Genomic DNA, 288,358 nt, shown 5'->3' with positions numbered 1-288,358 from the left:
CTGAACTAAAAGGAGGTCATACTGGATTAAGTTGGGCCCAAATCCAATGTGCAGTGTCCTTGTAATAGGATAAGAGACAGAGAAACAGAGGGAAGAAGTCCATTTGAAGATGAAGGCAGAGATTGGAATGTCGCAGCTCTAAGGCATAGACTGCCACCAGAAAGTAGAAAGAGAAAATGGAGGATTCTTCCCTAGAACTTTCAGAGGAAGCATGGTCTTGCTGATAGCTTGATTTTGGACTTACAGCCTCCAGAAATGTGGGGAATAAATTTCTACTTTTTAAGGCACCCGGTTTGTGGTAATTTGTATAGCATCCCTTCTAAAACTAATATAATACCTAAGAAGTAACTGAAAGAAGTGATTATACCTAATACAGATTTTCATTATTAAAGTGAATTTTGGGGATGCCTAGGTGTCTCAGTCAGTTGAGCGTCTGCCTTCAGCTCAGGTTGTGATCCCAGGGTCCTGGGATTGAGTCCCACATCAGGCTCTTTGATCAGTGGAGAGCCTGCTTCTCCCTCTGTCTGCCACCCTCCCCCCACCGGCTTGTGCTCACTCTTTCTTTCTCTCTGACAAACAAATAAATAAAATCTTTAAAAAAATAAAGTGAATTTTCTCACAGTTTTGTTCATGTATACCTGTATAAATAACACTGCGTAATAACATCCTTTGGTGATATGTACTGCTTAGCCCTCAACCCTCATTTGAACCCTGACATGTAAATTCCTTACAAGCCAGACAGTCCAGATCTTCTTCCTAAAAGCCATAATTCCTGACTCTGATGGCTAATCCCACCCATTCCTAATGCCTAGATAGTCTTATATGTCTTATATTTCCTTATATTTTTCCCCCACAGATCCTCAATCCATCCCCTCCCAGGTGTCACCGTCTGGAAAGTCTTTAAAAATTCTGTATGTTCTATAATTTTTCTCTGAGGTAGCATACTTTACAAACTCATTTTTCTTTCCAAAGTCTCATTCCTTTTCCTTCCTCCTGCCTCTGATGTTGCAGTTAAAACATTTTCTTACCTTTCAGCCAGTAATACCATGCTGTTCGACACTCAAAAGCTGAAATACCACCAATGGAAGAAGCAGAGACTAATGAAAGAAAAAGAAAAAAAAAAGGGAGGAATGATTGGAAGCTGGAAGTTTTGATAAAAACTTTGCTAAAAATCACAATTCCGAAGAGGACTGGTCTTTTGTTGTCAACACTGCTATGAAAAATACAAATGGCAAGAGAGGAGGTATTGGGGGTCTTGTTGCTCTTCATGTACCAAGCTCAAAGAGGGCATGTGAGGGTGAGGAGGCTCTTAGAGGATGGCTTGCTAACTCCAGGAGCCCACTTTAACTCTGCAAATGGCTGATTAGGTATCCAGACTAACGCTCCTGCTTAGGAGCTCTAAGAAGGTAGGGCAGCATGTAAAGTTCATCAGACAAACATTAAAGAGTTAATAAGAGAGTGAAGAATTAGAAATCTTCTGAAAATCAAGAGAGGCAAAAACCACAGAGACAAGCCCAACATTTGGGGCTGCTTAGAGCTACATTTGGTACTTTGTAAGAAATTGCAGAGGTAAGTCTTTTTGTTATTAGTCCAAAGCTTGCAACTGCAACCTTTTCTTAACCATGTACTTCCAATATATGCCTAGGCTATGGAAAACAAAAGGTGGAGTTCTCTTCTATGATCTCACAGAAAGAGGACACACACACACACACACACACACACACACACACACACACACACAGGAAAGTAGGAAAAGACATATGAAAAATAAAATAAAAATTAATAGACTATATTAAAATTCACTGGCTCATTATTAACTTAAGTAATAGAAAGATTAAATTCTGTCTGATGTCCCCAATTTGAGGTAGGTACAGAAAAGTGAACTTTACTTTTGTAAAACCACTCCAGCTTCAGTGTACTGAATGAATAAAGCAATACTGTGGACGTACCCGTTTTTTTAGAGCCAACAGATCCAAGCACAGCACCAGCCTCAACTCATACCAAATAAATATCTATTGAATAGAAAGTAAAATTGCATGGTAATGTTTGTAATTATTTCATAAACCACTAAAAGATGCCCTCAAGATCTTCAAATGCATAGACCAAGTAGCCTGGGCTCTTTCTCAGAGCCACTTTTGGGACTCCAGCTGGGGCACTGTGGTGACTTACTGACACTATTTCAGAAAAGAACATGGATTCATCAGGAATCCAATTTGTTGGAGGTTAATAACATTTAGCATCTGCCTGCAGAGGTCTGTTAGCATAGGATTTAGAAAATGTGGATAACTTAGATACTGATGAAAGGGAAGCTAAAGAATGCCAAATTCAGGTGTTGCTCCTTCAATGAGCAATTTCTATTAAGAAACGACTATAAAGAGGCTCTGAGTATAGTTATTAGGAAAAGCATGAGACCCTAGAAACACCATACTTTCCGAAACTGAGAAACTAGACATGGCATGTTATTAACATTTTCACATTTTGAAATGGGGTTTTTATTTATTTCCTGACATTCTGTTGAAACAGGGTTAGGTCTTCAATTTTCTTCCCTGTATTATAAACAAAAGGGTACTCCGCAAATGCAAAAAGGAGTCGAAACTGATAAGATTCAGCATTTGTATCTTTAATAACATGTTAAGAATTAGCTAAACATATTGATAGCACTGGGAAAGTTATACAGAGAATTTATACCATTCTAAATGGTTCTAAATAAAATACAAGGGGTTATATTCAAAAATAGAAAAATAATTGATTTCAGTATCAAACTTGAAATTCACAAAGCAAAGTAATATATTCTATAACTACTCGAAATACTTAATTGCAATTATACAATGATATTGGAAAAAAACATACTAATGTCCTGTATTATTGAAGAATATTAATGTTTACAAGTTAACACAGAAAGAAATACAGAGTTTGACATAGTGACTGACTTCAATTATTATTCAACACATTGACCAAGCACTACCAAAATTTTGCTAAGCAAACTTTATTGAATATCTGTCTTAAAAATGCTTAAACCAATAAGAAAGACAAAGTTTATTTGACTTGTAGTCAGATTCTAGTTCTACTTTCACTTTTTCTACAGGCTAAATAATTACAATTAACCACTGATTAATGTTGTAGTTAATGAGAAATTAAAGCATTCTTCAATTTTCTCCCTAAATCGAAAACAACATTTAGCTAAAATATATTTCATTGTTGACAGGGAAAGCAGAATAGTGAGCAAATATTTGTTTAAGATTAAATGTTAATTTCAATCCTTTTTGTTTTAATACAAAAGTGTATTTTAAGTCCTTGAGATTTTTTCCAGGAGTATCAATATTTTAAAACTACATTGTAATTTGTTTTATTCTAAAAAGAAGGTGATTAGATTTCACTGAATCGTTCAAGACATTATTTTTTTCCAAATAAAAATCCATTATAATCAAAACAAAATCTTTGGAGAAGCTGACACAATCTTTAAAATAATTTATTTACCTTCTATTTTATTTTCTTTCTTCAACAGCTGTTTTAATTGCATTGTTTAAAACCATTTTAACTGGTATAAAGTTGAGGAAGAAAATGTGAGAAAAAATTTGAGAGATTTTGAAGATCAAGTTTATCTATAAGAGCAACAATTTTAATTATCACAAGAAACTGTTGAGTTCTAGCTCAATTAATTGAAGAAAGATCATTATATTAAGAAAGTCTCTTCATTGTAACTTCTATAAACTTCGACAGAATTAACTGTTTTCCAAGCAAATTGGTTAACTAATTCCAGTGACAGGGTTAGATGAATGGAAAACTTACACGAACACCATTCTTTAGCACCGAAATCTCTTGTCACTATCAATTCCACCATATCACCTATCTTAACAGAGGACCTATTCATTATGTGGGTCAGGAGAAGAGTTAAAAACATGAAGGACTAAACTGATCATGTTTTCTTTCCAGTGTCTTTGTTTCCTTTTGTGTCTTCACTACAAAGTGAGCAAGGTTGAGGAATGGTAGTATACTTTTAATCTTCTATATTTATATTTATTTACCAATTTCAGTGGATTATCCAGTCCGATGCTGGTAAGTTTTGATGTGGGAAAGATTTACATTTGATGTCCTTGCACATTCTTAGATCACCTTTCTTTTCTTAGCTTATTATTTTATCAAGTGCCTGAGACCTTCATTCTGCTCATTGGTACCCAGAATTCCCCATTGTAATACCCAAGTAGCATTTCCTCTTAAAGTAGAGCTATGCTTTTCAAAAACTGCATACTTCACAATTATTCTTACAGAAGATAAGATTTGAGTCCCAAAGATGTTCAACATCTTGCCAGAGAGATCACTCTACAGGGATACTTTTCATGATTATCAGATCCCAAACTATGTACCTTCTACTTACTCTCTTATATTCTGTACTTTGATTAGAGGAAAAGAACAGGTCAGTGAAATGCTTTAGGGAGATGATTCTATACACCTCCAGAGGGTGCCATTCCCAACAGAGAATATATGAATAGAAGCCCTGGAGTTGTGCAGTGAACAACATGAGTGACCATACATGCTGGCTCTAATGTATAACAAGAAGGAAAGAAAAAAAAGAAAGAAAGAAAGAAGAAAGAAAGAAAGAAAGAAAGAAAGAAAGAAAGAAAGAAAGAAAGAAAGAAAGAAAGAAAGAAAGAGAGAGAGAAAGAAAGAGAGAAAGAAAGAAAGAAAAAGAAAGAAAGAAAGAGAAAAAAGGAAGGAAAGGAAAAGAAAAGAAAAGAAAAGAAAAAAGAAAAGGAAAGGAAAGGAAAGGAAAGGAAAGGAAAGGAAAGGAAAGGAAAGGAAAGGAAAGGAAAGGAAAGGAAAGGAAAGAAAGAAAAGAAAAGAAAAGAAAAGAAAAGAAAAGAAAGAAAGGAAAAGATTGCATGGATTTCAAACAACCGTAATTAATGATTTAACGCAAAAGACTAGAAAGGAGACATCAAGAATGATTCTAGAGTCCATCGTCTCTAATGGTTCGTCTCCCCCTCTTACTTACTCCCCTTCATTCTTCCCCTCCTGCTATCTTCTTCTTCTTTTTTTCTTTTCTTAACATATATTGCATTATTTGTTTCAGAAGTACAAAAAAAAAAAAAGAATGATTCTAAAACCTTAATTCTGAAAGATAGTTTTAATTTTAATAGAATAAAGGGACATAGGAAAGGTGGCAACTGTGGAAAGAACAATAATATTTTCATCCTTAGATACTTTGGATTTGAAGTACACAGAGTACCTGTAGATAGAAGTCTCCAAGAGATAGTTAAAATTATGGTGCTGGATCATGAGAGAGAGAATCACTGAAGATTTGGATAATACCCACTGACAGAGAAGTAAAAATTGAAGTCATGGTATTGCCTGGAAATAGATTAGAGAAAATAGGAGACACTCAAGTATGAAACATTGGGGGAAAGATGGTTTTCTGTTCAGAGAAGTGAAAAGGCCAGACTGCAGTGTTAATAAATAAAGTGGAATCAAAAACTTGACAATGATACAGACCTCAAGGAATGGAAAATCTTTAAAGCCTAAGATACAAAACCTCTATGAAATGATACCAGGAAGAAATAGACAATAAAATCCAAAAAGATAAATTCCAAAAAAGGAGCTCATCAGTAAAAATAATAAAATTAAAATAAAATAAAATAAAATAAACCTACACTGAGTTGTGCATACGATCTGCTAGGCTCACTCACTTAGCTAAGGGAATTTTCCTTCCCAGTAGTCTCAAAATATACCACCTATTTTAGCCTGTGCCTCAAACACTTTGCAGATTAGATATGTCCATTTAATAAGGGAATTCAAGGTAGTTTGAGCTTTCAGAATCTAGAAATCAAAAGATCTATTATCTCTAAGATTGTATAACTCCAGAGTTGAAAGGACCTGGATTTGACAGAAGGAGATTGGCAGAGAAAAGGAAGGAAAGAAACATAGTTTCCTTTATTTACTCTCTTGCCCTTTCCTTAGTTATAGGAAAAGCTGAAAAGCAAAGTTATCATGTTTATTGCCTGTCCCACACAACAAAATGTAAGCTTCCTGAGGTTAAAAGTTTTTGCTATTTTGTATTTCCAGCATCTTGAATTGTACCTGACACCAAGCATAAATGTTGAATAAGTCTTTGTTGAAAAATTAGTATTTATTTTTTAACTTGGCCTTCCAAAAGTCAGTCCTAGAGACTTAAGGGTGGTTTACTGGATCAAATGTGATTCTTTATCTTATTCCCTGTCTATAGAATCTAATCCCTACACAAGCCAGGGCACCATCATTTTGGACGACTGTTTATGTCCAAAAGTTGTGCATGAACTCACATAATACATCTCTAGCACACCACACAGTTGGCATGCATGGAAACAAAATTGTTTGCCATCACATGTGTGGAGTATAAAGGAAAACTTTCAACAAACAAGAGCTGAAGTCTGATAAATTAGAATATCAAAAAAGAAAAAAACTAGTATGAGATTTAAATTTTTAAAATACATTAAAATCTGGCCCTGATACTTTTGAATTTTAAGTATTTTTGTGGCTTCACTAAGAATTTTGGTTTTCCATGAAGCCCAGAGTTATCTCATTACGGGCTATCCTCTTAAAATTGCATCTAAAATGTACAGATTTTCAAATATAAATTGCATATTTTCTTTTTTCCAGGGAACAAATCCATTGATTTCCTCAAATTTCAAAAAATAAAGTTTAGACTATTGACAAATGAGGATTATTTTTAAATCATGCTTTATTTTTACTCACACTCAGTCATTTTCATTTATTCAACAAGCACAAATATGCTAGGAATATATACTAGGTGCATGCTATGTGCTCCGGGTAGGCCCTTGAGATAAACATAAACAGCAAATAGATGCAAACTATTCATGCCCCTTTACGTAGAGTCTATTAACTAACATCTAGAAGTGCTAAGGTTTCTTGTTTAGGACCAAATAGTCCTATGTGCTTGCATCATCCTTTTTTTTTTTTAAAGATTATTTATTTATTTATTTATTTATTTATTTATTTATTTGAGAGAGAGAGAGAGAGAGAATGAGAGAGAGAACACGAGATGGGGGTAGGGTCAGAGGGAGAAGCAGACCCCCTGCTGAGCAGGGAGCCCGATGTGGGACTCGATCCCGGGACTCCAGGATCATGACCTGAGCCGAAGGCAGTCGCTTAACCAACTGAGCCACCCAGGCGTCCCTGCATCATCCTTTCTTCACTAAAATTCAACTCAAATCATATTCCAATGAATTCAAAACTTACTAACACAGAGATAAAAGCCATTCAATTACATGTTTGTGGAAATGTATTTAAAGAACATGAAAATATTCATTTCTCATTATGTGGTGTAATACCATAAATTATTGATAGTCAGCTCTCCTTTTACTTGTTAAAATATGCAGCATTTGGTTTTGATATTTTAAGTGTTTCACACATTTATAAAAATAAAATAGTCAGCACTTAAGAGTTGTTATGATCTCCAACCTAATCTTGATGCAAATGTGTAAATTTTCTTCTTGCCAATTAATAAGAAAAATACATAAAAACAAACTAATTTGAAATCGCTCTTATCCCCTTTCCCTCTTCATAGTACTTTATACTTCTATATAAGTGTGTTAGGAATGCTAACTCTCTTCAAATACTCAATGTGTTAGGCTTCTTATTCCTCTGTTTACAGAATATTAGTCTTGTGACATAAGACATTATTACTCTTGTGGACAGTTTTTAAATTTCATCATTGTTTCCCTGATGTATGAATAATCAGGTCAAAGATCTGTCCAAAGTCCTTATGAGATAATGGCTGTTGGTTTCAGATTTATTTTTTCTCCTTTCCACATTTCTTAATTCCACACAACATGGTAGAGATAGAAATCAATTGTGATTCCATTACGTTTTCTCCTTTTTTTTTTTTTATAATTTCTCTACGAAGTTGGCCCTACACAGCCTGTGATAGTAGTAAAAAGTGAAGCTCTATTTTAATGGAGAGAAAGATCTTCATTCGGCTTTTTCCATGGAATCATGACTCATGCAACTTTTTTTTTTCCGTGATAAACTAAATACTGAAGTAAGTGCTGATTTAAGGTTACTTTTATGTAGTTAAAACCAACATTGTCTGCAAAAGCTTGCATTGCATTTACCATCAAATTTATATTGTTTTGTTCTCAGACCAAATCATTTAACAGGTGGACCTCCAGCTAAATGGTTTTCGTTAAATATATGTACTTCGTTATTTTATTTTTTTTGTATTTCTTTTTTTTTTTTTTAAGATTTTATTTATTTGACAGAGAGAGATAGCGAGAGCAGGAACACAAGCAGGGGGAGTGGGAGAGGGAGAAGCAGGCTTCCCGCGGAGCAGGGAGCCGGATGTGGGACTCGATCCCAGGAACCTGGGATCATGACCTGAGCCGAAGGCAGACGCTTAACGACTGAGCCACCCAGGCGCCCTGTACTTCGTTATTTTAGATACTGCTCCTAATCTGCCTTTTAAACAGTGAGACTGTACTTTTCTGCACATTTATCCTCTTGCACTATGCGTGTACTTTAGCACATTGTAAATCCTTTTATTGGCTTCTTAACTAATATTTTATATATCTTAATATTATATACTTTAAATCCCAGAATATTTTTATAATCACTCTATCTCATCAGGATTCATTTAGATTTATTCCCAGATTCAAATTATTTGCCTTTTTTTTCTCTTGCTTCATCTCCTAGATTCCATCGGAATCATTTCTTTTCCTACCTGAAGAACAGTTCTTATAGTTTCCTTTTGGGTGTGTGCACAGGTAGTGAATTCTTTACTCTTTGTATGCGGATGCTTTTATGCTACCTTTTAAAAATGTTATCCACAGTGGAGAAATTAAGCTTGGCAATTGTACCCTTTAGCATCCTGAAGATGCTGTACCATCCTGTGGCCACTAATGTTATTTAGTAGCCACTCAGTCTCTCCTTTGAGGTTAATCTCTGGCTACTTTTAATATTTTATGTTTTATTTTCTTCATCAGTTATGGGAAATTCTCAGCCATTACCTCATGAAAAATCTCTTGGTGGCCCATTTTTGCTCTTCCTTTTTTCTAGAATTTCAGATAAAAAGGTATTAGACTTTCTCATTGTATCCTCTCTTACCCCTTCTTTATTTCTATATTTTGTCTCTCTTTGCTTCCTTCCAGCTCAGCTGTGTCTAACTTGCTATTAAAATCATTCCTTGTCTTCTTGGTTTTAGTTATTATATTTTTCAGTTCTGTAATTTCTAGTTGATTCTTATTCTTATAGGCAGTATCACTATTTATAGTTTCCAGTTCCTTTCTCTAAATTTTAAATTCAGGTTTATTTCCCTGAACACAGCGGGCATAATTGTATTACAGTGTATATCTAACAATTCCCACAACAGATTTTGTGTCAACCAATTTCTGTTCAATGTCGTTCTACTAATTCTGGTTTGTGCATTTTCATTCTGCTATTTGCTTTATTATCTTGATTGTTTCTTTGAACAATTATCTTCAGAAATAATTTGAGTCCTAGGATATTTCTATATTCTTTCAAAGATGAGTTTGTTTTCTTTTGCCAGGCAGAAGCATGTGCTAACCTAACAAATTCAGAGCAAGGGATGTTGCCCTAGAGTTGCTATCTTTGGCAATCACTTAATATGAACTTGCATCTTTCCAGCTCAATGACTTTCCTAAATGATAGATTTTTCTCTCATGTGTCTTGAGGATTGGCAGAATTTTTCAGTACAAAGGTGATAAGTGGTGTTCTAGTTCTCAGAGATGGTCCCTGTTCCTGGGGCTCCAGGATTCTGACCCCTGTTATCTGCTGCCCTTCAGCTGCCTGATATGATTAAAAAAAAATGCCCCTAAGAAGTGACTCATTCTCTCCCTTATTTTTAGATGAGGACCTCAGCAGTGTATTAGGATGCTTTTAGGTCCAACGTTTTAGGTGCCTTTGGCAGGAGGTGCCCAGAGTCACCTAGTTCACCATTTACTGGAAAAAAATTTCCTTCAAATGTTAATTTTTCATAGACTTTATTCATAGACATATTATATTTGGAATTTAACAATTTATAGATCTATATTGAGATCTTAAAAATAGTGATAGCCTCTGTCCTAACAATTTCACCTTGGCAGTTTATTTTAAGGAGATACAACCCTCTCCCCACCCACCAGTGATTCCCCCCCCAACACACAATAAACTATGGGAACATTTTATACAAAAGGATATTGATTATCACATTTTTTTAAATCCTAAGAAAAAATGGAAACAAATGACATATCAAATAAAAGGGAATAGATGTTCTAATTATGATTTATCCATACAATGGATTAGTATTTAGCAATTAAAACTAATATTTACTATAATCATGCTATCTAATATCAGAATATGAGATTTCATAGACTATGTGATTAACATTTTATAAATAGAAGAACCAAGACTATAAATCAAAAACACTAAAAGACATGGGGCACCTGAGTGGCACAGTTGGTTAAGTGTCTGACTCTGGGTTTCAGCTCAGGTCATGATCTCAGGGTCATGAGATTTAGCTCCACGTTGGGCTCTGCACAGCGTAGAGTGTGCTCAAAATTCTCTCTCCCTCTCCCTTCACCCCTCTTGCTCATGTGCTCTGTCTAAAATAAATAAAATCTTTAAAAAAAAAAATGAACAAATCGCCAGAAATCTGTATAGTTTTTCTGAATGCCAATTTATATTTTCATTTATATTTTTCCGTATTTTTCTATTTATACAATAAAACCATAACAACTTTTAAAATAAGAAAAATATTATTGTAAGTCTCTCTGAAAGAAAATATAGCAAAATATAATTAGTAATTTTATTTGGGTAATGGGAATTTCAGGACACCCCTTTGCAAATTTCTTTGCATTTCATAAATTCTCTAAGATTAGCATGCCCAGCTTTTATGATCAAAATAAGATATAGTCTATTTTAAAACTAAATGCTAAAAAATCAAAGTCTTTATTCCTTCCTGAAAATAATGTTGCATATGCTCTTTTTTACGTTACATAAAGCTGTCCCTAAAATAAGGTTAAAACTTATTCAGAAGGACGTGTGGTAAAGTTCTGCAAAGCATGTTCTAAGCAAATGGCTATATGTTAGCATTTAGAGTGATAAGTACTTTCAGGGATCATTTTTATAGTTTGTTACTAGAGTGATAGGTAGTTCACAAAGGTAACCAATAGGAGCTGGCAGAAATTTATTTTCAAGTTCTTTTTTTTTCCAAAAACAATTTGGCTATTAAAAAAAATGCACTTACACTGTTTAAGTAAGCAGTTTAAATAAGGTCTGAATTAAAGAAGACTTTCATATGGAATTAATTTTTCAGTCATTTCTTCAATGTAAAATATAGCTAAAGAAAGGACAGCAGTCTCTAAAGGCTTTATACCAGAAGTAAAATACTACCTGCTATTTAAAAAAAGCAAACTTTCTAGAGCATATCTTTTGTGCAGTAAGTACCATAATAGGAAAGAGTAATATAGACTAATTGCATAAAGATATGGCCTTCTTGCCCACATAATGTGCTCCTTTTCTTTTTGTGCATTCTTAAGTACTTTCTATCATTATAAACGGTGAAAGAAAAAGCATTTCTAGTTCTTCCGTTACTGTCTCGGTGTCCAAATCTGATGTTGCCCTAATCGATCAACTCCTATTAATTCTAGCTTTGTGTCCTTAGTCACTCTTGGCAACAGCCACAATTCTGTTTCTGATGTTGCAATTGCAGTTATGTAATATTCATCTTGCATAGTATTTATAAAAACTACAGGTTTTAAGTTGCTTGCAATAGTCTTTAGTTACCAAAATAAAACAAAACTGTATTACGCCCTTGAATTGTCTTGCACGCGCTGCGAGTTAGTTGTAACCTCATTATAAGGAAATAAAGGCTAACTAATAACTGGGTTACTAAGGTGGTTTGACTTGTTTGGAAAACAGAATGTGGTTCTTTGCAAATTAATCTGGTAAAATTGTAATTTTTACTTTCTTCACAAATCAGTGACTTTCAAACACATATTTGTTCACTCCTGATACTTACATAAACAAATCAATAAATATTTTTATATCCTAAATTTATCAAGATTTTTTAAATCCCGTATTCATCACAGAATTTGTTGACCAGATGGACATATGACCAACTTGAATATGAAAGTTTTAAGCACAGATCCCTTTTTTTGGTGCCTTAAGATACTTTATGAAATCAGTCTTTGTATCCATTCGTTTATATGTATCCCATCTTGTCTGAAAGATTTTGAGATATATGTGCAGGTGTGTATGCATGTAACAGGATACAAATATGAATAAAATTAATGATTAAGAAAAGTAGGACAAAGGAAAATGACACAAGGAAAGCTGGGGTCAAATTAATGTGGCATTAATGCATGAGAAGCTCACCAAGGAGTTCTATGTATTTGCTGGCTGAAGAATACAAATTTGACCCTAAATTAATTAATTCATATGAAATTAAGTCCAGTAATTAAGATGAATTAAGAAACATGTTGAATAAATAAGTTAGCAGGAAGAAAGGAAGAGTTGTTTAGGAGAAGTATCATTCTCCCTGATACTAAGATCAGAGAGAAATTACTTTTGTGAATTCTCAGGGAAAGGATACCGTGTTATCCAAACAATAATTTTTATAGCAATAAAGCAACTGGTTCAATGCCACTCTTTCTTATGTAACAGGCTCCTTCTGGATAAATGGGAAAAGACCAGTATTCATTTCAGGAGAAACAGCTAGATAAGGGGATTTGAGATGAGTGAGACTAAGTGTATAAGCTCTACTCTGGTCTAGTTTACTTCAAGGCTCCTTCAAGATTCTTTTCTTTAAATAAAAATCCTCTCTGCCAAGGCTTTAGTTCATTTTAAACAGCAGTGATTCCAAGATTTTAAATCTTGACCAGTAGCTATTTTAGGTTTCAAGTTAAGCAAAAAGCCACAGGCAGTTATCAGTCAGTTGAGCTGACATACACGTGACATGCACTTTCGAGGATGGAGCACCCTAGCATGGGGCGCCTGGGTGGCTCAGTCATTACGTGTCTGCCTTCGACTCAGGTCAAGATCCCAGGGTCCTGGGATCGAGCCCCGCATCGGGCTCCTGCGGGAGGCCTGCTTCCTCTCCCACTCCCCCTGCTTGTATTCCCTCTCTCACTGTGTCTCTGTCAAATGAATAAAATCTTTAAAAAAAAAAAAAAAGAATCGACCTAAAGATAAGGCCACTGTTCCCTGGCTTCTGTGCAGAAATGAAGGAATACTAATGGATGGATACAGTGTCTCTTAGGAAGTAGTTATGAATAAAGTAACAATTCGTGCTGTAACTTACAGCTGTGTAGGTGTGCTCTGAATGATGCTCTCCTCGCTAGCATGTTGCCTGGCAGGATTGCATCTATGGGGGTTTGTTGGCACCTTTTTCTAATTCACATAAATTCTCTCTAGAACTCAGCATTGGCCAAGGTAAGATGTCTTAATAGATTAATATAGACAGTCCTTACATGGTTCTGAATGCATAAAATCCAGTAACAATGATTTAGTTAAATAACCCCAGTCCCCCAACAACACAGTTTAAATTTCAGTTATGGTGTTGTGAGTAATTACATACTAGTACAAACTTCACTACTAGCTCTTCAGTCCACAGATCACTAAGGAAATAATCGATGGGCGTCATGATCAGTGACCAACTGTGTTATTTGCTTCAAAGTCTGTTGGTGATTGATTTCTGAGCATCAGTTAACAAGTCCACAGGCAAACAGCAAGGTATGTAATTACACTGACTTCTTGTCTCGCTGTGGTAAATCCAGATGATATTTTACAAAATGGGTAATTAAAAGAGAGACATTGAAAGCCTTTTTTAAATAAATAAAACATTTTAATTTTCATGATCAAAATGCAGCAGGAAGAAAGAGAGAGGAAAAAAAGGAAATAAAGAAAGAGACGAAGGAAGGGAGGAAGGAAGGGAGGAAGGAAGGAAGGAAGGAAATAACATTGGAAGTGAAATTTGAATCAAATGTAAATGGAGTTATAGAAGAAATAGCTGAGTATGGGAATCTTGACACTGGCACCATTCAGAGGGTGAACTTGTTAACATAAATGAGTAAAGGAGTTGTGATGGAAAGGATGAAGATGTCTCAGGGGAAGTGATACCATCAAAAACCTTTGCATTAAAGGAACTCTTCAAAGATATTTCACAGCATTGAAGTACAAAGGGTGAATTTCGAAAGGAGTAAGATAATTCTCCAGAGCATAGAAAAGATGTTCACTTCATATGGTAAGTGACATGAAGAAAAGAAAGTGTTGCTTAAGCAACTCATAAACTTTTAAAGATTTTATTTATTTATTTATTTATTTGAGAGAGAGCAAGAGAGCATGAGTAGGGGGAGGGGCAGAGGGAGAAGGAGAAGAAGACTCCTCACTGAGCAGGGAGCCTGACCAGGGCTTGATCCCAGGACCTTGAGATCATGACCTGAGCCAAAGGCAGACACTTAACAGATTGAGCCACCCAGGCGCCCCAATATAAGCTTTTTTTTAATAAACAAATAAAACATTTTAATTTTCAGTGTCTCTAATGTTTTAAATTAGAGTGTACTACATTAGTGTAGTTTCACTAATTTTTCAATTATCCATACATGTTAACCAAAAGTAAGAAAACTTAATGTTTGACAACAAATTTTAAAGCCTACAGAACGTGATTATTTTCCCATAGATTATTAAAATTGCTTTACACAGTCACAGGCTCCGTGGTCTTTTTTATAGTCCCTTAAAAGGACCACTTGAAGTAAAATTTCATCACCTTTTGGTTCAAGGGGCAACTATGGTTGACACTACTTTCTGATATTATATGTCGAGGTTCTCAGTAAAAATTCTGGTGAACCACCAATTATTTGACTGGTTTCAGGACAAGTTTAATATCTGGAGATAATTATGCAATTTGTTGGCTATTTACAGGGATCTGAGCAGGACAGATACGTTTACTGACATGTGCAATCTAGGTAGTTAACAAAAGAGGAAATTACAAAGATTAATGAACATTTGAAGATACTTAAAATTGCATTCAAGGAATCAATCCATAAAACAGTGAGACATTTATCAGATTTTAAATGTTTTATCTAGTTATTTATTTATAGTAAAATATGCATTATCAGGAAAAAGCAGACAAATAAGAGAGAAAATTGACAACACCTATGAGCACTGCTTGAGAGATTACAAACTAGTACAGTTGTTTCAGGGAAAAATATCTGGATTTCCAAAGACCTAATTTCACTTTTATAAAAATTTACCTTTAGGAAATCATTATGGGTTTGTGAAAAAAGATTATATATAGGTAAGCTCATTTATATAGTATTTATAAGAGAATGAAATGAACAATTTCAATATTAGATAAGAAAGAATTACTAAGTGGTAATGTTTTCATATGATGAAATGTCATTCACTCATTACAATTCATAAAAGCCCTGAAATTCACTTTTGTAGACATCAGTGCTCCATGCAATAACATGGAGAAAAGTGTAAGTTCTGTACACACTGAGAGGAAGTTGTAAGTATGTGGAAGAATTTGATAAAAATTACTTAATACAAAAGAATATCTACAGATCAGTGCTTCTCAAACTATATGTGGTAAAAGACCAGTGTTACTATTTTCTTTTTAATCCCAAATCACTATAGACCAATACTCAAAAAAAACTATAATAAAGTAAATCAATAGAAAAATGAAATAAAATGATGTGTTAAAATGTGCTATTTTTATTAGATTATGTCACATTGTTATACAAGTTTCTAAGCACTTTCCCTTCTTGCACTTATCACAGACTGATAACAACCAATTTGCAGAACAACACAGGTTGAATAGCAATGCAATTGACCTTCTTTTTGCTGTCTCCTAAAAAGGGTTGGTCTTAATAACTGCAAAGCTTTTGATTTGCTAAATGAGATGCAAGTTTATTATTAAAATTAGTAGTTATCATAACTAACATATATTGAAGACTGTCTACGTTAGGCACTATTTTCTATACCAAAAATGACTCAAACCTCAAAATATCAATGTAAGATAAGTAAAATGACTCCATTTGTTTTTTTTTATTTTTTAAGATTTTATTTATTTATTTGACAGAGAGAGAGAAAGGACACAAGCAGGCGGAGCGGCAGGCAGAGGGAGAGGGAGAAGCAGGCTCCCCGCTGAGCAGGGAGCACAACGTCGCAGGGCTGGATCCCAGGACTCTGGGATCATGACCTGAGCTGAAGGCAGACACTTAACGGACTGAGCCACCCAGGCACCCCTCATCCATCTGTTTTACAGACACACTGAAGTTAAGTAATTTTCCCAGGGACACACAGCTAGTCAGTAGTAAACCTGGGATTTGAATGGAGGCAATGTGACCCTAAAACACAATTTCTAAGGCACTATCCTGATGGCCCCCCCCATCACCTCCCCCTTCACCATACCACATTGCCTTGTGGCCAGAAGCTAAACTTGGAACCATGGAGTAGAGGTGGAGCACTAAATCGGGGCTATGCAAGGATGGAGGTCTTCTCTTGACAGGAAAAGAAATCACAGACAGACACATCTTAAGAGGAGAATTAACGGAGTTTAATGTGAGATGTGTTCAGGAAACTCCTTTATCTGTTTTAGTAGGTCGCTGATAAATTTGTGTCTCCCAAACCCATAAAATATTGAGTATAATTGCATTTCTGAGGAAAATAGAAGAGGCTGAGGTGTGTTTCGATGTTCTAGTTGTCACTATTTTCATTGATTGTGCCATAGATAACACACCAAAATTAACTCTGTTAAAATTTATATTTCTTAAAAATTAGGGACTTATTGTCTTATTTTTTCTTTTTTATGTGTTTGTTTTTCTGGACCTCAGAAACAGAGAGTTGTATTAACCATATGCCTCCCTTTTTGACTCACATTGATCTGGGCGATTTCTCTTTTGTTTTATCTTAATTTTCTTGTCTTTTGTCCCAATTCCCTACTCACATTTGTCTACCCACCAAAGAAGGCAACCATTTTAACATATTAAGTAGGTAGTGAGTTAGGGAGGTAAATAGATAGATGATAGATAAATAGATAGAGCTATAATATCACCTATCTGTTTTTAAAATATATCTTTTTAGGGATGCCTGGGTGGCTCAGTCAGTTAGTCTGCCTTCGGCTCAGGTCATGATCTCAGTGTTCTGGGATCGAGTCCTGCGGTGGGCTCCCTGCTCAATGGAGAGTCTGCTTTTCCCTCTGCCTGCTGCCCCCCCTGCTTGTATTCCCTCTCCCTCTCTCTCTCTCTGACAAATAAATAAATAAAATCTTTAAAATAAAAAATAAATCTTTTTATTTATATACATTCTTATAAAATATGTATTTTTGTGTGTTTTTAATTTTTTTCTCTCAGTACCATTTTTTTTTTTTTTTGAGCCTGACATGGGGCCAGGACCCTGGGATCATGACCTGAGCCAAAGGCAGATGCTTAACCAACTGAGCCACCCAGCCGCCCCTCTCAGTACCATGTTTTTAAGATCTGCCTACATCACTGTCTATACATATCGCTCACTGCTTCTGAGCATGCCACAATGTGCATTTAGGATGCAATATAACTTTAAAGACTATTTTCCCCTTGATGCATTGGCCCAAAATAACCATAATCCATTCCCATAAAACAAGTCAACAAAACAAAAAGAAAATCCTTTTTTTGGTAAAATTAAAATAAGCTCTTTTGTGGTCTTTAGCTTGATTCTATAACATGCTTAAATAAGAAATAAAAGTTAAGATTAGTCAGTTCTGGTGAATTACAATAATCCTCAAGTGGTTTTGCACTTTAGACCGCAGGTTTTAAGCCATTATTTTTCTATATGCAAAGTTCTGAGAACAAAAGTTCCTATCTGTGTGATTTTAAGGATGTTTGTTATATTTCTAAAGAGTTATTTAGATAATTAAGTATCCTAATGCTGACACATCTAAACCCCGACATGCTTAGGATTCTGGACAAACAATATAAAAAAAAATAGATGCTGTAGATTCTCCACATTTTGATAATTAGGTCTTGGTGGAAAAAATTTAGGTGATTAAATGTGTGTGTGATACGACCCATTAAATTAGTCAAAATTCAAAGCAACTTAAAAGAGTTTAATTTCGGGCGCCTGGGTGGTTCAATCATTAGGCATCTGCCTTGGGCTCAGGTCATGATCCCGGGGTCCTGGGATCGAGCCCCACATCGGGCTCCCTGCTTAGTGGGAAGTCTGCTTCTCCCTCTCTCACTCCCCCTGCTTGTGTTCCTGCTCTCGCTGTCTCTGTCTCTGTCAAATAAATAAAATAAAATCTTAAAAAAAAAGTTTAATTTCATTTGAGCTTAATGTTCAACATTATTTTGTAATGACTTTTAATAATAATATGCCAAATAATGTATGGCTAAGAATACATTTTATATTTTTTGCTTTGGTTTTCTATTATAAAAAGAAAAAAGTCTTTAATGATATTAAGAAATTTACTGTGGATTAATTAAAAACTGGCAGCGATGCCAAGACTAGCTATTGAACCCACTACAGATGGTCCCTGGTTTATGATGCTTTGACTTGGGATTTTTTGACTTTATGATGGTGTGAAAGTGATATGTATTCAGTAGAAATCGTACTTCAAATTCTGAGTTTTGATCTCTCCCCAGATTAGTGATACTCGTTATGACGCTTTCTTGTGTTGCTGGGCAGTTACAAGGAGCCATAGCACCCAGTCAACTACCTGATCACAAGGATAAGCAGCCATTCTGTACCCAGACAATCATTCTGTTTTTCACTTTCATTACAGGGTTCAATAAATCATTTGAGATCTTTAACACTTTATTATAAAACAGGCTTTGTGTTAGATGATTTTTTTTCCCAACTGTAGGCTAATACAAGTCTTCTGGGAACATTTCAGGTAGGTTGGGCTAAGCTATGGTTGTTCAGTAGGTTAGGTGTAGTAAGTGCATTTTCGACTTACAATGTTTTAAACTTACGATGGATTTATCAGGATGTAATCACTCTATAGGTCAAGGAAGATCTGGAGACTATGAGTTCTTAAGAGGATAAAGATACTTAGCTTTGTCCACCTAGCATCTAGCACCAGGCCAAGCACACTGGGCAACCCCAATGAGGTTTGATAAGCAGAGGATAATTTAGCCTAATTAATAGTATTTGTCCATTGGATTTTTAGGATTTTAGAAGGAGGAAAAATGTACAGAACTTGGGGAAAATAAAGTATGTGATCATTGACAATATAATATTTAATGGTAGAGATAACATAAGTCAACATACAGAGATGGTTCACAGGTGTGCAGACCAGGAAATCTGAGGTATGTGGGTGGCAAGATAACTTATGCTAATCAATCACCTTAATTGCAGTTTCTCAACTCAGTTCCACATTTGAACCACAGAGCATAGGAAATGTTTGGAGTGACTGTTTTCTTAATTGTTTCAATGAGTACCATTTAAATGCATAAGTGAAAAGATAAATTCATAACCTTCAACGGATGCCTTAGGGCAACAGGACCTAAATCTCTCATGATATTCCAGTTGAGAAAGACCTAGAGGCTGATATATATGTTATTTATGGATATACCTATGTTTATCTATGTATTTATATCCATATCTATATTGTTATCTATATACTTATCTATATCTATCTATATCCTATATATTTGTGTATATCTATCCATGTGTCTATCTTTTTTTCCTCTTGAGAGAAAGAAAGAGAAGTTATTTACTTATAATGAGAAATATGACCATTGAGTTTGTCAGATACTGATCAGCATTTTCAATCGCTGCAGGCAGACCTTACATATAAAGGCTGATTATTATCAGAAAGATGGTTCTTGGACTATAAAGTAATAGTACCACTGGGCCATAAGGACCTGATTTGTATCTTTCCCAAATAAGACAGACTTGTTGCAAAGCCTGCATGATTACTTGAAGCCCAGAGCACATTCTCTCTTCCCTGAGGCTTAGGCACACTGCCATTGTTTGTTTTTCTAACTGCTGTCTTTTTACTGCTTTCCTGGAAAACTCTCTTGCAATGGAAGCACCCTCTTTTTAGATATCTCTCGTGTATATTATTATGCTGAAAATATGTTTGACTTAACTTTCTAAGTCATATGGCTTGCAGGTTTTAAAGAAGGAGAGCCCTTCCCAGAAGCTTAAAATATAAAATCTCTTAATTGCATATCACATTTTAGATGTGATCTTTGCTGTTATATTTCAAGCATTTCATACATTTCTTACTTTGTTCTTTCCCTTCACAAGTGAACACACAGCTGACAGGCTTAAGTCTAATGAGCATCTATTTGGGTCAAAATATTCTCCACTTTCAACTCTCCTAATGAATTTAAACTTTCACCTCAAATGTATTTAGGTTATGAGACCTGTAGTCCTTATCATTAAAATCAATACTTTCATTTGCTGTTTTTTACTCATTTAATAAGATAAATCAAAAAAATGCAGTAAAACAGTGGTTTTAAGGTTTTCTTGAGCAGAATCATCCATCATTCAAATGACGACTTATGAAAGGAGAATTACTGTGTTTGAAATGCAGTGAGTGCCTGGAGGCCCGATTTCTTGCTCCTTCCTTTCCTCCAGTCCGTGCTGTAAAGAAATTTCCAAGGCCCGTATGTGGGGCCAGACTGTGAGGTTTCAAAACCACTGCAAGACCCATGATAGATGATACATACAAATATTTAGATAGAGAGATGAGATGGGTAGATGTCTGGTCTGTACAGCAGTGTAAGAGTTTCCTTTCACAAACTGCAACAAACTCAAATTGCAACAAACTCAGTGACTTCCACAATACAAATGTATCATTTTACAGTTCTGCCTCCTGGAAGTCCAACATGGAACTCACTGTAACTAAAATCAAGGTGGCAGCAGGACTCCATTTCTTTCTGGAGTCTCTAAATTTTTAATCCCTTTCCTAGATTATTTGAGTCTTGGCACAATTCAAGTTCTTGCAGTTGTAGTACTGAAATTCCAATTTGCTTGCTGGCTGTCGGCTGGTAGCCGTTCCCAGCTTCTAGATTCCACCTGGATTCCTTGGCTGGTGGCCCCCTTCCTCCATCTTCAAATCCATTAGCAGTGGTCCAGTACTACTTATGCTACAAATCTGTCCTTTCCTCATCATCTTCTAACCCAGCCAGAAGAGGTCTCCACTTTTAAGGATTCATGAGATTGGGCCAACTGAATAATGCAAAATAATCTCCTTATCTCGGGATAATCTCAAGTTCTGCATTCATCATCCAATCTTAAAACCATGTTTTCCATGGAAAATAACATATTCATAGGTTCCAGGGATTAGAGTGTGGACATCTTTAGGGAGGAAGGGTCACTATGGTACTTAGTGCATACAGGGTTTGTGTGGTTATTTGCATTTGTTTCTAAAGTGGAGGTCTCAACCAACAGGCAAGGCTATTATGAAATGTGCTAATTAGTTATTTTTTTAAATCTAAACAGCTTCTTTAATCAATTTTTATGTCTTAGATATCATTCTGATTTTGAAGTTTTGCATACCACAGTTTGGTTAATTATATATTGCTTTTCTGTTAATTCCTAGAGGAGAATCTTGGGTCTCTATTTCCAGTATTTTAACTGAATGGAAGTGGGACAAACTCACAATTATGTGATGTACTGTTGAAGTGGGGGAGCGAGGTTCTTGTCTCATGGAGTCCAAGAATGAATCTCGTGGACAAAGGAGGGTGAGTAAAGTGATAGACTTTTATTAAGCAATGATACAGAAAAAAGCTCTCAGGAGTGAGAGCAGTCTTGAAAGGGTTGCGAGTGTGGGCAGTCCTTTATTTAGAACTGACCAGGGAGCTTGTGGCCTTATCATTCTTGTGATGTCTTGGCTGGAGTAGGGACTGGCAATTACATCTTTAATGGTTTACTTCTTTTTTAAGGTCTGACTATTCTTTTTTCATCACAGGTGACTGTGATAAAAAAAAGACACACACACCCCACCCCCATAACACACACCTAGGGCAGGGTTGTCTGGTTTGTTCCCTTATCTCTGGTTTCCTTACACCTCAGTATTTTGGGGATTTCTGTGAGCCTGATCCCCTAGTCCTCTACCTATCTCTCCCTACCTAGCCCTTTCTGTCCCTTACTCATTCCTCCCCCTGGAATACTAACCCTAACTGCCCTTAGGAAATGGGACAATAACTGCTCTGACTGCCTCCTGCTGAAATGGGGTGGTGGGAGGTGTGGCAGTTAGAATCTATCCAGGGGTGGGTCCAGGGGCCTTCGGTATGGCTCCAGGGGGTCATGATGGACAGCAACCAGTACATGCATCAGCATATGCAAAAGGATAAACATGAAACAGGTATCAGGCCCCAAATTATGATCACATGCCTTAGATAAGATCCCCAATTACCAATTCTGTCAAATAGATCAGTGGTTATCTTGATCTTATTTAATTGATCACAAATGTCCCCCATTAATTGGGACACCTTGCAGGAGTTAACTGTAATGCTAAAACAACACATGTGGAGGAAATTCCTCACTCCCCAAATGGTGTAGCAATAGTAGACCATCAATAGTGGTGTGGTTCTTGAGAAGTCCTTCTCTGACTTCACTTAATCCTTGGCCGTAGATCTAGTGCCAGGGAAGTACCATTTAGAGTCCTGCTGAACAACCATACTGTTTTGCTTATTTTATGTTGCTGTCCTAACGCAAGTCCTGGAAGTCCCATAGTGAGCTTTGAGGCTGCTTTTACCAGGAGGGCTGTTGTATGCTTGGCTAAAGCCTTTGTTTGCAATTGTACCTCAACAGAGGTGGCTTCTAGGATAAATATGACTAAGGAATAAAACCATCAAGAAAGAAGCCCTCTGTTTGAGGTCCAGCCTTAACAATATCCTAATTATAAGGAATCACTAGTGAGTGGGGGAAAACTTGTCTCAGAAGATAAGAGCATCCCCAAGTACATCATCCAATCCAATCAAAAAGAAAGTGGAGTCATCCATTATCTCCATAAGCCTACAGTTAACCCCATGCAGTGGCGGAACACTCTGGTTTTGAAGAAATGATTCTGTCGTCCCAGCCACACAGAATTGGTCAAGGTGCTAGTTGAGTTATACAACTGTTGGGAATCAATCCCATCTTTTCCCCAGCTGTTTAAATAATCATATGCCCATGGGGTCCTGTTATTATCCCCACAGAATAACAAGCAAGAAGACTGCCTAGGGGTGCCTGGGTGGCTCAGTCGTTAAGCGTCTGCCTTCGGCTCAGGTCATGATCCCAGGGTCCTGGGATCGAGCCCCGCATCGGGCTCCCTGCTCCGCGAGAAGCCTGCTTCTCCCTCTCCCACTCCCCCTGCTTGTGTTCCTTCTCTCACTGTGTCTCTCTCTGTCAAATAAATAAATAAAATCTTAAAAAAAATATATAAAAAAAAGAAGACTGCCTATACATGAGCTATTGTGGCAATTTCTCTAAAGTTTACCTCAAGCTGTCTAGCTTAGGCAAACAACATTCAAAGACAATCAGAACTAAATTTAACATCCGCAAATGTATGTTATTGAAACATAATTACAAAGGATTCCTCTTCAGGAGGTCCCCAATAAATCCTGAGGTTCCTGAACCTCCCAGGAAGTGACATTCTTTACTCACCTGGTAAGGCTGCTGGGAACTCTGTAAGCAAATTATCAGCCAACATTTCCAACGACGTTATGGTTCCATGTTTTATAAAGTCAACCTTGGTTCCTCAAAGCTGTCTGGTCATAATTGAGTCTTGCATGTCTCTCAAATATGACATTCCAGTCAAAGCCTTGGTAAAATAATCAATGTTTCCAATGGTGTCCTGTTATAAGGAGAACAGATTTTTTTTTTTTTTTTTTTTTTTAGGAGAACAGATTCTTCTTGAACTTATGCAAATGACTATGATTGCCATGGAAGAAAGAATACTTACTGAGACCTTTTGAATTCAGGTAGAGGATTCAGGTAGAGAGAAAAGTTAAATGCTTCCAATTGTTTACAAATAAATACTTTATCACACTTTTGTAAGTCATAGATATCTTAAGAGAAAGTTTCCTAAATCTGAGAGAGCAAACATTAGAGAATCAGTATTGCAAACAAGAGTCACAAAACTATAATTATCTTTTTAGTTCATTTAGTCCCATGTTATTATTCTTGTTTAATTTGACTGCAACTTTAGTTAGTTTTGGAAATTTTTATCCATTTCAGTTTGATTTGAAAGACCTCAAAAACCTGTATTTTTCCTAAAGTCCTCTTTATGAACCTCCTTGAAGATGAAAATCATTTTGCAAGAGAATAAGAACAATTATAAATGACAAAAACTCAGAATGGGCATGGTTAAAGATCTGATGAGATTGAGAGTTTACAATATAGCTGGCAAGGAAATCAGGTTATTTCTGTGACAGGAAACACTTCAGTGATCAAAATATCAAGTGGTAACCTTATATTAAAACATAGTAAAACTTTAGGAATTGCATATCATCTCTAGAATAGTCATATCATTTACCCAAATGTAACCTAAGGCTTATCATTTGTTTAACAGTGTTTCTGGAGTAATTTAAAATAACAAATAAAAAGGCCTAATGAGTCAAAGAGACTTCATTTACAATTTAAATCTTGGGGAGTTTGTTAAAACCTTAGAAAGGTTTAAAGCACATGCCTAAATAGGATTACAGGTTATTACAAAATTTAATTTAACCAAGGTGACAATAAGAGATTCCAAAGGCAAATATGTAGGCGTATATAGCTGTTAGCAAAACTTAGCTTCTTTAACATGAGAAGTTTTAATTAAGTGATCAAAGACCTGATAAAGGCAAAACATAGAAACTGGTTTTTCTGCGACGACAATGAAAAAAGCAAACAACTTTATATTTTCTTATCAAGAGCCGACCAATAATTCAAAAAAACTTTGTCTTTTGAACAGAAAGAAAAGCAGAATTTCAATCTTATACCCTTGTACTTTTAAAATCCCTTCATTTTAATCTTAGTCCATCCTGACCACGTGTAAAATTCCTTTCCAAAGAATTCCCTACAACAAACCTACAACTTTCCTTTACATTGAGATTTTGTCCTAAGCCATTTCTCTCCAAACAACCATTCCCATTTCTTGGATCTTTTTTTTTTTTTAAATATAGCTTTGCTTCCCTTATTTCCATCAATCTAATGTAGGAAAGACCTTAGGGTTCAAAGCCAATGGCCAAGAAAGAATACTTCAGTTGTCTTTGGTGCAGAAAGTTGGTTTCATTAAAGTATGGGGGAGGAGCCCTGGGCAGAAAGAGTGGCAATGGGATCATGAGGAGTGGCCCATTATATACTTTCAAGTTGGGAGGGGGTTAGAGAGAGTTTAAGTCTCTAAGGAATTTTGGAAGCAAGGTTTCCAGGATCTCGAGGGGGCTAGCTATGGTTGGGAAAAGGTCATTTATTACCGTTTAATAAAACGTTAGTCATGAGACCCTTCAGATATATATCGGGGGGCCATATGCTTAGGGAATGGTTGCCAACACGTATCTTGGGTGGTTTAGAGATAAAGGAAGTTTCCAAAAGAATTCTTATATCTTAAAGTAGGCTTACAGGATCCTGGGGTGGGGGGAGGGGGTTGGGCAGGATTGCTTTTTGCCTTTAGCAAAGTGTCAACAATGAGGCAGTTGAGTCTTTGGAGTCATGTCACTCTGCCTGGTTCAAGGACTTGTCAATGGGCTGTAGGCAGTAAGGAAATTTAATAATTTTTCTTCTGCTTTTCTTTACCACATCAAGTCTTAATTATTTTAGCAGGATTTTAACTCTTACAAACATTAGTCTCCAGTGAAAACTAAGTAGTAACCAATTGTGAATTGTCACACCAGAATTCTTTAGATGGCAAATTTATGAATCAATTAAGCACAAAACATGTTTACCAACAGATTTAAATATCCTTAGTTTCTCTGCAGTAAGAAGTCAAAGCACAAACCTACATCCAGTAATCAATGCTTTAGCACTTTATCCCATTTGTAAAAGACCTAGATGGCCAATGAGCTGAATCCTACTTATCATCCAAGCAAAACTCTAAAGTTTCAGGTTACCAAAGACTTTGAAGGCTATCTTAACAATTACCCATGAAAACTTTGAGATAGACAATTAACCATCATTTTAAGTCAATTTTTTGCTAAGAAATTGCAACAGCGATAACGCGAGCTTACTTGACCTTTAGCAAACCTTGATAGAATAAAAGTTTTATATTTAATGCTGATAATTTTAAAGACATGTCTATCTTAATTAAACCAACAAACTTAAATTAGTTTAAATAGTGAATATGTCTCACCTAGGTCCACTTTTGAAAGTCAATCAGTTTGTTCCCTATTGTCAGTTTTTATCTGAGACACTGGTGGGGAAAACTGAAGTGAGTGGTGTACGCAGACGGCACCCAAGGTGATGCAGAAGGGGGAGGACAAAAGAGGCCAAGTGCAGCCAGAGGCAGAGGAAAAGCATTCCTGGTTCTAAAGCTCGTCCACTTGGACAGGTGAGCAAACACCATGTTCTTCCCCCAATAAGTGGAATTAGTCAGTCCATGTCAGGCCAGAGAAGACAGGTAACTTTCCCGAAAGAGAGTTTCAGCAGCTGCTTGGGAATATTCCTTAAAGTCCCCTTCCTGAGGTAGACTAACCACAGTTGTCTCCAATTATAGCCATCAACCTGGGAAATGAGTGAGGGAGAGAAGCCCCCACATCTATTAGGAGGAACAATGAGAGAGTGAGAGTGAGAGTCAGTGTCCCTTTTGCTAGGGAGGGTCTGTGTTTCCTCCAGCAACCTAGGCTTATTTGGAGGAGGCCTGTTGAGACAATTATCCAGTATGTCAGGAGGGAGTTTACTGGTCTGGTTCTCAAGAGGCCCTTAGGTCTGGGTCCTGATTGAGAGCCCTGAAAGCCTGGATGGATCTAGGGTACCTCCATCTATTCACCCTGTTTCCTGCAGAAGAGACCTGAGAGGTCCCACTGAGGTCATGCAGTGAGTGTTACAGGAACTCAGTCCTTTCCTAAATTTGCAATCCAAATTGTTTTCAGTAGGTTAAAAGGCACCCCAAGGGAGAGTCCTTCGGAACCAAAGAAGAGACCATGACTTGCCGGGAAGATCACACCTTATTTTACCTTGCCTTGAAGAACCTGCCATGTTTAATCCATGCAAAACACTAGGAAAGTTTTACAAGGGGAAATTACCCAATTTTGTAGTACCCAATTCAGAGGAGTCCCCACAGAGAATGGTTTGTTTTCCATCTTGTGATCCTGGTAGGAGTTACCCCATACCTGTTATAGAGAGGTGACTGTGAAGGCATCCCTACATATCAGCTCTCCCCTGTGAACCCAGGCACCCCATGGTTTCCTACACAAGGTGAAAGAGTGTCCTAACATATTGGGTCCAGGAGGGCTCAGGTCAGTGGGAGTAGCCACTCTTATCCATCTGTCACCCAATCCTCCTTGTCTCCTCTGGATTTCCCTAAGAAGTCTGGTCTAATCATAAGGGGTTTAACGAGGTTAATAGTTTAAACTTTAACATTCTTTTTAGAGGGTTAAGAATGCGAACGGAACAGCTAGGGTCTCTCAGTGAGAGGTGTGTACTGCTTATGGATAAGGCTTCCCGAGGTGTGGCCCCCAGGGCCAGTCTCTATCATTTTACGTGTCAAGGAGACCCTAAGGTCACCAATGGTAATCAAAAGGCAGGATCAGAGGGCTGGATTGCCAGTCCTTACGTGCATTCCCCAGATGAACCTTAAAAAAGCAGGGAATCCTTTTAACGATCTCATTCTTCAGAGCTCTCTTGACTGAGCCCTCATTATTTGGTCAAATAAATTCGCTTGTATTCCTAGCTCCATGATGCCTGATCAGTCAGGCCAAAAAATTCTCCTCCTGAACTAAGTTCTCAGGAAACATACTTTAAAAAAGCCTCATCTCTACATAGGTAACATTCTTCCTGAAATGAATCCCTGATTAAAAGGGCAGACTGATCATCGGAGATTGAAAGGGCCCTACTATAGGCACAGTCCCTGAGGTGGGAAAAGATATTTAAGAAAAGCCACTGAACAGAAGGAGAACTGGGTAGGATTAGGCCAACATAACCTTCTCTTGAGGAAGGGGGATTGACCAAAATTTGTTCGGAAGCCTGTCACTTGAGACTTAAGACCGGCCGCCATGCTATTTGCCTTTAACTGGCCAACAGGTGCCCGGTTTTGTTGTTTATTAAAAGAAGAGGTTATCCAAGAGATAGACATCTCCCCAGAAAGAAAGAAAAGAGTCTGCTTTTACTCAGCCCTCAGTGGGAGTGTTTTTGCGTTTTGGCACCAAAATGAAGCGGGAGAGCAAGGTCTTGTCTCACAGAGTCAAAGAATGAATCTCATGGACAAAGGAGAGTGAGTGAAGTGATAGAGTTTTATTAAGCAAGGATACAGTAAAAAGCTCTCAGGAGCTTTTTAGTCGTTAAGCATCTACCTTCGGCTCAGGTCCTGGGGTCCTGGGATTGAGCCTTGCATCGGGCTCCCTGCTTAGCGGGAAGCCTGCTTCTCCCTCTCCCACTCCCCCTGCTTGTGTTCCCTCTCTTGCTGTGTCTCTCTCTGTCAAAATAAATCTTTAAAAAAAAATAAAAGCTCTCAAGAGTGAGAGGAGTCTCGACAGGGTTGCCAACGTGAGCCTCCACTGATAGTCTTTCATTTAGAATTGACCAGGGAGCTTGTGGCCTTATCATTCTTGTGATGTCTTGGCTGGAGTAAGGACTGGTGATTACATCTTTAATGGCTTACTTCTTTTTGAAAGTCTGATTATTCTTTGTTGGTCACAGATGACTGTCATAAAAAATGAATCCCTCCCCCCCACCACATGCCTAGTCTGGTTTGTTCCCTTATCTCTGGTTTCCTTTCACCTAAGCATTTTGGGGGTTTCTGTGAGCCTGATCCCTTGGCCCCTTCCTACCTCTCCCAACCTAGCCCTGCCTGTCTCTTACTCACCATCAGCATAAAAAAGAAGGTTGTATTTTAGATTATGGGCTGTCAGGTTGATCCGTAACATACTATTATCCTTTCTGCCAGCAATTTAGCCATAAAACACACACACACACACACACACACACACACACACACACACACACACACCACACCATGGACAGTTACTAAAGTGATAGAATTGACCCAGAGTCAGGCTGACGACAGTTTTGAATACACTGAGGGACCAAATTTGGACATGCTTATCTGAAACTACTTGGAAATTCAGATCTCTATACAGTCATTTACCCTTAAGTTTTAAGCCCTTGCATTTCATCTGTTATTTATGATCTCATTTAGATTTCATTGACACATCTTAATTTATACTTTATCTTTAAGACCTGGTTACTCTTTGAACCAAGAGCACAACATTTATTCATGTGCACAGAAGTTATGAACCACAACCAAATGTGAACAAATGCACTTCTCCAATAAATACAGAGTCATTGGTTCAACCCTGGTTTGAAGAGCGATGAAAACGGCATTACTGTTTCTAAGAGTTTTAAGGGAGAATCTTCCCACAGGACCGTGGTTTTGGCCAACCACCTCCTAGTGTGAGTAACAGAGGAAGATGGAGGTCCTGACAGCCATCCTGGGGTTCCCCTTGTTAGTTCTAGTCACTGGAGGCTGATGTGTGGCTGCCTAAGACAGCTATAAAACCCAGCAGCACAACACTGAATATACCTGATATGCTAATAGGAGAGAGAAAAACTTACTTTCTTTTTTCTCTCACTTGGGATACTAAAGGGCAATAGGGCACCTACCAGCAAAAAGTCCAGAGGGAGAGATCTAGCAACACAGAGAGAATTTGAAAGACGCATTTTCACAAATGGTAAGCGCATGATAAGCTTTCTTTGCATTCTCTAGGGGTAAGCTATTTCTCAAAAGCCAATTCCCACTATGACTGGCACCTTTGGCATTTATGAAATACTCAGTGTTTTGCACTCAGCTAAAGGAATCTGTGTATTCAGGAAAGAAGTGACTGAAAAAATTCAAGATGTCCTGGTCAGCTACTGCCAATCACCATTTCTCACTCCACAGGGATTTACTCAATGGAGAGCACAGCTTCGGGTCTCCCTTTAGGGAAGTTTCCTTCTCATCGCTAAAATAAGTCCAAGTGGATTCTTGACTATCCTGTAAAATCCTGACAAGCAATGTGGAAAGAAAAGAAGAGCACATTTCTGAAAATGGAAGATGTGCATAGATAATAACATTATATAAGGTAAAGATCACAGAATTTACTGCATATAAAGCATTAACACTACATGTGTTAGGGAATATCACAGTTCAAAGGGCAGGATTTTAATGAATCTCACAAATACATCAAGTACATTGTACACTGTATGCATTGTTGCTTTCAAAGACATTGATCCATTGCTGAGCAACGAGAATGACAAAACAACCTTCCAGCCCCAAAGGGTCAAATTCAGGAACATTTTACAAAATCTCTTTCAGTTTCACCTCAGACAATTGCATTTTATGAATGATTAAATCAAAGTGTCATGATGCAAAGAGAAATAATAACAAGCTCACTGGTAAACCTGTCATAGCAGAGGAAAGAATGAGGTGATCTTCTTTGAAACTAAAAATATTTTCACACATTATGGAAGCCACTATGAGTATGAGTTGAGAGTGAGGGAGTAATCATCAAGATTCAACCAGCTATTAATTTCCATTCACTGGGCAAAAAAAAAAATTTCTCACATTCTGATTTGAGACAGCACAATGACTTATTTTTTAAAGATTAAGTTATTCTAGAGGAATTATACACAGGGGGCAGCATCAACACTTAGGTTAGTAGTGTTTTTTTTTTTTCCTTTAAGAAATGGGACTGACCTGAGAGGCAAGTATATAGCAATACAAGCCCTTCTCAAGAAACAAGAAAGCTCTCAAATACACAACCTAACCTTACACCTAAAGGAGCTAGAGAAAAAAACAGCAAATAAAGCCTAAACCCAGCAGGAGAAGAGAAATAATAAAGATCAGAGCAGAAATTAATGAAATAGAAACCAAAAGAACAGTAGAACAGATCAACGAAACTAGGAGCTGGTTCTTTGAAAGAATTAACAAGATTGATAAAACCCTGGCCAGACTTATCAAAAAGAAAAGAGAAATGACCCAAATTAACAAAATCATGAATGAAAGAGGAGAGATCATAGGCAACACCAAAGACATACAAACCATTATAAGAACATATTATGAGCAACTCTGTGCCAGCAAATTAGATAACCTGGAAGAAATGCATGCATTCCTAGAGATGTATCAACTCCCAAAACTGAACCAGGAAGAAATAGAAAACCTGAACAGACCTATAACCACTAAGGAACTTGAAGCAGTCATCAAAAATTTCCCAACAAACAAAAGCCCAGGGCCAGATGGCTTCCCAGGGGAATTCTACCAAACATTTAAAGAAGAATTAATACCTATTCTCCTGAAACTGTTCCAAAAAATAGAAATGGAAGGAAAACTTCCAAACTCATTTTATGAGGCCACCATTACCTTGATCCCAAAACCAGACAAAGACCTCATCAAAAAGGAGAATTACAGACCAATATCCTTGATGCACATGGATGGAAAAATTCTCACCAAAATACTAGCCAATAGGATCCAATAGTACATTAAAAGGATTGTTCACCACGACCAAGTGGGATTTATCCCTGGGCTGCAAGGTTGGTTCAACATCCGCAAATCAATCAACATGATACAATGTATTAACAAAAGAAAGAACAAGAATCATATGATCTTCTCAACAGATGCAGAAAAAGCATTTGACCAAGTACAGCATCCTTTCTTGATCAAAACTCTTCAGAGTATAGGGATAGAGGGTACATACCTCAATATCATAAAAGTCATCTATGAAAAACCTACAGTGACTATCATTCTCAATGGGGAAAAGCTGAGAGCTTTCCCCCTAAGGTCAGGAACGTGGCGGGGATGTCCACTATCACCACTGCTATTCAACATAGTACTAGAAGTCCTAGCCACAGCAATCAGACAACAAGAAGAAATCAAAGGCATCCAAATCAGCAAAGAGGAAGTCAAACTCTCACTCTTTGCAGATGATATGATACTTTATGTGGAAAACCCAAAAGACTCCTCCCCAACACTGCTAGAACTCGTACAGGAAATCAGTAAAGTGGCAGGATAGAATTTCAATGCACAGAAATCAGTGGCATTCCTATACACCAACAACAAGACAGAAGAAAGAGAAATTAAGGAGTCGATCCCATTTACAATTGCACCCAAAACCATAAGATACCTAGGAATAAATCTAACCAAAGAGGCAAAGGATCTGTACTCCGAAAACTATAAAATACTCATGAAAGGAATTGAGGAAGACACAAAGAAATGGGAAAACATTCCATGCTCATGGATTGGAAGAACAAACATTGTGAAGATGTCAATGCTACCTAGAGCAATCTACACATTCAATGCAATCCCCATCAAAATACCATCCACTTTTTTCAAAGAAATGGAACAAATAATTCTAAAATTTGTATGGAACCAGAAAAGACCCCGAATAGCCAGAGGAATGTTGAAAAAGAAAAGTAAAGCCGGTGGCATCACAATTCCAGACTTCCAGCTCTATTACAAAGATGTCATCATCAAGACAGTATGGCACTGGCACAAACACAGACACATAGATCAATGGAACAGAATCGAGAGCCCAGAAATGGACCCTCAACTCTATGGTCAACTCATCTTCGACAAAGCAGGAAAGAATGTCCAATGGAAAAAAGACAGTCTCTTCAACAAATGGTGTTGGGAAAATTGGACAGCCACATGCAGAAGAATGAAGCTGGACCATTTCCTTACACCATACACAAAAATGGACTCCAAATGGTTGAAAGACCTAAATGTGAGACAGGAGTCCATCAAAATCCTGAAGGAGAATACAGGCAGCAACCTCTTCGACCTCAGCCGCAGCAACTTCTTCCTAGAAACATCGCCAAAGGCAAGGGAAGCAAGGGCAAAAATGAACTATTGGGACTTCATCAACATAAAAAGCTTTTGCACAGCAAAAGAAACAGTCAACAAAACCAAAAAACAACCGACAGAATGGGAGAAGATATTTGCAAATGACATATCAGATAAAGGGCTAGTGTTCAAAACCTATAAAGAACTTATCAAACTCAACACCCAAAGAACAAATAATCCAATCAAGAAATGGGCAGAAGACATGAACAGACATTTTTCCAAAGAAGACATCCAAATGCCCAACAGACACTGTTGAGGTTCCTCAAACAGTTGAATATAGAGCTACCATACAATCCAGCAATTGCACTACTGGGTATTTACCACAAAGATACAAATGTAGGGATCTGAAGGAGTATGTGCACCCCAATGTTTATAGCAGCAATGTCCACAACAGCCAAACTGTGGAAAGAGCCAAGATGTCCATCGACAGATGAATGGATAAAGATGTGGTATATATACACAATGGAATATTATGCAGCCATCAAAAGGAATGAGATCTTGCCATTTGCAATGATGTGGGTGGACCTGGAGGGTGTTATGCTGAGTGAAATAAGTCAATCAGAGAAAGACATGTATCATATGACCTCACTGATATGAGGAATTCTTAATCTCAGGAAACAAACTGAGGGTTGCTGGAGTGGTGGGGGGGTGGGAGGGATGGGGTGGCTGGGTGATAGACATTGGGGAGGGTATGTGCTATGGCAAGTGCTGTGAATTGTGCAAGACTGTTGAATCACAGATCTGTACCTCTGAAACAAATAATGCAACATATGTTAAGAAAAAAAAAGAAGATAGCAGGAGGGGAAGAATGAAGGGAGGGAAATCGGAGGGGGAGACCAACCATGAGAGATGATGGACTCTGAAAAACAAACTGAGGGTTCTAGAAGGAAGGGGGGTAGGGGGTTGGGTTAGCCTGGTGATGGGTATTAAGGAGGGCACGTTCTGCGTGGAGCACTGGGTGTTATGCACAAACAATGAATCATGGAACACTACATCCAAAACTAATGATGTAATGTATGGTGATTAATATAACAATAAAAAATTAAAAAAAAAAAAAAAGAAATGGGACTGAGTCCGGACTATAACACCATTAAGACAGGCACCTGGATGTGAGCATACAAATACCAATCAATTTTATGAGCAGCTGGTAGGTCTGAAATTTCTGCCCCCTTTTTATTTTCCTACAGACAAAATTGTTTACTTTAGTGCATAACTGTATGAAAGAAATGAGACTCTTTTTACCTGTGAAAGCTTATCCTGGCTCATTTGTGAAAACCCAAACTATTCCATACTGAAATAGTTTTAGAAGAGCCTCATATCTATGGACAATCTGCTTGGCTTGTAAAATTCACATGAGCCTTGCATACAAATTCTGTGTATTTTCATTGCTTCCACAACCTTTTCTCTTTTCCTATTATGTTATAGGTAAAGAGGATATAAGTATGTGTTAGAAGTAAACACTTGCAGCATAATATGCGTTAGCATTCCCTCACAAATAAATATTCCCCCGAAGAGCCAAAGAGAGTAGAAAGGGCAGGCAGAATGCATTATACTTATTTAGTTTCATTGCATCATTTTATTTAGGGCCTAAAATGATCCCCTTAGCATGGCTATAATTTCTTTTGGTCTTAGAAAGTGTACATTGGGTTGCTGAGGTCAACTTGCTGAGGTATCCTAAACCAGTGCCATCTCTTAATTAAACATAACTTTCTGGAGACAAGAAATAAATAGAGAGCAAATTTATATAAATCTTACTGAAATCTGGGAGCATTCTAGATTTTTTCCTTTTCCTCATGCCCCATATTTAATTTGATAATAAAAATTTCTCTCAGGTTGGCTCTCTCTGCAGTGTCTTCTAATGCCCTAGCTTTAATTCAAACTATCATTATTTCTCACCAGGATTGTGACAGTAAATGTCACAAACCTGATCCCTCTGCCTCCAGTCTTCCTCTGTATTTATTCTGTCATCTATGCCGATACTATAGTGATGTGTCTAAAGGACAGATTTATTATTTTTTCCATCTTGTTTAAATCTTTTGATTGCCTGGCTAAATCCTTGCTTGTTCACAATGACAGCAACTCTGTTAGTAGTATTAAATAGCCCTTGGGAATGTAACACCTGAGCACACAAGCAGGAGTCAAGCAACATACCCTGAGCTGCTGGGACATAGATTCTTCGCAGGAAAGAACTTGAACATGGACCCCAGCAAAAATCCAGATCTATGCAGACATGTCTGATGGAGAAGAAGAACACATAGTAACCTGATTTTAGAAAGTACCAACTGGGGGCCAGAGAGAAAATCTCTAAGTAAAGAATGAATTTATCAATGCAGACTACATCCAACAGCAGGGACAAGAGTGTGCTCATATATATATGAGATACAGAAGAAAATCCAAACTTCTTAATCTGTTTGCCATATAATGTCCTCAATGACACTCCATCTTGCCACTTAATTCTCATTGCTCATTATCACCTAAGCATAGTCTGTTTTCCCATATGGCCATGTAACATGGTAAGAGCTCTAAGAATTTAGTCTCCTATGACTTCTTGCTCTCACATTTGCTATTTCTTCTGCTTATGATATAATTTCTTACCCCTTCTCCCTATTTCCTTTCTTCACGTGGATAAATAAATTAGTTTTGGCAGCCTTCTATACATCTCAACTCTTCAGATCCTACTACGTGCTATTAGTGCCTTCTTTGAATCCAGTGACTCTATAATTGTAAACCATACTGCAATATAATGATTTCTTTACTTTCTACCTCCTCCATTAAATAGTGGATTCTTCAACAAGGGTATTCTAAATATTGCATGATTAAAATAAATAAATAAATAAATAAATAAATAAATAAATAAATAAATATTGCATGATTAATACAAAGTCTGATAAAGAATAAATATTCAGTGATTAATTGATTTATTTAATTTAATTGATTAATTAACTCCCCCTAATATTCTGTATCTTTCATACAGGTCTATCTCTCTATATAGAATGTGGCCCCCACCATCCAGGTAATATAACAACTGGAGTCCCATCCCCTCCCATTATATACAATTATCTGAGATTATTTGCTTTGCTTTTGCTTTCACTCTACCTGTTTTTCTTTTTAAAGATTTTATTTATTTATTCATGAGAGACAGAGAGAGAGAGAGAGAGAGGCAGAGGGAGAAGCAGGCTCCCAAGGAGCAGGGAGCCCGATGCGGGACCCGATCCCAGGACCCTGGGATCATGACCTGAGCCGAAGGCAGACGCTTAACCATCTGAGCCACCCAGGCGCCCATCTTTTTTTTTTTTAAGATTTTATTTATTTATTCATGAAAGACAGAGAGAGAGAGAGAGGCAGGCAGTCACTCTACCTGTTTTTCTTTCCTAATTTTCTTAGTTTTCACCTTTACTTTTCCTCTTTTTAAATTTTGTTCTAGTAGTATTAAGAATATGCTAAGCATTCTATAAATATTTTATATATTTTTATTTGTATTGTGTAAAAGTTTTTGTACAAATTAATAAATAAATCTTGACCTTAAAGGAGCTTAGAATCTACTAAGAGATCCAAGACATGTGCAGCACACAAATCTAATGCATGATTGAAAATGAGAAGTTCCATAAAAGAGAAACGCATAAAGTGGTATGAGAGCTCAGAAGATAGTCTAGGTAGGTTATCGATAAAGTTGTAGTGGGCACTATGACTTGTTCACTCATTTGGTGTCAGCAGGACTTTTTTCCAGGCTCCTGAACTGAGGGTCTCAGTTCTTCAATGAGTGAATGTCTCTCTCACTCCCCTGCTATCTGATCCTCTGCTTGGAGCAACTCAAAACTTGGCAGCTGACTTTCACTGGAGCGAGCAATGAAGAGTCAAAGGAAAATGTGACAAGATGGAAGTCACATACTATTGGTAAATCTAATTTTGGAAGTGATATCCCATCCTCTTAACTCTATTATATGGTAGAAGAGAGACACATTAGGTATAGTCCATATTCAAGGGGAGGAAATTATATAAGTGAGTAAATACAAGGAGGCAGAGATCATCTAGAGACTGCCTGCCACATATATATCTCATGGAACTTTCATTACAAATGAGACAAAACAACAGCAAACAAAAATAGGAAGGTAATACAGGTCCACCTTCAAGCAATTCACATGGCTGTTTTTCAAAAGACATTTTGGAAGGAATGACAAAAGGAATGGTAAACAAGAAAATTGCAAATATAAGCAAATCTAAATAAGGGTTGACACCATAAAACAATAATAATAGTTTGATGACTAATTGGAGTGTAATTAAAAAAAAAAACAGACAAAATTATAAACAAAGGAAGAGAGCAAGACATCAATAACATAAAAGAAGAGAAGCAACTGAACGTAAATTGTCCAAGGCCCTTGCATTGTTTTAGAGTTTCCTAAATCCATGTATGCATATTACATTTTAGAGGTAACCACTGAAGTATAGACATAAATTCTGTTGTTTCCAGGCTGGTAGAATTAGTCTATGGATATGTGTTTGGTGGAAAGAAATACGACTATAAATAAAACCCAATCGGCCCAAAAAAACACAGACAATATGAACACTGGGAGACATGCAGAAAGCGAGGTAAACAGAAATCACAGAATGGTAGAAAATAAAAGGTTTGAAAATAAAGAAAGTACAAAGTAAAAGAGCTACCAATTAAGCAGAATCCACAGAAGATAGCACTGATTAGATAGGGGTCCCCAAGGAAAAAGAAAAACTAATGACCTGCCACGTTTCACTAGTGTGATTAGAAAGTTGACTGTGATATAATCAGAATTAGGGAATACGGGATGGGTTGCTATTTAGTGAACATGCACAACTTCAGTTTTGAAAATGTTATTTAGGATTCAGCAGCATTTCCTGAACAACACTACTGGTTGAATCTGAGTTGCCTGTGAAACATCCAAATGAACTGTTCATTCAGACAGAGTACAGAGGCATGGATGTAGGCACTAACGGCAGAGTTTCTTGTCAGACAGACCGTGGATTAAGTCCCAGTTTTTCCATTTACTAGCTGTGTGATTTGGACCAAGTTACTTTAGTGTTTCTAACCTCAGATTTTTCAACTCCATGATGGCCAAGAGTATCACTGTTGAAAGAATTCATTCAATTAAACAAGATGATGAATATAAAATGTTTAGAACAGTGCCTGAAACACAGTGTGTATTAAAAGAACTTATTTACAGTCAAATTTTATTCCCTTTAATGGCCATATTTATTTATTTTATTTTGTTTTGTTTTAAGAGTTCAGCTTTTTATTGAGCAGCTTATAGAAGAGGTTTAGTCAAAAAGACCAAAGCCCATGTCATCATCAGATGAGGCCCCCAATGTTGACTTGGCCAGAGCCTTTGCAAACAAGCCAGGCCAGAAAGGCTCAACATTCACACCCGCTGTTTTAATGAGGGCACTGATGTTATCCTCTGTGCCGTCACCTCATTGTCGTGCAGGATGAGGGCCGAGTAAATGCAGGTGAGCTCTGAGACTGAGGCCAGAGTGCGGGCGAGTGCTGAGCGGACTAGTCGCCAGATGAAGTGAGGGCCTCACCTCAACGCGGCCTTAGCTTCCTCGGAAAGACCGAGCACCTTAGTGGCAGCTGAGGAAAGGACTGGCCATGATTTTTAAAAAACCTCATAAATAACATTTTTTATTCAAAATGCAGCATAAAATGAAACTGCATCTTGAATTTAATTGTCTTAAAAGCAAATCTACTGAAAGGCTAACATGCTGTAAGGCTTCTGTTGAAGTACCCCATCATGTGGTCATATTTGTCAATATTTTTAGGAGAGTGTTGTCATGGAGTCACACAGTTCCTTGCCACCAATACCAGATTTCTACTCAGAGTTCAGAAACAATTTTTCAGATTTTACAGTATCAGACAAGCTTGCCAGGAGATCAGCAATACAATAATTTACTAAAAATTCTTAGATCATTCATTTGAATAAATCGTATAGACTATATGAAGCCAGCATATTTCTACTATTCTTATCTTGTATAAGAGGGAGCTGACAACTTGAAAAACTTCAATTTGTATATGGATTCATGACTTCTCAGTGAAAATACAAATTGAGATAAAGCAAGTCATCTAATGTAAGAGAAGGAACCTAATTAAATTTTAAAAAGAAAAAAGAAAGGGAGTCACTTCAAGACAGTGTATTGTTCTGGCAAGAATACTGGGTAGCCTTTGACATTAATACCTATAAGACCATGGAAATCATGTACTAATTCTAAGCCCATTTTCTTTCTCTTTTAAAAGTGTTTTGTTTTGTTTCTTTTTTTATTTAAAGATTTTTATTTATTTATTTGAGAGAGAGCACAGAGGGAGAGGGAGAAGCAGACTCCCCACTGAGCAGGGTGTGCCCCCCCTCAATGGGGCTCGATCCCAGGACCCTGGGATCATGACCTGAACTGAAGGCAGACGCTTAACCCACTGACCCATCCAGGCACCCCATCTCTTTTAAAAATGTTTTAAAATAATTTGAAACTAGTAATTTCATAAAATAAAGATACTCTCTTACATAATCATAGTACAATTATAAAATGAAATGTATTTTTTATCTCATTTTCATTTCTCTAGAAGTTTGATTTGGGTCAATTTTATATCTCCCTGTTCTCTACTTAACTTTCTTTTTATTTATTTATTTATTTTAAAAGATTTTATTTATTTTTTGAGAGAGAGAAAGAGAGTGAGAACACGAGCTGGAGGAGGAGTAGAGGGAGAAGCAGACTCCTGGTTGAGAAGAGAGCCTGACGTGGGGCTCGATCCCAGGACCCTGAGACCATGACCTGCTCAGGACCCTCATATCATGACCTGAACTGAAGGCAGATGCTTAACTGACTGAGCCACCCAGGCGCCCCTCTCTACTTAACTTTTTAAAACAGAAAATATGGTTATAATACCTTTTATATGACCATTCCACTAATTCAAATATCTCTGTCAGTCCCAGGCCAATTTTATAAATTAATCTTTTATTTTGAAAGAGTTTGACCCACAAGGAGTTGCAAAAATAGTGCAAAGATTTCCCATGTATTCTTCCTCTTTGTTCAATGATAATACCTTATACAACCATAGTGCATTGTCAAAAAGAAAATTGACATTGGGACAATACTATTAACTCAATTACAAACCTTTATTGGAATTTCTCAGGTTTTGCAGGTACTTGTGTGTGTGTGTGGACACTGAGTAAGGAGAATGGTTCTATGAAAGTTTGTCACATATATAGATTTGACTAACAAAACCACATTCAGGATACAGACTGTTCCATTACCATACACACACACAAAACTTCCTTCATATTACCATATTACTCCTTAATTGTCATTCCCTTTTTCCACCTCTAACCTCTGGCACTCACTGTTATGTTTTCCATCACTATGACTTTGTCACTTCAAAGTTGTTATGTAAAGGAAATCACTCAGTAAAACTCTCTGAAGTTAGCTTACATACAAATACACATAAAATACATGTGTTTCTAAATCTATTTTTATAGATATATTTCTATATTCATCATCTATATCTATATAGAACTGATTTTTAGAAAACTCAAATCTCTCCAAATGACTCAGCTTAAGAATGGCATTGCTCTTACTCAAGATTTAGAGACTATCACGATATTACTGCTTATTTATTTAACGATTATTCTAGATGGTTGTTTATGCAGTGGATAATTTTGTCTTTGTTTTTTCTAGTTGTCTGATTGGTTGCTTCATTAGTTTTGGGAGAAGGGGATTGGAGTTTGAATTAAGTACAGTTTAGTGCATCAATTTAAAGAAACTCTCTTAATTATTGTCAAAAAATCAATCATTGAATTGTGTTCGAATAAGATATATCAAATATGAAAGAGGAGACTATTATTTCATACACCATAGCAAAAAATAGCCCAAATATTTTCTATTCAACAGGAAATCCCCTGCTATATGACCATTGTTGAATAATTGGCACAAAGCTGGTAAATTCTTTCATAGATATGATTTAGATCAACTAATATATTTCATAATTTACATAGTTTAAATATTTAACAGTTAAACTATATATGAAATAGTTTATATTTGTAGTAGTCAAACCATTACAAACACATTTTGGGGACTTAAGTAGTTAAGATATTACATTTGAAAGACTAGCAATCAACCTGTTAAAATTTTTTACTCTGTTTACTTACAATTAACTAATAATTTTAGAAAGATGATCTGTAGTCAAGGTAACAAGGAACAGAAAATGGATATTGGAATTATAAGAAACCCTGCCCTATATGGCCCTGTTTACCACAGTGCAGTGTGTTCTCTGTGTTCCTGTGGGCACCAGAATGTAAACATGCTTTGACCTTCTCTTCTTTACCTTGCTGAGAAAAGTAATTTCAATAGAACATTTAAATTCTCTGAGAACATAAAAAAAAAAAAATTCTCTGAGAACAGTTTTCACAAATACAGTTGTAACTTATGTTTCTATAACTGTGGTCAAATAATCTATAATTCCTGACATTTCTCTGTACAATCACTTTAAAGCAAAGTAAGTTTCATCAAGAGAGATGAAACTTTAAAAACTATTTTTTGTAGTATTCCAAAGTCTCTACTGAACCCATTGTGTTGATAAGATTTATGTAGTATGGGAAAATTTTCATAATGTTTATTCAGAAGATGTATGCAGACACTATTATTAATTCATTTTTAAAGGTACAATACTGGTGTACAAGTAAAGTGGTGGTGTACTTAAATTGCTTCCATTATTACAGAATTATTTCTTTTTTTTAAGATAGATTTATTTATTTATTTTTTGAAAGAGAGAGAGAATGAGAGAGAGAGAGAGAGAGAGAGCACATGAGACGGGGGAGGGTCAGAGGGAGAAGCAGACTCTCCGCCAAGCAGGGAGCCTGATGCAGGACTCGATCCCGGGACTCCAGGATCATGATCTGAGCTGAAGGCAGTCGCTTAACCAACTGAGCCACCCAGGCGCCCTACAGAATTATTTCTTAGAAAATTAGACACTTAACTTTAAGCACTTTTGGCACTATAGATTTAAATCTGTATACCATTCTGAATTTCTAAGGGTAAAACTTGCCAAAGTAAACCTATTTGCTCAACTATATGTGACACAACAATACTGGGGAATGATAACAGACCTGATTTTCTATCCACAGTTTTTTTCTTGCCTCCTGGATCTACCTATTAACTTAATGTCATCCATTCCTTGTGTAGATGGGATTTCGGAGGTGGGGGACACAAGTGAAAGCAAAATAACCAGCCAACTTTCTTTTCTTTTTTTTTTTAAATTTTATTTTGTGCCAGCCAACTTTCTTTTTTTTTTTTTTTTAAGATTTTATTTATTTATTTGAGAGAGAGAGAATGAGAGAGAGAGAAAGCACATGAGGGGGGGAAGGGTCAGAGGGAGAAGCAGACTCCCTGCTGAGCAGGGAGCCCGATGCGGGACTCGATCCAGGGACTCCAGGATCATGACCTGAGCCGAAGGCAGTCGCTTAACCAACTGAGCCACCCAGGCGCCCGCCAGCCAACTTTCTTAAGAGACTGTTTTAAAAACTCATATCTCATCCTATAGTTTTAAAACAAGGCACTTTTAAATTTGAATAGTTGGCCTGTTTGAAAAAAGTGTGTGTGTGTCTGTGTGTGTTTAAGATTTATTTATTTATTTGAGAGAGAGAGAAGGAGAGAGAATCTCAAGCAAACTCTGTGCTGAGTGTGGAGCCTGACCTGATAGAAGACACAGGACCCAAAACTTGAACAATGGAAATAAGAGCCCATGATTAAAAAATCAGTGGGAATTTTACACCACAGTAGAAGCCAAGAAGATGCTGTTGATGTGAGGCTGAGACATTTTTCCTTTATATGAGAATAATATGTGAGCCCTAGACTGAAATTTCTCATTTATCTGTCCAGATCTATCCTATTCTCTGTTGCCTTGGACTTAGAGGCTTACTTGTACAGACTGTCTCATTTAGGCTCTGTTGCCATTTGGCTTATGCTTGGATTTGGACAATAAGTACTGGCAAGACATAAGAGTGAGAGAGAGAGAGTGGGAAGGATCAATAGGTCAAGGTATTTACTTACATTCTCCACCTACTCCCTCCATACCTCAACTCACTCTATCTGTTCCTCATAAGACAAATTTTGGCAGTGACTGCCTTCTTCTCCATGATCTATGACTATTCATTTTCACTAGGTTCCAGGTATTGCCTTTCCTGATGTTTCTAAAGAAACAGGTATAGGAAACTTCCCCCTCTCTGAATCCCTGGTGATTCATCATCCCCTACTGATACCCCTTAACTTTACCCACACCTCTGTAAATAAACCTATCTTCATATTCTCTTCCTTTACTCTTTTAAGTGTGCCATTTAACACCTGATCTTGAGTTTAGACTACCGTCTGGCAAAAATAAGAGGAAAGGTGAAGGTCAAAATTACTGAACTGATTAAATACTTATCAAGAAAACACTAGAAGCCATGAGTTTCTTTTGAATCAGTAGATTATTTTTCTACCAATAGAGGGAATGCTGTACAAAAACTAAGTAAAATTCTATTAGACACATAAAGAAATTTCTCATTTTGTACATTTGAATTTATGGTCTTGAAAATTGAACCAACTACATATAAAAGTACTGCTTTTCAATTTTCTTTTGACAGCAATTTCCAAAAACAAATTTTGACTCATTCCAAAAGATATCCTTTCTTAAGAAATTCTCTAGATTATTTTTTAAAGTTACAAAACTGAATATTAGTCTCAAATCAAATACTCATTTACAGATAAATTTTCTCAACTTCTCTTATTTATAAGAGAAGTTTATTTATAAAATCGGTATTAGAGCTTAATTGCATGCTTAGAGTCATTTGTGTTCCAGAAGTAGTATAGATGCAATTATTATTTTCAGCTTGGACTAGTTTTAAATTTACAGGCCATTCATTTACTAAAGTTTATCCAGTTGTATGACTTACAAAGATTGAAAATTAAACCCACAATGTCTTTAAACTCAATACCCTTGAGCTGTGGTCTTCCTTTTCAAGGAGATCTGTGAGTACACATACATGTATATATGTGTGTTTCTCTGTGTGCAGTTGTGTTGAGCAAACCCCAAATAAGATAAACCCAAAGAAATCCAGGACAAGACACATCATAATCTAACCTTTGAAAACCAAAGACAAGAAAAATCTTGAAAGCAGCAGAGATAAATGATGCACTGCTTATCTGAGAACACTAATTCAAGTGACAGGATTTCTCATCCGAAACCATAAAGGCCAGAAAAAAGTGGCACAACATTTTTCAAGTGCTGAATAAAAATAACTGCAAATTCTATATCTGATGAAAATATCCTTCAGGATAAAGACATTCCCAGATGAAGAAAACCAAAGAAAATTTTTCACTAGCAAATCTATCATTAAAAAATGACTGAAGAAATGTCTATAAACAGTAATGAAATTATCACAGAAGAAGGGTTGCTCTTTCAGAAAAGAAAAAAAAAACTCTGGAATGGGTGAAAATAAGGCTGGATACAACAGACTATCCTTCTTCTCATGAGTCTTAATACATATTTGATGATTAAGGGAAAAATTATACCATCTGATGTGGTGTTTAAGATATGTAAAAGAAACAACTAAGTCTACAATTTTGTAAAGGTAGGGAAGCTAAAGGAATCTAAATGAAAGTAACTTTCTACACTTCACTTGAAGTGATAAAACATCAATACCAGTAGACTCTAAATCACATAATGTGTATTATATTATCCCGAGGGACCACTAAGAAAACAATACACAACTATGTACTGAAAAAACTAGAAATAAATCAAGATAAGCCTTTTTTTCTTTTTCAAGTGTTAAAATACACCAACAAGGTGGCATAAAAGGAGAGGTATTTCAATGTTTCCCTGACAAGGCAATGGATACAGGGTCTAAGATGCCCTAACGAGGGAGCTGCCCATGAATTTAAGGTTAAATTTGGGATCCACGGGGACAAATTAAAAATGAAAGAACAGGAAATTCCCACCAGGAATCCCATGGGGTGATATACAGTCACTGTAAATTTAATTATGAAAAGTCAGCAAATAAAAAATGGTGACCAAGAAAGTAAAAATGCTAAGGTCAGCAGAAGTACAAAGTCAAGCAAAATGAGACCAGAGTGAGAGGAGGTCTACAGAAAGTGGAGAAGTTGGTGGAGGGAGGGCTGGTTCATGGCTTGTGGCTTGGGCTGACAATTGTGTAATGTATTATGGGAAGGACATCTGACTCATTTGAGGTATAGGGAGCAGGAAGTCAGTGTAGGAGACACATAAAAGCAATTAACAGGTTTCTATACCTTTCAGGAGATTTTCTTATATTGTCTTCCTCAATCCTCTGTGCGACAAGAAATTTTAGCCTCATTTTACAAATGACACACCCAAGACTAGGCAAATTTAATAACTTAGATAAAATTATTTAGCCAAATATGAGTAAACTAAGATACACATGTATCATATGGGCACATTCTACAGCTGGACTGAGCAAATGATCTGGGTTGGTAAGAATGAAATAATCTCTTCACTGTTTTCCCCTCCAATATCATGCAGCATGAATTTGTTTAGGTCAAGGCAAACAAACTGTTTTTTAAAGCTTTTTCTTTTATTATAGAAAGAGAAAAATTCTTAAAATAAAACAAAGCAGGGCTTTGGTTGACTGAGATCACAAGATTTTAAAGAATAAAGTAAAAGCCAAAGGTGGGAAAAAAAAGCAAAAATGGAAGTTATACAATGGAATCTTTTTTTTTTTTTAGTTAAAATAGTAGTGTGTGTTGTTTGCCTTTATCACTTTTTAAGTGATGAATCTTGTAGAAAAGTGACGCATCACCACTCATATTTACTATTCTGAGGAATCAGTGTTGCCCAGTATTTAAGAATACAGGCTCAAAGGCAATTGACATGGATGAATCCAGAATCTGCTACTTCTTAACTGTGCAAACTTGGGGTGATATTAACCTCTTTCAGGTTTGGTACGCTCATCTGTAAATTGGGGATAATCATTGAGGTGCTTATAGATTAAACCAATGATATGTATAAAATAATCCATATCTTCTTAGCAAAGTATTTTTTGAAAAGCCATCAACTTTTTAATAAATATCTACAATCTTTATTTAGAAATATTGATAGTAGATGGCCAAAGTCTTGACCTCCCTATGGGAATTAATCTCCACTTCTATGCACACTTTGAATCCTGAACAAAAGAACTAGAAAATGACTCATCGTCACTTGGAACCTGGGTGAAACAGGACAGCAGAATCAAAGAAAATGCAGGCCTGCTTTGGAAAGAGTATCTCAAAGTATATCCCCTACCTAAACTGAGTCCAGCCTGCTGTGTAGAACAAAGAATAGTACATAGTTAATGAGTATATTATATGGCCTTTAGAGAAAACCAATGTAGCAAAACATAAAAAAGTTTGAAAAAAAAACAGTAGAAATATAATGCTCAGTCAGTGTTAGGAAGATAAGGAAAAGGGATTACTTGGAAGGAAATGATCGCAAAGAAAAATAAGCAGCAGTTTTTCTCACAGCTGAAGACCATAGAATAAAAGCCGAAAGCTAAACTCCTAGGTAGAATAGTATGAATTCCAACTGTGCACAGTGGAGGAGCTGATGAAGACTAATTTCTCAAGAAGAAAATGTTTTAAAAATAAGCACCTGAATCAATATGTCATTCTGGTTTAAAAGGAAAAAAAAAGTGGCATCTGGGGAGTGGATTTTTATTTTTTAATCAAATGTAAATATAAAGATCTTTTACAACTTTATTTTAAGTGATCGATGTTACTGTGAGCGATTGCTGTAATTTTATTTTTGTTAGGCACAGGCACACACCAATGATATAATTAACTCTTTGTTTCTGGTAGTTTTATCAACAATATGATCTTATTTTAAAATATTCTAAAATAATACAAACATTTGTCATTGTAGAAAAATCCTATTCGTTTTAAAAAATTTACAAAGTATTGACTCTGTAATCAGAGCCTAGATTTTTTTTATAACTCATTTTAAAAATTAAAACATCAGAATTAGGACTTCCATTTTTTTTAAGATTTTATTTAGTTATATGACAGAGAGAGAGAGAGTACAAGTAGGCAGAGTGGCATATATGTATTTTAGTACAATATATAGGTATTTTTCTTTTACCTAATATGAAATGATGTCAAACTTGTGAGATGCATAAGAGATAATTTCACTTGGATAAGTTTCTCCTTAATATTTTTCATTTATTTCCTATCAGAAATCTTAGTATATATTCCTTTTCCTTTTATTAAATTTCATATATGTTAAAAAAAGATTTTCTATAACAAGTTCTGAAGCCAAATATAAAAGAAAATAAATTTTATTCTGAAGAACTATCATTTATTATTGTGTTTGCTTAGGAATATGATGGTCATGTTTTAATGTTAGTAAACAAAAGGAGAAGTAAAATCTAGAAAATACCACTCTGTCTGTATCTCTTTTCATAGGACAGAGATGAAATGTCATGTTTTGGACTTGATTTGGAATATTATATTTCAATTTTAAGAAACCTCCAATTGCACCTATAACCAAAGAAGCCCCAAGTACTCTAGGCACTAAAATTACTCTTTTCTTTAAGGTCTAAATAAAATGATTAAAACTGGATCTTATGTTGTTGCAGGAATTAGAATTCTGCCTTGAAAATTCATAAAGATGAGCTAGAAAGGGGAATGCAGATGATTACGTTCTTAACCCCTCTCACTGCAAATTTCTCTCCCCAACAATTAGGTGACCATCTCCCACTATGCTATGTTCTATAACCAGAAAGCATGAACAAAATTCTCCAAGGCAGGGCAATCACAAGGCTAAAACTAAATGTATAAGTTAATAAAACTTATTTAAGATTTGGGGGATGGGGTGGGAAGTTGGTAAGAGCAACCACAGCATGAAACAGAAAACAACCAAATAGTTGATGCTACACGAAGGGTAATGAACTATGAACACATAGAATCACACAGATGAATTCAAATGCATGATGTTAAGTAAAAGAAGCCAGACTCAAAAGGTATGGTCCAATTTATATCATAGGGAAAACTCAATAGATATATAAAAGACAAAACTATAGGGACAGAAACAGATCAGTGGTTGCTGGGGTAGGGGAAGAGAATAGACCATAAAGGGACATGAAAGTTCATGGAGTGAAGTGTCAGATACTTTGTGGTGATGTTTACTTGACCACAGACATTTATCAAAATTCATAGAACTATAGAACTAAAAACAAGGATTTTGCTAAATGTAAACTATACTTCAATGAGCCTCATTTAAAAAAAAAAATGAATGCTGTGCCATATTATTTTTCCTATCCCTTACCTATATTTTCAGAGGACTTCTTAGAAGTCCTCTCTCCATGTAGCCCCAACTTCCTAATTGATTCTCAAATCAGAAATTCTAGCTCCCCTTATTCTCAGTTCCCATTTCCAGAATCCCTAAATTTGTGTCTTCCTAATCCCTCCAAAATCCAAATGAATCCATTTGCTAAAAAAAAAAAAAATCATTGATAGACATAGACATTTTTGCCACTCATTGATTTGAACCAATTCATACCTTGCTCCGGTTCATAACCGCAGATATTTTGAAGTGATTCTTTTCCTTTTTCTTTTCTTTTTTTTTTTTCACAAATAAAAGAGCCATCTCTCTCTGAGGGGGATTTACCACTATCGTTGGCATTCTCAAAGGCCTGTGGAAGCTTCACAGTCTTCCTAACCAGTCTCCGCAGTACCAGATGTACTTTTTAACAAGGACTCTGCTGCCAGTACCAATGCTTTCCTTCCCTGACCAGCACTTTCCAGAAAAAGCAAAGGATTAAGTGCTGGAAAATTCATCTCCTATTGAAATTTCTTTACAAACTGTCACGTTTGATGGCCCAGTCTCTTCAATGACTAGGCATATTAATTGTTCAAAGGGCAAAAAGAACATACTGCATTAATTTGTCCATTTAATTGCTCACTTTCCTCCATAGATAACTATTTAGATTTATTTTATATTTTATATTCAGAACTGATTCTTTGTTAAGAGAAGAAAAATTAGTGTTAATCCAAGGAAATGAAAAATTTAAAAACTACTTTGCACAGCTGCCTTTATAAGTATTACATGGTAGTCTGAAGCTTACTGATACAAGTGAGAACATACTAATATCCCCAGTCCCTTCTGCCCCTCACTCAACTGGTCTTGAGGTGTTATGTCTTTTGGGAGATAGTTCTCCATGGTATGTGTCTCCTGAACAAAAGCCCTTGACATCTACACTACAGGATGTCTTAACAAGGATGTTAGTATAGCAAAGGGAATTGAAAAATAAAGATAGTGTCTCCTTCTAGAGCAGTGACAGATTTGTTTCCTGATCAGAATTATCAAAATAATGTCTTTCTTCAGTTACAAAGGTTGGACAGGTTGGACAGGTTGGCCAGGAGCTCCCTTGAAAAGATCAGGGTTGCTAAGCCAGGAGTACTCAGCTGTGACGCAAAACCACTGACTGTACTTCCACATCCAGGCCACCCCCTGTGGTATTTAAGGGAAAGAGGGGAAAGGATGTGACCACAAAGCTCATGAGGACTGCAGTGCCAGGAGTAATGAAGTCCTTTGTTTTGGACCCACGAGTCCCAGGTCTTCCGCCAAATTTCACAACTGTGGTGACCTCAAATCAGGTCTCAACCGGTACCAAAAGATTGGGATCATTCCCTGCATATTTTCAGACCACAATGCTTTGAAACTAGAACTCAATCACAAAAGGAAAGTCAGAAAGAGCTCAAATACAAGGAGGATAAAGAGCATCCTACTAAAGAATGAATGGGTCAACCAGGAAATTAATGAAGAATTTAAAAAATTCATGGAAACCAATGAAAATGAAAACACAACTGTTCAAAATCTTTGGGATGCAGCAAAGACAGTCCTAAGAAGAAAGTATATAGCAATACAAGCCTTTCTCAAGAAACAAGAAAGGTCTCAAATACACAACCTAACCCTGCACCTAAAGGAGCTAGAGAAAGAACAGCAAATAAAGCCTAAACCCAGCAGGAGAAGAGAAATCATAAAGATCAGAGCAGAAATCAATGAAATAGAAACCAAAAGAACAGTAGAACAGATCAACGAAACTAGGAGCTGCTTCTTTGAAAGAATTAACAAGATTGATAAACCCCTGGCCAGACTTATCAAAAAGAAAAGAGAAAGGACACAAATAAATAAAATCTTGAATGAAAGAGGAGAGATCACAACCAACACCAAAGAAATACAAACCATTATAAGGACGTAATATGAGCAACTATATGCCAGGAAAGCAGATAACCTGGAAGAAATGGATGCATTCCTAGAGATGTATCAACTCCCAAAACTGAACCAGGAAGAAATAGAAAACCTGAACAGACCGATAACCACTAAGGAAATTGAAGCAGTCATCAAAAATCTCCCAACAAACAAAAGCCCAGGGCCAGATGGCTTCCCAGGGGAATTCTACCAAACATTTAAAGAAGAATTAATACCTATTCTTCTGAAAATGTTCCAAAAAATAGAAATGGAAGGAAAACTTCCAAACTCTTTTTATGAAGCCACCATTACCTTGATCCCCAAACCAGACAAAGACCCCATCAAAAAAAGGAGAATTACAGAATATCCCTGATGAATATGGATGCAAAACTTCTCACCAAAATACTAGCCAACAGGATCCAACAGTACTTTAAAAGGATTATTCACCACGACCAAGTGGGATTTATCCCTGGGCTGCAAGGTTGGTTCAACATCCACAAATTAATCCATGTGATACAATACATTAGTAAAAGAAAGAACAAGAACCATATGATCCTCTCAATAGATGCAGAAAAAGCATTTGACAAAGTACAGCATTCTTTCCTGATCAAAACTCTTCAGAGTATAGGGATAGAGGGTACATACTTCAATATCATAAAAGCCATCTATGAAAACCCTACAGCAAATATCATTTTCAATGGGGAAAAACTGAGAGCTTTCCCCCTAAGATCAGGAACACAGCAGGGATGTCCACTATCACCACTGCTATTCAACATAGTACTAGAAGTTCTAGCCACAGCAATCAGACAACAAAAAGAAATAAAAGCCATCCTAATCAGCAAAGAAGAAGTCAAACTCTCACTCTTTGCTGATGATATGATACTTTATGTGGAAAACCCAATAGACTCCTCCCCAAAACTGCTAGAACTCATACAGGAATTCAGTAAAGTGGCAGGATAGAAAATCAATGCACGGAAATCACTGGCATTCCTATACACCAACAACAAGACAGAAGAAAGAGAAATTAAGGAGTCGATCTCATTTACAATTGCACCCAAAACAAAAAGGTACCTAGGAATAAATCTAACCAAGGAGGCAAAGAATCTGTACTCCAAAAACTATAAAATACTCATGAAAGGAATTGAGGAAGACACAAAGAAATGGGAAAACGCTCCATGCTCATGGATTGGAAGAACAAACATTGTGAAGATGTCAATGCTACCTAGAGCAATCTACACATTCAATGCAATCCCCATCAAAATACCATCCACTTTTTTCAAAGAAATGGAACAAATAATTCTAAAATTTGTATGGAACCAGAAAAGACCCCGAATAGCCAGAGGAATGTTGAAAAAGAAAAGTAAAGCCGGTGGCATCACAATTCCAGACTTCCAGCTCTATTACAAAGCTGTCATCATCAAGACAGTATGGCACTGGCACAAACACAGACACATAGATCAATGGAACAGAATCGAGAGCCCAGAAATGGACCCTCAACTCTATGGTCAACTCATCTTCGACAAAGCAGGAAAGAATGTCCAATGGAAAAAAGACAGTCTCTTCAACAAATGGTGTTGGGAAAATTGGACAGCCACATGCAGAAGAATGAAGCTGGACCATTTCCTTACACCATACACAAAAATGGACTCCAAATGGTTGAAAGACCTAAATGTGAGACAGGAGTCCATCAAAATCCTGAAGGAGAATACAGGCAGCAACCTCTTCGACCTCAGCCGCAGCAACTTCTTCCTAGAAACATCGCCAAAGGCAAGGGAAGCAAGGGCAAAAATGAACTATTGGGACTTCATCAACATAAAAAGCTTTTGCACAGCAAAAGAAACAGTCAACAAAACCAAAAAACAACCGACAGAATGGGAGAAGATATTTGCAAATGACATATCAGATAAAGGGCTAGTATCCAAAATCTATAAAGAACTTATCAAACTCAACACCCAAAGAACAAATGATCCAATCAAGAAATGGGCAGAAGACATGAACAGACATTTTTCCAAAGAAGATATCCAAATGGCCAACAGACACATGAAAACGTGCTCAACATCGCTCAGCATCAGGGAAATCCAAATCAAAACCTCCATGAGATACCACCTCACACCAGTCAGAATGGCTAAAATGAACAAGTCAGGAAACGACAGATGTTGGCAGGGATGTGGAGAAAGGGGAGCCCTCCTACACCATTGTTAGAAACGCAAGCTGGGCATCCACTCTGGAAAACAGTATGGAGTTTCCTCAAAAAGTTGAAAATAGAGCTACGCAAACAATGAATCATGGAACCCTACATCAAAAACTAATGATGTAATGTATGGTGTTTAACATAACAAAATAAAATTAAATTAAAACAAAACAAAACAAAACTGTGGTGACCTAATGTATTAACTGAGAAGCAGTGTGAGCTCTCAGACCCTTTATGGTTCTTGATAGTACTATACCCACAAATCCGTCCAGGTCACATTTGTGTGACTTTCAGTGGGCTCATCTCACCTGCAAGCTACTGGGCCAAAAATACTGCCCAAACCACCTACCAGTTGCTGTACCAAGGCCTGCTGACCCAGCTATACTCAAGCAACTACTCTTTCTGCTATCCTTCCCTGGGGCATTCTCTCCTTGATTTTTGAAGACTGCTACCCAAAACACTGATGCCATCACAAGTGGGTGCCCAATTCAGGTCTCCTGAGATGCCCTACTGTAAATTGGCAAGGACACAACTTCTCTTTCCCTCTGTGGGCTCTTCTGTACACGTTTCACAGTAGGATTGCTTGGCCCTGGAGCTGTTCAAGTTCATTTTGATTTTACAAATACATTGGCTTCTTTCTTCAGGGTAAATACCCAGGACTAGCTGTTAACTAATCGATTTGGGTTTGTAAAGCCAACACGGTATAACCAGGATGATTCATCCTTTCCAGTTTTCCATCTTATTGCTAAGTCAAGCCTAGTTTGATGCACTCTCTCCCTTGGCCTAGATTCTTTACCAGAGGGCCTACAGTCACTGCTAAGTCACAGTAATTTGAATGCTATTGAGGACTGAATTGTGTCCCCCCAATATTCTTATGTTGATGTCCTAACCGCTAATATGACAGTATTTAGAGATGGGACCTCTAATGAGGTAATTAAGGTTAAATGAGTTTGTAAGAGTGAGGCCTTAATCCAATAGGACTGATGATTTTTATAGAAAAAACACCAAGATTCTCTCTCTCTCTCTCCCTCCATGCATGATTTATTTTTCCTCGGTGAAGGCAGTCTATAGGTACTAGATACTAGGTAAAATATGGAGGGGACTCCTTATGGAAAATATCTAATGTCAGGGACATTTTTTTCATTGTTATTGGTTTCTAAGTAAGAGATCAATGCAAAAAGAATAATTCCTAGAAATATTGAAGGGGTTATTTATCAGGTGGTTGAGACAATCCTGGTTTGTTTGCCCTCACATCTATTCCTTGCCCTTCCTGACTTCTGCTCTGTTCACAGGCTGCATTCCCTAGGATTCACTGGGTTCTGTTAATGGGAGATCAGGAGAAGCCAGGGTATATCTCCCCTCCCCCTGCCTCAGCTACTCCTCCAACAGCTCCCATCTGCTCCATGGCTCCATCTCCCACCAGAAAGGCCCAGTGGATCCAGGCTCTGTCGGACAGTACTGGCCTCCACACTTTAGCATCGTCCTCCTCCCTTTGTCTCGACAACCTACAGGTGTAACGACTTCCTACTTTTGCTAGCATCTGTTACCTCACCATTCTATCTGCATCCCCGCCACTCATACAACCAATTCCTTAGAGTAAATCCTCTCTGTTGTAAATTCTTTTCTTATTGAAGTATAGTTGACACACAATATTACTTTAGTTTCAGGTGTACAAATAGTGATTCAACAGCTCTATACCTCATGATATACTCACCACAAATGCAGCTAACATTTTTTGACTTATTTATTCCATAACTGGTACCAGTAAGTAGTTTTAAATTTTCTTATTTAGATCCTAATTGGATTATTTATTTTCTTGTTTAATTATGCTCTGCCTTATTCCAGATAAGGCTTAAGATGATTTGGGGAAAACGGTGAAATAGGAGAAGATATCCAAACTTTGAAGTGGATTTTTTTTTAAAGATGGAAGATGATCTAAAATAATTAGATAAAATCATGTAAAAAATAAGCTAAAATAATGCACAAAATTGACCTATACATTGGCAGTAGATGACCTATCAATTTAGTTCTAAACATTCTGTCAGTCATTGTAAAAAACAAAACATGGTCGGTTAAAAAATTCAAAGGTAGGTGGAGAGGGAAAGGAGTCTATTGCTTATTTAATCACTAGGATCTGCTGTTCTTTGCAACATCTGCTTATGGTATATATAAGAGGGTTTACTGTTTTTTAAAATTTTATTTTCAAAAAAGAAAGCACTCAAGCATTGGTACACTCAAACTGAACCATTCTCGTGTTCCTGGAGTTGATTCAATCCAAAGATCCTCCAGGATGTATCTTGGCCACTGCAGAAATTACAACCTTGTTAGTCAAGGTGGGTTTTGATTCCTACAGTGTAAAATTCTGTCAGGATTGCTTCATGTTTGTATTCCCAGTGGAGCTTCAGTTTTTTATTGAACAGAAATGTTTGTCCATTTTCCTCAAAGCAAAGAGAGGATTCAATCAAAATTAGCCCTTATCCAGTGATAAAAATATCCAGTGATAAGAATAGCTCCACAACCAGTGAGTCTATCAAATTTAGGTACAGCTCTATCAGACTACTGAACCAGCTTCACCCTCTTTACTCATGGAGAGGCTTCTTCTTTGGCTTTCATAGATCTTTCCCTTAACAGGGGCATCAGTCAAGGAAACTCTGGCTGTCAAAAGGTCCTAAAAGCATTGGATACTGCATGCACGACTTTTGTTGTTTTTCACTAATACACAATATTTCCTAGTGCCCACAATAGCAAATCATTTATTTATTTCCCTTACATTATTTTCAACATGGGCACTTGTGTGTACTGTCCAAGAATTTCTTTAGGATGTATATGTAGAGCTCATCTTTCAGGGGCATGAGAAAACACATATCTACGTTCATTAAATATAGACAGATTACTTTCCAAAATGGTTGCTCCAGCTTATGTTCCCATCATAAGAAAAGGTTTTAAAAAATTTCTCATTTACATCCTTGTCAATGTTGTTTTCATCTAATTTTCTAGTTTTTACCTACTAAGAGTGTAAAGAGGTATTTCATTGATGTTTGGCTTTCTCTGACTAATTGTGAGTTTGAGAGCATTTTCATATTCTTTTAAGTCAGTGGCACTTCTTTGTGAATCATCTGCTCATCTTTACCAAATCTCTAATCAGGTTTGCCCTTTTCCCTTGTTTATGTAACATAAATTTTCATTATGTTAAATTCTAAGTATAAGATAATGGCAGTTCCAATTTCTCCTTCAGCCCTAGGGTATTCAGTAATTTTTTTTAATACAGGGGAATGGATTTTTAAACCATCTTTTAATTCATTATAAACATACACACACATATAAACAAACTAATTTACTGTGTTTGTGCATTTAAAATTGACTTATCTGACCTCAGAATACTCCTACAAGATATAAGTACATTCAACATCCCTGTTTTAGAGATGAAGAACTGAGGCATAGAGAAGTTAAAACTTGCCCAGGGCATAAAGAAAGGAGGTGACAAAGTCAGATTTGAGCCCAGTGCTTGAATCTGGAGCTCAAGCTTTTCACTATGGTATCCTAACACAAAGTTAATACTGAACAAAAAGCATAGAGTTTCTTAAAATGAAACCTTGGTAAACAATAGAGTTACAAAAGAGATTAAATGTGATTTCTGAGGGAAATTAAAATATCTTATTTAGATACCTCAAATATAAAACATAACCATCCACGTTCAGATACTTTTTGCAGATACAAAATTAGAAGCTGTGTGACCTATTTAATGAAAATAAGCATCCAGGTGTAATAGACACATTTAATAACCTATAATCTGAAGTCATGTTGACTATTTTTGTTAAGATAAATTTCCAGTAATATATCCAACAAAGTTGCCATTTAAATGGTAATGCTAATAATTACATTCTGGGTTCACACTTCACTGAATGGCATAATTTATTTATTGCACATTTCCCCTGTGGTTAAAAGAGAATGATTTTGTTCCTCTGAGGGCTCTTGGTTATCCCTTTTGAAATCCTGTTTAAAAACCACTTTGAATGGAACAACTAACATCATTTTTTAGATGGGATTTCTGAAACAAAATATATATTTTCTATTATGCAGATATCCATCCATCCTAGGAAACAAAGCATCTTCTAAGGAATACTGCCAGTTAAAACCATACAATTCCCAGGAAAGAAAAAATAGACTGCCATGAGTAACTGCGAAGTATGTTTTTTCATTAGTGACTAGAATTCAGTACCTATGATCCTTACTTAATCTGTCATCTCTGAAGTAAATAAATACACTTAATGTAAAATTTTATTTGTTTTAGTTTAACATCCTAAGTGTAGAGATCAGCATACTTGTCTTCGGCAGATGTCAAGAGATTCCAATTTATATAGGCTCATCACAATGCAAATAAATGAACAAAAACTGCAAAAATATCATATGTAATGGATACAAAATTATGAGATAAAAAGTTTTAAATTTTTTCATGTGAACTCCAAAATAGAAACTATGTGAAAATTGGAAGTCAGAAGTTCGGTCACAAGCTGCAAGCATTAAACAAAATCAAGAATTGTGTCAATGTTCAGAACTAGAGAGACAGCCTTGAAAAGGTAGGTGTCCACTCTCCTAAACAAACAAACCAACAAAAAAGTATTTACTAATTTCCCTAAAAAATGTCTAGCAGGCCTCCACTTTAGCACTAGTGATTGTATGCTTGTTGAGGGAAAAAACTTGGAATCCTTCATCTCACAATGCTGAAAGACTTTTCACATAGCCAGCACTCAATCAATAAGCCAGACTGAAAGAAAATATTCATAATACACATATCTGACCAATAATTTTTACGCAGAATATGTGAGGAACTTTTATAAATCTATACCAATAAGAGAACAATCCAATAAAAAATGGTGAAAGTCATAAAGATATACAGTATAACAGATTTACAAATGCCAATGGGTTCCATAGACATCAGAAAAATGCATATTAAGCCACAAAAGGATAACATCTGTTACCCACTAAAATTGCTAGCATATAAAATACTGATACTACTAAAAGTTTGCAACTGTCTGGAGTAACTGAACATTCCACATACATGGCTCATGAGAGTGTAGAATAATACTACTGCTTTAGAGACCTGTTTGAAGGTTTATTATAAATGTAAACATGTATCTACCTTATGTCTGAACAATTCAACTACCAGATTTTTATCAAAGAAAAAAATATTTATGTTTACAAAAGAATTATACAAGAATGTTATAGAGGCCATCTGCATTATAGTCAAAAACTAGAAACAACCCAAGTGTCCATCAACAAGAGGAATGGATAAATATACTGCACTATATTCACACAATGCAGGGTCAGGACTACAGCAAGGCAATGAAGGAAGATGTGTGTGTGTGTGTGTGTGTGCATGTATGTTTATATATTGGATATGTATTTATAGTATTAATATATTATATTAATATGTTGAATTTTATTTATTATAAATTTAATTAAAATCATTATATATTACAGTATATAATATATACAAGGACACATACATTTATCATTGCCAACTACATAATTTGTAAGGTCTAGTGCAAAATGGAAATGTGGGGATTCATTAAAAAGCAAGGAAAACAGCACCTTTACTGTTCATTATTGTGTTGTGCAAAGTCAGTTTTAAGTGCAAATAACAGCATTTAATAAATAGGTGGAATTACTGAAATTACACAGTTCATATTTCATAATTGGGACATGCATATGTATTTTGTTCTTACCAGAATGGTGGAAATGTCACACACTAACTCACCTGGCTTTATTTTACTTTTTGATACAGGTACATTCAACCAATACTCTCTAAATTCAGTTTACTGATTAATAAGGCACTGTTAAAAGGCAAAAGAACTATGGGTTGCCCCAACCTTTTCAATTTTTTCCCATTTAGTGTCATCATTTTCGTAAGTGGTTGGCTAATAAAGGGAAGTGACAAGACTAAGAAAGGATATGTTAGGAGACTTAGCTGTTCTTGTTTCTTTGAATACTCTTAGCTTCTTTCTGTATTCTAATTTTGTATTGAAAACAAATAAAATCAAAGTGTGGCCTCTCAAGGCTGTCAGCAGTCCCACTTAAACAGTCATAGACAAAACATCCTTGCTTTGTACTTTAAGTCTTACTAAACTGCTATGCATTGTGATTCCAACAGAAGTCTGTGCTCGTGGGACATCACAAAAGCTGTATGTGAATGGGGTGACAAGGATTAGCAATAAACATACATATAGCACTTATCTCCTCTGCTGATATGCATGTTTCATTCTCCCATTGGATTTCACTTACAAAACACAAGTTCAAAGATAAAATTTTGATGAATTTCAAGATGGTGACAGCAGAACATTAAACCCAACATAGTCCTTCTGAACTTGGGACTCTTTGAGACTGTAAAGGTCACATATGCAGGAAGCCAGCCCTGATTACAAAGATAGATAGATAGATAGATAGATAGATAGATAGATAGATAGATAAATAATAGATAGATGATAGATGATAGATAGATAGATAAATAGATAGATAGATAGATAGATAGATAGATAGATAGATAGATAGATCGATCCATCGATCTGAGGTAAAAGAAACCTCAGAGAAAAAAGGTGCTGAGAAGTGTTCAAAATCTGGATACATATTGAGGAAACAAAGGAGTTTGGATATGGGCTTTACAAGAAAAAAAGAAATTAAAAAACCACTCAAAGTTTTGCGACTGAAAAATGAGAAAGATGGAGTTAATATTTAATCAAACAGGGACTGAAGGAGGTGGTTTGAGATATGAGAGATATCAGAAGTTCAATTTTGAATATATGAAGTTTAAGTGCCTGTTATACACCCAAGTGTAAATGTCATTTAGTCATTTGGTTACTTGAATATGGAGAGCAGAGAAGACAGTAGACAACACAGTCGTGGCATGATATTTAAAGCCATGAAAAGTGAGAAAGGCTGACGTAAGGAGTAAGTATATAGGGAGAAGAGAAATACTCCTGTATTTAGAGATCAAAGAAATGGCATGTGACCTACAATGGGAACTTGAAAATTGCCTTTGGCAAATGACTTAATCTCTCCATACGTGTTCACTCATCTGTTAAGTAAGGGTGTTGATAACTACTTCTTAAGATGACTGGGGAATGAAAGATAAAAATAGTACTATCTAAACTATCTAGAGCACCCAACAAAACTGCCTCTTTATTCCAGCCGGTGTGTCTCCTTCCTCTTATTCATTCCCCATAGAATTAAAAAGAACAAAACAAAACAAACAAAAACAAAAACCTTAATCCTTTCATTTATTCATTTGTATTACCACTGTTGGCCTTCTTAATGCTTTCGATTACTGGTCGATTGCCTAGGACAGAAAACGTGTCTTATTCATTTTTGTGACTTTACTACAGAACTCACTATAGAAATAAAAGACATTACTATTATTTTTCTTCAAAGAACATACTCTTAGCAAATGAGGTCATTTGATTGCCCTAAAGTAGTCATTACTATAGTTCCTAATACTTCTCAGGACAAGCAGGAATCTAATCTATAAAAAAATAATGTTTGAGAAGATGGTGGAGGAGTAGGAAACCTGGATTTCGTCTGGTCTCAGGAATCCAGATGGATAGGGATCAAACCATTCTGAACACCTACGTACTCAACAGGAGATCGAAGAAAAGAATAGCAACAACTCTCTGAACAGAAAAGTGACCACTTTCTGGAAGGTGGGATGTGCGGAGGAGTGAATCCGAGGTGATATTCGGGAGGATAGACAGCGGGGGAGGGGACCTCCATCGGCTGCTTCTGGCAAGTGATAGAACCGTGGAGCACAAAATCAGAACTTTTAGAAGTCGGCTCTGCTGAGGGATGTTGCTCCAGTGGCTAAGCGGGGGGTGGAACCCTCACGGGACGGTGTGGTCTCAGGACCCTCGGGGTCACAGAAAGAACGGGGGTGCCTAAGTGCAGCAGAGCTCCCAGGTATTGGAGCGGGGAAGCCAGCTGTAGAGACGGAGCCGAGGCGCGGGCTTTCAGCTCGGGGTTGCCATAAACCGTGATCCGTGGCACAGTCGGGCCACTGCTCCTCCAGCAGGGACCCAACAAGCGGCAGAACTGGGGAGACTCCCCTTCCTCCCTGGGGAGGAGTGGCGCGGGAGCACACTGCAGGGATCTGCTGGGTTTGGAGACTCCACATGGGGTCCTGCGCTATAGATAGAAACGCTCGGTCACAGGCCGGGTGAGCACAGAGTGCGGCAGGAGACTGGGGAGACGGGAGTGATTGACTGCTTTTCTCTGGGGGCGCACTGAGGAGTGGGGCCCCAAGTTCTCGGCTCCTCCGGGGCAGAGATTGGGAGGCCGCCATTTTCACTCTCGTCCTCCAAAGCTATACCGAAAGATTGCAGGGAACAAAAGCTCCTGTGAGCAAACCCGAGCAGATTACTTAGCCCGGACTGACAAGGGCGGGGCAAATCTGCCTCTGGCAAAGACATTTAGGAACCACAGCAACAGGCCCCTCCCCCAGAAGATCATCAAGAACTGCCAGCCAAGACCAAGTTTACTGATCAATGAGAATGGCAGAACTCCAGCAGGAGGGGAATACTGCACATAGAATTCATGGCTTTTTTACTATGATTCTTTAGTCTATCAAAGTTAATTTTTTTAAATTTTTTTTTGAATTTTTCTCCCCTTTTTAACCAACATCCTATCAATCCCTTTTTTTAAAAAACATTTTTATTTTGCATTTTTAGAGTCCTATTCTATCCCTTCATAGTAGTTACCCTTACTTTTGGCATATATATGTAAGTTGTTCTTTCTTTAAAATTTTGAGATACAGTTTCTTCTAACATATCAAAATATACCCTAAATCTCTAGTGTATGGCTTGGTTCTAGTCTCCTACCTGATCATATTCTTTCCCTTTTTTTCCTTTTTTTTAAATCCTCTTCTTTCTTTTTTCAAACAACTTATCAATTCCCTTTATGATTTTTTTTTATAATTTTCAACTTTACAGTCATATTCCATCCCTTCATTGTACCAACCCTTATTTTTGTACATATATAAGTTTTTCTTTCTTTAAAATATCAGGACGCATTTTCTTCTAACAGACCAAAATACAACCAAAATCTAATGTGTGGCACTGATCTATGCACCAGCCTGATCATATTTGATCATATCCTGTCTTTTTTTGTTTTGTTCTGTTTTTGTTTGTTTTTATCTTTTTTCTTTTTTCTTTCTTTCCTTTTCTTTTCCCCTGGCTTCAGGTCTTTTCTTATTTGTTTAGAGTATATTTTCTGGGGACATTGTTACCCTGTTAACATTTTGTTCTTTCATTCATCTATTCTCCTCTGGACAAAATGAGAAGACGGAAAAAATCACCTCAACAAAAAGAACAAGAGGTAGTACCGACTGCCAGAGACCTACTCAATACAGACATTAGTACAATGTCGGACCTAGAGTTCAGAATCATGATTTTAAAGATACTACTGGGCTTGAAAAAAGCATGGAAGTTATTAGAGAAACCCTTTCTGTAGAAATGAAAGAACTAAAATCTAACCAAGTCGAAATCAAAAGGGCTATTAATGAAGTGCAATCAAAAATGGGGGCGGTAACTGCTAGGATAAATGAGGCAGAAGAGAGAATCAGCGATATAGAAGACCAAATGATGGAAAATAAAGAGGCTGAGAAAAAGAGAGGTAAACAACTACTGGATCACGAGGGCAGAATTTGAGAGATAAGCAATACCATAAGACAAAACAACATTAGAATCATTGGGATCCCAGAAGAAGAAGAAAGAGAGAGAGGGGCAGAAGGTATATTGGAACAAATTATAGCAGAGAACTTCCCTAATGTGGGGAAGGAAACAGGCATCAAAATCCAGGAGGCACAGAGAAACCTTCTCAAAATCAATAAAAATAGGTCAACACCCTGACATGTAATAGTAAAACTTACGAGTCTCAGAGACAAAGAGAAAATCCTGAAAGCCCCGCAAGAGAAGAGATCTGTAACCTACAATGGTAGAAACATTAGACTGGCAAAGACCCCCACAGAGACCTGGCAGGCCAGAAGGACTGGCACGATATCTTCAGAGCACTAAACGAGAGAAATAGGCAGCCAAGAATACTATATCCAGCTAGGCTGTCATTGAAAATAGAAGGAGAGATAAAAATCTTCCAGGACAAACAAAAACTAAAGGAATTTGCAAACACAAAACCAGCCCTACAAGAAATATTGAAAGGGGTCCTCTAAGCAAAGAGATAGCCTAAAAGCAACACAGACAAGAAAGGAACACAGACAATATACAGTAACAGTCACCTTACAGGCAATACAATGGCACTAAATTCATATCTTCCAATAGTTTACCCTGAATGTAAATAGGCTAAATGCCCCAATCAAAAGATACAGGCTATCAGACTGGATAAAAAAACAAGACCCATCGATATGTTGTCTGCAAGAGACTCATTTGAGACCAAAGACACCCCCAGATTGAAAGTGAGGGGGTGGAAAACCATTTACCATGCTAATGGACACCAAAAGAGAGCTGGGGTGGCAATCCTTAGATCAGACAAATTCGATTTTAAACCAAAGACTGTAATAAGAGATGAGAAAGTACACTATATCCTACTTAAAGGGTCTATCCAACAAGAAGATCTAACAATTGTAAATATCTATGCCCCTAGCATGGGAGCAGCCAAATATATAAGGCAATTAATAACAAAAGCAAAGAAACACATTGACAACAATACAATAATACTGGGAGACTTTAACACTCCCCTGACTGAAATGGACAGATCATCTAACCAAAAGATCAACAAGGAAATAAAGACTTTAAATGACACACTGGACCAAATGAACTTCACAGATATATTCAGAACATTCCATCCCAAAGCAATGGAATACACATTCCTCTCTAGTGCCCATGGAACATTCTCCAGAATAGATCACATCCTAGGTCACAAATCAGGTCTCAACTGGTACCAAAAGATTGGGATCATTCTCTGCATATTTTCAGACCACAATGCTTTGAAACTAGAACTCAATCACAAGAGGAAAGTCAGAAAGAACTCAAATACATGGAGGCTAAAGAGCATCCTACTAAAGAATGAATGGGTCAACCAGGAAATTAATGAATTAAAAAAATTCATGGAAACCAATGAAAATGAAAACACATCTGTTCAAAATCTTTGGGATGCAGCAAAGGCAGTCCTGAGAGGAAAGTATATAGTAATACAAGCCTTTCTCAAGAAACAAGAAAGCTCTCAAATACACAACCTAACCCTACACCTAAAGGAGCTAGAGAAAGAACAGCAAATAAAGCCTAAACCCAGCAGGAGAAGAGAAATAATAAATATCAGAGCAGAAATCAATGAAATAGAAACCAAAAGAACAGTAGAACAGATCAACGAAACTAGGAGCTGCTTCTTTGAAAGAATTAACAAGATTGATAAACCCCTGGCCAGACTTATCAAAAAGAAAAGAGAAAGGACACAAATCAACAAAATCTTGAATGAAAGAGGAGATCACAACCAACACCAAAGACATACAAACCATTATAAGAACATATTATGAGCAACTTTATGCCAGGAAAGTAGATAACCTGGAAGAAATGGATGCATTCCTAGAGATGTATCAACTCCCAAAACTGAACCAGGAAGAAATAGAAAATCTGAACAGACCTATAACCACTAAGGAAACTGAAGCAGTCATCAAAAATCTCCCAACAAATAAAAGCCCAAGGCCAGATCGCTTCCCAGGGGGATTCTACCAAACATTTAAAGAAGAATTAATACCTATTCTCCTGAAACTGTTCCAAAAAATAGAAATGGAAGGAAAACTTCCAAACTCATTTTATGAGGCCACCATTACCTTGATCCCCAAACCAGACAAAGACCCCATCAAAAAGTAGAATTACAGACCAATATCCTTGATGAACATGGATGCAAAACTTCTCACCAAAATACTAGCCAACAGGATCCAATAGTACATTAAAAGGATTATTCACCACGACCAAGTGGGATTTATCCCTGGGCTGCAAGGTTGGTTCAACATCCACAAATCAATAAATGTGATACAATACATTAACAAAAGAAAGAACAAGAACCATATGATCCTCTCAATAGATGCAGAAAAAGCATTTGACCAAGTACAGCATCCTTTCTTGATCAAAACCCTTCAGACTATAGGGATAGAGGGTACATACCTCAATATCATAAAAGCCATCTAAGAAAAACCTACAGCGAATATCATTCCCAATAGGGAAAAACTGAGAGCTTTCCCCCTAAGGTCAGGAAATTGGCAAGCATTTCCACTATCACCAGTGCTATTCAACATAGTACTAGAAGTCCTAGCCACAGCAGTCAGACAACAAAAATAAATCAAAGGCATCCAAATAGGCAAAGAAGGAGTCAAACTCTCACTCTCTGCAGATGATATGATACTTTCTGTGGAAAACCCAAAAGACTCTTCCCCAAAACTGTCAGAACTCATACAGGAATTCAGTAAAGTGGAAGGATAGAAAATCAGTGCACGGAAATCACTGGCATTCCTATACACCAACAACAAGACAGAAGAAAGAGAAATTAAGGAGTCAAACCCATTTACAATGGCACCCAAAACTATAAGATACCTAGGAATAAATCTAACCAAAGAGGCAAAGGATCTGTACTCCGAAAACTATAAAATACTCATGAAAGGAATTGAGGAAGACACAAAGAAATGGGAAAACGTTCCATGCTCATGGATTGGAAGAACTAACATTGTGAAGATGTCAATGCTACCTAGAGCAATCTACACATTCAATGCAATCCCCATCAAAATACCATCCACTTTTTTCAAAGATATGGAAGAAATCATCCTAAAATTTGTATGGAACCAGAAAAGACCCTACCCCAAATAGCCAGAGGAATGTTGAAAAAGAAAAGCAAATCCGGTGGCATCACAATTCCAGACTTCCAGCTCTATTACAAAGCTGTCATCAAGACAGTATGGCACTGGCACAAAAACAGTCACATAGATCAATGGAACAGAATCGAGAGGCTAGAAATGGACCCTCAACTCTATGGTCAACTTATCTTCGACAAAGCAGGAAAGAATGTCCAATGGAAAAAAGACAGTCTCTTCAACAAATGGTGTTGGGAAAATTGGACAGCCACATGCAGAAGAATAAAACTGGACCACTTCCTTACACCACACACAAAAGTAGACTCAAAATGGTTGAAGGACCTCAACGTGAGACAGGAGTCCATCAAAATCCTGAAGGAGAACACAGGCAGCAACCTCTTCGACCTCAGCCACAGCAACTTCTTCCTAGAAACATCGCCAAAGGCAAGGGAAGCAAGGGCAAAATGAACTACTGGGACTTCATCAAGATAAAAAGCTTTTGCACAGCAAAAGAAACAGTCCACAAAACCAAAAGACAACCAACAGAATGGAAGAAGATATTTGCAAATGACATATCAGATAAAGGGCTGGTATTCAAAATGTATAAAGAACTTATCAAACTCAAGACCCAAAGAACAAATAATCCAATCAAGAAATGGGCAGAAGACATGAACAGACATTTTTCCAAAGAAGACATCCAAATGGCCAACAGACACATGAAAACGTGCTCAACATCGCTCGGCATCAGGGAAATCCAAATCAAAACCTCCATGAGATACCACCTCACACCAGTCAGAATGGCTAAAATGAACAAGTCAGGAAACGACAGATGTTGGCAGGGATGTGGAGAAAGGGGAACCCTCCTACACCGTTGTTAGGAACACAAGCTGGGCATCCACTCTGGAAAACAGTATGGAGGTTCCTCAAAAAGTTGAAAATAGAGCTATCATATGACCCAGCAATTGCACTACTGGGTATTTACCACAAAGATACAAATGTAGGGTTCCAAAGGGGTGTGTGCACCCCAATGTTTATAGCAGCAATGTCCACAATAGCCAAACTGAAAAGAGCCAAGATGTCCATGGGCAGATGAATGGATAAAGAAGGAAGTGGTATAGATATACAATGGAATATTATGCAGCCATCAAAAGGAATGGATCTTGCCATTTGCAACGAAGTGGATGGAACTAGAGGGTGTTATGCTGAGCGAAATAAGTCAATCAGAGAAAGACGTATCATATGACCTCACTGATATGAGGAATTCTTAACCTTAGGAAACAAACTGAGGGTTGCTGGGGGTGTTGGGAGGAATGGGGTGGCTGGGTGATAGACCTTGGGGAGGGTATGTGCTATGGTAAGCACTATTACTTGTGTGGGACTGTTGAATCACAGATCTGTACCTCTGAAACAAATAATGCAATATATGTTAAGAAAAAAAAAGAAGAAGAAGATAACAGGAGGGGAAGGTGAAGGGGGGAAAATCGGAGGGGGAGACGAACCATGAGAGACGTTGGCCTGTGAAAAACAAACTGAGGGTTCTAGAGGGGAGGGGGTGGGAGGATGGGTTAGCCTGGTGATGGGTATTAAAGAGGGCATGCTCTGCATGGAGCACTAGGTATTATACACAAACAATGAATCATGGAACACTACATCAAAAACCAATGATGTAATGTATGGTGATTAACATAACAATAAAAAATTTAAAAAAGTTTTACATTTTTCAGAGTATGTTCGCTTTAATTTGATGAACTAGAATAAATGAGAATAAATTTTTCATGTTTTTCCACCCCGAGTTAAAAGAAATAACAGTAAAATCTTTAAACATGATAGCCCTTATGGGAAATAAGTAACTCTCCCAACCTACTCTGAGATCTAACTTGAAAACTAAATGTTCTTTGACATTCTGTAGGATTTATAAAATGTCAAGATAGCCTCCACTTTGATTAGTTATTCATAACTTTGAAATGTTTCCATTTATCATTCATGTTCATGAAGTACCTCTTTCTGTTTTCAGTGGAAAAACAGAGCCTTTTGCATTAGTGATAACTTATATAATTGTGTTAAAGAGCTAGACACTGAACCTAGGAGAAAAATATTACATTTACCCCTGTTCAAAGCTACTAATCTCTGATTTGGGTTGTATACAACCAAGTCAAAAAGCCACATGGATTTTGGCTTTATTATTTGCCTTCTTGCATAGCTTTTTTCAATGGTTTGCCATTGAAAATATGCAGAACTTCCTAGAAACTAAAAGTTAAAAATTGTCCCCAATGTTTCTTTCCAATGGCCTTTTACCCAAGCAGGTATCTTTTTAATTAAAGAGGGGTCAGATGCCTGTGACATCTGGGAATACTGGCTATCCTAGAGGTGGTGTCAGGACACAAACAGGAAAAAATGAAGCCACTCTGAATATATAAACCAGAAGGATTGAAATGCAAAGAATTGGCTGACAAGTGATGAAATACTCCAAAACAACAGCAACCAGGAAACAGGAGACAGATAATCCAGACATTCACAGTAGGAAGTCCCCACATTACCCACCACCAGATGAAGGGACTAGGACTCAGGGATCGACATTATTTGGTAGAAGCTAGGATATGTTCATACTGACTGGTCAGCAAATTCTTTCTATATAAGGCAGTAGTTCTCAAATTTCATGTGCATAAAACTTATATTGCTTAAAATGCAGACTTTTAGGACTCATTTCCAGAGATTAGGATTCAGTAGAATCTGATTTGATGGTATTAAGCATAGGAATATGTACTTTCTTTTCTATTTTTTTTGCAAGATTTTATTTATTTATTTGACAGAGAGAGAGAGAGCATACAAGCAGGGGGAGTGGCAGGCAGAGGCAGAGGGAGAAGCGGGCTCCCCGCAGAGCAGGGGAGCCTGATGTGGGACTCGATCCCAGGACCCCGGGATCATGACCTGAGCTGAAAGCAGTCGCTTAACCAACTGAGCCACCCAGGCACCCAGGAATATGTATTTTCAACAAATACCCTTGATGATTCCTGTATAAGTAGTCCATGGGCCACGTTTGTAAATATATTGTTAAGGAGTAATTTTTCACAGAAGATCTAACTATAACAAAACTACTTATTGAGAAAAAATGTTGAGTGAGGAGTGTTGGAGTTAGAGGATGTTCAGGAAAAGAAAAAAAAGGAATGCATTAATTTCATGCATCCATTAAAGCCTGGGTCTTCTGTCTCCTTTTCTTCAACCCCTTGTGTATCCCATTCCACATATCTCAATTTACACATTTGTATATAAAAGTATATCCCAAAGGATTTCTTAGATTGCACATAATAAAGACAACCTCAGATCACTTCAGGAATAGTATTAAATGACTCAAGAGGGTAAAAGCAAAGAAAAATATTTCAATTGCTGCACAGCTGCTACTGAAAATTGAAATTGCACATCATGATTTAGGACATCATGTCTAACATCAGTGTGGTGATCAAACAGAAGATCCTGTGACCCAGCTTTTTAATTCTCTTATATATAGGGGTCTGCACTGCCATTCTTAGGACTCAGCTTTTCTTGTTACCTCTTTCCATGAGTGTTTATCTCTTTCTTTCCATGTCTTCATCTTCCTCAACTGATTTATTCATCACTAACTCTGAATCTAAAGTTATTTATCTATCTTTATATTCAAAGCCCCTCAAAATGCTGTCATCAAGTAAATTAGGTAGCGTCCTATATGAAGCCTATATTGAACAGACATCTCAGATTTGTTTAGATTCTTCCCATTACTATCCTGCTTTGATTAAGATTGCATGTCCCTGTATTTCTTCATATAATATTAATGGACAGCTGCTCATGTAATTTTAGTAGATGACTAACTTTATCATTTGCATTTTAACTTTTTTTCTAAATTTCCTTTTCAAATTACAGATACAGTCAAACCCATGGGCTAACCAATCATCCAATACAGACAATGAATTAGTTGCTCCTCAAAGGTTTCAGATAATGGCAATCTCACTGTGTAATCTGTCAGTCTAGTCTATCATGGTAGATCGTTCATTGTTCCAAGGATCTTCCTTTCTAAGAAGTTGAAAGCGCTTCACTAAAACTTTAATAAACACATACCAAGAATGTCTGAAAGTTATATAAAATACATATAATTTATTCTTCCTTCAATAGAATAGCTACTCAAATATTTAAAAGCATCTATTGTGGCTCTCCTAAGTCTTTTTTATCTCTAGCCTAAAATCCCCCAGTTCTTTCATCTCCCTTAATGTGTCAGTTTTCCAACACCTCACTGTTCTGAACACAGGCTAATTCGCCAATACCTGTTTTACATTGTGATGTACAGTTTTAGAGAAATTTTTCCAAGTGTGAACTGCATAGTAGATGAGATGAGTAACTTTCTTTATCTGGATATGAGACTTTGATTAATGCAATTTAATTCTATGTTATGATCATGTTTTCAGTGGCATGATCAGAGTATTGAATCCTGCTGAGCTTGTCATAATCAACAAAAACACAAGAATTATCTATCCAAAGATGCTATATATCACTTTTTCCTGATCTTTATCCTAACTAGTAAAGACATTGACATTCTTTCCTTTTAAATTTCATAATATTGATTTGGTCCTCTTACTGGTTTTTGTAGCAGTAATTTGCAATATTGAGGTCATTTAATCTTACAGTTGAAAATAGTTTAGTTTTATGTTTCCAATGGACAAGATAATCTTATAGTCCAGAGTTAACTGATCTTCACTACACAACAATTCTTTAATTCCCTAATTCTAAACTTCATCCATGTATGTGCCATCTGAATATTTGACAGTTATAATTAGTGATGGTTCCCAGTTATCAAAAGATTAAAATAAAAATAATATTGCCTCAGGGCTCCTGGGTGACTCAGTCAGTTAAGTGTTGGACTCTTGATTTCAACTCATATTATGATCTCAGGGTCCTGGGATGGAGCCCCGTGAAAGGCTCTATGCTCAGCACAGAGTCTGCTTGCCCCTCTCCCTTGCTCATGTGTGCTCTCTCTCTCTCAAATAAATAAATAAATAAATAAATAAATAAATAAATAAATCCTAAAAATGAAAAAAAAAAACCAGAAATAATACTGCCTTAACTGAGGTTTACAGAATCTCTGATGCAGACAGCTGAAATTATTATTCTTGTTCTGAGACTCACAGATGTCAAAGGTTTCCTTAAGACATTAGAGCTAGTCTAATACACAGCAGAAGACAGAACAGAACTAATATAGATGGACAAAAAACAGACCTAGAAAGTGATGAAAGGATTACAACAAAGGGGTGTGAGGAGTCTTTTATGGTGATGAATATGTTTATTATCTTTTTTTTTTTGGTTTCTTTTTTTTCAATTTAAGTTCAATTAATTAACATATAGTGTATTATTAGTTTCAGAGGTAGAGTTCAGTGATTCATCAGTTGCATACAACACCCAGTGCCCATTCCATCACGTGTCCTCCTTCATGCCCACCACCCAGTTACCCCAATATCCCCCCCAAACCTCCCCTCCAGCAACCCTCAGTTCCTTTCTATGCTTAAGAATCTCTTATGTTTTGTCTCCCTCTCTGGTTTCATGTTGTTTTATTCTTCCCAGGTTTGTCTGGTTTTTTTTACTAACCAGAATCATGCTGTATGTATTGTTCTTTGATGTGCTTGTTGGAGATGTTCTCAGCCTAGCACACTCCTTTTATCCATTCTATATTCCACAGAAATAGTTAGATGTTTGGGTTGCTTCATTCTGCTGTTATAATTATGCTCACTTTTGTGTATTATCTTAATTGTGGTGATGGATTCACAGGTGTATTCTTATGCCAAATTCCTCAAATTGTACTTATTTATATGTGCAGATCATTATATACCAGTAATACCTCCATAAAGCTGTCAAAATAAATTGAGGGACCCAAGGCCTTTGTTCATGCTGATTATATCTATCAATATTACTCAATAGGTAGTTAAAACTGAGAAAGTTTAAAAATATTTGTTTATTCATTTAAAAACAGTGATAATTTTCACTACATGTTAACCTAACATTTTTTATGAGAAAACTATTTTCCAAGATACAAAAAGTTAGTGAAAATAGAAATAGTATTTTACATTTTTGTAAATCTCTTTTTACATCTGATAACAGAAGGCAACTAGATTTTCATACATTTTGACTTTCAATATATTATTAAATGTTGTATTGATAGATGTATCTCAAAAAATACAGCCTCACACAGATGCATAATTAGAAATGAGAGTATTTATTTATTTATTTATTTAAGATTTTATTTATTTATTTGACAGAGAGAGACACAGCAAGAGAAGGAACACGAGCAGGGGGAGCAGGAGAGGGAGAAGCAGGCTTCCTGCTGAGCAAAGAGCCCGATGTGGGGCTCAATCCTAGGACCCCAGGATCATGACCTGAGCTGAAGGCAGAGGCTTAACAACTGAGCCACCCAGGCACCCATGGAAATGAGAGTATTTAAGTAGCCTTTTCAGATAATTGTGGATATTCTTTGATGCTACACCAAAATTCAACAAGTGGTGATTTCTTAAAGGTACATTGCACTGTAAAAATTCAAATTTTATCAATAAACTTTATATGTTCTGTTTCATTAAAATTTATTAGACTACATTGCATATTAAATAGATTTTTACCCATGCATGAATGTGTGTCATGCATTATAAATTTGGAAAAATGATTACCTGAGCTCCGCAGATCTTTCCAAATTATGATCCATTTTAATTTGCAATATCAAAATGACAAATTCCAGTTTCATCTTGAAAACAGAGACTTTCTTCTCTGTATCACTATTCTTTTCTTGGTTCTTTAGGTGATATTCTGATTCAGTAAGTTAAAACATGTAAGATCATTCCTCTTATGAGTAAATGCCTAACTTATGGTATGGTAATCTATCCTTTCATGGATAGAGACTATTTCAGTATAAAATGTACACTCAAAATGTTCTAGTTATGGAACATGAGGCCTTCAAGATCTGATTTCTGCATATATTTGCAGCCTTTCACCATCCTGTGTCTACACTCAGTTTCCTGAATTCAACTTGCTTGTACACATTTTATTGAGTTGCCACATATATATGTATCTTATTCTGGACAACTCTATCTTTTTGACCAAAGAACTCTTAATGTTTGCAAAGATGAGATGCTTAAGCATGACTTGAGGTGAGCCTCCTTGACCAGCCAGAACAAGACGGGGGTTCCTTTCATGTGCTGATATACCAAGGATCCTACCACTTTCTTGTTCTTCATGAATTAAGGAAAGGCACTCTTCCTGTAGGAAGGAGTGGCTATCCCTAAGTGGTAGATGGGAAATTTAATTTTTAGTTTTCCAACACTGATAGTAAAGAAAGACAAATCAAAAGTGGATTAGGTAAGTCTCTTAACTGAGAGCAATTATGACGTATATTGCTTGTTAGTTGGCTATAGCAACTAACCCAACCACACTTACATGTTTTCATATAAATGTTTGAGATTAAATTTAAATGAATTTACCAATATTCTACATTATACTTCCTTGCTCAAGTTGCTTTTGTACTTTGACAATGAAAAATGTCTATTGTGAAAAATACTCCCATTATGTCAACAAATAAGCTATTAGAATATCAAGGATTCAATAAATATTTGTCATAAGACTCTCATATATAGCTTGTTGAAATGGATACTAGCTTTATTTTGTTAGACCTAATAATTCAGGTAGATTTTAGTTTATTTGAGTTATTTGTTATCATTTCAAAAAATTACAAAAATCTTAGATTTAAACACACTAAATATTTTTAAAAATCATATAAATTTTTGCTAACCTATTGTTAGCTTATGAGTAATATGTAGATAATTTTTCTTGGTGTAGCCATCAATATTTTATAACAATATGACAGTCTATCAAATAGTTGCAGATAAGACTAGGCAATGCATATATTGTGATAAGAAATTAGGTTACTATAGAATTTCATGTCACTAGGAATGGCGTAGATCTCTAAATTTCTGAAAGAGTTGACAGTAGATCAGAGAACTTTATAAGTGGGTGTGTCTTTTGTATTGACATCAAATCTTTTGATAATCATTTACAATATCTATAATTTATCTTCACAAGCATTGTGCTTGTGAAGTGATTTGTGAAAGTGATTTTTTATCATTGTCTTATTTGTCAAAACTAATATACCCTGCATATTGCAATTAAAGGAAACAATCAGATTTGAAATATGGCATAACCTTACAAACTTTCAACAGTGTCATATTCTTTATTTAATCAATCAGAATTTTTTCTTCCTCTCCAATATCCTTAGTGTTTGCCTCTACATCACCCACTAATTTAATCCTTATTTAAGTAGAAATCATTATGAAAGTATCATAATTACTTTCCCTTCCTTGATTTTAGCAGAAAATTAAACATTTCAAATAGTTCAATTTATCCCATAATGATTTCTTAAAAACATGCTACATGATTTCCCTTGTTCCTTTTTCTTCTTTTTTATTCTATGCTACATTCTCAGACTGTTTATCTTCTTTTAGTTGTTTTAATTAATTTATAAATTATTTATCCTGTTTCTGAGAATTTGTATTCTGAGAGGGAAAAGAGACATAAAATTGTGGTTTTGTGACAGATGTTGGTGAAGATGCAAAGACAGGGGAACCCTCTTACACTGTTGGTGAGAATGCAAGCTGGTGCAGCCACTCTGGAAAACAGTATGGAGGTTCCTAAAAACGTTAAAAATAGAGCTACCCTATGACCCAATATTTACCCCAAAGATACAAATGTAGTGATCCGAAGGGTCACCTGCACCCCAATGTTTATAACAGCAATGTCCACACAGGCCAAACTATGGAAAGAGCCCAGATGTCCATTGACAGATGAATGGATAAAGAAGAGGTGGTGTATATATACGAAGGAATATTATGCAGCCACCAAAAGGAATGAAATCTTGCCATTTGCAACGATGTGGATGGAACTAGAGGATGTTATGCTGAGTGAAATAAGTCAATCAGAGAAAGACAATTATATGATTTCACTCATATGTGGAATTTAAAAAATGAAACAGTGGAGCATAGGGGAAGGGAAGGGAAAATAAAACAAAACAAAATAAGAGAGGGAGACAAACCATAAGAAACTCTTAATCATAGGAAACAAACTGAGGGTTGTTGGTGAGGAGGGGATTGTGGGATGTGGTAACTGGGTGATGGACATTAAGAAGGGCACGTAATGTAATGAGCACTGGGTGTTATATACAACTCATGAATCACTGAACTCTACCTCCAAAATTAATAATATGCTATATGTAAATTAATTTAATTTAAATTTAAAAAAATCAATGTTTTTTAAAAAAAACTGTGGTTTTTGTGTACATGTCAGGTGGTGGCATTGGTGGAGGTCATGGAATTCAAGGAGATAGTAAATAGAAGTAGAAGGGCAAAAAAAATATACATGGGTTTATTGAAAAAGTATTATAATAGACAAGTAATATCTAGAGATAAGATTAAGGAATTAGTACATAATTTTTTAGCTTTATTAAAGTATAATTGACATAAAATTGTAAGATGTCTAAAGTATATATCATGATAATTTGATATATATACACATCGTGAAAGTATTCCTCCCATTTAGTTTATTAACATATCCATCACCTCACATGTTTTTTTATTTTTTATTTTTTTAAAGATTTTAGTTATTTATTTGACAGAGAGAGACACAGTGAGAGAGGGAACACAAGCGGGGGAGTCCGAGAGGGAGAAGCAGGCTTCCCACAGAGCAGGGAGCCCAATGCATGGCTTGATCCCAGGACCCTGGGACCATGACCTGAGCCGAAGTCAGATGTTTAACAACTGAGCCACCCAGGCGCTCCTCACATATTTTATTTATTATTTATTTATTTACTTATTTAGGAACATTTAAGTTCTACTTTCTTAGAAAATTTCAGTGATGCAATACACAAATGGAAAATTATTCAGCCATGAGAAAGAAGTAAATCCTGCTGTTTGTAACAACATTAACAACATGGATGGAACTTAAGGTCATTATGCTAAGTGAAATAAACCAGACAGAGAAAGACAAATACTTCATGGTATGGTATTACTTGTATGTGGAATAAAAAAAAAAAAAAAAAAAGAAAAGAAAGAAAGAAAAAGAAAAAGAAAGGAAGGAAGGAAGAAAGAAAACAAAAAGAAAAGTCAACCTCATGATATGTAATTTTTGAGAGAAAAACAAAAAAACATGGTCATCCCAAATATGTCACAAATTATTTGAAACTACCATTTACATGGAAGGTAAATTTATGAGATAGACAAAATCAAGATTAAAATCTAATTATTTTTAAGTCTTCATGGAATCATCAAAACATTTCACCTTACAAATATGTAAGTTCTTTACTAATTATCATAGAAAAAATATTTCTATAGCTTCCAGTAAATATGATGTGTTCAATTTACATGACCTTTCTTGTATTACTCCTCATAAACTGGTCATTAAGAGACTAAATAAAAAATAATACATAATTTTTCAAAGGTTTCTTGAAGTTATCACAAATCACACCATATTTTTTCTTCAAACTGTAATTTGAATGAGCTTGTTAATCTATGAGAAATAATGGTGAGAAGTTTCTTTGGTTTATTTACAGCAAAATGCTTTTCTTAGTCATCTGTTTTATTGAATTAGTAGGCAATTAATTATATCAAATGGAGACAGGTTTCAAACTCACAGACTGACAAAAATATTAGCAAAAGAGGTCAGACGAGCAATAGTGGAACTATTTTAAGAAAACAGGTGCTTTTAAATTTTTTTAACAAAATTCATATTATTAATAAAATGTAATCTCATCACTATTACCATTATTTTGTTTTTCTTTGTCTTTAACAACTTTACTGAGATAATTCGTATACCAAAACTTGACTCATTGAAAGTGTACAATAAAGTAGTTTTTAGCATATTCAAAGTTGTTTAACCTTTAGCACAATCTAATTTTAAAATATTTTTATTACCCAAAAGGAAAATCTGTATGCACTAGTAGTAACTCCCTATTCAACAACTCTCCCCATCGACTCCACCCCACACACAAGAACATAGACCTACCATCTGTTTCTATAGACTTGTCTATTCCGGAGTTTTCAAATACATGGAATCATACAATTCCACTGTATAAACAAAAGCTAAAGTTTTCAAGATTCAACAATATGGCAGCATGCACTAGTGCTTCATTTCCTTTAATAGCTGAAGCATATTCCTTTGTATGAATATACCATGTTTGTTTTTTAATCAAATTCATCAGTGGAATGGCATTCAAGTCGCTTCTCCTTTTTGTTATTATGAATAATCTAGATATGGACATTTATGTACAGTTTCTTGTTTGAACACCTGTTTTTAATTCTCTTGGGTATATTACCTAGGAGTGAAATTGCTGCGTCACATACTAACTTTACGCTTAACATTTCAGTGAATTGCTAAACCATTTTACAAAGAGGCTATAACATTTTAAAATCCAGTCAGGAATGTATGAGGATTCCTATTTCTCCACATTACTTATCTAACTTATTTTAGCCATCTTAATGTTGTGAATAGGTGTTTCATTGTGGTTTTGATCTTATTCCCCTAGAACTAATGACATTAGACATCTTTCGCTTACTTATTTGCCATTTGTGTATGTTCTTTGGAGAAAGAGCTGTTCAAATCTTTTGCTTATTTTTAAAATTGAGACCTAGCAAATTATTGCAAATAGTAAATGCTCAATAAATAAACATAAAATAAGTGGGAATGGCTTTCCTTTTTAGGGTTATTTTTTGCTAATTAATGGATATTAAATTATAAGTGTTATTCTTTTAAAAGTTCAATTAAATATTAGAATAAATACTATGGAATGATAGGATGGTTATTCATTTTGCAGATCATCTAGTATATAAAAGCAAATGAATAAATAATGTCTGATATCTCAAATATGATTTAAAAAAAACCTTTAGAATCTTAGCAAACTATAAACAGGAATAAAAAGAAAAAAAAATCACATCTAGGCATATTATAATTGAACTGCTGACCAAAAATTAAAATAAAGTCTTAAGTCAGCAAGGATTACTAATCTAAATAAAGGAGGATGGGGGAAGAAAACAGTTGGGCAAACAGAAAACAGAGTGAGTTTGTACAGTAAAACCTGAATTTATCAGAATTGCATTGAGTGTAAATGGTCCAAATACTCCAATGATCAACTGAGTATCAATCTGAATGAAAAAAGGACACAAACCTAACTCTGTGCTGCTTACAAGAGATAAGTTAAAGACACAAGAAGTTTGACTATAAAATGATATAAGCATATATAAAAACAGCCAAAAGTAAACTGATGGTTACATTAATATCATACAAAGTCGATTTTAAGTCAACAGCATTATGTTAAAAAACAAAATCCATCCAGCTAAATTTTAAAGATCAAATTGGCTTTATTCAATGATTCATGAATTGATCAGCATCCCATCCAGCAAACAGAAAGCTCCGTTGAGCTGCAGGGAAGAAAAATTTTTAAAGGCAGGGAGAGAATGGAGAAAAGGAAATTATTAGCAAAGAATGCATTGTTTTAGGCTAGGTTGCCCTCCTAAGGGGAATGGAAGGGACCTATTAGTAAATTGCCTTCTGGTGCTGACCAGGAAACTCCAGGTTGTCTGGTTAAAGGTCACATTCCTAGAGGGAGTAAAATGGCAGTGAGGTTAGGTATTAAGTCTTGATTTGCTGATGTGGGGCCTTAACATAAGTGATTACCTGTGGGGTCTTCTTTTTAACAATCATTAGAGAAAAAAGTATATGCCATAACGAAAACAAATCTCAAGAAAATATAACAGTTCTAAATCATTGTGTGTGTAATCACAGAGTCACAAAGTAAGAGAAGAATAACAAATCCATTGAAGAGATCCATTTGTCCTGTTGATGAGGACAAAAAGTAATGGTAACTCTCGTAGTCTATTAGTAAGGAGGTAAATTCATACTACCACTACAAAAAACTGAAGTAGCTACTATGTTTGTTTTATGACCCAGTAGTTCATATATATTCGATAGAATGCTAATTTATTCAGTAGAAATGTTTACGTATCTGAACCAAAGAATATATACTGAAATACTCATGACAGCACTATTCATAATAGCTCCAAACCTGAAACTGCTCAGATGTCTGTTAATAGTAAAATAAAGTGTACTCTATTCATACAATGGAATGTTAAGCATTAATGAGAATTAATGAACCATTGCTACACGTAAGTAAATGGATGAATCTTACCAACATGTGTTGAATGAAATATGACAAACAAAAAAGGTACTATATAATTCTAGTTATACAAATTTTTAAAACAGGAAAAACTAATTTATGGTGTTAGAAGTAAAGAAGATAGTTCCCTTCCTAATGACTAGGAAGTGGCACAAGGTAGCCTTCTTTATTCCAGTTATGTTCTCTTCTCAATTGTGTGTGTGTGTATGTGGTTAAATGAAATTGGTAAGCATGGGGATATTTATTTAGCTCTGTGTTTATGGTTTTATCAACTTTCTGTATGTATATTATATTATGACTATTTGTTTTTAAAGATAGATTATGTATTTGGCCCCTACTTCCATGTAGAAAATGTTTTCCTAAAGAAGTTTCATTTGAAGTGAATCTTCAGAATCACACAGAACTAATTTATAACAAAGACCACCAAACTTCCCAACTACGTGACCTGAAGGAAATTAAGAAAGCTCTATCGGTGGAAATTTGGATGTATTTTTTTCAGTGATAACTGGCAATGTAAATGTTCCTACACACCACTGTGACTAGATAGACTATATAAATGATAAAAAAAATAATATATCGATATCTATATGATATGATATCTATAGGAGATATCAATATGGTATTATGACATATACAGGACATTATAGATACATGTGGCATTATAGATATATATGACATATATATAAAATAATATTAATTTTATTATATTAGGTATAGTATATATACATATATAATACTAATGATTTTGAAGATTATCCAAGAGATTATTGAAAACCATTGCATACTTTAAAAAAATCAATTGTTATAATGACCATTATAATACAAAGTTCAATTTCTGGAAAAGCAAAATGCTTATAAAGACAAGTAAGTCTTTCTCTTACTTTTTCCTCCTAGATCCCCTCCTGGGAAGTAATTGCTATGAACACTTTGTTGTTTATTCTTCCATTTTTTGTTTATATTTTTCCCAGCACAGTATTCTACACCTTATTTATTTTTCCCCCACATAAGTAAATCTTGCAGACAGTACATTTTTGTACATATGGATCTGTTCCTTTCATTTTAATGGTTACATAAATTCCATTGTATTAATGTGACACAATTGATTTCACTAGTCTTTTTCCGATAGATATTTAGCTTTTCCCCAATTTTTTCTATCTGTACTGCATACAATGCACATTTTTAAACATTCATCATTTTACATGGATGAATATAGCTATAAGATGAATTCCTAAAAGTGAAATTGCTTAGTTAAGTGATACGTGGATTTTTAATTTTGATTGATAATGCTTCATAGCTTTCCATTAAGTGGAAGCAATTTACCTTCTCATAAGCCACGTATGACTTTAAGCATCTGTGTTTTAGAAAAATAATTCCGTGTTAAGTTGGACCATGGCAAAGAACAGCGATATGTGGGATGCTAATTCAGAAGCTAATACAGTAATAGTCTATGCAAGTGGTCAGGGCAAAGGCAGTAAGAAGTGAGAGGAAGTAACAATTTCAAGAAGTATTGAAATAGTTGAGTTGAGAGGATTGAGATAATGACACCTTTGAGTGCTCTATCCATAATGGCCTTAAGTATATCTTTTACTAAATCATCCAAACTGAGGTCCCAATAATTCAAGAGACATCCAGTCCATTACCACCTCAACCTTTGACTTGTCAGCCTTTCAGTTCCTTTTGCCAAATCCTCACTTCATTAAAGTGCTACTAAAATGAATTCCTTTTGTCAGATGTCTCCACTATTCTCCATTAAGCCATTAATACAGGCTCTTCTCTCTCAAGACCTTTGGCCCTAAAGGTTAGCGAACTTGAAGTTCAAGTATTTGGCCTTTATCATTAAAAGCCTGAAAAAAAAGCTATTCTTAAATCTTTCTCCATGTTTAACCTCCAAATTATATCAGGTCCAGCATTAACAACTCTATATTCCCTAGAGGAGAGCTGTCCTCATAATTTACATGTGGAGAAACATTTGAATTTCCTCTAGAGAAACTGAAGTTTATCAGGGAGTACAAGCAGCAGCTCTTGATTCTTTGCATAAATTCTTCACCAGAGACCAACCAGTATCCAAAATCGTTTTGAGATGCATGAGATACTTTTTCTTCCTGACATGAGAACCCCATAAACCCTGTCACTCTTTCAAATGCGATTAGCTTATAAATTTGGAAGAAGGTAATGAAAGTTAAAACTGTGATGCATTTTCTCTTGTTGAAGGAAAGTAAGACAGATTCTCTGATATTGTAAAACTTTTATTAATCAGTTTTGCTTGGACCTGTAAGACATTTGACAATCTCACATTGACATAATAACCTCATAGTGGTCTTCCCACTTTCCCTCCCCAGGTGGCATAACTAGCTGATGACAACATAAGAACAGGTTAAGGGACAGAAAAGGTAGTGTGATCCCTGGAAAGGCTTAATAAGGGCTTGAAGTTGATCTTCTACCGGTAGAGATGTCTGTGGAGGATGGGCATACCAGATATTTCGTTCTGGCTTAGATGCAAACTTCATGCCGTTACTTTTTTGAAATCTGAAGCTGGTAGATACAAAGTTGAGAGGCCTGGGGAGCAAACAAATAAAAACTAAGCTAAACAAACCTGTACTTTTGAAGCAGTCGGGATATTTTCTGCTTTCCAATTGTTAGAGACTTATATTCTACTTTCAGAGAGGCTGTTTTATTGTTCCAGGAAAACCGTGCACTGAAAATGTGCTTTTTAATTTTGAAGATGTAAAGCGGTGATGTGACTCCAAGGGATGCAATTGCTCTGTAAGAAAATGTAAAGGTTGGCTACGTTGCAAGTAGACTAGCATATCTGCAGATTGTGCTTCCCTTAGAGGAATTTTTTTTCCAAGTATGGATTTAGAATGTGCTGTCTCTGACAATTATGGCAAGCCCTGGGGGGAATCCTTATGAAAACAATGGCCACAAGACATGAGCAATAGAGACCTCATAGGACTTAAAGACGGGTAAGCCCTACTAACTTGGGCTTGAAGAGAAACTGTACATTGGAAATGAATCAGGCTTGGCTAAACAACAGACTATTGCATTGAACTGCTGATGTCCCACACTATTATTATTCAAGACAAATAATTTGCTTGAGAGGAAAGGGGTTGAGGCACAAATATTGTTTCCAAGAAACTGTTCTTTTGAAGGCATCAGGCCAGACTGCACCTCTGTGGTTGGAGGTAGAATCTTCCTTAAAAGAAGTAGAAATGCTCATGACAACCACCCTGGGAACAGGTGAAACTGGGGAGAGAAATTCAACTTGGTAGGTCTTAGATTAAAAAAAATAATAAAATAAAAGACATTGTTTGTTCTACTCTGGGTAGTAGGATTGTCAAGCTCAAGAACACCCCTTTAAGTATGGGAGGCAGAGGAATAAGGAGGGAGGGAAATTGGCCATCACCACAAAGATTCAGGCTAGAATAAACAGAAGCCATTTTGTGAGGAAGGTCCTAATGTAAGGCTAGTTTAAGTGGTACTTTGAGCTGACATATCTAATACTAATTATAAATTACATGCAGGTTTGTTTCTATTATATTTTAATTTTCAGCATCCTCAGTGGAAGATTAAGATCATGCCCATGCTTGAGATAAAGGACAAGAGAGAAAAAAACCCATTCAGAGACAACATACTTACTTGTTCTTTCTGCAAATGTTTGTCATATCTGCTGTATACCAGGCACTATTCTGGATGCAGGAAATAGACTGGTGAATGAGGCAATGTCTCTCATAACACTCACATTCCAATGTGAAGATATCAATAAAATAGAGAATCACCACTTTAAAAGTAAACAACCAGACAATATAAAAAATTAAATATTAATGTAATTAAATTAAAAAATTAAAAATTAATACTATTAAAATAATAAAATAAGAATATATATGTATGTGTGAACTCAACCCTCACAACAGGCCCCCATTTCCATTTGGCAATCTATGTTGTCCATGATCCATGATCTATGACACCATGGTGCCAGGGTTGAACATGTGACCTACTTTAAGGCAATCAGTACATTCTCTTCACTAAAATGATAGGTTTGGGGATAGGCAATTGCCCCAAGATGATTCAATCATCTTTCAGTTTTCTAAGAATTTCTGAGGCTAATATATGAAGAAGGAAGCATACTCCTTTGAGCTGCTAGAAGCTATATTTATATCACGAAGGGAAAAAAATCCTAGGATGACTGCAATAGCATTAAAGGAGAAGTAGAAAGCCAGAAAGAAGCTTTGTCCTAGGGAACATTATTAAGTCAAACTTAAGCATTATCTGAGAAAAATGCCACCTCAAGTTTTCTAGTTATACAAGTCAGAAAGTTCCTTTTACTATTTAAGCCAATTTTTGCCATGTTTTTTCATTGTTACTTCCAACAACAACAAAAAATTATAGCATAAATTTGCCTATAGAATGGAGACTGGCTTAGAGTTCATTATAGTGCAGTGACTGGTAATGCTTGTTAAGTGACCTGGAATTCTTACGGGAAAAAGGGATGGACAAAATCCTCACATCAGATCAAAAGAATATAGAGTTTAAGATTAAAATACTCTAACATCACATCTATGCCACAACTTATGCTCAATGATTTTTATATTACCCAAAATGTATATATGTGAAGTTTTTGTTCCAAGATGCTTGGAACCCCTGGAAAGGGACTCATCAATTTTCCTCATAATATCTCTCTAAAGTAGTCATATTATAAGTAGCATTATTCATATTTTACATAAAGCAGGAGCAATTTCAAATTCTTATAATCCCATTTATCTAAAAATATGAAACTATTCACTCCAAACAGACTGTATATACCTTGGCAGTGAGACATTTTGGTCCTGAGCTGCTTTAAAGTTCAGTTCATAGAGCAGCTAAATACTTAAGATTTTAGACATTTTTATTTTATTTTATTTTATTTCTTATTTATTTTTATTTTCTTAAAGATTTAATTATTTATTTGAGAGACAGAGAGCATGGGTGGGGAAAAACTTAAGCAGACTCTGCACTCAGCACGGAACCCTATGTGGGGCTCCATCTCACAACCCTGAGATCATGACCTGAGCCAAAAACAAGCCGAAACCCACTGTGCCACCCAGGCACCCTGAGTCTTTAGGCATTTAAAAAAAATTTTTTTTTTTGCAGTGGCAAACCTGGGAAGAAAAAACTTTTTATATGCTAACACGTATTTATACTTATATATTCTAGCTAAACTGTTTTCAAACCATATTGTCATCCTGTTAAGAATTAATATTTCATTTTACCATCAGAAAATAAATGAGAACTAACATGATGTCATCAAATGGGACAAAGTTTTGAGATATTATTTTAATAATAATATTAATAATAGTGAATGATAAATTTAATATTGATTCATTAAGCTTATCCACCTATTCCAACTTAGTATTTCTTTGGACTAGTAATGCATATTTTGAGATACCATTTTTCTGAGTTAGAAACAGTCTATGGCAAGAAATTATCTACATTAACCAACTGAGACAATTGATTAATTAACTGACAATCACTGCTTTGCTAAAAATGAGCAGATAATTAGCATGACTTCTCATAATAATTTGTGAGTTTTTGTCTCATTTTGTAATATTAAACATTGCACATACATTGAGATTACAGTTAGTTAACTTACACTAGGCACATTATCATCATTAAATGAGTATATTTTGCCTATATAGATTGCCACTAAGTCAGGTGCTATGGCTTAATGAGCTTAATTTTAAACTGGTCTATGATTGCTGTCAAAATAGTCAAGTGTTCCTTAAATATTTTTTAAACAAAAAAAAAAAAAAGAAGAGAAAGAGAGAGAGAAATGGCCTATCTACTATAGACTATGCTAGAAACTAAATACATTTTAAAATTTACTTCTTATAAAATACCATTAAAATGAAGTAATAATGAATTTTTGTAAAGGTAGGTTCTTAGACAATGTTACTGGAAAATGAATCAACTTTAACTCTTAAATACATTACTAGGAAATTCATTTTGTTTGCACATCACTTGAAGCTACTAATTGAAATATCTTAGCCACGAAGAGTCACCTTAGATACTGCAGGGTCGTGACACAGAAAAGTTATTTCCAGTAAATTTTTCTCCTGAAATTAATGAAGTATCAACAATTAGAGGTTTCTGTGACTCAGGTAAAAGTCATAGTCAATTTAGAATGGTTTTAATAGTAAGTAAAAGTTAGAATTACTGCTTTTAAAAAATTATGAGCTGGTTTTAAAATTAAAATTTTCAAATATACACCAGTTCCTTTCTAAAGTTGCTAAAAATATTAAAGCAATGATTTTTATAGCAGTTTTTTTGGCACAGGTGATATGTTAATTGGTATAAAAAAATCTAACTTCTGGATTAGACAATGTAGAAAATTGACCAAATATTGAAAAGAACAATATTACATTAATACGGGTGACACTTAATTTGTGAATTATCTAAAAAATAAAATGCCTAAGAATAAAATGCCTCTACCTTTCAATTAACAGCATTAAGAGCATTCATCCTCAAAACTTACTCAGGATTTTTCATTTGAATTTGTATGTTAACAGCACAGAGTAGTTGACCACACAAAGTAAATTGGTTAACAAATGTTTGAGTGGAAACATCCCTTAAGTTCACTTCATAAAGGAATTTCACTATTATCTGTTTAATTTATGTCCCATATGTGATATGCATAAGCACACACACATATAAAGCAAAGTAATTTTCATTATAGAACTCCTCGTTGCATCTTCAACCATGATTTATTGTGCTGAAAAGAGATTCAGGTTTGGGTAGGGATTTGAGGGAATAGTTGAGTAGCAGATGTAAGGTAAAGAATATTCAGGTATAGAATATGAATTCAAGGATGAAGTGGGGAATGAGGCAGTTTCAATAAAATTGTTACAGTAAATTATACAATTTAAGGAAAGTAAATTTTAACAAGAATTTTATAAAGCAATTCATCAACTTAAAGCAATTGTAAGCCCCAAATAAAGTTACATATTTTTAACCCACTCATCTTGTTCTTGAGAATTGATTCTTAAAGAAAATATATAAAAATTGTGAGGGATGGAGATCAACTGTACAGAATGAGGATGGTCTTTTCAGTGACAACATTTATACTCACATATGCTAGAAACAATCTAAAATTCCAATATTGTACAATTAGCTTGTTTATTTCAGATGCACCTACTTGATGAAATTTTTACATTAATTTATTCATTTAGCAAGCATTTATTGAGTGCCCACTCTAATTCAAGAAAATGTCCTTGGGGTGCCTGGGTGGCTCAGTCGTTAAGCATCTGCCTTCTGCTCGGGTCATGATCTCAGGTCCTGGGATCAAGCCCCGCATTAGGCTCCCTGCTCTGCAGGAGGACTGCTTCTCCCTCTCCCACTCCCCCTTGCTTGTGTTCCCTCTGTAGCTGTGTCTCTTTCTGTCAAAATAAATAAATAAAATCTTAAAAAAAAAAAAAGAAAATGTCTTAAGTGTTAGAGTGGTAAAAAACAAAATTGTTCGTGATTCCTGTTTTGTTGGAATTAACTACTAGTCATCATCAATTATAATACTCTTCAATGTTATACAAGTACATGGAACAACGATTATGAATTATTCAGTTATTGACTTTTTAAATAAATTATTTACATAAAAGTTTCAAATATAGTGTATAGTATTTTCTTGCATCCTTCACCCAGCTGCCCTCAAATATAACATTTTACATAACCAAAGTACAATTGTTAAGGCCAGAAAGTTGAATTAAATACCTGGAATAAATTTGACCAAAGAGGTGAAAGATCTGTACACTAAAAATTATAAGACATAGATGAAAGAAATTGAAAGAGACACAAATAAATGGAAAGATATTTAGTGCTCATGGATTGGAAGAATTAATGTTGCTAAAATATCCATACTATCCGAAGAAATCTATAGATGCAATGAAATCCTTATCAAAATTTCAATGTCCTTTTTTCATAGAAATAGAACAAACTATTCTGGGGCATCTGGCTGTCCCAATCAGAACATGTGATTCTTTTTTTTTAAGTATTTATTTATTTATTTATTTATTTATTTATTTATTTATTTGAGAGAGAGAGAGCAGGGGAGGAGCAGAGGGAGAGGGACAAGGAGACTCTACACTGAGTGCAGAGCCTGATGTGGGGCCTGATCTCACGACCCTAAAATCATGATCTGAGCCAAAATCAAGAGTTTGATGTTAAACTGACAGAGCCACTGAGGCGCCTGAGCATGTGACTCTTGATCTCAGGGTTGTGGGTTCAAGCCCCATGTTGGGTGTAGACATTACTTAAATACAAACTTAAGGAAAAATAATGAACAATCCCCAAATTTGTATGGAATCACAAAAAAACCCAAATAGCCAAAGCAATCTTGTGAAGAGAAACAAAGCTGCATGCATCATGCTCCCTGATTTCAAACTATCTTACAAAGTTGTAGTAATCAACACAGTCTGGTATTGGCATAAAAACAGACTTACAGATCAATGAAACAAAATAGCCCAGAAATAAGTCCCCTTGTATATTGCCAATTAATTTATGAAAGAGCAGCCAAGAATATACAAAGGGGAAAGGACAGTCTCTTCAATACATTGTTTTGACAAAAATGAATAACCACATGCAAAAGACTGGAACTGGACCACTATCTTACACTGTATACAAAAATTAGTTCAAAATAGATTAAAGACTTGAATCTAATACCTGAAATCATAAAACTCATAGAAAAAAGCTCTTTGACATCAGTCTTGGCACTGATGTATTTTTTAAATGCTTTTTTTTTGAGAGAGAGATAGAGAGAGAGAGAGTGGGGCAGGAGGGACAGAAGGAGGGGGAGAGAGAGAGAATCTTAAGCAGGATCCTAGCCCAGTGTGGAGCCTGATGTGGGGCTCGATCTCACAACCCTGAGATCATGACCTGAGCTGAAATCAAGAGTTGGATGATTAATCAGCTAAGCCACCCAGCACCCTTGGCACTGATTTTTGGATCTGACAACCAAAAGCAAAGTCAACAAATGCAAAAATCAACAAGTGGGACTATATCAAACTAAAAAACTTCCACATAGCAAAGGAATCCATCAACAGAATGAAAAAGCAGTCTACAGAATGGGAGAAAATACTTGCAAATCATATATCTGATAATGGATTAATAAAATATATAAAAAACTCATACAACTCTACAAAACACAAGCAATCTCATTAAAAATGAATAGAGATTCTGAATCAATGTTTTTCCAAAGAAGACATACAAATGGACAACAATGACATAAAAAAGTGCGCAACATCACTAATTACCAGGAAAATGCAAATCAAAACCACAATATCACCTAACACCTAACAGTTGGAATGGCTATTATCAAAAAGAAGGGATAAGAAGTGTTGGCAAGGATGTGGAGAAAAGGGAAATCATGTGCACATTTGTGGGAATGTAAATTGGTATGGCCACTATGGAAGGCAGTATGGAGGATCCACAGAAAATTAAAAATAGAAATATCATACAATCCAACAATTCTTCTTGGTACTTTTCTGAAGAAAACAAAAACACTAATTTGAAAGAATATGTGCCCCCCTGCTTATTGAAGCATCATTTATAATAGCCAAGATAAGCAAACATTTATCTATTGCCCATAGATGGATAAATGGATAAAGAAAATGTGATGACATATATATGATATATATACATATACCTATATACATATATGTATATGTATCACATATGAGATATATATAATACTTGATTGTGTGTGAATACACACACACACACAGTGGAATATTATTCAGACATAAAAAAGAATGAAATATTGCCATTTGCAACAACATGGATGGATCTTGAGGTCATTATGCTAAATGAAATAGGCTAAGACAACTACTGCATGATCTCATTTACACGTGGATCTAAAAACAAAAACCAGACAAACAGCAACAATAAAAAAGCTCATAGATGCAGAGAATAGAATGGTGGTTGTCAGAAGTGGGGAGTAGGGGTGGGGGCAAAATGAGTGAAGTGGTCAAAAAGTAAAAACTTCTAGGTATAAAATAAATAAATCGTGGAGATGTAATGTATAGTGCAGCAACTATTGTTAATGATATTGTATTGTATATTTGAAGGTCGCTAAAAGAATAGACTTTAAAAGTTCTCATCACAAAAAAAAATATTGTAACTTTGTATGGTGATGTTTTAACTAGATTACTGTGGTGATCATTTCCCAATTTATACAAATATTGAATGATTATATTATACATCTGAAACTAATACAATATTATGTATCAATCATATCTTAATTAAAAAAACAGGAAATTGACATTGGCATGATACTATTAACTAAACTACAGACCTTATTTAGATTTCTCTAGGTTTTATAGTCATTCTTTGTGTGTGTGTATAGCTCTATACAATTTTATCACATGTATAGATCCATAACCAACACAATCAGAATGCATTAACCTTTTCTCACTCGAAACAAAATTTCTCCTACTGCACCCCTATTGTCCCATCTCCCCCATAACCCCAACTCTTGACCACCACTGACCTGTTCTTCATAACTATAATTTTATGATTTCCAGAATACTATAGCATGTAACCTTTTGAAATTGGCTTTTCTCACTCAGCAAAAAGTTGTGCCAAGCCCCAATAGTTTGCACTTTTTTATTGCCAAGTAGTATTCTCTTGTATGGATGTATCACAACTTGTTTACACTTTCAGCCATAGAAGAATATTTAATAATTGATGTTTGATAATATTAAAGTAACATATAAGTTATGTGTATATATTTTTAAATTATAGGAGTACATGTGCTCCCCTAAAACATCACTTCATAGCAACATGACTAGACCCATTAAGTGATTAATAAATATTTACTGGTTGAATAAATGCCCAGAAAAGAAAAATGGAAAAATTGTATTAGTTCATTTAGTGAAGTGATGTATAGTGATTGTTATCATAATTTTGTTTTTAATGGAGCACTATTTTGAAAAGAACATGGACTGGGCAACCTAATAATTAAGCTTCCAAATCTATATCTTTTTAACTACAATGCCTTTAACATTCTACTAAGCATTTTATCTACACTGTAGCTTATATTATCAATAAAGAATTCCATGAAGTGTTATTTTCCCATGTCCCATATAAGAAAGATGAGGCTTAGCAAATAATGAACTCATGCAAATTGATAAAAAAGATTACTTCCAATAGAAAAATGGAGAAAAAACATTAATAAAATGCCTAATAATTACTTTAAAATACTTATCTAGTAAGCACATATACATTTATTGAAAGATCAGTATTATTTTCTATCAAATTATCAAAGATTTTTTTTTTTAAGTGGTGAATATCCAGCACTTGTGATTTACTATTTATGGGATCAGAAGTTGGCACAAGGGCACCTGGGTGGCTCAGTTGGTTAAGCAACTGCCTTCGGCTCAGGTCATAATCCTGGAGTCCCGGGATCGAGTCCCGCATCGGGCTCCCTGCTCAGCGGGGTGTCTGCTTCTCCCTCTGACCCTCTTCCCTCTCATGCTCTCTGTCTCTCATTCTCTCTCTCAAATAAATAAATAAAATCTTTAAAAAAAAAAGAAGTTGGCACAAAGTTATAGAGGGCAATTGACTGCAAATATTTTCACTAAGATGATAGTAAATCCACTTCAAGTATTTTCTTTTTTTTAGAGATTTATTTATTTATTTGAGGGGGAGGGGCAAAGGGAGAGGGAGAGAGAGAATCTCAAGCAGACTCCCCGCTGACCATGGAGCCAGATGCAGGACTCGATCTCACGAGCTGAGCCAAAATCAAGAGTCGGATGCTTAACTGGCTGAGCCACCCAGGTGCTGCACTTCAAGTATTTTCTTAAAGAAATAATTATGTGTGCTGTGTGTAAACACACACATATATATTTGCATACATGTATATATTTGTTTACAAAGCTGTTCATGCTAATAACAGAAAAGATGTTATTTAAATATCTAGGAAAAGAAGAATGATTATATAAAAAAGAAACAGCAGTATTTATAGAATTTATAGATGTTTTTCATAGTAACCCCATTATTTTAATATTCTTTATATTATATTGTAATATTTACATATACAATGGTTATATATTTTACAATAAGAATATACATGTAAAAATACATATGCTTTACATTATTAAGCCACTTTCTATGCTTAAAATCACTTCTCACTTATGTCTCATTTGATTGCACAGTAACTACTTAAGAATATGGTTATTGTTCCCATTTTCCTGACAGACTACTGAGACCTAAACTGATGAAGCGATTTGCCTATATCTCACACATAGTAAATGTCAAATTTAGTTCTAACAATTGTGTTTTCTTTCTCATGGTATATAGTATTCTTTGTACTGAGACCTAAACTGATGAAGTGATTTGCCTATATCTCACACATAGTAAATGTCAAATTTAGTTCTAACAATTGTGTTTTCTTTCTCATGGTGTATAGTATTCTTTGTACTATATTATGTTGACAGTATATGAAGAATTACAATTCATGGGTAATAAATATATCTCACCACATTTATGCACTTTAAAACTTACATTTGCATAAGTAGTAGTTTTAAGCACATAAGCTTGAAATGATTATAGCAGTTTTTTAAATTATTCAATACTTGACAAATGTAAATGGTGACAAATACATTTCCTATCAAAAGAAAGATTGTCAAATAGCTAAGCATTGAATGGAACACCACCATCGATATTTCCAATATTTGGTTGCTATGAAGGACATTGAATTTTCCTGTAATACAAGAATAGCCCAAGGGTGCTATATTTAAAACTATATAGGCATTTCTATTAAAATCCCAGCTTTTCAAGGATTTATGCCAAAGCCATAAAAATTTTACTTGATAGAAAGGCAGAATTGAAAGTCTCTGTGGAGATTGTTTTCTTCCCTTTTCATATAAGATAAGCCTACCTGTTTGTTTTCTTCATGGAATCCGAACACTTTAACAGAATACGAATATCAGATAACTATTAAGCTCTTAATGTATACCAGCACTCTACCAGTCTGAGAAAGTATGAGCTGATTATACTGTCTCAAGGCTTGCTTATTCCAAATTCTGTTCTTTTAAATCTAAGAAGGATTTTTGTTAATGTTAATGGACTCCAAACTCAGAATATTTTGAGTCACTGTGCCAACATTTTATATTGAACAGAGAAATGAAATGTTAAGTTTTCCATGTTTTTGAGAAAACTCTGTGATTATATTTTATTTTTGGAAGGGAGCCACAACTATCACCTGTCAGCTATCTCTCAGAAGCATCTGAATTTAAAACTAGCTTTTGTAATTCTTTTTCTATTATTCAATTATATATGCCTTTATTGAATCCTAGAATTCTTTGCTTAGAAGTATGTTACTGCTGTAGGAGATAAAGAGAAATACTGGAGATGGTTCTTTCCTCAAAGAGCTAGCAATTTCATCGGGGAGATAAGATAAACCCACGAAGCAGTGTGGTTCAAATACATAAATTGTAATCATCGTGAAACATTTGCTAAGAGCATAGATAAAAAATCCTGTGTGGCTGAATAAAATTTAACTAGCATTGCCTCACTTCTTAAGGACTTTATGACTGAAAGCAGCATGATGCAACCTTGTGCGTAAGAAACATTAGGAAATTGGTAGTGTTATTGATCAAACTGAATCTGTTTTCTTTTTTTTTTTTAGGATTTATTTATTTGAGGGAGAGACAGAATGCACGTGCTGAGAAGGGAGAGGGGCAGAGGGAGAGTGAGAATCTCAAGCACATTCCCCGCTGAGTGGGGAGCCTGACACAGCTGATCTCACGACCCAGAGATCATGACCTGAGCCAAGATCAAGAGTCGTAAACTCAACCTACTGAGCCACCCAGGCGCCCCAAGAATCTGAGTTTTCTTAACTAAAGGGTGATAATTAAGTATGATCAGTGTTTTTCAGACTTTAAAAGGACTGTTAAACCCCCATTAGTAGTCATGAAATCAATTAAATTCTTTCACAAATTGAAATAGTATAAAATAAATAAATAGAAAATATCAAAGTAAACCACATAGTTAGGGTTAAGTGTTGTTTCATGAAACCTTTTATTTATGTTGTGTGTGTGTATCTGCGTATATATAACCAAACATAAAATATATTTCCATTTGTGGGTCATAATAAATAAAGTTTAGATTAGATGGACTAGTTTCATTCCATCTCTTAAGGTCTATAGTTTTGTAAACTCTGTCAAATTTCATCAGGGCATTGCAACACTATACCACATTAAAGATCAATGCCATTGGCTTTAAACTTTCATCAATTTAAGCAAGAAATTCATCCTTCTAAAATCTCCTTTTTCTCAATCTGTTATTGTAAAGAATATGAAGGTTGGTGGTATCTTGCTTGTGACATGACTTTTTTAGTATAACTTTTTCTACTCTAGCACTCTTTTCTAGGTGTTGAGTCATATCTATCCTGAGACTTGTTGCCAGGGCCTGAATTCTCTGTAAGCACTATATTTCATGCACAGTATCATGTGGACCCTGAAACCCCAAGACTCATTCCTGGGACCTCATATTGCAGTGCATAAACTGAATTCTTTCAACTTCTAGCTTACGGCAGCATTTTTTGTTTGTTTTGTGTTTTTAAACAGAGATCAAATCTTGTCCAACTAGCTGTTAGGGCAACAAATGCTATCCCATCATTTTCATATATATATATATATATATATATATATATATTTTAAAGGTTTTATTTATTTATTTGTCAGAGAGAGAGAGGAAGAGAGAGACAGAGAATAAGCATAAGTAGGGGGAGCGACAGGCAGAGGGAGAAGCAGGCTCCCTGTGTAGCAAGGAGTACGATGCAGGGCTCAATCCCAGGACCCTGGGATCATGACCTGAGCCGAAGGCAGACGCTTAACCAACAGAGTCACCCAGGCGTCCCCATTTTCATATTGTGACACTTCCCTCTCCTCTCCTTAGGTTCCTAAAAAAGTCCCCCATCTTCCTCCAGCCAAGAAAGAACAGTCTTTAGTATCAATCATTTGCCTATTTGCGGTTGACCTCCAAAGTCCACCCTTCTTGGCTCTGCTATATATTTTAAGAGTCTTGGGGTCAGCATATTATATTTCTCAGGTCCCTTTGACATCTGGCTTTTCTTATCATTGGGAACTCAAACAGGAAATCAGAAAGTGGGAGGAAGCTTCTTGCTTCTGGGGCCTTTGATTTGGTAATTACTGAAAATTGCTGAAGATCCCGGGGCTGGGGGGTGATATTGGACTTAAGCAATCTGGCAAAGGCAGCTACATTTTCAGTATCAGTCTTGGTTAAGCTGAAACCCTGGTGGATAAAACAAGTACAACAGGTTCCAATAGAACAACAGCAGGCATAGTATAAGGACTTTTGAGAATCATATCTTTTTTTTTCTCCAACTTCTCAATACAAAACCACCCTTTTTCTCTTTTGCTCTTTATATACATCCAGAACTTATATAATAAATTCTCCAGATTAAGTCTCTACTGAATTACTACAGTTGCTCTGTATCCCTAACCAAACGCTGACTAATACAGTCCCATATGGGTAAATCCTTCAATATAACTGGGGATGGGAGACATGACTAAACAACACCTCCCAGAAGAATCTGGTTTAGTCAGTCAGCTCTGGTTTAGTCTTTGAAATAACAGAAGAAAATGTTTGCCTTGGGTTTATTAGGCATTTGTTTGCCAGAGATTCTTGAAGTAAACTGTGATATTTTTCAACAAAATTTATTCTCCCCAGCCTTGCTGCATGGGGAATATATTTCTCAGCTCCATAGAAGTTGGGTATGGCCATGTGATTTCTTTTGACCTATGAGATGTGACATAACTAACAGCATTAAAGTAGTGAGCCCTGGGGTTCCTCAGTGGCTCAGTCAGCTGACCATCTAAATCTTGGTTTTGATCTCATGGGTTGTGGATCAGCCCCACACAAGGCTCCATGCTCAGCAGGGAGTCTGCTTGAATATTCTCTCCCTCTGCCCCTCCTCCCACTCGTGCATGCATGCTCCCTCTCTCTCTCACTCTCTCTAAAAAAAAAAAAAAAAAAAAGCCTTGGCCTTATGGGACATCTTGCCCCAGTTGGCTTCCACCCTTCTGGTCTCAGAGGGAACATGCATGGAGCAGAACCATCCTAACATACATATGGACCTGCAACATGAGATTGAATTGCCCTTGTCAACCCATAGCCCTATAAACATGAGAATAAAAGTTATCATTAACCACTGAGATTTTGCAATCGGTTGATGTGCAGACACTACTAATGTCATAGATTCCTATCATATTTTAGCCTTTCCTACCTTGTTGACTTCTCTATATGTAATTGCTGACATAGATAATCTCTGCAATCAATATCTGTGTAACACTGACCTGAGCATTCTGACCTATTGTGACTTGCTATATAACATCTGGTGGTTTCGCATAGAGCCCTGAGAAAATGAAAATGTGATTAATTTTTCAGGACTTGCACAACACTGAAAACAACTAATGGGCTTAGCCAACATCTTTAAGATATAGCATTTCTTTAAAAAAACACACTGTACTGTGTTTAAACTAAAAATTTGTTATCCTTTATTCATTCATTCATTCATTTATAACTGTTTCAGTATAGGTGATATGGCAGCAAACCAAATCAAGGTCCCTGTTCTCATTCTAGAGGTGTGGACAGACTCCAAAATATAAATAAATAAATCTATAATATACTGCCATGGGCTGTTTTAGGTAGGGTGATCAGTGAAGACCTTTGGTCTTCTGACAATTATAGTAAACACTAGTAGAGCTTATGTCTGTGTTATTGTTTTGTGTATATATACATATATAATTGTGTATATATAGTATTATAATATATATAATATTATTAAACTGATCCATATGAGAAAAAAATTAAAAGTATGTTCTTCGTGTGTTCTAATTTATGACTTTTCTGGATATATTGGGTTATATGTACAATTATACACATATTATTGTGTTTCTATAGTATATATAGTATATTATATATATTAAATATACATGATATAGTATTTTATATACTATATACACACATATGTACATATAATATATTACATATATTATAATATATCACATATAATATAATGTAATATATAGTATATTACATATGATATAATGTAATATACTACACAAGATGTATATAATTGTACATATAACCCAATATATCCAGCAAAGTCATAAATTAGAACACACGAAGAACACACTTTTAATTTTTTTCTCATATGGATCAGTCTCAAGGACATAGAAAAACATTTTATTTACATGGCTCCTCATAAAAAGTGGAGTATTTGAATTTCTCCTATATTGTGTTTTGGATTTTAAAATAGTACAAATACTGTCTTTAGGGCCATTTGATGGCTAAATAACTCCACGGGAATTCTAACACAATACAGTTCATAAATATTGGATAAAGCTATTTGATATTCATAAAATCTTTCCTCTGACATCCTTACATGCTCTGTTAGTATTAAATCCATAAAGGCACCAATGAGATTTAAAAGCATGACTTGTGCAGACTATTTTCCAGTAAAAATACGAATAAAGGCCTTTGGGTTTTTTTTTTTTTTTTAGTATATCAACAATAACTTTTATTTTTGAATCAATTTCCAGTTCCTAAGACATTTTTCACATATACTTACTCATATCTTTGTTCTAATTGTACTGATAAGTATCTGGATACCTCACAACAAAAGGAGAGGAGAAACTTCCAGTGACTTAATAACCACTATTTACTCAGAAGTAGGAGGAATCACAGAAAATTCCAGTTCCAGGCACTGAACAAAGAAAACTACAAGATACGCCCTTTGTCCTTCAAGAGATTACAGTCTGAGAACATTTATTTTGCCTTAAAGAAACTGATTTAAGTGACCTAGGGCAGAGCAGAAGTCACACATAGAGTTCCCAGGCAGTTAGTATGGGGATGAGATAGAAATGGGAGACACAAGACTCATTTCATGTCCGTGGAAATGCAAACCTTCTAAGGGTAGGAGGAACTGATCTCTTCACCTGTGTTAAATACTTGTAAGGCACAAAAATCTTCTCACGGCAGTTCACTTACCTTTACTTCTCTGTTTTTTTGTTTTCATTTTTGTTTTTTCTCAACTATCAATTGTTAAAATAAATCATAGAAAGCAAGACAAAAATATATTTTTTTCTGGGAATAATAGAGGCAAATAAAACACATTACTGCCAGTACTACGCAGAAGGCAACAGAGATAAGAATGTTCTCAGAGTGGAGACAGCAAGAAAAATATAAAGACTGGATATTATTTTACAATGGCATTAAGACATATTAAGAAAACAGTGAGAATTAGATGGTACTTCAAAAACTGAAAACTGCAATGAAATCCAAGAGTGTAAAGACAATGAGGTTTTTAAAAAATTCTATGTAATATTTAACATATACACATACACACCAAACACGCATTTAAAAAAACAACTCCTGAACCAATCAACAGCATAACAACTAGAATGTTTTATAACCATGTGCTCCTACTGGATTTTATCCCTATCCTGACTTTTTGTCATCATATCTTTCATTACAAAATAAGTTTTACCACATATGCATGTGTCAAAGGAAAAGACTGATAAACAAAGAGGAAAAATAATCTTGAAGAATACACTGTAGAGGATGAAACATATTATATATAATTGATAAAACACGAAAATAAAAGTGAAATGCAAAATCAGCAAACAATATGAATAACCAGTGTGTAGAAGAGGAAACGCAGATGATTTACACATATATACAAATTTAGTAATTCTCAGTTGTAATCGTAGCAATTAAAGCTTATAGAATAAATATTTTATCACTCATCAGATTAGAAAAAAATGAAAAAAATGATATGAACATGCCAATAATGCACTGACAAATTCTGAGGAAATACTGTTTTCTGTTTTTCCTGATGGGAGAGTGTAAGGCAATAGAGCAGCTTCGGAGAAGAAGTTGGCAGTATCTGTTAACACTGAAAATGTACTTACACTGTGACTCAGCGATTCTAAGTAACTGAAACAGAAAAAGCAAATTCACATATGTGTATGAAGATGAACTAAAGTGCTTTATGAAAAAATGTTTCCAAAAATTAAAACCTAAAATAACCACAGTTCCCCAAACAGGAAAATAGTTAAATCTAGTTTGTTCATCTGATAGAATAATATATAGCAGCTACAAGGACTCAACTAGACCTCTCTGAGTTAGCATAGAGAGGTTGAAAACATATTTGAGTGAAAAAAGCAATCTGCAAAATATGTGCACTATGGTATTGTTTATGTAAAAATAAAAACCTGCACCAAAAACCTTATATTTTTTTGTTCATGTATTTGGATGTATAAACAGTCTTTTGGGTTTCTGTTAGAAGGATACACATGAAATTCCAGCAAGGAGGGAAAGACAGAAGGATGGTGATCAAAAGAGATGTAAGCTTCAAATGGACTATTCCTATGAACAGACTAATTCAATAATATATTACTTGAATAATTAAAAATTGTTAAACAAAAATAACATTGAATAAGAGGCATTTTCAGGGAAGTGGAAGGTTGAATCACACACTCAACCTGGACTCTAAATATAATACATATTATGTCTTCATGGAAATCATAACATGAAACATCCAAATAATTGTTCTTCCTTTGAGTCTATATTCACTGAGTACCTTATAGTTTTGATATTTATCTCCAAGGAAAGAATATGTTTAGCTCGACAGAATAAATTCCTTTGTTCCCTGAGTATTGGATGTCTACCATGCACCAGTCACTCTTCTACATAATGGGGCCATAACAGTCAACAAAACAGACGATAATTCTTGCCCTCTGGAGCTTATCTAGTAGTGCTATATATGAAGATGTTAGATGGTAGTAAATTATATGGAGAAAAATAAAGTAAAAAGAGGGCCCAAAATTTGAGAAAGGAGTAATTGGGAATGAGAGGTGGACAACAGGATCATTATTAGGTTGTTGTAGGTTATCCTCGAGATTTTGAATCTGACTCTGTTAGTTGGGAAGAAATTGGTGAGTTTTAAGCAAAGGAGATCTTATTAGGATCTATCTGGGTACTGTGTTGAGAATACACTAATACAGAACAAGGGTAGAAATAATGAGATTTCTTAGTGAGTTACTTCGATAGTCCAGGCAAGAGAAGATGGAGATCTAGACTGGTGTGATAACAGGGAAATGGAAAGAAATGGTCAAATTCTAGATGTGTTTTGAATGTAGAGTCCACAGAATTTGCTGTAGAATGGTTGTAAAGGTTTACAGAACAAGGAAGACAGAGATGAGTCCAAGGTTTTTGGTTTAAGTTATAAATATCCTGTGACAATTAGCTGAAGTGTATAAGACTGTAGAAGGATCAAATTTGTACGGATAATAAGAGGCTGTGCTGAACATGATAAAATTGAGTTATATATTTCTTAATACATGACTGCTCTAATTCTCATTGTAAATTAATAATAAAAATTCTCGTTAATATATCTTTGCTTCTGATTGTGGTTAGTTTCTCTTTCTCTTTAAGTTTACACAACTATCAATGCACAGGTATGATTATGAACATAAATTATAACGAAGAGAAAAAGACTGGATTTTGCAGGGGAGTCTCTTAGCAGCCAGCAAGCCAGTTTACTGTGTAACATTTTTCTAGGGACATCTAAGCTTCAGCGTCTACCTGCCTTCAAATGTCAAGACAGTGATGGAAAAATACATATTACTGTGACTTGATGCACCTAATCTACTATTTAGCTTGCAAGAGAAAGAGGGTCAAAGGCACAGACTGTACCTTCCAAGGGTGTTTATTTAGATGTACTGAGCCTGAAGAAGCAAGTAGCAAAAGAGGAACTCTGTGTACAAACTTGGAGTTGGCCGTGGTTGACTGCTTTTCACATACATCTTCTTGCGGGTTAGACAAGGAAGCAGTTTTATCACATTCTGTTGCCTTCCGTTTAATTTCCATTCACCCCAGACCACTTATTTATCTTTTCCTGCTTCAAAGACTTTAGCAAAGCACAAGTTAGACAAAACTTCTTTTGCCAAGGAAGCTCATCCCAGATTGAAATGTAGTTAGCTATAGCAGTTGCTACTGAGAATTTTGTTTTCTTGAGTTTTCACAGAACTTGAAAGAAAAAAAAAAAAGATAGGGAAGAAGTAGATTTTACAAGTACATTTAATTCAAAGAATGCAAGTGTATTAGGACAAATTAACAACTTGATATTTTAGAGCTAAGCATTAGGTTAATTTAACTTATGGAACAAGAAGAAAAACAAGTGTACTGAAATTTTCACTTTGTTCCTATTAAACCCGTGATACTTGAATATGCTCACTATATTACTCTGTTTCATCAGTCTCGACATGTTGATTTTTTTTTTCACATTTTGACATCTTTGCAATGGATATGTATTGAAATTAATAATGTCTCAAAGCAACAATCAGCCTAGTTGCAGCTGGGGCATATTTGGCATTACCTATGCATGGGCAACCATCAAAATGCCTGATGAAAACTTGCAAAAAGACGGCAGTGGCTTGTAGGAAAGTCCAGAGATAATACTGGAGTGTTTTTTTAAACTCTTAGACACCATCAGAAAAGACAATGTTTAGCAAAAATTCTTGACATGGGGTGCCTGGGTTGTTCAGTTGGTTAAGCACAGGACTCTTGATTTCAGCTCAGGTCATGATTTCAGGGTCATGATCTCAGGGTAATGAAACTGAGCCCCATGTGGGGCTCCATGATCAGCATGGAATCCACTTGATTTTCTCTCCCTCTACCCCTCCCCCACTCACATGCATGTGTGCATGCTCTCTCTCTCAAATAAATAAATAAATGCTTAAAAAATTTCCTGACCTGGTTTTTAAATTAAACTAGATTTTCATAATTGCAAAGTTGTCTTAGGAGCCCATTACTGAAAGATTTTGATTATTCTGTGTAAGATTTTAAGAAATGCTGTCTCCTCAGTACTCTTGACTGAATTGAAAAATTTCTCGGAAAACTTATAGTCTGTGTAAAAATTTCAGAAACAACTCAACCAATTTACTTAGAATGTTCTTTCCTTGTTTGAATGCATTAGATTGATAAAAGATAAAACTCTATGTCTATTTAAATCCAAAAGAGCTCTTTTAGTATAAAAGTATAAAATATGAGTCTAAGTGACAATAAGCATTGAGTTATAGTTTAATTGACATCATCTTTTTTATTTTTATTTTATTTATTTATTTTTTAAGATTTTACCTATTCATTTGACAGAGAGAGACACAGTGAGAGAGGGAACACAGCAGGGGGGAGTAGGAGAGGGAGAAGCAGGTTTCCCTCAGAGCAGGGTGCCTGATGCGGGGCTCGATCCCAGGACCCTGGGATCATGACCTGAGCTGAAGGCAGACGCCCAACAACTGAGTCACCCAGGACCCCCTGGCAACATCTTTTTTAGAAGTAACAATGCATCTTAGAGTTAATGAAATATAGTCTACGCTTTACAGTGATGGCTTCTTATCAGAAGCAAGATCAATCACAGACCTGTACCCCTGAAACAAATAATACATTATATGTTAACAATAATAGTAATAATAATAATAATGGCAAAAAAAAAAAAGAAGCAAGATCAAGTTAGCTTAGGAAACTACGATGCAGTAGGCAATCAAGAGGTCTAGTTATGACACTATCTTGCTGGGACACATAAGGTGGTAAATATAAAATTTTGCTTTATTTTTCTCAGTCACTAATGCAAAAATGAAAACAATTGGTTAGGAGATAAATTATCTGTCAGAAGTGATTGTACAAATTCGCTTATCGCCCCAAATATTTTTATGATTTTTTTTTTTGCCCTGGCTTCTTATATACAGAACAATAATCCACATGGCACGTATTTATAGTAATCCTTTTACCAAATACATGTCAATGTAGTTCAAAACAGCAACTTACAAATTAAGTATCTAAAAAAGCTCAAATTTGGCATCATCTCTTAAGTGAGTGAAGTTATCTCTTCAGGGGCCAGAGCTCAGATGATCCTTTTGGAAGATCAAAACAAAACAAAAGGGACTCCTGGATGGCTCAGGTAGTTAAGGGTCTGCCTTGGGCTCAGGTCGTGATCTCAGGGTCCTGAGATCAAGTCCCACATTGGGCTCCCTGCTCAGTGAGGAACCTGTTTCTCCCTCTGCCTGTCGCTCCCCCTGCTTCTGCGCTCTCTCTCTCTCTCTGACAAATAAATAAAATCTTAAAAACAGAACAAAAAAAGTGTCCATTTGTTTCTTTGATGATAGAAAAATAAAAAATATTACAATGAAATAGACACTGCTAGTCAAGTTGTTTCTCTGACTACCGCGTACAAGTATAAAATAGCATCCTAGTCATGCTCTATCATCTGCTTCTGCATTATTAGACTGGCATTTTATATTATTACTGTGTTTTTTATGGTCCTTTTCCTTCCCCCATACTATAATCTCTGTGAGAGCAAAAGACTGGTCAGGCTTCTTTGTCTCGAAGGAAGTGTGTGAACTAGACGAAGTTTTCAATAAAAATTTGTGGAATGAGCGAAAAAATTAGGTGTTTGGAAAGATCTCTGAGCGAAATAACAAGTACTGTATAAACACAATGTATCATTGAGAATGAGACTAAAGAGAGCATGATCTTTATCCTCTATTTTCACAGACACATGTTTAATAGATGTGCTTCTTTGGGGGCAAGTCTATGATATCCAGGGAAGGGGGTTTTCAGTCTAAAGGACGAGGCAAGGGTTAAGAAAATCAAATTTGATCTTTCTTTTATTCTCCAGTTTCTCTTCTTTCATCACATCCTGACATAATTTAAGAAAAATTTTAATGCCATATGTTCTATGACATGGAACAATTTGGTGATGGCTTTAAGAAGAATTTTGAGAGTAATTTTTATATCATACTTACTGAAACTTAAATTACTCTGTTTCTTTTGAATTGCTATGGTTATGTGTTTCTGTTACAAACTTTCAGAGGTTTTTCACAGCTTTGTAGTTCTGCCTTTTGCTGAAATTTGGAATATGTGTTTTGGTTATTAAGTGAAAACTGTTAATCTATTTTCTAAACAATGTAATTTGAACAAGTTGTTTAACTTTTTAATTTAGATTTAGATCTCTGTATCATCCATTTATGGAATAATTGTTATGCTATTGTGTCTGTTGCAAAAATCAGTGAATAAGTAATATGCACATATGGACATTAGAGAAACTTAGTCTTTGAAGTTTGTTTTTGTTGTTTTGGGTTTTTTTTTTTAATAATAAATACTGGGTAAGTACATTTCAGTTCTGGATATGTACCTAATCACAGTTACAGAATTGATCAAATTTTTAAATTACCAAACAACTATTTTTCATGATTTTGTCCCTGATTAAGCGATCTGATGCAGAGGGAACATTAAAGTAGGCCTGTGAGTTAATCTTTAGAATTTTCAAAATTTAGCATCATCCTAAGGTCTAAGATTACTTCTACTGAGATGGATATTAACAGTTTAAGCATCATCTAAATGATTTAACAAAAGTTGACTTCTCTCTTTCTTGTCTCTCTCCAAAAGTCTAAACTATTCGGGCCATACTAATAATACTAACAACAATTAACATTTTTATGTCTTAACTATTCATTCTAAGCAGTAGTGCAACTATGCATAACCAAAACACTCAGTATTCTACATGTTATTACCTCATTTAATCTCAAAAAAGCCCAGTGAAGTAGGTAATATTTCAGAGCCTAGGAAAGCCAACATGGAGAGGTGAATTGTAAAGTTGTCTTTCTGTGTGTTGCCACTTCATTTTTACACAGAACACTACTGACACTTTTTGTTGCCAAATGTGTGTAAGTCTTTCCACACACCAAACAATTCTCCATGACACCCACTGGGTGTCCTACAATTTAACGTAGGTCTGAGAGTATCTACCTGGAGATAGTGTCCAACCCACAAAATTGATCCCACCCCACCTCAGATGCCAATCACGAGTAGTAATCCCCAGGTTACTCACAGCTTTTGTGAGATTTGGCCACAACTTGGATGTTCCCGTGACCCCCTGCTTGGGTTTGATTAATTTGCTAATGCTGCTTGCAAGGGATGATCCTAGTGCTCTTATTATCACTTATTGTGTATCTTCTATTATCTCACAAGAGATAAAGAAACTTGTCTCAGATTGAAGACCTTTAAACACAGGTCTTTCCAACTCTAGATCCCAGATGCTATAAAGAACTACCATGCAATAATTAATTCTCTTACATGATATGACTTTGTCAGTTACAGAAAACTTTGTTACGATGGAATGTAGCTGGTGAAAACTATTGCTCTAGCTATTTCTACTAGTCCTAAGATTCAAACATCTGACTTGAGAGGACTTACACTGATCTATATGTGAGAAAATACCAAGATATACTAGCTATTACCATAAGCAGATCTTTAAATGGAATAAGGAGAACTCCAATATATCTTCCTTTGCTATTCTAAGTAAAATAACACATTGTATCTTTAACACAAAGCAATTTGGCTCAAAACTTTCAGTGTAGATGATTCCTTTGTCCCAGATGGATTGTTTTTTAAATTATTATTCATTTGCCTTACAATTTTTCACACTAGCTAAACATATTTGAGTGTAAGTTTATTAAAAAATAAACTGCAGAACATATTCATATCTTTACCTTTAGGTTATAACATTTGCCTGTAATAAATACTAAGTACATATTTTTAATAAATGAACAGCAGTATTAACATAAGTATCAGAACAATATTAATCAGAAAAAATAAAGAGAAGGCATATGTGTCTATAAAAGAACCACTTGTCAGTTCTGCAATTGTCTTAAAATGAATTTGATATGTGTGAGAGACTGAATAATGGCCCCTCAAAGATGCCCTTGTCTTTAATTCCCACGCCCTATAAATGTGTTTTCTTACAGGGAGATTGACTTAGATGCTATAGAAGAGGGCTGCTAGAAAGTAACGGAGTGGAGCAGAGGGAAGCTAAAGAACAGATATTGAAGGCTTCATATTAATCTGCATGAAGATGCAGTCACCTATATCGAAGGAGATTGCATGATATCCAGGATTCTCAGAAAAAAGACACAAACATATTCAGAAGAGAAAGGCAGGGTTAAATATCTGCAAATCTCAGAAAATGAGGATGCCATTTGATAAGAGTATCAAGTAGTTAGAACGTCCCTGCTTCCCTTTTCTCCGCTCTGTCCACACACATCTTCCTCTCCTTGGATCCTACCTCTAGCACCAGAAACCACTTTTAGCCAGCTCCCGGAGGAAGGATGTGAAAGGGCCAGATGGGGAAGCTTGCCACGCCCTCTTTCAATGTGTCTTTTGCTGAAATAGATTTCAGCTGGGATGGTGAGCAAAGATCTTATGTTAAATTAAAGTCAGTTTTCATTATTAAATAGAATTGGACTATTTTCATAGTTGAGATGGTGGTTTTTGGTTTTTTGTTTTTAATTCAAAGAGGCTAACAAACTATTTATATTGTACAGGAATATATCGGAACTGGCCAAAATCTGGGATTGAAGATCTAGCTCCTATGGAATGTATATGGAGACACTGGAAAGCAAAATTTCTTTATGATTATACATCATTAATTATAACTTATAAAATATTATGATTCATTTAATAAACAAAAGATTGCTGATAAATCATGCAAGACGCTTATATTACTTACTTTTTGACAATGAATTTTAGAAATAACAACATGAATAAGGTTAAGTAGTACACAATTAATCAATCCCATTTTTTTTACAATTCTTGTAAAAGAGGTTTCAAAATGTTCTCTTGAACATGAAACCACTGATGTTAGAGCTCCTGGTGATAATGGGCCTGTGAATGCATTTCTGTGTTCAACCAAGAACCTTGTGTCACAATGACCTTTAAATATTATGGATATTTATAATAGAAAATGTTATACCTCTTTATAAGTATAATTGAAAGTATAATTCAGTCCTTTCCAACTGCAAATAAATACTATGTCTCTGTTGGCAGTTTTATTAGTATTACTTAAAGTGATATTTTCATAACTACCTCCCATGAGAACCCTGGACAGGGTGTCAGCAACTCTGGATTCTTTTTGACCCTGTTGCTAGAGTAACATGTTACCCTAGAAATACCATCTAACTTCTCCATTCTCTCATTCCACATTAAAAACAACAACAACAACAACAACAACAGCAACAATAACAACATATTATAGCTACTCCAAATAGGCCAGGAAATGGTTTTCAAGTGCCAGGCATGTGTATAAGATATGGTTTCCCAATACCCTCAACTATGCTTTACCATGTACTTAAAGGAGGCTTATTTGAAGATTTAAAGTTGCCTGGAAATAAGCAATCAAAAATGAAGCTTAAAAAATACCATTTAGAATACTGTCAGAGAACAAAAAGAAAGAATACATTTAATGAGAGATGTGCATATTGCTTGCATAGAAAAATGCAAGAACCTACAGAGAAAAATTAGAGGAGACCTAGATAAGAGATTTACCCCTGTTTATAGATCACAAGTCTCAATGCTTTTCAATCATCCTCAGATTGGTCTACAGAGTCAATGCCATCTCAACCAAAATCCCAACGGACACTTTTTAGTAAAAATTGGCAAGGTGGAAGGAGTGCAAAAAACTAAGTATTGATACGGGGGAAAAAAATGAGCCCTCCCTTCTATCTCACATGATACATAAAGAATAATTCAATAGGTAAATTCATAGAGATAGAAAGTAGGAGAGTGGCTACCAGATAGAAAAAAATGATGAGTTATTGTTTAATGGATATGGAGTTTCAGTTTGGGTTGATGAAAAGTTCTGGAGACAGGTAGTAGTGATTGTGCAACAATGTGAATGTACTTAACGCCAGTAAACTATACACTTAAAAATGGTCACAACGATCACTTTTATGTTTTAGATAGATGATAGATTAGATAGATAGATAGATAGATAGATAGATAGATAGATAGATAGATAGATAGATGATAGATAGATAGATGATAGATAGATAGATGATAGATAGATGATCGATATAGATATATTTTAAAACCACAATTATAAAGAAAAAGTAATAGAATCTTTGAAAAGCAACATGGCCCTCATAGCAATCTCTGGCCCTAACTTATTTGTGGCTTAACAAGTAGAATGGGATGAAACCACTTTGCCTCGCTCAAAGGCTCGGGATGAAAGATCAAATAAAATAGTGCTTAAAGACTTGAAAGTATACATCAGACTAGTGGAATTAAAAAATGCATGGCAGGTATATGTTGAAAATGTGTACTTAGAACTCTGAGAAAATGAAATAACAATTTCCATTAGACTGAGATGTAAGACTCCCTTGAGACGCCATACCTGGCTTCTTACACAATATGTACAGTTTAATATATGCCAATTATGCTTCAGGAAAGCTGTGAAGAAAATAGTGCAAGGTGAGTGATAAAAGGAATGTAAAACGTAAAGATATAAAACTTGTAGAATAAAAGAGAAGAATATCTTTGTGATAGAGGGTAAACAAATATTTCTACAGAACACAGAACACAAAGAGCACTAACAGAAAAGGTAAATAAGACCAACGGTGACAAAATAGTATGTGCTCATCAAAAAGAATCATTAAAAAAATGAAAAAGTAAAACACAGACTTGGATATTTATATTTTCAATGCATATATATGATAAAGAATTTGTTTCTAGAATATATATTTTAAAAATCTCCAAAGCTTTGCAATATAAAGACAAGCACACAAAAAATGGGCAAAAGACTATCAGACACTTCCCCAAAGAACATGCAACTGATCAATAAACACATAAAAGGCATTCAATATTATTACTCATCCTGGAAATGCAAGTAAAACTACATCAAGAAATCATGTCACTAGAATGACTAAAATTAAAAAGAATGACAATACCCCGTGTCAGCAGGCATGTGCAACCACTGGAACTTTCATACATTTTTGGGGAAAGGGAACTGGTACCATCACTTGGAAAACTATTTAGCTGTTCACTATGAAGTTAAAATGCACCTACCCTGTAATCCAGCAAATTCACTCCTAAATATCTTCCCAGGAGAAATCAAAACCTATGGTCCCCAAAATACTTGCACAAGAATGCTTAATACAGTTTTATTTATAATACTAAAAATTGGAAACAAACTACAATACGAATGAATAAACACTGTGGATATTTATATAGGGAACACTGGTAAGAAATATAAATAAAAGCACAATCAGGGTACACAAGAGCATGAAGGAGTCTCACAGAAGTCATGTTGGGCAAAAAAAGCCAGTTATTTAAAATTTTATTTATATAGCGCCATAGGCCAGAAACAACTGATAATAGAAATCAAATCGATGATTGCCTGTCATGGTGAGAGACTGAATGAAGGGTGCATGAGAAAACATTCTGTGGGATAGAAATATTTTCAGTTGTGGTGCAATCACCTAAGAGCATATACTTGCCAAAACTCTTTGCATTAAACACTTCACATCTTTGCATTTTATTCACTTTATACCTTGTGATTATTAGCTTTATGTCAACATGGAGGATATTTTTGGATGAGATTAACATTTAAATCGGTGAACTTTGAGTAAAGCACATTCTCTGCTTAATGTGGTTAGGCCTCATTCAGTCAAGGGAAGGCCTAAAGAGAATAAAATGACTGGCCTCCCCAGCGACAGGGAATTCTCCCATGAATGCCCTTGGACTTGATCTGTGCCATAACCTCTCCTGGGACTCCGGCCTACTGGACTATACTGCAATTTTGGACTTGCCAGCTTCCATAATCATGCGAGCCGGTTCTTTATAATAAACCTCCTCTGTATACACACATTATATTGATTCTGTTTCTCTGGCAAACATTGACTAATACATACAACAAATCCAGAAAATAGCATTGATTAAATTCACTAGGAACAATATACTAGTTCTCCAAGGAAATCCTTCCAAGATTTCATTCCAGGCTGATTCAGAGAACACACTTGAGATAGCCAAAAACACTGTTTATTTTTCTTTATGAAACTTGAATGTTCCTACTATTAGGGAAATCAAATTTGAGGTTTTATTCAGTCAATCCCATACATTTATCTAATCCAACTTCCTCCTTCCTAAAGGTTCTGAGTCTCTATTCTCCATGAAATCTGTTTCTAAGAGGATATTTTGATTTGTCCCTACTCCTAGATACAGTCCTCTGGCTATGCTCCTGCCCAGAGTTCTCTGGCTATTCTCCTGTTAGGCATAGCCCTTCTGGGGTCTCAGCTAGAAGTACTTGGAGTTTAATAAGGCCCCTCCATCTTGGGAGAATCTAAATGTCAATGCACCTGTAAATCCCTGCTAACCAGTTTGGCTTGTAGCCAGTCTTCTGCCAGGTTTCTGAAAATCTTGCTCTACCAAGGTATAGCTTGGGAATCAGCCAAACGTTTGAGAAATTTGCATGCAGCTTTTTGTACTCACTTTTATGAAGTTGCCTTTCTCCAGGATTTTTCCGTCTCAAGTCTCATCCATTTTCGTAGTACCAAACTCATCTCTGTAAAATCGGCCGTTTTCTGTTGCTCATTCCCATGAGCTGAAAATGGGAAAACACCTTTGAAGAAAGCAGCCCAAATGCTCTCGTCACCACTTTTGCTTCCCTTCTCCTAAGGACAAGAGCCTTACAACCGAACCTCTTTTAGTTGCTTTCCAGTGCTTTCTAACAGTTGCTTTGTATAGTTGGTCATAGTTAGTGTTTTCAAGGACTTCACAGCTAGAACTAAGGTTACCAGAGCTATCTTTAAAAACATAAATCAAACCAAGTGACCCCCCCAACCATAAAATCCTATAATGGCTTCCCACTATGCTTTGAACAAATTCAGATACCTTGTCTTGATCTAAAGGGCTGCATAATCTGACCCTTGCCTACCTCCCCTAGTTCACCTAGAGCCACTGTTGTGTCATTTCCAGGTTTATACGGCCACATGTCCCTCCTTGCAGTATAAACAAGACAGGGCCCTTGGTGCCTGGGCCCTTTATGTTTGCTACTGTCTCACCTCTGCCTGAAACACTATTCTCTGACTCACTGGTTGATTTCTTCTCATCCCCATGGTTGAGCTGTAACCTTCTCAGAGAGCTCCATCCCGATTGCATTGTATAATTCCATACTCTCTGGTTATACCTTATTTCTACGCCCTGTTTTCACTTTTCCCTCTTAGTCGGTATCATGATAAATCATGCAGCAAAATCATATGAAAAAATTGGGGAAAGTGAAGGAAAAATCAGTAGGATTTAGCTATGCAGAGAAGGGGAGAATACAATTACAACATCTGCAAAATCACCTACATCAGGAACTAATGAGAATATTCCGGTCCATGGGAAGAAGATAAACAAAGAAAGGGGTGGATTTGGGCTATGTTCTACAGTGTTCCCTGAGATCTACTAAAGAGATTTGCTTTCATCCTGGAATCAGTGCTCCAAATAAGCATTTATGAGAACCTGAGACCATTCTTTACCAAATTTTGTTTTGTTTTTCACTTAATAGTATATGGCAAACCAGTTCCCAAATCAGCACATATGCACTAATACTGTTATGGTTAGTGGCTGCCATTTAAACACCCCATATGGAGGGCATTAAATGTTGTTTCTAAAATATGACTACCATGACTAAGGTGTTCTTGAGCACCTGAGAGAGGCATTTTGTTCATTTCTCTGATTATATTTTGAAGACTTGATTCTCAGAAAGTGAAATTTCTGATTTAAAAAAATATGTACATTTTTAAGGTTTAATGTTCTTGTTGTCAAAATACTCTTAAGATTGAGTTAATTTACAAATAAACAGTATCATGCAAGAGTGTCAGTGTTTTGCCACATTCTTTCCAAATAGGATATTGTTGTTTTTCAATATTTTTGTCAATTTGGTGGAAAAAAGATACCTCATTTTGATTACAAGATAAATTGAACATCTTTTACTATATTTATTAATTGCAGTTCAACATGTATGAACTATCTTTGTGTGTATCCTCAACCACTGTTCTATTTATACAGATGTTATTTTTTTACTAAATTCAAATTGCTTTTTATGTATTTAGCAAGTTTTGATAGTCTAAAATAAATGATTAACAAACATGAAGTTTTTTTATTTTTATCAGTATTTAGACTAAATTTGCTTTGTGTGTTCTCATCTCCTTCTATGCAAGTAAAGAAAATTAATATTTGGTGGTGCATTTGTTCTCAACTATAATGGATCTCCAAAATATTTTACATATTAATTTTGCAGTAAGATCACTAGATCTTCCTTACATATGTGGTACAAGTTTTAAAAGTTCTTGACTGTTATTTTAACTTTTCCATATTAACAGTTTTAATTTCATGTGGTAAATCTTTTTTCTTTATGCCCCTCCCCTTGATGTACTTGGAAAGTACTTCCCTACCCTAAGATGCATTCTATTTTTAAAATCACTTTAAAATTTCATTGTAACATATTAAATATATCTAGAATTTATTTTGATTTATGTGGTGAAAGGGAATTTAAGTTATTATTTCCTAAATAGAAGCAAGTCGTTGCTGTATATGATAAAGTAATCTTCTTTCTCTATATGTTTAAGATGTCAATTTTATGAAATACCCAAGTTTTACATGTAAGAATATATGAATATATGTGAATTCAGCCCACATGCACATACCCACATGCATGCACACACCTGGATTTGGTATTTTGCCCTGCTTAATTGATACATGGATTAACATTTACAATAGTGCTTCTTAAATTATATATTGTATTAGTCACTAAATTTTCACTTGATATTTGCTTAGCAACCAAATGAAATAATTAAAGGTAGTACATAACATCTCAACTTTACATACATATTTTAACTATTGTAAGGCAAAGCACCATTCTTTATTCTTGTTTTCAAAAGTTATTGAATATTTTACTTTATTTTTTAAAAAGGATACAATGTTAAATGATTATCTCAAACCACATTACAAAAATGTCACATCTGATGCAAAACTGAGAGTCATCTTGAGATTGGAACAAATATAGGGAGAGGAATGTTTTCTACAGAACTGGGATAAAACTAGATTCCAAGGATTTGCTCAACCCTATTATCATTCATCCAGTGCCTTGCTGAGTATACAGAAACCTTTCAGTAAATATGTATTGATTGATTGAAAAACAAATTTGAAGGCATTTAAAGTGTGAACTATTTGTTCAAGCTGTACAAATAAAATTACACAAATAGAAAATCTCCTTTACAGTTTTATGAGACATGAGTTTGAATCAACAATTAATACATGTTTATTGGATAGTTGTAAAAAATCTTAATTGTTTTGTAGTATATACAACAAAGTAGAAGATACAATGAGTCTCAGAGCTTGTAGGGAAATCAGAAGAGGTAATGTGCATTTAACCGTTAGGGGGAAATTAAGAATTCTGAGGATAAGGAAGCTTCCAAGGTCTGGAATCCCACGGGTTCTGTAAAGAAGACTAAAAAATGATGGCCTTTCTCCTTGGGTCCATAACAATAGGCAGGGCAAATGTCAGCGCAGCAGAGATTGTCCCCTCTAGTACTCAGGACTCTTAATGAGAGAGCTTTGATGAACTATTCCCCTGGAAGCCAGTAGACTTCTTATGTCTAAGCCAATTACCGTGGGTGGAATTATTTTTGAAAATATTGACTGGAAAAAATAAAACATAATATTTTTAACTCCTTTATGCAGAATGTGCATTCCCCTCACACTCTCGCCCCTGCCTTTAAAAAAATTTTTGCTTTCTTCTTTTTTAAATTCCATTTCCAGGTAAGAAACTTGGGTTCATGACAGAGGGTATCAACTAAGTATTCAGTTCTGTATTCTACGGTTCTTAGTGCTGCCCAGCAGTTAGGTTATCTATTTCCCATATAGTAACACTGTAAGCACAGCATATGCTAACAAAAGAAATAAGGAAAAGCAGACGAAATACATTTAAGCCCACCATGTGTCATGCTTGTAGACATGATGCCAGGATCTCCAAGGGAATAAAAGTAGGACCTTGAATAGGTTTGATTTTTGGGACACCGGACCAAACACCTGAAAGGAAAAAACAGAGCACTTAACAACTCAATGAAAAAAATCTATCAAGATTAAAATCTAAATAATTAGATGATACTTCACGTTTTTATTGCGTATATATCATCTGTCCTTAAAAATCTCTATAATATTTTGTTTGTTTGGAGAATTAAGTTCAAAACAAAATGCTTCACAACAGATATGTCAACTTGAGCTTTGCATTTCATATTTTATCCTGGAATGTTTATGAATTCTCTGCTCCATTGAGTCTTTACCCCAATAACCTTAGAATGTCCCTTATGATTCCCATTTTTAGTGCCTGCTGGTTGATATTTATATCTTTCAGAAACAAATAGTTTTATTTGTTTATTATTAATACTTGAAATTACTTATGAAGGGTTAAAGTAGTTCATCACATGCAGAAAATAAGCACATTTTTTTCCTCTGATAAAATACCAAGAAAATGAAAATAAATAGACAGATTTATAGATGTACACCAAAACATAACTAAAGCTTAGTTGACTCTGTATACAAAGCCACCTTAAGAATCAATAGAGATCACTGCCAAATCCATTCGACAATAACAATCAAAGTCAGTAATAAAGTCAGTCAGAATCATCCCTCCAACTACATTGTATCCTAGCTCAGTTATCTAGCCTCGGCAGTCATGTTTCCAGATAGTGAACTCTTTTTGTCACTATCATTCTCTTTCATTCTTCCTCTTTTATCTACAAGTACTCTATAGAAAATAGATTTGTGTAGCCCAGTTTTAACACTAGAGTTTCAATATAAAAGTGAAGTAGTCTCTCTCCCTTTCTCTCTTAAACCAATTCAAGAAAGGAGAAGGGATAGAGAGGAACTCCTGAGGCTCAAGAGTCCTCCGTAATTTCTTTTTGGTTTTTGATATGTGGTAATGGCTGAAAATGGAGTAATCAGAGCATCTAGCGCCTATTTCTTCTTAGACACAGGGTCAATTGATCAACAAGGTACCTACGTCTCAGGAAGGCCCTGGGAGCTAAAAGATAAATTATGCTGGGGCAAATCATTTCATAATAATTTAATAGTTATTAGTTATGTGTTACTAATTACTCTGCTGAGCAGTTCACAAAGAAGCTCCTGGGAGAATAGGACGTACAGAGTATTTAACAACTAAGACACAGTCCTTTGGATCTCTTAACTTTTTGGAAAACTGATGTTCTAATCCAAGTAGATAATTCACAAGTCTTAGTGATTAATAAAAGCTCTTTCCATGATTTTCTATTCTAGTCTACCCTTGCCTCCAAGCTCTCCCAAAGAACCCTCACCAATAGAGAGTATGATGGTCATGATCAACTAATGAGAATCCACGTAAATATGTCTTACCTATTAATATCAACATTGTGATGACTCTGCCACAGTCCCTCTCCATTCATGACTGGCATATTAATAATAGCACTACCTCATAATATTGGGATAATTAAGTGAATTGGTACATTATATTAGAACAGAGTAAACACTCACTAGCCATTAATGGTTTTACTCTTCTGCTTCTTGCTGTAGCTGCCATTGCTGTAAATAGCAGTATTGGACACCAGCCTGCATGACTGCCTCACTTTCCTGGTCCGTCTTCAGGACCCCATATCCTTTGGCCCATTGCAGCAATGAACTTGAAGCCATATGGGTGTGAGGAAGGCATAGACCTCCATGTTACCATTTTGGTATAAGAGTTAAATAGGTCCTACCCTAAATTTCCTCCTACAGAAATTGTGACTGAATCACAACTTTAAAAAGATTTAACTGAAAGTTCATAGTTAACAAAGGGGGATACAGTCAGCAGCTATTTACAACTGAGAATCTATGTGGTTTATTTCAGAGCTCCCTGGCCGGGGGATTGCCCTCAAGGATTCCCTAACGGTGTAGCACTCTAGCTGACAACTTGCTTACAAGTAGCAAGGTCAGTTTATGTCTCACCATCAGAAAAGCAGTGGAACACTCTCTTCTAGGTTCAATTATTATGAGGCCCAGAGAGAAAAATTCTCCCAACTAAAAGCTCATCTCTTCTCATTTTTTTGGTCCCAGAATCTGCATTTTCCTCTGAGTCATTTTCAATAAAAACTCTGATCTCTGTAATCTAACAATACAGTTTAATGTAGTTTAATACATTCTAAGTATTCTAAAGAAAAGAAACATTTCTACCATCTGTCTCCTTCTGCCTTCTGATCCAGTCAAAAAACAGCAACAAAGTCAGCACACATAGAAAGTTCTGCCTCAATCAAATGTACACAAGTATTTGTACACTGAATATTTAGTTTTTTTATCTAAATCACCTGCATTTAGGTTAATGGACACTATAGTTCTTCCAAAGAACAATGGTTGGGTACATTATGGCACATCACAAACTTTTGCAGATGCACTCATTAATTTTTTTCCAAAAATTGCTTTAATTGCCCATGATATGCTTGGCACTGCTAGATAAAATCAAATAAGCAAAAAATATTTTAAAAACGAGTCTGTCTTCTGAAACTAAAAATATGCTTTTAGAGAAAAAAATAGTTAAAAACAGAATATTATTATGGCTTGCTATAACTTTTATGAAAGTAACAGGGAACAGCACAGAATAATGACAGATGACATTATTGATGGTAATAAAAAGACAGTGTATTGTATTACCATTATAATCTACATATATGTCTTTTCATGCTTTAAAAGTCAAAATTTTATTCATGAGCCCTGCAAGTACAATTTTTTAAAATTTTATCAATTTTTGTCTAAAATGTGTTTATTTCTTCACAACTAACTTAAATTCTCCAGGGTATAGAGGGAAAAAAAGAATAATGACAGATACTCCAGTCCAAGGATATCACTTTCTATAGAAATAATCCTAAATCTTGGTTTACTTCAGTCCTTTTCTGTGTAATTGCACATTAACCCTGGCTGATTACAATAGCTAAAAATCATCAATATTTCACTTCTTACCTCCCCTTAAAAAAACTAAAACCTGATGGGCTAAAGTTAAAATTTAAACCACAATGTGGTATTAAATTCAGTTTTGGCAGCTAGTGGATATTTTTTATCCTACAACAACTGATGTGACTAAAAGAATTGATCTTGTTGACATGGTTACCCTTGTATAGATAAAAATCAATATTAACAATATCATCTACCATTGCACATTCTAGCAAGGAAATTTTTACCATTCATAAAGTCAGGTTGAGCTTGTTTTCCATTGTAGTGTCACAGCCTGCTTCTGATGGAAAACATTTTTATCTGCAATGGGCTAAGTCATTTATCTTAGTGAGACAGCATGTGCAGCAGATGGCATCAACAAGTAGATATAAAAAAACTGCCATCATTAATTATCCTGAGGGATGGAATTGGGGTCCCTGAGCTTCCAGTGGCCAACTCACAAAGAGAGTATTAAAACTTGGGATTCAAATATAATTAAGTGCAATATATTGTTATTGTCTTCTTAGTCACCCTTTTAAATGCAGGATCAACTCTACGTCTATGTGAAGCTGATTGGTATCCAACCAAATTTTGTAGTGTTTAATGTAGATTTACTATTGGCATCGCATTTGAGCTTCCTGACAAGTTTCATGACAATCATTTGTGTGTTATGGGTAACTTTAGCCCGGATCTTCACAAACCAATAAAGTGGAAGACTGAAACAATATTCTAGGTAGTTTTCTCCCACATTTTGATTGATTAAAATTTCAAGAGAAAATTTCAGAGAAACACCGTTTCCATTTAAAAATATTTTTCATGTAAAGGTCATCTAAAATATAATTATCCATTAGCACCATCATTTTGACAAATGGGACATAATTTCAGAACATCCAATTGAATAAATACAATATTATGAAAAATTTGCTCCACCTTTGTCCCTGATATAAGATATACAAATCTTGCTGACCCTTGTGACTTTTAAATATTAATTTAGCATTTCTACATTTGGCTACTGACCCTTATACTTTCTGTTGTAGACTTTATAGTTTTTAAATGCATCTTTACATATGCTCATCTACGTTTAATGCAGAAGTTTCTGACTGGACTCTGATTTTTCTATTTGATGAGTTCTATAGCATTTTGCTATGCCATTCTTTATATTTACACTCATTCATCTCTTTAATATTTTCAGTCTGTTTAGCATTGAGTTTTAATTTTGCAGATAATCTATTTTTTCTCTAAAATTACACCAGCATTTCTACTAAAGTTTACCAGAACTTTTATAAATTGGTTCATCCATTTTTATCTTTCTTAAATTAGAAAAAAATGTCCTTATGCAGTGGAAGTCTACCCCACTCCCACTCAGTGAATTTCCTAACTACATAAATCAATAATCAAAATGCACATACCTGTTACAAATGCTTCCCCCACCCACACCCACCCCACTAGATTAAATTTAAAATATTTTCTAATATGTAAGTTTGGTTCAGGTAGAATTCCTAACTTTACTCTAAAAAAGTAAAATTTATAAATCATTCAGAGATGTATATGATTTATAAAAACACTCTTTTCCTGTCATGGACCAGTATTTGCGTGTGTTTTAAGTGATCAGTGGATCTGGGGGAATGTGTTGGCCTGGCATGATCATGGAAAAGTCATATTTCACCAAACACGGAGGAAAATAATGAAAAACTTTCTATGTATCTTTTGTTCTTATTTCTTTCCCTCATTTTGCCATTGACTTAAAAATGTAGACTAGGGTATAAGGGGCAAGATGGCGGAGAAGTGGGGGACTCCATTTAGCTAGATATCTACCAAACCACTCTGAATACTCACGAAATCAGCGTGACATGTAAGATTATAGTTTGGATCTCTTAAGGGGGCAGAGGATCAGATCATCAGTGGAGAGCTCTGAAGGATGTAGTTGTGATTGCGTGGACAGATATCAGAGGATAAACAGAAGGGGGAGGGAGCCACCAGAAGCTAGCTGCTGGAAAGTAATACCCCAGTGCAAAAGCATCGTGTGCCTGGGGACCAGCAATAGCTTGTAGAGCGGTGGTGGCGGGTCGGGAACGGCCTGACAACAGCACTCAAACAGAATCCAGGAGCTTAAGGGGCAAATGCCGGACCCAGGGACCAGCTGCCACTGCAGCCTGAACCCACCCAGTCCGGGATCGATCGCGGTTTTAGTGGCACAGGGGCCAGAGACAAGTGGGGGGCCAGGGTCCACCGCTGAGGTGATCGCTGGGGGCCCGCACTGCCTATGGGAGGTTTTGGCTTTCAGGGGGGGCTTACAGAGGGGGAGACTGTGTGTTCTGGAGGATTCAGAGAGGAGCAGACTGTGACTTCTCTCCCCTAGGGCAGAGGACTGGGTGCAGACATTTCCCTTTGCTCTGACCCTCCGAAAAGTAGAACAAAACCCGCCAGAGAACAAAAGCTCAAAAAACTGGTTTCCACGGAGCCCAGCCCCTTGATAGGGGGCAGGGCAACTCTGCCCAAGCAGGATTGACTGAAAAACAACATGGCAGGCCCCTCCTCCAGAAGACAAGCTGGAAGAACAAGAGGACGACAACCCACGGGTCCCCATAAAACTGTAAAACCCCAAAACCAGGGGAAAATACTATATTGTGCTCCTGGTGTTGCCTCATGGCCTGTGTATTTCTTAGATACAACCTTTTTTTTTTCATTCTTTTTCATGTTTCTTGTTTTTTTTTACCTACTTATCATTTCAACTAGATGTTTAATACAACATATTCCATAGTAACTTTTTAACTTGTACTTTTTCACACCTATATTTTTTTTCTTATATATATATATATGTATGTACAAGCTTCAATGTAGTCCTTTTTTCCTTATTCAATGCTACCTTTTTATATATACACCAGTTTTAATTTTCCTGTAACTCTGGGAAGTAGTGTTCTCTAACAAAGAGAACAAATACACCCAGTAAGAAGTGAAACACCCTACCTTACCCACATTGAGAGATTATAGCTCCTGCTTTTCCTCAGCCCCCCCTTTTTTTTAACTTCATAAATCTTAGTCTTGGGTTTCATTTTGGCTGGGTTTTTTTTGGTGGTGGCTTCTGATAGCTCCAAACTTTCCAAGGGTACACTTTACCTGGACTGTGGTTGATATTTTCAACCATACATCCCCTCAACCACCCCTCAACAGAATGACTAGGAGGAGGAATTCCCAACAAAGAAAAGAACCAGAGACAATGGCTTCTCCCGCAGACTTAATAGATATGGTTATAAGCAAGATGTCTGAAATAGACTTCAGGGTAACAATTATGAAGACAATAGCTAGGCTTGAGTAAACCACTAATGGCAACACAGAATCTCTAAGGGCAGAAATGAGAACTAATCAGGCCAAACTTAAATGCTATAAATTAGATGCAGTGTAAACTAGATTCTCTAAGTGCTATGGTAAATGAGGCAGAAGAACGAATCAGTGATCTAGAAGATAAACAGATAGAATGGAAGGAACGGGAGGGGACCTGGAACAAACAACTTAAAATCCATGAGAACTGACTTAGAGAAATCAACAAAGCCATGAAACGTTCCAATGTCAGAATTACTGGGATCCCTGAGGGGGTGGGGAGAGAGAGAGAGCTAGAATATATATTTGAGCAAATTGTAGCTGAGAACTTCCCTAATCTGGGGAATGAAACAAGCATTTGTATCCTAGAGGCAGAGAGGACCCCCTCCCGAGATCACGGAGAACAGACCAACCTCCCAGCATGTAATAGTAAAACTCACAAATCTTAGAACCAAGGAAGCCATCCTAAGGGCAGTCGGGGGAAGAGATTCATTACATACAGAGGGAGGAACATCAGAATAACGTCAGACCTGTCCACAGAGACCTGGCAAGCCAGAAAGGGCTGGTAAGACATATTCAGTGTACTAAATGAGAAGAACATGTAACCAAGAATACTCCAACTGGCAAGACTGTCATTCAGAATGGATGGAGAGATAAAGAGCTTTCAGGACCAGCAGAAACTGAAAGAATATGTGACCACCAAGCCAGCCGTGCAAGAAATACTAAGGGGGATTTTATAAAAGAAGAAAGACCCCAAGAGTAATATGGACCAGAAGTTTACAGAGACAATCCATAGAAACAGGGACTGTACAGGCAATAGGATGGCAATAAACACATATCTTTCAGTAGTAACCGTCAACATGAATGGCCTAAATGCTCCCATGAAATGGCACAGGGTTGCAGATTGGATACAAAGACAGGACCCATCCATATGCTGTCTACAAGAGACTCATTTGGAACCTAAAGTTACCTCCAGACTGAAAGTGAGGGGATGGAGAACTATTTTTCATGTCAAAAAGACCTCAAAAGAAAGCTGGGGTAGCAATTCTTATATCAGACAAATTAGAATTTAAACCAAAGACTATAATAACAGATTCAGAGGGACACTATATCATTCTTAAATGGTCTATCCAACAAGGATATCTAACAATTGTAAATATCTATGCCCCCAACATGGGAGCAGCCAACTACATAAGCTAGCTGTTAACCAAAATAAAGAATCAGATTGACAATAGTACATTAATAGTAGGAGATTTTAACACTCCACTCTCAGCACTGGACAGATCATCTAAACAGAAGATCAACAAAGAAACAAGAGCTTTAAATGACACATTGTACCAGATGGACTTCGTAGATATATACCGAACATTCCACCATAAAACAACAGAATACTCATTCTTCTCGAATGCACATGGAACTTTCTCTAAAATAGACCACATACTGGTCACAAATCAGGTCTCAGCCAATACCAAAAGACTGAGATTACTCCCTGCATGATATCAGACCACAATGCCTTGAAACTGGAACTCAATCACAAGAAAAAAATTGGAAGGAATTAAAACACTTGGAAGTTAAAGAGCATCCTGCTAAAGAATGAATGGGTCAACCAGAAAATTAAAGAAGAACTTAAACAATTCATGGAAACCAATGAGAATGAAAATACATCATTCCAAAACTTACGGGATACTGCAAAGTCGGTCCTAAGGGGAAAATACATAGCCGTCCAAGCCTCTCTCAAAAAATTAGAAAACTCCCTAATGTACAAGCTAACCCTACACCTAAAGGAGCTGGAGAAAGAACAGCAAATAAAACCTAAACCAAGCAGAGAAGAGAAATATTAAAGATTAGAGTGGAGATCAATGAAATAGAAACCAGAAAAACAGTCGAACAGATCAATGAAACTAGAAGCTAATTCTTTGAAAGAATTAATAAGATTGATAAACCACTGGCCAAACTTAACCAAAAGAAAAGAGAAAGGACCAAAATTAATAAAATCATGAATGAAAGGGGAGAGATCACGAGTAACACCAAGGAAATAGAAATAATTATTAGAAATTATTACCAGCAACTGTATGCCAACAAATTAATCAACCTGGAAGAAATGGGTGCCTTCCTGGAAACTTACAAACTACCAAGACTGAAACAGGAAGAAACAGACAATCTGAATAGACCAATAACCAGTAACAAAATTGAAGCAGTAATCAAAAACCTCCCAAAAAACAAAAGTCTAGGGCCAGGTGGCTTCCCAGGGTAATTCTACCAAACATTTAAAGAAGAAATAATACCTCTTTTCCTGAAGCTGTTCCAAAAAATAGAAACAGAAAGAAAACTTCCAAACTTCTTCTATGAGACCAGCATTACTCTGATCCCAAAACCAGCAAAGACCCCATCAAAAAGGAGAAGTAAAGACCAATATCCCTGATGAACATGGATGCCAAAATACTCAGCAAGATTCTAGCCAAAAGGCTCCAACAGTACATTAAAAGGATTATTCACCACGACCAAGTAGCTTTTATGCCTGGATGCAAGGGTGGTTCAACATTCGCAAATTAATCAACTTGGTAAAGGACATCAATAAAAGAAAAGACAAGAACCATCTGATCCTCTCAATTGATGCAGAAAAAGCATTTGACAAAATACAACATCCATTCTTCATTAAAACTCTTCAGAGTATAGGGATAGAGGGAACATTCCTCAATATCATAAAAACCATCTTTGAAAAGCCCACAGTGAATATCATTATCAATGGGGAAAAGCTAAAAGCTTTTAGCTTTTCCCTTAAGATCAGGAACACGACAGGGATGCCCACTCTCACCACTACTGTTCAACATAGTACTAGAAGTCCTAGCCTCAGCAGTCAGACAAAAAAAAAAAAAGAAAGAAAGAAAGAAAAGGCATCCAAATTGGCAAAGAAGAAGTCAAACTCTCCCTCCTCACAGATGACATGATACTTTATGTGGAAAACCCAAAAGGCTCCACCCCCAAGTTACTAGAACTCATACAGCAATTCAGCAGTGTGGCAGGATACAAAATCAATGCACAGAAATCAGTTGCCTTTCTATACACTAACAATGTAACTGTAGAAAGAGAAATTAAGGAATCAATTCCATTTACAATAACAACAAAAACCATAAGATACCTAGGAATAAACCTAACTAAAGAGATAAAGGATCTATACTCTAGAAACTACAGAACACCTATGAAAGAAATTGAGGAAGACACAAAAAGATGGAAAAATATTCCATGCTCATGGATTGGAAGAATAAACATTGTTAAAATATCTATCTTCCCCAGAGCAATTTACACTTTCAGTACCATCCTTATTAAAATACCATTGGCATTTTTCAAAGAGCTGGAACAAAAAAATCCTAAAATTTGTATGGAACCAGAAAAGATCCCAAATCGCCAAGGGAATGATGAAAAAGAAAAACAAAGCTGCGGGCATCAAGTTGCCTGACTTCAAGCTATATTACAAAGCTATGATCACCAAGACAGCATGGTTGGCACAAAAACAGACACATAGACCAATGGTACAGAATAGAAACTCCAGAAATGGACCCTCAACTCTATGGTCAACTAATCTTCGACAAATCAGGAAAAAATATCCAACGGAAAAAAGACAGTCTCTTCAATAAGTGGTGCTAGGAAAATTGGACAGCTACAAATAGAAGAATGAAACTGGACCCTTCCCTTACACCGTACACAAAGATAAACTCAAAGTGGATGAAAGACCTCAATGTGACACAAGAATCCATCAAAATCCTGGAAGAGAACATAGGCAGTTACTTCTTTGACATCTGCCACAGTAACTTCTTTGAAGACACATCTCCAGAGGCAAGTGAAACAAAAGCAAAAATGAACTTTTGGGGCTCCATCAAGATGAAAAGCTTCTGCACAGCAAAGGAAACAGTCAACAAAACTAAGAGGCAACCCACAGAATGGGGGGAAGATATTTGCAAATGACATTACAGATAAAGGGCTGATATCCAAGATCTATAAAGAACCTATCAAACTCAATGCTCAAAAAACAAATAATCCAGTCAAAAAATAGGCAGAAGACATGAACAGACACTTCTCCAAAGACATACAAATTGCTAACAGACACATGAAAAAATGCTCAACATCACCAGCCACCAGGGAAATACAAGTCAAAACCACAATGAGATACCACCTTACACCAGTTAGAATGACAAAAATTAACAAAACAGGAAACAAGTGTTGGCGAGGATGTGGAGAAAGGGGAACCCTCTTACACTGTTGGTGGGAATGAAAGCTCATACAGTCACTCTGGAAAACAGTATGGAGGTTCCTCAAGATGTTAAAAATAGAGCTACCCTATGACCCAGCAATTGCACTACCAGGTATCTACCCCAAAGATACAGACATAGTGAAAAGAAGGGGCACTCCAACGTTCATAGCAGCAATGTCCACAATAGCCAAACTGTGGAAGGAGCCGAGATGCCTTTCAACAGATGAATGGATAAAGAAGATTTGATACACATACAAAATGGAGTATTATTCAACCATCAGAAACGATGAATACCCACCATTTGCATCGACAGGGACGGAACTGGAGGGGATTATATTAAGTGAAGTAAGTCAAACAGAGAAAGACAATTATCATACGGTCTCACTCATATGTGGAACATAAGCAATAGCACGGAAGACCATAGGGGAAGGGAGGGAAATCCAAAGGAGGAGAAATCAGAGAGGGAGATGAACCATGAGAGATTATGGATCCTGAGAAACAATCTGGGGGTTTCAGAGGGGAGGAGGGTGGGGAGAGGGGGTAACAGGGTGATGGGTATTGAGGTGGGCACGTGCTGTGATGAGCACTGGGTGTTATACTTAACTAATGAATCATTGAACACTACATCAAAAACTACATACTATACAGTGGCTAACTGAACATAATAAAAAAAATTAAAAAAATAAAAATGTAGACTAGGTTTGGTAACATTGTTTGCCAATTTCAGCAAAGATGTTGCTGTTTGCCTTCTCCTGTAAAGTGTACATACCTGTAGAAACACAAAGTAACTTGAGCACATTGAAATTTTCTTCCTGGCTGTGACTAGTGTGTGTGTGTGTGTGTGTGTGTGTGTGTGGGTGTGTGTGTGTGTGTGTGTAAGCGTGTGTGTAAACTAGGTTTCATACATAATTGGAAAGGCAATAGTATGGGAACACTAGATAAGTTGAAGCAGGAGACAGAGAATGAAGGAGGCTACCTATAGCCTTCTCCATTTCACGATTTCCCCTATGTTCGCCCTTCTCATAAGTCAAGCCATTATACAAGTTAGAAACAAAGAGCATCATAAATATCTTAAAAATGCACTCACAACAACTCCGTACGGGTTTTCAAGGGAAACAGTGGTGGTTTGGGAACTTTTTTTTTCTTTTGACATTTGAGGTCAGCATCAAGTACAACCACGAGTCCCCATAACAATTCTTCAGTATCCTACTAAGTGACAGGATTCTGATAAGGGTAGCACCCAACTGACTCAGTGTAGCAAGTATCATACTTTTGATTCATATGCATGGCCTCTTGCTTTTACGATGCCATCTGCAGAGAAATAAATCATCATAAAGTTGACTGAGTGTGTCCTATATTCATCTGCTTGACTGTGTTTGATGTAATTGACTGACAATAATAAAAGAGAATTAGAGGAAAGAGGCATCAGTACTGTCAAGTGGGTGTCATGTGACCCACGACTTCCAAAGGATGGTCAGGATGTGGATGGCCTGAGAGGAAAGGAGCCATCCAAGGAGAACAGAAACAGCACAGAAAGAGCATGACAGTAGGGCATCTGTGTCTGCGTGGGGAGGGTGTTGCAGGTGTAAGAAGAGAAGAGAGGAAGGGTATTTTGCACGGGTAAAAGGTTAGTCTGATTGAAATAGTTCGGTTGTTAACTAATAGGAGATGATTTTAAAACTAGACTTCACTGAAGTTATTGGATACCGTAATTTGGGTTTATTTTCATATCACATTTGACATCTTAGCACAGTAGCACTTGTAGCACACTGAGGAAAAACTAATTATCTTGAAGTGAGAATTCTGTATAGTCTGTGCCTTTCATGTTTTCTTCCTCCTCTCTTTACCAGAATATGAACCTAACAGAAGATCAATGTCCAGTCAGACCCAGACACTCTATAGAGAGCAAAATTCTGAGGTGTTTTTAAACTATTGTATAAAGAAAGTGTAGAAAATACCTGAAACCATATCTGCTAAGACAGCCAACTACATGTTCCTCTAAATATTTATAAACCATGAACTACAACATCCACACATTTTTTTTTTTTATTAGTAAAGAACAAATGGAAATCATTGGCCAGTTTTTCTGATGGTCTGATTGGATGTGTTGCCTTTGCATCTCCTTCCTGACTCAAGATTCTTATTACACCTCAAATAGTTCTTAACATTTTCTTGTTAATTCCTCCAATTGCTTTTGAAGTTTTAGGTCAGCTTTTCCAACTTGAGTGCTTCTGTGTGTATGCTCTTGCTGTTGGGTAGCAGTCTTCTGAAATGAGAGAAAGTGTTTCTTTAAACTTCTCTTGGATGATTTTGTGAATAGATTCAATCTAAACAGAAAAAAATAAAAGCCTATATGCCACTTATCTATGTTGATTTATATATTTATTTTTAATTTTATTTATTTTTTAAAAGATTTTATTATTTATTTATCTGAAACAGTGAGCAAGAGAGAGACAGCACAAGCTGGGAGGAGATGCAGAGGGAGAGGGAAAACAGAGTCCCTGCTGAGCCTGGAGCCCAGCGTGGGACTGAATTCCAGGACCCTTGGATCATGACCTGAGCTGAAGGCAGATGCTTAACCTACTGAGCCACCTAGGTGCCCCTATGTTGATTTTTTTTTTAATTTATTTCCTTTGAATTATCTCAATGTTAGAAACTTGGCTACTTTAAACTTTGTCTTGCAGGTAAATGCTCCAGGCATAGTACTTAATTAGTGTAGGATGACAGAATATGCCAGAGCAATATATGCCACTTTGGCATAAGGATTATTTTGAGCTGAAGGCAACTGAGAAGCAGCAGATGCAAGAAAAGTCTTCCCCTCCACCAAACAGGCATTTGTCTAAAAGCAGGACATAAATTTACAAAGGTGTCCCTCCTCCCCTCTCTACCAGAAAGGACAAAAGTTAATCAGTGGAGACAACATTAAAGATTTATTTATTTTAGAGAGAGAGAGAAAGCATGAGCAGGAGAGGCAGCGGGAGGTGGGGAGAGAGTCATAAGCAGACTCCATGCAGAGCGCAGAGCCTGATGCAGGGCTTTATCTCTTGACCCTGAGATCACAACACTGAGATCAAGACCCTGAGCCGAAACCAAGAGTTGGACCCTGAGCCAACTGTGCCACCCAGATACCCCTAGTGGAGACAAGTTTCGACTCTATCAGCCTGGAGACAGCAACCAAGAAATCTACAGAACAAGCTTTACTAACTAGCCTTGATCTATCATTAGTTTCCCATATGTTTCCCTTTCCACAATTGGCTGCCCCTCGAGACTTATGGTTCTTTTCTTTGGTCTTGTCACTTTTCTAAAAATGTATTATTCCTCACTGGGTGTTATATGAAAACAATGAATCATGGAACACTACATCAAAAACTAATGATGTACTGGATGGTGACTAACATATCATAATAAGATAAAATTAAAAAGAAATGTATTACTCCTTTGTAAAGATACTACATAAGCCCAATTCTAACTAAATCTTTGAGTTACCCATCTCTGGGTACTCCCAAGTGCCACATGGACTTCTGAACCTTTTTAATAGACTTCTGTTTCTTTTTCTCCTATTAATCTGTCTTTAGCAAGTCTAATTTATGAGCCCTCCGCAGGAAAACCTAAGATTGGTAGAGGAAGAGATTTTTCCTCCCCTACATCATTTAATTCCCAAATCCTGTGGGTCACTCAGCAAATCTTCATGGCTATGTAATTTCATTCCATGCCTAGCCATAATATTCAGTATAAGAACCTTGAGTTCCAGCTATACAATGCTGAGAAAATCCTTTGTGCATCCAGCCTCCCCATATGGTATAGCTCTAAAGATGGATAGCAGCAACAAACCCAGTGAGTCCCTGTGCAGGGACTGAAATGGGAATGACAGATAGCATGACAAATAGAAGAAACAGTCAATTAATCAGTCAACTTTGATGCATGGTGCTCCTACTAGGGTCCATGCCAGACATTAAAGGAGGGGATGACATAGGCCTTGCCTTAGAAGGTCTGACTTGGAGATCAAATATTTATTCCAGTATTTTTAAATATTTATCTCAATATTCCAAAATTCCCATATTTATTAAATTCTTAATTTTTAAGAGCAAATGGTGACATTAAAAAGAGTTAAATACAGGGCGCCTGGGTGGCTCAGTTGGTTAAGCAACTGCCTTTGGCTCAGGTCATGATCCTGGAGTCCCAGGATCGAGTCCCACATCGGGCTCCCTGCTCGGCGGGGAGTCTGCTTCTCCCTCTGACTCTCTTCCCTCTCGTGCTCTCTCTCTCTCTCTCATTCTCTTTCTCTAAAATAAATAAATAAAATCTTTAAAAAAAGAGTTAAATATGAATGTTTTGTGGAATCATTAGTACTGACATGTTTAAGGAAAAAGGTTTTTTTGGTAGGACTTCCGAAGCAAGATTCCAAAACAAACATGAAAGGTATTGTATGATGCAAGAACCAGGTAGCAGAGAAGCTGAAGACAGACTAAAGGTGGCATATTCTGGAAATAGTGAGGAGATTTCACTTCAGAGAAGCTATCACCAAGACAGAGCCTGAAGTAACAGAAGACCATCTGTTCAGCCATCGGAAATGCCATGATTTACTCAGCATTCGGCCCACAATTCAAGGGACAAAGAACAAAAAGTGTTGAAAAAAAGTTCAGAAATTAAAACAGCTTTAAAATCATGTTTCTTGTGGATGGTCTGTTGACATTCTGCACATAATAGGTGTCCAAAGAATGCCAGAGAATTATTGTCTGGTCAGAATAAAATATGGCTCTTTAAAAGCTAAATTAAGGCTTCTATCTCCTGAATATGTTCTGACTTTGGAGATTTAGAATGATCAATTTCTATCACTGGTAGAGAGCCATACTCTGAATATTGAGTTTAAGATCTATCATTTGCTTGAGCTATATTATAGTAGTTTAATTTTTAAAACACTGCTGAAATCGTTTTCATACAGGAGCTAGATAATAGATTGTAATACAGATTAGAAGAAAATGCAGTACATTTCTTTGGGGCACAAAGCAGGTGCAGTTATGTCTCTGCAAGTGCATCTGATGCTTATGTATTTTAAATGTAAATTGTTTTCTTTTAAGAGAAAACGCTACATTGAATATTGATGCAAAGGGATTATATATTTGTGTTTTATTTTCCTGAGTTGTAATACTCATTTTCTACCTCTAATGAGAGTCCATGAAATATTCCACATGTTTGCAACAAATCTGGCTTTTAAGGAACAGATTTATATAAACTATAGCTGGGATTTTTCTGTGTCTTTATGCAATTTCTTTCTTTGTACTATTTTATGCAGGGTTATTATAATTTTATCTATAGATGTATTTAAGTATATTTTGAGTAGTACAGGAAAAATCAAAATTTGAAATTGAACACAGAACTCAGGATGAGTTATCAAGACAAATAATTTTCAAATAGTGAATTTTAGAAGATAAAATACTCCTGCAAAGGCTTCACTATATAGAGCATATATCTGAAAAATTTCAAGTTGTGACCTAGTAATCAAGGCTTTTCTATAAGACTGCCTACAATTATCATCATTAAGAAGGTGTGGATATTATATACAATAAACACTAAAGAGGCCTTCTTTGAAACTAATGGCCAATATAACTATAACTCAGAAGCATTTACATGAGCAGTTACATGAACAACTTTGTAATAAAGAGGAAGCCCAATTGTATAAGAACAAGTTGACTTCAATCCCAGTTTGAAGTTAGAGCATAAACTGGGACCACAGTGAGCATCTGTAATTACAGAGATGCGCTGTAGAATGGTATGTGTTCTTTTTCTGAAGCTCTTTCTGAAGAAGATAAATGAGGCATGACGATTCACTTTTTCACTGGTTGTGTTTTCGATACCTCCTTTGTAAAGAACCTAAGGTGGCTGGGAGAAGAAAGACCGACACATCTGGAAATGGAGATACCAGAATGGTCTCTCTATGCAGTGATGAGCAAAAAAATAGTTGAATTCATCCGGGTAGTGTAACTATGAAAAACAGAAAGACCATGTATGAGTATTGCTGTAAAAGAGCTCGAACTCCACAAAAATCAAGTAAAAATGTGATAACTCAAAAGAGAGTCTGAAAATAATGATGACAGAATGCATGTTTCTACCATCCTCCCCTCTTAATTCCAATCTGTATCCTGAACCACTGCTCTTGAACGAAGCACTACTGAGTAGACTGCTAAGGTCTCAGACTGCTGGGTAGGGAGGAAGTGAAGGTATAATTAAGCATTGTACTATCTAAATTCTAGGTTCTGAATAGCTGCTCCAATACTATTCAAAGCTGGTTTGAAGTGTGCTGGCAATGGGCTTCTTTCTCTTTGTAATGCATCCCATTTATTCTCCTAATAAAATCACAGGCCTAGAGACCTTCTGAGGCAGGCCCTGTCCTGATAAGCTTACCACATGGGAGAGCCAAACGGAACGGATCTTTTCCACAGATAAGCAGTTCTGAAACACAGAAAACTAGGAAGTGGTTGAAGCAAAACAGTAACTCATGCTGAAGTTTCTCCACATGAAAGCTTGAGGACAGAAAAGCAGAACCCCCGCTCCCCAAACCTAAACCCAAACTGGAATCTGGGGGAAAGAAAAGAAAAGAAAATGCACACAGAAAGTTTACTTTCTCTTAGCTACATAGATGCCTCGGGACCAAGCGTGGAGAGTTCTGGGGTGAGAAATCAATGCTGAGGACCCTGGAGAAGACTCCATGTGCACCAACCCAAGGACTGCTGAGAAGGCTGGCACCGGAACCGGTGTCTGGTCCTCGGAAATCCCTGGCCTTGGGAGAAATGTTGGAACGTTATACCAGTAGACACACTTTAATCGGCATTTTTGGAGAATAGCAAATTTTTCAACGAAAGAGACTATGAAGTAGAAAGCGTTTTTGATGGAACTTCAACAGAGGGCAGCCACCGCCAGCTTGTACATCACCAAAGCCCGGCTGTGCGCATCGCCGCGCTTCCTGCCACTCGCGTCCCTCAAGTTATCGCGATAGCGTGATCTGAATTATAAAGGCAAATAAAGCCCGGAGTGGATATATGCTCAAGGGAAGTCAGCGCCTAGAGACTCGAAGAGCCGTGAAAAAACTCCAAACAGGTAGGTTCTTTTAGTGAATTTGAATTTGGATTTCAATTTGAATCTAGCTTTGAAATTGAATCTGGAGGAAACCGATGACAACTGTTAAACAGAAACAAAAAGGGACCTTGAGATTAATTCAATTCTTTAACAATAAGGCTTTCAGGTACTAAAATATGTAATTCTCAAATTTACAAATTAGAAGAATTGAAGAAGTAAGTGGTGATTGTTAAAACTAGGCTAGTGTCCCATAATCTTAAACTGGTAAAAATGCAAAGAAATTGACAAGGGACTTGTAATGCATATCTGGGAAGTGTGCCATGTGAAATATAGAAGTTAAAAAGAAAATGAAAGAGGTTGGGGAGAGGTTATAACTACTGAAATGACAGAGAATTACCCACACTTATGGACATATGTACACACACACACCCACGCACACACACCCGCGCGCGCGCGCGCACACACACACACACACACACACACCCGGGAATGCTTTGGCAGAACTTCTGTATTCTAAAACTTTAAAAAAAAAAAAATTAACAAGCTTCCGGGCGCCTGGGTGGCTCAGTCGTTAAGCGTCTGCTTTCAGCTCAGGTCATGAGCTGACCGGGGTCCATCGGGCTCCTTGCTCAGCAGGAAGCCTGCTTCTCCCTCTCCCTCTCCCCCTGCTTGTGTTCCTTCTCTCACTGTGTCTCTCTCAAATAAATAAAATCTTAAAAAAAAAAAGAAATTAACAAGCTTCCAGACAAAAAGAACAAATTATTTGCAACCACCCTTTTCCCCCCTCAGTTTCCCAAAGCAACAATCATAGTTCTGGTAGTCCAACTTGTAAGGGGCACTTCTGTCCCCTACAGGAGCCAAACTTGCTAGACTCTTTTTTTTTCACCCAGGTCCAGAGCCTTGTAGGTCTGTAACTTCAGCACTGCTCACTGTTTCTTTCTTTCTTTCTGATTTTTTTAATTAATTAATTTATTTATGAGAGAGAAGGAGAGAGAACATATGCAAGGAGGAGAGACAGAGGTTGAGAGAGAGAATCTCAAGCAGATGCCATACTCAGGGCAGAGCCTGACTCAGTGCTTGATCTCAGGACCCTGAGATCATGACTAAGCTGAAATCAAGAGTGGGATACGTAACCGACTGAGCCACCCCGGTGCCCCTCTTTTTTTTAATCTAGTTCCTATCCACGGAAATGTTTGTCATTTCTTTTGATACCAGCCATGATTACTTTGTTTTTCTCTTTTATTATATTATTATTAATTTGGGGGCCTCTATTACATGAAAATCTTCTCTGTCTTTTACACATACTCACACTTTATTTTATTACCTTTGAAAGATTCCTAATCCCAATTCCCTCCCACTATAAGCATCTCTTCTTTTGTTCATAATTTGCATTCTTCCCAAACCACTATCCATGACTGATTTACACAACTGTGGATTTTTGAATAGCCTATTTTGGTGTGTTTTATGCTCATAAACTGCATTATGCAATACATCTCATTATGTAATGCGTCTCAGGAAAATGTCATGATTCTGGTTTTTACTGAGCATTTTACTTTTGATATCTATCTATGTTGGTGTAGACAAATCTTACTCTTTCGACTGTTAGATAATATTCCATCATAGGCGTATCACGCATTTTCCTTAATTTCTTTTCCTTGACAGCATTCTTAAATCCTTGCCCTGCAAAGCATGCTGGAGATGGACATCCTCACACCTTTCTTTCTGTCAATGTAGGAGCATTTCTATAAGAAATAGACCTAATTTTCAGCTGGATGGGGAGAGATGTATCTTTACCCCTAGCGATGCTTGGATGTCTGGTTTTTGACTCAGCCAAGGTAAGGGCAATGGAATAGTATTTGAAACTTCCCTGACAACATGCAAAGTTAGCTTCTTTACTGATAATTTGCCACTGGCCTAACCATTTGGATGAGACTGACTCGACTACTTACGAAACCACTGAGAACTTTTGGAGGGAGCTCTCCCAAAGATAAACTCCTTATGCAGATCTTGGCAGCTCAAGTCAGAGAATCAGCCCACTCCCAGGGCACAGAGATTAGTCCCACAGGAGTTCATACTGTGCATATCTCTGAGATATCTGATGCTTGCCTGCATTCAGTAAATAAAAGCCTCAAGTGGGTATATTTTTTGGATCTGGTGAACTGATCCAGGATCAGTTCAAATATCTGAACTGGGAAAAACAATACAGATCTATCCCCAGGAATGGAATTGCTGATTCATAGAGTATATTTCTGTTTATTTATTTTTTTAAAGATTTTATTTATTTATTTGAGAGAGAGAGAATGAGAGAGAGAGAGAGAGAACACATGAGAGGGGGGAGAGTCAGAGGGAGAAGCAGAGTCCCCGCTGAGCAGGGAGCCTGATGCAGGACTTGATCCTGGGATTCCAGGATCATGACCTGAGCTGAAGGCAGCCGCTTAACCAACTGAGCCACCCAGGCGCCCGAGTATATTTCTGTTTAATTTCAATAAATTGCAGAAAGTCCTCTTTATTGGCTTTACTAAACCAAAATGTCCAGGACTTCTACTTTTCCTCATTCCCTCCAACTGTGGACACCATCTGAAAATTTTAATTTCTATCAACATGTTTGCTGTATAAAGGTATGTTAGCATGACTTCAGTGTGCACTTCTCTGATTCCTAAAGTGTTTATATATCTCTTTGAAAATGTATGGACTGGCGGCGCCTGGGTGACTCAGACGTTAAGCATCTGTCTTCAGCTCAGGTCATGATCCCAGGGTCCTGGGATCCAGTCCCACATTGGGCTCCCTGCTCAGCGGGAAGCCTGCTTCTCCCTCTCCCACTCCCCCTGCTTGTGTTCCCTCTCTCACTGTCTCTCTCTCTCTCTGTTGAAAAATAAATAAAATCTTTAAAAAAAAAAAAGAAAATGTATGGACTGTTCAGGTTTTCCTTTTGTGAATTACATATTAATCCCTTGTCCATCTTTTTATTGTGCTTTCTGTCTTTTTTCTTGAGGAATTCCTTAAATATCCTTGATATTAATCTTTATAGTTTGTTTACTTTTCTGTTAGCTGAATCTATTATACCTCTACTTCAATTCCCTCTTTTATAAAGTAGAAACAGTAATAGTACCTATAGCTCCTTTTTTTTCCTCTAAAGATTAAATGAGAAATGCATGTAAAATACTAGTACAGCATTTGATTGAATTCAGTGCATAGTAGTTATCTATTAAGTTTTTCCTTTTTTCTTTTTTCTTTTTTTTAAAGATTTTATTTATTTATTTGAGAGAGAGAATGAGAGAGAGAGAGAGCATGAGAGGGGGGAGGGTCAGAGGGAGAAGCAGACTCCCTGCTGAGCAGGGAGCCCGGGACTCCAGGATCATGACCTGAGATGAAGGCAGTCGCTTAACCAACTGAGCCACCCAGGCACCCCTCTACTAAGCTTTTTCAAATTAAGCTAATACTTTTGTTGTTCTAGATACACATATAAATTTGAATTTAATTTTAATCTATACTTAAATTGAATGATTTCTTCTGTATTATATTTAATCCAGGACCAAAGTCTCAAGCTAGGTACAGGAAGTTTAGAATGTACACTATAGTGACAGATGGAGTAGATGCAGCTGGGAAATCAGAAGCCATTACTCTGCCCTTGAACTGACATCAGCCTGGCACTCCAGCCTGTGTGGGAAGCAGACTCTGCCCTTAAAGCTGACCTGCCTTTCTGCAGCAAGCACCTGACCTGGTGATGATGGAGGGGCCTACCTACACTCTCTTCATTTGGGCACAGTTTTATCCATTGAATCGATATATTTGTATTTTCAAAACTGCAACACTATCATCACCATGACTCTTGCCCCTAGTGTGTGATTTATCATCCAACATGTCAAAATACTTTGAAAAAGGTATCATGAAATGCAAAGTTTAAGTTGTATTTGATTTCTTTATGAAGAAGAATAAACCTAGAAGGGAAAGAATACAATACAAGAGAATGTCTTGATAGGAAATAGAAGCATTCATAAAGTCATGAGACAAAATATGTTTTCTAAAATTTGTATTATAGATATTGGCAAACAGAGATAGATATGGAAAACAATGGGTCAATTGGAATGCTCTTATGTGAGCGTAAATTTTTCTCTTAGTAGAAACTTTTCCTTCTGGTTACTAAACAAATCCTCTAAACATTGAAAATATTTCAGAAGTTCTCAGGAAATGATCATTAAAGTAAACTGCTAGTGTTTGACAAAATTCCCACCCTCGTGTCCATTCTTGGCCATTTCAATCAATACCTCTGTCCTTGGCCAGATTCCTTACCAGCAAGGAGTTCTGGGGAGCATTTTCTACTCACTTACTAAATCAGATCAGTATAAGATGCATACTGTCTTAAATTGTGTATGTTCAGCCTACACTGATAAAAATACTTACTCCCTTCAAATTAGTTCCTAGAGTAGTCTATTAAGTGGATGAAAGATCACATATAGGCACAGAGGGAAAACAGTACGATGTGAATTCCATTAGCAGAGACAGCCACAGGCAAGGGAGAAAGGGTGTGGCTTCATGTGTGTATAGACTCTCCTCTGGAACCTTCTTTGACTTTCCTAAGCAAAATCATTATTACCTCTTCCTAATTCCACAGGATGTACTTTCAGAATACTTTGAATAATTTAATTATAATCATGTTCTCTGGAGATCTAATAGATCACATGTAAGTATGAAATAACTACTTTTCTTGAAAACTTTCAGACCAGCTATTGACTTCAATGACATTAATCAGTAAATTTCAATTAATCAAGTAAATTACAAAGTATTATAGACTTAGGGATTGTGCATATGTTCAAGCTTTCCAAACTGAGCTGACCCTCTTAATGTAATTCAATGAGCAATGTAGGTGTACTTTTATGACGTTTGGATTATTAAGAAGCTCTTACTAGATAACACACTGTTCTGTAAACCATATGCTGGTATATTCAAGTCTCACCAATGTAAATAGGGAGTATTCCTTTTATTGTATTATGCTGTAATTATATCATAATCAGGATGTAGAATGCAAGAAGCAGTAGTAATAGATGCACTAGTTATATCTCATAAGTCATGAGTGAAGAGAGAATGTTTTTGTAAGTAACAAAAGAAAGGCTGTGAGACAGGGATGGAAGACGTAAGGGGAATGAGGATAGAGATTAAACTGAGACGAGCACTGTAAAGGAAGTGCTGGGAACAAGAACAGTCACTGTAGAGGCTGTCCGCAGAGAAGGCAGTTTGGATTTTCCTAATTGGCAAATCGTTAGAGCTTTGCCCAAGACGAAGCTCAGCAATTGAGTAGAAGTGGAAGTAAGACTGAAGGATAGCTTGCGGTTAATGAGACACATTGATGGCATTACTAGGGGACCTAGGTGGCTCAGTTGGTTGAGCATTGGACTCTTGATTTTGGCTCAGGTCATGATGTCAGGGTCATGGGAATCAAGCCTCATGTACGACTCCGTGCTAGGTGTGGAGCCTGTGTAGGATTCTCTCTCCACCCTCTCCTTCTGCCCCTCCCTCCGCCATGCATATGTGTCCACACACTTCTCTCTTTCTCTCATAAAAAAAAAAAAAGGCATTACTACTCTGCTCTTCTCTTTGAAGTCAAGAGAACACTTCTTAGAAAATGGAGAAGAAAACTCTCTCTTTAATAAAACAGGTAATAGCTATAATTCCCAATCAGAAATTATGAAGAATAGCTGTTGAATACAGTAACATTTCAGATCTAAGGAGTCTGGGTGCAGTGAGTACACTCATATCTTATGTGAGCCCTAGATGGAGTTCTCCCAAGGCGGGTGTCATAGTTCTTTGGGATGCATAAAGAATGTCTTATCCAGAGCAGTAATTCTGGACAATCTGATAGACTGAGGAGCAATCTCTAAACTCCATTCCACTCTAAGTATTGGAAAGAAACGTAACAGGAAGAGGGAGGACATAGATCAGTATTGTCATAAGAAGTCACAGTCAGTGTGGAGGAAAGTGCAACAACAATTGGCTTTACACACAGTAAGATCTAGCTAAATCATCTCACAACACAAAAACCTTTGTCTACTGGACCTACACTCTAAGCCATGCTGATTTATTGCTTCAACAACAACTAAAAGGATTGGACCACACTGAGTAGATAAATTCTCTAGACCTCCTGGGTACCTGTTATGCTTCTGAGCTACAGAAGATTTCAATTCTCTGGGAACATAATCATTCAGTTAAATAAAATATCATGGGAAGCATTATAAAACAGACAAAATCTGACTGGAGTGTAAATGAAGTCCACAGAATTTAAGAGGAAAACTTGAGGCAATTTTTGGGAAAGTACAATCAAGAGAGAAAAAAACATTGCAAACAGAAGAAAGGAACTACATAAGGGAAAACACAGGTGGATTAGAGAGTTGGGGCAGTCAAATTTTCATAGTAAGTTTAGCATGGCTAGACTCTAACACACATGGGGAAAAAGGGCCAAAATGAGAATCCCAAGTAGACACAGGCCAAGTCATAAAGAGCCCTTTTTAAGTCATGATAGGAAGTGATGGTGGAAATGGGATGGTAGGAATGAATAGATAGTAGTTGGTCAAATTCAGGGCTTCATGCTTTCTGTAAAGCACCAATAGGATGATGATTCTGTGATTTTCATAGTCACACAGACAAAAGGAAATTAGGAAACAATTCCTCCTTCATATTTCTTCCTGCTGATGATTTTTGTTCTGTATTAGTGTCTTTTTATTTGAATTTTAGGGTCTCCTACTTAGCTACCTATGGTGTTAGTAAAACATTAACCTGCTAGTGCATTCATCCTGTGTTAGGGCAATGAGTCCAAAAGTTCATTCTTGCAACCACAGTAAAGATACAGGGGTTTTATAGGGGGTGAATTAGTAATTAGTAATAATTACAAGGAATTATCTTTGTTCTGTGTCAGATAATTCAAAGTTAGAAGTCAGACAATATATAAACTGTCCTATTGGAAGTAGGTCCTATGTAAACCGGGTAGGAGATGTAGCTACTCTACAAACTACTCCCTGACTGGCTTGGATCCCACAACAAACACCTAGACCATGAAGCCGTCTTGTCATGTAGAATAGCTTGGGGGTGCTCTGATCAACATAGGGAAGGCTATGAAGATCTGACTTTTTCAAAAGTTTTTTGAAGTCTTCTTAAAATGAAGGATCGTGAGGGTGAATATTTTAAACAAATGTTCGAGAGATTACAATATTGAGTCAACAGGTAATGGAGTAAGTGGATTATAGAAGAGCAGTTAAGAGCCAGACAAAGTGAGAGAGGAGGAATTTGTATGGGAGCAAGAATTACAATTATCTATCTATCTATCTATCTATCTATCTATCTATCTATCTATCTATCATCTATCTATCTATCTATTTATCCATTACCATTTAACAAGTGTTGAGGAATTTATAATATGTGTTAAAATGCAATAGGCCACACATAGATCGAAAAATAAATAAATAAATTGATTGATGCAGTGGATAAATTATTGTATAATAAATACAGAAGGAAGTTAGAATCCAGTGATGCAAACCAAAGGTCCCACCAGGACAGTAAAGGTGGAGCAAAAAGTTCATTTTATTCTCCCTAGTACCCAAAGCAAAGAGTAGCACCATTCTGCATATTTTTTCAAAAACTTAGACCTGAATATTTCTTCTCTGATTTCTCAAAGCAGAATCACATTTGATTTGAAGTAGAATATATATAAAGTAAAATTCATGCTTCTCCTTTTTTTTACTTCCTCCTCCTCCAATTCCCACTAAAGCAGAGAGTCAAATTGGAGTTCTATAAGAGTTCACTAAGAGCCAAAAGCAGTGGGGTTTGAGTGTACAGCCTGAGATAAAACCTAAACATCCTGAAAAGCCACCAAGATGCCAACCTATTTACCACATTCTTTTAAATGTCAATGATACCTGAGGAGATTCATCCTCCGAATGCCTTCCCTTGCTCCAAGAGTCTGTGTGTGTGTGTGTGGTGGGGTAAGAAGGATATACTTAATCACCTCTTCCTGAGTTCTTACTTCTACAAGTTGATTTTATTTTATAGACTCACTCCACTCGAGACTGTCTCTTTACCCCATCAAATCATACTGTGCTAAACACCAATTCTAGTATTTTATTTCCACCAGGTGTAACATGGACACAAGAATTTTGGCTGGCATTTAGGTAGAAAAAGGTGTACAATGCAGAACAGTAACAGACACAATCACCAGTCTTCTTTGTCCCTTGCATCATTTTTTCTATGTGCCCATCATTTTCCACCTGCAAGAATCTTAACGTACCTTCCATTTTAAAAACGGTGAACAAATTTTGCTTTCTGTCTGTCCCATCCCAGCTTAGCTCTACTAACTTTATGGAATGAGCTGTTTGAGTGTAAATTTGCAGTGTTGTTTGACCTTTTTTCCCCTCTGTGCTCAAAGTATTGAGAGGGCAAATATTTGCCTTAATCTCTTAAAGATGTCAAATCATTTTCTGGTCACTAGTTCCACTTTCCTTGCCTCATCCAGAGGGAAATGGTAGGGTCCAGTTGAAACACTTCAGGTGTTTGTCCTTTGAAAAACTGGGTAGATCACTTCATATTTAGGGAATAAGGTAAGCATTATCTTGTGTTGAAGTTACATATACTTCTATACAAAAACATATACACATATTTATTATATATACATATGTACGTGTGTAAATATATTTATGTACATCTATTTGTATATTTAGATATTAAAATAGTATTTTAATTTTAATTATTAAATTAAAATTAAATATTAAAATGTTAAAAATAGTATTTTAAACATTAGAAATTAAAATTAAATCAGTAAGAATTGAGCAAATCCTGAAATTTAAAACAAACCAAAACAATAAATTGAACTGTGTCTTATAGATATAATAAAACCACCCTGAATGGAGAAAAGCCAGAACTAATCTAAATAACTTTTTCAGTACTATGTGCCTGGAGGCATTGATACCTGGTAGCAATAAGCTTATCTAGAGACCAGATTTGGTTTCTTAATTGTCCTCTCTAAAAAGAACCAAAGCCCCTTGGAGGAATGGCTGATTGTAAGGCTGATGCTGGAAAAATCCAAGATAGCCTGGAACATCTTTTGCTAGAAAGGAAGCAAGTGCTCAAAAACAAAATGATGGTGACATGTCAGAAGGACATAAGAACCAGGTTGAAGGAGCTTCCACTGGCTAATGTAGGACAATTTGAGCACCAAAATTATCATCCCCAATGATGGGAAAAACTGGCTTTGTGTTCTTCCTAATGAGGTTCCCTGAGAAAGTATTAATGTCACTAATGAAGCATTCTTGCCAAAAATTCAGAACCTAGGTCAAATCATGTGGAAACAGCAAATAATCTTAAATTGAGGAATATTCTATAGCATAACTATTCTCTGCACTTCAAAAGTAATAGTGTTTTATATGACAAAGACAATAACATGCACATGGAAAGATGCTCAATATCACTAATCATTAGAAAAATGCACATAAAAATGGAGATTCCTCAAGAAATTAGGAGTAGAACTACCATATGATCCAACAATCGCATTTCTGGGTATATATCCAAAAGATTTGAAAGCAGAGTCTTGAAGAGATATTATTTGCACACCACATTTATAATAACACATTCACAATAGTTGAAAGGTGGAAACAACTCAATATCCATCAGTAGATGAATGGATAAACAAAATATGATGTAGACATACAATAGAATATTATTCAGCCATACAAAAAAAGAAAATCCTGTCACATGTTACAACATAGATGAACCTTGAAGACATTATGCTACGTAAAATAAGCCAGTCAAAAAAAAAGAATACTATATGATTTCTCTATATGAGGTATCTAAAATAGTCACATTTGTAACAGAAAGTAGAACGGTGATGGTCAGGTGTTTGGGGCAGTCGGAAAGGGGTGTTGTTCAATTAGTATATAGTTTAAAGATTATAAGATGAAAAAGTTTTAGAGAATGGTTCAACAACAATGTGAATATACTTAACATTACTGAACTGTACACTTAAAATAGGTTAAGATAGTAAATTTTACGTTATGTGTTTTTATCCCACACAAACACAGAAAATGAAAAAAAGATATAAGGACAGGTAAGAAAAACTGAGAGACAAGGCAGTTAAATTCACTGCATAATCTTGGATTTGATGCTACACTTCAAGAGACAGTTATAAGAGACATTATTAACCCAACTGGAAAAAAAATTGAATAAGGTTTGTTTATTAGATAATAGTATTAATGTTGAATTTCCAGATATTGATAACAATAGTGAGGTTATGTAGATGAATATCCTTGTTCTTTGGAAGTCACATTTAGGAAGTTTTAGGGATAAAGGGATATGATATTTCAATTTAGTCTTAAATGGTTCAAGAAAAGACATGTGTATTGGGAGTGTGTGGGTATGTTTATGAGAGAAAAAAAAGTGTCTCAATGTGAAATTGGTGAAACTTGGTAAAGGATATACAAAATTCTTTGTAGTATTTTTGCAACTTTTCTATAGGAATGAAATTATTTCAAAATAAAAATTAAAAATATTAAATCAACAAAATATGGTAAATTGATAAATCTTCAAAGTTTTAAAATTTAACATATTTTATATATCACCATACATAAACCAAATAAATCTAATTAATTAGCTACATACAATATCAAATAACCGATTAGCAAGCCTGTGTATATGGGTGTGAAAACTCTTTGTACCTAGCTCTGATTCTTATAATCTGCTTCTTATTTAAATAGAGAAAAGATGAATTTGTTAATTGCAGTTCTTCATGTAAACAGTCAGACATTTGGGCAAATTGACATGAAAACACATATTAAGAGAGAACTATTAAAATTCCCTTGCCTGGACACAACATGTAGATTGCCTTAAATACCTCTGTGAATTTAACAATGAAGGAGAACTTCTGATATAGGAAAAAGTGATTGGGTTACAAGAATTTTAGTTTCTAAATGAATTTTAATCACCAACTGGCAAAATGGCATTTGTTTATAATAAGCTTTTATATTTTTTTCAGAAAAACTGAAAATACTATGTCTGGGGTTGGGAAAGTCCCTGTCCCTTACTGGGAAATTTTTCTAATAGAATATATACCTCACAGGAAGGAAAAAAATAGAGTATTTGAATATAGCCTAGTGATTTATTGGCACATTAATTTGTTTTGCTTTCCTTGCTACAGAAGTTGGGCCCGGGATGAGGGGAGGGAGGAGTGAGGAGAGAGAGGGGGAGATGGAGGGGAGGCGAGGGGAGAGGGAATGGGGAGAGAGGAGTGATAAAGGACAGTTGGAAGAGGGGTGCCTGGGTGGCTCAGTTGTTAAGCATCATCTGCCTTTGGCTCAGGTCATGATCCCAGGGTTCTGGGATGGAGCCCCGCACTGGGTTCCTTGCTGGGGGTGGGGGGGGGGGGGGGGGCAGGCAGGAAGCCTGCTTCTCCCTCTCCCCCTGCTTGTGTTCCCTCTCTCTGTCAAATAAATAAAATCTTAAAAAAGAAAAAAGGAGAGTTGGAAGAAAGGCAGTCAGGGACACCCCCCCACCCTCACACCCCTGCCCAAAAGGAAACCACCCTTAAAAGGATTTTACACCACCCTGGAAGGACCCTCCATCCTTTCCCAGGTGACAAAAACCTGATCAGATGACAGAGCCTTGGATGGAGGGCTAATCAGATTAAAACAGCCTGCCAACAAGCTCATAAAAACCCTAGATCTAAACCACCAAATCGTCAGCGCTCTCAGGTCCTCTCCCTGGTTGGGAGCTTTGTACAGTCACTCAATAAACTTTGTTTACTATCACTCAATAAACCTTGCTTTGCTGCCCACAACCCTGTCTGGTCTGTTCATTCTTCAAAGTGGCACGACCAAGAACCACCAAAGGAAAAGAAATCCCGGTAACAGGAGAGGAGGGGGGAGGGAATGAGAAGGGGGAGGGAAGGCAAATGAAGGCAAGAGGAAGGGGGCAGAGGTACAGGCAGGGAAGGGAGGAATAGGGGAGAAAGCAAGGGGAAAGAGCAGGGGAAAATTTTCAGTGTGTGTGTGTTCTGTTCTTTGTATTTTTCTCTACCCATATAAATAAGATTCTGCCTTCTTTGGCTTCAGAATAGAAATTGCTTGGTGAGAACATCCTGACGTGGCTTTTAAAAAAGATTATTACTTTATATGGGTTATCCCCACGAGGAAGGGGAAAGAGTGTTTGGGTGGGCAGGGCGGTGGGGCAGGGAAAAGGAGAGAGGCAGAAGAGATGAGAGAGAAGGAAGCTAATAGATTCATTTTAGGGTATTTTGTTGTGCTTAGAACGTCCAGGAAAGGAGAGTCCCAATAAGGACTCAAATTAAATCTCCCTCTACAGAGGTGACGACTGAAGTCCTAAAACACTGTTATTTAATTTACAAAATAGAGTAATTAGAAAGTTTCTGCATACTGTAGAAAAGAAAAAAAAATTCCTCTACCCTTCTGAGTTCGTAGGTAGGAGCCCTATAATAAAGGACAGCTTAACAAGAGGAAAACAAGTTTATTAATGTGACTATCTCATGTATCCATGGGAGGTACCCACGGAAAAATGAGTAAGTCCCATAGGTGGCTTAGATTCAGACTTAAATACCATCTTAAAAGGAAAAGGGGAAGGGAGATGTAGGCCTCTTCAAGGGGAGTAAATGACTATTAGGAAGGATGGATGGGCCCTTAGAGTATAGGTAAGAGACATGATAGTTGGTGACAAAGTTGGTCTGGGTGTGGTGTTGGGTGAGGTCGTGACTTCTAGTCCCCTCCCTGTGACAACAGTCAATCTCCCATCATTGAGGAGACTCCCAGGGAGGGGATTGGTAACTGAATTCCTTTTGAAGGATCTGTCTTCAGGCTGATAGAGTTCAGAGAGATCCTCTCCCTGACCTTGCTGTTTAAGTTCCTACAGCTCAAGATAATCAATATACCACAGCGACATATGTTATGGTGGCAGGTTCTGAATTCCTGCAGTCATATTTTGGAAGGGCGCATTCCGCTCTCCTTCAACGCCCAAATTTGTGAGTGCAGCTTTTTATCAGTTCTTCCCCAACTTGCTCCCTGAGGTTGAGGTTTTCTTTCACTTCTCAGAACACTTTAATTAATATAAGACCTGGATTGGCCAGGGAGCAGCTCTGTGTTCAGTCTCATCACCCATTTCTACTCATGGATCATTTAGCATTAGAGTGTTATAGTTGGATGTGTAGCCTAAGATTCTTACAGAAACAATTTGCTGCGCTGAATTTAATTTGGTAAATAATAACAGCAAACACCCATTGAAGTCTGCTATTTGCCTGGCACTGATTTGGCCATGGTAAATAAGTCCTGAAAAATAAGGAAAATTTAAGGATTACCTCTGAGGCGGAAGAGCAAGTTTCTTGCCTCACAGAGTCCAAGAATGAATCTTGAGGACAAAGAAGAGTGAGTAAAGGGATAGAAGTTTATTAAGTAAGGATACAGACAGAAAGCTCTCAGGAGTGAGAGGGGTCCCTACAAGGTTGCCGACGTGGGCCTCCACTGACAGTCTTTCATTTAGAACTGACCAGGGAGCTTGTTGCTTTATCATTCTTGTGATGTCTTGGCTGGAGTAAGGACTGGTGATTACATCTTTAATGGCTTACTTCTTTTTTAGGGTCTGATTATCCTTTGTTGGGCGCAGGTGATTATCATAAAAAAGACACTCCCCCGACACGCCTAGGGTAGGGTGGTCTGGCTTGTTCCCTTATCTCTGGTTTCCTTACATTTCCATATTTTTCGGATTTTTGTGAGCCTGATCATGGAGCCCCCTATCTACTGCTCCCTACCTAGCCCCACCTGTTCTTTACTCACCCGTAGGAAGAAAAGAACTTCCCTTGTATCCCTAATCATCAATTTTGATGGAAGAAATGGAATCATTTTTTTAAAAAAGTGACTAATTTAACAGATACTTATTTAGCTCCATTTTATGGACAAAGTGCTAAGGAGGGTAAAATCAAAGTCTCTACCTTTTAGATATTTATCATGTTGTAGGCAAGATGATATATATGGAAATTTATAGACAACCGAATTAATTCAACAGTTTATCCTAACAACAACATTATTTCTTCCTCTTCTTTCCAAAAAAAGAAGAAATGGAAGCTCAATCTATTCTCTTTTCCCTCCCAGCTGGCCCTTCAGTGGACCTGGTTTTATCACTCCCTCCATGGCTTGATATTTTACATTTCCTTTTTATTTTGGGGGCGGGATATCCCTGGCATTTAGCTTTGTACCTGATGCAAAGAATATGCTTAATAATATTTTTCTTTTTTACTGAATGAAGTGTTAAAAACAAGATAATAGACCCATAATGTAGTCCCTTATGCTAAGCCCCACACTACCAAATGGCGACCTAATTATATTATAGTTTTGCCCCCCCCATGGAATCTTAAACCACTCCATCAGGAATTATCTGATCAGCAGTAATAAGGTAATCCACCTGAAAACCCATGCCATGCCCTAAGGGAAAGTGACCCTGCCATAACTAATCTGCTTTTTTAATCTAGTATAACATCTTTGTTCCAACATCCTTCTTCCTGTGAGTCTTTCATTTTGTACAGCTCCTAGGAGCTCCTCTCTGCTAGGTTAGGTGCTTCCTGATTCATGAACTGTTGAGTAAAGCCAGTAAGATCTTTAAAATGTACTTAGTTGAAGTTTGCTTTTTAGCAGAAGGAAACTAAAGAAAATTACAAAACATAAGTAATAGGAATGTAGCTTAGAGCTCTAAGTTCTTTAACAGTGGTGTTAAAAAGGCAAAATTCAACAGAGTAAATTTGAAGATCTGATTAGATTTATTAAAGGATTCATGAATTGGGCAGCCCATCATCTAGCAAGTAGAGGGGAGTTTTAGGGGTTATACAAAATGGAATTTTTATTGGAAGGAGGATGGGGCAAGTCTTTTCTTTACTAGCAAAAGAAAAGAAAAGATTGTGTCAGGCAAGACCACTTTCGCCTGTGGGGAAGGGCGGGGGATCTTATCATAAGGCAGATTAATATTTTGTTGGGATGGTTTCTAACACTACTATCAGAAGATTTTAGAAAAACCAATGTGCAAATAAGACCTTGATAGGTCAATCTGTAGCTCTATTTCTATCTCTGTATCCACAGTCAGTAGTTAAAGGAGTGTGATTCTTCACCAAAAATGACACATACTCCAGGCCAGGCTCACTTCCTGGATATTGGAATCAGTCAGATCTTCCAAAGTTCTTACAGCCCAAGAAGTAAATAAAACAGAAAAAAAAAAGCAAATTTTGAGACACCCAGACCGGATTCAAAGTTTTACTCTCAACTTAATAAGGATACATTACTCACTTTGTAGGATTATTGTAAAAGTAGGATTGATGAAATGAAATATATTTTCTTTTCTTTGTTCAGTTACTTGTATTAAATTAATTTCATGTGTCTTATACCCGTCTTTTGGAGACTGGAGGGTAATACTTTTTGTCTGATTAATTTTGGGGGAAAGAAGAATGTGTCACTTACTTGTCTTGGTATTCTAGCTTTCTACATGCATTGCTTTATATTTTAGTAATTTTGTGAGAAAGGCAATTTTAGGTCCATTTGATAGATGGGATACTGAGCTTCAAAGAGGGTTAGGTGAATTGTCTTGAGTTATACAGTGAACACATGATAGAGATGATTAAATCAAATAATGCTTTACCTGGTATGTTTTGGATGCTCAAAAAGGCATAGGCATGCGTACAGAATAGATTCACTTATTCAGGCCCAGACTCTATCTTTGTTTTTTCATTTTAAAAAATTTTAATCTCAGTATGGTTAACATACAGTGTTATCTTAGTTTCAGGTGCACAATATAGTGATTCAACAGTTCTATACATGACTCAGTGCTCATCATGGTAACTGTACTCTTAATCCCCTTCACCTATTCCACCCATGCCCTTCCCCACCTCCCCTCTGCTAACCATCAGTTCGTTCTCTACAGTTAAGAGTGTTTTGGGGGCGCCTGGATGGCTCAGTCATCAAGCATCCAGCTCTTGATCTCAGCTCAGGTCTTGATCTCAGGGTTGAGAGTTCAAGCCCTGTGCTGAGCTCCATACTGGGTGTGGAGTCTCCTTTAAAAAAAAAAAAAAAGTGTTTTTGGTTTGTCTCCTTTTTTTCTTCCTTTTTCCTTTTTTTCTTTTTTAGAGATAGAGTGTGCATTCGATGGGGTGGGGGGATTGGGGGGTCAGAAGCAGAGGGAGAGAGAATCTTAAGATGGCTCTATGCCCAGTGCAGAGCCCAACAGAAGAGCCAAAATCAAGAGTCAGATGCTTAACTGACAGAACCACCCAGGGGCCCTTATTTGTTTTGTTTCTTAGATTGCACATATGAGTGAGATCATATGGTATCTGTCTTTCTCTGACTGGTTATTTTACTTTGCTGCTTAGGGGACAGCGCACTAAAGGAGCCCAACCTGTTTGAATAGAGAATAAGAGCAGCATTTTGCTTAGATGTTTGTCAGTGACTGGAGATTTACTATCAGTTTAGAAAGAGGGGAGGAACTAAAGTTAGCTCACAAATTCCCCACCGGGTGGAGTCTGAGCAGAAGTGCCCTGAATTTCTCACCCTGAGTTCTGACCTGTAAGTTTTCAAGGAAATCTTGAGAGATTTTTCCTTTCTTTCTTTCTTTTTTGTTTTTTAATAGGAGGCTGGGAGCTGTGGACCCCATCGTCGGAATCCTAGCTGGTAAGCACAGAGACGCTGATAATACACTCTGTACTCAAATACATAGTGATTTTTCCAAAGGAAAATTCTCTCTGTTAGAATCCTTGTTAAAATGTTTTAGAGGTTTCTTTTGCCAATTTCTTCTCTTTTTATTTCTCCAAATTATCTTCATAGAAATGGCACAACCATCTAATGTGCAAGTACTCACACTTTAAAACGTTGGGTTAAATGGAAATCTTTACCAATGTATTGCTGTCAATAGTACTATACAATTCATTTAGTGAAAGATGATTACATTTGACTAATTGAAGTTAATTTTGTAGTTACTTGAGTTTAAATGGTACGATTAGATAAAAATTGAGATATTTAAATAAGTATTAGGTCCTATGTTTTCTGGTAATTCTAGTTGTCTTATGGTGCTATTAGTCATATTCAGTATTTATTTGGAGAAGTGAAAATGTCTATTTCATGAGCCGGGTTTCTTCCCCTTTCATTTTAGGAAATAGTTGCCTAAGAATGGAGAGTTAATACACTTTTATTTCATAGCTGAAAAAAGTTTTTCTTTTCTGCTTTTATTTTGAGTAGGGTGGGGTGTTTTTTAGGTAGTAACAGAGCAAATGGGTTGCTCTTATTAATGTGATGCTCAGCATGTAATTCATAGAATCCTTGACATGAAATACACAGTGCGACAGTGAACAATGATACATTTAAAGAATACTGCTCTGTGCTCGTGTATTAAATAACATTTTCTTTCTCATTGAAAAGCTCTGTACTTTATAATTTGCTTTGCTGGTTTCTAAACTTTGAACTCGTGTGTAATTTGCTCATTTCAGGCATTAAACCTGAAACTGTGCAAAGATTAACCACTGAGTAGTCATAGTCGTTTATTTAACTATTTAACCTTAGACACATAGGTGACTAGAAGATCCTTAATTCCATGACTCCATGAAAACAAGCAGTTTTTTATAAAAGTTTTAGCTTTAAAGTTATAGCTGCCTGATAAAATTGACAGAACACAATTTACAAAATTTCAAAAGCTAAATTGAGGGTAAAATGGCAATTTCCATCATAAGGTATTACTATTAAAAAAAAGATTTATGAGCATATCTTTTATCTCTTTATAAAGGAATTTACCTAACTAATTTCATTTGATCCTAACCATGAACCTCTGAAGAAAGTAAAACTTAAATTATTAGTTTTATATAACATTGCAGCACAGAAAAGTTAGGTGGCTTTCCTAAGAACAAGTGTGTATGTATACATGCCTTCTTAAGACAATCAAAATTAAATGTGTGAACTGTAAAATTTGGATTTTTTTTAACTTGGGTTGATTTCTTTTATTATGTCAAAGTAAGAGCATGTCAATCTATTTGCAAATGGTAAACCTACAGGAGGCACAAAATTGTGGCTTGTGAAGCACTGATTGCCTTGCTGACAGGGCAAGTACAGAATGAAACAGCTATTATTCTGAGTTAATAAATTGTTTCCTTGGAGTGAGGGTACTCTGGTATTGGCCACTGCGGATTCTGGTGTTAGCAGTACATTTTGGCAGGTGAGACCAGGTGTGTTCTCCCTGAAACCCAATTTCACCAGCAGGTGTTTCACTCTCGGTGCAGGTGAGGTTGTGACATCTGGGCTGTGATAGGCCCAGAAGTGGGAGTAGCCTCTTTAACCTCTGCCTGGCTGGGACTGGATTGGAAGGACTGATTAGAAAGAGTAGTAGATTCATTGCCTCCTGTATTTTGCAGATGGAGTACAAGGCTGAAAAAAAGAATGAAATTGGGGAAAAAAAGAGAATGAGCCAAAGAAACATTTTTTTTTTAAGATTTTATTTATTTATTTGACAAAGAGACACAGTGAGAGAGGGAACACAGCAGGGCGAGTGGGAGAGGGAGAAGCAGGCTTCCCGCGGAGCAGGGAGCCAAATGTGGGGCTCCATCCCAGGACCCTGGGATCATGACCTGAGCCGAAGGCAGACGCTTAACGACTGAGCCACCCAGGCGCCCCAAAGAAGCATTTTTTAAAAATCATAAAGTAAGATACAAGGAAAAATAAATAAGAGGGCCAGGAATTCTGCTGCTCTGTGCATTCTATCCACATGCCATGCCAAAGACAAGCATGGCTGACTCTGTTCCTCAGGTGAGGTACAGTCCCAAACAGTGGACTCTTATTATCCCAGAGTTTGATCTGGAAGTAGAAAGAAAATTATTCTGATCCCTCAAGATTGTTAAAAGGATTAAATAAGAAACAAACATAAAAAGGCTAATGAATTAACATGAATATCTTTTTGTTTTTTTAAGATTTTATTTATTTATTTGAGAGAGAGAATGAGAGAGAGCATGAGAGGGGGGAGGGTCAGAGGAAGAAACAGACTCCCTGCTGAGCAGGGAGCCTGCCATGGGACTCGATCCTGGGACTCCAAGATGAATACCTGAGCCGAAGACAGTCGTTTAACCAACTGAGCCACCCAGGCATCCCCGAATATCTTTTTTTTAAATAAAGAAAGTTGGATTTTACTGGGAATATGATGGTAGCAAACTCATCTGTATATTTAGGTAACCTATTCAGAGTTTACAGTCAAGCCCCAAAGAACCCTCAAAGTTCTGACTCTCCAAAGAAATTCCTAGATAAAAGGCAAGACTTTTGAAAATGTTTCTCTAATTAATTTCCACGTGGTTAGAGTAAGAAGGGCATCGCTCTATGAATAGTCATTAATCATGTGAAATAATTCAAGCTGTTTTGTGCATTCTTATTAAATTGCTGTTTTAGGGGAATGCTCTATGTAAAAGCCACTGCTTGGGAATGGAATTGCTACAAAGATAAACAAGATTCAGGCCTCCAGGTAGAATATGTATAGTTGAGTAGGGGGGGTAGCCCGGCAACTCAATCAAGCCCCCATAAGTAATGTGTTCATAGTAAAAACACACTTGATAGGAAGAAAACAGCTCATGAGGTTCTCAGGACAGCCAATTCTCTAGGTGACCTTCCAGGACATACACATAGTGTGTTGCATGGAAGGATTCAATGACTCTCCAGGCTGGTTTGTCCTGTCACTTTTCAGGAGACATAGCTGTTCCATCCCCTACCATTGCATAACTAAGTTGATTCTTATTTGCTTCTGAAATCACTTCATATTTTAACAAGCAGTTGTTCTGTTTGACTTTGAAAAAAATGAGTCACTCATGGCAATACTCCTTCTAGACCCAACCATCTTATTATTGATTTCTATGATTTTTAAAAAATTTTGCTCCTGTTTCCAACTGAATGAATAACTGCATCTCATAGCTCAGATTCCTGAAAGAACTTGATGAGATGTTCAGCTAAACACCATCATGACTGTTTGGCTAAAGTAGTCACAGCAAGTCACTGTCTAACAAAACAGTGCATTGTATCCAGTGAGTCAAGTGTCTAACAGAGGTCTAGTCAATTGTGACCAGGATAATGTCAAGTGGTAGAGACACTGTCATCTCTATTCTAAAAGCAGGTTATTTCATCACAAGGCAATAGGTGGGAACCCATGCAGATTCAAGTTGTAAGCGTGGCAACATATTTCAGCTTTCCCAACCACAGAGGCATCTAAATAAATAGAGTATCTGGAGGATGCCTTACTTACGAATAAAGAAAGGTGTGCTCTTAAGTGTTACGGGTATCCAGAGGAGGAAAAACTACTTTCAGTTGAGACAAAATGACAGGCCTCGTGGGAGAAAAAAAAAAGTAGCCTTTGAACTAGGACTTGAAGGTGACTCGGATGTGAATATGTAGAAAGGGAAGTGGAACATTTTAGGCAAAGGGAATGACATGAGATAAATCACAGAGATAGAAAATTTCATGAAAAAGACAAATAATTTAGTATGGTCAGATATTGAAGGAACTATCAACACCAGTGTTGAAATCATTGACTTTTGTACAAAAGCATGGATTAGAGCAATTGGCAGCTGTTATTGGCATCAAAGCTAAAAACATGTTCAAATCAAGCTCAGTACCCTTATTTAAGAATATACGGAATAACTTACCAGGGGAGACCACTGGCCATTGAGAAAGGAAGAGGTCAAATAAATAAGAAGAATTCCAGTTTAGAAACTAGGAAGTGTGCTTGTTTTACTGGCATTGTATAACATTCAGACATGCAACTCTTCATCGCCTAACACTGGGTGTGTTGGTTGGGGTGGTAGAAAAGAGGGGAGGGTGGTGAGTAGAAGACAGATGATTGAGATTTGAGAGCCTCATCTCTGTTAGTTTTAGTTGGTTCTTAGGATTTCTAGACTTTAAGTATATGAGTTGAAAAATACCAAGCTTATATCTTGTGATCTAATTTTCTTCTGAGCTACAGACCCAAACATCCAATAGCCAGTTAGTTATTTCTACCTGAAACTTCATGTGTCCTAAATAGAACTTTGATTTCCCTCTTCAAAGTTTTTCTTCCCTAGGTATTTCTTATTTCACCACTTGTAACATATTTGCTCAGATCCCTCACCAGAGAAAATCTATCTGCCTTTCCTCCAAAATATGGAATGAATCCACACACTTCTCTGCTTTTCTCCTCATCACATTTAATCCACCATCATTTTCCCCTGAACTACTAAAATAGCCTGAATCTGCCTCTCTTTTTCAACTCCTAACTCCTCAGAGAGCAGAAAAAGTGATTTTTATTTCATGCAAAATTATATCACTTTCCTACTCAGGACTCTCCAGCAATTTCCCATTATATTGAGAAAAATATCCAGATTCCTTTCTGGCTTCAGAGTTCTTAATAATTAACTTCTGCCTCTGCCTTCTTTCCTTCATAGTGTCTCCTTCTCCCTTACTTACTTAGTGTATTAGCTGAACAGGCCAAGCCTGTCCCCACCACAGGATCTTTGTACTTTCTGTCATCTTTTTTAGTTCTTGGTCTTCATGTGTTTGATTCCATATCAATGCACATAGATCCCTGCCTCAAAGAGATACACTTGACCTTTCCCCTGAGGAAGTTATTCCATACCCTAGTAACTCTCTGTCCCATTACTCTGCTTTTTTTATTCATAGCTCTTGAAACTCTCTGAAATTACATTATTTAATTATATTTTTCATTCTCCACTAAAAAGTAAACTCTAAAAATGTATTACTTATGCACCATCTTTTACAGTGCTCTTTCATCAGTGCTTTGAGCTACATGGTTGGTGCTCCACAAGTGCTCCTTGAAAGATAAATGAATGGAGGAATGCATAAGTGGAGGCACAAAAGTAGAAGTCTGTAAATCAAGCTACCTGAGAATTTTTTTTTTCTCTATTACTATTCTTGCTCAATTTCAAAAAAGCTAAAACTTGGGGAAATATAAATAAGTCAACATAAAGAAAGTTTGGGTAAAGTTTAAGAATATGTAGTTAAATTTCTGTTGTTTCTCCCCACCCCGCAGAAAATTAAGCTTTCTTTCCAAAATTGTGAGAAATTTTAAATGATGATTAAACAGAGCAAAATGTAGTTTCAGAAAATATCACAGGGTTCTGCTTTGTTCTAAGATGGAATATATAGTCTTGAAAGAGAAGTTTCTCTTTATCTGTAACAGGAAGGGCTCTTTGGTCTTCATATGGCAAAAATTATTAACATTATTTAAGGTAAAGTTATCTTTTTCATCAATATTGTTTTCATTCACAATAAAGAATTTGTTACGGTTCTATTGTATATATATGTCCCTAATTTTAAAACTATGATCCAAGAACCATTGGGAGTAAAATAGTGGGAGTGGTATTGGGAGAAGGACAAGCTAGGTGGGGCACTGTTTCTCAACAGTTTTCACAAAAGCATCTTTACTTACCCCCAGTAAGACATGTAGAGGAAAAGGTGATGAACTTATGTATGTTTGAAAGTCACTAATTTGGTTCATTTTCCAGAAAATAAAAATGGAAAGAGCTAACATTTATTAAGACCTTACTCCTTACCACCATTACCTAAATTTATTCCTTTCAACTTCCCTAAGTTATTATCATTTTCTTTATTTCACACATGAGAAAAACTCACATGAGGTTTAATGCTGTTTGGTCAATTATATTATTTCTGAGGTTGGGAAGAAGAGAATCCTACTTAAGCCAAAAGGATTGGCTAATTTTCTACAGAAAAAAAAATGATGGTGGCTAAATGATTTTTAATTATTCACTTTCATTTTTAGAGAAGCAACTTGTAATGGAGCCTTCCCCTTTTGAGTTACCAGCTGACACAGTACAACGCATTGCATCAGAACTTCGATGCCACCCGACAGATGAGAGGGTCGCCCTCCGCCTTGATGAGGAAGATGAGCTGAGGAACTTCAAGGAGCATTTTCATATCCCCAAAATGCAGGATCTACCTGTAGGTAAGAACACTGAAAAGGATTTTATTTTTCTTAATTAATTTATTAATTTATTTTTGCTACTGCATGTGTTTATCATAAATCTTTGAAATCATTGTTCTGGGGCGCCTGGGTGGCTCAGTTGGTTAAGCGACTGCCTTCGGCTCAGGTCATGATCCTGGAGTCCCGGGATCGAGTCCCGCATCGGGCTCCCTACTCAGCAGGGAGTCTGCTTCTCCCTCTGACCCTCTTCCTTCTCATGCTCTCTATCTCTCATTCTCTCTCTCTCAAATAAATAAATAAAATCTTAAAAAAAAAAAAGAAATCATTGTTCTGTTATATAATAGAACTATTGTAATTATGTCTGAAAAACAGCAAGTTCCTGGTGCTACTAAATCAACCTGTCAGCCTACCTAAGCCTCAGATTCTTTATGTTCCTTTTCTTCTTAATAAAATACTTAACAGGGTTTTTATACTATCATCTACTTCTCTGAACAATGGAGTGACTGATTGAAAATTATAGGCAGACGCATTTACTTGTTCTCTAAGCACTTAGAGCACAAAACAATTTCTTTTCAATACAGTATTAGAATATCTCTTATTTTGTGGCACCTAGTTTATGATAACGTGATATTTGTCTTAGAGGAAATATTATTTTGGGATTTGAGTATATTAAGATACTATGTGAATAACCATCTTTGTGTACTGTAAACATGGCATGTGTAAGACTTACCAAAATTAAAAAAAAAAAAGAAAAGAAACATTATCAATGACTAAGAAATGCAATACTGCATTTTTTTTTTTTTAAATAATATGGTAAGCTGATTCTGCTCTTAGTTTGGGGGATATCTTATTTAAAAAAAATAGGTAGCACAAATGTAAAAATATGACTTTTTAAAATACGTGACTTTGCTCCATTTTACATCAGTGAAAAAGACTACCAGGTTGAATAGAATTGATCAGCCAAAATGATTTTTGGATACTTGATAATACAGTTTGATTTTCAGTTTTCTTTAGATTAAATGAGGCAGAATTTTGGATACTCATAATTCAAAAGCATCAGCTAATATGATTTTAGAATGAGATTGGGTCACATAGCTATCTTATTTGGCATATATGTTATTATATAACCCAGGAAGCACCCTGTGAAATTACAGAACGATAAAATAAGAGAAAACCCTTTATCCAACTTAAGGTTGCTTAATATCAGTTGAGGTAGACACTGATATAAACTACAGCTCAAGGAATAAAATGGGGTAAGTGAAGGGAACTGATATCACAGAAAAAAAATCTAGGTCTTTCTAGAATCTAGAATGAAAGGGCACTTTGATTTAAATCTTAAGGGATACAAAGAATTTTGTGAATGAAAAATGAGGAAGGTAAGTCTAGGGATATTCTTTCAGTGAGGTGGAGAAGGTTGCCTGGTGACGGTTGGCACACAGGGTGGAAGTCCCCTCAAATCCCCATGACCCACCTGAGACAAGTCTCCCCTGGTGACCCAGCCCCAAGGTGCTCTCCAGCCCATGGGCTGCCTGGGAGATTTGATGGGTTCCTAGGCTGGAGATGACGGCAGAAGCCTGGAGGACCACAGAACTTTAGGTGCCCTTCTGAACAGGCAGCAAGAACTATAAATCAAGAATTAGGGTTCTAGAACTTTATGACATTTATTGGAAGTTGTAATTTCCTCAAGATTTAAAAAGAATTATTTTATTCCTTTTCATGAGTGATAGGCAAAGCAGATATAGCAAAGTAAGCAAACAAAAATATTAACAAAACCTATCGCGTGAGGACAGATGATGGTATTACAGAGAGAAGGAAAAACATGGCAGCAGCACTGGCGGGGGAGAAAGTGGCCATGGTCTAGTGTGGCTGCCGCATGGGCTGTCTTGGGAAATGAGGCTAAATAATGGCCACATTAGATGCATATGTGAGCAATGACTACTTCCTGCACCTGAGAAGGGATGCATTAGGGAGTTTTGGTTGCATTGTCTGTCTTACCTTTTCTTAAGGTGCCTTTCTTCCATATAATACCATCAGAGATTTGAGGTAGAGCTCAGCCCTGAATTTCAAGACTGTTGAAATGAAGGGGTGCTCCGAAAGTTAAAACCCTACTTGATCACTTTTTCTGTTACTCAACCTAAGACTCAGTGACTAACATGACTTCATCCTCATGCTGAGTCAGTTTCGTTGCAACAAAATATTTACTAGTTACCTTTTCACATTCCTCTCTGTGCCTTGGAACTTGCTTTCTACCCATCTCTTCCAGCACAGTGAATGTGAAACACAATGAACAAAACTCACTGTGTTTGTCCTGGGAGGCACTGTGGTCTGAGATTGCTGTGACAGCCTGCTTTAACTCTATCTAGCTGGGTGAGTTTGAGAAGCAAGTAACCTCTCAGAGCCCATCGATATTCCTCCAAGTGGAAAAGACAAACACTGCTCCAAAATGTATAGGGACTTTCTCAGCATGAAAATGAGATCATGTTCAGTGAGCCTAAGACAGGGCCAGAATGTTAGTTTCCTTGCCCCCTTTAATACAGATTTTTAACTTCAATAGAGATTTTTAATATTGGCTCAATATAGGACTCTTCTACTAAGCTTTGAGATTAATCAGAACCCAGATAAAGATAGCATTATATATATAATCGCTTCATTAGACTGAAGAGTTGATTCTACTATCCTGACTATGGTTATAACATTTAATTAGATATTCAATAGGAAATAACATAAAAATTACAGTCTAGGATACATTCCTGATTCCTAAAGAAATGTAAAGAGAAGGAAAATGAATTGATTCAATAAGGAATCTGAACAATTTATTTGTTCAAAAAATACAGTTCTGAAATGATACAAAAATTGACCTTATTTACTCCAATCATTAACCCCAAGAGTTCTTCTAAATTCATTACTGTCAAAGTCTGTGGATTCCTGACCAGCCCAAAGAGGATCACCAGGGAATTTTCCAGAATGTGCAAGTTCTTGGGTCCCAAACCAGAATTATTAAATCAGTAATTCTGAGGGGACTCCACTTACCTGTTCTAGATCACTTAGGATGGTGCTACAGAGAGATGAATCTGTTAATTCTTATTCCCACTATACTCCCTCTAGATGCTTCTTACTTGTCAAGGGTTCATTCTTTCAACAAATATTTATTAAGCACTTACTCTGTTCAAGACACTATTCTTAAGAACAGTTTATCAGTGAACTAAAGAGCAAAGTTGTCACATCCCTGAGTTTTTATTCTAGTATAAGGAGACGGAAAATAAACTTAGAAACAAAATAAACAAACTTAGTGTGATAAATACTCTGTCTCAGGTGGTGCTCTTAAGTGTTGTGGCCTGCCAGGGTGCGAGTAACGTTCTTTTACCCAGGGCCATCTGGGAAGGAAATCCTGATGAAATGACACCTGAGCAGAGAAAAGAATGAAGTGAGGAAGTGAGCCTCATGATTACAGAGGTGAAGATGAGCCTGGGGGACAAAGTTCACTAGGCTCAGAGGCCGATAGTGTGCAAGTTTCCTCCTCCCCCTTTTTTTCTTTGACAAATAAGAATCCATCAAAAAACTAGTACTTCCCCTCTTAAAATCTTTCAAGAACATCTAAAAATTATATTGCCTCTCAAATTAATTTAAGAGACTAGCATAACACTGAGAACAAATGTTCTTTAGTAACTCTGAATAATGAAAAACAAAGCATAAATAAACAAGTTTTGAACAAATGAAAGGATCATGACTCCCAGTATAGGCTTTAAAAATTTCAAGGAAAGGCTGTAGGCACAGCTTGTGGGATTCTGGTATTCTGCCATTAAATATAATGTTTGCTCAGGATTTCTAAGAGAAAGTTTTATCAAAATAAGTTTTTTCTAATCTTCGACGGTTTTTGAGATGTTGCTAGAGAAAAGGGTCAAAAATATTTTTACTCAGCTGGTATTGCATTTATATTCAACATTATTCTGAAGACCATACCCCCAAAATAACACACACACACACACACACACACACGTGCATACTTGGCATGCACAAAGAAAAAGGAAGGAAGAAAGGAAGGAACATGCAAGACATAAATATTGGAAAAGACCTGTGTACATTTCTTGAAATTATTCCTGTTTGGAATATCCTTGTTCCTAAATCTCTGAGAGGATATTGGATAGTTCCATAAGATATATTGGTTTGGCAGAGATACAAGACAAAGTTTTTTTGTGGTGGTGGTTGTTTTTGTTTTTATTTTTATTTTATTTTTTTCTTACTAACATATAATGTATTATTTGTTTCGGGGGTATAGGTCTGTGATTCATCAGTCTTATCCCCAGTGCTCATTACAACAACACATACCCTCCCCAAAGTCCATCACCCAGTTACCCCATCCCTCCCACCCCCCTCCACTCTAGCAACCCTCAGTTTGTTTCTTAAGATTAAGAGTCTCTTATCATTTGTCTCCTTCTCTCGTTTTGTCTTGTTTCATTTTTTTCTCTCTTCCCCTATGATCCTCTGCCTTCTTTATGACCTACCTATCAAAGTACCAAATTGCCTTCCATTTATATTTATATTTCTTCCAGAAATAAACAAGTGTCTCGCTGACATCTTTGCTTATTTGACAATCAAAAAATTTTTCTTTCCTTGTTTGAAATTTGTTTTTATAAACTCCTTGGCCATTTGCTTTTCTTAAAAAGCTTTAATGTTCTCTTAATATGTAAAATGTATTGTTTCTTTGTATTTTATTTTTTAATTTATTTTAATTTTTTTAGTCTTAGGTATATCACCAGCTTGTTCCCTCTAAGGAATTTTAAGTGAGTCTGCTCAGTCCATGTAACTGGATGATATAACCAGAAATGGATTCCAAATTTTGTGACTCCTGCAATGCTATTACTTTATTAAAAAGTTATCCTAGCAGTGCCTGGCTGGCTCAGTCAGTAGAACATGTGACTCTTGATCTTGGGGTCTTGAGCTCAACCCTCATGCTGGGCATAGAGCTTACTTAAAAAAAAAAAAAAAATTATTGCGTTGTGATTTACCATACCATAGAATCCACTTTGCTTTATGCTCTACAAGATAACTCCAGGACTATTTATCTTAGAACTGAGAGTTTGTACCTTTTGTCTGCTTTCACCTCTTTTGCCTACTTCTTACCTGGCACCTTAGGCAACCACCACCAATCTGTTCTCTGTGTCTATGAGTTCAGTTTATTCATTCATTCATTCATTCATTTATTTGATTCCACATATAAGTGGTATCATACAGTATATGTCTTTCTCTGTCTGACTTATATCATTTAGCATTTTAAGTGCACAATTCAGTAAGTGTATATAGTGTGACAACCATCAGCACAAACCCAAGTCTTTACTAACCCTTTTCCACCCCCACCCCCCAGTAGCCAGTCATCTACCAAACCTGCTGGTATTTTGCTCTGTATAGAAGATCATTAAATCAGAGAATGTCCTTACCAGTAAATTGTATTTGAGAGTATTTTTACACAAAGAGTTGTTTAAAAAGGATTAAAGAAGACAATTTAGTTGAGAACAAACTTTATTTATCACTTCATAAAGCTGGCAATTTCCATTTCCTCCTGTCCAGGGAATTGCAAAATGGGTTGGGAGGCTTTAGTAGGACAAAGAATAAAGAATGAAGAAGAGAAAAGTGGAAAATAACCGATTTCCTAGGGCTGCATAGTCAAACTTGTTTGAGGCAAGAAGGAATAAGGAAATAAGTAGAGAATTCAACATTGCCTTGGCATTCAGGAATTGGCAGACTGTATAGTCTGCTTTTCTGGGCATGCAGAACATTAACAGGAGTAGGAAAATGGTTTACCTAAGTTTCAGTTTGCTGATGTGTCATCCTAGGCAGAAGCCGCTCCATCTTGGGCCTAGAAAGTTATTTCAACAGTATTCTTATCACTGTTCCTTTCATACTCAAATATTCCCCTCTTTCAGTTCTATCACATATCCAGGAAAGATGAGTAAATTGTCAGCCAACTGTAATAAGTTAAATTGAATGCTATCCAAATAAGATCTACTATTTCTATGATTCTGTGATATTATCCTGTTAGATAAAATTGACATAGAAAACTGCCATGCTTGAGTTTGTCTCCAGGGGTTCCATGTAATATAATAGAGCCTTTTCAGTTCAACTATTGTTAGGCTCAGGAGTACGAGGTATCAGTGAATGAAATGTGGGAAAGTATGCTTTTCAGCATAAACTAGATTCCTTTATTTAACAGAAACTAGCATGTTAAATAAAGGCTTTATCCAGCTTTAAGAAGATGTATATTTATGACTATGTGATTTTAATAATGACATATATTTAATTTCTATAAGAAGAATAAGTAAGAGCATTTCTTAGTTAAAAGTTTAATTTTGTAGATACATTGAACATCTCATTGCACTTGTATTCTGCAGTTTCATGGACTTGTCATCTTGTCTTTCCTTTTGTATTAGACTGCTCCCTGAAAGCAGGGACTGTTGTATTTCTCTGTGTATGAGTGGGAGTCCTCTAGGCAGACCCTAGGATGGAGGTGGCCAGTGAGGTCTTACCCCTCAGAAAGAATAGCATTTGCAAAGACACAGCAAAAGAAAGCATAGTTGCTGAAGAATTAGAAAATGGTGTGTGTGTGTGTGTGTGTGTGTGTGTGTCTGTGTGTGTGCATATGTTTTTTTTTTCACTGCTATAATTTGAAATTTCTGCTGCGTTTATACAGTAGCTGTGAAAGATATTTCACCTTGGAACAACAAAATTGTATATTAATGTTATTAATATCATTTCATCAACAATGTAGAATCATACTGAAGAGGACAAAAATAGAATTAAGGGAATGATTAAAATATTTTTGCAGAAATCCAAAAGGAACTGTAGAAATCCAAGTAAATGCATTGGAGGTGAAAAAAAGAAGAGATTCAAGAAATATTTTAAGTAGTCACTGAATAAACCTGAAATCATTATTCACTGAATAAACCATTAACAGGGAGAAATAACTCCCTTGTTGGAGTTTGAGACTGTTACATCCTCTTGTTGAGTTGATACATTTTCATTATTCTACTTTACCCCTGGTAATTTGTTTTCTGTGCAGCCTACTTTGATATACTGATCTAGGTTCATTTTTATCAGTGTTTGCTTGCATTTCTTTTTACACCCTTTTATTTTTTAACCTACCTATATCATTGCAATTGAAAAATAGACTGTCTACCTATAGATGGAATATGGTTGGGTCTCTTTTTTTAATTCATTCTGGCAATGAATTTTAATTGGCATGTTTCAGACTCTATGTTAAATATAATTATTGATAAGTTTACATTTAGATCTACCATTTTATTATTTTCTGTTTGTCAGTTTTTCATTTTTTTCTTTTTCCCCTTTCTTGCCTTTGCTTTGATCATATGATATTTTTTTGGTATCGCATTAAGTTATATATTGAATTTTGGATTATAATGCTTTTGTGTAATTTTTGTTTGCTTTAATAGTTGCTCTAGAGATTAAAAATACATGTAAAGTTTACATAATATGTATGATATGTTAATTAATTAATATATATTAAGTATATAGTAAAAGCTTTTTAGTTGATTTAGAAGTATTTTATGTCAAATAGGATGTAAAAAACTTACCAGTGTATAATTATATTCTTTTTTTATATCATAGTTGTAATATATATTACATTTACAAACACTAAAAACCTAACCAGAAATGTTATCATTTTTTTCTTTTCAATATTTAAAACTGTATATTACATATATTTTAAGATATTAAAGAAGAAAAAATAGTCTTTAAATTTACCTAGATATAATTTCTGTTGTTCTTCCTTCATTCCTAAAGTCCAGATTTCTCTCGAGTATTATTTCTTTTCACAATAAAGAACTTCCTTTCACTTCCTTTCATGTTTCTTTTTTTCCTTTTCTTTTTTTTTTTTTTTTTTGATAAAGAGAGAAAGCAAGAGAGCTGGCGTGAGTGGGGGTGGGGGGAGGTACAGAGGGAAAGGGAATCTTAAGCAGGCTGCACGTTCAGTGCAGAGCCCAACACAGGGCTCGATCTCACAACCCTGAGATCATAACCTGAGCCAAAATCAAGGATCCATTGCTTAACTGACTGAGCCACCCAGGTGCCCCTCTTTCAGTCACTTTTTAAAAATTTTGTTCCATTCATTTTTGTCCTCCATGGTATTTGATGAGAAACTGTAGTCATTAGAATTACTGGTCCCCAATAGGCAAAGGGCTGTTTTTCTCTGGCTTCTTTAAAGACTTTTCTTTGTCTTTAATTCTCAGCAGTTTGATTATAATGTGTCTGGGCATGCATTTATTTGACTTTATCCTTATTGGAGTTCACTGAGATAACTTTAAGTGTGTAAGTTTAAATTTTTGACCGGTTTAAGGAGTTTTCAACCATTATTTCCTAAAACATTTTTTGCATCTCATTCTTTCTTCCTTTCCTTCCAATGTCCTAATAATACAAATATTATACCTTTTGGTGTTGGCTTACATATCCTTGAGACCGTGTTCATTTTCTTAAATTTTTTTTTCTGAGGTATAAATTGGGTAATTTCTATTGATCTGTCTATAAGTTAATTGATTCTTTCCTTTGTCGTCTCCATCTACTCAGGTGTCTTTCCTAAGTCCATTTTAGAATTTCTCAAAATTTCATTTATTGTATTTTGTAGTTCTAAAGTTTCAGTTTCTTTTTTAAAATACTTTACTTCTCTGCTGAGACCTTCTATTTTTATTCATTTTAAAAGTGTCTTTCCTTACATCTTGGATTATAATTATAATAGCTACCTTTGGTCTTTGTCTGCTAATTCTAATATCTGTGTTGTGTTGGGGTTGATGTCCATTGATTTTCTCTTCAATTAAGATAGGTTGTGATTGTTCTGGTTCTTCTTATATTGAATAAATTTAGATTGTATTCTAGACATTTTGATATTACCTTATAAGTCTTTTGTCTTTTTAAATCCTATCAAGAATGTTGATATTTTTTGTTTCCTTTGGTTTGCTTTAGCAAGTAATCTACCCAGAATAAGGTGTTTTCAAGTTCCTACCACCCTTCTGTGGATGGAGTTTCTAATGTTAATTCAGTTTTCAAAGTCTTTGCAGTGTACTTGGATCTGCCCTGTGTATGTGACACTCAATCACCAATTTGGGATCTAGGTTCCGTTCTGACAACTTTGTTAGTAATACTGTTTACAGTTAGATCTATTCAGGCAGGGGTGAGCTCAAAAGTTCATGTACAACTTTATATGATCCTTTTCTTAAGCTCTCAATAGGCTTAAAAATACCCTGCTCCCATGGGGAGCAGGGGCCCGTTCTCATTTTTCTCTGGCTAGCAGACTGAGACTATCCTTTTTTTTTTAATGCACCTCATATAACTATGCTTGTTTTCGGTGCCCAGAAGCAAGAGGACAGAAAGAGAACAAAATAACTAGAGTTACCCAACATTCTTAGAACCTCCTCTGATTAGAGAGAAGGGTTTCCTGTCTCCATGATTTGGGTGCCTGTGCAGCCACTGTCCCTATAACTGCTACCACTGTCATAGGATTGACTAGTGATGACCATGAAAGAGAATGAAAGAAAAAAAGGAAACACCAACAAGATCTCTCAGAGTCTCTCTCTCTCTCTCTCTCTCTCTCTCTCTCTCTCTCTCTCTCTCTCGGGTCCTTAGTGATTCTCTCTACAACTCTGACCAGAAATAGGGATAGTGGGCTTCTGTTGGAGTTCTTAGAGCTCACACTCACTGCATAGCTTGGAGTTTCTGGCTCTTTGAAAGCAAGTCCTGAGAGATTCTTCAGAAGTAGAAGGAAAATAAGAAACTCAATGACAGTTTGGTGGTATTTCAAATTCTGGTTTTCTTCCCCAGTATACTTATTATTATTTATTTTTCAAGCTCCTCAGATTCTAAAATGCTACTCTGCATTTTAGTTACATTCATTGTGTCAGAATGTACTTCTCTATGTCAAATTGTGTCTTAGATTTCTCTCAAGTATAGAAGGCAAGAACTGTTTTTTGTGGTTCAAGAAAAAACATTGAATCTAAACTATACTTGAAAGAACATTTATTTTAAAACTTTTTATTTTATTTTATTTTATTTTATTTTATTTTATTTATTTATTTGAGAGAGAAAGAATGAGAGACAGCATGAGCGGTAGGAGGGTCAGAGGGAGAAGCAGACTCCTGCCGAGCAGGGAGCCCGATGCGGAACTCGATCCCGGGACTCCAGGATCATGACCTGAGCTGAAGGCAGTCGCCCAACCAACTGAGCCACTCAGGAGCCCCCCCCCTTTTTTTTTTAAAGATTATGTTAGCAAGGTAGTCTTTTCATTCTGATGACCAGAACTAGAACTGGTCCTTGGGAATTTTTGAAACGCGGTACTCTATGTGTCATATCATAAAAGTGGTAAGTCTTGCCCCCATTGGTTTGCATCTGGAGATTATTTGTCTGTTATTTTTTCAAAGATGTATTTCTTTATTTGAGAGAGAGAATGAGAGGGAGCCTGTGCGCAAATAGAGGGAGGGGTAGAGGGAGAGGGAGAGAAGAGAATGTCAAGCAGACTCCAGAGCCCAGTGCGGGGCTCGATCCCAAGACCCTGATAGCATGACCTGAGCCAAAATCAAGACCCACTGAAGCTACCCAAGAGATTGTTTGTTTATAAAATTTTGACCTAGTTCCTCAGAGGACTATGGTCTCAGAGATTTAAAGACTTAAGCATCAATCCCAGTTAAGCAGTATTCCAAATTGCAAAGATTCAATTCAGTATTGCCAACAAGAATAACAACAACCAAAACCCACCATAATAGTACCACAAGTATTTAGATTGAGACAGTTTTACAATTAGACAGTTCTTATCTAATAAATTCATATTATCTGCTTATAATCTTGTTGGTATTACCAGGTTTCCAAATAATCAAAACAGAAATGAAACAAACACAGCTTGAATCTCTGTACTTTCCATTACTGATTATAATATAATCAGCAATAATTTCATATTCACCAGTCTGCAAAAATATCGTATATCTTTGAGGAGGGTTTTCTAAAATTTTTTCCTTTCTTTTTTCTTTAAATTTGAGAACAAAATTTCTTGTTTAAAAAAAATAAGCAAAAAACTTAGATCAGATTTATCAAATGGAGAGTAGTATGTTAAAATTTTAACCACTTCTGAAGTGAAACAGGCAGGATGTGGAATTTTCTTGTTCAAGAGAAAAACATCAATTAAAACTATATTTAAAAAGAAGGAAATTTATTTTTTTTAAATTAGAGGAGAATATGTTAGCAAACTAGTCTTATTCTAATGAATAAAAATATAATAATCTGACAACAAACATTAAAATTATATAGAACAAACTAAAAAGGAATTTGCAATGCCGAAAGAAAATATGTATGTATGTATGTATTTTTAAAGATTTAATTTATTTATTTGAGAGAGAGGGAGAGGGAGCATGAGCAGGGGGAAAAGCAGAGGGAGAAGCAGACTCCCCACTGAGCAGGGACCTGGATGAGGGGCTGGATTCCAGGACCCTGAGATCATGACCTGAGCCTAAGGCAGACGCTTAACCACTTAACCAACTGGGCCACCCAGGCACCGCCTGAAAGGAAATATTTAGACTTATTTCACATATTGAACCCCCATTTAATGTTGGGTTTTGTGCATATAGTACCCTTATGGCATATGTAACAAAAATATACACTGCCACCTTATAAACAAAACCATTATATACTGCCACCTTATAAACAAAATATAACCCATTTTTTTTTTAAAGATTTTATTTATTTGACAGAGAAAGAGATAGCGAGAGCAGGAACACAAGCAGGGGGAGTGGGAGAGGGAGAAGCAGGCTTCCCACTAAGCAGGGAGCCTGATGTGGGGCTCGATCCCAGGACCCTGGGATCATGACCCGAACCAAAGGCAGACGCTTAACGACTGAGCCACCCAGGCACCCCAAATATAACCTTATTTTATAAAAAGTTTATTTTAGAGTGGTGCCTGGGTGGTATAGTCAGTCAGGCATCTTGGGCTCAAGTCATGATCTCGTGGTCTTGTGTCCAGCCCCTGGTTGGGCTCCTGACGAGATGAGGAGTCTGCTTGTCTCTCTCCCTCTGTCCCTCTCCCCTCTTGTGTGTGCATGTGCTCTCTCTCCCAGATAAATAACCAAAATCTTTAAAAAGAGGGACACCTGTGTGGCTCAGTCGGTTAAGTGTCTGCCTTCGGCTCAGGTTGTGATCTCATGGGTCCTGGGATGGAGTCCTTCATTGGGCTCCCTGCTCAGTGGGGAGTCTGCTTCTCCCTCTCCCTCTGCCTCCTCCCCCTTGCTCCTGCTGTCTCTGTCTCTCTCTATCAAATTAAGAAATAAAAATCTAAAAAAAAAAAAACTTAAAGAAAAATTTAAAAAATTTAAAAGTTTATTTTAGAAAATATTCTTTACATAAACAAGTCATTTTTAAAATCTTTGGAATTTACCTTCGTTTTTCAGTCAAACCAGAGGGTTACTTCTTGGTTTTCTCTTTATAATAAGGAAAAAAATAAGAATTACTTTATAATTACTCTACTAACCTTGCTTTTGAATGACTTCACATTTATTTTACTCCTGAGTCTTAAAATACTTCAAATGGTCTAATTAATTATAAATTATAATAACCAGCTGTTATATTAAGTTAAAAGTAAGGTATCCTCTGTGACCTTCAGTAATTCAGTTAAACTTGAGAAATCTCAGTTTTGGTTTTGTTTTGTTTTCAATAAGGGGGCTAGTGTCAGGCCTTCTGAAATGTGGCCATATAAGGAATTATTTGGAAAGATTTTAAAACTATGTCTATATCCAGGCCCCACACCAGACCAATTAAATTGGAGTCTCTGAATCAAGCCTAGGCACTGTATTTTTGTAAAGCTCCTGATATGATAAACTAGTACATAAATCCAAATAAAATACATAAAGATCATGAATATTTTTATATATCTATGTTTTAAATTACCATTTCATGAGTAGATTATCATAACTAGTTTAAAAAGTATTATACCTACATATGTATGATTTTAAAATAAATAATAGTTTATCTCATTCAAAGAAAACAGCTGGTACTGGTATCCAACAATGTATCTGCAACTGGATTAATATTTGGCCAACTTCGATAACATTAATTGTATGCTCCAGACATACTGGGTGTATTTATTTGTGGAAGGCAGCTTTACTCAAGACTTTAAAATAGTTAAAACTCAAAATTTAAAATAGCTTCATTAGCATGCCATCAATTACTATCTTAAGGGGACATGTTTATTTTGTTAAGTGAGCTCCACTGAAAAGTAGCAGAATTTAAATCACTCCAAAAGGACCCTACCTGAGAAAACTGCTTGCTGATTCATGGTAACATCAGCAGAAAGAATCTTGACATATGCTGTCAAGAGATGGGAGGTGTAGTGGTAGTGGGTAGGATCAAAGTTATCAGATGGAGTGTGCATGAACTACTTAAGGCCACTGGAGGTTGGAGGGCTCCAGTGAGGAAGAATTTCTAAAGAACCCACAAAAACCATGTTCTAAGGGAAAGAGCTACTAATAATATAAAGGCACCGAAGCCAGATTAATATTTTCCTGCCTCTGTTACTTATTTCCTTACTCCATTGGAGGGATTGAAAGGCGGCAGCAGTGAGGAACAAGAAAAAAAAAAGGCCTACAATAGGCATATTCCTTTGTTCCAAACTGCATTTTTTTTTTAAATTAGATCAGCCCTGAGCTGAGAATGAACTTTAAATCTGAAGTGATGTTGAAATTTTGATTTATATTTAAGAAGTAAAAATGAAACTATTCCTGGGTTAGTCTTGGAACATATAAATAAACTAAGACTAAGAAAATAAGGTCTAGAGTGATGGACATTTTTGATTCAGTAAAATGTTACTCAGAAGCAATCAAGTGAATTTTCAGAATCATGAGCTCTACAACAGCAACCTTTGTGAAGAAATGAGACTTCCAGACAAATGGCCCTTAAACTGTTGACCTAATGCCCGTTTGAGGTGAGGCCTGTTTTAACCAAGTGTACCTTTAAGGAGGATGTTGTGGGTTGAATTGTGTCTCCTAAAAGATAATACGTTGAAGTTCTAACCCCTAGTACCACAGAATGTGACTTTATTCAGAGATAGAATCTTTATAGATGTAGTCAGGTTGAAGCAGGAGAGCTAGGCTCTTGTCTCATGGAGTCCCGAATCCAAGAAGGAATCTCGCGGACAAAGGAGAGTGAATAAAGCTATATAAGTTTATTGAGTGAAGATACAGAAAAAGCTCCCAAGAGTGAGAGTGTTCCTGACAGGGTTGCCTTGAGGGCCCTTAGGGTTGGTCTTTTATAGACAGCTAACTTGAATCCTTTTAACATCTCTTTTGATAGCACCACGGAGCAAGGACTAGTGATAACACCTTGAATGGCTTACTTTCTTTGTAGGGTCTGGTTACTCTTTGTTGGCCACAGGGGATTATCATAAAAAAAGACACCTCACAGGCCTAGGGCAGGATGGTCCAGTTTGTTCCCTTATCTCTGGTTTCCCCACACCTCCACATTTTGGGGATTTCTGTGAGCCTGATCACATAGCCCCCTATCTATTTCTCCCTATCTAGCCCCACCTGTCCCTTATTCACTGTTAACTAAGGTCATTAGGGTGAGCGCTAATACGATATGAATTATAAGAAAGGGAACTTCAGAGACAGGTGGAAAGATAAACAGGCATCATGCGTGGAGAACACCTGTGAGCCTGAAGAGAGGCGTTGACTCATCAAGTAGAGAAACCTAGGACACACCCTTCCCTCATAGCCCTCAGAAGGAACAAACTGCCAACACTTAGATTTGGATTTCTAGCCTCCAGCACTGTGGAGGTAATATATTTCTATTGTTTAACCACTCAGTTTCTGGGATTTTGTTACAGAAGCCCTAGCAAGCTAGTACAAAGGATTTGTAACAGTGATACATGCAGGTTGGTCGGGGGACCTCGAGAAGGGGCCCCACAGGACTAGCCAGGAGGGTCTTGACTTAAGGCAGGATGGAAATCAAACGTGAGCCAGCAGTAAGTAAAAGAGTTTATGGAAGATACATAGACAGATGGAGGGCACATCGCAGAGACTCAGAAAGGCAAAGAGTCTGAGTCTTGTTTTTGCTGGAGTTTTTATTGGGGATTGTGGTCTGGTGCATGTGTCCTTTTATGCATCCGAGAAATGGTCAGAACAAGGACAGGGTCCAGGTGTCCGTCATAAGTCACTCATTCCCTGAAGCCAGGGGTCTTGGTGTCAAGGTGTTTGGAGTTAGTGGTCTGGGAGAACATTTATGACGACCCTGCCCAGTCACTCCTTAGATGTTAACTGTTGTGCTGGAAAACTCCAAAGATAGCATTATCTCTTTGTCCTTTACAAGGAGGACTTGTGCTATTTGCATTACAAGGCATGTGTAGAGTGGGGTGGGGGTGCATGCCCTAGCAATAACAGAAGCTGGAGCAAAGGGAAAAAAAAAATGGCTTTTCTTAATGGGGTCTCTTCAGTTTCCCTGTCTCAACAGGAAGCAGATATTCCCAGCTCAGAGCATTTACAGAAGATGGAGACTTGACTGTAAAGGAAATTCACGCACTCTTTCAACATGCCCAATCTGTGCTACAATTTGGAGAATGACCATAAGAAAACAGTTTTTGTAATAACATTCTGTGAGAATACAGTGATATTTATTTGTTTATATATTGTTTATGGCTATTTTTATGCTTTAGTGACAGAAATGGGTTATTGCAACAGATTGTATGGCCCACAAATATTTACTTTCTGGCTCTTAAGGAAAAAGCTTGCCTTGCCCTGACTAGAAAAAGATCACTGCTTAGGGGTACTGCCTATAAGGGGACAAAATGAGCAGATGTAGCAAATAGTCTGGTCTGGACACAATCAAGGGTGCCTCAATCATGACACCTCTCAGTATTTTCTCAGAGTAGTAGACTAGGACACTATGGATCAGGAGGAAGACACTGAGACACTTTATTTACATTTTCATCCCTAAAATCGGATGGAGCCAAATCTAATGGAGGAAGATCTTCTTGAAGAAAAGAAACAAAGACACTAAAGAAAAAATGGGAAAAAAAAAGTTAGTTACAGTCCTGAGGCATTATGACTTAACCAAAATTTGGGACCCACCAATATGACATGTGTTAATAAAACTGAAGTTTATTTTGAAAAGGGAGAGATTACAGTAAGTTCCTAATGTCCTTTGTGAAAAGGCCATTGAAATAAGAGAGAAAACCAAGAAGAATATTGAGAAATCACAAAAGCTTATGTGCAAATTGGCAACTCCTACTGGCAGAACATCAAATCCTCAATGTGCTTTAAAAAAGTTGTCAAAAGACAGAGAATGTTCTGGGGCCCCTGGGTGGCTCAGTTGGTTAAGCGTCTGCCTTCGGCTCAGGTCATGATCCTGGGATCCTGGGATTGAGCCCTGCTCAGTGGGGAGTCTGCTTCTCCTTCTCCCCTTACCCCTACCCCTGCTTGTGGGCTCTCTCCTGTGCGCTCTCTGTCTCAAATAAAATTTTTTTGAGACAGAGAATGCCTGGAAGAAAAAGAATGACCGGTTTATGTCGATCTTGACGAGATTTTGGAAGACAATGTTTTCAGAAAGATCATGAACATGAAATATTAACACCAGAATCCACAAGATGTATAATAGTCAAGCCACAGGCACTGAAAGACTAGGAAGTATGTTCTTATCTAGCGCCCACCCATTGTCATGGATATATTCCAGAAGACTTTAGACTTGGACTTTAGCTATAAAAAAGCAGCAGATGATGATCAGTAATAATTGATGTAACAATCAATAAAATTTGACGTGACAATTTTCAGGATGAGTCAAGGCTGGCCCCAAGGTCCAGCAAGGAATGAGTATCTGGCGCGAGCCAAGCTACTCATGCTGTTTGACAAAGTCCAAGTATGGGGGATAATCCTGAAAATCAGGAGACTCCACAGCTGGCTCCTGCTACTTCCTTTTCATTTTATTGGCGGCAATCTTTATAATCTTGGGATTTTTTTCTGGGGTTTCATGATAAAATGGTTTATAAATTTAGTTATGCCTATGCAGGCAATCATAATGAAACTGATTCCAAAAGGCCGACGATGGGCCAAGAAGTAAAATTACCCAATGTCCTCCAATCTGTAATTCATCTAATGAGCAACGCGGAGTTCTTTGATAAGCTTCGTTTAAGGGAGCTGCTGGATCCAGGCCCAGTAAAAATTCCTATTGATGAGATCTCACAGGCACCTCAGAAGCACTGGGGTTCTAAGAGAAGGCCATCTCATTGTCGTCGTTCCCACAGTACAGGGACCTCCCTATGTTGCATACAAATAGGAGGCCACCTCTCGGATGCCCCTTGAGGCAAGCCCTGGAAGAGGATTAGCTTCCTTACCCCTACTCCTCCCATTCCTTATACTGGAGTTGATAATGAAGACAGAACAAATGGTATAAGATTAAGGGAAAAAGGGCGCGGGCATCATCTGACAGCCTCTGGGAAAGGATGAAGAGGAGTGATCCTCTGTGGTGTCTGTGGAGCAAGGACAAGAGACGAAAACATACAGAAATGGAATAAGTACTTTGATAAGATAGGGTGCACACATTGTAAGCTGCCTTTGGAGAAAGAATAAACTTTAGATAACCTTTAAGCAAGAGTAAAAGAATGGAAAAACAAGGAAACATTCTAATGAATAAAAAAGGTCCCTCCGAGGCTGTCGGGCGGGAGATGCTTACAACCTGATCCTGTGTCTGTGTCTCCTCACTCGCCGGCGCCGTCCTTTCCTTCAAGAAACCCTCTCCTGCTGGAGCTGGACTCCGCCAGGTATCCTAACCAATGGGGTCCTCTTGGCACAAATGCAGAATAACTCCTCGTATTCGGGGAGTAAATAAAGATCCTGTAACTGAAGAAGATCCAAAAGCTGATCACAATTTGGGAATGCCATGTTCAACTTCTTTTCCATTCCTGTCATACATATATAAAACATGAAGAAAAGGTGCTGGGCTACAATGAACAGCAAGGAGTAAACAGGAAAGAAGGGGAGAATGGAAAACAAATTTGAACTGTATGATAATAAATACCTATGTGTGCGATGTAGTCTTTATACAGCAGCTATTTGAGGGCCCTCTCATACCCTCAAGGGCTCTTGAAGGTTGTCGTTTGAGTCCCATATCTCCTCCCCACAGCATCCCTCCTTCCTGAGCTATCATAGGTACTCTTTGTCATAGTTGGTTACTGGCAAGGGAATGGGGGAGGGCCATAGTTGGTCAGTATGTATGTATAAAGGTGGGAAGTGGTTCCCTCCAACCTTAGGTCCTAATAGTCCTCCTCATATTGCTTGCTTCATTCTCCCTTTTCTCCAAGAAAACAAACCATTATGGCAGTTCTGAGAGAGAGAGAGGTACCTACAAGTGTGGGACCTACAGGAGATACCACACAGGTAGGTGAATGCGTTATAAGTAAAACTTGTTTGAAGGGCAGTGGTGTGAGAAAAATAAGGCGAATTCATAATTTATTCTACAGAATCCAACAGTAAAATAAACTAGTTCCCAATGTTTCTTAGAGTTAAGAAGAATGAGAGATGACTAGGAGAAGGAGAATCTTTTATTTGGTGCAATTAAAAAGTCTCCACTATCTTCCTAATGGTGTGGGTTACTGTACTGATTTAAATAGTTCAAATTTGAGCCATGCGACATCAATTAAAATATACGGTAATGAGTATAATTTGCAGTCCCACACTGGAGGTATAAAAATGGTATAGTTTTTCATTTTTAAAAAAATGGAATCAAATTGGACACCTACCAAATTTGATGGAAAATCTTGGTTTCTTTATTTGCAGATTTGTCTTCGCTCTTCCTAGGGGAGTGCTAGGGGTCTGCAAATATTTGGAGGCTTCTTGGTATCCAAGAAAGAGGTCTGTGAGGTGAAGATGAACTCTGTTGCTCCCCCTTGCCCCAGCGTCTATGGCCATTCGAGGGCAGGTGGCTTCCCTGGCAGCAGCCTCTCCTTCCCATTATCTAGTCCCCAAACACCCCTGCAAAGCCACTTTTGGCTTCCCTGGGATCTTTAGTGGAGCCAGTTGCCGAGGATACATTCTTTCCTTTTTTCAGTCTTAGGAAAGCAGTTTCATTAACCTGGTTCATTCCTTGGAGGCCTCTGTCTCATTTTCCCTTAGCATACTATGCTGCTCGAGGGAAGGCGGACTGTCTTTTTCCTCTCCTTTTCTAAGTTCTAGGGCAAAGGCATGTAACAAAAGACAAATTAACAAGATAAAAGCATAATTTTTTTTTTTTTAAACACAGGTTTTACATGAGAGGGGAGACTTCAAAAGGAAATGAAGACCCGAAGAAGCAGTTATACCTGAGTTTTTAATGCTAGGCTTGATGAAGAGTGGACGTTTGTGGGGAAAATGTGACAAGATAACAAAGGGTCTGAGCTAAGTGTAGTGAATTAGGGGAAACAGTAAGGCCTGTTTCCTTGCATTCCTCTCAGGGTCTTGGAGATGAATATGTATAAGGAGGGCACCTCTCACGTGAGGGTTTCATGACCTGCTTAGGGGACGGTCAGAAAGTCCTTGCACATGCCGTTTCTCAGATTCCCTCAGCTTAAAATACTCACTATGCCGAGGTGCCCGTATTTTAGTGCAGTGTGTGTAGTCCTGCACCCCATCACTGCCAAGAACATCAGATTTTAATAACTTATTTATCATTTTTCTGGCATAAGAGAAGCCAAGGCTTAAAGTTCTGCTTATCTTTCATGTTATACAGATCCAATGGGACTAAGGTGGAGAGTGGTAAACTCTCTCTCTTTTCTTGTGGGGTTTTATTTATTTTTTTTAAGATTTTATTTATTTATTTGAGAGAGAGAGAATGATCATTGATAGAGAGCACGAGAGGGAGGAGGGTCAGAGAGAGAAGCGGACTCCCTGCTGAGCAGGGAGCCCGATGTGGGACTCAATCCCAGGACTCCAGGATCATGACCTGAGCCAAAGGCAGTCGCTTAACCAACTGAGCCACCCAGGCACCCCTCTTGGGGGGTTTTATAAAGTACATTTTCTGGATACTCTGATCTGCCACATTACATACTGCCGATTGAATTCTCAGATAATGCCATTTGATGTGCTTTGAGACTTTTTAAACAAACAACCAAGTAAGAGGAATGTAGTGAAAGGAGATGGGGAACCATGCTTTTGTCTGGCATGGGACAAGATAATTTAGTTTACAGTTCTGCTTTTCTCTCACATTGAACACACTTTCAAAATGACTTTCTAAATATAAGCAGCCCGCTATGTATTCATCTGTAAAAGCATCAGCAATGAAAGAACAAGACAAGACAATGGGAGCAGGGATCTGGGTGATTGGCTCCTCATGCTGGGTCATTGGTGGGGCTGACACGCACAGAACATATTTAGTCTTCGAACATGGATTGGTTTGCTAATAAAACTGCATTTGTTACCGTCAAGGGAGAGTTGTAAGACAAATCTACTAAAATTCTGATTTATTTGACTAAGACATAAATACAGAGAACAATCTGCCTGCATATATATTAATATTATGTGTATAGAGATATAGAGTGAAAAAATGTATAAATCCAATATATCTATTTTAGATACGTAAATACTCATTTAGATATTTTTTATTTGCCTTATTTACAACACCAGTTACTGCAGCGGTTTAGTATGTGCCTAGACTGGTAACCTTCTAGTATGACTAGATGGGCTGATGATACACTTCCTATAAAAGTTCTGTTTTTAACTTTTTTTCTATTGCCTTCATCTCTTTATGACTGGGAATAGCTGCTAATTTAGATTTCCTCATGGAACAATAAATAATGAGAGATCTCCACAAAAGTCTATAAATGTAAATTATATTTTAAAATACAAATGTAAAAGATTATTTTTCTGAAAACTTGATATTATCCTTGGGAAGAATTATGTTATTTATTATCCTTATTGGAATTAATTATATTAATTATTTGTACTGGATCAACAATGCCAAATGGAAGAAGGTTAATTAATTGAATAAGCATTTTTTTTTTACATGTCGTTCTGTTTCAGTTGATTTATCTTTAGTGAATAAGGATGAAAATGCCATCTATTTCTTGGGAAATTCTCTTGGCCTTCAACCAAAAATGGTTAAAACATATCTGGAAGAAGAACTAGATAAGTGGGCCAAAATGTAAGTATTATTTCAAAAGTTATCATTTGACATCTCATACAAGAACTTTTTTTTTCCTCCAAATTTTTATTTAAAGTCAAGTTAGTTAACATGCAGTGCAGTATTGGTTTCTGGTGTGAAATTCAGTGATTCATCACTTATATTCAGCACCCAGTACTCTTCACAACAAGTGCCTGCCTTAATCCTCATCACCTATTTAACCCATTCCCCCACACACCTCCTCTGCAACAACTCTGTTTGTTCTCTATAGTTAAGAGTCTGTTTCTTGGTTTGTTTCTCTTTTTTTCCTCCGATGTTCATTTGTTTTGTTTCTTAAATTCCCCATTTGAATGAAATCATATGATATTTGTTTTTCTCTGACTGACTTATTTTGCTTAGCATAATACTCTCTAGTTCCATCCACATCGTTGCAGATGGCACGATTTCATTCATTTTGATGGCTGGGTAATATTCCATTGTGTGTGTGTGTGTGTGTGTGTGTGTGTGTGTGTGTGTGTGTGTGTTTGTGTATTTAATCACATCTTCTTTATCCATTCATCAGTTGATGGACATTTGGGCTCTTGCCATAATTGACTACTGTTGGTAATGCTGCTATAAACATTGGGTTGCATGTATCCCCCCTTCAAATCATTAAGAACTTTAAAAATCACACTAGGTTGTCTAATATTTGGAAAGGTGTACAATAGGCTCCTAGAAGTTTAGGACATAGAGGAACCTTAAGAATCATGTCATTCAATACTCTCATTTTATTGATAACATAACTGAGGATCAGTAAATAAGGTCATATGGCAAGTTACGACAGAGTCAAGAGTAAACTTTCACAATATTAGAAAAAATAAGTCCCTCTTCCAATCTAAATCATGTGTAATCATTTTATTTTATTTATTTAATGGCTAATAAGGGAGTTAACATTTAGAATGTAATTCAATGTTTTCATGAGTTGTTCTTGCTAAACTCTATTACACTAATTTTTATAAATAAGGAAACAAATTTGTTGAGGGGGAGAAAAAGATTACTGGAGCAGAAGGCACTGCCCTCTCCAGACTGAGTGTGCTTATTGAGAAGATACTCCATTTGGGCTTAGCTAAACAGGTTTGCTCCAACCATGCAAGAATCTGAAATCTTAAATCCATTTTTTTCTCCATCTCTCTGTTCTACTTTTACTCTTCTGCCTAAGAAACCCCCGAAACTCCCTGCTTCTCTGGATGCTTACCTTCCTTAATCCCAACCTCTCGACCCTGCTGATGATCTCTCCCTAACTGCCCATTGTATTAATCACTGTTGGGGGATAGGCAGTTTAGAGGTATCTGTTTTCATTAGCTTCATATTCTCAACCATATTATAAATCCCTTTAGGAAAATAATTTTATGTGCTTTCATCCTTCCTCAGTAGTTACTAATAAAGCTGAAACTAGAAATGTTTTAAAAAATAAGTAACTATTATAAATTAATATTTTATTTTTTTTAATATTTAAAATATGAAAAATAAGACACATGAAAAGGTGCTCAACATCACTAATCATCAGGGAAATACAGATCAAGACCGCAGTGCGCTATCACCTCATACCTGTCAGAATGGCTAAAATAAAAAACACAAGAAATAACAAGTATTGGCAAGGATATGGAGAAAAGGACCCCTCGTGCACTGACGGTGGGAATGCAAACTGGTGCAGCCTCTGTGGAAAACACTATGTATGTTCCTTAAAAAATTAAAAATAGAATTACCGTATGATCCAGTAATTCCACTGTTGGTTATTTGCCCAAACAAAACAAAAGCACTAATTGGAAAAGATGTATGCACGCCTATGTTTATTGCAGCATTTTGTATAATAGCCAAGATATGGAAGCAACCCATGTGTCCATCCATAGATGGATGGACAGAGGTGTGTGTGTGTGTGTGTGTGTGTGTGTGTGTGTGTGTGTGTGTGTGTTACTCAGCCATAAAAAAATGAAATCTTGCCATTTGCAACAACATGGATGGATCTAATAGTACAATGTTAAGTGAAATAAGAGTCAGAGAAAAACAAGTAACATATGATTTCACTCATGTGTGGAATTTAAGAAACAAAAGAATGAACAAAGAGGAAAAAAAAAGAGACCAAAAAACAAACTCTTAAGAGAATAAACTGATGGTTACCAGAGAGGAAGTGATAGGGACATGGGTGAAATAGGTGAAGCGGATTAAGAGTACATTTATCATGATGAGCACTGAGACATGTGTATATTTGTTGCATCACTATATTTTATACGTGAAACAGATGAACTCTGTATGTTAATTATGATTGCATTTTAAGAAAAGAAAAAAATATTAAAAATGAGTAGAAATATTCTTAAAATACATCCTGAATATTAAGATCTGAAAATAGATATGAGGAGGAAGCCAAACCTGAAGGTCAGAAAAAAAAATGCAGGAAAATGAAACTAAATCAGAAAAGAACTCTGACCAAGACATTTGGCTGTCATTCAAACTCCAAATGTCGTCTTCTTTCTCCAGTTTTCACGCCACTGGTCTTTCATATTGGGAGCAGTACCTCTTTTTAAAGTTTATTTTACACTGACTGTGCTAATGATTACTACCACAGGCATTAAATTACCCTGCAAAGTTCTTAATTTCAGGGGTTAAGAATATAAATTTGCACCTCAATGCAAAAATCATAGAGGTTTAGATAATTTATTAAGCCTGTTACAACTGTATCTGCATAAGTTGTATGCATAAATTGAAAAATAAATATCACCACATTTGGAAGCATTTTGCTTAGCAGGTTTTAGTATTTAAAAAATGAGGGTCATACTTAATAAAAATGGTTAATATTCATTTTTGGCCTTAATATAAAAGAGAGCAGAGAATTAGATTGAATTTGAACTTTAGAGAGTGTCCTTGCCTCTTGGATATTCATTCAGCAAGGCTGTGCATTTTTATCCTTTAGGCATTTAAAAAAAGATGCTGCCCTGCCATCCTATTCATCTCTTCGTGATTACCCTATTTTATTAGACTGGTTGATTATTTTCAAGACTTTAAAGTTATATTCCAGGAAAGTGCCTTTCTGTCATAACACCCTTCTATTGTTGTTAACTTTCAATTTTATATTTTACCTTGTGACAATAGAAAATTACATAATCTTAATGCCTTCTACCAATTTTTCATTAGACAGATGATTCAGAAAAGAGGTGCATATTAATGCTTCAAGCAGTGTAAACCACATTTAAAAGACTTCTGAGAAAAAGATTAGATAGCTAGTTAGCTTTATTTTGTCTTTGCTTAGTTTTATTTAGTCTTCTTGCTTTCAGTCGTGGTGGCCCAGTCAACGTCACACCCCCTGTCTCTCTGTTGATGTCGTGGTGTTTGAGGGGCAAGGTCAGAGTCGTGTTGTGTTCTGTCCTGCTGCCCATCTTTGATCTCAAAAGTGTTTGTTCACTATTTCTTTGGTCCTAAATAGTTAGCTTAAAATTTTACTCTGGCCTTTTCCAGCTAAGGTTCTGTTGGGAGGAAAACTTTTCTTCTACCAGTTTACAGCCTGTTGGTTGAGGGCCTGTGGATTCATCCATAAGAGATTAACGGAAGTTTCTTTCATGGGCATGCAGAAGTACTCTACAAAAAGTGACTCACTGAATAGCTAGGAGTAAGGGTTTATATACCAATTTAACCAAAGGGGGCAGTTTTAGGGCTTCAGTAGGAGGTATAGAAAGTTTTATTGGACCTTTTCATTCTGATGATAATGGACATATCCTTCCTGCCTGGAAGCTCCCCTAGAGGGAGATTGATGGCATCTGAATTTGCACCTCCTGGTGTTGAGTCACCTTCCACCTGTGAGTGGGCTAATGGCAGCTATATTTTCAGGAGAGTCTCCTTAAGTCAAGGAGCGTTTCTTTCTTAGGCTGCTGTTTGTTCACATACTTTTAGTTTAAAGTAATCTTCTTGCCACTATGGTGGGTTGTTGGTCCCTTGACTTCCCTTTCTGACTCTTGCTTTTGTTTTTGTACTAAATATCCATGCACATGTTTAGTTTGCTTCTAGATCCAGGGCCTCCCATTACTGTGATGAGTTTTCCTGATTACCTGTTCTTCACCTTCTCCAGCCCCACTTCTGCCCTACTTCTTAGCTGATACCCAAATCAGGCCAGTGCCTTCCTCTCTTCTTGACCAACGGAAGATTTTGAGAAGGACTGAGTCAAAGAGAGCTACACAGTTACTAAATACTCTAATGCAAACTGAAGTTAGTTGCTTAACAGGAAAAAAATAATATTAGAAATGTATAATCTTAACAGTAACATAAAAATCAGAGAGTCCTTTGACTAAGTGAGATATTGTTCTGGGATATTGATAACAAGTCTGACTGGCCATCCAAGCCATATAAGCTAGGAAATACCACTTGGCTCATGGCTGTTATGTCCATGGCTCTGTCTTTTATGTCCTATCACAGACATACTACCTACCTATCTACAAAATAAACCGTCACTGGCCATAGGGCAGCCCGATTTTATAATTCATACAGCTACTGACTTTGATTACTTACGCTAGAGGAAAGTCAAGAATAAAGGCATACTTAGAAATATTTTTGTGCCTAAATGACTTCTTCTAAAACTTTTAAGTTATTCAAGACAGAGCAATGAAAATAAAGCACTTACTTCTGTGGGTTTTAAGTGCTTATTATTGTTATTTTCAACTGTATGTGATTTCCAAAGTAGATTACTTTACTTGGGAGAAGTATGTTTGTTTTGGGAAAATAACAATATTCAGATATTTTTAACATTCTGAAATAGAAGAAATTTATGGTGATTTGACTCATTTGATAATATAATTAATTGCCAGCAAAATGGGGCCATAACAATAAAAAACAGCATTGATAGGGGTCTGTGGGTCTGCCAGAATTTTTTTTAGAACATTTAATATTACATATTTATATATTATAGATTTATTAACGGCCCAGATTATTTAAAGGAAAATAACATGGGCTAATAATCACAGTGGGAACGCTTGGCTAGAAGAGAAAGATATATCCGATATATCCGTCCCGAAGAGCACATTGTAAGTTGAGAAATGCATATTTCTCAATCTTGTCCCTAAGATACAACCACAATAGTTTAGGTCTTCTGCGTTGTCATATCTACTCGATAAATGATTTTCTTTCTTTCTCATGGGAGCAAAAAATTGACCCAGTTGTATCTTTATAGATAGACCCGTGTGACACTTTAGGTAGGCTTATTTAAGAAGAAAATAGCCCACTGGATTACATATTAGGAACAAACTGCGTGCTTAGCGGACAGTGACTGACTTGAATGGCAATGTGTGCAGAAAGGGTGCTGGTGAAGCACAAGGGGGAGGCGTGCTTCTGCAGACACTGCAGTCTCATTCAGTTCATGTGTTCCTTTAAAAAAAAAAAAGTTGGGGCACCTGGGTGGCTCAGGTCATGACCCCAGGGTCCTGGGATTGAGTCCCGCCTTAGGCTCCCTGCTCAGGGAGGAGCCTGCTTCTCCCTCTCCCTCTGCCTCTCTCCCTGCTTGTGCGCTCTCTCTCTGTGTCAAATAAATAAATAAAAATATTTTTTTTAAAAAAAGTGTATTCTGGGGAGAAAAAAATGCTCCCTCTACCCCCCTTGATTCAACAACTAGACCTATAAAATAAACTGACAACAGACAGATTAACAGGAAATAATAATTACTACTTATTAATTATTAATATGGGCATGAGGGCATCCCGGGGGGGGGGAAGTGAAAACCAAAAAAAAAAAAAAAAGAAAAAAATCTGTGAAATTTGAGAGCTTATATGTCATCTTAGTAGGGGAAGGGGAGGAGGATGTAGGCCACTTAGGGGAGAATAAATGATTTTTAGGAAGGATGAAAGGCACTTAGAAGAATAGATAGGGGATGTGATAGTTTGTGACAAAGTCTTCTGGTGTGGTGTCGACTTCTAGTCTCCTCTCGTGGGACCAGAGTCAATCTTCTCTGGTTGATGAAATTTCTGGGGAGAGATGGTTGATAGTTGAGTTCCTTTGGAGGACCTGTCTTTAAGCAGATGGGGAAGCTCAGAGGAAGCTTGTCCCTACACTTGCTGTTTTTCAGGTGCCTTCAGCTCAAGGTAATCTTATGCCAAAGGGGTGAATTTTGGTGTGGCATAGTCCACCGCCCTTCAGTATGAATAAGAAAGTATGTGAAAGTGTGTACATGGTATGACATGTTACAAAGATTTTCCTAACATCTGTGGTGGCTAATCATCAATTGGATCATAGATTTAAAAAAAAAAGTGGTGATATTAAGGATTCTGTGATGTCTTATTTCCTTGGGGGGAGGGTGGAGACAGGGAGGAGCTTTTTAAAAGCCTGGCTACTTTTTATTTTTGTAGGGTGGTTAAAGCAGAGTCCTCTTTCAAAGAGGATCCTCTATTAACTTCCTAACTCGATTTTACATCCTGAAATCTAATTTCATGAGCAGATAGCACTCTGTAGGCATATCCGAGCACACCCCACTCGGGGGAGTGATGAATGCTGCTGTCCTGAGGGAACTGTCTGCCCCGCTCTTTTCCCCTGCAGCGCTTGTAAGAGAAGATGGCAACTATGCTGCAAGTAGTAGTTCTGAATGAGAGCAATGTAATCTTTCTTAACTCTGACACATATGTTTAAAAGTGCACTGTAATCTACACCACGGCTTTATAAAGACAGGCCACTTTAGTTTGAGTTTATTGGGGTAACAACTTCCTAAATACATTTCACTACCCCAGGCTAGTGGACTGACAAAAAGGAAAGAAGCAGACTGTGTGTGTGATATTTTAAAGGTGGTGGGGGAGACGCCAAAAGCATGGCTGGAAGAAACATACTCTTAAAGATTATTACCATGGTGTCTACCAGAGTGAGAAGTAGGTGGCCTACTATTCTGAAACATAAATTCTCTGAGGCAGAACATAGAATTTTACTACCTAAATGTAATAAGATGTATTGTGCTATCAGCAAGGCCACGGAGCCCTATGTGATTAAAATAAAAAAGGATCCAAGTATCTGCCTTTAACTACCATTTAATGATAATGATTTTTGTCTTTAGCATTTATATTGGAAGTCAAGAAAGAGGCAAGCTGCAGGCTATCTAATAATAATATGAATAATAATAACTAGCAATTGCCCTTCTCTTCCTCCTTAGTTCTTAGAGTCTCTATTCTCAAAGTCCTCTTACCTCATCTCAGTTTATACGGTAATCAAAATATTAGTTTAAAAATTGCATTGTACCCCACATGCCCACGCAGTAGATTTACGTTAGGGAACAGTCAGAAAAGGGGTGCTATGTGCCAGTCTCTTTTACATGTTATCGTACTTATTTTTCACAGCCATTCTTTCAGGTACATATTGCCACCCATTTACTTTTACTTTTACTTTTACAGGCTTTATCAGCTTATGATACGTGTAGTCTCATAACCGGTGGTGACCTGGAATTGGCTCAGACCAGGCAATGAAAGCCAGTCATTAAATATTAAGGATTTTGGTTGATGCCAGGAAATGGACCACAGGGGATATTCACATCATGAAAATCAACAAAGGCTAAAAACAGGGCTCCTTTCATCCTATTAACCCACTGCTGTCTTGGAGAGAGAAAATAATTTCCCCAGACCCTTTGGAGTTCTTAGCTGAGACCCCTGTAATAAAAGACAGCTTAGCAAGAGGAAAAAAAAACCTGCACAAGTTTATTAGCACGTATAGTCTTGTACACACAGGAGACACATGGGGGACAAAGGACCTCCCCCTCCCCGCGATGACTTAGAATTTGGGCTTAAATCCTATCTTAATAAGGAAAGGGGGAGGACGTAGGCCACTTAAAGCGGAATAAATGATTTTTAGGAAAGATGAAGAGCCCTTAGAAGAACAGATAAAATTTACCATAGGTTGTGACAAAGCCCATCTGAGTGTGGTGCTGACTTCTAGTCTCCTCTCCTGTGGCAAGACTCAATCTTCCCTGGTTGGTGAAACTGCTGGGGAGGGGATTTATGGCAATTGAGTTCCTTTTGAAAGATCTGTCTTCAGGCAGATAGGGGAGTACAGAGACAGGCTCTGGCTGCACTTGCTGTTTTCAAGTGCCTGTAGCTCAAGATAATCAATCTACCACAGCGACATGTTTTGGGGTGACATATTCTGCTACCCTTCACCTCTGAGAACAGGTTTACCACTCACTACTGCCAGCTTACTGAATTTCAGAGTATAGATTCAAGCACAGTTTGCACTATAGAAAAAATACCGGGCTCATTCCTTTCTCCAACTTTAGGGAGTTTGGGGGTTCCTAAGGAATTAAGAACAATCAATTCTGAGCTTCCTGCCACAAGTTGGCAACAGCACATTTAGTCACTCCCACCTTGATTCTTTGTTTCAGTTTCTTCTTCCATATTTCAAATGTTATTTCCTTCCTCATTTAATGGAAACTTCTTTAGAGTGTAAGTTCTCTTACCTCTTTTGTGTTTTGCCATTATGCCTACTGGGATACTTACTAGAATAATATAATTGAGCTAGAATATGGGAGATGAAATTGCTAGAAGATAGGTCAAGATGTAATGTTGGCTTTGATTATTGCCAAGTTTATTTATCTACTTAAAATGTCATCATGAATATAGTCACATTTTATACACTTTTGTTTAGTTTACAGATTGTAGCTGTATTTAAAAACTGAATTTACAATCATTTTAATTTCTAGCCTCAAAAAATAGTAGCTATGTTTTAGTATAGATATGACTATATGCTACAGGTATACAAGTAGAATGTTCAAATAGTCTTGATATTTTCAAAATAGAGAAGAAAAAAACAATATCTTAGACTCTAAAATAGAGTAAAATAATGAAGTAGTACATAGGCAATCTCAACTACCCTCCAATAAAACAGAAATTAAAGAAATTAAGAAATGACAAGTTGAAAAAGAGTTCTCAAGTATTACTTTAGATTTTAAAGAAGCACGATTTTGTATAATTACTAAAACATTACAAAGATTCATTTAGAAATGTCCAGTTGCTAATGCTGATATATGAAAAATTACACATGCACACACATACACACACACAAATCTAATAGTGTCCATGTCCCTTTTCAATTTCAGGGGAGCCTATGGTCATAACCTAGGAAAACGTCCCTGGATTACAGGAGATGAGACTATTGTAGGCCTTATGAATGACATTATAGGTAAGTACAAAACGGATTTTTCCCAAAAGAGTCATAAAGGCATTATCATTTAGATATAAACCTAGATTATAAAGTCAACATCTTATTGAAGAACATCCTGGTTTTCTATTTTAACCCATAACAGTAAAAAGTGAACACACCGTTAATTCAGACTTGAGGGCTATAGCAAACATCACTGGGTTATTTGGCACAAAAATAAAATATTTAATTGTGTTTTCTTGTATTTTTTTTAATTTTTTATTGTTATTGTTATGTTGTTTTTTTTCTTGTATATTTTAAGACTAATATTTACTCCCCAATAAAGAGCACAGGCATTGTATTTATTTATAATTAAGCTAATTTCATAAAAATCAACTTAAATGAATTTTCTAACCCTTCATTATATGATAAAATAAACACTGACCTTTTCATGCTAAAATCCTAAAACACCAATCAGGTTTTGGCTCATTTCAGTTTAATCCATGGTGACTAATTTTAAATTAAGCTGAGAGTTGTTAGAAATAATATGGTTGATGTTCTTTATTTATATTTATGTATATATTTATAAATATACTTATATATTTATAATGTGTTTCCTAAAGTGAGTTATATATACTCCAGGTAGTATTCAAGATACTTGTAGATGGGGCCTTGGGGGGATGGTTCCATCGTGGCGTCAATGCAGAAACGACTGCAGAAAGAACTGTTGGCTTTGCAAAATGACCCACCTCCCGGAATGACTTTAAATGAAAAGAGAGTGTTCAGAATTCAATTACACAGTGGACTGTAGACATGGAAGGTGCACCAGTTACCTTATATGAAGGGGAAAAATTTCAACTTCTATTTAAGTTTAGTAGTCGATATCCTTTTGACTCTCCTCAGGTCATGTTTACTGGTGAAAATATTCCCGTTCATCCTCATGTTTATAGCAATGGTCATATCTGTTTATCCATTCTAAGAGAAGACTGGTCCCCAGAGCTCTCAGTCCAGTCAGTTTGTCTTAGCATTATTAGCATGCTTTCCAGCTGCAAAGAAAAGAGACGACCACCAGATAATTCTTTTTATGTTCGAACATGTAACAAGAATCCAAAGAAAACAAAATGATGGTATCATGATGATACTTGTTGATGCCACTGTTATCATCCTCCTAGCAGAAGATAGTCCTACTGAGAAAATGAGCACTTTGATCATTCAGTCTTTGAACTTTAACCTTTGACTGGAAGTGACCTATAGGCAATGAAGACTACTTCCTTTTACTGCATTTTTACTCGTGTGCATTCTGGGCGCATGTTGATCGCTGGTTCAGTCCAGGCAACTGACATGCTTTTATTAGTCCTACAGTATTAATGCAGGTGTCAGGAAATGTCAATATAATTCCATTTTTTATTTTTATTTTTTTAAGCTTTTGGAAAATTTCCAGGTCCTCATGTATTGTGCAATAACAATGACTTCCTTGGCGGGTTTGGGACGTTCATTGCTGGCAATGGACGTTTAATAGGAAAAATTTTCATTAATTACTGCCACCCAATAATTAATGCATAATAGGGCCTATGAAATGAATTTATTGGTTATAGTGGGATTATAAATAAAGTGAGGGATCCAACATTACTTTGAAAGTCACCCCAACTGTTTATATTTGGGTTCTATGCACTGTGATCCTAAGGTTAACAGCATGAATTAACATGCGTCTTTAAAGGACTATAGTGAAAGATCATTGCGTATTTATTGAATTGTTTATATCTGCTGTCAAATTGTTTTGACATGGAAGGTTTTCAAGTAACATTGGCAGAGAGGTACAATATTGTTATCCCTATGGTGAAAATAAATTCATTTGTTGTATATAGTTCCTCAATCTCTGAAGTAAAGGTATGAGTAACCTAGGGTATGAATGGTTGAATCAGGGCTTGATTTTGGAAGTAAGAACAATGGCAGTGATGAAACTGCTGCAGTCCTTGATCGGGGCTTGTTTGTACAGTAACGATATTTCCAAGTAGATTACACTCTGTTACTTCCTGCTAGCCATCAGCATGAGCCCTACTGCCTAAACACTATTTCATTTATTTATGTTTGGAAAATCCATAAAGAGTTTTCGTTTGCAATTTTGTTTCTTTTGTTATGTTTTAAGTCAAGTTTGAATGCTACAGTACTTCAATTGAAAAGCTTTTGTCAAGTTTTTTCTTGTAATTTTTTCTTTACTTGTATCATTTTGTCCTTTAATCCTGTACCCTAAAATAAGAAATACATTTTTGACAGAGGCTTAATGTTTAAAAAAAAAAAAAAATACTTGTAGATGGTAAACGTGTTAACCTTTTGAAAAAAAAAGCTATTTAATTGGGTTGAATATTGAGCATTGCTTAAAATCTTATATGATATTTAGGGTATTGAACAAAAAATTAATGATGTTTAAGCATTTGGAGTGCTGTTATTTGGAAATATTTAGAGGACTTAGGGAAATCATAACTTTCATAATGCTTTTTCAAACCTCACTCCTCTACAGGCAAGTATAAACATATCTTTATTGCTTCATCCCAATTGCATCTTGGTCAGTGATCAGAAGACAATATCAATCTGAGCTGGGAGAAAGTGGAATTAGAGTGAGGACAGTAGGATTTACATCCGGAAAGAATATAGACAAACCATGAAAACCTGAGGAATACCTTGTTGATTCAGAAATGATTATTGAACCTCTGCTGTGTGTCTGTCAGCACTTACCGTGTAGGTACTGAGGATACAATAGTAAGTAAGATAGTGGGTCAGAATCCTCACTATCTTTGTCCCATGGCATATCCTCATGGGACTCTCATTACAGGAAGATACCCCCCCAAATGTAAAATAAATATATATACATAATCATATAACACAGAGAAATTAAAAAAAAATCATTGGGGTTAGTGCTTCAAAAGAGAGGTAATTTCCAATTAATGATGAAGGGGACTGAACATAATCATTTAGGTACTCTTTTTTTCTGAATTTTCACTAAACAACTCTTAGTGGAATTTAAAAAATAAAAGTATAAAAGAACGAACAGAGAAATGGAGATGATAGCAGCATTTTGGGAATTGGATAGCAAGTGCATAAGTGGTAATTGCCTTTGTAACAACAACAAAAAAAGGTAAAGCAAATTTTCATCTCTCAATGGAAAAAAAAAATGGAAAGCCACCTGCTTTACACTGCAGATCCTTCAAAAGTCTGGAAATTATAATAAGCATCTCTAGAAGTGGGAGTAAAATAGGAATAAAGAGAGAGAGGATGTGTGTTGATAGTCTGTTTAAAATTCAGTTAGAATGTCAGCTCCCTTTGCCCATTCTATGCCACCAGGGGAATTGTTCTCCCCAGATGACTGGGTGAGTCTCTGAAGAAGGAAGAAGGCTCCCAAGGGAGGATATGTACACTATATTAGTCTGCTCAGGCTGTCATAACAAAATACCACAGACTGGGGGGCTTGAACAACAGACGTTTGCTCACAGTTCTGGATGGAGGCCAGAAGTCCAAGACCCGAGGGTGGTTTTCTGGTTGGACTGGGACTCTCCCTGGGCTGTACATGGCTGCCTTCTGTGTCCTCACCTGGCCTTTCCCAGAGACAAAGAGCACTCTGGTGTCTGTCTTTTTACAAAGACACCAGTCCTAGGGGATTAAGACCTCACCCTTATGACTTCAATTAACCTTTTTTACCTCCTAGAGTCCCCATCTCCAAATACAGTCACATTGGGGGTAGGACTTTAACATACAAATTTCAGCAGGACACAGTTTAGTCTATAACATAGTCCTTGGCGAAAACAAAAGAATTAAATAAATGTTTATCCACTTCTGTTCTAATTTAGTATCCAGTATCTATGCAGGAAACTGGAACATTCTTCTCTGTGAGACTTGGACAGCCTTAAGATTCTGACATGAGTTGTCCCAGTATAATGGCTCAGTAGGGTCCCCTTACAACAAACCCCACCACATGCACAGTGGAAAAACACACTCGTGTGATGTAGTCCAAATTTACCAGACTTTCAAGGAAAATCTGTTTTTAGTTTATGAACCATGGGAATGTATTACCTATTCAAAAAGTTGAAAAAAAAAATAGAAGGGTTGCAAGCAAAAGCAAGTTCTATTTCCTACTAGCTATTACTGAGTAATCATTACTCTATATACATTTCTGTTTTATGTGGCTGTATTAATAGGATCAGAATATTGACTTCTAGTTTAAAATAACAGATGTAGTCTCTCATGGTTCATCTCTCCCTCTGATTCCCCCCCCTTCATTTTTCCCTTCCTTCTCCTAATGTCCTTCATGCTATTCTTTATGTTCCACAAATAAGTGAAACCATATGATAATTGACTTTCTCTGCTTGACTTACTTCACTTAGCATAATCTCCTCCAGTCCCATCCATGTCCATGCAAATGGTGGGTATTCATCCTTTCTGATGGCTGAGTAATATTCCATCGTATATATGGACCACATCTTCTTTATCCATTCATCTGTTGAAGGGCATGTCAGCTCTTTCTACAGTTTGGCTATTGCAGACATTGCTGCTATGAACATTGGGGTGCATATGGCCCTTTTCACTACATCTGTGTCTTTGGGGTAAATACCCAGAAGTGCAATTGCTGGGTCATAGGGTAGCTCTATTTTTAATTTTTTGAGGAACCTCCACACTGTTTTCCGAAGTGGCTGTACCAACTTGCATTCCCACCAACAGTGTAAGAGGGTTCCCCTTTCTCCACAACCTCTCCAACATTTGTTGTTTCTTTCCCTGTCAATTTTTGCCATTCTAACTGGTGTAAGGTGGTATCTCAGTGTGGTTTTGATTTGAATTTCCCTGATGGCTAATGATGATGAACATTTTTTCATGTCTGTTAGCCATTTGTATGTCTTCTTCAGAGAAGTGTCTTTTCATGTCTTCTGCCCATTTTTGGACTTGATTATTTGTCTTTTGGGTGTTGAGTTTGAGAACCATGAACCATGAGAGACAATGGACTCTGAGAAACAAACAGGGTTTTAGAGGGGAGGGAGTGGGGGATGGGTGAGCCCGGTGATGGGTATTAAGGAGGGCACGTAATGCATGGAGCACTGGGTGTTATACGAAAACAATGGATCGTGGATCACTACATCAAAAACTAATGATGTATTGTATGATGACTAACATAACATAATAAAAATATAATAATAATAATAATAAAATAACAGATTTAAGTACAAACGAAAAGTGATCCCTTCTATTCCAAACACATAGAGATGATAGGAAAAACAGATTAACAAACATACAGCAACACTTAAAAAATAAAAATTCAATAGAAATCTCTACAGACCAGAAATACTGCCACTGCTAAAGAAAGGAGCAGTTGGAAACCTGGAGGCACAGTTTTTTGGGGGGCAGCACATGAAGCCAGGCTGAGTGTGCAGAGCCTGAATCCAGACCCTCAAAAGGAGCCCCAGGGTGAATCTGCACAGCTCTGAATGCCTGAGGCTGAGACCCAAGGCCAAAGTATTGGTCAGGCAGAGCAGGTAAAGGTGAAAACCTAGCATCTCCTTCCAGACTAGTCAGATTCTTAGGAACACAGAGCACTTGATCAGGTGTCAGCATTATCTAGAGGACTGTGTATATTTTGATGGAGCAAACTACCACCTGAATAATCCTGGATTGTATGTAAGGGTGTGTTAAATAGTTGGTGAACAGTGCTTTCATTTATGTTCATTTTTTAGAAGCTAAGTATATTCATTCAAATGTCTAACATATAAATAAAAGACCTGGAAAAAAAAAACGGATTAATTTGATCTGAGCATATGTTTTCTTTAGCTGTGGATTGTTTTTTTCCTTACTAGGTTTGCTTTCAGAACATAAACTGCATTCTAATCCTGTTATTTTGTGCTTAATATTTATCATCCTCTAAAAGAGGAGTTAGGATGTTTATATACAGGCCAGGGAAGTGGGAAGGTGATACTATTTTGTGAGATTTATTTATGAAGCCAGTAAACTCTGAAAAAAGAATTCTTTTGACCATTTAAAAGTTTATAGCTCTATTGCAACTTATTAAATATGCAAGTATTTTATTTGCCCAGCAAATACATCACAACCATCACTGAAATTTCAAATGAGGCATCTCTCATTATAATTACTATCGAAAATGGGGGGGGAAAAAACCCACTAGTCAAATTTATTTAGAAAAATAAAAGGATTGAACTTACTAAAAAATTAAAAAATATATATTTATCAACTCTAGCTTTGGAGATTTTTCTGTGTCTTTGAAATACCATACAAAATTATCACACATACAGGACAAACTTCATTATTTTTGTGTGTGTTTTTTTTTTAAGATTTTGTTTATTTATTTGACAGAGACAGACACAGCAAGAGAGGGAACACAAGCAGGGGGAGTGGGGGAGGCAGGGGGAGTGGGGGAGGCAGAAGCAGGCCTCCCGCCGAGCAGGGAGCCTAATGCGGGGCTCAATGCAGGGCTCAATGCGGGGCTTGTTCCCAGGAGCCTGGGATAGTGACCTGAGCCGAAGGCAGACACTTAACGACTGACCACCCAGGCGCGCCTATTTTTGTGGTTTTGTCCTGAATGTTGTGTTAATTAAATTACAGACATTTGACCCTAATGATATGGGATATAAAAGATAACGATTCCTTATTGAAATGAGTACAGTCACTTTCCTAGAAATGAAGCTCAAAAAACAGTCTGTATTTTGTTTATTACATATATAATAATTATTATGTATTGTAAGTAACAGTAAGCATATATAATAAATAATTTAAGGTAGGTAGTCTTTCCAAAGTCTCAAGTCATTTATGACAAATATAATATTTCATTTGAAATGTTTTCAGTGAACGAAGGTAATTTTTAGTTTTTTTTTTTTTTAGATTATTTATTTATTTGGCAGAGAGAGAGACACAGCCAGAGAGGGAACACAAGCAGGGGGAGTGGGAGAGGGAGAAGCAGGCTTCCCGCGAAGCAGGGAGCCCGATGCGGGGCTCGATCCCAGGACCCTAAGATCATGACCTGAGCTGAAGGCAGATGCTTAACAATGAGCCACCCAGGCACCCCTGATTTTTAGTTTTAATTTTGAGTTTATTAAATGTCTGTTTTGTTCTTTACAATTCATGTTTTGTCAGAAGAAATACTTCTATTTTTTTGTTGACCAAAGGAATGTGAATTGACAGTGTCTACAAAGTATATTAGAAAAAATATTTTAAAAACTTGTACTTTTTTAAAAAAGTGTCAGTAACTGTTATTTCTTTACTTTTTTTTTTTTTAAAGATTTTATTTATTTATTTTGACAGAGAGACACAGCGAGAGAGGGAACACAAGCAGGGGGAGTGGAAGAGGGAGAAGCGGGCTTCCCGCCGAGCAGGGAACCCCATACGGGGCTCGATCCCAGGACCCTGGGACCACAACCTGAGGCAAATTTACTTTTTAAATTGTGTGTATTAGTCAGAGAAATGGTTCTTACGTCAAGGTGAAAAATGAGAAGTTCACTCTGTTTCATTAGGAATAGATTATTTTAGAAAGTGTTTTTACGTATATTTGTGTTTATCTTATTTGTTGCAAATCCCACCAGGTTCCCTTTTTGCCTGGTTCACTAGGAAATTCTGAGAAAATATGATTGAATTGGAAGTAGCAAAAACATGTAACAGTTTCTATTTGTTTCTCATCTGCATCTTTTGCTGTTTTTTTATCATTCTTCCTCACTTTGTAACCCACGAAACCTCAAATGCTGCTTGGAAATCCAGGCTGCATAAATCATGAAATAATTAAAATAATTATCTGGTAAGTACAGTAAAAAACAGCAGAAGTCAAATTTATTTTTGCTACCTGCAAGCTACATAAATGTGTCATGAGCAAACAGACACATTGCATATTTGGGGCAATGGTTGACTCTTCCAGGTTCTTAAAACCACAGTCTTTATTTCACCATAAAATTTCCCAAAAAGAAGTAACAAGAGGATAATAAAAAGTACTATGTGTACCAATTGGTAGAGTGGATAGAGGGAAGGAGGAGACAGTGAGCAACTGTATTTTTTCATAGATACAGAAAAGAATTTCAATTTCAGAAGAGAAGAAAAACTGTTAATAAAACATTTTATATAGAGCGAACAATTCTGCAAAACATGGAATAACTTTCCCTTATAATTAATGTCATATTATCAAGATGCTAGAAATAGAATTGCTGAAGAATATTATTAGTATATTATTAAGCCTTCTTCTCCCTGGGTACATAAAAACCACAAAGGGTTAGATACATGCATATCAGCTTATAAAAATGTTGTAATGTGGACATAAATTTGCTTTATGAAACTTGTGGTTGACCCTCTGAGAAGCAATAATCCCTATAAGCTGTCTCCAGTTACGAAACCTCACCCATGCACTAGCCACCTCTGGAGGCCACAGGAATTTACTACTTGAAAGACAGAGTGGAAAGTTCTCAGACTTAGCCTGATTACAAACCTTACAAGCAAATCCACAATAACATTTGTGTCTGTTTAATCAATTATACAGAACATGGATGGCAGTTAGGAGATCCGTCACATATCCTCTTATTAAACACTCAGCAGCTTGGGGCTCTGTCATCTTCTCTTGGCAAAATATTTGAAATTAAAATTAAAAAGATGCAGAGGAATGTTGGTAATGAACATGGGCCTCCTGTATTTGATTTACAGGGAGTGGATAATGTAGGCAGCGCTTCCCAGTGTAATCTGGAACAAAGATTTTAATCATTTTTTTTTTATTCTAAGAGAGGGTTAAGATTTTGTCTCACTTCCCTATCTATGAGACTTGAGGTGAGTTAGTTCATCTCTTCGGAGGTCAGTTTCCTCATTGATAAATACGGACAATTAAAGTAGATATGTTACTGTGTGACTGTGAAGAATATGTGAAAAAATACAAGTCACATATTTAGAAGTATTGGCACATAGTAAGGACTCAATAAACATTCGTGTGCCAGGCATTGAGATAAGAAGGCCGTGCTTGCGTTTAACTAAGTTACACCTTCTGGTAAAGCAAAAAATTATGATCAATAAATAAACAAGCAGCAAAGCACTCTACGAACAAGAATCCTGGCTCGTACCCATCTTCGATGAGGTGATTCAAATTTGACATTTACTGCAATGAATTGTAGATGATCTTCTACTTTCAAATCCTGATAAGAGTTCAGGAAGTTTTTAAAAATTTTTGCCCTGCAATACTTGTAGTTCTTGATGTTTCAACAGTAATTCAAAAAAAAAGGTCTTGGGAAAAAGAAAAAAGAACAAAGAAAAGCAACTCAAAATAATTTCAGTTTGCTTAATTTTTTTTTTATTTTCCTATGGAATGCTGATGATATTGATAAAGAACAAGTGTTGGTTTCAGAAATGCAATTGGACCAAAAGAGAGAGGTCAAATAGATAAATTTTCCTTTAAAAAGATGCTAAAAATCAGTCTGATGTGTGGTGCTTCGGTGTTAGGAACCCTTGATTCTTTAGTGCCTTTAGGTTATATTTGAAATAAACATCTGTGTTAATGTCCTGAAACTTTAATATTTGCACTGTCCTCAGATACACCTGTGTACACATGCACACACATTAAATAGACTCACTGTCTCCCTCACAAAGTTCAGTAGCAGGTGAGGAGAGCATTTCGTGAAGTGCTTGCTTGAATTTGGAGTGTTCTAAGATGAGATAATTTCTGTGCATGGTGGCAGATAAATTATTCAAGTCAGTGAAGGATTATTTACAAAGAATTGATCCGAGTGTTAGTATGCCACTGAAAGTGAGGGAGTAGGTAGCACAGGGTCAAGTGTATGTCTACATTAATTGAGCCTACCACATCTGGTTCATTACATTCTTCACAAGAAAAATTTTAAGTGATCCAAAATGAACACTGTATTGTTTGGAGGACTAAAATTTTCAAGGAATCCACAATTATTTTAATCAGATTGCAATTGTTAAACAAAACTAGGATATCTTAACCTCCATTAGAAAGTCTCCTTCCCTTCTTGCCTCTCTTAGTTCTTTGCTTTCATTTTGTGGTAACTAACCTATGAATTCTTTTTCCTTCTCATTACATTTTATTCAAATGCTTCTCTTTCTATGAATTCTCCTCTCTTTATAAAATTACTTTTCCTTCCTTTTCTCCTTTCTCCTTGCACTTTCTCTGCCAAAATATTTTTGGAAATAAATTGTTCTCAGAAAAGATGCATGTAAAGAGCTAACAGGGATTTAAGGATAATATTAGATTAGATATCTTAGATAATGTTTTGTTTTAGAAATAACAGTAAAAATTCATACCATAATGCAAAGAAATAAATATAGTAAAACTGGCAGCATTTCTTTTACATATTTCCAAAAGATTTTCATATTGTAGGAGAAGACATATGCCACTGTATGCAACATAAGGTTGTCATATTCATATCTATCTCGTATGTCTAGGACAAATTTTATTTAGTGCTAGGAATGTAGAATGAGATGGTCTCACTGCGCCTTGACTTCAGACACTGTTCACCTTACAAGGACCAGAGAAAAAGCTTTTAACCAATTGTTTACCAACATTCCACATCAGATGGAGAAATCCATCTGTTAAATGCAACCCAAAGTTTTTCTTGACTAAACGGCGGTGTTGAAATAGACTAAACGGCGGTGTTGAAATAGAAATTCCTAAGTTATACACTTATCTCTAGTGGCCTGCTCTCAAGTGAACTTATCCTGAAATCTAGCTGTAAATTAGATTAATTATTTTACTTACTGCCTCCTCTTCTAAAATGGAACTCTAACAGAAGTATCTCTTTGGATATGAAATATAGGACTTGTATTACACATTTTCTCTAACGCCTCATACAGCTTTACAAACAATGGCACGAAACCTATTTTTCTCAGTGATAGTTTAAGAGATTTTCCTACTGTACAGGTCTAATTGCTTTTAAGAGACTGTAAGAACTAAAAATATGAAAGTATTGTTGTTACACTCTGAGTTCTTAAGTATCCAATGTATGCTTTGTCTCTGGGTCTATTTCTAGTGCTCAAGCACTCATTAGTAAGAATTAGATCAGATTATGATTCTGTAGTGGTTATCTTAATTTTGCATATGTTCTCAATCAAATAATACCTATCTATTAATTATCTTTCATCTCTGTCTATGAATAAATCCCAGAGCTATTTAGGTCTTTGTGCTTTGCTTTCTAGCTCTTTTGTCTAATAAACTATTATATATCTCACTGTAATAACAGTGAAGTGTGTTTGGCAAACTAGCTCTCTTTTATTAAATGTGCGTTTTAATTGGATATTAGAAACAAGCAGTTCTAAAAATGTGATCGGCCCTGCTTTCTTTTGAGATACACTTACCACAAAAATGTACTCTGTGGGAATTTGGCAAACTACCTGATAATAGGATAAATCATTTTTAGTTTACAGGAAAAAGCAAATGCTTCATTATTTTGTTGCTATTATTTACTATATCAAAAAGCAAATATAATTTTAGCTAGCTATGTGCATGAGTCCAGATATCGTTTGATAAAATGAGGCAAGTGGAAAAACTTCCATTTCTTTGTGATGACACATCAGGTACGTCCTTATCTCTAAAAACATTAAGGAGGAAGGAGTGAAGCCTCCCTACTTTGTTTTTCCAAGTAACTTAAGCACTAATAGAAAAATCTAAATTATGATGTGTTTACTTTGCAGGAGCCAATGAGAAAGAAATAGCCCTAATGAATGGTTTGACTGTTAATTTACATCTTCTACTGGTAAATATCCTTTCCCACCAATGTTTCATAAACACTCATTTGTAGAATCTGACATTTTTCTATCTTTAATTCATGAGCATCTGGGGGTTTACTTATTTAAAAATAAGTTGTGAGGTTATTTTCATTTTTACCAGGAAATGCTGGACTATGATAGAAAGGCTTCTTCATAATCATGGGAGAGTTGACTCTTGCAAAGAGCTTTAGAATAATGAACGGTTCTTATCTCAGAACATAAGGAATAAAAGTCACAGTGGATTAAAAGCAAAAACTGCTTGCAAGCACACAAAACAATGATGTACAAATGCCAACAAACACTGAGCTTTTCAGAAAGATAGTTTTCCAGCATGCTGGACTTTAGCAGGGTGGCATTCTGATCAGTTAATGTTTTTATAGACTAATTTTGGGGGAGAAAGTTAAAAAAGAATTAGAAAATAGAACTAAATTGGAGAAAAGGGATCTAATACCTTAAATGAGTTACTGTATTTAAAGTGCTTCCTACTTCCTAAGTACTTAATAAATATGTATACCTTAAAATGTCAAATATATTCTTGATTTGGAATATGGTGTCTGTAGTAACTGCTTGATGTTTGAAAAAATTTTATTTCATTTTTAAGTGAGTTTCTGGAAACATGTCCATGTGACCAAAGCACACGATGAATATATTAATATTTTATTTTGATAAAAATGAAGAAATGATTGTTAAATATCCTTAAAGGAACACGTTCACGGAGTATGTTAAACATGATGGTAAATAACATAGTTTTAAATTCAGACACCTTGGGGTTTGACTCCTAGCTAAGTTACTTAATGTCTGACTTCGGATGAGGTTTTGGTGATTTCTACATCTTCATTTTCTCCCTGTGAAGATGAGGACAAGAATACCTACCTGATATGTATATACAAGGGTGAAATGTGATAATATGTGAAAATTGCTTTCGCACCCTGACCAGTGATCAACACTAAGTCAACAGTAGCGATCATTTCATTGTTACCATTGTCAGTGTTTATTCTCTAGGAACTGTGGGGGGAAAGGAAGGGCTGTCTCTCCTGAACAAATGAGCTACTCCTCCCTGGTGCCTCTAGAAGTATCAAATGTTTCATGTTAGGGTTGAGGTCCTTTCAGTTGGACCGAAAATAAAATCCCATAAAACTATAAGGCAATAGAAATATTATATACCAGAAGCCAAATCAGCAGCATAAGATAAATCAGTATAAATAAAATTTATATAGAACATGATATTTCAGTCTTACAATAAAAATTACCATTAAAGGCATTGGGAAGATAATTTTTCAATTAAAATTTAAGTAAAGCTTTGTTTTTATCTCATTCACGTTATCTTCCCAAATTTGCTTTTCTGTTGATAAATGTAATGAGCCAATACCTTCTTTTATTTCATAATTCATTAGAAATAAGGCTAATTGGAAAAGGAGCCGCCCTTAACAGACATCTAGATATGTCATTGAGTCATGCCTTTAAAATGCTGGAGATTATAAAATGAAAGTATGGTATAAAATGAACAAATGTATAAACTGTGCATGAATGCTTTTCTTAATAAATCCATTTCATTGCAGTTATCCTTTTTTAAGCCTACACCAAAACGGTATAAAATTCTTCTGGAAGCCAAAGCCTTCCCTTCAGATCATGTAAGGATTCTTCAGATTAAATTTATATTCTTTCTACTCTTCCTAGAGGAGCACACCATTTGCCTGTGTTGAATAGTATATTCTCTAGTCTTTTCCAAGTAACCTTACAATAAAAAGATCTGTCAAATGCTTTTGATTAGGCATTTTTAAAATATAGATTGTAGCTTTATTTCTTTTGTTCAAGTAAAATGTGTTAGGGGAGGAAAGGATTGAATAGCAACAGTGATTTATTAGTCTTTTTAAAAACATTGAGCAAACCGCTGGTTTAAATCAAGTGCAGTTATAAATGTTTTATTAATTCTTGTTGCTATTTTATTTTATGAAATCAAATCAGTACATACCCTGGTGCTTAACCCTTTAGCTACATAGAATAGGGATAAAACTTTTATTTTTCCATAGCATGCTAGCATGTGCTTTATAATTGAAAAAACATTTATTAAGGATGAAAAATATTTCTTATGGTTTATTAAATCTTACTTCTTTAAGAAATTTGATCGTTCCAGACATAGACATGGATAAAAGTATGCATTTTTCAGTTTTAGTGTTAGAGAGAAATTTGATTTCTATCTTTCCATTATCACTGTTAACTATTCTAATCCACATCTTGTAATTTAAATCATTTAATTATGTCCAAATTAATAGCCATTACTTTACTAAAAAAGATCAAAACCCTAATATTAAGAAAAAATTCAGAGTCTTTATAACTTCCTGTTCCCGTTCATATCTTGTACTCTCAGTGAAAGGAACTTTCTGATGTTCTTTCCTTTTACTAGCTTACTCTTTTTAGGATAAGCCCTTCCTATAAGCTAGTTCAAATATAGCAAGTCCACACTACTCACTCTGGTTATTTTGTAAACTCTGGTTTTGACGTAAGTTAGGTGATTTAATATCTTCTACAAATCTCTTAGAACTCTCTAAAGTCTAGATGACCCCTATGCTTCCACACATTTCTAAGATACAGTGTTTCAAGGAATGTTCAGATTCCTGCATATAAATTATATTAAGCACTTCTTTTCTGGTGTATTCTGTTCAGTCACTTTTAAACTTGACCTTAGATTTAATATAATAATATGCTTTTATTGTTATTTTATTATCTCTTTTCGGAGTTATTTCAATGTATTTCTGTGCATTGGACTTGATTCAATAAATCATTCTTCTTTTCTAGTATGCTATTGAGTCACAGCTTCAACTTCATGGACTTAACATTGAAAAAAGTATGCGGATTGTAAAGCCAAGAGAGGTATATAAGAAAGAGAAATAAATATTCATTATGTTTCTATTTAGTATTGATTTTTTTTCTTCATTTTCCTCAAAAGTTTATTATCTCCATTACTTTAATGGAACTTTCAAAAAAGTATAAAAGACCTATACTTCCATTACTGCTAGCTCATTTTGCTTAAAATGGAGAATTAACTCAGAAGTTTCAAGGGATAGTCATATTACAAGAAAACTATTTTCCTATGAATACTGCTGGAGTTTGCCATATTCTTCAGTGGGATGGAAAGGGATGGCAAATTCATATATCATTTTCTATTTATTTATTTATTTATTTATTTATTTATTTATTTATTTATTTATTTGACAGAGAGGGACACAGCGAGAGAGGGAACACAAGGGGAGGCGGGGGGTGCAGGAGAGGGAGAAGCATGCTTCCCACTGAGCAGGGAGATGATGCGGGGCTCTATCCCAGGACCCCGGGATCATGACCTGAGCTGAAGGCAGACGCTTAATGACTGAGCCACCCAGGCGCCCCGCATATATCATTTTCAATTCCAAATATCATTGCCTTTGGATGCCTGTAAAATGATATTTGTTGAAACTGAATGATGCCTATCTTTTATATCTCTTTTTAATCTAAGTATCAAATGTTTTCCTTTGTGCTTGGACGGGGTGGGGGTGTAGAAAGGGATGTGGTGTAGCGGGAAGAGCTTGGGCCTTCGGGCCTGGCTAATACACTCCACAGAAATCTCAGGCCCACTGATTTACTGGGTAAGGGGCTTTGAGAAAGTTACTTTATCTCTCTGAGATTACTTCATATTTAAACAGGTAACAAAGGAAACACCTAATCAGGCTTGACCTATGTTCAAGATCTAAAATACTGTGCACTTTAAGTTAATAGAGATGTAAGGCTCTGCAGTTTGTATAATTTGGCTCCCAGAGATCCCCACAGAATAATTGTAGGTTTCACAAATGATGCTCCCAGGCTGTTAAGCCAATGTTTGAACAATGATTTCTTTCAACCCAGAATACTTTGAGAGATTAAAATCTACTCCGAGAGATTAAAATCTACTCCATTTAGTTCTGTTTGCCAACATGCAGTCAATTAATGGAATAGAAAGTTCTCATACCAATGACAGGATATCTGTTTCATATGTCATATATAAAATGCTAATTTCCAGCAAAAATGAAGATAGCCACTAATTTATCAGAAGTTTTAATGTTGAAAGAGATAAGTGTTGTGGAACCTCATGAGTCAATCATAAATTTTGAGAGCATTCTTTAGCATTACTAGATTAGAGCAGGACAACATCAGAGAGAACCATATTCTTTATACTGCTTTATACTAATTTAAATAAATAATAATTATATATAATACTTTTCTTTATCTTCTTTCTGAAATTATGGTGGACAAACCATTTTAGATTCTTTGAAGAAAAAAAAGTTTTGGATTACTATGTTATTGATTTTACTTAGAATTTGTCTTAGAATTACTGAAATCCTTCTCTTTACATATAAAATACCCATCATTTAACAATTTAGAGAGTTCAGTATCTATACTTTTTTTTATAGATTTCAATTTTGTAAACAAGTTCCAGACTTCTAGTAGAAAATAAAGTATATGCTGTATTTGTGATATATATATGTGCCTAACATGGGATATAGTAATTGATAAATAGCAAGAATTACCAAAAATTAAAAATAACTTAATGAACTTCCCCTAAATATTAATGCAGTTAATGATGCTTTGACCTAAAAAATTATGTCAGATTCAGACTGGAGAAAATTTATAAAAACTTTGTAAATGGATGAGTGATTAGAATACAAATAGATACTTTGTATTTAGCTGATTTCTCTTTGCTCAAGTTGTTTGCAAGACCAAATCTAAATTCACTCAGAATTTCCACTAAGTAACCAGTCGTTAGTCTTAGCTGGGGAGAAGTAGAAAAAACTAAACTTGATACTGAGTTTTATTGATATTTCTCTTCATTTTTGGACCTTGATCTTTAGGTCAGTATGGAGGAGAGTTTACTCTTAAGATAACAGAAAATATTGGTTAGGTTATACTCAGATGAAAGATGTGTGTTTTTTATCTTGGAAAACATAATGTGATGGATTGATAAATGAAGTCATTTCCAAGAAAATTTTGCCATTTAATATTTCAGGAACTTCTCATACTTTCTGGTATTTATTTGGATGGGAATAAGGAGAAAACAATTTGTGGGCATGTAAAGAGTAAAGATTAATTGAAAAATTGAAGAATAAATCAAGCAAGTAGGGTTTTGCAAAGACTTTATAAGCCTTTTTCTTACTATTTTGTTATCATTTCTTATAACAAAAAGTGTGCTGAAATGCTGCTCTCTTGCCAGACTTTTGAAGACCATTAATCTGAAAAAAATGTCTTTGATTATTCTTATGTGGGCAAGAGCTCAAGGTGAATTTTAGATGGGAAATATGAAGTGACAAAGGTGTTTTTGTGGATTGGATATAACTTGTGCCTGCCTCAACTTTAGGGGGAAGAAACATTGAGAATAGAGGATATCCTTGAAGTAATTGAGAAGGAAGGAGACTCGATTGCAGTGATCCTGTTCAGTGGGCTGCATTTTTACACTGGACAGGTCTTTAATATACCTGCCATCACAAGAGCCGGACAAGCAAAGGTATGCACATCATTTTCTCCTTCCCACCTTGCCCAAAACATCACTCTACTGAGGAATATTCTAACTGCACTTCTAGTGAAATACCTTTGTGTGTGTCTGTGTAAAATTATTTAAAGAGTTAAAAAAAAAAAAAAAGGTAAGCCTTACATTAAAAGAAAAAAATCTGCACTCTTTTGCTTTAAGCATCTTTTTAAACCTTTTTTTTTTTTTTTGTCACTTCTGTTGTCTCACTTCCTCAACTACCATCTGCTCCCAAAATTGGCCTCTAATCAGCAAGACAGGTGAGCTTCCTGCAAGATGATGTCATTGGTACTGAGTTAGTCCGTCAGCAGGCACGAGTCAGAGTCCTTTGGATAATAACTACATATGCTAGGACTGTTGAAACATAACTCTGGGACTTGGTCATATTATAACTCATTCTAAATGTAATTCAGTTCTCACTTAAACTTAGGTGCTTGAAGAAAGGGAGATGCAGAATAAAAGTTAACAGTAGATCGAGTTATATGCAGTGTACTTTTAAAAAGCCACTTTTTTCTTATCTTGAGAAATGATGATCCTGCCAATAATGAGAGCTTTTCCTTACATATTTCCAAGTCACACTTACATTGTTTACTATTTTGAAATCGTGTCTCTTTATTTTTTTAAAGTATTTTCAGTATTTGTTTGCCTGAAAAAAGAAATCAGAGGAACAATATTCAACAGCTACAATTTGTATTTAAAATCCTTAAATAACAGTTCCATTTGATTCAGCAATGAAATTGTGCATTTAAAAAGGTGACAATCGAATTTTATTCTGAACATTAATAAGTTATGGGATTAATATATGTGTGAGGTCTAGTTAATATATTCAGTTATTGAAGCTAATGAGTAGAACTAATGAAAAGAAATTTAACAACGTTATCAGAAGTTGCTAGGAATTTCCAACCACGACTTCCAACTGGTTTGAGGGATAACTGTGAAAGTGGTGCATTACAAAAGATATAAAGATAATGTCTTCCTAATTTAGGCATTAAATGTTAAACACCAAAATAAAAGGAAGTTAATAAAAAATTATATTTTAAAATGTTATGCAAGTAATCACAGTCCCTGATGCCCTTAGTATACATGCATGTCTCATTAACCTTCACTGAAATGAGACAGGAAGATAGAAAAGAAAGACCATGCCTTTTGGAATCACAGTCTGAGGTTTAAATCTTGGCTGGGTCATTTAATTGTTACATGATCTCGGACCAGTTACTTGACTTTTCTGAACCTCTTTTCACAAGTGTTAATTTGGGATAGCTGGGCCCATTTCATAAATTCAGTCTTGAGAAGGAAGAATATAAAATATCTGCTGTATTGCGCACATTCTGCTGTTATAGTGAAGGATCCCTCACACCTTTTACTGTCCTCAACAAATATGAAACTATGGAAAGTGGCTCAGATATACATTTTATTTCCAATTGAAAAGCAAAATAAATTTGTTTACTTAGGTGCTATATGTAATTCTCATTCTTAATACTTTGCTAAAACATTCTCTCGATATTTTGCAGGCTTTCTTTTACTTAAAAAGTATAATACATGCCTACCATGTGAAACTCTCATTGAGCGTTCAGTCAAATGAAGGTAGGAATGAGCAGTTCCATCTCAATGTAACTGCACAGAAGTGACGGATACTATGGGAGTGAAATAGTGATTGAGTAGACTTCAATTTATCCATTATCAAAATTATTTTAATACTCATTTAAACTCTTGGTAGATAATTTCCCCCGTTCCCAATGGAAGGTTGAGAGAATTTAAAATTTAGACTTACATAGCTGAAGAGAAAGGCAGAGAAAATTAAAGGTGTCAATCAAAAAAGAGGAAATTCTAGAGGAAAAAAAGGCATTAAAAAATCACTGTTAGAAATGGCTAAATAAGATAGAAAAAGAAAAAGGAAAGTTTCTGGAAATGAAGTATGGCATGAACCAAAATGATACTGAGATGGAGCAAGGAAAGTCAATAAGAATAGTTTTTATTTCATAATCATGTGAGAGGGAAGTGGGGACAAGAATTTTGAAAAAAAAATTAAGTAAAGAAATGCACGTATACCAAAAAGAGCACAAATCATAAATAAGTGGCTTGGTGAATTATTTTGAACCCTATAGCCATCACCCACATCAAGAAACTTCTAGAACATTTATGCTGCTCAGAATCCTCAATTGTGCCATCTCTCAAATACTGTTACCTCCCTTCCAAAGGTACCACTCCTGACCTCTAGCCATATATATTAACTTTGTCCATCTATAAATGTGTTAATATGTACTCTTTTGTATCTGTCTTACTGGCTCACTATTATGTTTCTGAGATTCTTTCTTACAGTATGTAGCAGTAATTTTGTGAGGGTTTTTGGTGGCAGTGGTTTTGTTTTTCTTTTCAGTATATTGTTTCAGTGTATGAAATAGATCACAATTTATTTTTGTTTTTCCATTCTAATTAGGATAGATATTTGGGGTTTATTTCCATTTGAGGGCTATTGCGGTAAATGCTACTCTGAACATCCTCAGACATTTTTTTTAGGTAAGCATTCACACTGATTTCTGTTACATATATACTTAGGATTGGAAATCTTGGAAATAAGGTATACATATGTTTAATCCTAATCAATAATACCAACTTTCCAAAGGGTTGTACCAATTTGGTATATACTCCCATCAGCATGTATGAGAGTATCTGTTGCTCCAATGTCCTCACCGATAGCCAATCTGATTAGTTTGTAATGGTAATGCATTGTAGTTTTAATGTGCACATCCCTGACTATTGAGGAGGTTGGGATCTTTCAAATGTGTTTTTGCCTCTAAAAAGAAAAATTAATTAGTTAATCAAAAGAACAGTTTTGATTCATGTAATGAGTTTCAGATGCTGAGGCTTTTCTTAAATGAGAAGGCCCAAGACCATGACAAGTGGGGCAGGCCGATGAAAATTAAACGTAGTATCAGGTTATAAGGGAAGGCCAGCATATGAAAAGAGACGTCAGTTTGAAGATACATTTTCATTTTTTGTCTTTGAAGCCATTTACTTTATTTTATATTATTGGCCAACCCACTATTGCAGAACTCTGCCTCACTTACCTATTTCTAAATTTTTCATATTCTATTACTTGTTTCTACTAATCATTTCTTCTTTTCTACACCCACTGAATATAGTTGCTCCTCATTTTCCTTTGAATTACTATCCCTAGAGATTTTAACCACTGCCATGAGTCCACTCCCATTGCCAAGTGAAAGCTACAGGGTACTCCCACACTCGAAAATGGTTATTTATACTCATCTCCCTATTACACCTGGAAATCCTACATCCACTCTGAAATCAGTGTGCTCTAGTTTTGCCTCCCCCTAAAATGACTAATGGTTCATGCCACCACCCTTCTGGACCTTTAGACTCAATTCCGACACTCTCCTCTTCTTTGCCATTTCAACCAGTCACTTCTTAATTCCACTTTCTCAGGTTTGGTCTTTTCTTTAATAGTCCTGAATCAGTTACGAAGTTTTTAAGCTTTAAAACAAAATTCCAGTGAGAAATTAGCCAAAAATTAGGGATTTCTTTTTCTTACCATGGAAGAGTTGAGTTAGGAGACGGCTGGCATGAATGCACTAAGCATTGAGTAATGTCTGCGTGGCATCTCCAGGGTTCTCTTGGTTTTTTCTTAGGCTTCTCACATCGTGGTCACAAGACAGTTGTCCCAAATCCAGATATCACAATTCTATTTTAAGGCAGAGAGAAGGAAGGAGGGAGAAGTAGCAGTGCAGTTTCATCTGTCCCTTTCATCCAAAGTGCAAAATTATTCCCAGAAAAAGCTAGCAGATTCCTGCTTATGATTCATTGCCTTCTGAAGTGGTAGCTTCAAAAGAGCATGAGTAAAGAAATTTTTAACCTTTATGGTATTATAGTAGAGACAGGCTAAGAAGAAGGGTTTGGTTAACAACCCACAGTATTTTTTACACTTCCCATTTTCACCCCCATGGGGCATCATTGTTTTCTAACTTATTTCCTCTTTCCTCTTCCATCCTTTCCTAACTTTTCATTTTTTCCCCCTTTTTCTTCCCTTCTTCCTTTATTTCTTCCTTGCTTTATATTTTATTGTCCACCTCCTTTCACAAAGCATTTGAAAATGATTCGCGGGAAATTGATTAGATAGCATAATGAAATGTAAAGTGAGAGAATAAAGGGAAAAATCTCTGGATCATCTGGAGAAATGAATAGACTTCCCATAAATTGTAATTTCTCAACTTGGATTAAGATAAGAAATAGGTAACAAACAAATTATTTTCAGTGGAAACTCCTGGTATATTAGGTAGCCTAGGTCTTGGTAACTTCTAAATAAAGCCATAAATGCTTTCACTGTGATAGATGCTTGTTTATTGTTCATGCAGCCGCCGGGACAGCTTTCTCCCATGAAATGATCCAGGTTTCCAGGGACTCAGGATTGTGTCCTATGGCTTTCATACCCTGGATCCTTTGTCTGATTCAGCCGAAGGAATGGGATAAAAGGATGTGAAAGGGCATACTAACTTCTTAAAAGCATTAACTTAACCATGGCGAAATAGTTCCACTCATATTCCATTGACTAACACATGGACATTTCTGGGAAATGAAGTATATTTGTGCACTCAAGAATAATAGCTATTAGTTTTGCCACACCTGGAACCCAGATGTTTTGTCTCGCTGATGGAGTAGGTTACTTATTCTGAGATGCAGTGTAGCATTTGCATTAATAAAAAGTTTAGATAGTAGAGACAGAGTCAGATCTGGTCTAGAGTCCATGTCCCTCCCTTAGTTTCTAGCATACTTTGACGGGCTTAATTCACTTACCGAAGTGACTTCATTTCTCCACCAATATTACTGGGGAAGGTAAGAGTGCCTATTTCCTAGGAGAATTAAAGATACTGTTCCTAAAACTTTAGTATTTAGTGCATTGTAAGTAATCAGTAAATGTTAGCAATTATCAATATATGAGGAAAAGACATGTTGGAATATCCAATCTACCAGAAAAAGAAATAATGGATCCTTAGGCAGAAAGTGAAACATTCAGAATTGTAAACTAAAGACTCTCACTGGACACTTCTGTATTAGAAAATTAAAAAGAAACAACAACCAATAATCTGAACAGCATGGCCAAAACTTGAGATATTAGATTGAACTTTTAAAAGGTTGGGTAATGGACTAATAAAAATTTTAATAACCTTATCCCTAAAAGAACTCAGTGCCAACTGGTTATACTCCACCTTCCTTCTTCAATGCCATATAAAAAGGCCTACAACATACTGGAACTTGTGGGGCCCAGCAGACAGTGAGTGACAAATGAATATTGGTTGAATCAATGAATGAGTGATCCCCTTATTTATCACATTTTTTACACTATTTTACTGTACCTATATTACTGCTGGCATGTTAGTTTTCTTGTAGCCTACTGAACATTGAAATGCAAATGATACCTAAAAAAAGACTAAATTTTGCAAACTCTCCACTGAGTATGAGTACAAGCATCTCTTAGACCCAATCATAAACTGCCTAAATTATTAACAAGTAATAATCACAATTTTAGCCCCAACAATTTGAATAAGAAAAAAATTAATTCTGGATCCAGAATAATGTAAGACAAAAGAAGGAATATAAGTAAAGACATCATTATAAAAGAAGAAAGACATTGTAGTTTAACATTTAGTAAAATCTGAACAACACATATAGATTGTCACCTCACCAAGCCATCCATTTATCTTTAGGGAAGGCCTAAATTCTTGTTAAAAAAAAGTAATTTTGAGATGCTTGTAGGAGACAAATAAATGATTGATCAAGCCTCAAAATTCTACAGAAAGTTTGGCTGAGGTGTTTCTAGTATTGGTGATTGGGAGTCAATTCTGTAAAGGACGATTACAATAGAATAATATCAACAATACAAGGGGCATCTGGGTGGCTCAGTGGATAAGCGTCTGCCTTCAGGTCAGGTCATGATCCCAGGGTCCCTGTTCTCCCTCCTCGGTGGGGGGGCAGGGGGGGGCTGCTTCTCCCTCCCCCGCTGCCCCTCCCCACTGCTCCTGCTCTCTCTCGCTATCTCTCTCTCAAATAAATAAATAAAATATTAAAAAAACCACAATACTTGTGGGATTTGTGCAATGGATCAGCTGGGGAAAATTAGTACCAAATATGTTTGTATATAACTATAATATAAATTGGCATATTGTATGATTTTTTTTACATAAAAATTAACCTTTTCCAAAAAGGAATGTTCAATATTAAGTAATCTTTATTAGAAATTGTAATGACTACAGTTATTCTGTTCAAGTGACTGCCAGTTCACCCAAAGGGATCTTCTCATTTCGTGTCTCTATCCTCTATAGTAGAATGACATGCATTTGGGTCTTTCATTCATTCTTTTTATCAGTAAACATTTTAGTAAATTATAATAATGGAGGTCCAAATAGGAACACTTAATTTAGCCTGGAATGTCAAAGTGACCTTAAAAAGAAAAAAAAGATTTATTTATTTATTTGAGAGGGTGAGTGAGTGAATGAGCACACAGAGGGAGAGGGGGAGGGAGAAACAGATTACCTGCTGAGCAGGGAGCCTGATGTGGGTCTCAATCCCAAGACCCTGGGATCATGATCTGAGCCAAAGATAGATGCTTAACTGACTGAGCCACCTAGCTGCCCCTCAAAGTGACCTTTTTAGAGAAGATGAGACCTGAACCAATTCTAGAATTATGGGTAGGAGTTAACCAGGTAAAGTCCCCTCCAGGTGCCTAGCTGTGTGATAAGGCCATTCTAGACAGCTTTAAAAAAAAAAATTGATTGGATTACAAGAAAGCAAATATTTTAGTATAATTTGACAGGAAACATATGACAAGAAATGAATCTGTATGGTAGACAAAGGTAAAGAAGGGCTTACTAAGCTATATTCTACATCTTGAGCTTCTCCCTAAAGGCATACAGAGAGCCATTGAAAGCTTTTAGACAGTAAAGATACTGCATTTTTTTAAATTTTAAATAATTTTCTGCCTACAGAAATGGGTAGGAATGGGATACAAGTGGGCAGAAGTTAAAAAAGAGGCAATAGCCGTCACTATGCGAGAATTTGAAAAATCTCTATCATGATACAGTTCAACATGGGTGTACCAGATAACAGATTTATCTCATACTACATGAAATATTTTTCATGATCTATGAATCTATGAGAGATCTATGATCTCTCATAGAAATAACTTTGATTTAACTTTGTTATCTCAGTCATGTTATAGACAGTTTTCATATAAACATAAGAAATTAAGCATCTATACTGAGCTCCTGCGGTTTCACCCAGATTTAGCTATTCATAGAATCCAAGGATAAAAGAAAGACCATAGGTGTAGATAGAAACACAGAGATAGAAAAAAGGGAAAAAAATGACCTAGAATTTAGATGAACTATCCATCAACTAAACACCTTTACTTTGAGAATAATGAAGGATTATTCTATTAAAAAATACACAGTGAACTTCATCTGTAGTCTTAAATTCATCCAGGTTGCATCCTGGGATCACTAAATCAAAATATGTTGGTAAGGATCAGTACTCAAGAATCTAAAACTTTTGAGCTGTTTCTAAGAAGTTTTCATCAGATGTTTTGTTTAATTTAAGCTTTTCATTAGATGGACCACGTGAGAAAGACTGATTAATTCTTAATAAAAGAGGAATTTTGGACTCAAGATGCTATTTTAGAATTACAGATCTGGCAAAAGCAAGCCTCCCCATTGCCAGTCATGATCGTTGCTTCTCTAACCAGTCTCATCAGGGCCATGGTACATAACTATTTCTCCAGATCTAGCTTCATCCAAACCTACGCCCCCCCCAAACTAAATATTATACTTAGGTTGTTTTTGTTTTGTTTTGTTTTGTTTTGGTAGATGATATGCATTTTGAAATATTTCGGTTGTCTAAGACCCAGGCTACTTTCTCCAGTATCCTATTTTTCATACTACTTGAGTAGTCAAAGAAAGGGTAATGTAAGTCTTTGTTAAACTGAAAAATGGAAGTGTTCCGACATGACATATATAGACTAATTCTAATTTATTCACTAACCACTGTAAGAATGGAAAGGCAGTTTTGTGCCTCATGGCAGTGAAAGTGGAATTTCAAAATATCCTTAAGCAGAAAAAGAAAAAAAAAAAAATCCTGGGTGGCTCAGTTGGTTAAGCAACTGCCTTCGGCTCAGGTCATGATCCTGGAGTCCCAGGATCGAGTCCCGCATCGGGCTCCCTGCTCAGCAGGGAGTCTGCTTCTCCCTCTGACCTTCTTCCCTCTCATACTCTCTCTCTCTCTCAATAAATAAATAAAAATCTTAAAAAAAAATCCCAAATAAAATGTGAGAGTTCTCTTAATGTCCTCTTTCATGATTCCCTTCTGTAATCAGTAAAATTAGTTATGCAAACAAGATTAGGAATATCAAACTTCAGTTGAGGTCAAGAGAAAATGTCGATTTTCTTAGCAAATCTATCTTAAGTAAGGTGGCAAACAAATAAGATTATTGTCATATTGTCTATAAAAATAAACTTCAAGAAAAGAAATTTAAAAGAATGGTGTCTTCAAGAATTATCCTATAGACTCCTTTGCAATATTATCAAGTTAAGTATGTATGTAAATTTAAATATATAAGTAAATCTGGTTGAGAAATTTGCCATGTAAATTGACATAGTAATCACTAGAACATATCTTATGAAGAATTGTACTTTGATTTCACATCTAAATGGGGCTCTCTCTCAATATAGGTATTACTACCTTGTGATGGATAAATTAAAGAGTTGCTTTAAATTCACATTGTAACAGGACAACAGGTTACAGCCTGTTCTAGACATTTGCTTTGTCTAGCCCTCTTTCTATATGCAAACATGGTATATTTAAAAATATAGTTACCACATGCCAACAATGAAAAATAAAGAGGTTTTATATGAAAATTCCTAGTTTCTTTTTTTTTTTAAGATTTTATTTATTTATTTGACAGAGAGAGACACAGCGAGAGAGGGAACACAAGCAGGGGGAGTGGGAGAGGGAGAAGCAGGCTTCCCGCTGAGCAGGGAGCCCGATGCGGGGCTCGATCCCAGGATCCTGGGATCATGACCCGAGCCGATGGCAGACGCCCAACGACCAAGCCACCCAGGCACCCTGAAAATTCCTAGTTTCAAATATCTCCTAAAAAATTAGAAGGTTGACAGTACTGGGTCATCATTCCTGTAGAATGAGTGGCATGAGTGAATATAGAATGAGAGGCTGGCTAACAACACTGCCCATTTAATGGGATTTGAGCTCTTCAGCACGACTCCCATCTGTACCTGGTGCTGAAGCAGTGACGGCTGGCACATAGACTCATTCTTTATTACAAGAAAGAGTAAATTGAAGTATTTCTTACAGGCCCAGTTCATATACTTCTTGACTAACTCCTGTAGAAAAATGAGTGTGCAGTCCTTGACCCTCATATCAAGATTTTCTTGCTCCTCCGTGTCAGGCTAAATCTGTCTTTCTGTTGTATTTTCATAGCATGATGGAAAATGTATTATTGGCCACCTTTTGCACTGTCTTATAATTATTTCTATGCCTATCTTAAGTCTCAAATTTAGGAAGCTTATGTCAGCAGAGTGCTCAATGACTTATTGAGGGTGGACCCTATAAACTTCACAGACACATGCTAGTGCTTTGCACATAATCACTTATCTTTAAATACATACCTGTTTGGCCAGTGAATGAATAAGTGTGTGCACATCAGCAAGAATGGATTAGGCTAATTTTATGGATTACATACTGCATAAAAAGCACAACTGTATCCCCACTTAAATAGAATTAGAAAATTATGGAAGAGTTATTTATAATGGATAGGTATTCTAAAAATCAAAACACGTAAATTTTGAGTCCTTTATCAAATTCCATTTCTATTCTTTGACACACTTAGGACATGCAGACTGCTCCATTAAATCATTAAATATTAAATGAACTAAATTAAACTTGAAAAATTACCTTGAGCTATTTTTCCTATCTTGGGTATCTGAAATAAATCAAACAAACTATTTTGTTTGAGGTCCTTGCCATGTGGAGAAAGACTCCAGAAGAGAACAGTACTACTCAGTTTGTCTTATTTTTTCCCTTCAGTTTTATACTTACTTCTGACAATAAATAGAGACTATAGTCACTGTTTTTTTTTTTTTCCTGGTAAAAGAAATAGCTGAAATTTACTCTTGAAAGCACATTATGTTATAGTAAGACATTTTCACCTGCAAATTACACAACACTCTAGTCACAAGATCTTTCTGCCTTTTCTCTCTCCTAAATCCTTTACTCTTTTCTCTCCACAAAGCTGTTGGCTCTGTCTCATACCTTCTTAACTCACACATCCTTAAATTTCATTAACAAAGTGCTCCCATGTTCCCCACCTCCTATTTCTCATCTCCAGATTTGTCAGTTGTATCAATATCTACTTTAAGAAAGTCCAGCCAGAAGGATGAATCTAAGTTTCTAAATAGCACTTTACACAAATGTGAATAATAATAGGTACTGTTGGAGAGGAAAAATTTCCTTTACCTCCAAGATTCTTCTGGCTGGTCTAACAATTAAGTTAACACGAGACAGGTTAACAGGAGAACATCAAATTTGATTTTGTACTTATGGGAACCCAACATGCATGAGAGGTTCAAAGAGAAAAGTAAAGTAAGATATATATGCCATCCACAGCTAAGGAACAGGATAGAGGCCTGGTGCTTCAAAGGGGAGGAGGCAATTCACAGCACAATATGAAGAACCGATGTTTGATGATACTTAAATGTTTGCCCTGACATACAGATGGGTCATTCAGATAAAATTTATCTCTGGTAATAACTCCTATTCTGAGAAAGACCCCCAATTTAGATTCTCCTAAGTAGTTAAGAGTGTAGTAAAAATTTCTCTTAAGTTTGCAGAGTCTTGATTGCCTTTGGCTCAAAATGGCAAACATGCCAAAGTGGCACGAATCTGGGGACACATGTTCCAAACACTTTCATATGAAAAGAAATGTGAAGGATACTTGAAGAGCCTGGTAAATTTAGGCTGAATGAAAGACTTTCAGAATAAAAATTTACTCTGAAATATTTACAGATAGTGAGGCACTGCTTACAGAGATCTTTACTATTAGTATTAGATTATTATTTTAATTTAGCATCTATGTATGCTTTTGAATTATAGCACTTGAACGAATTTTGGAAAATTAAGTGCTTTAAGACTATGTCAGGAAAACCTACCAGCTTACATCTTCCTCTTCATTCCCACCTTCCTCCCTAATTAATCCACCGTTTGTTCTTATTGTCTATATAGGGTTGACCAACACACACACAAACACATATACACACTCACTCACATATGCTCCTGTAACTTTTTTGTCTGTTCACTTGCCTCAAAGTTTCCTATCAGTTTTTCTTTTCAAGGTATTATTGTCCAAATTTATAGCACTGCAGTTCTTTGTTTCCTATGACTCTTATACCAAACCAGGAATGCTATTCAACAATATTTAAAGACCTGATTTGTATGGTGTGAAAGCTGTAGTTCCCACAAACAGCCATGGCAAGGTCACATTCTCCTTACTAGTATACATTACCAGCCTCAAGGTACTTAGAGGCATCTGTAATTTACCCACCATGATGCCAGTGCCACTGCCAAGGGCATCCACTGGTGTTTGGACATGCACTATACAGGAACACGCAGAGACTGGTATGTGTGAATGGCCACAGGCTAGCTGGCAAGCACCTCCTGCAGGTATCTCCCAGGAATCATGGGACCTGCAACCATAGGTGATTACTCAGGTGGCTCAGGACAAATGTTCTTTACTTACCTTAAGTATTTTATTACTTTAGCAATTATATGAGCTTACCAATGCATACCTGCTGACTATCAACTCTGTGTATACCTACAAATACCTTACTTTGATAATTACCCTTTTCACACCAAATCTGCTACTTATTGATGGTGTTCATAATTTATAGGATTTTTTTGGTGAAGAAGAAACAAACTATTAATAGTCTAAAGTCGGTCTGTCTGAATGAATCAAAGTTATCAGGAAAAATTAATCTGTATTATTCCATGTTTCATTTTAATAAATGACAATGAATCAAACTTGAGAGACAGTAAGCTACCCCTTCACCTGGAAATCCTGAGATTTAATTAAAATCTATTGAAATAGAAGAAAATGCACAGCCCCTGTGCATATTATTCCACTGGTTAGAAAAATGGTAGTATTGTGCTAATTAAGATGGCAAGGAAAAAAACACATGATATTCCTTGTTTTATTGAGAGGGATTTTGAACATATTTTTCACTACTGTTAATTGTCCAAGAAACTTCATTTTAAAAGATGCCAAGTCTGAATAAATTGCTTATACCAGGGCGCCTGGGTGGCTCAGTTGGTTAAGCGACTGCCTTCGGCTCGGGTCATGATCCTGGAGTCCCGGGATCGAGTCCCACATCGGGCTCCCTGCTCGGCGGGGAGTCTGCTTCTCCCTCTGACCCTCCTCCCTCTCATGCTCTCTGTCTCTCATTCTCTCTCTCTCAAATAAATAAATAAAATCTTTAAAAAAAAAATTAAAAAAATAATTTAAAAAAAAAAATTGCTTATACCATAAAATTGCAATAGGAACAAAGGGACTCAATTAATATTCTTTAAAACTTAGTTTAGAGAATATTTATTGACAATTTTATGACTCTTTTATTCATTTACTTATTTATTCAACAATTATTTAAGTTGATATTATGCAAAAGTAGAAGACAATAAGATTGGAAAATTTCTACATGCAAATAAGGCTGTTGATGAGATAGAAGAGAGAGTTTGACAAAAGAATCTTTCGTAGAAGTTATCTTACTATCAAAACCTGAGCTACCTATGCAAAGTGAGGAGGGAAGGAGTACCCCAAGACAGAGAAAGGTTTTTGCCAATAGAGGGAGGTAGGTAAGGGGCACCTGAGACATGAAAACTAGAAAGGACCAGGTTATAAATGTCTTTAAAAGCCATACTAAGGAAAGTGAGTTACATTCTGAAGCTAATGGGGGTTCTCTGAAGGGACACAAGCAGTCTTACACTCAAGTGTGATTTAGCAAACTCATGGGAGGAAGGCAAGGTTGGAACTATTCAGAATGGTTAGAAGATTACCGTAGTGGTCTGGGGATTGAGTACAAAGTGAGGCAACCTGGTGGCTATGCTTGTATGTGGTTGTGTCAGTATGATTGTGAGTTCTTGTGGATAATTTTAATACAAATCTATTGAAAAATATTTGATTTTTACTTTAAAAATTGCATAAAGTAGACACGCAGATGTGGAGTTTCTGTTTTCACCTATTCATATTGTTTTTCTACCTACTCTTAAGAGGTAAAATTATGACAATATTAACTGGATGACTGTAGAGTTTTGAAGTGTTAGCTTTTCCTTTATTTTTAAGATGCTGCCATCTAGTGAAACTTTTGTAAAATCACTTTGTGGTGATCACATTCAAGTTTGTATCTTCTGGTCCTTTCCTCAGTTACATTTTAATAATTTATGTTTCTGCCATCCATGGGGAAAGAATTGTACATACATTAAAACATATTGTAAGAGCCTCAAGTGATTTTTTTTATGCAGTACCACAGATGTAACTACAGGACTTTTAATAATAGGATATGGTATGTTGAAGTTTCATGGTTTCTTCATTGCGCCATTCTTTATAAATAATTGATAATAAAAATGCTGCCTTTTCTATTCCTTAAGTTTTCTAAGTTGAGTTTTAAAAACAGATAAAGAAAAAATTGAGTTGTAAATATTGTTTCACAAAACAAACAAACATCATTGCCTTTATTAGATATGTTGGCAAGAAAAAAAGAGGATTTTAAACTCAGAACCATTATTTTTTTTCCAAGTTGAATTTCAGTGTTAAAATGTATCTTAAAAAGACAAACAAACAAATCTGTGTGTATGTGTGTGTTTACTGAACCTAAACAGTGGTCTGCAAACCCAGATTTTGATCATCTCTAAATCTTGATAGAGATTAATTGTATTTCTTTTCTATCATTCTCAAAACTTACGTTAGCACGGAGCATTTGTCATATTTTTATGACATATTGCTCATTTTTTCTATGAGAAGCAAAGTATGAATTCATCTCCCCCTGCAAAAAACAAAACAGAACAAAAAAAAATCCGATATATAATACTGGTAAGAACTTTTTCTTTTATGAGATACTAGTTATCGACACATTATAATGAATAAGGTTTCTCTTGACTCTTCAATATATTGAGCTTTGGGCGCCTGGGTGGCTCAGATGGTTAAGCGTCTGCCTTTGGCTCAGGTCATGATCCCAGGGTCCTGGGATAGAGTCCTGCATCAGGCTCCCTGCTCCTTGGGAGCCTGCTTCTCCCTCAGCCTCTCTCTCTCTCTCTCTCTCTGTCTGTCTGTCTCTCATGAATAAATAAATAAACTCTTTAAAAAAATTCTCTAAAAAAAAAAATATATATATATATTGAGCTTTATGAGACTAATGCTACAGTTTAGGGGTCAGCAAATCTTTTCTGTAATGGGCAAGATAGTAAATATTTTTGATTTTGTGACCCATATGGTCTCTGCTGAAACTACTCAATTCTGCTTGCAAAAGTTGTCATAGACAATATTTAAACAAATGAGATTAGTTTTGTTCAAATATAACTTTATTTATTAAAAACAGGTCATAGTTTGCATCCTTCTGTTCAAGGAAAGTACCTGTAATAGTAGTTTGAGGTTAGTTATTCTTAAGAAGTATCAGAACACTCTAAAATTGGTCCCCCTGCAATTATTTACTTCAAAAATTTCAATCAATAGATGTGTTCCTTCAAAGATGGAGGAGATTTAAAGTTTTGAAAATGTAATTATTATACATGCACTTATCTTTTGGTATTAAAATTGTCCACTTAGTAAGCTAAAAATAGAAAAGCTCACAGGTAAAATGTTTTTGCAAAATGAACAATCACCCCTACTTAATGATCAGGGATTTTTTTTTTAATTCATGTTTATGTACAAAATTGTCTTAATATGGAATGAGTCACTATATTCTCGAAGTAAAACTTTTAACATTTTGATTTACAAAAAGTTAAAGGTTTTAATGATAAAACATTAAAGTGAAAAGTTTCTACTTGGGTATAATTTGGGTAATAGAATTTATTGCTTCAGGTTGTCCTTCTGGGAACTGAATGAAAACAGAGGCTTAGTTTCTAAAACAGTGAATTCTACTAGGCAGACATACAAAACACTTGGATCATGTAATCAGGTAAATAACTAAGACAGACTAGAGTCAGACAGTAAGAGGCTTTTAGGGTCTCAAGTCAGTGTATAGGGAGAACATAGTGTAGAGTCATAAACAGCATCATTTTTATTTGGTCATATTTGTGTCAGCTGATCTAGGCAATACTTAGTCGTAGAGATCCTGCTAGTCTCTACTGAACTCACTCATGCATCTCTGGCCAACTAAGGTGGGGAGAGTAGCTGATCCAAGCTGAGCTCAGGTGAGGGTGACTTTGATCCCCATTTCTTTCATCTTCCATCTGAGCCAGAAGTTTGGCTAAGCAGGTGCTTGTTACAGAGATGGCAGAGGGCAAGAGAGAGAGAGCAAGCCTAATCTAATCACTCAGAGTTCTTTGGAGTCTCTGCTTGTATTGCATGTGCTAACATTCCGTTGGGTTGGTCAAAATAAGTCACCTGGCTAATCCCAGGGGCAGAGAATTGTATCCTGTCCACAGTGGGAAGAACTGCAAAATTACATAGCAAAGGAAATGGATGCAAGGAAAGACGAAGAATAGAACCCCTTAAGGCAATTTACCATAGCTTGTATATACTTGAATTAATTCAATATGGGCATGACTGGGGTTTAGTGATAACTGAAAACTACTATTCACTTCATCAGGTTGGTAGGATACAATAAAGCGGAGGTTCTTAAACGTTTTAGTAACAAAAACCTTTTACACTCTTAAAAATCACTGAGGACCTTAAAAAAGGTTTTGATACTGTTTATATCTATATTTACCATATTTGTAATTAAATATGTTTGTTTATTCATTCATTCACTTATTTTAGAGCAACAATAACAAACACATTACATATTAACGTAAATAATATGCTGTTAGGGAAACAAAGCCATATTTTCTAAAACAAAAAGAATGTTGTATATTTGGCAAATCTCTTTATTGTTGGCTTAATAGAAGACAGCTGGTTTTCTTTATCTGCTTCTGTATTCAATCTCTTGCTTCTTTTTTTTCTTCATGAAGCATATGAAGAAAATCAGTCCTCATGCAGATAGAGTCAGAAAAAACAGAAGTAATTTATTGGCTTTTCAGTTTATTGTGAATATTGTTTGATACCAGAATTTAACAAGTTGTGGTATGCAATGTGAAACCAAATTACTGACCTTTCTGTACTTTGTTACATTAAAATCCATTGTGTTATGGTGAGGGCTGTGGATTGTGTGAATTGTGTAAGACTGATGAATCACAGACCTGTACCTCTGAAACAAATAATGTATGTTAAAAAAGAAGAAGAAGAAGATAGTAGGAAGGGAAAAATGAAGAGGGGGAAATCAGAAGGGGAGATGGACCCCGAGAGACTATGGACTCTGAGAAACAAACTGAGGGTTCTAGAGGGGAGGGGAAGTGGGGGGATGGGTTAGCCTGGTGACGGGTATTAAAGAGGGCATGTATTGAATGGAGCACTGGGTGTTATAGGCAAACAGTGAATCATGGAACACTACATCAAAAACTAATGATGTAATGTATGATGATTAACATAACATAGTAAAATAAAATTTAAAAAAAATCCATTGTTTGGTTTTACACTTTGAATATATCTTTTATCCATGCTTGATCTGTAACATCAAACATTGGTTGTTTGAAAAATATTGGTAATCTACCTATTTCATTATATATTGTTTTAAAATTATATATTACTACTAAACTCGTCAGAAATATCTTTAAATATTGGGAAATGGACATACTCAAAAAGGGGATACAAATTTTCAAAATCCTAATTTCTCTTGGAAACTACTTTTTTTACTGGCAACAAATATTATGAGTGCTTTTTCCTTGAATTGACAGACTCACTTCTTCATTTTCAGAAGAATGTCTGTCAAACACCCAAGTATGAGTTACTGTTGTTTGTCTTTCAGTTGCTCTTTGATGCAAAAAAATGGTTCTCTGGGAAATAAAAGTGGCTAGTTCAGCTTGCAACTCAAATAATTACATGAGTACATTATTTTGAGGCAACCATCTTACTTCAGAATGTGGTCATTTGTTTTATGCATACTTCCCATGTTAAACCTTAAACATATGAGAATTAAGGCACTGAGACTTAAAAGAAATTAATGATTTTTACAGCTTTCTCAAGGAGATTTTTAAGTGGAACTACTTGTTGTCCCCGCCCCCCCACAACTAAATGGTTTTGACCCGCCATGACTGCTAGTATGATTTGGTGCCGCTGCCTTGCTTGGTACTAAAATGCCGGCAGTTTTCCCAGAACTGCTTTTGTTTTTATCAGTGCAAATGTCAACACAGTGAGGAAGGCAAAGAACGTCTTCATATTATGAAAACTATTTTGACCTGAGAGGATCTTGGAAATGCCCAGTGTTTGCAGTTCAGACATTGTGAACCACTGCACCAAAGGGTAAACTATATTGATAGTACAGCAGTTTGTCAAAGATTTTCTTAGAGATATTTATACTTACTATTTCTAATCATTAAGCAAATTTAAAACGTTCTTATGTTCTTCCCCAGGGCTGTTTTGTTGGCTTTGATCTAGCACATGCAGTTGGAAATGTTGAACTCCACTTACATGACTGGGGAGTTGATTTTGCCTGCTGGTGTTCCTATAAGGTACAAATTACTTAATATAGTTAGATCCTTTTATCACACATTGACATTGATCTAAATGAAAAACTGGATCAGCGGCCAGTTTTAACCATTTGAGTTACTTTGCTCCATTTCTTTCATTACTGCTTTTTCTGATTTTAGTTAATTACAAAGTCATATGATACAATAGTATAAAAATTAATTAAAATCAGGTATTTTCATCCACTGTAGAGTACTTATTCCTTTAATTACCTGGCTGCTCTAGAAAAGTCAGGAGGTTTGGCGGGCGGCAGCTCCACACTTAGAACTTAATTCATATTGATTACGTTCTTAGTTTTTTGTTGGTATGTTGTGAAATTTCTACTATGTAAAGATAATTCTTACGGAATCAACTTGATATTGACATCTGAAGACAATTTAATAGAGAAGGGTCATGGAAATGAAACCAATTTTATTTTAACTTAGGTGATTTTAAAATATGCTACTTTTTTTTTTAAGATTTTATTTATTTATTTGACAGAGACAGACAGAGACACAGTGAGAGCAGGAACACAAGCAGCAGGAGTGGGAGAGGGAGAGCAGGCTTCCCGCTGAGCAGGGAGCCCGATGTGGGACTCCATCCCAGGACCCCGGGATCATGACCTGAGCCGAAGGCAGATGCTTAACGACTGAGCCCCCCAGGCGCCCAATATGCTACTTTCTTATTACTTAAATATTTTTGTGACAAATAATTGAAATGAATAATAAAATTAGATAGACATCATTAGAACTGTTATCTGTTAGTTGGGGCAAAATTTCACCAGAAAAGTAATAGGTATTTATTCTCAACTAATAATGCTGGGGTGCCTGGGTGGCTCAGTCGTTAAGCCTCTGCTTTCGGCTCAGGTCATGATCCCAGGATCCTGGGATCGAGCCCCACATCGGGCTCCCTGCCCTGTGGGAAACCTGCTTCTCCCTCTCCCACTCCCCCTGCTTATGTTCCCTCTCTTGCTGTGTCTCTCTGTCAAATAAATAAATAAAATCTTTGAAAAAAAATAATGCTATGTTTTTTTCTTCGAAAAAATAAGGTGACGCAAAATTCTGTATTATTATAAAAGCTCAAATTATCACACGTTTTGAACTGGTCAAAAGTTGGTTTCATAACACAAAAGTCAAATGATTTCATTGTTTAGTTTTGTCATATGCTCAAACAATTTCTTTTCAACCCAGTATTTAAACTCAGGAGCAGGAGGTCTTGCTGGTGCCTTTGTCCATGAAAAGCATGCCCATACAATTAAACCTGCGTGAGTACCATCTTCACATTCTTTGGTGATGAATAAATTAATTTGCATTAATAATATGCTAAATTTACATAAGTTCATTAAGCTGCTATCCAATAAGAATCTGGATTGATTATAATTGTATCACTACTCTAATAACAATGATGCACTTTATCAGAAATAAATGCCTTTCAAAGAGTTCAATTGGTTGAACAAGAAATGTAATCACAAAAAGGGAAGCTTCAATGCTAAAAATGAGTCACTGTAATCATGTAGAGCAGATGGTTTAATGCAAAGAGACGACTTATTTTTGTTCAAAAATTAGACTTCAGAAAATTTCAGATTCCTCACATTGATGAATAAATCAAAGACAACCAGAGCTGTGCCTAATCGAGCCTTAAATGTGGTATGTTATTATTAAAATTACATCTACCTTTAAAGCTAGAAACATTATACCATGGTCTTGTAAGGATTATCTTCTGTCCTAAAAGATTTTATAATCCATGAAAACTGAAGAAGCTGAACACCGAACAACACAGGCTGATTGCATAAAAAGCAATACTTTTCTACTTTAGATAACTTTTTCATTTTTTAGAGCAAGTATAAATGCAAATGTGATTTATTAACACATTTATACATTTTTATTTGGGGAACTTGTAAGTTTGTTTTTATCTGGTATGGAGATACAGAAATAATATTCTGTAAAAGTTCCTTTCATAGTTGTTGTATCAGAGTATGTGTGATGAGGAGACTGCCTAGACTCATAATAGGTAATATAATAATGTTTGATTAGTTTTCTGAATCTTCTCAGCCACTGGCTGAGCGGTGTAATCTTTACAAGAATTGAAGCTGAATTAGTAATAAAACTTGGAGCACCTCACATTTCTGAAGTTTTATGCATATAAATCCAAGAAATTTAAGATGATTTGCTGTAGTTCATTTAATCATGTCTAAAATTTCTTCAAGATTTTAAAGTTTAAAATTAAATAGAGCATTTTCTTTAGACAGGTATTTTGTCAGGCAGACATCTTCCACAAATATACTGTCAGTACATTAGATTTCTCCCCATGTCCCAAATTCTCTGAAAAGAATATAAAGCAATACTATGTTATAGGAATGCCATGCATATTTTAAAAGATCTCTCTTTCATTTTTAGCAAACCCTGCTGATAGTGTTTTACCTAGCATAATTGTTTTCCATGTAGACAGTATATAGGATATTGCTTCCTTTGGGTGAAGACTCACTACTCTGACCATTTCCCTTTCTCCACTTGTTTAAATTGTAATAGAGGATCTGATGTATTGTATCAACCCAAAAACAAGCTGGTGAACTGGTTGGAGGCTATGTAAATAACCTACACAAAATCTCGAGAATGTGAGGGTTAGCAATTTAGTTCTGATCTTACAGCATATGTCTGTTGCACTTGAGATTTCTTTTATCACTATTTACCCTTCATGGATGAGGAAGAGGAGGTGAAGGGTTGTAGTGGGCTCATGTGTGCTTCATCTTGTAGAATCCAAACATCCTCTAGGACACTGTATGTGTTAAATCTTTGGTCCCAGGAGAAAGACTATATAGACACCAGATTTGCATTATTGCATGATCACTGGCTGGTCTATACCTGGAAGAATGTTCCTTGATCTCTCGGTGTTCTAGCCTCTAAATACAGGTAATAACAGCATCTACCTCATAGGCAATAATTCTGAGAATAAAATGAGATGGGTCACATGTAAAATGCTAAGCACAGTGACGTAAGCATTATATGTGGTTCTTACATGGAGGTTAAATGCTTTGTTGCTTCACTGTGAAGTTGTATGTTAACTAGTAGACTTTGGACTAGTAGAGATCATTTCTCTTAAGTAGAAAACACAACCTCAGAGGTTATGTTTCGTGACTTTGAGGACATTAAACAGTTTTGTTCATTTCAGCAGGCCTTTGAGAAACTGCTGAATATGTAAGTCTCCATTCCTCGAATTCTCTCTTGTCCCGGCTTTACCATCTTACTGGTTCCTCATTAATTAATGAGTTAATGAGATCTTTATGCATCTTCATTTCATATTTGTATGAGAGCCATACTTTTAAATTTTTTGAAAATTGTATGTTATTATCTGTTGTTGCATTTTAACTATCTGGCTTTAGAGACTGACAAGACTCAAATCAGGCTTGACTTATGAAGCCCTCTTTACAGAAAACCCCAGTTGGTGTAGTTTGTTGGTTTGTTTGTAAAGCTTTTTTTTTATATCATGTCAGAGTGACTAATTCCAATGGTGCCAACTTCTACCCAATAGTGGAATGTAACTGCTATTGATGTTAACAAACTTTGTGAAGTAAACTCTGTTGCTTTTTTAAAGGGTGACATCTAGTGGCTAAGCGTGTTATTTCAAATAAATAGTATACAAATGACATTTCTTTTCACTATCCAGTTGTTTATTCTTTCCCAAGAATTTTTAAATTATATATATTTAAACTATATATATTATTTGACTATATTTTTATAGTGCAATAATTGTGTAGTCAAAGCCTTCAGTAAAGAAAAGAAATAGGATGAAGATCAAAGTTAAGATTAGGGGCATTATAGGTATGTGATTAAACAGAATGAATAAATGTTCATCAAGGATGGTGAAGAAGGGCATTATTGGAAGTGATTGACCCACCAGGTATACGTATAGAGCGTAAATCCCAGGACATGCAACCCTGCATATTCAGTGTATAACTTTGAAGTATCTCTTATATGTTTTCATTAGCAACTGGTAAATTACATCTGTACCAAGAATGTCACTTCTTTTTCTTCTTCCCCCCCCTTTTTTTTTTTTAGTTTAAATAGGTATTTTGGCCATTGTTCAAACAGATGACCTAAGACTTTTTCCAAGAACCTTTTGCCAATAAAGAGAAAGAGTACAGGCCATAGTTTCTCCACTGCATTAAGCATCATAAGCTGTTATTCTCAACTAGAATTTGACCTTGTCCTAGTTTATCACCACCTTTTCTCATTCCATTGTCATATTCTAAACTTTGTCTGTAGCTAAGAATTATTCTAAATTAGAACTGATAGTGAGTAAATGCCACCTTTTTTTTTTTCCTTCAGGACTGACTTCAACTCAGGCTATAAAATTAATTATCATTCTGAGATATAAAGGAAAATATTTTTAATTGTAGGCATTTGAGGATCAGAAATATATCAATAAAAAAGTACTTAAATACTTTGTTTTTTTAACTTTATAAATGTTGACTTTTCTGGTATACTTTAGATCAATACTTTTTGATTTTTATGGGATTCAAAAATATCTGAAGCTCTAAATAAAATAAGAAATTAAAAAACAAAAGCGGGGGGGGCACCTGGGTGGCTCAGTGGGTTAAGCGTCTGCCTTCAACTCAGGTCATGATGCCTGGGTCCTGGGATCGAACCCCACATCGGGCTCTCTCCTCAGCAGGGAGCCTGCTTCTCCCTCTCCTTCTGCCAGTGCTCCCCCTGCTTGTGTGCTCTCTCTCTCTCTCTCTCTCTGTGTCAAATAAATAAAATAAAAAATTAAAAAAATACCTGAAGCTCATAAAATGCAATTCAACAGCCCCCACCATACACACACATTTTTTTTTTCTTTTGAGAGGCTTTAGCATAAGAACAGGAGTGGATCATATGAGCTATTAAGATTCCTTCTGTCACTTACTTTTTTACCTCATCCACTGAAACCATACATACTAGAAAATGGCTGGTCTTCATTTTCCATGCTGACGTAATAAACCTCCAAATACTCGAATGTATTAGATCCCTTGAAATGTTCATTTCTCCTGGGATTTTTTTTTCTTCTAAGTTTTTTGAGTGACCAAAAATGGGGCCTACTGATAATTTTGATGAAAATGCTAGAATTTTAAATCATGCCAATACATTTTCATAGTCGGCTAAAGGTGTTTGATTCAAGCCTATAAATAGAGATGTCAGTTTTAAGGCTTTATTAAGGGCTTGAGTCATCTCCTTTATTCTAATAAGCCCTTTCCAGGTTAAAAAGGACTAGCCAAGGGGACTGGACAACTTCAGTGCATAGTTAAGGCAAATTTTAGAACTCAGAAATGTAAGTTATTATTTTTATTTGACAACTTAAAAAGAAAAAAGACATACCAAACAATATTCAGGAAAGTCTTAAGAAAGGATAAGAAGAAAACAACTTAAAAATTATAAGCTTATGCCATGCTTGGCCCAACTGTATGATTAATGTCATGAGTGGAGATCATCTAATGCACATTTGTCTGGGGAATGCTGACTTGATACATTGAGTCTACATACTCTTCCAGGCAGGGTTGAAGAATGCCATCATCCAAAATTTACCTATAGTTTGTTTTGGTTTCTTAGTGATCCTTTTGAACTTATTACTTACCACATCCTTGTCTAGTACCTGTGTAAGGTCTCCTTGTTAAAGGTTAGAGAATAAGGAAGTGTAGCAGCAAGGTGTGTAAATTCATGACTCCAGATCCTTTAAAATGTGATAGCCCAATATCAATAGATTTCTTGGAATTTACACAGAATCTCTAGTTTAAATGTGACCTCTACTTCCCAGGGCATCTGTTCTACCCATTTAGCCTGTTTCTTTACGTTCGGTGTTTAGTATACATGAATGACTTCTCAGCCCCAACTTTTTGACCTCTCAGCCATATTAGATATCCTTGGCCATCTCCATTGTCATTGATGTTTCCCTCCCATTGCCCTGAGCTTCCAGTGCACCATTTTCTCCTGCTTCTGCTCCAGTTTATGTGATGACTCTTCTATATTTTGCAAAGTTTACTCTTTTGCTTTTTCATTGATTATCTCAATGCCTCAACCCTTTTTAGTCCCTGAGCCCAGAATATCTCATCCACACACATGATTTCAACAATAGACATTTGTAGAAGACACAGCTTTACCACTTGCTTACTTTTTAGGTGTTATTTTAATCTGATTGCAAGTTACAAGATTTTCTGATTATCAAAGCATTAAGCTAGTTGCCAAAGATACATGATAATGTAGGAAAGCAAAGATTGTCATAATAGGAAATATTCCCTAATAAACTACACACTTACAAAATTAGTCCTTACTGAACACCCTTCCCAATTAGTATTAGCATCTATCTCTGTGAATTATTATAAGAGGTCTTGGTCTCTTGCTGATTATAGAATGTTATAAATATCAGATAACACAATGAAAACATAATGAAAATAGATTGTAAAGTAAAATTTTTCAAGAGATTCAAGATTTCCTGATGCAAGTGATACTGAAGAACTGCTGAATCAAAAAATTATGGACAGTGAGAATCAGTCAGAGTTAGAACCAATAACAGATGAAGTAGAGGAAATTAGACATGGTACTTCAAAAGCAAATGACTTGAATATCAGGGATTAAAAGGAAATGATGAATGCTTCAAAAATTTTTATAGAAGATCACTTCTATGTTCATGCTGAAAAAGTTAAATGTAATATAAAAGAGATTGTATTTTTCTATCTTAACATTTTTAAAAATACACCAAAAAATCAACACTTGATTTATTATTTATTCTTTTTAATAATTAGCACATTATACTTTTAACTTGTCAAATTACAAGTTAATTTTTATATAATTTTAAACTTACTTTTTAAGAGCATCTCAAATTTAATTTTTTCCAATTAATTACTATAAAAATAGGGTTATTGGTTTAAAGTGGATTTTATTTTAAATGGCCTTTTTCCAGTATTCCATTGGTCATCAAATAATGAAGACTTTCAGTATATCCATATATCTTTCTAATCTCAGGAATTAAACATGGTGAAACTTCCATTTTATCTTACTCCAACAAGAGTATCCTTTCTAAGGCACTCATTTCTTTGTCATGTAAAGAGAATGACCAAGTCAGTTAAGAAGACCTGAACAAATATAACCAACACATATTTTTGTGCAAGTAACTTTCACAGAGTGAAGTAAATATAAGATATTGCCTATGATTTTATATTTTTTTTGCCTATGATTTTATATTATAATCCATTTGGAGAGATTATTTTAGTAACTGAATAAATGATTTAAATGATAGGTAATGCAGGGTTAGAATATGTGCCACAAGGCAACCTAGTAATTGCTAGGTGACTTCTCGGACATTGCCTTTGGAGCAATGGAGAGATAGACGTCTTTTAACTCAGGTGTTTTGGAAAAGCTTGAGTAAGGTGGTGGGGAAATTTACAGTTACAAATCCTCTGCTAACTGGAATGCTATGTTAACTAAGTGAATAAATTTACTGTCTGTTACTTTGAAAGCTGAAACTGTTGCCTATGAGAAAGACTTCACTTGGTTAGTTTCATAAATTTATGTATAAAGAAGAAGAATTACTTAAATGATATTTCTTAAAGGAATATATCAAGTGATCATTTTCTTCTTACACTTTTTACTAGAATTTTTATGGAATCTGAGTTATTGACTTAACATTTAAAAATCGGCCTATTGTCATAAAATTGCTGTATATTCCTATTTTTCTGTATTTTAGAAATTATAAACAGTGGTGAAATCAAGTTTGTTTCATGCTCATACTTAATTTCAGAGACACGCTCGTGGAGTAGGTTATACCTGTCGTTAAGTTCTAGTCCCAAATCCTCACTGTGAGGGGTCCAAAAGATGACACATTGGTTGAAGAAAACTCATCTATGGAATCATGACATATAACCTACACCTGTCTTCATTCAGAAACCATTGTATAAAGGATCCCTCATCTTCTTGGCTGGACAATTTTTACTATGCAAAATCATCTAGATGGTTTTTCTGTGTTGTGAATTTAAGCTGTGATCATAAAAATAACATTTATACTCTGAGGTGTGATCATGATTAAAAATAAGTTCAGTAAATAATCTCATGTTTTTCAACTCAGGAGATAAAGTAATCCTGGCTCTTAAAGGAAAGCTAAAATAGTAATTATCAGTATAAAAAGATACATTAAAGCCATTGTTCCTTGCAAATCACTCCTCTCAGATAATGATGACATAATCATTAATTTGGGAAAATTGGAGTCCTTTGAAATCTCAAAATTTATTTTCTCTTCTAAAATTGCAGTCTAGTGTCTCTGAAGATATATGAGATCAATGAACCTTTCAGACACCAAAACTAAAACTTGTCAGGGAGCTTCAGCTCTTGTTTTAATCACTGCAAGTTTTGCCCCTAAAGTGACCTTTGGAATCTTCAGGGTTTGTTGTTGTTTAATATTAATGAAACAGTTTAATATTAATTAAACAGTTAATATTAACTCTGAAGAACTGCTGCTAAACTTTCATCTGTTCTTATTGAGAAACATACATGCAGCTACCTGGCTCTTGAAGATTTGCCAAAAGAGCCACGTACAGTGATACCTACTATGCAGGGCAGCACGGAGAACTTGGTCCTTACACACAGACCCATTGGGTCCTGGTGCTACCAAGACGGGGCCAGGCTAATTTCACAGATGACAAGAACTCTTATCATCCATTGTTCAGAACAAAGGTCTGAACTCATGCGATGTGTTTTCTTTGTTTACTTGTTTTTACTCGATGCCAAAGAAGAAGATTTGATTGGGAGGAAATGATCCTTTTCTCTAGAGTTGAGGTCTGTCTTTGTCATGACAGTTCACGCATGGAGAGTTTGCCTTGCTCTCATCTCTGCTCCAATCAGTTTTGGTCAAGATCTCAGAAGATTTGGCACAAGTTTGGTATAAACCACGGAAACTCAGGCAGAAAATGGCTTTTTTAAATTTAAAAAAAATTTTTTAAGGAGACTGTGATCCTTGTGAGAATTCGTTTTTACATGTTCAATGTGATTGCTTGAAAATTGATTATAAATTCTAAAATTTTTGAGTACAGCACATTGTCTTTATGATCTTTCTTTACTTTCCTAATCTGCAGTGCCCCAAAAAATACTTTTTAAAATTTTGTTGTTGAATATATGTCTTTCTTTACTCTTAGCATAATAGACAAACCATCTTCTAGCATATGGAAGCATTTCTACTTTGCAAGTTATTCTGAAGGGCGCATGATTTGCAAAATACTGTCAAATTAAAATGCATTTCCATATGCTTCTACAAAGACCAAATATATCCAGGGAAACTAGCTACAGACAATTTAAAAAAAAAACCTTCATGAGTATTTTAATGAACATTGAAACTAGTCCTCTCAAAAGTCCTAAATTCAGACATCTTCTCTCTGTTTTTCTGATTTTAACATCAATATTACCTCAAAGGATTACAAGCCAATTTTTCAAAGTAATAATATATTTCAAGAAAGCATATACAGACACATTTAAAGGATTTATTTGTTAATAAAGCTTTCACACCAAGAAAATATTGACTTAGTTCTTTTAAGAACACCATATTATTCTGAAACTTCAGGAAATAATTTTCATTAACCAAAACTCATGATATCAGGAAGTGCTTTTTTATTTCATAACTACACTTGTCATGCTATTAGATAACTGGACATACTTGAACAAGCCTCCTGTTGAATAAGATTTGAAGATGTAATGAATATGTAACAGAACCAAGTGAAGCACTCTAAACAATATTTACAGATGAGTGAGCAAATGAGAGGAGAAAAAGGAATTGAGTTTCACGATACCTTCTCATAGTATTTTCCAGAGCAGCATTAAATCAGTAGACTTAGAAAGGGCAGAGCAATTGTGAACAGCTGAATATTTTTTAGAAAATAAGATTTGATAGAGATCTTTTCTACTAACAGAGTGAGTTGGTAATATTTTGCCTGTCTAATGTCGTGGACATGACAAGCCTTATAATAGTCATGCTTAGCAACTAATTGCTGGCATCAAGGGATGAATGTTCAATTTTCGAGCTAAAGCAACCTATTTGTCAGTTTTTGAGATTTTTGTTTGTCACTAACACCCTTGAATCTTCTTCTGTCACTTGGCTAAGCTTTTACTTTTCCTCCAAATGTGCTGGTCACCAACTGCCTGGAATTAGACCCTTCTTGTTTTATTTCCTTGGGTTTTTTGTTTTGTTTGTTTTTAGTGTCTTACTGTACTGCTTTCCCTGATCCTTATTCCTATTCACTAGCTCCATCTTCCTTATATGTACCTGAATTACTGTTACTTCTGGATTCCAGTATCTCCTTAACTATAGCAGTAGTGCTTCTGTGTCCAAGCCTTTCTTCTCACTCTGCAAGGTGGTTTAGCAGTGTTAGTATGCTGCTGAGGAATGGCCTAAGAATGTGGTTGGGAGATTGGGTACCTTGCAACCCTGCCTAAATCCTACCAAACGGATCTGCCATGAGGGCAGAGTTTTAGTATGTTCAAACCCTTCCTTGTTTGCATTTGGTCATCCAAGTTGGATTGATTGGCCAGAAGATAGTGTCAGTGGAGCCAAAGAAAAAACTTTGGCTGATGATAGATGAACAGAGCTTGGAACAACCAAAATTGAAGAGCCAAAAAAGTCTGTAATTGTTCATGAAAAGAAGTTAGTATCTTCACTGAACATTGTGGAAGAGTTTTGACTTATAATTGTATAATGCCCCTGTAGTACCTTCATAGTCATTAAATAAATATTTATTGAGCATCGTATATGTATATATAGTCCGGGCAATTTTTAAAGTGTTTGGGATGGATGGACAAACAAAGCAAAGATCCCTGTCCTCATACACATTCCATCAAGAGAAGACAAACCAGACCTATAATAAGGGGCAAATTATATAATGTGTTTGAGGTTGGTAAGTCCTACGGATGATTGGGAAAGGGAGGGATGAGAGTACTCTCTGTGGGGTCCTCAGCAACATGCAGTATTTAAAAAGCATTCAGGAGAGCCCACACTGGGAAAATAAGATGTGGGTGAAGAGGTGAAGGAGGTGGAGGGTGGGTCAAGCAGTTAACCTGGTGGAGAGAGTTCCAGGCAGAGGGAGTATCTAAGTGTAAAGGCTCTAAGACAGGAATGTGACTTAAAATATTTGAAGAACAGCAAGGAGGCTAGCACGGCTGGAATAGATTGAGCAAACTGGAGATGAGTAGATGAAATTAGAGAGAGAGAGGGGTCCGTAAAATGTCGGCCCTTAATAAGGTTACAGAAAGACATGGGCTCCATTCCCATTTTGCCAGAAATGTGACAAGACACAGCAACTTGCAAAATGATCCCTCTGGTGGCTTTGTTGGGAAGAGGCTGTAGGACAAACAGTAAGGGTAGATTTTGTAAGACCAGCTGGGGAGCCATTACAGAAGGCAGGCAGGAGGTGACCACAATTCAAAAGCAGGAGAGTAGCAGAGGAGGCGAGAAGTTGTACAATTAGGGATCTATTATAAAAGATAGGTGGCAGCACTCTGAAAGAGGTCAAGAACAGAAATAGATACGTCCGTTAAAGGATGTCTGCAATCATCCAGAAGTGAGCTGCTCACTCCCTAAAAGATGGCCATGGCTGATGGGAGGAAAAAAGCAGGATAGAGTCAAAAGTTCTTAGAAAGTTGAATCAAAAGGGCATAGAGAAAAGTTTGGATAGAGGGGAAAGATAAAGTTGATGTTTGGGCAAAAAGATGCTAAATCATTAATTAAATGTCATGTAGTTATTTCATTTATCAACTAGAAAAGTATTTCTTGAGATCTACTGTAGGCAAAGCAGCACGCAGTACATAGGGGATAGAGACATGAATGAGCTCCTCCTGTTCTTTCCATGGGAGCAGCAAAAGAACAGAGGCTGGAGAAACCTTCGTTGAGGAGGTGATATTTGAGCTGACTGGAGAAATTCTCCCAAATCTTACTGAGAGAGGGGAACAGGCCGTGGTGGGGTTTTTGAGGTAGGGTGGTTTTACAGGCATCCCAGTCCGGGACCAGAAGATGGAAGTCTTGCATTCCAGATGAGGAATTTCAGTTTTTATCTTAGAGACAGTAGGAAGCCATTGACTGTCCACATGGAACAAGTTTACAAATTCAGGTCTCTTCAGCTCTCCAGGTACTGGTTTCCTTGCGGGGGAAAAATAAATAATTAGGCCTGGGGGATCTGTGAAAATTTCTTCTGGCTGTTAAACTGTGATTGTCAAGCATCAGAATAAGGTGGACTGCCTCCAGGGATAATTTAGAAACTGAAACCTGCTTGATGGAAATCTGTGTGTCATCAACTATATTGATGAATTTGGTGACCTTTTTCACCTCCACCTTGTTGTGGTAGTTAGATGCAATAAAGCAGAGTTAAGTCCAGACAAATTTGTAACACACTTTACTATAACCTTCTCATCTTTTACCTTTTCTCAAGTATAAAAGACTACTATATGCGTATTTCTTAAAGTTCAGCTGCCAAAATTTTGTTATGAAAATTAAGAATATGTAAAAGCTATTTGAATGAATAAATTTCTCATTACTTTCTGAATAAAACAATCTTTGTGGAACTTCTTGATTCTGTGAAGCATAATTATCTGATGAGGATTTTAGGTGATACACTTTTACTTGAGGTTAGGTTATAGAGGGCATTAGGATATGAGACGACAGGCATTCAAATTTATCCCCAATTGCTATTACAGATTTCTAAGCTTAAGTAGTTATGCTGTACCCCAAATGTTCCATGTTTTTTTGGCAATGCTGTAACAATTTGTCTGATTCAACACATTTTTTTAAGGCCATGAAAGCAGGAAGAAAATGGTATTTAATTTTCAGTTGTGACTTTGAGAGAAAGAAAGAGGAAGGGTGGGGATGGAAGGGACTGAAGGGGGGTGGAGGGGAGAGGATGAGGAAAAGGAAAAGAAAAAAAGCTTATTTCAGTCACGTTCATATTTCTAAACACAGACTAAAATTATTAAATGTATGGTAATAAATTGTCAAAGGACATGATGTAAGCAGTCTTCTATGCAAATGTGCTTTCTTAGACCAGATTGTGATCTAATTTTCTTATTTGCTCAATTGCTCCAGTGATGAACTGCGTTTTTTAACATAGATTAAGGAGGCTGGGAAAAGTTGTTTTGTTTTGTTTTGGGGAGATTTGGGAGAAGGAGAGGTGAAGGGTTTGCTGAGTAAGTTAATTTAATTCAGTGCATGAAATATGCAGGGATTCATACTGGAGATTCCGCCATTGAAGTCTTGCTAAGGAGATCAAGGAGAGTTGGGTATTTCATTTCATAATTCTTAGCATCCAAAATCATAGTCAGTGGATCCCTGGTGGCCTTCTTTTATGAATTTGAACATCATGCCTCAAAGATGTCTTTATAACAAGCGATGCTTTCCATTTGATAATACCTATTTGAAACTCCTTTTAGGCAATTTATGATGTTCAAAGAACACAAAGCATATTAAAATCTTTACTTTTTATTATTTATCAGATCTCTTCCAAAACCTTCTCTTAAAATTCTTTTAATGTCTTCATTCTAAGTAAATGAACTCCCTGCTTGATTTTTAATTTTTGGTGGCAAAAGATTAAAATTTCTAGTCCCAAGTGCAATGAGATTGCATCTTAATTGTTACTGTTCATATTCAGTTTGTAGAAATGATTTATGAGCTTGTTGTGATAATAGCTATTTATAAACTAATTTAATGGTTTTTAATTTTACTTCATTAGCTTTAGAATATTTGCTTTTTAGAATTCATGCCAAGATTTCATTTAGATTACATTTCTTTTGTATTTTATTTTGCCTTTCCTATGCTCCAAATAGTGGGGTCTTCAAATGAATTTAACTTTCCCTTAGATTTTTTGTGATGTATTTTGTGTTTGAATGAGTATCTTTTAAATCACCATTTCTTTGACTTTTTTTCCCTTAATACATTTTTTAATTATGTTATGTTATTCACCATACATTACATCATTAGTTTCTTTATTTGACTTTAAACAATTCCCATTCTATCTATAAAGACTTCAAGGTGTGATATATGAGCAATATGAGCAATATGCTTGTCCAGGTTTACTAAATTAGATGCCTCAGCCTCAGTCAGTGCCCTTTGAAGAAGAGGAATTGACTACAGAGATTATAAAAAAACAGAGAAAGTAAAAAAAAAAAAAAAGTTTTTCAAGGAAAAAAAAAACCATGTTTCTGCTAACTCAGAACCCTGAGTGCATTTTTTAAGTAATCTGGGGAATATTGCTTTTATAGACTCTCTTGATTCATTAAAAAGAAAAAATCTGTCCTAGGTGATTTTGCATTTGTTTGTGAATATTCTTGATCATAATGGTCTATATCTACATTTAGGCTTCAACAACTAACACTTGTGTTATTTTAGACTATTCATCAAGAGTCTTGAAACCTCAATATCCTCATCTGTATAGTGAGGATAATAATAGTATCCAGGCCATAGGTAATTTTTAAAAATTAAGCAATTGCTTAGAACAGTGACTCATAATGAAAGCTCAATTAACATTTGTTTCTGTTGCTTTCAAAAGTATTAAAAAATTACAAAAAATATTAAACAGTTACAAGAACTTAAATCGGGGAAAAAAAACATGCATCCCTAAGTTAAACTTGTTGGACTGTTTGTGGTTTTTTAATTTTTTTTTATATTTTACTTATTTATTTATTTGACAGAGAGAGAGAGAGAGCAAGCAGGGAGAACAGCAGAGGGAGAGGGAGAAGCAGGCTCCCCACTGAGCAAGGAGCCCGATGTAGGGCTGGATCCAGGACCCAGGGATCATGACTGGAGGTGAAGGCAGATGCTTAGCCGACTGAGCCACACAGGTGTCCCTTGTTGGACCGTTTTTACAAGACTAGTTGAGGAGTCAGTCACCTGGATTCACATTGTTCACACTGTTTAATTGGAAGATAATATGGGGAGAAGACTTTATCTCTCATACACATTATTTTGGTAAATAGAATTCTTTTCTTGTATCATTTTATTTAAATTAACAATGGTTTTTTTCAATAATTTAATCTAGTTAGTAGGGTAAGAGTTATAGTAGCATAGGCTCTTATTAAAAACATATCATTGATGTTGTTTTTCATGAAAATATTCAGAATAACCTGAAAAATGTCAGACATTAAAGAAGAAATCTCAATACTTTTTTACTTCACAAGGTGTTATGGGTAAAAATAAGTTATAATAAGATAAAATGTCATTCTCTTATTACAATATTCCATTTAAATGATTAAATTTCTTTTTATCAAGTGAAAGTGTAGAGCAGTTAATTTTAGATAGTTGCAATCATTTCCCCAAGAAATAACATTTAGAATTTAATTAAGATTGAAAATAGATACCCCCCATGATTAAAAGAACATGGTAATTATTAATACTTTATGTCAGAATAAAGATGCAAAGGAAGAAAAGCATCATACGAAAAATCAGTGACAGTTTGAAACAATCACAACTACTGGCCCCAGGACTTTGAAGCACATACAACATGGAATGTCTCCTGCCATTTTTTTTTTTATGGCTACACGGCATAAAACTAAGAGTTTGTATTTACAATTTTTGAGTTGTTTTGATGAATATTTTCATCAAGTAATTGCTTTGATCACTGAATTTATTTTTTTTTAAGATTTTATTTATTTATTCATGAGAGACAGAGGAGGAGAGAGATCGAGAGAGGGAGAAGTAGAGGGAGAAGCAGGCTCCCAAGGATCAGGGAGCCCGATGCGGGACTCGATCCCAGGACCCTGGGATCATGACCTGAGCCGAAGGCAGACGCTTAACCATCTGAGCCACCCAGGCGCCCTGATCACTGAATTTAATGACATTACTGTCATATTCAGATAATCAGATTATAGTGCTGTGTTATGTAGAAAGTTATATTATATCTCCCTACTCTGGTGTACTCTGATCCCATTTACTACTAATTGTTGGGGAAATTATGAATAGCCTCTATGAAGAGCTATTGTTTGTTTTCTTCTGTTTCTCTTAACTCTCATCTCCTTCTTTTAATAACTTGAAAATGCATGTTGATGAAACTGAACTTACCTTCCTGAGCCTGTAGTTTCATTTCTTTCAGGGTTTCAATCCACTCAGTATCTCACTCTTAATGGAATATGTCGGCAACTCTGTCTTCCTTCGCTGTTGGTTAATATGAAACATCTAGTTCTAGTCCATTTTCCTTCTGTCAATTCCCCCTACTTCACTATGTCCCCTGGATGCTTGCCTCTCGACGAAGACTCACAGGTCCACCCATAGTTACAAGGGAAGGGGCAACACAAAGGCATGAACACCAGGAGGCAGGGCTGGGGGGAAGCCAACCACCCTTTTGTTGAATTAATACCTATTTAATTAGTTCCTACCCCCCAGCCACGCCCAATAGACTTCAAATTCTGGACAAGGACCATTTCTCTTCTAGTTTACTGTACTGTATCTGTACCTTCTAGCAAAGTGTCTCATTAACTACATGTGAAGAATTAATGAATGAAATATAGAAAAACTTGCTGTCTTTCCTACCCAGAGGGAGGCTCCCATGTGTGCGGGGCTGGGCGGATGTGGCTGGCAGGAGAAAAGTAATTTAATTGGGAGCAAAAATGATAGAAATAAACTCACTAATAACAAGTGTCAACTTTACTCTAATTTCCATTATACCATTGACTTTACCCATGTCAATTTTAGCTCCTGCTCTTACACTAAGCTTCCAGAGACTGTGTCTCTCAGCTTCTACTTGCTTATTGGTTTGTTAAGATGCTCGCTCTGAACCCTGTTCTTCAACTTTCTTCTGATGACACCATCTCAACCGCAGCTTCTTGCTTTGGGTCAGTGTTCCTGCTTATATACTAAGCAGGAATAGGCTTACTTAGTTATATTCCTTTAGATAATCACTCAACCTCTGTAAGCCTTACTTTTCTCAAATCTAAAAGTGTGGAAATAATACCTACCTCAGAGTGTTATTGCAAAGATTAAGTGAAATGACATGAAACTATCTTTCCCATTTCCCAGCCAACATGTCTTGGTTTGGTCCTGTTTTCTTTAGCAGTTTGCTGTGCAAAACTTTGCTAAACCATGCCTTTTGAATGAGATTTCCTCTTGGCATAAGAACCAATAATTTGATTAACTACACCACTCTTAAAGGTACTATGGGATTATATAACTTCCACTCAGGAGTGATGCAGTGGCCAAGGGTGATGAATGGCGAACAATTAGAATCTCCAAGGGGGTCTAGGGGCCGGTTCCCTTCATGCTAAGCCCTTGGATAGAAAAATGTAATTTCTTCAGTAAATAAATGCCAAAGAGGCATATCATCATCAAATAATGAGGTAGACAACTTAGAAACAATCATAATACCCTGTTTGTACTTTTTCAGGTATGAAGGTAAAGTGCTTTTTATAGATTCAGTAAATAAAGCATAAAAATTGATGCCTGGATCTCAGTTATGGAATCAGTTCTGAATTCTTTTTTTTCTCCAAGAACACATTTTTCCCTTCATGTAGTCACTTGTTTCTTTCACATTTAGGTCATGAATATGTCATCAGTACTTTCAAGCACAAGCTATTATTCCTCCTGTGATACCATGTTCGCACACTAGGTCTTTGATGTTTCTGTCAGATAGTCCCAGCAACCATCATAACTCATGCTCTTGAATTTTTAATATCACTCCACAACCAGAAATGACAAATACCTAGTCCTTTAGCAAACACACAAGAATGAAAGAGAAGTTCCTAAATAGGTAAAACATATTGAAATGTTCTCCCAGTTTTTATTTTGAGCCCACTGAAAAGGACTGGAAAAAACAAACAAACAAACATGTTGCCCTTATTTTCATGACCTGTCTCACAGACACTATATTTGCCTCAGATTTTTAAAAAGAAAATGCAAAGAGGTAAATTTTGAATGTCTCCATAGAAAGCATTATGTGCAATATTTTTTATATGTAACTATAGAAGAAATAATTTTCTTTAACAAACTAGTTTTTTTCTTCTAATTTTAAAAGATAAAAAATAAAACAATAGTCAATGCCTCTGTTCTAAAGGATATAAGTGGATCTAACTCATTCAGGCTAGAATTCCTTCCCTAATTCCTCCTTGTTATGCAAATATAATCTGAGCCTCACGAGAGTGAGTCCAGTCCGCTCAGGACCTACCACAGTTCCGTGCTACTGAAAGAATGGGCTTTCAATAAATATACATCACAGTAAACATAAAGACCTCAAATAAACAACTACTTTGTAGAGTAGTTTTGCTTTCCCACTCAATGTAACTCATTGATATGCTCAATTATGTGTTCAAATTGACTTAAGATAGGTTCTGATTCTGATATTTAATATAAAAACATTTCAGAACTTTGATAAATATACTTTTAATTTTATTATTGATTACAGTTATCAGAGATTTGATAATTTTTATTTTTATTTTTATTTTTTTTTAAGATTTTATTTATTTGAGAGAGCGAGAATGAGAGAGAGAGAGAGAGAGAGAGCACATGAGAGGGGGGAGGGGCAGAGAGAGAAGCAGACTCCCCGCTGAGCAGGGAGCCCGACGCGGGACTCGATCCCGGGACTCCAAGATCATGACCTGAACCGAAGGCAGTCGCTTAACCAACTGAGCCACCCAGGCGCCCAGATTTGATAATTTTTAGAAGTTATGTATGTAAATATCATCAGGTCATAAACTTTGTTGGGTAAATAACTTTGTTTTAATTTTTACCAACTTAATTGATGCAGGAAATTCAGTCTTGTCGGTTCTAGGTAAACTTGGTGACTTTTGTGATTTTTCTCAGTAAATCCAGAGGTTGAGCTCTGTGAGCTTAGAGTTTTTCTTGTTCGTTTTTCCTTAACAATGGCATCTGAGATTGTGGGGTTGGCTGATGTATAGATCACTCAGACATGGTTAAGGGAGAAGCATCTGGCTCCACAGCCATGTCTTGGAATCCACTAAAATGTACCCGACACCCCCTTGGTCATCTGCTTCTATTACTGCTGCATCCTCCAAGCTGTCTATGGAACCAGCCCCACGCCCTTTATCCCAACCCTCTAGATCCACGGGGATACTGAATCTCTCTGTCATTTTGGTTCTCTTCTCTGGAGGCACAGGAATTTCAGGATTCTCTCTTGGGTGTCTTGGATTAGTATGATCTTAGTTGTATGTGTTATCACGGTTCCATTCTGCTAACATTTTCACATCAAGACTGGCACTAAGCTGGCATGGAGGGAGTCTATACACACCCTCTGGATTGCCTTCTAAAGCTGAGGGGACATAGTTCAGGCAATTTTGTCATCACCTCTACCCAAACATATCCGGAGTTCCCACTGACCTCACAACCACCCCAACACCCATCCCCTTGAACTTAACAAGGGGTAGAGAGTCCATCAGGGCTCAGTATTAGGGATCTGAATCCAATCTTTCTCTTCCCTTTCTGAAGCTTCTCCCTTAGCATGATCAAACTTTATTTTATTCATGAGTTAGGTTCATTGTTTTCTCAGTTTTCTTTTCTCTTTGCTGTTTACGGCATAGACTTTATGCTAGGCTGTATTAGACACATCATGATTCGAATTCTCGAATGTCTGTCTATTGCAAACCAGAAGTCTTGGCCTTTAAAGACTACTGTCTCTAAGTTTCAGAAGTTCATGTTGGAACTCAAAACTAAAAGATGTTTTAGTACTATATACATCCTTTGGTGCTCTTAATTAAGTGACCCTGAAACAATAGAATTTACTGATTGGCCATGGAGAAGAAAGTTACAGGTAGCTATTTGAAAATGATGGGACAAATAATTAATTTCTTCAAAGTTTTACCACTCCGAACATTTTTTTCAAACAATAATGTATTAGTAGTTTTTCTCAATCCATAGATTTTTCATGTCGGGGAAATTGGCAATTAATGTGTGACTAAAAATATCATTGATAGAGAGAGGAGAACCCAAACTGGACCATCGGTTTCTTAATCAGATTTAGTATTTTATTCTGGAAAACTCATTTGAGTTGAATATTGAAATTGAATATTAAGTGCACACCTAGAAATTTAGTGAACTTAATTTAAAAAATCAGAATTCAGGGGCACCTGGGTGGCTCAGTTAGTTAAGCATCTGCCTTTGGCTCAGGTCATGATCTTGGGGTCCTGGGATGAAGCCCTACATCGGGCTCCCTGCTCAGTGGGGAGTCTGCTTCTCCCTCTCTCTCTGCCCCTTCCGCCTCTGCTTGTGATCTCTTGTCTCTCTCAAATAAATAAATAAACTTTAAAAAATAAAGTAAGATAAAAAAAAGAAATTCATTTAAGATTAAACAGCATAGAACAAAAAGAAAAATAAGAGTGGACAAGGGAGGCTGGGGGAAATGAGCCCACCTAGTCTGAGTGTGCTAGAGGTGGAGGACATACCACCTATCAGGGACATCATACAAAATGCTCAGTGAGCCAAACAGAATGAATTGGTGTGTGATGATTATTCACAGTGTCAGTGTATGCAACTGAAAATTGGACCAGTTTTCCAATGCTGGAGATTTCATTACCAGTGACTAGACAAAGAACAAACAGTAACCTCCTAACACTCTTAAACTTTCTCATGTTTCCAGAGGCACAATGGCATATTAAATGTAAGCTTAGATATGTGTTCATTTACTTATGATAGAATATTCTTTCTTACTTCCTAAATAGGTTTTTTTCCCCTGTTTTTTTAAAATTTATTTTGTTTTTGGAGATGAAAATTGGCAATATGTAGGATCACTGAAATATAATCATAGATCTTTGAGCACAAAAGTAAGACCATTTAAAACATTTCGCCTCAATACAAGACATATTTTAGGATGGACAGGAATATGTCATGTAAAATTGGAAATCCAGATTTTACTAGTAGTGAATAGTGTTTAACATAGAATGTCAACTTCAGACAATGAGAAATTCATCAGTGGACTCTGAATTAAACTGAGTGGCTTGAGTTGAATTTAGTGCAATGCCAAATTTTCCCGTCAGACCATTCAAACAAAATCTATCATTCAGCTATTAGTCTAAACACCAACCTATTCTGGAATATACTTTGCTCAAAAATTTACTCCGTTGAAACATTTTGGCAAGTTAAATATTTTTAAAAAGGATTTATTTGGGGCACATGGGTATCTCAGGTCATGGTCCCAGGATCCTGGGATCGAGCCCCATGTCGGGCTCCCTGCTGAGCAGGGAGACTACTTCTCCCTCTTCCTCTGCCTGCCACTTCCCCTGCTTGTTCTCTCTCTCTCTGTGTCAAAAAAATAAAAAAAAATAATAATAATATAAATAAATAAATAAATAAATATTTATTTATTTATTTGAGAGAGAGAACACGGGGGTGGGGAGGGGCAGAAGGTGATGGAGAAGGAAAATCTCAAGCAGACTCCCTGCTGAGCTTGGAACCTGCCATGACCTGAGCCAAAAATCAAGAGTCAGCCACTTGACCAACTGAGCCACCCAAGTGCCCCTGATGAGTGAACTTTTAAAATAAAGCTTGCCCTGAGGCTTTTAAAAGTAGAAGTGGGCATCTATGTAGGTAAAGTATTAAGTTAATTGCCATCATGTAAAATTTCAGTTAATGATTATTTCGGTTGAAATGAGATACGTTCTTCACAACTGAGGCAAGACCTCAGCTGCAGCCATAATTAAAATTCTATTGTTTCATAGATACATATTTCAGTATATGAATATGTCATTTAGAAAAATATCTGCTTATATTTAATCGGATTATTAAATCATTCCTTCTATACAACGTAATTGAGAATTTTCTCAGTCTACATGGATTTCATAATCATTTCCAGAAAAGTCTCAGGTATTTTTTTTATAACTATCTTTTAAATCAATGCTTAATGCTTCTCAAAGTAAATATCCATTATGACAGACTTCAGAACCTCATTATAAACAGTTGTATAATAAAATTTATTTTCTCTCAGTTTATCCCATGGATGGAGTTCAAACTGTTATATGAGCTAATATTTACATTAGATTTGAAAAAGTCCTGCCGTGTATTCTAACCATAAAAAAATAGTAAGTTCTGATAATTATCCTTTTACTGTTTGGTTCCTGTTTAAATGAGAGATATTAAAAGTGGAAAGAAAAGCAAGTTTTTAAAATGTTGAATAAATTTCACATAACACCTCTTTTTTTTTTTAAGATTTTATTTGACAGAGAGAGACACAGCGAGAGAGGGAACACAAGCAGGGGGAGTGGGAGAGGGAGAAGCAAAGCAGGCTTCCCGCTGAGCAGGGAGCCCGATGTGGGGCTCGATGTGGGGCTCGATCCCAGGACCCTGGGATCATGACCTGAGCCGAAGGCAGATGCTTAACGACTGAGCCACCCAGGGGCCCTCACATAATACCTCTTCAATACATACTGGTTACATCTCAAATAGTGGGGATAATTGTCAGTTGTACAACATGGAGTAGTCTGCCTTTGGAAAGTCACTTAACTCCCAAAGAACCTTGTCCTTTCTTACTTCTGGTCTTTGCACATGCTACTTTGACCATCTGGAAGAGTCTTTCCTTCCTCTTTTGCCAAAATATACTCATTCTTTTACTCAGCTTCCTCTGCAGTCTCCTCTGATCATCACCACACTGGTTCAGCTGCCTTAACCAATGCTTCACTTATTGGCTGCTTATCACACATCACATCACCCACATTACAAACACTCATCCACAAGTGGTAAGAGGCAATTCCCTGATCTGATCAGCTTACATTCTAGTTGGGGGGCGGGGGGAACAAAAATAAACAAGTATTTAGTATGCACAAAAGATACTCTACATTCTATTCTACATCTTCTGTTTGTTTCATGTCTCCCTTCTCAGAACATAGAAGTCTTCCTTGTTCACTTTTAATTTAACAGTTATATGGCATTTTATTATATAGATTTACCATGATTTATGAAACCAACCTAATATTGAAGGAATTTTAGGTTCTTTTCAATCTTAAACTATTGCTAAAAAGGAAGCAATGACTATTACATAATTCACTTTATTCCTGTACAAGTTCTGGTGAATAAATTCTCAGAAGTGAATTTGTTAGGTTGAAGGGTATATGTATTTGTAACTTTTATAGCTATTATTCATTTATTCTCGAGAAGGGTGCATCAGTTTATACCCCCACAATAATACATGAATAACTCATCACCCATGTTAACAGCAAGAGAATGTATAATCTAAGTTTTAAATTTTTGCCAGTCTAAGAAGTGAACAGTGGTATCTCAATGTAGTTTTAATTTGTATTTTTCTTACCTTAAGTAAGTGGAGAGGTATTCTTTTTAACATTTAAGAGGCATTTTCCTTTTCTATATGATCAATTCAGATCTTCTGGTCATTTTTCTTGGGTTATTTTTACATTATTGATCTCTAGATATTTTTATACTAAGAGGATTAACTAACCTTGTGACATGGGTTGAAAATGATTTTCTTTTTAAACAGATTGTTGTTTGATAAAACTTTCTCTTATGATTCATTAGTCTATGGAGAAAATCCTATGAATTTCTCTTTAGCTTTTTAAATATAGCGAATTGTATATTAATTGATTTGTTAACACAGTACCACGTTGTTTTCATTCTGAAGTTTTGTAACAGGAATATCTTATAGAAATATTGCTCTTCTTACTATGATTTGTTTTTCCATATAGTATGAGAATTGGCTTGTCTAGTATCCAGTTAAAAAATAAAATAAAATCCTTTGTATTTTTTTGCTGGGATCATCTAAATTTGCACATTAACTTGAGGAGAATTGATTTTTTTTCTTGTTGAATATTATTCAAATCTTTTTGTTGTTCAGATTCAGGAGTGTTTTAAAAATTTACCTTGTGTAGGTCTGGAAAATTTCTTGGTACTGTATTCATTTGTTGTCATTTTAAATTTTGGATATTTATTTCTCATATTAACTTTGTGCCAGACTACTATACTAAATAATGTTTTTGTTCATACCGGTGTAAGATCGTATAATTTGAAAGTAGTCATACTTTACTTTCTAGTTTCCAATTTTGGTAACTGCAGAGTCTTAGTATTTTTTATTGTAAAGATTTTATTTATTTGAGAGAGAGAGGAGGGAGGAGGGAGGGAAGAGCATAGGGAGTGGGAGAAGCAAGCTCCCCGCTGAGCGGGGAGCCCAACGCAGGGTTTGATCCTAGGACCTTGAGATCATGACCGTCCAGGCGCCCCAGCAAAATCTTAGTATTAATTGAAAGCATGTTTAGTGTTTTCCATTAAGTGCAAATTTGACTTTTAGGCTGACAAAGATATATTTCACTGCAATAAGTATCTTCTTATTACTATTTTGTTTCATTTTAATTTTCTTTTAACTAACAACAGTGCAGAATGTTGAAAATGTCTTTATAGGGTCTATAGAGATGATCCTATGATTGTCTTTTTAGCTTTATTAATATAATAAATTGTATATTAATAAATTTGCTAATATAAAACCATTTTTGCATTTCTTAAATAAACCCTACTCTTCATAACACATTATTGTTTTAATGTGGTGTCTGAATCTGTTTGTGATTTTTGTATTAATATTCTTAAGTCAGATTGGCTTGTGTTTTTATGTGTGCAATTCTACCCTGGTTTGATGATAATGTTATATCTGCTCCCAAAAAAGTGTGAATCTTTCTTATAGCTATTATTCATTTATTCTCCAGAAGGGTGCATCAGTTTATACCCCCACAATAATTCCTTATACTTTTTTTTTGTATTAGTTTTGTTTTTTATGCTCTGTAATAGTTTAAATAACCTTGGAATTATTTACTCTGAAGAGTGGGGCAGAATTTCCCTGTGTGATCACCTTTTAGGAATTTTAGATATTTGAGATGTTTCTTTATTTCTTCTATTAAAATCTACAGGTTTTGATGTTTTTTTTTCTTTTCTGGAATTAGTTGGGATAAATAAATTCCCCTAGAAAATTAAAAAATTAGGGCGCCTGAGTGGCTCAGTTGGTTAAGCGACTGCCTTCGGCTCAGGTCATGATCCTGGAGTCCCGGGATCGAGTCCCGCATCAGAGAGTCTGCTTCTCCCTCGGACCTCCCCCTCTCATGCTCTCTCTCTATCTCATTCTCTCTCTCAAATAAATAAATAAAATCTTTAAAAAAATTAAAAAAAGAAAATTAAAAAATTAAAAAACTTTAAAACTGATTGAGAAAATGAAAAAAAAAAAAACTGATTTTAGGGGCTCCTGGGTGGCTTAGTCAGTTAAGCATCTACCTTCTGCTCAGGTCATGATCCCAGGTCCTGGGATCAAGCCCCTATTCAGGCTCTCTGCTCAGCGGGGAGCCTGCTTCTCCCTCTGCCCTTCGCCCTGCTCATGCTTGCTCTCTCTGTCGCTCTCTCTCTCTCTCTCTCATAGATAAATAAATAAATCTTTAAAAAAATAAAAGATAAACCAAACTTGATTTTAGCAGTCTCTTATGATGCTCTTTCTTTTCCCTATTTTGTGATTATTCCTCCCCACATTGTTTTTATAGTTACACTTGTCTTGTGTTTTCTCAATTCATTGATATCTTTTTATATCGATTTTTATTTATATATTATTGTAACTTATTTTATGCTTTCTAAACATTAATTCCAGCATTTGTCTTTATTGTATATTACAGCTTTATTTCAGTTTGTTTTCTTGTTCTCTATGGCTTTTTAGTCTTATTATTGATTTATTTACTTGCATTTAAAAAATGTTTCTATTGATCTGACATCTAAAGCTATGAATTTTTCTCTATGCACTATTCTAGCAATATCCCAAAGATATTGATCTATAGTGTTTTCATTATTTTTAAAAGAAATTCTACCATTTCCGTTTGATCATAAAAGTAATTTGAGGGGCGCCTGGGTGGCACAGTCGTTAAGCGTCTGCCTTCGGCTCAGGTCATGATCCCAGGGTCCTGGGATCAAGCCCCGCATCGGGCTCCCTGCTCCACAGGAGGCCTGCTTCTCCCTCTCCCACTCCCCCTGCTTGTGTTCCCTCTCTCGCTGTGTCTCTCTGTCAAATAAATAAATAAAATCTTAAAAAAAAAAGTAATTTGAGATAAATTTTAACTTCCCAAGTAATTGAGTCTTCTTGCTTTTTGAGTTTCTTATTAATTGCTAATTTTATTGGATTGTTATCAGAAGACATAGTCAGCAACATGTCCACTTAGGAAATATTACATTATTTTGTAGTTAATTTTAGTCAGTATTTCATGAGCACTTTTAAAAAAGCTATAATCTTTATTTCAGGGCAAAGTATTTAACATTTATCAATTAGATTTACCTCTTAATTGGTATTTTGTTTACTTGATCTGTCATAGACTCAATGAGGTCAGTGAAACTCTTCTGAAACCACAGGATATTTCTACTTCTGTTTAACCTCCGCTTTATGAATGTTGCTGCCTTGTTTTATGATGCCTAGAAATTCATAACTTTTGTTTTTATTGTGAATATCTTAATTCATCAGCATTATAAAATGCCCTTCTTCAAACCATTCGATTCTTTTTGGTCTGAATTTCATCTTGTCTGATATAAAGATTGCATCCACCCTTGCTTTATTTTTGCATTTTCCACTTATACCTGTGCTCATCCTTTTAGTCTGTTTCTTTCTGAATCACTCATTTTAACTGATTCTCTTTGATTTATCGTATAATCTGGTAACTTTCTCTTTCAGTATTTGAATTAAACCCATTGATTTTTATTGCTTTGATGGCTTTGTCTGGTCTTAATTTGGTGCCATTCAGTGTCAAATTTTCTGTTTTGGATCATTTTAGTCTTTCAACATGAGATAGGTTTTGCTTTTTTGTTCACTGCTTTTCAGCAAATAGTTCTGATATTTCATATTTTAATTAAAAATTTTAGTCTTTCCTGCTTTCTTCTATTAGTTCCCTTCCATGAGCAATGAAAGATTTAGCAGGTTTCCTTTCCTTCTGCCCAAATTCCCATCAGCCCATGACTTAGTCTGTTTTGACTTGCTTGGTGTTTCGTGCATGTTCTTAGATCTGATTATACTTCTATTACTTGATTTATCAAGTTTAAGTATAGATGATCAATGAAATTATTTTATTACCCCCATTTTGCCAGTTAACCGTTTTCACATTGTCATATAACATTCTCTTTCATTATGTTCTGTCACCTTCATTCCCACATTTGTTTAATCCTAGTCCTATAATTAAAGGCATTCAATAGTTACCACATATATTTTTGTCATAATGTCTCTTCGCTGACTTAACTTTACCCTTACATAGATTTTTATGAAGAATTCATGTGATCAAAGAGGCACATGCACCCCGATGTTTATAGCAGCATTATCAACATTAGCCAAACTATGGAAAGAACCCAAATGTTCTTGACTGATGACTGGATAAAGATGTGGTATGTGTGTGTGTGTGTGTGTGTGTGTGTGTGTGTGTGTGTGTGTTTGCGTGTATATGTATGTATATGTATATGTGTGTGTGTGGAATATTACTCAGCCATCAAAAAAATGAAATCCTAACATTTGCAACAACGTAGATGGAACTAGAGTGCATTATGCTAAGCAAAATAAGTCAGTCAGAGAAAGACAAATGCCATATGATTTCACTCATATGTGGAATTTAAGAAACAAAACAGATGAACATAGGGGAAGGGAAAAAACGAGGGGGAAGCCAACCGTAGGACTCAGCAGTAGAGAACAAACAGGGTGGGGGATGGGCTAAGTGGGTGATGGGCATTAAGGGGCGTACTTGTTATGATGAACACTGGGTGTTATATATAAGTGATGAATCACTAAATTCTACTCCTGAAACCAATATCACACTATATGTTAACTAACTGGAATTGAAATAAAAATTTGAAACAAAAAATAAAAACAAAAGAGAAAAAAGAATTCATGGCAAAATATTAGCTGATCTCTTGCTTGATCGACACAAGTAGTCTTTATACAATTTGGCTTGTCCACACATAATATTCACGCATTATGTGTTCTTTCTATGGCAGGGGAATATTATATAGATATTTCTACATTATCCTCTTCACTGAATGGTTGCATTTGATGAATTGGGGACAAATCTAATTTTTTTCCCTTTCTTTTGTCCTCACCATTTTTGCCTGGAATCTCATTCTTTTTCTTCATCCTTAAAATCCAATAACTTTAACAAACTTTAAATAAAAGTGACTACTCTTGATTAATGCTCCCCAATTCGCTCAGTGTTGCATTTTTTCAATATTGTTATCTTGAATTACAACTTTAATTTTTTTTTCTTCCTGCTTGCTTGCTTGTCTTTGGAAATTCACCTTGCTTATGATACAACTTTCTCTCTTGAGTCTTTTAAATCTTTTTCTTTTTCTTTTTCTTTTTTCTCACAGCTGTCCTCTGACCCCTGGTGTCTTTTCTAGTTTCCTAACTTCCTTGCATTCTTCCCAAACTCTTTCTTTATTTCTTTTGTGTGTTTTATTTTTCTTTTCTGATTTTTTCCTTGATTTCTGCAAGCTTGTTTTCCTCCCTCCTGTTGTCAAGCTATATCAATCCTATTCCTGCATTTCTGCTGGATATTTTTGCATCATATGAAATATTACTTCATTAAGTTTCTATTGTTTAATTTGCTTACTCCTTGCTTTGCATGTTCATCAGCTTTCTGGCAACCTTTTCCTGGTGCATGTTTTTTATCTGTGCATAGATTTTTCTACTTTTACATTTTTCATGTAGAATCTTTGTGACTGTGCAATACCCAGTTCCCTTTTCCATTGTTCATCCGTGAATGAGTTGAATTTTCTTGGATCAGCAATCTGGGGAGACACCTGAACTGGAGGTTAGGGAAGGGGGCAGGGCAGCCTTTCAGCTATCTCATTCTCTGACTACTTCCTACTGTTAGGGCTCCTCTTGTTTCTTTATTTTTTTTATTTTTTTTTAAAGATTTTATTTATTTATTCACGAGAGACAGAGAGAGAGAGAGAGAGAGGCAGAGGGAGAAGCAGGCTCCCAAGGAGCAGGGAGCCTGATGCGGGACTCCATCCCAGAACCTTGGGATCATGACCTGAGCCGAAGGCAGACGCTTAACCATCTGAGCCACCCAGGCGCCCTCCTCTGGTTTCTTTATATAAAAATGTCTTCTTTTCTTTTTTAATATAGCAGCCATTCTGAAAATAATCCTGCTCATCCCTGTATTTTACTTATGGTTTTATCAGGGGGTAGCTTTTGAAATTAAAATTAAAAAACTTTGCCTTCTCTTCAGAAAGTAGTGGAACTTCCTGGAACTCTCCTGGAGCTTCCTCAGGTGTTAATATCACTTGGGCTTCCACTGCTCTGCCCCGATTTTTTTCTTTCACTGCTCCTACACAGCTTCTACCCATGTAAGCATTTCAGGCAGAAAAACTGTTGTGTTGGGGTGGGGTGGGAGGGGTTTTTGATAGGTTTTGAGAATGAATCACTTGAAATGAGAAAAGAAATATTAGGAATAAGGTTTGAAAGTTATGCTTGGGCTAATAGGCTGTGAATTTTTCCCTTCAAGAAAAGGGAAGCCATATGATATTTTTAAGGGTAAAAGCATTAGTTACCTTAGATAATTAATCAGTCTTTGCTAACTAATTCTATATATATGTTCTATATACATAGAAAAATATATGTATGTGTATATCTATAGATAGAAATATATATGTATGTATATATTCAGAGTGTGCAAAATAAGCTAATTTTTAGAATTAAAGCTTGAACTAATGAATATGGGTTAAAATTATAATTGTAGATTTTCTCTGATGCAATAACAATACATGCTCTTGAGAAAATTCTGAAAGTTGTAGATAAGAATAAAGCAGAAATAAAAAATTTTAACATTTTGACCAGAGTTACATATAAATGCATAATTTTTTATTGGCTTTTTCATATTTTTTATTCTAAAATTGGAATAATATTCTAAATATTATGATCTCCATCTTATTCTTTTTGAATATATATTCTTTTAAGTAGGATTTTTTATAATGGCTTCAATAGTATTCCATTGTATGAAAGTAGTATAATACATTTTATTAGCTCTCTGTTAAAAGATATTTAGGTGCTTTGACATTGTAAATAGTATTGTGCTCATTGTCCTAGTACATAAATAAGTACTCCAAATACTGTAATGCAAATAGTACTTCGAATAAATTGGAAAGAGTAAAAGTCCTGGGACAAGAAATTATACCTATTTTTCATATACATTCTCAAACTGTACTCTAGACAGGTTTTATTACTTATTATTCTCTAGATTAGACAAAGTACTCATTTCTTTTTCTTTGAATCCTTGATGAAAATAGGCTTCATACTTTTTGAATGACTTTGCCAATTTGATATATGAAGTATATGAAGTATGGTCTCATCTTTATGATATTTCACATTTTAAAAATTATTACTGAGATTGAACTTTTTTTTTTTTCTGAATTTGTGGGACATTTACATTTCTCCTTTTATAATGCCCAGTCCATGCTCTATGGCTGGGTAGCTTTGCGGGGGCATGCCCCTTCTCTGATGAAAAAACTGGGTGAAAACTCATAGATGGCAAGTAGCAGCCTTCTCCCCATCATTGGTTTGTCTTTTAATTTTGTTTGTCTTTTCAATACAGTATTTTAAATATTTATAAATCTATCGATATTTGCCTCTATATTTCCTTTTGTTTTATAGTCAGAAATTTTTCTTTTCAAAACCATATACATCTGTGAATATCTTTTCTTTATCCTTGCATTGTTTGAAATGTGACAATTATCACTTATTAAATTGTTACGTAATCTGAGGACTGTTTTTATATTTTTTTATTTTTTTTAAAAAAGATTTTATTCATTTATTTGAGAGAGAGAGAGAGCACACGTCAGCAGGGAGAGGGGCAGAGGGTGAGAGAGAGGCAGAGAAGCTCAAGCAGACTCTGCCCTGAGAGTGAAGCCCAACCAGGGGCTCAGTCTCACAATCCTGAGATCACGACATGAGCCCAAACCAAGAGTCTTAACCCACTGAGCCACCCAGGCTTCCTTGTTTTTATATTTTCTGTCATGTTCCATTTGTCTCCCTGATGCTTCATTCACTGGTCCTGTGCACATTCATTTCATTAATTTTATAGCATGCTAATAGTATTAGATAGAGCATACTCACTATTACAGTCTTCTATTTCAAAATTTATTGTTTTCACTCATATTCTACATAAACTGAAAAGTATTTTGCTCAGTTCTAACAAAGTACCTTGGAATTTTTTTTTATTTTGGCAGCATCAAAACGAAAAATTTATTAGAGAGAACATACCAGAAATACTGAGTTACTGTTTCTCAAATTTTATATTTTTCTTTAAATTATAATTCTTTTCCTCTGATATTCACACACACACATACATTTATATGATTTTTCCTACTTATTTATTAATCTCACTAAAATATGACAGTAATAAATTTCCTTAGGAAATTATTCAAAATTTTTCCACAATTATATAGGTTATTTTAACACCATTTCTCATTAGGGAGCCTATTGTGAAAAATATATTATTGCATTAGTTGCTTTTCCTTTTTGAGCTTATACTTTTGTTTTAAAATTAAAAAAACAACATTTTTGTTCATTTTATTTTAAATAAGAAAAATCCTTAAATATAGATTTTCAGATGATTTAACATCATAAAAATAATATAAATAGTAATATGAATAAATTGATTTTTATCCTTATTCTTGATAAGGTTATAAATATTAATTGCCTTATGATATCATCTAACATGTATATGCTTAAATATTTGATGACTCGCATCACAAATGGTTTTGATATGCAGGCCCCAAATTCCTGTATTAATTGCAGTTATTTTTGTAGATCAAAATATCTAATGTTGTTATTTATGTTTTAGGTTAGTGGGATGGTTTGGCCATGAACTCAGCACCCGATTTAAGATGGATAACAGTAAGTGTATTCAATTTCACTTCCCAGGCCATTTCATTTTACCTTCATTTCAATTTTCATCTTGTCTTTGTATGATATGTAATATCCATGCCTCATGGAGAGTGCACTTTGGAAATGCCACTGAGAATTCTTAAAATAAGAAATGACATTTCCAGAGTGTAAGACTAAGTGTTTGTAGATTTTAGCATGAATTTGAGTCTATCCCTGTGTAGGGAGATAAGTGGAAGTGAAATGTAAGGTACAGGACTCAGATCTCATCAATGTTGAGTACCCAAAACATCGGCAGTGAGGACAGAAAGGAACTTTTTGCTTGTAGTTAGACCCAGAGAGACTTAGGTGTCAATCCCACTTTGCTGCTTAATCGTTTTGTGATGCTGCACAAATTATATCATCTTGGGTTTTTTGTTTTCTGTTTTGTTTTCTTTCTTGCATGTCTAATGTGAATAGTAAAATCTATGTCAGGGTTTGATTTGAGAGTGAGACAGTTTCAAAGCTGTAAACCAAGTAACACATAGCAGTGCTATTTAATAAATGTTCATTTTTAGCTCTCTTTTTTTTCAGTTTTTCCTTTTGTGGCTTTTGCCACACACCAAACAATAGCAGTTGAACCCCAGCAGGTAGAAATAAAAATACAACATGTGCAGTGTGCTCCCAAACTGCCCTACTTTTTCTTGAGTGACTGACCCTATTCTTCAATCACATCGGATGCAGAAAGCTGCTTAAACGTTCTGAGAGTTTCAGTTCAACTTTCCCCTTCAGACTGCTACCAACCTAAATTACTATTTTAAATAAGTTCGCGTTTGTAAAAACCAAGATGCAAATGATCAAGATGGGCTCTTCCAGTAAAATCAAAGAAACCTATATTTTATCTTGGCTGCTGGAATGATTAGCTCTGTTAATATGCCAGTTATTTAAATTTTTTGTGGTGGGTTTTCTTATCTGTAAACAAGAGAATTGGACTTTTTCAGGAGTGGGCAAAGTCTCTCTGTCAAGGGCCAGAGATGAGATATTTTAACCTTTGGGGGCTGTACTGCTCTGTGGCAAATATTCAGTTCTGCCATTGTACTTCTAAAGCGGTCACAGACATAAATGAGTGAATGTGGCTATGTTCCAATGAAACTTTATTTTTTTTAAACTTTTTTTTTAAAGATTTTATTTATTTATTTCAGAGAGAGAGAGAATGAGAGATAGAAAGCACGAGAGGGAAGAGGGTCAGAGGGAGAAGCAGACTCCCTGCTGAGCAGAGAGCCTGATGTGGGACTCGATCCCGGGACTCCAGGATCATGACCTGAGCCAAAGGCAGTCGCTTAACCAACTGAGCCACCCAGGCGCCCTCCAATGAAACTTTATTTACAAAAACAAGTTGTGGGCCAGATGTGGTCCCCAGGACATAGTTTAGTCCTGGATTAGATGCATCTCTAAAGACCTAGCATACTCTAATGCTCTTTTAGTCAGTCTTAGCTTTAATTTGATCTCCAACTAGCAATTTAACTCTATTGGATTTGACTTGCTACTATTCAATCTAATTGATTCTAATTAGGATAATATCTGCTATTAATTTACCTCTTAAATATATCATACTTAGGCAGATCATTTTTTTTAAAAGCCTTTTTTTTTTTTTTTCCCCCTAGGAGAAGCCACTTGACCTAATAATCCTAGGGCTAAAAGTCACCTTCCTAGGTCATTTCATTTTATATTTCTGCTTTTGGATGGCATTGCAATTACAAGCCACTAAAATCTTGATGTTTTTCTCTCATTGACATGGTTTCATAGTGGAAAAGCAAAGCATGGGGCACGATAAGGAATACTGGTTTGGGAGTGGGAAGACAGAGGATGAGATCCAGAATTCTTCTACAAAAGGTCATTTGGTATGTGTCTAAGAGCTCTAGGTTGTGGGGGCAGGGGAGACACACATTGCAGGTGAAGGGGAAACATGCCACTGTTTTAGGTCCATGGAGTTTCTCTTAAGTATCTGGGAAAACTTAGGAATAAAAGCTTTTAAATTTTACTCTCTTTCTCTCTACTACTTTGGTGTCATAAAAAAAAAATCCATAGAGGACATTTTTTAAGGTACATTCTATAATAAATGACATGATGTTCATTTTTCAGAACTGCAGTTAATCCCTGGGGCCAGTGGATTTCGAATTTCAAACCCTCCCATTTTGTTGGTCTGTTCCTTACACGCTAGTTTAGAGGTAAGTGATCTATGTATGCTTCACCCTCCCCACATCTTTACCTGTTTCTTTACCTCACTGTGACCTACTGTAGGACTTCCTCTGCTAAACAGCAAGATTAATGAACAATGATCAAAGGCCAGTGTTCTCCTTCAGGACAGTGACTGTAGGCTAATTGCCATCTCCTTTTTCTATCTCCAGCCCCAGCACTGTGCTTGGCACATAGTAAGTGTTGTTGGCACTTGATAAATATTTTGGAACTGACCCGGGGATACATATTTTTAGTTCCACTTAGAATTTGTATGAACTGGGCGCCTGGGTGGCTCAGTCGGTTAAGCATCTGCTTTCGGCTCAGGTCATGATCCCAGAGTCCTGGGATCGAGTCCCACATTGGGCTCCCTGCTCAGCGGGGAGCCTGCTTCTCCCTCTGCTTCTCTCTCTCTCTCTGTCTCTCATGAATAAATAATAAATAAAATCTTTAAAAAAAAAAGAATTTGTATGAACTTAAATAAGTTGTTTAATCTTCTCATGGTCTTTCTCTTACAAAATAACCATGCAGTATTTAATTCTTGATTAATTCACTCATTCAACATTTATCTATTAAGTAGTATTATGTGCCAGACATTGTTGTGATTACTGGGAATTCTGCTTCTGCTGGTTCTGTGAGTCAGTGAACTCACAAACTGCCATGTCACAAAACTATAGGAAGACATACTTTAAGGAAAAAAATAGAAATCGTCAGAGTAAACCAAAGATTGAGCAAGGGTGTCTCTTGAAGTAAGTGAATTTTTTTTTTTTTTTACTGGAGGTCTGTGCCATTATATTCTTTTATAATCTCTACTATTACTGGCTCAATATATATTTTTTTAGTAAATTCATATTTTTAGTTAAAATTAGTTTCACCCTAAACAATAATATCCAAAGAATCAGTTTGGTTTTTCTAGATGTGCATATCTACCTTTCTACCTATTTATATAGATATATACTTATCTACTTTACCTATCCATTTATATATCTATATTATATTCATATGTATATCTATGTAACTTAATTATTTGGATATTAATTTCAGGATGAGACTAAATTTGTTTAAGTAAATATGTATTAAATGATTATATGCTATATAATTAATTTTAACACATATACTAAGTAAGTATATTTTGTATACATACATAAAGTAAAATATATTTTAGGTAAATGTGGGGCTTTTTTGGTAAATAGAGTTTCTAACAGATTTTAAGAGAATTTGACTTTTTAAATTTAAAATGTTTTAAAATCATCTAGTTTGTGATATTTTAGGAAATCCTGTTGTTGAGTATTTCAGAATGAGTGACTGGATAAAGGCTTCCAGAATCTCTTCTAAATCTAAATTTTAGGATTCTGTGAACACGCATAGCAGTTTCTCCTTTTGGCCACTGGATGGCAGTGTCAAGTTCTTTTTTTTTTTTTTTTTTTTTTATATACAACTTCACCTCTAGACAGTGGTAATCAACTCGTTTCACTTCATCCCAATTTAAAAAGCACCTACTCAGTGTGACCACTAGATGGAGCTTGTGTTATTTTCGCTTTTTGGCCGGTTTTTTTTGTTTTGTTTTGTTTTGTTGTTTTTTTAAGTGAAAATAGACCCAGTAACAAGATTTTTTTAAGCCAGTGAAAAAATTTCTTAAATTTTTTTTGGGGGGTAGTGAGGGAATCTGCTTAGCAAGTCAGATAATGATATTTGAATTGTTTTTATAGTATCTATTCAGAGGAACACTTCTGTTAAATGTTTTATAACGAAATAAAATTTTGCTCGCTTTGCAAGTTTGTATCAGGAAAAAAATGAAATTCGGTATGAAAAGCACCAAGGTGTATCTTGGGAAGAACTAGTATTTAAGGTTTTTCCTCTGATTTTCCTTATTTTTGCAAATGAGTTCTCAGCCAGATCTAGAAATTTTAGACACTCTAGTATGTTTCTGCAGTGGACTGGTTTCAAGTATTTACCCCTTCTGCCATGAAAAAGAAGTCACATTCTCAGTTTTCCTACCACTGGTTCTCCAGGCTGGCTTGAATGATAAAAAGCACAGAAATGGGGGGGGGGCGCTTTTATTTATTTATTTTTTAAGTTTTATTTACATCATTAGTTTTTGATGTAGTGTTCCATGATTCATTGTTTGCGTATAACACCCAGAAAGCACAGAAATTTTTATGACCACATCACACTGTATTATAGTCACCTAGACAAGGTTTTTGTTTTCAGCTGGAATCTGAAGATTGATTTATTTTTTTTTTTCTTTAACACTGAAACTTAGCAAAAAGACCCTAAGAGCCTCAAGAAGTGGAATATATACTTCTCTGGAGCAACTTATCACTTAAGTATTTCTCTTGAGCCTCTTAGAAATACCTTACTCAAGTTTTTCGCCGCTGAGGCTCCATTCTAACCAAAATTAGGTAATCCAACGTTGTGTTTGAGAAGGTGTTCTGAAATCCTTCCTCCCCATTATAAATTGCAAAATTCTGAAGTTACAAAACAATGCATTTCTTTGCTTCTTACTCTTTACATAACCATTAAAATGTTCTACTCCCTAGACGCCATGTGAGTAAGCCCGAGGGCTGCTGCCCTTGTTTATGTTATAGCATTATAAGAGATAGGTGATTAAAGTTCGAATAAATGAGAGATGGATGAATGAATCAAAGTGCTTTTCCTTGTAGCTACTTCTCTTTCAAAAAATATCCTACATAGTCAAAGACCAACTGGAGGAGCGATTCTAAACTTAAGAATCAATGTACACGGATATGATATCAGTTTGACAATATGATTTTTTAAAAATATTAATATGGTTTTGTTTATAATTACATGTGCATTCAATTGAGTGATAGTATGAAAAATAGCACTTTATAATCAGTTTCAAACTGTCTTTTTCTTATATTATTGGCTCTTAATCATTTGTACCACATATTTATATAGTATAAATACAAATACATATGGTACAAATATGGTACAAATTTTATATATAACAAAAATGTGGATCAAGGGAACCTAGGGTAGGAACCAGGAGGCATATGCTCTAGTCCTCACTGGGACACTAAGTGTGACCTTAGACAGGTGACAGCATCTCTTGATTATATGTACTCTTGAGTCCATTTGTCTCATTTTTAAAATGAAGATGTTTATAGCAGATTACTTCAGAAATCTCGATCCTCTACCTGCTAATTTGAAATTAAAAATATATTTATTGTATTTTGAACGGTCATACTTGTATGCAGCGATAGGTAGACAATTTTTTGACTCTTTCAGTATATGAATTTATAATGAAATAAATAGCTCCAAAATACAAAACTAGAGCATTCAGTTCAAATATACAGAAATGTACTATGTGTTTCCTCAGAAAGTTATTAGGCAGCCAATTTCAAGAATTTAAGAGAAAAAAAATGTGACACTTGAAACCATCATATATCCTTATTTTTCCCATTTAAACTTCTCTAACTTTTCTAGCTTTGTATTCATTTTTCTCAGTAAGAAAAATAACCCATGTCGTTGAAACTCTACCAAAGATTGTTATAAGCTGAATATTTCCAAACTAGAGTTTTCATTTTTTTCTAATTAAAAAAATATTCTTTCTCAATATGGAAAGCATAGAAATAATGAGAAGCCAAAACGAAAAGAAGCTATTTATTCTATTCTCCAGATAACTCCTATTATCCCCTCTTAATATTTTTATGTGAGTCCTCAGAAGAGACCTTCACACCCTCTGACAGGATTTTGAGTGCCTCACAGTGCAGCCGTCTTTACTGTGGTTTAATGATGGAAAATGGCTTCATATTTAAAAGTTATTTTATTATGAAAGAGTAATCGTATGTTAAATTTGAGACTATTTGTTACTAAAAAAATCGGTTTCTAGCTATCAGAGAAATCTGCAAGAACAAAATCTCCTTTAAAAATAAAACAAACCTATAAACTTAAGTAAGATTCCCCAAAGTCCTACTGACCTATGAATACAAATGAAGTGTCATTGAAAGTAGTACTTCACACCTTCCTCCTACCTGTATCTTACTGGGCTTATAGCAGAACCAGAAAATTTTTCAGAATTATTTATAAATCAAATGTTCCTTGAATTGCTATTAATCTCCAAAGAGAAGACTGGAAAAATTCCTCTCCTATTCCTGTATTCCTGTCCTCCAGCCAAACCGCTGGTGGGTCATGCTTTGCCTCTCCCTGCTCTGCCCTCTGTGAGAATTGATTCTTGATCCAGGCTCTCTTGATCCAAAAGTTGGCTCTGTTCCCTTGAGTCCACCTTGTGCCAGATGCACTTACACTTTGTTTTACACGGGGGAGTGAAGAGATGCCTCCTATCAAACACAGTGTAACTCGGGCTACCTGAGTAACTGGAGTTACCTGCTTGTACTGCCCATCCCAGATACCTCCTGAGGCTGACATCAAGCTCGACTTGCAGCCAATCTCTTCCAGAGTCTGTGAGGTCTGGTTGAGGATAGAGACAGATGCCATTCTATCCTGTTCCTCCCGTCTTCCTTGGATACTGTTACCTTCACTACAAATCCCTCAGTCTCCTTCAGCCAGATCTACAGCTCCCGTGCCATATAGATCAAGGAAATCTTTGCCCAAATGGTTTGACTTCTATCAGAATGCCTGCTCACACATGCCACATGTATATACAGAAATAACTATTTTCCCAAGCTTCATAAAGTCCAGATGTCACTGAACGACCCTGTCTTTGCTCTGTGGCATAACAATAACATGATACAGAAAAGGGATATTAACTGACATGCCAGTGCATCATGCTCCATTTGCAGTTTATTCAGTTCTTATATGTAGGATATATTTTTAAACTCTACTTGACCTTAAGAGATAAGCTAAAAAAGCATGTCTGTTTTGACCTCTAATGTTCCAACTCCAGTTATTGTGTGCACTTGTCACTCATCTTAATATAAGACACCTCAGGCAGCAAATGGTAGTATTTTCACACCAGTGCTGGAGTTTAGCAGGGGAAAAAATGATGAAAGAAGAAAGAAAGATAAAAAGAGAGAGAGGGAGGAAGACACACACACACACACACACACACACACACACACACACACAGAAGTGAGCCTAATTGCCTTGGTACTAACATACGTATTATCTAATATGACTTGCTTCCCTGTCTGACAAAACTTAATTTTATTACTTAACTGCTTGTTTGCTTACTGTTACTGGGGAGATTTAGGAATTGGTAAAACAGTTATAAATAATATTGGTCACACTGCCTTTCATATGTACACGAGTATTTAGCCCTTATTATACTTCTGTGTGGACCAAAAGCTATATCTGAATAGAAAAAAGTCCTCTTGATTATGATTTTGTAAAATGGTTTGGAGGAAAAGGTTTGAATTTCGTGATCTTTAAAAGAGGACATGTTTTTGCAAAGGATTATCTAAAATGGGATGTTTTTGGAAAGGTCAGAAGTGGACATTTCCTTTTTTAACATGATTTTCACTTAATTTTTTCTCCTTTGTAAATCAACAAGACACTGTTAATCAGATTGTTTCTCACTCCGTAGATCTTTAAGCAGGCAACTATGAAAGCATTGAGGAGAAAATCTATTTTGCTCACCGGTTATCTGGAATATTTGATCAAGCATTACTATAACAAAGATAAAGCGGATACCAAGAAACTGTTTGTGAACATAATTACTCCATCCGGCATAGAGGATCGCGGCTGCCAGCTTACACTAACATTTTCTGTTCCAATAAAATATGTTTTCCAAGAACTAGAAAAACGAGGAGTGGTTGTAAGTATATCTCTTGCTTTGCTACCTGGTTTTCTCTCTGAGTTGCATGTTGGGGGTAAAATTTGGGTTCTTCATTTAATTTACTGTTGCATGTTATTTCACATCAGTCAGTCAATGAGGTTAGATTAAGTGCCAACTAAATATTCATTACTGTGCTAATTGAAGACATAGAGATCTGTCATTTCTGATAAAAGGTAAGAAGCCACAAATTATGAATATAGGAACCAGTCTCCCATAATTTATTCGTTCTTTACATTACAGTTTGAGTACAAAAAAATTGTTTCATCGTAATCAATTAGGACATGTTTTCACTAGTGAAAGCCCAAATATGTATATTTATTGAATACACAGAATTAAAGAACATAACATAGTGGAGAGGAAGAAAAGAAGTCCATCTTACTTAGTTGTTTGATTGAGCCAAGTCGTTTTCAACCTTGTCATTTTAGTAAAAAAAGAACTGTAGACACACATCTCAGGGGTGTTAACGTTGTATGGAATTTTTTTTTTTTTTTAACCCTTGGGCCTAAGTGATCTGTTTCGTTTCTCTCAGAAAATAAGCGTTAATAGGGTCATTTCAGGAAAACTGGTGGTCCGTGGATCTACTTCCAGTGACGGTGTAGTTTAGGAATTTCTCTGCTCATGTGGTCCTGTCACTTCTGAGGAGAGGTTAGCTCAGATTCCAGAGGCACAAATCCCTATGTTAGTGTTCCACATCCAGTTCTACCATTTGTAAGTTGTGTGCTCCTGGGAAAGATAGTTCATGTCTACTGGCTTGAGTGTTTCCATCTGGATTCGGAGGGCAAAAATGCCTCCAAAAGTGGTTATGAGAATTAAATGGTCCAGCACACATAAACCATTTACTGTACTGTCTAACTCACAGCGGCTGTTTCTTAAAGATTAGTCACAGTGATCTTCCAGCTAGACCAAGTTATCTGGGTCCACTTTGTGACATTTCAGGGATACAGCCAACTCCTTACAGGTGAGATAGAGATTAAAGGATCAAATGTAAAGACTATTGACTAAAACTCTCCAGGTCTCAGTGAGGTTCTCATTCATTTAAATGTGCCCAAGGGTTCCAGTCTCTCCAGAGTCTCCCCACTGATAAATTATATCCATGACTTATCGGATGCTTCAAGAAGATGATTGCTGAGTAGACTTCAGGAAAATGCTTTGGATACTCATGACATTCATTCATATTTTAACTATTATTAAGGGGAGAGTTTCCAATAACATAGAAACATGTTTTACTACAAGTAAAAAAAAAAATGCTTATATATTAAGTTTTAGGGAAATCGGCATGATTGCTTTATGTAAGTTTATCTTGAATGTAGATTTTTTTCATTATGTGAGTAATGCTAACATTATTGTGACTTTATTCCCCCCCAACAGTGTGACAAGCGAGAACCAAATGGCATCCGAGTGGCTCCAGTTCCTCTCTATAACTCTTTTCATGATGTTCATAAGTTCATCAGTCTACTTGCTTCTGCACTTGACTCTGCAGAAATCAAAAATAACAGTGTTTTCTAGAACAACTTAAGCAAGTGTTACTGAAAGCTTCTATGGTTATTATTATTTTCAAATTTTAATAATTGGAAGTCTTTCAAAACAGATTATACATACCTGGCAATGAATTATATACTTTACAGAAAAATCTGATATATTTTTTCCAAGAGTCTGTTATCCTGAGGAATTCACATGTCTGTCCAATTTCTTCATGCTTGGTGGATCAAAGTTCTCACTGGTCCAGGTATTATGTACATAGTCTTAGCTAGCTGTCACATTTCGTGGTCAGTGAATGTTTTATGTTGATGTAATTTGTAATTTGACTGACAACTTTACAATATATGTGCAATTTTTTGTGTCAATTTTAGAAATGTTACTTTAGTTTTAATTTACCAAAGAGTTTCTTATAGTCCCTGTAATTTCACAGTCTGATATATGTATGATTTTGCAATATTCCATCCAACTCTAATCTAGGGAACAGAAAATACATTTTCTAGGGCAGTAGCTTTCAAATGTTTTGTCCACAGTCCACACTAAGAAATATATTTAATATCAAAGACTAGTATTTATATGTGTTTATGCCTTATTTTATCAATTCTAATATACACATTTTATCATATTTTAACATCTGTGAAAGAATAATTTATTTTTCAGTTTTCAATCAATAGTTCTTACAGGTGCCATTGACCATTCTTTCATGTTACCATCCCTCGCATTAGCATGCTTCTCACAATGAATAGATGATTTTTTAAAAATGGCATATAGAGCAAAAGCAAAAGTGTCATAAATTATTTGCCCATGTTCTATTATTACTCATTTTATCTCATTACAGCAAGTGTTGGTTGAAACTTGTTAAGTTTATTTCCCCACCAACTCTTGGGTCCTAATCCATTTTACAAGGTTGTCCCTTTATTTGGTGTTACTGTAATTTCTTTTTAATGGGGACTTGCCCTTGTAGAAGCCTGTAGATGTTACCTTGTCTCTCAAATAGTGAAACAAATCATTCCAAGATACTTGCGATTAAGAATTCGGATTAGCAATGAGTGCGTCATCTCTTAGCCTCTAACCTGAATCTATGGACCTTTCTCTCCACTAGGAAAACTACAGTTACACTCAACCCTGTCGGACTTCCCTGTTTTTCAGCTGTTGATGCTATGACCACTATTCATGAATTGGCAAACTAGTCTACGTTTATATACCTGGGCAGCAAGAAGGAGTGACTACAATATAATTAGTGCCCCTGATGAACAAATTTGAATGAAATTAACGTAGACAACCACTAGAGTTAAATAAAAGATGCAAAATGAGAGCAATACCAGCACCTACTTGTATGTATTGAGTACTCACCCTGTACCATGTATGGCGCTGATCTATTTATATGTTAGCTTGCTTTATTTGAGTGGCTGCACAACTGCTTTAGAAAAGCTTCCCCCTCTAACTTTTGGCAAAACTCATCTTTGTGGATGGAAAAGTTCTCAGAATCCTAGAATTCAACCCCATACAACTTCTTGTAAAAGGAATCATTTTGAATCTCACAGTGGTAAGCAAAACAGACATGGTTTCAGTTCTCAGGGAACACGCAGCTTAGTGAGGGAAATCCATAGTAAAACATATAAACACCCAGGTAAATCTATGATTACAAACTGTAGGTTTTATGAAAGAAAAACAGATGATACTATAAAAGTCTCAAGGGTATTAATTAGATGGTCAAGTAAGGGGAGGCATATGAAGGCGCTTGTAAGTTTAAGTTTAAATATTATGCTAAAAATTAAAAAAATATATCTTGCTAATCACATTAAAATTACATCAAATTATGTATACAGAATAATCAGTACTATGTCTTCATCACACAGGATAGGAAGCAGAGTTTTAGAAATTCCCTTTCTCGGGGCCCCTGGCGGGGGGGGTTCAGTCATTAGGCGTCTACCTTTGGTTCAGGTCATGATCCAGGGTCCTGGGATCAGGCCCCAAATCGGGCTCTGTCTGCCTGCCACTCCCCCTGCTTGTGTTCCCTCTCTGTCAAATAAATGAATAAAATCTTTAAAAAAAAAAAAAAGAACAAAAATTCCCTTTCTCCCTGCTTGTATTCCCCTTCCTCCCCAAATCCAGAGATAACCATCAAATCATATTTTGTGTTAATCATTCCCTTACTTTCATTGAAGTTTTATACCTATGTATGTACCAATAAAAATATATTAGCTGATTTTGCCTCTGTGTGAACTTTGTGTAAATATGATTGTATTGTATATCTTCTGCTTCCTTTGCTCAACACGAAGTTTTTGAGATTCATCCATTTGTTACATACAGCTTTTTATTCATTTTCATTGCTGCTCCATGTTCTAGTATATAATTGGAGTTATTAATTATTTAATTTACTTATTTTTGGAGTTACTCATTTATTCTACTACTAATGAACATTGAGTTTTTTCCAAATATCTTTAACGTTGCAACAATGCTGCTATGAAACATTCCTGGTACACAGGTTCAAATTTTTGCCTTAGGACATAAAACTCTGAAAACGTCAGGTCATAGGACACACACATGTTCAACTTCACTATACAGTATCTAACTTTCCTCCAAAGAGGTTGTACCAGTATCCATTCTAACCAATAGGAAATGAGAGTTCTCTTCTCTTGATCCTTGACAATAGTAGCTGTCGATTGCTTTTGTCACGTACGCAGGCTAAAATAGGGTGATTACTAAAATAACAGAATGAATGTATACTTCCACACAAGTAGAAGGAGAGACAGAATGAGGACATACACCCTTCAGTTAATGCTTCAGAAACCATCCTTAATCTGTGGATTGAGCCAAGATTAGTAGAATTGTACCTGAGTTGCTCAGCTCTTTCCCTTCCCGTGTTGTCCGAAGTTTCTCCTGATGAGCTCCCTTTCAATAAAACATACTAATCCAGGGGCACCTGGGTGGCTCAGTTGGTTAAACATTGGACTCTTGGTTTCGGCTTAGGTCATGATCTCATGGGTGTTGGGATTGAGTCCTGTGTGGGGCTCCATGCGCAGTGGAAAGTCTGCTTGAAAATTCTCTCCCTCTCCCCCTCCCACCACACACAAATCTTTAAGAAAACATACGAATACAAATCCCAGCCTCAAACTCTATTTCTAGGAAACCCAGTCTGAGATAGCATTTCTTTCATGTAGTGCTAATAACAATAAGCCTTTTATATTCTATATCCAGTATATGATAAATTTCAGTTTTCAGTTTTGTTTCTGTTGGTTTTCACAAATAATGCTTGTTTCCTTATGTCTATTCTACTTGTTAACTTTAAGCCACTCATTTTATTGATCCCCTTGGAATTCTTTGAGAAGTGGGTTACAGTGTGTCTTTCCAAAGATACTCATTTTTGCTTCTGCCAGTTACTCAGGGTCATTTCAGACACAAGAACACTTAATTTTTTTTTTTTTTTTAAGATTTATTTGAGGGGGGAGGGGCAGAGGGAGAGGGAGAGAGAAACTTAATCAGACTCCCTGCTGAGGGCGGAGCTGATGGGGAGCTCCATCTCATGACGCTGAGATCACAACCTGAGCCAAAACCAAGAGTTGGGTGCTTAACTGACTGTGCCACCCAGGTGCCTCTAAAATTTTTGTTTTCAGTTTTTTCAGATCACATGGATAGTATGAAACTGGATGTATTAATCCTTATGAGGGCCAATTTAGAGTTACAAACTCTCTGAAGATGCTAATTTTTTTTGCTGACCTTTTGCATATTCTTCGGTTGCCAATGTATGTAGGGCTTCTTACATCAGTTTTTTTAGTTGGCTGGTCCTGAGCTTGTTCAATGTCTAAGTTATCAGCACTGAAGCTCAATGACTCTAGGATGTGGCAGAAACTTGTAGGACGAAAACCATACTTCTACTTTCCAAGTTCCTGCTTTTATTTTATTTTGGGGTTCTTAGAATTTCTTACTTTTATGCCACCTCATTTTAAAAAGCTTTTTTGCCATTGAGTTTTTTGTTTTGTTTTCCAGTATCTAATCCCCCACAATATGTTAAACTGTCATGAAATGTTTTATGACTAGAAACAAATATTATGCACTTATTTTCTTTGTAGAAAATGAATTGTACTTAATAATTCATGCACACTTATGATAAATGCAATTCTTTTATAGTGATGCCCTTGGGAGCTATTTTAATACATAGAGCTGTCTGTGTAACACTAAATTATACTTATTATGCAAAACTGACTGGGGAAAAGGCTGGGTGTGAGGTCAATAACTAAACTTCAAATTAAAGAAGCAAACTTTTTCTACAGTTATTTTCTGCTAGGTAACTTTCTACTTACTCTTGAGGTCAAAACTGAGTTTACATTCAAATTGTGTTATGCTTTTGTTCCATAAACTGAAATTGCTAGAGCACTGATTTTTAAGTAAATGGGTTTTTGCATCATCCTAAGAAAACTGCAAACACCCTGAAAGCATCATATCATAAAACACAACATTGGAAATCACCGAATTAAGGCATCCTGTAACTAAGATGATGGGTTTGATGCTCGCGTGGGTCACTAGCATCTGTATTATGTGTTTTCAAAAGATAAAATTTGTTTTCTGCCCTCTAGCAATATTATATTTTAATCTCAGCAAGACTTATTTTCAAAGAACAAAATAGTAAAGAGGATTATTATGAATTAATGAATTTAAACATTTATGGTGTGTGTTGGTTTATTCCAATTATTTTTATTAATGCTCTAGTTTTCTAATTTCTGACTCTTTAATATAGCTCCTGAGTTCTTTTGATATTATCTTAACTGTTTTTTTTATATTTTTTGTTGCTTTTGGTGTGAGAAGATGTAGGCTCACCTTGTATATTTCCTATCTCAATCTTGACATCACTTGTTCCTCTAAGAATATCCAGTTCCTTTTGGAGGAAAATGATATTTAGAAACCATAATCTTAACAGTAAAAGTGCTCATTATAATTGAATTAATCATAGTTTCCAAGATTTTCAGTTGGCAGAGTTAGGAAATACATATTTTAAGAGAAGTTGTATTGTTATTTCATATATTTTTAATTTAGGGTAACAAAATTTTTTATTTAACTTTATCTCTTAGCAGAAAATCTTGGTTCTAATAATATTAATTACTGGTTTTATCATATATGCTATAATTATCATCTGCATATATACATAGTTTTAGAATTAATAATACCAGAGCTATTATGAACAATATGATTAAAGCAGTTTAAATTTTTTGAACATTTTTTTAATGTCCTTACAATACATCTCACTAGGAATAGTAAGTCAAATTACTGTGTTTTGAAGGCAATGTAATAACTTTTCTCTGTATGGTTATAGCACCAGTTGCATTCTTAGTTAGGTTCAGTACTTGGGAATCTTTTTCAATTTTCATAGATTTTAAATTTTCAAATTTAGTTCAAAATTGTGTAAAATACTTAGATGATTTCAACTTCAAATCTACAAAGCGAGATGTACTCAGAAAAGTCTAGTTTCTGTCCCTACTCATCACACTATTTCCTTCCCACTAGCTGTAGTATTTTTTCATGTTTTAGTTTATCCTTCTATTACTTTACATATCAGTAGAAGTCATGCCTATAGATAAAGTCTCATTAAATATATGTGTGTGTGTATTACCTATATATAATATATACCTATAATACCTATAATATATACAGGTGTATATATACCTATATATGATAAATAAGCCTAATATATAAATAATACATATAAATAAAATCTAGGTATATACATGTATTATAATTATAATATTACAATTATAACACACTTCTTTCTTAGATAAAAGAAATATAGTAGCATATTATAAATATGTTCTTCCACTTTGGAAAAAAACACTTCTTTACAGAAAATTACAGTTAATACTTAAGGAAGGAATAATAGAATTAGAAGATAATTATTTTCAATTCAATATAATAATTGATTCAGGCAAAGATCAAAAATTAAAGGAAAAGTTGATGAAAAACTACATAGTGGGGCAACTCACTGAATGAAGCAGGTACCACTAAAAATAGTAACTATGTCCCTGATGTGCAATATGAAGGAGGCAGCATCACTTGTGCAGTTGTCTCAGGAATACTTAGCCTGAATACTACCCTTCCTGCCTGAATCCAATCAAACTTTTAGGGCTGTTTTCCAGCCAAAAAAACTATGGGGCATAGAGAAACAAGTTAAATGACCCCACAAAGAAGCAAATGCAGGGCATGCTACATGGCAGCTGATTGGGTTTCCTCAACAAGTCAATGGCATGAATAGGGGAAAGGTGAGGGAGAATGGACTGTTCCCTTGATAGTGAAACCAAAGACACATAATAAGTAAATGCAATTTGTGGACTTTCTTTGGACCTTGATTCAAAGAACATCTCACTAGGAGTAATAAGTCAAATTACTGTGTTTGAAAGGCAATGTGGTAACTCTTCTGTGTATGCTTATAGCAACAATATAGCACCAATAAAAATACATTGCTGAGAGAATTGAGAACATATTATCGGGGAAAGAATTTTTGTTCAACTTGTTAGCTATGACAACTGTACTTTGGATGTAAGAAGATCTTAATATTTCTAAAAAGATATACTCAGCACATGGGAATAAAATGATGCAACATCTGGAGTTGGCTTTGAAATTCCTCTGCCTCCTCTCCTCCCGCCCCCCAAAATACTAACAAGTTACCACAAACTTAGTGGCTTAAATCAACGCACATTTATTATCTTACAGTTCTGTAAGTTTCAGTGTCAGCAGAGGTCTCACTAGACCAAACTCAAGGTTTTGGCAGGGTTCCTTTCTGGAGGCGTTAGGGGAAATTCCATTTTTTTTTTTTTTTTTGCCTGTTTCAGCTTCTAGAAGTTGCCAATAGTCCTTGGCTCTGATCTCCTTCACCTTAAAGCCAGCCCTGTTGTATCTCTTTGACACATTTTTTCATAGTCGCATAGCCTCCAACTCTACTCTTCTGCTTCCCTCTTCCACTTCCAAGGGCTTTTGTTACTACATTGGGCCCAACTGGTTAATACAGAATTATCTCTCTGTGAAGGTCAATAGATTAATCTTAATTCCACCTGCAATCATAATTCTCCTCTGCTATATAATGTAAAATATTCATATGTTTTGGGTATTAAGACATGGACATCCTTGGGGGTCATTATTCTTCATACCACAGGAAGAAAGGATGGATGGGAAGAAGGAAGGAGAAAAATGTATATGACAAAATCTTGATAATTCTAAAGAGTTTTAAGATCCTCTCTACTTTTGTTAATATTTGAAAAATAAGAAACAATAAATTGTGATAGCTTAGATAAGAATCCAGGACACCTGCCTCAAAAATCATGATTTTAACAAAATCATGTATATAATGTTTTCCACCCATATTGTTATGATGGAAACAATCCCTTCTGTCTCCACATGTCAAAAAAATTTATCTGTAATTTTCTTATGATGGATTTTGAAAGGAACATTCTATCTTACATTATATATTTATATGTCTTTTCTCCCTATCTTAATATAACTTGGTTAGTATTTTGTGTGGTTTTGGTTTTTGTTTTTTGTGGTTTTTTTTGTTTTATTTTATTTTTTTATTTTATTTTATTTTATTTTATTTTATTTTATTTTATTTTATTTTATTTTATTTTACTTTATTTTATTTTATTTTAGTATGCCCCTCAGTACTTACCACTGTGTTGAACATACAGTTAGGCTCTTATAAACAGGTAAATAATGAGAAACGTATAGTTATTAACAAGTCAAATATGCTATCCATTTTTACCTTGAGGCCACCACTGGTTATGTTAAGTTTACCATCACATTGCATCCTCCTTTGTCTTTAAAGGGACTCAAAAAGCCTCTTCCAGTGCCCCATGCTGAACCAAAGTTAAGAATGATTCATATAAATCAAATAAGAATAATATTTTAAAGCATGACTTCTCAAAGGAGACAAATGAACTAACAATGAATTCCTGGGTCTCTTGAAATTTCAATCACATATTCACAATAGTATTTTAGTGAAAAGAACTGCATTTTTGTGCCAATATTTACTAAACAGAGGTCTTAATTTTCTCTTTCCCAGTTTGTAAGAGCTTCACTTTATGCAGTTCTCCTTGCATTCTATTGTGTTAAAACAGCAAGCTTGTCAAGAATGGAGACATTGCAGTGATATATGCAGAGTCTATGGGAGACATTTTCTCTATGGGTTAAAGTAAGTAGTTGGATCAAAGTCAGGACATAGATGCTACAGCTGGTCTAGGAAAAAATGGCAATTAAGAGGAAAAAAAAGAACAGAAAGAGAGAGTCACAGACAGTCTTTTTTTAGGAGGCAACAACAGAACCAGACTGTTTGAAATTGGTAACTGACTCCAAATGTCACATTTTTTCACTGAATTCTAAATAATATTGCTATTTTATAACTGTTACTTGGTTGTATTGATGGCCATATTAACTTATTTCGTAACAAACTTGCTACATATATTTTTATACAGTATATATATTTGTTATTTTTTTCTTATATTTCTCTCAATAATACTTAGATTTGAAGAAAAGCATGTTAAAGTTTAGAGCATATTTCTTCGAATGGCTTTCAGTTCAATCAAAGCTGACACATTCATTGTGATCAGTTTTTGTACTTCTGCTAGTACATGTATGATTATCTATTAGAAAATACCGAGTTCTTTAAAGATAAAATGTAAAACTGTAAAATAAGACAAGAAAACTGTTTTCAAGTACTTCCTCTGGGAAAGTTGTACAAGTTACAATCATATAAGGAAACAAAATTAGTGTATGGTAATCCGTATTTCTAGGTAATATTACGTATCTATCTCACAAAAATAATAGTAAATGAATATAAGTGGCATAAATATAGAAAGGCCCCTCAGATGATAAGGGACCAGAGTGCATGAAAGTGTCAACACACTTTCAAAGCTGGAAAGTAGAGGAAACGGACAGCAGGAACCTAAAACATAATTCCTTGCGTGACAAGGATATCAAAGAGTAGCAGTCTGACTCAGGTCAAAGAACCATGGAAATGGTTAGTCATTGGAGGTAAAAATTATTTCTGAAGGCCAGGTGCATGTGGGATGGGAAACAGGTGGTTGAAAGCCTGTAAAATTCACTGCTGGACCCCAGATCTCTTCCTTCAGCTTGTGCAATCAGAATATTGCATCTTTCCTTTACTTCTAGAGAGGATGGACTACTGTAGTTCTGGGCTTAGGGACATGAGGACAGCTGAAGATATGGATGAACCATTTGACTGAAAATGGAGTGATTCCGTGAGATTTTGCATTCTCAACGGTAGAAGTCCCAATTCACTTCCCCCACTGCACTCCCAAGAAGTTATGCATGCACCCAGGATCATATCCACATTCCTCCAGCCCTCCTGAGGAATATGATTATAGATACCTCTCTGGGAAAACTGTCCAGTCCGATTGATAAGAGCTACAAATCCTTGTATTGAGTCTCACTGTGGTACAATGCTCCCTACCAATCAAAAAGTTCTACCCCTGAACAAAAGGCTTGCACCTGGGTTTTAGAGTTCCAGTTTTAAAAATGAATGAACACAAAGTATCACCACACATTCAACAATAACATTTAAAATGAAGGATACAATCCAAAAGAACAAACAGAAAACAAATAATACAATGGAAAAAGAAAAGAAAGAGGAGAAAGTGGGGAAAGTTATAATTAATATCTTCCAAGAGAAAAGAAAAAATTATGGAACAAGTAAACTATACACTTAAAGAAAACATAACAAGGAAAAGCTCTTGAAAATTAAAAATAAATCAGAAATTAAAAACTCAAAGGAAATTTTGGAATATAAAATTGAGGAATTATCTCAAAAGCAGAACAGATTATACAACTACAAGATTAACACAAGAGGTCAACACCTGTTTAAGAGTACTTAAAAATGAGAGAACTGATAAAATAGAAAGGAAGAAATTATGTAAAAAGAAGAAACTCTTCAAGAACTCATCCCAAAACAAAGATATACCTTCAGAATAAAGAGGCTCATTGATTTTTAAGCATAATAAATTTATTTTTTAATGTAAATTACATCACAAGAAAAAAGTAAGACATTGGGGATAAAAAGAATATTCTAAACTTTACAGAGAAAATTAATTATGCTAAAAAATCAACAATCATAACAATATGGGGACTCTAATCACCAAATGTGAAAGATAGAGAATAATGAAGGATGCTTTTGAGATTCGGATGACAAATTATTTCCAATTTCCAAGCCAAACTATCAATTAAATGTGAAGGTAGAATAAAGATATTTTCAGGTAGGCAAGGTCTTAGGATGTTTTCTTTCCACATATTATTTCTCAGTATTTACTGAGAAAGACTGAACCACAAAAAGGAGAAAAAAAAAAAAAAAAGCACGATTCCCAAAATGGCCATGAAGAGAAGTCCCAGGGCAACAGCTGTCCATCAGCCATAAAGAGGAATCACATCAGACTAGAGCAAATCCTCGGAAGTTACAGGGGATGGATGGCTCTCTCTCTCTCTCTCCCTTTGCCCCCACAAACAGATGAAATATCTAATGCTTGTTATAGTTTACTGTTCTGAGAAGAGTTTTAAGTTCTGTGAGAAGTAATTTGAAGATTCAAATTAGTACAGCGACAATATCGAGCAAATTTAAAAGAAGGCAATTATTAACTCTAAAAAAGATTGTACAATAAAAGAAACATTATCAGAGTAAACTGAATAGTTAGAAGATATATCCTCTATGTCTAAATTTAATATTACAAAAATGCTACATTCTCAATATTTTTTAACATATGTTCCTATTCTGTCACATACACAACACCAGCTGTAAATAGTATTTATGCAATTGTAAACATGGAAACAATGAATATTGCTGTAATCTAAATCAGGATTGCACCATATTTGGAGGATGAGGGAAGAGAAAGTGTATTTGTGTCTATGAGGTTGTGGGCATGGGGAGAAGGAGATCTATAATAACTAAATCCTCAACTTCTGCAGTAGGAAAAGTGATGTTGCAAATACAGAAGATACAGAAAAGCAATAAATTCATATTATTTAAAAATATGAAGCTAAATATAAGTAGAAACAGCTAAAATAGTCAAGAGCCATCAGGTCTTGGCTAGCAGGAATTAAAGGTAGGTGTGGATGGGTCAGAAGACTACTATTTTAGGCATTAAAGTTGAAATAAGCAAAAAAGTACACTGTAAGAGTGAAGTTCACAGACTCTGAAACCAAACTACCAGGTTCAAATCTTGGTTCTATACCTATCATTCATGTAATACTGTGGCTTCAATGCTCAATGCTTTCATTTCTATTTGTAAAATCATATAATAATAGTACTATCTCATAAGGTTGTCCTACAGATTAATGGGTTAAATACATGACATCATTTAAATAATACGGCACACATTACTAGGACTGGCAGTATTATGTAACTGTCAACTATTTACATGAATTACTTTAATAAAAATTTAAAAAGAAAGTATAACACATTGTGTGATACAAAGAAAGTAGTCAAGAAAGAAGAATCATTATATTTAAAAACCAAAGATTAATGAATAGTCACTAATGAAATAAAGCTCTCTTTACCTACTACAGTATGTTTCTTGTTATCTAATACCTAAACAAGAGTATTTCAATAATTATACTTAATCATGAAAGATTAATTTGTGTCCATTGTAACTATCAGAATATAAACGTATTGCCTAAGATATGAATCAAAATAGACTTCTAGGGGCGCCTGGGTGGCTCAGTCGGTTATGCGTCTGCCTTCAGCTCAGGTCATGATCCCAGGGTCCTGGGATCGAGCCCCACATCAGTATCCCTGCTCAGAGGGGAGTCTGCTTCTCTCTCACTGTCTGTGTGCTCTCTCTCTCTCTCTCTCAAGTAAATAAATCTTAAAAAAAAATAGACTTCTAGAAAATCAGAATCTCATTCACTAAAAGGAATGAAGAGAGTAAAATTGATTTCAAATTGATAATGTTTGTCTGAAGACTAATACTTAAGCTAATATTTCTTTGTTCTGCTGAATTAGCCCTGTATCTGCTTTTGATATGCTCATATGGTAGTAGGCATGCCCTTTATGTTTCAACTTAATATTAAGAAAATCCTAAGGGCACCTGGATGGCTCAGTAGGTTAAGTGTCAGACTCCTGATTTTGGCTTTGGTCTTGATCTCAGGGTCATGAGATCAAGCCCCACATCCTGCTCTGTGCTTGGTGGAGAGTCTGCTTGGGATTCTCTCCCTCTTTCCCTCCCCTCTGTGTGGACTCTTTCTAACTCTCTCTGTCAAATAAATAATCTTTTAAAAAAGCAAAAAAAAAAAAAAGAAGAAAATCCTAGTTCTAAACATATTTTAACAAAAATCCCTACTGCTTAATACACAGTATTTTTTTTTCTCCCTAGCAGAGGTTAAGGATACAGATTTTTTTAAAAAAATCAACTGTGTTTAAAGAGATGCTGTCACATGGGGGAAAAACAGGTAATGTTTGGATTGTGGTGGTTTATTAATTGTAACATGTAGTAAACCATGCTTGTGTTTTTGTTTATATTTTCAACATACAATATAAATAAGAGCACCTCCAGATATTCTTTTGGCAAGCACAAAAGCTGTTTATTTGACAGATGATATAGACAATAATGTATGGCTCATAATTAGGGAGAAAGCTGTAGCTTAAGAAGTTCTGATGGCATTCAAACAGTTTGTGTGTAACTAAACTAAGGCTGTTAGTGAATGGCAGCTTTAAAACATTTTAAACATGTGGACAAAAAATTGAATTTTTATTATTGTAAATGAAAAAGGAAGATTTCTGGAGAAGCTAGACAACATACTGTAATCCAGGCTTGAGCAAGTCGAGGAAGAATGGTGTCATATAAATAGAAACCTGCTCTTCCCTTGATGTATTTCACATACATAATCTGAAAAAGAAGAGAGCTCTAAGATGACAATGTACAACACCGTACATCTAGTGCTGACATAGAAGGGTTTTTCCTTCTGAATATCAGAAATTCAAGAAAGAATCACAATGAGACCTATTTATCTCTGCAAATCTAGGTATAGCCTGGAAATTTTGAATTTTACGAAAATAATTAAAGCCAGTAAGTTTGTGGATATGTGTGTGTGATGACTGAAAGAGAATAAGTTATCCAAGGGACAAAGCTTAATCCAGTGATTGCCACCAGACATGACAGCATTTCAAGACCTTTCTAGTAAGGACTAGGTTTGGATATAGGGAAACTATATGATAAAGAAAAAATTATCTTCATAGACTTCTGTTCATCGAACTCATATTGTAGTTAGCTATTTGTTATGTACAACTTGAAAAGATTTTAAAATCATATTCATAATTTCTTTACAAGAGAGAAAATGAAGAAAGATAGAATAATACAGAAAGAAAGGAAGGAAGAATGGATTAGTAGGACTGAGAAGGTCTTACTGCTTTCCCTTTGAAACATTTACCATAAAGAAAATTTATTTCATTTTATTTACAACTTTTAGGAATTTAGTAGAGAATCATTTTTTAATATTGAATCCTGCATACAGTAGATACTTTTAAAAATTCACTATATATTGAGGGCCTAATCTGGGTAGCCTATGTTAATGTAAAAATGTGTACAGAATGGCAAAAATTAAAAAAAATTAGTGATAATACCAAATTCTGGTAAGGATGCAGAGAAACCAAATCACCTATACAGTGCTGATTATAACATAAAATTGTATATGCACTCTGCAAACTAGTTTAGCAGTTTCTTCTAAAACTAAAAATGTACTTACAACTACTTAGTAATGGTACTTTGGGGAATGTATGCCAGAGAAATGGAAGCCTATTTTAATGCAAAAACATGTATAGAGATATTCATAACAACTTTATTCATAATAGATAAAATCTGTAAACACTCAAATGTCTTTACATGGATGAGTGGTCAAGCAAACTAGCTCATTCATATCTTTCAATACTACTCTTAAATATAAAAAAACAAACTATTGATACTTCCAGCAACTTGGGTGGACCACAAGGGAATTAATTATATTGAGTAAAAAAAGTCTACCTCAAAAATTACCTACTGTGAATTTCAATTTATATAACATTCTTAACAATCTTGAAATAACAAATTTATAGAGAACAGATTACTGAGTGCCAGAGATTAGGGATTAAGAATCAAGAGAGAAGTAGCTAGAAAGGGTTGACATGAGGTAGCCTTGTGGTGATAGAGGAATCCCATGTCTTGATCGTTGTGATAGTTATATGATGCTACACGTGTGATAAAATTGCATAGAACTACACACACACACACACACACACACGCACACACACACAGAGGAGTATGTGTATTGCTAACTCGTGAAATGTGAATAAGCTCTATGGATTATATTGGTGTCAATTTCCTAGTTTATTATTGTACTATAATTATGCAAAAAGTCAACATTGGAAGAAGGTGGATGAAACGTGCACCAGGCCTCCCTGTTGCCTCTTGGCAACTTCCTGTGCATCTGTATTTATTCCAAAATAAAAGCCTTTTTTAGAAATATGGTAATAAATATTCAAAACTTATTGCTTCCTAGTCATTTTATGATTATCTATATTTTTTAGTTTATTTATGCCTATTGTATCTGAATAATAGAAATATTATATAATGGCATAGATGTTTCTCTCCAATTCTTCATGCACAAACATTACATTGGTAAGTTGAAGTCAGTCATGTTGGCAGTATTTATACCATGGGAATTGGCAAACACTACAAATCAGGTTTTGATTTTATTGTATTTTTTTCTACCCCTGAGAAAATAATGATACAGATAAAACTTGTAAGTGTATTATAGCTGTAGCTTCTACATTGTGAATAAGAAAAAATTAAGGAATGTTCTTTCAATGTTCAAAAACTATGATGTTTTAGCAAAGTGTCCCACGTCATTGAGGAATGAGTTCATTCTATCTTTGTTTTTCTCACCTGCAGTTTACACATTATTGTAAATAAATAATAAACTAACATTCATCCTGGAAGTATACTCCGATTGTTGGCTGTTGGACATTTACCAGCACACCATTGCTTAGAATGATCATGTGGTCCTGGTTCTGTAAGAAATTATAAGTGGACAAGTGTGAGTAATGAAACTGGGGATCTGGATCTCAACGTTAGAATTTAAGCTTCTGTAGCTCTAGAGTATGTTGGGAATTGGATAGCAAGAAGGGAGTAGATTGAGCCATGTATAGAATGGTAGGCAACACATATGAATTGGGCAAACTGCGTTTTGGGTTGGGGTTCTCCACATGCAGTTACCCATCCAAGTATCATCATTGATCTGTTGTAGTCTCCACACACGTAAATGGTACTAGGGACTACTTAAAACTCTCTGGTAGGTTTAATGAGGACTCTAGTTAGTCAAAATATATATACATTCTTCAGGGCATAAACCTGATTAAAAATTATCTGGTCATAACTTTGCCAGGGAAGAGAATTCTTGGCCTACTTCTTGGGGGGCTCTCAGTATGTTTCTGACATGCTGTTGAAGCTGGAGACCATCTATTTGTCTATTCCAGGTTTCTCAATGTCCAGACTTGGGTTTCCCTCCTTTGGGCTTCCGGTAGACAAGAATAAGTGTACAATGTGTTCTTTTGAGTTCTGTCGAAACAAGTTTTTCTGCCTCCTAAAGTTAAAGTTGCTTTTGCAATGATAGAAGGACATTTTGAACTCTTGATTTAGTAGTAAAGGAGAATTGTAGATTTTAGAGACCTCTGTGGAATTAAATAAAGATTCAGTCTATAAAGTGGGGAATAGCAGATTCTATTTGTTCAGATGCTGAGGAGAATATAAACTCACTGCATGGAGAACATTGTTACCATTCTTTTACACTGCACAAAAAGTTAGCTGAAAATGTTCATCACTACCACATCTCATTAGTGCTGGTGGGACAGACAATGATTCATAGAAAAGGGTACCTTTACATAATAAAGAGTGAGAGCATTCAGAACAACAAGAGAGAAGAAATCTACATTGGTTTAAATATCCAGTTAAGCTATTTCACCTCATATTTGTTAAATATAAAACAACTCTAGTAAAAACTTATAATTTATCCTAGGATTCTCTCAACTCCTCTAATCTCTCAATCCACTGGTGAGCCTCCTAATGGCCCTGTATCTGTGTTCTCTCCACCCACTTACAAATGCCTTAGTTTGGGCGGTAAACATTTCTTACCTGAGGTGGGTTCCTAGACTCCTATTCTCATTGCTTTACAACTCATTCCCTTCTATTCATACTTCACTCTTACTGGTAATACATTTCTGTGTGAGCTGGATTCCAAAAATGGCCCCCCCTGATAAACCATGCCACCTGGTGTTTGGAATCTTATGAACGCTCTTCCCACACAGAAAAATAGCTTTGTCCTATAACTGGCTTTCATCAATAGAATGTAGCAGAAGTGACATGTAACTTTCAAAATTTCATTTTAAGAGATCTTCAGCTTCCACTTTTGCCACTTTGAATGTTTCTCTTGGAAGCCAGACACCATGTTCTGTGGAAACCGAAGCAACGCTATGGAGAGTTCTACGTGGAGGTGAACTGAGGCCCTAACCAACAGCTTAAACTAAGCTCTAGCATGTAGCCAGCACCAATTACCAGCCATATGAGTAAGACCATTTGGACTTTTACCTTCTCTCAGTACTTCAGCTCATCTCATATAAAGCAGAAGAATCACCTAGCCAACTCACAGAGTTGTGAAAAATAATAAATTGTTACTGTTTTAAACCACTAATTCTGAGGTAGGTAGTTACACAGTTATAGATTATTGAAACAAAAATTATCACTTAAAAGTGAGGTGCTAATAATGTAACAAAAACTTAAAACATCTGCTTTGGCTTTAGGACCAGGAAGTAAGCAGAGCCAGAAGGGTTTTAAAAGACTCTTAATGGAAGTTGGAAGTAAAGTAGTACATTGACATTGGAGGCTTGAAAATGTGACCCATTTTAGTTAGAGGTACCACATTTGGTAAAGTGGTTGCCGTGAGGTAACATGAAAGGTAGAAAAAATATCTAATTAATCTGTATATTTAGCTAAAGTTTCCAGAGAGAATGTTAAAAGTGTTAACAGTTTTAATTTTTTTTTGTTTTCTTATGTGAGCTCATATTCTTATGATTCTCATAAGAATCAGATCTAGAGACACGAACTACAGAAATAACTACTTTTCAGTTTTCAATCAGAATATAGGTGAAACATTTTTAACCCAGGACTTCCAAGGTTGGGAAATAAAATTGTTTCTCAATTACAGACTTCTCCATTTTGAAAAAGATTCTCAAATTAAAACAAAACCTACTGGTAAATATCAAATTCTTCCATTAAACATAATCTCAGGCTCAAGATCCGATGATGGGTACAGCTGTAAAACCTTTTGTTGAGATTTTGCAGACCTCTCAGCTGGACAAAATCCCTTCTAAGATCAGAGCAGTGTTTTTCACAGCAGTATAACTCTTAGCCGAATATGGAATGTAGCCTCTCTCCATAGTGTTTTCTCAAATGAAGTAGATTATATGATTATATTTACTGGGCTGGATTATAATTTGATACAAAAAAACCCCTACACTTTCTAAAAAAAAAAAAAAAATGTATCAGTCAGACTTGAAAAAAGCAAAACAAAGACAGTTCAAAATGAAAATAGTTTCGGATGCCTGGGTGGCTCAGTTGGTTAAGCGTCTGCCTTCGGCTCAGGTCATGATCCCTGGGTCCTGGGATCAAGTCCCACATTGAGCTCCTTGCTCAGCGGGGAACCCGCTTCTCCCTCTGCCTGCCACTCCCGCTGCTTGTGCTCTCTCTCTCTCTGACAAATAAATAAAATCTTAAAAAATAAAGAAAATAGTTTCATAGGGTCCCAAAATGTTATGGGTAATGTGCAGGCAGACACCTTAAGATGTCTCCGAATGATCCTTTATGTAATTTCCTCCCCTTGGGTATTGACTGAACCCAGTGGCTTGCTTTTAATGACGACATTATGGCAAAAGTGATGAAATGTCACTTCAAAGATCAGATTACAAACAAAAACAAAAACAAAAAAACCTCTGTTTCTCTTTTGCTTACCCCATCTTTCTCTTTCTCTTGCTCAGTTGGTGGAAGTTAGACGCTATGTCATTACCTGCCCTAAGGAGAGAACTGTGTGTCAGGGAACTAAAAGCCTCTGGCCAACAGCCAACAAGGAATGAGGACCTTCAGTCCAATGGCTCGTGAGGAATTGAATCTTGCCAACAACCCCTGAATGAGGTTGGAAGTGGTTCCTCCCCTGTTCAAACCTTTAGATGACTGCAGCCTCAGCAAACACATTGATTGCTGTTGTGTGAGCAATCCTGGTTCGGAGGATCCGGCTAAGCTGTTCCTGAATTTCTGAGCCACAGAAATTATAAGATGATAAAGGTTTACTTTTGAGCCACTAATTTTTTAGGTAATTGGTAGCGCAGCCATAGACAACTAATGTAAGCAGGAAGCCGAGTGTGAAAGCTACGCAGCTTCAAACAGGGTCCATTTCTCATGGAAAAGAAGACTCAGAATGTGGAATCAGGAGAACAGAAAGTGAAGCAAGAACTACAGAGGACCACTCCAAAGGAATAGAACTGAGCCCTAATAGAGGACTGGTGGCCTGTGCCAACTGAGAATTATTATGGACCAGTGATTGCCTCCATCATTTTCAATCGCTCTCTTTTTTTTTTTTTTTTGAAGATTTTATTTATTTATTTGACAGATTGAGAGAGAGAGAGAGCGCGCGCAAGCACGAGTAGGGGGAGGGGCAGAGGGAGAGGGACGAGCAGGCTCCCCACTGAGCAGGGATCCCATAGGGTGCTCCATCCCAGGACCCGAAGATCACGACCTGAGCTAAAGTCAGAAGCTTAACCCACTGAGCCACCCAGGCGCCCCTCTTTTACTTAATTTCAATTAACTTTCACAAATCGGTAGAAACTTTACTTTGCCTGCAGGAGTCCCTGACCCTTCTAGACCAAGCCACATCTCTTCCACAATGTACTTATGCACTTGGGAATATCTTTATTAATGCTTTTATTACACTCTATTGTAATTTGATTCCTGTAACTCTTGAGTCATGGCTGATTGGTCTTCGTATCCCCGAAGCTTAACACGGTGCTTAACATATTAAATGAATGAACGGATGATTTTAGGACTGATGACCGAACTCTGAGATGTGGAGAATATTTGAAACAATTAAAATTGCATGCATGAAATAAACTGTTGTGCAAACAAGAGCTACTTTTGTTCCTTTTTTAATCATTTCAGTTGAGTTCTTAGAGGTTAAACATTTCACGTGTTTCACTAGTAAGTATCATTGTTTTATCTAACAGGTCTAATGATAAATACTGGCTCTGTAGCATAGTTAATTGTTTGCTTAATGTGTGTCAGACATTTGCCCAAACACTTTGCATTTAATCTCTATTACAATCCGGTGAGATAAATACTTCGCTGTGTTCATATTATACATAAAGCAGAAAAGATTAAGTAATATTTTTAAGATCAAAAAGCTAGGAAGTAGAAGAGTCCGGATCCAAAACTGTCAGTCTGGCTCTGGAGCTCACACATTTAACAAATGTATAATCTTTCTTCTCTTGGAGCAACATAGATAATTTGGTTTATTTTAATTATTCACCTATCATGACGTGTGTGGTAAACTTATACTAACTTTGTACATGCATTTTCTCAAATGTAAATTAAGAGAAAATTACTACTTACCTCATTCACTTCTCGGAAAAAATAAACAAAGAAGTATTTTATGAGCTCTGGGGTTCTAGCATGAGGCCTTCCATCACAGGTCAGTGGTATCCAGTAGTTAATTTTCTGTCTTAAAGTCATCTTGCGGGTGCCTGGGTGACTCAGTCAGTTGGGCATCTGCTTTCGGCTCAGGTCAGGATCTCAGCATCCTGGGATCGAGCCTCGCATCGTTGGGCTCCCTGCTCAGTAGGGAGCCTGCTTCTGCCTCTGCCTCTTCCCCTTGCTCGTGCTCTCTCTCTTTCTCTCTCTCAAATAATAAATAAATAAATCTTAAAAAAAGTTATCTTGCTACTTCCCTGTCTTATTCTTTGTCGACTGTCATCTTTATATGCTTATTATAGTCTTAATTATACTGTTTTCCAGACTCTACCTCCCTAAAGGGAAAAGCAAACATAATTTTTAAAGATATTTAAGTAACTGCATAGTAGATATTGATTGATCGGACTTTAGTTTGCTCATCTTAAAATGAGTTCTACAGTTTCCTTAAAAGCACTGAGGGAAGGACAATACCAGAGCAGAAGAAGGTGCAAGACCCTCATCATTGCATTTCCACCAAAGCCTATCTAATTTCATCTGATTTACATACTCATCCTTCAGAAATATTAACTGAGTTCCAGCTACAGACACTGCCCTCTGCAGGTTGAGGGAATAGAGTGATAAGCCAAAAAAAGCACCATCATCCCTGCTGCAGGGAGCTCAGAGTCTGGGGGCGGGGGAGGGACAGGTGTAATGGAAACACACTGCAGACATTCAAGGAGTTTGGGGAAGGGCTATAAAGAAAAAGAACAGAGTGCATAAAGGGAGACTGGCAAGGGAAACTTTTACTGATAGGAAGTTCAGGGAAGGACCCACAGAGGAGGTGATAGTTAAATGAGACCTGGAGGATGAAAATAGGAAGCAGAGGGTCTGGGAAAGAGTATTCTAAACAAAAGGAAGAGTCCGTGGTGGGGTAAAAGGGCTTCATATGGAAATGAGCTTTAAAGGCTTTTGAGAAACATATTAATAGGCAAGATTTTCTATTTAAAAGTTCACAAACTTTTCCTAAGTTTCTTAAGGTCCTTTTCAGTTTGAAAATCATAAAGCTCGATGAAACAAAAGAAAACATTAATTCGCAAGTGTTGTTTTAAAACTTAGTTTTAGTATTCCTGTAGCTAGTTCAGTTAATATAAAACAGCCTGCCGGGCAACATCAGTCTGAGGTGAGTGGTAATCATATGAACTGAAATATATATTTGGTCTTGGAATGTTCCTTTTATTTAATCTGTTCTCTTCCCAAAGGGAGATGGTTCTTCCTTTTGTCCTATGTTGACCGCTCAATTAAGTCATTACAACAGGGTCAGCGAATGATAGCCTGTGGGCCAAATCTAGTCCAGCATCTCTTTTTGTTTATCCTGGAAACTAACAATGGTTTTTATATTTTCAAATGGTTAAAAATAATATTTCGTGATATTTGATAATTACATGAAAATCAAATTTCATTGTCAACTTATTTTTTAGGGGGGACCTTAGCCATGCTCACTTGTTCACGCAGTATCTATGAATATTTTCACACTGCAAGGTCAGAGCTGTGTGGCTGTGACAAAGACCTCATCATCCTCAAAGTCTAAAATATGTACCCTCTAGTGCTTGACAGAAACAGTTTACTGACCCCTGCATTAAAGCATTAGTTTGTTGAGGTGTTGTCAATATACTCCTGCCACTGATCTTTGATTCAGTTGTATGCCCATGGCTTTTATTCTAAGTCCTACCTGTAGACGAGCTGCTTTTTCTACCTTTAATTTTCAGGAATAATATTCCATTAACACGTCAGACCATCAAATAACTTTATTTCCCAAACCTATATGATTTTTTTGTTGTCGTTTAATCTTCATTCTTTAGTAACTTCCTAAGTTTTATTTTGGGATACTGAAAAATATCTGAAACTATAATACAAAAAGTTAACATTAGGTGTCAGTATTTTACATATTATTTAGTAAGTGTGTGGCAATGAAAAAAATGTATTGGATTATTACAGAGAGCATTTTCACTAGAAAATTTTACCTCTTGTTAAAACACTTGCTCTACCTTTTTATCCTTTCTTTCTTTCTTTCTTTCTTTCTTTCTTTCTTTCTTTCTTTCTTTCTTTCTTTCTTTCTTTCTTTCTTTCTTTCTTTCTTTCTTTTTGGTTTCTGTATTAATGAAATTGTTTTTTCCAATACTTACAAACCAAATTTTTGAAACTCTTTAGGTATCTACTGCTACATTTTTATCATATGTCTGTGAGTGAGAATAGATATTAACATGATACTAAGAAGTATCTTTTAAATGTCCTCTATAATAATTTAAATAAAATTTCAAAATAGAGGCCAATTAGTGGCAGGATGGTTTTGCAGGAAAATACCAAGGAGGCATTATAGGGAAGGGGAAAGGATACTAAATTTGAATTCCTTCCTTACCTTTATCATTTATAACACTGTGATTGTTATTCCTTAACCTTCTAATTTATAACATTGTAGGTAAGAAGAGTAAATCATCTATTTTCTACTCTGCAGGGTTGCTGTGAAGATCAAACACCCTAACACTTATCCACAAGCCAATCGTCAAAGTGGCTGGCTCCATAGAGGACCCACAAATGGTAGCACTTCCCTCCCACCATCTCCTATGCTTCTTTTATCTTTAAATTATTTTGAGTAAGTGGATTAATATAACATATGAAAGAGACCTAGCAGATGGTCTTCAAGAAATAGAAATTTTCTTTTCTCTAATCACTTAATCATATAGTCTTATAACTCTATATGTGTGTGTCTTATATGTGTCTCACATGCATTTTATTTGTGTTCATGTTGCTAAGCTTCAAATAATTTCCCAAATAGTCAGAGATTAAATAAGGTCAAAATCTATTCCATAACTTTAAATATCTCTGATAAAGATTTAGTCTGAGTTCCTTTTAGTGCATCCAGAGCTATATGCAATATACAAGCACAAAACTGTATTGAACCCCTATAAATCAGTAAGGGAAAAATCAACACCCAATAAAGAGCAAAGAACATGAATAGACAATACACACACACACACACACACTATTACAATGATCAATAAATATTTAATGTAATGTTCAACCCCAGTAATAAAGAATAAAGTAAAAATGGAAACATTAAGCTTTAATGACTAACTGCTAAAAAATGATCATCTATTTTTCCTTTTCTTAAACAACTGTATTAGATTAAAGGTGGCTAGAGTTCTTGGTTGCTATTCCAACTAAGGAGTGGAATCTAATTCTCTTCTTGAATCTGAGCTGATTTTGGTGATTTACTTTACCCATTTTGGAACCGTCATAGAAGCCTTGCTATTTCTACTCATCTCTTGGAACACTCTCTCAAGGGGAAGCTGACTGCCATGAGAAAAGTCCCACTAACTTCAGAGTGTCATGCTGGAGACAGCATGTAGACACTCCTATCAGCACACCCAGTTGAACCCAATTATTAAGTTATTCCCCTCTAAAATTCAGATGTGGGAGTGAAGAAATCTTGGCCCCTCTAGACCAGTCCATTTGCCAGCTGAATACAACTGAATGTCCTCAGTTGATGTTACACAAAGTAGAAGAGTCACTAAGCCAAGCCTTACTCAAATTCTGGACCAAAACTTCATGGGGTGTATTGACTTTAGCCACTAAATTTTGGGGTGATTAGTTAAATAGCAAGGCATAATCAGTACAAATGGAACAATCCCCAATGTCATGGACTGCATGGAAAAGATATCAAAAGCCTTAATTTGCCACATAACTTACAATTTGGTGGTAGAGAGTAAGAATTTAAACATTAGTACTCAATTATGCAAAAGTATAATATCCTTACCCCCTACTCCTGATAAATCTCTGTCTCCAAAACCCAATGAAGCTACTGGGAGTAGGGTTGGGAGGATATTTTAATTTGCTAATTAAAGGCATTCTTAACTCATTTGATGGCAAAACCTGATCTGGTCCAAACTCATTTGATGTGAATTTACATAAGGCTATTTATTGCTTTTCTATATTATACTTAGTGTGATTATTCATATATTTTGCTAGAGTTACGTTCATGCACTTAAGTGGTGCTGTTCTAGACCCCATTGGGATTATTATATATTTATTATATGATGTATGTATCATATTACTTTGTAAACTCAGAAAAATTCTAAATTCTAAATCACAGTGGACTCAAAACTTTCAAATAAAGGTGTGTGACCCTATGTGATACAGAGTTAAATATGTTATTTCAGGAGTCAGACTGCTGGCTTTAATTTTTTAATTCTGCCACTTACAAATGTATGACCATGGTCAAGTTACTTAGTCTCTGCACCTTAAATCCCCCATCTGTAAAATAGGGATAACAATTGAACGCAGATGTATTCGTAAGGCTTTTCCAAATATTATTTATAAAGGTGAAAAACTGGATTCAACTCAAATGCACAACTGTTAGGAAATGGTTTAATTAAGCCATCATTAAAATTCTAATTTAGAATTAAAAAAAAATTTAAGTCCTAAAATGCACTACATCCAACACTGTAAATTGATATTGAAATAGAAAAAACAGCACTCCTGCCCAAAAAAACCAAGAACCCAAAATATACATCAGTATCATTAAATCTACTTAAGAACGAACTAAATCCAGGCATATTTACCCTGTTTTATGCACGTAAAGAGAAAGGAGACTTGTAATCCCAACTAAGAGGATAAGTGAGGACTTTCTCTCCTTTTAGTTGTTAGAAATCCACAGAAGTCCTGGGGCACCTGGATGGCTCAGTCGGTTAAGCATCGGACTCTTGATTTCGGCTCAGGTTATGATCTCAGGGTCCTGGGACTGAGCCTGCATTGTGCTTCATACTCGGTGGGGACTCTGCTTGAGGATTCCTCCTCTTTCCTCCTCTCCCTCGCCCTTCCCCCTTCACTCTCTCTCTCTCTTTCTTTCTCTCTCAAATAAATAAATAAATCTTAAAAAGAACAAGAGAGAGAGATCCTCAGATGTCCCAACTTCATGGGTTATCTTAGGGAAGGAGTGAGTCAAGGAGGAAACAGTGTCATCTAAGCATAGTGACATTGCTGCATATATAGCAGGTTTCACTTTCAAAAACTCAACTGAATGTGCCCAGCCAAAAAAGGTTAAAAATAAAGACTAGCCTAAATTGTGTGGGTGACCTATGCAGCTCTCCATTCCACTGAATGAGTTGAGGATTCAGGTGAGCGTGACCAGGTTGACACGAATTCCTACTCATTTCTCAGATGCCTCTCAGGGCACAAGCCTATCCCACACAACATAGGACTCTAGTATTTAAAGATGAGATTTATTTTCTTCATAACATTTTTTTTTCCAAAATACATACTAGATGCTTTATCTGGAAATCAACCAAAGCATCCTGTTTTCCAATAATAGAGGAAAACTACTCACACTGGACTTATTTAAAGAGGAGAGGTCTTCAATATGTCATCTCTTTTGTAGATTTGTGGTTTGTTTGGGGTCACTGGAGCCCTTACATCTTATATCCCCACAACTTACAGATGTAGAAACTCAGAGCCAACACAGTCGAGCTCAAAAGCACTTAAGTTCCCACTCTCTGCCTGTTCCTCTGCCCTCCCTCTCCTCCGCTGTGTTTCTGTGAGCGTTCCACAATTCTCAATTGCTCTTCAATCCCTTTCAGTGGGGATTGCTGCTTCAGCAGCCTCGTAAACCTGCTTCTTTCCTGTCGGAAAAGGGAATAGTACCTCAGAGGATTCTCTGGCTTCAATCGCTGCGCAACTATTTTAAATATGGGAGATGGAGAATTGAAAACAGGGTCTAGTCATTGATTTGCAGGAAGTAAGCAAGCAACCTTTTGCATACAGTCCATCTCAGCTAGGAAGAGGTGGTCCCGCCTCTGGAGCGCTTGCTTTGTTCTCTCTCCATACCTTCTCCCCCTGCTTTCACGCTAACTTTGAAGAGAAGGAAACAATCATTCAAACGTTCGGCCATCCAAGATACTTGATACTAATCTAGTCCCAGCTTCCTGCAACCTGTGGCCAGTCAACAGTGCCTCAGTGGGATCGCTTTGTTTTGTCTTGCTCTTCTGCTAGCCCAGCAAGTTTTGAGGCAAACATACGAGCAGGAAATTAGGGGAAACAGAGCAATCTCTCTCTCCCCACAAACTTTCACCTGGTCTAGAATAATAGATTATCAATGAATGTAATTAATATTAAAAATCCAAAGCACGTGTCTTTCCCCTTAACCCCTCTACCTGGCATTTTCACAGGAGCAGTTTGTCTACTTTAACTGGAATATCACTTCCTCCTCCATAGCTACTTACTTTTTCGATTTTGTGAATAACAACACTGCAAACAAATTTTTTTAAAAGTTGTCTGTCTCCTGGCCCTGAAATTACGAGTCATCCTTCAAGAGCAAGGCTAGGCTGGGTTCACTGCGTTCCAAGGCCTCATTTTGCTTGTGCACATTATTTAGCATCTTTGGGCTACCTGCTGGCCTGTTGCATCTAGACATAACCCTTTCCACTAAGTGGAGAAGCAGGTACGGCACTTGTCACACATTTTAGAGATCTGCCAGCATCAGAAATGTAAAAGAGTCCTCTCAGATCTTTTATAAGCAGCCAGCCAAGGAGGAAAAAAATATCAAACACCCTTCACCAATCTCTGGAGTGTCACTTAATGTAGGAACTGTCTTCAGCTCCTTCCCCCAAACTGTTGGCTCTTTCCTCCAAGTTGCTATCACCACCTCCTCAGTGAACCTTTGTTTTCTTCAAGTTCGTCCCTAGGTTGGTGTATTAGTTTTCTATTCCTGCTGGAACAAATTGCTGCAAAGGTAGTGGCTTAAACCAACACTCATTTACCATCTTACAGGTCTGTAGGTTAGATGTCCAACACTGGTCTCACTGGGCTGATACCGGGACGTTGGTAAGGTGGTATTCTTTGCTGGAGAATCTATTTCCTTGCCTCTTCCACTTTGTAGAGGCTGACTACATTCCTTGGCTTGTGGACCCTTCCTCCATCTTCAAAACCAGAAACAGTGCGTCTCTCTGATCATTGCTCCGGATCTCTGACCATAGCCAGGAAAGGTGCACAGGTTTTAAAGAGCCATGTGATTGGGTGCACCTGGATCATCCAGGATAATTTCCCCATCTCCAGGTCCTTGACCTTAATCACACCTGCAAAGTCCCTTTTTTGCCATGTAAGGTAACATACATTTATAGTTTCCAGGGATTAGGGCATGAACACCTTTGGGGGTCATTATGTGCTGTGGGCCGGGAGCAAAAGGTCAAGAAAGAATCCTTTAGACGTTTTCAGTGCACAAATGTGTTTTTATTAAAGCACAGTGACAGGACCTGTGCAGAAAGAGCTGCATTGGAATTGTGAGGAGCAATTGATTATATACCTTTAAATTGGGAAGAGTAGCAATAAAAGAAGTTTCCAAAAGGATTTTCATATGTTAAAGAAGAACTTACAGGATTCTGGAGGTCTGGCTATCGTCAAGCTAAGGTTACTTTTTGCCTCTAGCAAAGCATGAACATTAAGGCAGTTGTGAGTTCCTTGAGGAATGTCATACTGTGTCTGTCTCAGGTGTTTTTCAATGGGCTGCAAATTGTAAGGAAATTTAATTTTATCTACATTTCTTTTACCTTTGTTCTCCTCATCAGTTAGGTTGACTATCCCATTTGGTTTCTGACCATTCCCTTTTCTCTCCTCCTGCTTTTACTTTGCTGCCTTTTGGAATTCCTGCTCCCTCAACATGTACCTGTATGGAGGGAACAACAAGGGAAGCAGGACCACACTGATGGGAGATGGTGAACGTTAATGAAGTCACAACAAAGTTCTCAGCCAATCCTGAAGGGTGTTCGGGGTGAGATGGTCCTTCAGAATTGTCCTCCACTTGAAGTCTTTTGTATGGGGCTCCAACATGCTCTCTATAGAAGCTGGGGTGTAGGAAAGTGGAGGCTGGCATGACCCCAGGGTAGGCAGTCCTCAACACTCCCAACAATGTGTTTTGAGAAATTGGTGTTTTAGGGGCATAGAGTAAGAAATGGGCATTGAGGGGCACCTGGGTGGCTCAGATGGTTTAGCATCTGTCTTGGGCTCAGGTCATGATCCTCAGGTCCTGGGATCAAGTCCTGCATCAGGCTCCCAGCTCAGCAGGGAGTCGGCTTCTCCCTCTTCCTTTGCCGCTCCCTCTGCCTGTGCTCTCTCTGTCTCTCTCTTACTCTCTCTCAAATGAATAAATAAAATCTTAAAAAAAAGAAAAGAAAAGAAAAGAAAAGAAATGGGCATTGAACTCAGAGAACAAAGGTAAAAGACTGGAGTCAGGAAAAGAAGATCAAAGTTTGGGGATCAAATGAAGGTGGGATAGCCTAGTATTTCTGATACCAATGACTTCTACTTGCTGTTGTTTGTATATACAGGTCTAAGTAAGATGCCAGTCTTCACTATCAGGAAGGAAACAGGGGTAATGATCTTATTTCTGCTACCTGCCACATTGACCCCCCTTTTGCTGAGTGGTTTCTTATCTTTATCTTTAATCTAATGAGCCTGGGTACACAGATATGCATGTTATTTTATGACAAGCCATTATAAGTCCACATTTAATGTAGAAATACTATAAAATATAAATGAATCATGACATATATGTGAGAGTAAACCTATATACAAATATATATCATGTACACACACATATTCAGAAATCTGTGTAAATAGCTAATCTTGCTTGATAAATGTGTGTTGTTTTTGGGGTGGGCAGTGTCCTTGAAAATATTTCTGGGGTTAAGTAGAAGTCTAGTCTGAATTTGCTTTTGTTAAAAAAAAAGGAAAAAAAATAGTTATTTTGTAACTACTACAACCAACTCACAAAATTTATTTTTTTATATATAAGTACACAAAATTTAGTAAGTTTAATAATTTAAAAGATTTATAAAGAAAAAGTTGTCCCCAACCTGGTTTAGGACAGACCTTTTAATTCACAACAGGCTTCTGGGAAGAAATTAGCATTCCTGATAAACTGCTTAAGCAATTTTCAGATAAACTTTTAATGGTATTCAGACCTCTTCTGGGAAACCAGTTGTCATCCCACTCAGCTGAATGATAGCTAAGAGTTCAACGATCTTTCACCAGACATCTTTTATCTTTCCTCTTTGCTTATAGTCTAAAAGAATATCTTACCACTCTTTCGTGTATGTGTGTGTGTGTGAGAGAG

General features: G+C 36.1%; 1 protein-coding gene and 1 pseudogene across 6 annotated transcripts; both read left to right on the top strand.

Moving 5' to 3' along the window:
* Positions 1 to 129,770: 129,770 nt before the first annotated feature.
* On the top strand, positions 129,771 to 261,677 carry KYNU (kynureninase). 6 transcript variants are annotated; one of them, XM_025856564.2, is made up of 16 exons: positions 129,771 to 129,936; positions 131,578 to 131,750; positions 146,557 to 146,597; positions 152,719 to 152,901; positions 173,898 to 174,018; positions 183,077 to 183,159; positions 194,779 to 194,840; positions 196,413 to 196,484; positions 197,650 to 197,724; positions 200,216 to 200,362; positions 218,117 to 218,215; positions 219,401 to 219,474; positions 249,980 to 250,032; positions 252,142 to 252,227; positions 257,741 to 257,971; positions 259,361 to 261,677. In XM_025856564.2, the coding sequence occupies exons 4-16, from the start codon at positions 152,733 to 152,735 to the stop codon at positions 259,496 to 259,498; spliced, it is 1,410 nt and encodes a 469-aa protein (XP_025712349.1). In that variant the 5' UTR covers positions 129,771 to 129,936; positions 131,578 to 131,750; positions 146,557 to 146,597; positions 152,719 to 152,732; the 3' UTR covers positions 259,499 to 261,677. The 6 variants fall into 6 exon arrangements, with proteins under 6 accessions (XP_025712349.1, XP_025712357.1, XP_073740530.1 ...); XM_025856572.2 differs by lacking the exon at positions 131,578 to 131,750; XM_073884429.1 differs by lacking the exon at positions 146,557 to 146,597 and having other exon boundaries at positions 152,761 to 152,901.
* LOC112810583 (ubiquitin-conjugating enzyme E2 W-like) lies at positions 183,782 to 184,521 on the top strand (annotated as a pseudogene).
* Positions 261,678 to 288,358: the final 26,681 nt, after the last annotated feature.

The sequence above is a fragment of the Callorhinus ursinus genome, unplaced genomic scaffold, assembly GCF_003265705.2.
Source record: "Callorhinus ursinus isolate GAN/ISIS: 27379988/994484 unplaced genomic scaffold, GSC_fseal_2.0 scaffold2, whole genome shotgun sequence".
Classification (NCBI taxonomy): Eukaryota; Metazoa; Chordata; class Mammalia; order Carnivora; family Otariidae; genus Callorhinus; species Callorhinus ursinus.
The sequence above is the reverse complement of the archived record's forward strand: the minus strand, read 5'-3'. Positions and strand labels throughout refer to the sequence as shown.

What these genes read in the sequence shown, in the direction of transcription:
- KYNU (XM_025856552.2), top strand. Translation starts at nt 129,879, where the DNA reads ATGCTCAAGGGAAGTCAGCGCCTAGAGACTCGAAGAGCCGTGAAAAAA. An exon ending in AAGCCTTCCCTTCAGATCAT is followed by an intron (nt 196,485 to 197,649) that starts GTAAGGATTCTT and finishes CTTCTTTTCTAG; the next exon opens with TATGCTATTGAGTCACAGCT. An exon ending in CAAGAGCCGGACAAGCAAAG is followed by an intron (nt 200,363 to 218,116) that starts GTATGCACATCA and finishes GTTCTTCCCCAG; the next exon opens with GGCTGTTTTGTTGGCTTTGA.